Genomic DNA, 261203 nt, shown 5'->3' with positions numbered 1-261203 from the left:
TGGAAAGCCTGTGGAAATTCCTTCAAAGAAACGTAATTCTGGAAGATTAGGGCTGATCCAATCCGGGGTTACAACCGCTCCGAGTTCAGGCTCCGAACTCTAGTTGAGCCTCTGATTAAGTCAACAGGGATTCAGTGTCCGAAAATAGAACCAGCAGGAAAAAGTTTCATCCTCTGACTTTCTGTGAACAGAATTTTTCTAAAATCCTCAAAATTCTCGAGTTCCAGTGATTATAACACTTAGTTTCAATAGAGGAGAAGAGAAGTTTCCCTTTTACTTTAAAATGCATTTTATGACTGAAAGAGTGCGACATTATTAGTTATGATGGAGTTTTATCTTTTAATGTTTAGTGGAGTGCAATTTTGGGAGGAGATAACAGAAAATGTGATTAAACTGAAACTGTGAACTTAAAGTTTTACCACGATACTTTTAAGTAATATGATAACGATAAAAGTAATGATGATTTTTTTTATGTCACTGCATGACAGCAATCATAACCCCACAAAAACAAACACTGCTCTTGAAAAACTTGTAATACACTTCTTTATTAAACTGCCGACAGTAACTGTATTCAATCATATTTTCAAATGCATTGATTTTTACTGAACAAACAGTGGAGATAATTGTAACAATCCAGACAATAATTTGAATTTATCGTGACAATGTTATTAAGATAAGAAAACTTATCACAATAAATGATAAAAAAGGCCCATTCCTAGATCTCAACATCACAATTGTCCACCGAATGAGATGTGACACATTCACGGCTCCGAGCTGAGCTGCGTAACCGTCATCATGTCAGGGCTTCTCTCTCCAGACGGGACACATTTCAGCCTTTCTTTGCTTTTAGTCAGGCACACACTCAGACTCCTGCGCAGCAGTCAGGAAGACATTATGGAAAACAAGGTTATCTTCTGACCCAACCCCTGCAGTGCAGAGTCATCAATGTTCTGCTGCTGGAGCCCAGAGAGTCACATGAGCGCAGCCTTCAGCCGCCATCTACGGGTTCATTTATTGCCTGATTTCATGTCCCCAGTATGATAAGTTATTCTACATGTTATGTTCTGGAGGCAAAATACATTTAAAGTTCAATTTAATAGAGTTTACACGTCTGGGAAGGAGTTTTGATTGGGCTGATGGTGCAGATAGTGGTTCAGTTCATAAGGTGAGTCCATGAAATACAGAAATGTCTCATAAGTTGCATTTTTCTCACAAATGTGAGCAAAACCTTGTTTGTAAAGCACTAACCTCAAAGAAACACAATTTTGCAATTGCGGTGTTTCCATTAAATAACAAACAATTAAAATCACAGAGGAATAACTTTGGAATATGATGCTCTGGACGCTTTTCCACTAAACCTTCTTACTCAGTACATTTTAATGTATAATAATAAATTAATTATAAATAATTTCTATTTTTTATTTTTTTTGCTATGCTAGTTAACTATCATTAAATGAACCAGTATTGCACATTACAGACAACTTTACAACAAGGTCTCTAGGCATGTTGCTACCAGTAGCTTGTCACAAAGACACCATTTGTTCTGATTCCTTTTGGTAAATTTATGAAATGCCTCAAATATGGCGCAGCCTGACTGCAAAAACCGAGAAGTCTAGGTCCAATAAAAAAGTTATTTTAATCACCTAAATATAATTTGTTTGATAATGTAAAGTTGGCTAAAAGATGGCCAAAGGCGACACATCATGAGAACCAAAGCTCAGTGTTTGAGTTATTCAACAGTAAGAAAGACACTGGACCAAAATGGCATCACTGCTCAAACGGCTCAAACCTGCTGAGGAACACAAGGTTCATCTGACGTTGGTAAAACAGACCATCTTGTTGATTGTTAAGACTTTTGGGATGTAGAGTGAAGAGAAAATAACAAACCAACACAAACTGACACAACATTAAAAAAAGAACATCATACTAACAGTCAAACATGGTGGTGGCAGCGTCATGGTCTTGGGTTGCTTTGTGGCTGCAGGACTTAATAATTTTCCATATAGATGCTGCCAGTTCTGATGTTTGTCAAGTGGTGACGGTTTGAGGTTTTCATGACTTTTTGTTTGTTTTTATCATGTGAATAATGAGCTGCTTTGTTGCTGAAATGTGCTATGCAAATAAACATGATTGATTGATTGATTGATTGATTGATTGATTGATTGATTGATTGATTGATTGGCAATGTTAGCCAGGATTCTCTTGCAATGGAGATTCTTAATCTTGATGGAATTGTCCTGGTGAAATGAATATAAAATAAAATAAAATAAAAAATCACAATCAATTCTGATCCCTGAAGTAAATCTCCTTATAAATAACTTTAAAATAATAATAATAATAATAATAATAATAATAATAATAATAATAATAATAATAATAATAATAATATAGAACTGTTCAAAGTGGCGTAGTCAAAGTTTGGACTTTAATCTGTTTAAAATAAGTTCACAATACGGTAAGTACTGTAGATCAGTTATGCTAAATAAAAAAACCTGAGTCAGATAGATAGATAGATAGATAGATAGATAGATAGATAGATAGATAGATAGATAGATAGATAGATAGATAGATAGATAGATAGATAGATAGATAGATAGATAGATAGATAGATAGATAGATAGATAGATGTTTTCCTCTTTTTTCTCTCTGTAGGCATCGCTTTATGGAAGTGACATTCCTGGAGCGGTCCAAACAGAAGCCCTTGTTTAGAGGCGAAACCCTCCCACCCTGTCCCCTTTTTTCATCTTCCTAGTTTTGGAGCCCTGGGTCAAAGGTCAAGACCCCCTCCAGCTTCAGAGACATGTCAGGTCATGCAAGCCACATAGCATTCCCTGTATAGCCCCCCACCAGCCCACCTCACTGCCCTCCCCCAACCACCAAAAAGGCCTGTTGCCTCTTAACTCCAACAAGCCCGCTCACAGCAGAGGTGTGTGAATGTGTGACTCCTTAAAGCTGCAGAGATCTCGTCTGATTTGAACAAACATGTAAATATGATTAAAGATGGAGTGAGGGCTAAAGAGCAAACCTCATTAGATGGAGAAACATTTCTCTCCTGTGATGAATCTCAACACTAAAATAAATAAACACGCTGATTTCCTGTTCAAAAATAAATTGGTGATGTATATGCATGATGTTTTTAAAAAATCTTTTCCTGTGTGAAATGAGCAGCTTATGTATTTATTTATTTTTTTTATCTTTGCTTTCCTTCAAGTAAAATACGCAAGTCCTGTGTTGAAATCAGACAAAAATAGGAAATAAGCTGCCATAAATTCATAGAGGGCTGAATCAAAACTGTCAGGAAACAATTAGGAAAACACCATAACTCCTTCAAATGGGGCCAAAGTTGAACTGATAGCAAAATGTGTTAAGTGAAAATAACCAATTTTACTCGGATGTAAAAGGTCGCGAGACTCTTCGGGGCCTTCGCTTGCGTCCTCTTCGCTGAGTCAGCGAACAGAACCACAGTCCCACCAAGAAACGGGATGAAAAATGGGTTTGAGACACACAAACAGGCCTGGGATGTAGTGCAGAGAAAAAGGCTGACCCCTTCCAACAGATAAACAAATAACTAAATAAATCCTGGGGACACTGGGGGTGAGGGAAGCTACCCCCGAGGGGTCAGAGCAGGAACAGATAAATCTCCCTTAAAGACGCCATGCCTCTCCATGGTTAACCTCTTAATCAACCCCAATCGGCCAAAGGAAACAGTGCTGACTCTCCAAAACGCCGCTCTGTCCTCCAATCCACACTTTCTGTTTGCTTCATGGGAAAGATTTAGATTTTCTTCATATTTAGTTTAAATAATTTGACTGCTTTTTATCTAATGCAACAATTTTGAAAAAAATGATTGAAATTGTCGTTTAGCAACACACCTCTTCAGTCCTTCACTCATCTTGTAAGCATGAGGCGACATTGGTCCATGTTTTCACACCGTACACGTTTGGTTCTCTGTAATCAAATCAAAATTAATTTCCCTGGTTGGTCCAGAACGTTTGTCCAGGTTTGAATCCACTAATAGGATTCCTGGTGTGGGCCAAACAACCGGACCGAGAAACACTTTTTCAGGTGGTCTTAGTTCACTTCCAAACAAACTTTGGTGCAGTTTGCTTCTGATGTGAATCCAGACTGGGTTCAACCCAAGCAAACTACAAGAAGTGTACTTTTTTTTGGACTTATAAGCCACTAAACCACCGTTACTGGGGATTATGCTAAAAATGAGCTGTTCAGTGTTGCTAATTCTACTATTGCATGCACAAAATTATTGTGAAATTATATCTGTTGCAACATCTGATGCCATTCCAAAATTTGGTCCGGACCAAACAAGCAGACCGAAGGACTTTCCTGGCGTAGGTACACCCTTAAATGTCTGTTTGTGTTGGATATCTGCTATCCAGGTTAAGCTCTTGCTTGGCTTACTGGGACTACTTTGTGCCATTTGGCAAATCTAAGTAAACAAAAATCACATATGGTGTTCCTCTAGGTTCCATTCTTGGGCAACTTTTATTCAATATCTGTAAGGTCTCCCTTTCTACTACAATATAGATGTCATAAATATACTATTGACACACATAAACACAAGTTTATTACAATTACTTTAACAATATATCCATAATATCACTGAGTAATGCGTCAATCTACTTATTCCTTAAAAGCGCCGCCAGAACAAAAGTTTTCCTGTCAACACAAGACAGAACAGATCTTCAGATCCTTTGATTTTCATCAGGTTATATTTTAAGTGATGGTGTATTTACCTTTTAAAACCATATCAATCAGGCGACTCGAGACCAGTGACGTGCTCAGGGGAAGCAGGTGAGGTAGTGCTTCACCTGTAATCCTGATGAGTAAAAATAAGAATGAGAAGTAAAATAGATGCTAACAATGAGGAAAGGAAATCAGTTTTTCTTCTGGAATTTTCTATAAATAGTTTTTCTTATTGGCAGTTTAAACATTTTTATGGTCAAAAATCGCAGAATTTGTGCATTGCCTTTTGAAATACATGGAAGAAGACTGGGGGCGCTGTATCACACAATATCACCAATATCTCTTACACATTTTCTACATAGGTTGATGTTCCAGTCTGTTTGATATATTTAATGAATTTGTGTGGCATATTTAGTCTTTGTTATCGATTGGCCATAAATGTGGAGTAAAAATGCTCAGAGGGAGGCAGAAAGTATCATGTCTCTCTGATAGGGGGCAGTGCTGAGCGCCATGGAGACAACGAGCAACAGGTGCTCTTCTTCTTCTACACATTGAAACGATTGAAAACAGTCCAGGGAGAAAATACAGACGGACCAGAACCGTTCAATGCAACTCTCTCTGGCTGCCAGATTTTTGAAAATGATAAGAAAATGAGAAACAAGGACGTTATTTTTTTTTTAACAATAGAATGACGGAGATATTCGTGGAGAAGGATAGGCACATGGACGTCATTAAGGTAATTTTCAATTTTCATCAGACAAAAGAGGTCAGCCAAAGGAAACATTCAAATAATTTTTAAAAATTACCTTATTAAATATTCATTTGCCTTTCAATCATATTGTTAGACACTTTAATCAGTTTAATCAGTAAAAAATAAAATACAGCTTCTATATCGGATTTTGGATTTCTACATCGTGAACCTCACAGCAAGTCAGTGCCGGAGAACAACCTGAAGCTGCTGCTGTCAGCGTCCTGACCAACACCACTAGAATAGATCATTGCACAGCAGTTTAGAGTCAACATATTTTATAAGGATAATTTTGTTAATCTTTTTTGTTTATAAGGTTATGAATGATACTTGGCTTAGGAACAACCAAGGGGAGGAAGACTTTAGATTCTATGCTCTTCAGCTCTTGAACAAACTCCCTGGAAACCTGAAATGTGTAGAAAATGTTAGATTCTGTGGTCTTAAATCTAAAATGTGCAGTGCAGCTTTTACATAAAAGTAAAACATTATCATTCCTCAGCTGTTTGTGTATAATTTCTTTGTTTTTTATTTATTTTAAATTATCTTGTAAGTTACTTTTAATCATCTTGTCTACGAATGGAGATAGACAGATGGGCTTGTTTTGCCTTTTTGCCCACAGCTGACACAGATCTTTTTGATTCAGGGAGAGGTGGGGACATGGTGATGACGGAAAGAAAAGGGAGTAGTGATGAAAACCCGGGTTAATCACAGTCCATGTTGCTGTTGAGATATGCAATCGTATTATTTTACAGTATAATATTTGTGCAGCCCTAGTTTTTGCTGATATTCAAGAATATTTTCATCATAAATGAAGCTCATGACAGGGCTGCCCTTTTAGTCCAGAGTTTTTTGGACTTTCAGTCAAATCCTAGGAAACTTACTGCAGCTCAGCCAGAGCGAGAGTCATATTGAACATGAAGTCAGTCTTTATGCTGATTATTTATTGCTTTAAAAAAAGATAAAATCTCATATTTGTTCTTTTTAATGTGCTTACTGTCAGAATTTACAAAGTTTGGTTACTTTTGCACATTTTCCACCTCTGCTCTGTTTTTAGTTTGCAATGACATTTCCAAGAATTTCAAACATAAAACCTCTTGATGCTTGTCATCGGTTTCTCTGGGGAAAACTCAGAGCGTAAACTCATCATAAATTTACCTCCACTCATTATTTTCACATCCTTCTGCTGAACAAACACTGGGGCAAACTAATTCTTCTCCTTCTTTCTCTTTGTCTGTCCATCAGCAGTCTTTTCTGAAACACTAAAGAGCCAATTAGCCTGCTGTGAGTGTGGAACAACCAGATAACATCAGCTCAGAGCTCATGCAAGACATGGGAAGTTTTTCACAAACAAGAGTTCCTATTTCCGTATCATGCTCAGGTTGCATACCTGCTCAGCTGACGGCCTCTTCCTCAGTGAGACGCATTTAGCACCAGCTGAAGCGGAGCGCCACATTGTTGGCGGTGGCGTTGGCAGGACGTATATAAATTGACACGTAACCGTGGCCCCTGCGTTTCCTAGGCCATACGATGCGGTCATGCTCACCACCTCTTGGCCCCGCTGTGACACCCTCGTGTGCCTGGACCTCCTGCAACAGTTGGTCCCATCATCCATCACTGAGAGTCACACGCATGGCTCAAGATACTCTGCATGTTACCCGTCCAGTTTTTCAGAATCAACGGGGCAAAAGCTCAGCATGAACAACATGATCAAACAGCACAGTTCTGGTGAAGATGCATAATTTATGGCGCAGAGGTCGAACTGTCTGTGTTTGGACATGTTAGCTTTGCTATTTGGTCCTCTGCTCCCTGGCTGGAGGATGAAACAGAAATTGCGTGTGCATGCATGAACAGGTTGCCGGTATTAAGCTGAAAGGATTGCGTTCAAAAAGACAAATCCTAACATAATATTTATGTTAGGGTCCAAACTGACCTGAGATCAGTTTGGGGCTGTTCATCAATGTTTAAGGAAAACCCAATTATTGGTTTTCCTTGTGGGAAAAAAATAATAATTGGGTTGTAAGAAGCTTATGATAAATGTATTTTTTTTATGATTCTAATTGGTACAGAGAATTTTAAGTGTGAAACAAACATAAAGTTGTAAATTTTTGTATTATAATGGCTTCAGACCCCTTGAACTTGCAATATTACAGTATTAGAAACACATTCTTCATTTTTTTGATTTTATTGCTTTGATTTTATTTGGATTTTATCTGGTAGACCAATACAAAGTGGTGCATAATAGTGAAGTGTAAAGAAAATTTGAAAAGTGTGGCATACATTTGCATTTAGCCATTCCGTGTCAATAGTTTGTAGATCCATTTTTCAGTGTGATGACTGATTTTGGGTTAGATCAGATAGAGAGCAAATCTTGCCCCTGAATATTCAATTAATTTAGATTTAGACTTTGACTAGGCCACGCTAACACATAGTTATGCTTTAATGTAAACCAAAGGTGTCTATGCTTCTTGCCATGGGGCTAAAAAATGTAACGTCGGAAGTACTTGAGGGGCCAAAACAATTTGATTCTAAATTTTGTAATAAAGATTGCAAAAACTATTTTATTTGTTGTCTTTGCTACTTATCAAGAATCACACAATGTTTTAATGAAACAACAGAAGCAGTCTGGTTTCTGTTGATAAGGGATCCATGAATGACAGTAGATCCAGATCTTAAAGAAACTCACAAAAAGCAGAGAATGTGGTGAATGTTATTTTTTTCCTCTAGATTTTTTGTGTTTGCATTTTTAGGATCAAGTACAGGAGATTGCTCCCTCTATCTAATTATTTAGCCAGGTTAAATAAATGTTTAATCTGCTTTGCAGCAATCATTTGATTGTTTGTAGTCCAATTTAATACCAAACTAAAGGAAGTATTTAAAAAACATGAATACATTTTTCATCTTCTGATTTTAATATTCCTTTTAAAAGACCTCAAATGAGTGTAAATTATTCTCTAACCCATCACCCTCTTGAGCTGATAAACCAAATTTATGAACTCAGTTTCTGAATTCCTGTCAAGAGCCGCACAAAATCCCTTTGAGGGCTGCAATTGGCCCCCGGGCCACACTTTGGACACCCCCTGATGTAAACCCTTCCATTGCAGCTCTGGATTCCTGCTGCGGCTCGTTGACCTGAACCTCAGCGTTAGCCTCAGCGCTTTAGCCAACGGCGTTCTGCAGCCTGATCAATGCGGCTCACAGGTGGACCTCCATCTTGGTCCGTCTGCAGTCGGTCCATCCTGTTTCTAGGTTCAGATGATGGATTGAACCGAGCGCTGTGAGATGTTCAAAGCTCGGGATGTTGTTTTAGAAACTAACCCTGCTTTAAACCTCTCCACCACTTCCTCGCTGACCTTTCTGCTGGGTTCCCTGGTTTTCATGGCGCTGGTTGTTCCGTAATGTTCTCTAACGAACCAATGAGGCCAGAAACGGAGCAGCTGAATTATAATGAGGTCACACTGCACACATGTGCACACTGGATTTTATTTAGAGGTATCAGAGTAAAGTGGACAAGCCCAGTTTGTTCATTCTTATTTGTACAATTAAGAAAACGAATAATTTTGTTTAATTCCACTTCACAATTATGTTGATTCATCACAAACCCCCCTCAAATATTTCATGTTGTTCAAACCTTTGTGTCCTGAAGATATTTGTCTGGACGGTTATTGTCCGCATTTGAAGATTAATGGGTGAACATCACGCTGATCCTCATTTAATTAGCCTCCTCTGGGTGAAGTCCTGGTCAAATTGATCATAAGCCTCGGCTGGATTGAATTACACTCTAATTACCCCCCAAACCCCGAGGAGCCCGGGTTGCTGGGCCTATACGCAGCTCGCAGAAATCTCCTAATAGCAAAGCGCGGGCTAATTGGGGGACAGGTAAGGTTACATGTGACAGCAATTAAGCCGAGCGCGGGGCCAACTTTATGGCCTCCGGCGAGAAAGGCGCCCCGCTCGGGACCCCTGAGTGAAGTTTGGCTCTTAGCGCTTTACTGCTCAACAAAGACAAGCAAAACTATTGAGCTTAATGTCATCATAGATAGATAGATAGATAGATAGATAGATAGATAGATAGATAGATAGATAGATAGATAGATAGATAGATAGATAGATAGATAGATAGATAGATAGATAGATAGATAGATAGATAGATAGATAGATAGATAGATAGATAGATAGATAGATAGATAGATAGATAGATAGATAGATAGATAGATAGATAGATAGATAGAAAAGGGGGCGGGAAGAGATGAGGGGTGCACCCCATTCACCCTCCCGCCTGTCCGACTCGTCCGCCGGCATCAAGCCTTGGTGGAGTTTCCCTCACATGACAAATCAGGAGCATATCAGAGAAAATAATCAGGCTCCCGCTGCTTTCAGTGTTAAACCCTCAGTCAGAAAACAACACTGTCGCCGTTAATTACCGCAGAGCCGCGTTTTCTGGGAAGCCACTGAAGTCCCGGAGCATCAGACCAGCAAAAACCGTTTTGTTTTTGTTTTTTTTCCACCAGTGAACGCTTTGTGTCGCACTTTGAACTGTTGTCTTATCACCCCGTATTTATTTGTTTAATGTATTTATTTATTTCTGTTTTGTTGGAAGCAGAGCAACAGGTTCCGTGGGCTTAATTGCGGTTCCGTGCGCAGAAGTTTCAGTGGAAATTGGATATTTTCTGTTACGCGCTGCATGGGAAATAAGAGTAAAATATGCCAAACGTATATCTAAAAAAAATCTATAAACAAGTAAACAAACAAATAAATACATAATTTAATAACTTTAAAAAATAAAATCAAAATAAGGAGAATAACTTGCACCACCGTGAAAAAACTCGATTTAATTTCCGTCCAGGATCAGGTGTGATTGCAGAAATTGAACTTTCATCGTTCGGTCTGAAACTGGTGGTGTATAAATTTCAGTTCCTGCCTGAATTTTCCCCTCATTTAAAATCTGGACGTTTAAGTAAAGGAGCTGAAATTCATCCTCGGGGTTTTTTCATCTATTTCGTGTGAAATCCGATCTGAGCGAAAATTTCAGTTAAAATAAGAATTAAAACACTAAACTGGGACCCATTTTTATATACAGACATATATATATATTTTTTTTAAAAAATTCTAACCATTTTACTCTGAAACCCTTAGAAAAACCTAGAAACCTAGAAAAACCTGAAGGTTTATTGTTTAAACTCTTCTTAAGCCTGACTCATGAACAAGCTGGGCAGCGTCATCTGTTTTCAGAGTTTTAACTAAGAACTTATTAGAATAAAACCAAACAATCTGCGCATTCTGTTCTGAATGAGCGGTTCGGTTCTGGGTGTCCCACTAAAGCCGCTCCTGTCAGTCAAATCAGACCCAATCGCTCATCTCCCAATCAGAGAGCTTCTGGACGTTTTTACTAGACTTTTCGGGCCAATCCCGGCCGGCCTCTCACGTCGCTCTCCTCACACGGAGGGGAGGAGGAGCTTCCTTATTTGGCTTTTATTGCCTTATATGGTGCGCCGGCAGGGGAGGTCTCCTGTCTGACACTTTCCCCCAACTGGAGCTTTGACTCTGGTAGACAGGACACCCAGTCTGAGGGCGACCCGGCGAGCAGCGCTGCTGTTTGGATCTGTTGTTCGGTTTGGTTCTCCTCAGCGGACCGTCATCCTGAATTCTCGGAGGAAATCCCGTCTGTCTGTGGTAAAGAAAAAACTTGTGCGCAAACTGAAATCGTTTTCCAGTTCGCTCCGCTGCGCGCAGGACTGAGAGGGTCCAGGAATCCCCGCTCCTCTCTTCTCCTCTCTTCTGGACTCGTACTCTGTGCCGCTGGGACGAAACGAATCCTGCTCTGAAACACGTGGTCAGAATTAGTTTAAATTTGTGTTTGAAGAATCGATAGCACCCGAACAGAATCGAGCCGGAGGGTGTGAGCTGCGGGATAATTGCCGCCTGCGCAGTTTGTGCAGCTTTCTCCCAGTTGAGGATAAAAACACCCGACAGGATTCCTGACAGTGTTTTCACTCTGACAGCCAAGCTGCTCACTTGTTGGACTGACTTTCCCGAGAGGTTCCGCTCTGAAGAACAACGTGTTTATGGATCGCTGCGCAGAGAGGAACTCCGGGAGTTGTTGGCTCTGCAGTTCGACATCGATCATGTTGATTCCCCGCGGTTGCTTTGTACTATAATAGATGTTTACACAAAGCATTAAGTCGTATTTTAAAAGTGACTCTGTTCAGCTCAGACCAGCTCGCATTGACCCCTGAGGACAGAGGGAAGCGCCTTTTCGCCCTTCCTGTTTTCTGTTTTCCTTCAAGACGTCAGGACGGATCTCTACCGCGCACTCCGACTTCTTCTGTGATTTAAACAGAGGCAAAGTGTTTGGGGATAGCATGGCAATGGTAGTAAACCAGTGGCCAGAGAACATTTCTGCAGATCCGGGCTCCCAGCTGCAGATGTGCGGCCAGGAGCCCGGCGGGGGACCGGGGACTCCTAACGGTTCCACACCGGGGAACGACGCGCTTTCCGGGGATAAGCTCCCCAACGTGGACTGCATGGTGTGCGGGGACAAGTCCAGCGGGAAGCACTACGGCCAGTTCACCTGCGAGGGATGCAAAAGCTTCTTTAAGCGCTCGGTGAGGCGGAACCTGACGTACACATGCCGGGGGAACCGGGACTGTCCCATCGACCAGCACCACCGGAACCAGTGCCAGTACTGCCGGCTCAAGAAGTGTCTCAAAGTCGGCATGAGGAGAGAAGGTAAGCCGGACATTCTCTTTAATTTTTTGGGCCAAAGGATCGTGTTTCTGTGCGTGACGTTGTGCGTACTGTTTATTAGTCACTATGGTCGAGAACTTAGCAAAAGAACAAAGACAAGTGGCGCTTTCTGCGGTTTAATTTGCACATTTGCAGCAACGCTTTCAGGCAGATCTGACCATTTTCACGTCTTTAATGCTAAACTGAGACATTTCTAGAGCAGCTGCCAAACCGAACTGACACATATCGGTCCACTTTAGTCCAAACATGACGCATTTCCAGTTTTTAGGAGACACATGTCATTTTTGGAAGAGCACCAGGCAGAACTCCGGTGCGTAAAGGTGCGCAGCGCCTTCAAGGTTCCGCGCGTCCAACCGCTTCTGTGGGTAAATAATCAGTCCCACCTGCGGCCCCTCGCCGCTTATTCCTCAAACATTCTCCAAATCCGACGCATTCATGTAAAATCCTCCCTTTGTTTCTGCGCGTTAATTATGCTGTTTGTTCAGTGACACCGGGAGCAGCTATAAGAGGATGCCGCAACATTTGTTGCATTGTGATGGATTAACAACGGGTCAGTTGATGCCAAAGAGGTTCAGTGGAAACGTGTTGGTGAAGAGGAGCACTTCGCCTTATTAATTATCATCAAGCAGCGACACCCAGCCCACGATGCGCGCGCTGGCGCGTATTTAACCAAAATGAGACCAAAGCGATCTCTGCTAATTGCTGTGCGGCGGTTGGTTGGATTTTTGTCACATATTTTGGACTAAATCTCAAAATTCGAAATCTTGAATTTACATTTTCCTGCCTACATATGAGGGAAGTTTTATGTTAAGAAAAAAGATGGAATCACGCACAAATTTACGCAGAAATCTAAGTAAAACATGCAAACTGTGCGCAATTTATGTGCATTCTGCTGCTTTTAAGACTCAGTTCATTAAATATCTCTGCATTTAATGGAGATGTAATCAGGAGACAGGATAAGGTCAACAGCAGCAAATCCCTCTGAAGGACACTTGGCCAGTGGACGCTGAAGGACAGATCGTGTCCTCTCTGTCCTTTGTTCTTTACTGAAGTAAAAAACAAAGAAAGAAAGAAAGAAAGAAAGAAAGAAAGAAAGAAACACCTCCGGACAGGTTAGGAACACCCGCCCTGCTCACATCTGAGCGGATCCCTCAAGGCTTCCTGCGAGTGAACTCCTGCGCCTCGGCCTGCTGTGGACTGTAGGCTGCTGCATTCTGGCATGTAAAGAAACCCGCAAGCCACACCGAGTCGGTCATGCTCCTTTCCGACTGGATGAACCCGAGGAAATCTCCTGATGCGCCGCATGCGTGTTTACGGCTGCAGAAAGTTGCTCTTGCTCCTGATTTAGTTTAATAACGAGACGTAAAATGTCACATTTTAGATTATGACCAGGAGTTCTGTCAGAAGAGGGGCTGTTTGTGCAAGTCCTCCCTCTGAGACACGCTTTTTGTTCTTCTTTTATTTCTGGAATCTAAACGGAACTTCATTTCTCAAATCCTTAGTCAGCTGTTTTATTATTGCTTAATTATTTATCAGTTTTCGGCATTGGTCAGGGTAATGAAGCATGCCCAGGTTTTAAAAAGTAATGATTTAAAATGTTGTGCAATAAATTCTCTCAAAAAAATGTAGAATATTTTTAATGAAATGTCAGGAAAAACTGCCAGTGGAGTTTTCTCAAGTGTAAATCTGTACAGCCCCTCCCCAACCTGTTGCTGCCAGATAGCTGGCTGACTGAATGAATAACATTTTCACTCCTTCAGTCTAAATGCATTCTGCAAAATAAGCAGCTGATGATGACTTCATTAGCAAGAGTTCATTCAATGTCTTTGGTTTAGTCTTTACACCAAAAGCAAAAATAATAAATAAATGTTACACATAACACCATCATAATCAACATATATTAGCAGCTATATTAGTTATTGCTTTTCTGTTTTGAATAAAAACATTAAGTTCATGTTTAGACCTGTGCAACATGTTTATCATTACAGCATCTGCAGGTTTGGTGTCATAAAGGACTGATTGCTCTGTCTGTCAGTGTTACAGCCGACGATCACAACTGAAGCAGATTTCATGCTGAACCTAACAGGAAGTGTTGTGCTGTGATGATGGAAATGAAAGAGTCGAGTCCATCATCATCAATAAGAAGATATTAATCTGAGCAGGCCTAATTATTTGTGCAAATATCATTAAACTAATATATTTCGGTTGAAATATTTTTGGGGGAGATGCGGAAATGTTCAGGTTTCTCTCTTGACTGAAGCACTTCTACACAAATGCATCTCCGCTAGTTGCTTTTCATGACCTGTGTTACTCTAGACTAGTTGTTTTCACAGGAAAATTAAGGATGATATGAATAATAGATTAGTCCTGGAAAGCTGATATGAATGTTTAATGCTGGTATCTGTTTCCTGGGGTTCCTGGAAGAGACCTGGACCGTTCAGCCTCTGCCGGGGTCGCCCAGCACTCCTGTTTCTGCTTTTTTCACATACATCACCTGAATGGAGGAATGGAAGATTTTCGCTAGACGTTTTCACATCCTTACAAAACCTTTCGAGACCAGTCAGAGTTTTGTTGTGGATATTATTTATTTTTCCACAGATGTGCAGACAGATCTCATGTGTTTGACTCCACTTACAGATTTTCCTCGCAGAAAATAAGTGAGTGAATCTCTCTTGTACGACTCTGGCTCAGTAAATTAATATTTATCTGCCTGAAAAGACTTTTTAAAGGTTTCACGAGTAGCAGATTTAAAAGTCACTCTCTCCAGAGGGGACATCTGACCTCTTTTCCGTGTAGAACATCATATCATTTGTCTAAGACTTCGTTGACGGGAAGACCCTTCGGTTGGAATCAAACGTCTGAAGCTCTGGCAGCCGTGGAGTCGTTGTTTTGCCAGGCGGCTATGTGGAAGCTGCAGTTGTTTCTCTGTCGGCAAAGAGAATCAACATGACACTTCCTGTGAACTGCATGTTTTAATTCTGAAAGGACGAATCACTGAAGACAGAACATGCATTTATACACCATGATAAGGTCACACTGTCTGCTGTGTGTGTCCTGAATTGGCAGTGAGCGCCCACAGACACGGCGATGGTGGAATTAGCAGCGTGTTCTGATGATAAACAGACCCAACATCTGTTTATAGCGCAGAAATCTGTAATTCCCACTCTGAACACTCCTGACCCACTTTGCACCCTGACAGAACGTTACAGCGGCGGCAAATGTAGGTCAACCAAAACTAAAACATAACCAGAGGACGGACTGAAGTCAAAGTCCAAATGTGTGGAGCGTTGAGGAGGCGGGGGGGCGGAGGGGGATATCCCAGGGGAGCGTTCAAGTCCAACAATGTATTGACTAATCCGACTTCCCATCAAACAATCCTGATTGGTCTGCTTCGGTTGATAAAAAACCCGTTTCTCCCAGAAATGTCTTATTTGGGAGTTTCTAATAGTTAAACCATGAGCACATTGCTGCAGAGTTAATGATTAAATTCCTCTCAGCTGAAAATGCTTCTGGTTACAGAGTAGAAGCAACATGTGGGGGAGGGGGGGCAGAGTTTCATTGTAAAGTTCTGAGCTGCTAATGTGACAAAAGTAAACACAGTGGGATCTTCCTTAGCTCGGTCATCTGGGACGAAACTCAGCACAGAATGTGTTTCTGTATAAATTAGGAGGATTTTACATTTAAAAAGATGCTAGGATTGAAACTGTCTGGTGCAGATTGTTTATGCAAAAGGGGATTTTTTGATGGGAATCAAAAGGTGTAAACAAGCTTCAGGGTGAGATGGTTTGCAGGTTATTCAGGAGTTCCCAGATATGAAGTCCTGCCGTCGGTTTCTGTCGTTCTGCGTCCAGCGGCGCCTCGGGACGACCTCCACTTACGCTCTGTCGCATCTCTGGCGGCCATTGCTCCTTCATGTCTGACAGATAACTCAGGACAGTCCACTTTTACTGAGCAGGTGCTTCATTTTTAAGATTTGTCCTCAAACGACAGGAAAGCTGGTTGTAAAATTGTACAGAAAACTTTCTTTCTGAAATATTCATTTGATTTTAAGACTTCTGGTTTGCACAACCCCTGAATTCTCTACAAATAACCAGAACATTTAACCATCTTTAAAACACCTGGTTTAATTTGGACCATATAATGTCTGGAAGCACCGTAAATTGTTACATATTTCCATCACTCGCCTAGGACCGAGCAACATTTTCATATTTGCTGTAATAAATTTGATGCTGATAGAATCTCAAAACGCCCTTCTTGATCTTTTGAGGGAACCTCTGAGGAATAAAACCAGCTTAGACTTTGGAAACTATGACATTTTTATGGTGTGGAAAAATTTAATATAAAATTGATATTAAAAGGAGTATTAAAACTTTAAAATAAGAATATAAAAATACATAAAAAGTAACAAATAATCCTGCTGCTGCAAGATATTACAGTATATAAATTATTACAGTTATAATGTAAAAAACAATGTAGTATAAATATTACCTAAATACAGTGGTCTTAATGTGGGTTTTGTGTGCAATATTCCGAGTTCATAGTTAAATATTTGTGGATTTTTACACTGAGCATATCTAAAATATTTGAAAGAAAATGAAGCTTAGGAAACTGAAATTTGTTGTTGTAATGCTACTAGACATTCTATTGGCTGCTTTTTGCAATGCAGCCAATCCAAGAGCAACGTTGATTTTCCTCTGTGCTGATTGGCTGGAGTCCTGAAAGCAGAAATAAGGAGGCTGTAGATGTTAGCTGCTGCTGCAGTGATAATATGGGGTCCGCAGTGTGTTTTAATGCATATTAAGATATTTTTAGTGTTTGAACTCTCAAAAAATCTAAAATGATTCATGCTGCTGTCAGTTAGAAATGGTCTCATTCCTTTAAGAAGCATGATGCAGGCATTTCTCAACAGACGACAAAAGGTTGCATCAAAAAAATTATTTATCTGTTTTCATCTACATTTTATAAAAATTATGATTTTCTGAATCATTACCGGGAAACTCTTATTGGCATTAGAGCAATCAAAGTTTTGCATAATTCCTCTGGTATTTTGACAAAGAGCTCAAAGTCTTTGAGGTTGGAAGACCTCTGTGCCATCACCCTAATCTACGGTTGTAGTTTAAAACCAGTGGATGGAGCTACAAGTTTCATCACGGTGATTTTTCACTTTGTTCCCGATTAAAAGAAGAGGAAGTGTGTTTCTGAGCAGCAGGATGTCGGATCGGCTCTGCGTGACTGAGAAAACTCCACTCACTCTGGCATTTCTAAAGTATCTCATAAAAAACATTTTAAACTGAAAACTACTTTAAAACCGCAACTTTCTAAATATCCAGGCTCTGCTCCTAAAGCTGGGGTGTCTGAACTTTTTTTTTTTTCCAAAATCCTCAAATCAAAACAACAAAAGGGGAAAAAAAGTTACTCAAAAAAATGAAAAAAAGAAACAAAATACGGACTTTTTTACATGCTCAAAAATAAACTGTGCTATTCTCATGTTACTTTAATTAAATGAGTAAAATTGTCTGTTTGTTGGGTAGGTTTGTGTAAATTATTATAGATTAAAAAACCTTTAAAATGTTTTGCTGGTTTGCCTCATTTTGGTCCAGTTTGTGAATTTCTAAAGGTTATTATTGAACACAATAAAACATTGTGTATTAATTCTGAGCAATTAAAACAAGATTTATGCTAATTGTATTGAAACAGATGTAGCCAAGTTTAATAAATGGATTAAAAGCAGATCTGTATGGATGTGGTTCTCACCAGAAGATGCAAAACGTTTGTGATTTGAATACTTTATACTTTAGCCAATATTTTCTAGTGTTGATTTGAATTTGTCTGTAATAATATTTCCACTTCCTGGTTAGTCCTTCATGCGTAGCTTAAACATCTGATTAAAATCACGTTTTGCGTATCCTGATTGATTCTCTGCAGTAGAAAGAAACACACTGAATTCACTTTTTCTTTTCAAAGTAAAAATGAAAAGTTTCCATCTGCATTAACTGCCTGCGCCGTACAAAATCAGACCAGGGGCCACAAATGGCCCCCAGGCTGCATTCTGGACACCTATGTCCTGAAGTGAATTTTATTTTAAAAAGAACTGTTAAGTTTTTAAGCGTAACGGTGGAAAGAAACGTTTGTATAAAATCAACAGAATAACCATGCAGGAGTCTGGTCCTGCACAGTTTGAAACATTTTGTTTCAACAGAAGTAAGTTTGTTTTCTGGATTCCAGTTTCCTGCTGTGGTTCTGATAAGATGTTCATTTTTCGGTAAAATTTGCATAAATCTAAAAGACAGATTTTAATAGAAGCAGCTGACATAAACAGAGAAAACTGGGATTATTTCCACCAAAGCTTTAATGTTATGTGTCTGTCAGCTCCTTTGACACACTGGCTCCTTTCTGCTGCGCTCTGCCTCTCGTTGCCCCGCTGCACTGACCTGCAGGTCAAAGTTCAGGGCCAAAATAAAACTATGAGAGCCATGGGGATATCACCTCGGTGTCACATCACAGGCTGCCCTCTCAGCTGGATCACACATGTGCATTCACACGCACTGCAGGCAGATAGAGTTACTTTTCTGTCTTTTTCATGCAGAATTTTTTTTTATTCTTTTAAGTCAGGATGTTAAAGATTTCTCACATTGTTTCTCTTTGCATCCTGCAGTCACTGTATCTTATCATGCAGCTTTAGCTTTGCTCACAATCCGAGGCTTTAGAGCTGAAAAAAGCCACTTTATTAAACCCGACTCCGAGAATAATCCAAATCCATAATGCGTCTGTTTTCCTCCATCTGTGCTGACCTTTCGGACCAAATGTTGATAGGCCTTAATTGTATTTAGCTGCTGTAATTCCACTGACTGACTGACCCAGAGGCTAACCCAGCAGCGCTGCGCCAGCTGCCGCTTGCTGAAGCGGCGTTTTGAAAGTCACAGCTGAAACGCACTGCAAAAAATCTTACCAAGTATTTTTGGTCTAGTTTCTGGTGCGAATATCTTAGTACACTTTAAATAAGACAAAACTAACCTAAAAGTAACTTTTTAGTAAGATATAGGCAGTTGATATAAGCAAACAATTCCTTAATATTGATGAAGTATTTGTTCTATTGGTGGATTATTTCACTAATAACAAGACTTTTTTTTTTTTTTTTTTTACAAAGTTTTACGTTAATTTAAGTAAAGAACTTTTTCTTTATTATTAAGGAATGATTGAATTAAAACAAGAAACTTTCTGGAAAGTTACTGTAAAGTCAGTTTGTCTTATGTCAATTGTGCTAAAATATTTGCACCTGAAACTAGAACAAAAATACTTTGTAAGATTTTGTGTTGCTGCAGTGCGTCCCAAAGTGTCTCCATGTTCACTTTCCCTCCTGATTCCGCATCCCGGACATATTTCTGGATTAAACTGCTTGTTTCGACTTCACAAGCCCAGGAACTTTTGTCTAATTGCAGAGAATTTGGTTATTTAAAAGCAGAATAACAGATTATGGTACCTTCTGGTCCCATCCCCCCTGCTTCCCTGTTTCTCTCTCCTCTGGCATCTGCTTCTAATCTCGTTTCTGTCTCTTTCTGCCCTCTGTCATGTCATCTTCCCCTCCCTTCTTTCTCCATCACCCAGTTTTTCCTGCTTCCTTTCCCTCTTTCCATGTGTTTTGGTCCATCTCTGTAGGCGAGGAATAACAGAGAGCGATGTGTTTCAGTGAGACGTACTCGAGCGCTCTGCCTCTCAGGCACGAGTGACCCCCACAATGAGGCTTTTGAAGAGTCAAGTGGCTCCAGCAGACACGCAGCCGTCCGCAGATCTAGCCGCTTATTGACACCAGAGCAGATTTATATCTGTAAATGTTTGAATCAGGAGTGAGTCCTCTAAGACTTTTCAGCTGAAGAAGGAGACTCAGTCCCTTCAGAATCTGTTTACGTTCGTTTGACAGTGCCCTCTAGTGGCATGAGGACATTAGGAGACAAAGTCAGCTAACTTGGACGTGTCAGAAAAACATTCAAAGTGTCCTGAAGAGTTACTGGTCCTTCACTTTGTTTAAATTACAATAAAATGTTGCATCATGGTAATACAGCAAGAATCAGATGTGGTTTATATGCAGTAAAAATAAAATAGAGCACATCAAATGTGCATTTTATTGTTGTAGATGTGGAAATCATGCAAGTTTAACTGCTAAACAACATTTAATAAGTCAGAATAAATACACTTATACTTACTTTAACTTAGTACATTTATTTACATCCATTTTTTATCAATTAGTTATTTTATTCACTCAAATCAATTAGTTACTTTTCATAATATTCTGTTTTATGACTCTATGCTCAACAAAAGGCAATATTTGTCAATTGACATATGGAAATACAATCAATCAGCAGCTCATAAATAACAGGATAACTGCATTTAGATCATATTTCTTTGTCCAGTTTCTTCCTAAATATACATTTCAGACCTGAGAGCTCAGATATGTCGGTATGATTTAAGGAGACAGATTCCCAGCCTCAGTCATTCCAGACGACAGATAACTGCTGGGTTCATGACGAACAGCTTGTTTCATGAAGCCGCCCAGTTTGTTAACAAGGAACTAAAAGGAAGATTTTATTAATTTTTTTAATAAGGCATAAAACGTTTTTGGGTCAGTGTTCCCCATGCCAAAGAAAGGAAAGCTGCTATTGGCTGTCCTAAAAGTTGCATCATCACCCAATTTGCACAACTGGCCATGTGTTGTAATGGAGGGAGGAGGAAAGAGAGACACAAAGTGAGTAAAAAATACCTTGAATGTGTTGCAACAACAAGAAAACCTGCTTCTGATGCTTCTTCTATTTTTATCTGGGCTTAATACTGGAAAAAGGAACTATAAAGAGGCTCTTAAACAAAGTTGCTCAGGATTTATATATATATATTTTCATTTCTTTAATGATTTGCATAATTTCACTCCTTCAGTTTTTAGTTTAACTTTTTAAAATCTGGTTTGGTTTGTAATCTTCTGGAGACAACTCCGAGTTATCTGCGACAAGGAACATTTAAAGTTTCAAATCCATTAGACACTGACTCCGTTGTTTTGATGACGGTGGAAGCGGGCATCTTGCTGTGGGACTGTTTCTCATGTCACAAAAGGCTTCAGGATCACTAGAAAAAGATGCTACATTTGTTTCTAGCTGCTTACTAGCAATAAAGCAATGCTAGAGGAGTCTGAATACTTGCTAAACATAAAGACAAAGTTGATAAATTGGCAACATTTGCCTCCAGGTGAAGAAGTTCAGATTGTTAGCCTTTTTGCTAAATTTTGACATTAGCATTAGCTCTGGTGCTAAACCAGCTCAAGCTGGACACAAAGTTAAATACTTACACAGAAACTTTGTCAAACACATATTTTATCACAGCTAGTCACTTTTACTGAGATTATATATTTAAGGGAACCCATGAAAACCTGTTGTTTGGTGGTTGCTGCTGCACACGATCAGAACCACCGACTGAACCATACCGGGTCCAATCCGTTACACATGATCAGCCTCTCCCTCATGCAGACAAAAACAATAATCCTGTTGCATTTTGTAAAACTCTTGAGACCAGCTATTGTTTGAACTTGCACCATAAAAATATGATTTTCCTAGATTCACATTATAACATAAACTTTAATATTAATATGGTTAACAACCAGAAAGTAATCACAAAGTGAGCACATATGAACCTACTGGACTTTAGAGATAAACATGAATTGGGATTTACATATTAATACAACTTATAAGGAAATTAGCCTTTTTAATAAATATCTGAACTTCTCGTTCTTACAGTCTGACGCTGACTGAGTTGAGGATTTTTATAGGTGTTACTGTTGTACTACCAATATTAAAAATGCAGATTTTTCTTTTTATGTAGTATTATTTTATAAAACGTGACATTGTAACAGTTGTAGGGCGCCCCCTGCTGGTGTGGACCAGCCAACCGTCTTCCTGGTTCTGTTCATCCCTACAGATGGATGTAGGTGGTTAAAAACTGTTGTTCTTAGGGAGTAAATTAGATGTATTTAGGTTGTGGTTGCCTTTTTATGGTGATATATTGCATCTGAAGAAGGCAGAGCAAAACATTTTACCATGAAACTGCAAAGTTTTGGAAAAATGTCAAATTCATCCAAGTTTTTCAGCTTGTTTGTATTTTAATGTTTTCTTGCATTCAAACTCTTCCACAGACACCATTAGTTCTGTGAATACTAGTACTTTACAAGACAAGCAGGTTCAATTCACAATGAAAATCTGCAGCTGTCCCTCTGCAGTGACTGAAAACATCTGATCTAAAACTAAATGCAACAATTTCATTCAGAGTTTTGTTTCTGTCGCTGTTGGAGTGAGATCAAGTGGAAAATTGTTCTTTTTGTGTGACAAGCGGCATCTTCTCATAGCTTCAGCTCGCAGGAGGAGTGCGCATTCCTCTTGATTACCACAGGTTAAGCAGTTCATAGAGAAAAACGAGTGCTTTGAGGTCAGCACCTTTTGTGCAGAGGTATTTTTCGTCAGGCTCAAATTAAAGGCATTTTCAGCGCGCTCGGCAGAGAGTTGACCTCCAGACGTGTCACGGTGCATTCGATTGCTGCAGCAGCTGTGGGTGAGGCTGCAGGTGATATTTAAAAAGCATTTTCCAAACCCCCATTCACTCACTCACTCTCCAGCCTTCACCTGTCTCCCTCCATATTTCACCTTTTCCTCCAGCCCTCTTTTTGCCCTCAATCTCTCTTTTCTCGACTTATCACCTTTCTCTCTCTACCTTATTTCACTATTCCAGCCTTTTACCTCATTTTCACCCCCCTCACACATGGCTCCTCTTTGCATTTTCATTGCCTTTCTCCCCTCTCACACTTGCTCCGTGTAACAGTAGATGGAGTTATTAGTCAGACAGTGGGGATGCCTGAACAGGTGTTTTCCAAATGGGCCTTTGAGCGCTCACCGCATCATCATCACTCCTCGCCCGCGGGGGGTTGGGACGTGTGTTTGTTGGAGAGCTTGACCTCTGTGTGCCCCGTTCGCTTCAGGCTCAGCCATTTGCCAATACAGGGGGACCGCGTGTGTGTTTGTGTGTGTGTTACATGTATTCATGTGCGAGTGCATAACATATGTAGGTGTGAAGAAGTGTTATATCTTTAACAGCTGCTGCTTGTCATTACTCATTGATGCACAACAGCAGTGGGGAATGGCCTTGGCTGGGCCGCTGAAGAGACGAGCGCTGACACATTTAAGAGTTGGAGAAATGTTTTTCGCCCCTCGACCTCCTTCTGCAGCCCGACACATTTTGCATGCCCAATTTGCTGCTTTTTTCCTCTGCTTCTACCTTCACTTAGGCTTTCAGGGCTCGCTTCGTTTTGCAGATACACTCCCTTTCACGTTCTCTGCAAAAACACAAAGTCTGACAGAGTATTTTAATCTAGTTTCTGGAAGAAATAGCTTGGCACACTTAAAAAAAAACTAAACTAACTTACAAGTAACTTTTCAGCTAGGTGTAGGAGTTAGATTTAAGTCAATAATTCTTTAGTATTGATGAAAAAGTAGCAGTTCCACTGGCAGATTATTTCACTAAAAAGAGAGTTTTCCTTTTATAAGTCAAGAACACTGAAAAAAGGCTTTCTTGAACCTTTTAGGAGTTCAAGAAATGGAGTCAACTTTAAAAATTGACTCCAATTTATTACAACTAATTTTATGAGTTTCTCAAGCTATAACTCTGATTTGAAAAATTCAGAAATCAGAATAATCGTTTTTTTCAGTGTAATCTGCCGGTGGAACTGGAACTTTTTCATCAATATTAAGGAAATATTGATTTAAAACAAGTTCCTATATCTAGGTGATTAGTTATTTGTAAGTTAGTTTATTCTTTTTTCAAGTTTATTAAGATATTTGCACTATGAACCAGACTAACATTACTTGGTACACTGAAAAAGAAAACAGTTGATCCAACTTAAAAAAGTAAATTTGCTAAAAGTAACCAAATTAAGTTTATCCAAGTAAATATGTTAAGTGTATTAAGTTGTTGTGTTAAAAAATGTAAATAAAGTAATTTTGACAAACTGAATTTGATTACAAAAAACAAATTAACTCAATTTTTTAAACTTGGATCTTCATTCTCTTTTTTCAGTGCACTAAAAAAATGAAATCAGAATTATAGCTGAGCAAAACTAACACAATTAGCTGTAACAAGTTAGTCATTTTTTGAAGTTGGTTCAAAGAAACATTTTTTTCAGTGTAATCTGCCAGTGAAACTAAAACTTTTTCATCAATATAAAATCCAGCAGCTCCAATGTGCTGCTGAAAAGTTACTTGTAAGTTAGTTTTTCTCATGGGAAACGTTTGTAAAACTCATGCAGCCCCCTGTGTGTTGTGTGTTTTTGGACAGCTGTACAGAGAGGACGCACATCGAACTCCCAGAGCAGCCCGGGTCAGTACCTGACCAACGGTTCCGACCCGTACAACAGCCAGCCTTACCTGTCGGGCTTCATCTCCCTGCTGCTGCGCGCCGAGCCCTACCCCACGTCCCGCTACGGGGCCCAGTGCATGCAGGGAAACAACCTGATGGGCATCGAGAACATCTGCGAGCTGGCGGCTCGGCTGCTGTTCAGCGCCGTGGAGTGGGCCAAGAACATCCCCTTCTTCCCCGACCTGCAGCTCATGGATCAGGTGAGCCTGATGAGAGAAAGAAAAACGATCGGACACAGCCTGTTCTCATTGCTGAGCCGCTTCCAGCTTTTATTCTCGTCATTCAGACGGAAAATGCCCGGAGATTCCAGGAAGAAATCATTAGATCTCACCTTCTCAAGAAGAAATCTGACAACTCATTTATCTCCCGCCACTTTGAAAAAGAAATGAGCCGATAAATAAATGAAAAGATAATATTTTTCTCTACATCTGCGTTGAGTGTCACTTAGCAGCGTGTAAAAAGGATTCTGTTGGCAGAACCTCGCGGCGCTGAGCGTGGACCGACCTGAAATTGATCCTCCTCATGCAGATTTATGCTGCTGGCTCAGAGTAACTGTTGTACCTATAAATATTCATTTGGACATTTGGTAGTCATGTTATGATGAATTCATCCTGCTGCTGAAAACAGAACATTAATGAAACCATTAAATATTACGACAGTAACAACGTTTGCTTTCGCTCAGGGTGAATGTTTCTGATAACAGTTTCATTTAGACCAGTTTACAACGTTTTATACTCTCTGTTTGGATTCAATTTTCAGTTCATATTTTGTCTTTTTTGAACATCAGCTCTTATATGTGTTCCAAAAACTGTTGTCAGCAACTTTGGCAACTCTTAAAGGTCAGTTATAATAAAGCTACACTTCAAAAAAGAATTAACATTTTAGTTTTTATGAATGAATTAATGAATTTATTGTCCCCATATTCATGTACGGTGAGATTATAGTCAAAAAGAGCCAACTCCAGAAACAGTGTAATGTAAGAAATATAATACAAATTCAATAAAAATACAAATATGGTGATGTTTACAACACACACACGCATACACACACATATAACCACCATAAAATCTTTTGATTTATTCATATTTATTTATTTCCAGACTCTTTGAATAAATCCACCCAGTGGTGGATAAACTTCTGGTAAACTGAAAGTCTGCTAATAGCAGCGCTAGTTCTTCATTTAGCACTTTTGCTAACTTAAGTGAGTATTTTTAAGTTGAAAACCAACTATGATAATCTAAACTATGATAGTGACCAAAATTTTATTTTTAATTTTAAAAGAAGATTTTTCTCCTTAGAAACAGATTCTTAGTTGGTTAGTTTAAGACCTTTGTGTGTCGAGCCTCTTTCACATTCTGCTGATGTTATCTGCAGTGCAGATATCAGCACCACAGTCACGGGTCAGAACGCAGTCATCAATTGACGCTCAACAATTTCCATTTTTAACAAATGTACATTCGACTGACGACATCCCAGCAGCTTGTTCAGTTCAGAGTTTAAATGGATTAAATTGCAGTTTTTCTATCTGAGTTCATCAATGCTGTTTACCTTCAACGTGCAGGTGAGCAACATTTTGATGCTTTTGTAATCAGCATTGAAGTTATGCTGATAGTTTATGAATAAAAGAATAAAGCTCACATGGTTAGACTAAATCTGGTCTGAATTTTCAGAACCTTCCCATCCATTCTGTGTTCCTGTACTAGGTGGCGCTGCTGCGCATGTCGTGGAGCGAGCTCTTCGTCCTGAACGCCGCCCAGTGCTCCATGCCGCTCCATGTGGCGCCCCTGTTGGCGGCCGCCGGCCTCCACGCCTCGCCCATGTCCGCCGAGCGCGTCGTGGCCTTCATGGACCACATCCGCGTCTTCCAGGAGCAGGTGGAGAAGCTGAAGGCCCTGCAGGTCGACACGGCCGAATACTCCTGCCTCAAGTCCATCGTGCTCTTCACATCAGGTGAGTTCGGATCAGTTCCCCAGATTTTAGTGGTAAGATTTTAGGTCAGTAGGTTTGAAAACATCAGAAAACATCTTAATTTGAGGGGAAAGAAACTAAATGTCTTCTACTTTAGAAGGTTGAAGTCGTCCATTAGGATCTTTATCACTGATTCCCTGACATTTTACTGGACAGATTAGATTTAGATGAAGGTAAAGTTACTTTCTATTCAAGATTTTAGCTCCCATGTCCATAATATGAGGACAATGATTCACTCTTTTTGTTTATTTTACATGATTTAATGTGAAATGGAAAAAAGTTGTCATCTAGGCCAGACTAATTTGCAGTCATTACTTGACCTGCCGCACTAAGAAATAAACCAATTAATTGCATGATGAGTTAAAATGAACTGAATAATTTTAATTTGCATGATTTATTATTTTTCTCTTTTCTCTCTTTCTACCAAAACCGGACAAAAGTCCTGACTCTGGTTTATTGGTCTCAACTGGTTCCTTTTTTGAAGGACAGTTTTATTTACTTTATAATTCATTTTATTTGTTGTTTCTGTTGTTTTATTTATTTAGCTTGGATATTTCAAATGTCTTCCAGTTCCAGTGTTAAATGTTCTTTAGAATTTAAAGTTATTGATATTTGAGAATATTTTCTTGCATTATTATGTAGCTACCATTATGCTACTTGAAAATGGTCTCAAAACAACAATATTATCGTTTATCACAAAAACTTCTGGGACAATTTATCGTCCAACAGGATTTGATGGTGACAGGCCTAATCATTACCCTGGTGATGATTAGCTAAAGCTCTCACTTTAAAATGTGCAACAGCAATTTTTTTAATAAGATAAAAAACAGAAAGGGCATCAATTCCTGAAGTCCAGGGTCCACATTCCCCTAAATCCAGCCCTGTTGACAAGTATATTCAAATTTCACCCAATTTATGCAAAATCAGTTTCCTATTCAACACAGCTCAGCCCAGTTTATTGAAATTAAGCATAGTCATAATTAATCCATTAAAGTATTAATTTTAAAGTATTTTTAACTATAAGTTATAGATTTGCACCATTAAAACACCATTTCTAGTTTGAGAAAATAAATTTACAAAAATGTAACTGCATGTCAGATATAATAAATGCTGTTTCGTCTCTGCAGATAAAGTTTGATCCAGAACATGGCTGGAAACCCAGAAAAACACTGTAAATATCTGAATGTTGTGCAATGAAAGATTCACATCCGGCACATTTGGAGGAGATTAGACATCCAGATGGTGTCGGCTGAAAATGCAAAGATTACCATATTACACCGTCCCATCGTTTAAATAAAAAGGCCGCGTGTCGTCGCTGCGAGTTTATAACGTTCTTGTTTTACAGTGATGCCTGGTTTTAATGTCACGTTGCCAGTGCAGATGGCTGAACTCACGCCGTGCACCGCGCCATCTTTCACGGCTGTGACCATATGGCTCGGATTTGTTTGTGGTTCACAGACTCACGGAGGGTTAAAGGTCGATTCCGATGTCAACAAAAACACAACCTTTCTAGTGTGAGTAAGTTTAGAGGGAATTAGCTGCTGGCTAATGGGAATGCTTTGGAGCAGGTTCTGCTGATCGGTCTATTCGTGTCTTAATCACAACAACTTAACGTGAGTTTGAGAACCGGACAGTCTGAAGCGTTTCTCAAGGTTAAACTTAGCAAAGAGGAAACTCCTTGTGAAAAGCTAGTTTAACGTTGCAGTTGACGGACAAGAGCTAAAGGTTTTTATAAAAAACTAAATGTGGCATATAATACCAATTCATCATGCCCCTATATGGCTTTGAAAACTTCCCTGATCATTAAATACAGTTCTGTTCTTGTCGATGGTGAATTAGGGCCATTATGAATAGAAAAAAAAGGCATTTTTTTTTGCATTTCCGCCAAAAAACTTACATTAAAATCAGAAATTTTCTAGAAAAATCATGGAAATTTTGGAGTTTCAAAAGTTGAAAATGTTTCACTTTTGAAACTCAATAATTTCTACATTCTTTCTAGAACCTTCCTAAAATTAATCTCAAAAGTTTTTTCTACCAAATTTTTGACTTTTTAAGCCCAGAAATATTCTTGTACTCATTTTTTCTATCTATTTTGGCCCTAATCCATCGTTTTAACTGCATTAAGTCATCAACCCTTCTTTAATCAGAGAGTTGTCTCTGATTAAAGAACGTCAGAGAACAACCAACATCATGAAGATCAAGCAAACAGGCCAGAGAGAACGTTCTGGTTCCATTTAAAACTGGGTTTGGCTCTGAAACAACATCCCAAGCTGTGAACGTCTCCCAGAGCTCAGTTTAATCCATCATGTGAGCACGGAGAGAGGATGGACCACCTGCAGACCTACCAAGACATGGACATCCACCTGCACTGACCAGAACAGCATCAATCAGAGGAGCAGCCATGGCAGCTCCAAATCACTATGAAGTTTTGCATAACTTCATAGTTATGAAGTTATGCAACTAAGTTATGCAAGTCAGTTTTGCATAACTTCATAGTTATGCAAAACTGGCAGAGAGCTAACCCAAACGACTTGCAGCTGCATTGTACAAAATCCCATTTTAATGGATTGGAAGTTTCTGGTTTCAATGTGTGAAAATGTGCAGAAGTGGCACAGTTTAGTTTGCAATGTCTTGTAAAAGAAAAATAAATACACTACAAACTGATTATTTATTCCCCACAATGTTTTAGATATGCAGCACATTGTCAACAGACTAGTAAAGATTAATTACAAAGTAATTAATTAGGCTGATTCCAGTGGTTCTTAGAACTAATTTTGATATAATAAATACAATTAACTGAACTGAAACTTGCATCCAATCTAACTTTTCTATGTTCCAGTTTAAAGTTGGAAATCCTGTAATCATGTCCAAACTGAGACATATTTAAGAAAACATAATCACAGTACGTTCTATGTTGGACCTGTGTGTGCATTACCTCAACATTATTGACATATTAAAAAATGTGCATGGTAAAAAAAGTGTTGATCTGTTTTCCTCTATCCCTAAAAGTCCTTTATTATGTAATACTAAAATATGCAAACCATCAAATCTTTGTTTTGAGCTACAGCGGAAACGGTTGTAGCAAAGGACGGGAAACGCGGTGAGGAAAAAAGACTTCCAAAGCAGACAGCAGTGCTTAAACTGTGGAAAAAAGCTGCACTTAATCCACAACCTCTTCACCTCCACGGAGGCTGACCGGGAGCTGACCTGCAGCGCTGCAGCACACACCGTCTTATTGGCTCCATATGTAAATGCAGCTGGTACAGTCTTGGTCTCTGCCCTCGTTGAATTTGGTTGTAATTTGATCACGATGTTAAACAGTAAAGCTTCATCTATGCTGTATTTTCAACCCCCCAGTGTTTTACTTTATGTCCCAAACATGATCCAGTTAGAAAGAAAAGTAAGCTTTGTATTCAAATTGCATTAGGAGGTCTCGACTTCCAACGTTTTTCACTGTAAAACTGCAAACATCCAACATCGTTTATTTCTCAGGTTGCACCACTTTCTTTGCTGACTCTCACACCACTGAGCTACTGAGGGGTACCACAGCTTTAAGTCTTGAAAAAGCCCTTGAGATGTTCGTTGTTTTGATGGCGCTTTCATACAAAGCCTGTTGTGGTTTATCCCTCCAGTCACAGGGATCCAGGACAAGCCAGAATCCTGTCACATCTGGGATTCCTCACTGCAGGATCATGCTTTGTGACCCTGGAGGAAACGGATGGTGAACGAGCCAACACTGAGATGTTCCTCCTTTCTGATTTTAATTGCATTTTCCCTGTTTTTTTTTTTTTTTGCCTCTTGCACGGCTTGTCAGATCCATTCCTGATGCGTCCTGCGTCTCCTCCAAACCTTGGAACCTGTTTGTGTACGTGGGTGGCTACAGATCCACCTCTCCGCTATCTTCCCTGCTTTCATCAGTTCTTTCTCCTTTATGATCCCATCTATTATTGAAAACAGCCGTCCACAAACCCACCCCCCAAACCTCCCATGCTCCCCAAACTCCAAGCGAGTCCAACCCCAAGACCCCTGCCCCCACCGCAGGACTTGAATTATGCATGCCGTGTTTCAGTTAGACGCAGGATTCGCAGTGACCTACATAACCCCTATAGCCTTGAGCATCTTGTGTGACTTTCCTCCATTGGCAGATGCAAGTGCACACACGTTTTGATTTAAAAAAATTGTCCAAAAACATCAAAAATTGACACATTGCAAAATGGTAATAAACCTGACTCATAGGATATCTTAACAAGCTCAGACAATCACCAATTGTCTGTTTGTTTCAACTGAGGCAACTCCCTCCACTCCCCTGTGGAGTCCCGACCCATCAAGCCACATCAGGGAGTGGGTATTTTATTCCTGCCACCCTGATCCTTGGCCCCCTCCGATCTGCTGCGTGCCCAAGGATGAGACAAAAGAACACGTTGGTGCTTGGCGTGGAAGGGCGCCCACAGAGCTGTCGCTTTGGCACGCGAAGTGGTCTCAGTCACGCAGACAGCTCCGCTAATCCTGACCAGGCGCTGGCCGTTTTGTCACGCAGGACCCCAAATAAAAATCCTGACTACAACGCCGTCCAGCAGCCTCCTGTGTGGAGGGAAATATAGCCAAAGAGGGGGCAATTATTCTCAGAGAATGATAAGAATAGAGTCCGCTGGGGGTGGGGAGGCATTGACACGCTTGATTAAAATGTGGAGTAAATTAAATACTTTCCAGAGTGGAACCGAGGCGCAGCAGGACAGGGTTTACACGGGGGACAGATCAAAGCCTGTGATGACGAAGCGGACCTGTGATGCAAGGCGACGGGTTAAAGCTTACAGGCCAGTGCTTTCACGTAAAAGCTTGAGAATAAATTGCCCTCATCGAGTACCTGTCTGCCGAATGTGGGTTCACTCAGGGGCCAGAGCGTACAAAATGTACAGTATGCGGCAGAGAACAGTAAAATGTGTCTTTGTTTAGACTTCACACTTTTCTGACCTCCTTTGCTTTAATCCCTTTGCTCTTCCCTCCGCGCTGAGGGTGCAAAAAATATCTCACGGTGTTACGCACTCTCTCAGTTTGTGTGAGATTCAGCTGGAGGCGGGGGTGAATTAGAGGGAAGGTATGATGGGCTTGGAAGCAAAACTGAAACCCAGGCTGGGAAGGAAGTGATTTCAGACCACAGGGTTGAGGTAGATGAGTATCTCTGAAGTAAGGACTTGATTTTTATTATAAGGTTTGGGCATCTTACCTTGAGCCTCTCGGTTTAGGATGCCTTTGATAGTAACTCTTACTTAGTCAACCAGATTTAATTGTGGATTATGTCATTTTGGTTAGTTTTGAATGGTATGTCCACAGCTTTACATCCAGACAGACAAATAATGTGAACAAAAGTCTCACAGTCACATATCAATGAAAACCAAAGGAAAGCAAGCAAGATATTTATGTGTTTACAGGAACAAAAAGGGAATCATCACTTTTCAACAAGAAAGGCCACAACACTGTGAAACCACAGTTTTTCAACACAGTTAATGGAAAAGATGAAATAACCTAAAAAAAACTTACCACTCATTATTTTCTTTTGAGATGCCTGAGTTGACAAATTAGTAAAATTGCTACATATATGTAAAAAGTTGCATAAAATAGTCTCAAACAGTCGTCCAAAAACAGAGCTTTGACGTTCCTCTTGGTTATCTTGCACTGTAGAGACAAATAGTTATTCGAAGGGATAAATTGTTTCCTAATTAGGACTAAAACCAGTAGGGAATTGACAATATCAACATTGAAACAATAAATACAAAAATAAAATCCTGGTTTTCTTTTCAGCAACTTGCACTGGCTTTTTCTGGTTGGCCAGCGCTTGCAAGTGGTGCTTTATCAATTTGTGGGTAAACTGACCCACAAATTGGTGCCCAAGCCCAGTCCTCTAGAGCTACTGCAATTTAAAATTACCTGCAATTTTCAGATGCATCCTTTGATAACACACCTGAATCAGATGAATACCTCATTACTAGTCTTTTGCAGAGCTTGCAGATTGTGGATGAAGGTATGTTGGAGAACGAATGCATCGAAAAGTTGCAGGATTGGCACCCGTGCCATACAAGTCTCAGTGTTTGTCGTTAACATGAATGTTTTTGTTCTTTCTTTAGCTCTTTTTCTAACCTCTAAACCCTCACGCCAAAATCAATTCCCATTTGGAAGCTTTGAATCATTTCTGTTTTGCACGCTGCCTTTGGGTCAAACCAGTTAATCCAGAGTGACTTCTTACTGTCATGAGGAGTTTGGTTCTCTCTTTAATCAAACCATTATAAATGTTCCTTCCTTCCTCCAGATGCCATGGGGTTGTCTGATGTTGCCCATGTGGAGAGCATCCAGGAGAAGTCCCAGTGTGCTCTGGAGGAATATGTGAGGAACCAGTATCCCAGCCAGCCGAACCGATTCGGCCGCCTGCTCCTCCGCCTGCCCTCCCTGCGTATCGTCTCCTCGCCGGTCATCGAGCAGCTGTTTTTCGTGCGACTGGTGGGCAAGACGCCCATTGAGACATTGCTTCGAGATATGCTGCTCTCTGGCTCCAGCTACAACTGGCCCTACATGCCCACAGTGCAGCGCGAGCGGCCACTTTCCCTCCACTACAATGAGAACGGACCCTGAGGCTGAGCAACAGAGGAGAAGCTCATCCTTCTTTCCTTCCCTTCCTTGTCCGCAGTCCACTTTTCAGCTTTCCCCGAGGAAGCATCTTCCTCACCATTCCACCCTCGAGACTCTTGAAACGTTACCATCCCGGTTACACAAGCCAGCCAATCGTTCGTCATTGCCGATACAGAGACTCAATGGCCTCTCAAAGTCCCCGAGCTGATAGTGTGCAGTCTTTCATTTTGAGACGTGGCATGAGCTGGACAAGTTGCTGCACAGTTCACCAGCAGGTCTGATGGACTCACTTCAGATGTCAGTTATAAAACTGTGCAAACGTTTGCCTAATTCTTGGTGCTATGCCTGCATTTACAGAGCATGGCTGAGCCTGAGCAGGGACTATGCCATTCGAACTCTGCAGCCAAGAGCGCGAGGTCTGAGTGTGTATTTACTAAATTTTGAAAAGCAAACCAGAAGCCATTAAAAGAAGACAAATGCCAAAATGTCTTGAACTTTTGCAGATGACGTTATATTGTGTGTTGTTTTAGCACTGTTTGTATGGAGAGATAACTCATGATTGTGTCCATATGTATAGTATATCATTGATTCATTGGCATCTAAGGCATCTTTGGGTTCACTGAATTAAAAAGCTCAGGTTTCTAGGGGTGTGTGGGGGGTCAGACTAGCAGACATGTCAGTATTGGGTTCTGGTTGTTCTGCTCCATTGTCACTTTGACCATTTGCAGTTTTGATCACGTCGTACCCAGATTTTCATTGAGAAGAAAGGAAGTTGTCTTCCACCGGCCTCTTCATGTGTGGGTTTAGGTCTTTTGGTGCACACTTTGACCGTCATATATTTAAAGTAATATTCTATATCTTGGAGTTATGTGACTCCAATGAATATTTTCCATTAAGAAGTTGCAGATGGTTTATTTGGTTTGGTTAGATGATATATTCTTTCGAATGTTTTCAAAACCATTTCTGAAAGTTTCAGAAAATGAAAACGTCATTATTAAATTCAGGGGTATTATGAGATCATGTCCCAAGATATCTCGTAATATTGATGATTTTTTTTATATTTCAAATCCTGTCAGGTTGCAGTCAGGAGGGGTTTATATGAAAAGATATGCATGGTGGCATTCCTGCTACCACGCATATTGACTTGTTTTGTTTTGATTTGTTTGAAATATTGTAAATGGAGACAGAAGAAACAAGCTTGACCCACAGGTTCTTCGATGAAGTACTGAGAAACTATTGGTGACATTGGATTGCAATTTGCAGCTTACAGGTCACCATTTTTAAGTGATATACATTGCATTCGACCGTCTTTAGTTAAAAATCTGAAATACTTACAACCTGGATAATCCTACCCTGAACAGTCTTTAAACACAGGCACTGAATTATTTTAACCATAGCAGTTCTTTAAAATCCATTTGTCGTTCTCAAAACTTTTACTATAGTTTTAACTCACAAAAAAGGAGCAATTCTACTACTATTCTTCATCATGACCACCTTCAATTGGTTCCTGCATGAAAAGTCAAACATGAACAACTTGTTTTAACCCAGTTTTCTCATAAATGTTGGTTAAAATCTCATCACAGAATGTTCCTGTAATCTAAATACCAAGTATTGCCTCAGTGTTTGGGTAGTTTTGCCCATTTACAGTGTTATTTACCTGCATTGAGTTTCTTGCCATGGTAAGAAAAACTAATATTTTATCATCATCTTTTGGTGCATCTGATTCACAGTTTGATAACCAAGATTGCCAGGGATTTTTTGGACATGACAACAAAATGATGCACCATTTCTAAGATAGTCACATATAGAACATAGATGTGCCACTTTTCCAAAATTTAAGCATTCATTTGGAAACTTTAATCTCATTTTAAACTTTGCAGATTTTCTGTCAGCATTGATGTTTCTCTCACCTGGCCTGGTGAATACTTGGAGTGGCTCCAACTGACTGCAACCTGACCAATGTTTTGATTAATTCAGCTGTTAAATCTTTGGCCCACTCATAAAAGTATCCACATTTTATCCTCGAATATGGAAATATGCACTGAACGCTGTGATTTCTACACAAACATTTGCACCAAAAGCTACAACAAATCTATTTTTATGTAAGCTTTTTTTTTTTTACAAACTGAACTCCCATAAGGAACAGGAAAAATATGCAAAAGTAACTGACTGAGTGATAAATAGAAGTAGGCATGGATGAATAGGGAAACCCTAGGAGCGGATTGGCATCAGGGAGTCAGCAGAACAGCCAGAGCCCTCAGCATTAGCACAAGAACAAAAACACAAACCCAACAAGTTTTACACTTGGGAGCAACCTGTGCCAAAGCAGACATACATTTAGTTTGGAATAAATTTATGTCAGTTAAAAAAGCAAGTGTAACTTTTTGGTTTGTCTTTAATTTGACTATAATTGTTTGGATTCTGAGGTTAAGCGAATCATTTTATAAAATAAAATAAAAATAAACAACATAAATTAAAGCTTTGGCACTTGCATTGAGATCTTGTCAGACTTGACACTTATTCACACTTGTTAAATCTCAGCACTGGTGGAATATTTCTGCCCTGTACCCATTTGATGAAAATACGTATTTACTTTTTTAAACCATTCACTAGAACTCCCTCACTGATGCTGCCACAGGAGGCAGCCACACCACTGAACATCATAGATGTGTGTTTTTCTTTTTTTGTAATGATTGTCAGTATTGGACCTTTTAGACTTTAGGCAGGAAGTGAGTGTCTGGGGGGCAATTTACAGAATTAGCTGTACTTGCCTTAGAACAAAGATTTGTCACTGAGCATTTATCTTATGACTGTGCCATAATCTCTTGTTACCTGTTATAACAGGTATTATGTTCTGTCAGGAGTGGAAAGAAGCTCACATGATGCTGAAATGGAACGTGCATTTTCAAAAAAGACATGTATATGTGGATTATCTTTATGCAATAATTAGACATTAAAAAAAGAACTACTCACGATAGAATTTTTTTGCTTCGACATCAACAGCACTTTTAATTTTTTGACATCATGCAAGTTATTTTTCCACTTCCGGGTGATATTGTTGTGTAGGGAAAAGCCCCTAAACTCATGTCATTTGAGCTTATCATGTGGAGTAATGTATCACTAACCTCTGAAAACCTCAGTCTATGTTGCAACACTATCCCTGTGGGACTTAGGACTGTGTTTAATGTAGGAATACTTTAAGTTTTTATTATTTTTCCTTTGTCCTTTTGTTGGAAAAACTTTGTTTATGTCACATTTCCAACACGACACCGTAGTATCGACGACAAGCATCAGTATTGGAAAAGCCATCAGGGACCTGAGAAAGTTGTGTTGGTAAATAAATCCACAGAAAGTTTCTAAGAGTTTGTTTTTATCCCTTTTTGCTTTTGTTTTGAAATATTGATTATCCAATAATTGAAATAAAGTTTTGTTCACACTAACTGTTCTGTACTCTCTTTTCAGTCACTTTCCAGGCCTAGAAAGAAAGTACATCCCATTTCAGTTTGGGTTTTATCTGTCAGGTTATACTAAAATTAACTGATCTTCACCTGAATACTAAATTAAAAAACTAAAAAAGCAATGTGGAAGACTAACTGATCATCGGCAGTCTGACCTATCAAGAGCAAATATATGTGTTATTGTTGCAGAAGCACAATAGGGCTGAAACAACTAAATAATGATCAATTAATTTAATAATCGATTAATCACAGACTAAAAAAAGCCATTTGCTGAATGGACATCACTCAGAGCAGTAATTAGTCTGAAACTGTACAAAAATATCTACATTTTGCATTTAAGAGAAAAAACCTTCTTTGTCTGTAAATATATTCAACCCAGAATCCAGGTGGTGGTTTTAGCTTCACCTGCTTTAAGTTCTGCAAAAATTCTATTAAGCACTTAATCACCAAATCAGCTCTACACTGAATTGATGCTAAGTCAATCAGAAAGGACTGAGCTTTTCACATGTTGATGTTAGAAGTATTTATTAGCTGCAGATGCATCCTTTACTACAAATGATCAATGTGTTTTATGTAAAAGTAATGGGGGTCTGAATTAGTGACAGATGTGCTAACGATCTGTACAGGAAGCTGAGAGCTAGGACAGCTAATGGCATTTACTCAGTGATTAATGAGGGAATATAAACTAAACCAAACAAAGAACAAGTAGCACAAGAACAAGATGTCTATTTTTAATTTATGACCTTTCCTCCTTCTGTAGACATTATGCAGTGGATGCATGATCATGTGTTTTTATTTCAGTGTTACATAAAGGATTATCAGCTGTGCTACTGTAGCTTATCAAAAACAAACAAACTCATTTCTTAGAATCTTCTGTATTCACATAAATATCTGTGTAAAAAAAAGTAGAAAAAGCAAAAAGTGTCTCTGCTTCTGTTTTTGCAAGGTGTATCAGTGGTTGTATTCTGTAAAACATCTAAAGTCAAAACTTTAATCATGTTTTTGTCCTCGGTAAACCGCTAACCAGAGCGAGGGGAAACCCATTTTTTAATTTAATAATTCTCATTGATCTGTGGTGTTGATTATTTCTCTTTCTCTGTTTGATTCAAGAGTTTTTCAGTCTCTAAGGTGATTTATTCTGAAAGGTGTTCTGCAAGAGAAGCAGCCACTAAAAGAGGTTGGGAGGGAACCTAAACGTCCCTTCAGCCGTTTCAGAAAGTAAAAACCCAGAGACTTGTCGTTGTTTTAAAGGAGAAACAGCACACATGATCTTTGACCTCTGGGCATGTTGAGACATATGAGCTAGTTTGAGTAAAAATTAAAATTTCAGTTAATGTTAAAAACACTGACCAAAATTTCATTGTTACTTATTTCTCCCATTAATATTAAATTTGAAAATATGATTGAGCGAAGTCTCTGCAGTTTTGCGATATAAATCACATTTCTTTAAATATGTGTGAACCTTATATGAAATACAAATGAATGTTGTCATGCATTTATGTAAAAAAGGAGAAATATGTAGTTTTATATGATCATTTTTATCTTTATCACAGTACTATAACAGAATGTGGTGATTAAATGCTGAGCCCATATAAATATTCAGAGTTCTCCTGATTCCTGGTCAAATGGGTGATTGGTGTTTAACGGACAGATAAAGAAACAATCCCTCTGAGTGACTTTTGATAGATTATGAAGCTGATTTATTTCTGAAGTTTGATCTAGTTTCATGTTGCATAGCCACGCTGCACACAAGAACAAACAAAAGCCACTTTCCCCCTCCTGGTAACCTCGCGGCCTTTAAACCCCCCCAGCCACCCACGGCCGTCCCGCCCCCCATCGTCCCTCACACACACGTGTGTGTATGAAGAGTAGCCGACTGACTTACGCCTTCATTTCAGAGCTGTCACTCCTGGCCAAGCACCATGACCCCTCAACCTCCATTTTGGAGCCGCACATTTCTCTCTTTTTTTTTTTTTTTCTGGCCCTCACCACATGAATATAAAAAACACATGTGGCCCAGAGGAGTGTGTGCCTGCCTGTGTGTGTGTGTGTGTGTGTGAATGTTTATATGCACAGGTAAATCAAACTGACACGGCTCCTTTGAATGGCAGGAGCTGAATTACTTTTGCACTTCAATTTTGCACACCTGCCATTTATGGCAACCACCGGGCTCAGCACAAACTATAAAAGCAAAATACGCCGTGTCAGGATACAAATGAGAGCCTGTAAATATCACAACCTACAAAGCCTGTGAAAGAAAAGCAGGATTTCCCTTTGAAGGTAAATTACTTGTCTTTTTATTGGCAGTTGATCCAAATCATTAGCTGATATGGTAAATATATTGCTTTGTTTTGCAGCGTTTTCCTCCTCTGATGCAGTAATTACACATGCAGGGGTCATTTGTTTATTTGATATTTTTACATTCACAATTCAAGGGCAGAAACGATGCGTCTGAGCCACTTTGCAGGTAGACAGTCATAGCAATCAGGTCCCAGCCAAAGGTCGAAGTGACAAACACAATGAGGCTGCAGATTCATCACCCGGGCGCTCTGACAGTAATTGTCCTGGGTCCATGTCACAGTCGCTGCCTGCACTTTTAAAAATACACGGGATGCTCCTTTGACAGAGAAGACATGGGCGTTAGTCACATGCATTTAAGCCAGACACCTGCACTATTTGTTATGACACACTTTCAATTTACTGTATCACAAAGACTCAACCCCCCCATCACACACACACACACGCCCACATACACACCACAACTCCCAGGGCTTATAAAAGTGGAGCGTCGTGTTTGTAATTTGGTCTTGGGCAGAGGAGGAAACACATGGGAGGGATTTTTGTTTAATAAAACGGAGCTTTTTATCTTGTTGCTAAATGTGAACGGTGGCGGCACAAGGGCAAGCCATCTCAGGGGGAGGGGGCCGAGATCGATAGGTGGGATGTCAGACTGAATTGAGGTCAGTCTTTGTCTCACCAAAGAGGTTCCACTTACAAATACAGAACGGTATTAAGTGAAGGGTTGGGGGGTCCGGTTCTCTTGTTCTGGCTTGTTGCTCTGTATTGTGTTCATTCTCAGTGACAGTGACAGAGTAGCTCAGATGAAAAAGGCTAGACATTTTCCAAATACAATTCATTCTGTTTTCCATGATTCTTTATACGTTTTGGTATATTTAGAATAACCTTAAAATGTGTGAATAGCCTGAAAATAAATTGACTAGTTGAACTAAATTCATATAAATGTTGGACAATCCAAGACTTCCTGTAAGATGTATTTAACTGAAGCATGTTTAAATGTATAATTTCCATTTTTAACTTTGCAAGTGGAGTGTTGCAGCTGTAATTCTTGCATAAATTGTTGCAGCAGAAACAGTTTTGGGTTTGTTTCTAATGCAACAGACATGGAGATGGAGAAGAAAAGGAAAAAGAGAAAAAACAAAGGAAGAGAAATTCATATATAAAAATCACTGTTTCCATTATACGTGTGCATAAAACTTTGTCAATATTCTGCTAATATTGGTAAATTGCAGCATTCCCATTAATCAAGAAATGTAATTAAAATCACACGTGAATAAGTTTGTTCAAACAATGAGTCATTAAATTATACTCAAACCACTTCCTGTTGTCTTCTTCATGGTTTGCATAATATCCAGCTGTTGATCATGTGACTCATGTGACTCATGTGATGCAAAAAGTGTTTCCCAAAACACATGGATCCAGTTCATATCTCTATAGCAACAACAATTAGATGTCCATTTTGAAGCATGGTGGAGAATCTGTGATGCTGTGGGTCTGGTTATCTTTTTTATCGGGATGGGAATCTTGTTAGAGTGCAAATCTTCAGGAACTTTTTGAAATATGAAAACTGGTGGACTGGAACCAGGTCCTTATATATTTGATAACGATCCAAATATATCGACAAATCAACACTGAATAAATTCTGGTTCATTAGCTAAACGAGGCAGCAGGAGGTTTGTTGAAACGGCTCGTCCCATACCTGACGTGTCACTTTGAAGTATTTCTGAAGTAAATCTGGACTTCATCTGTATTTTGCTGATAATCCTCAGAAAGCTTGGTGGGTTTTTTAAATCCAGGCTCGTTAACGTGACAAATGAGGCTGAAGATCTCCACCACCAGCAGATTGTTTCCACGGAGACAAAGTCAAAGTTGATTCTAAGATTCATTTATTTCCCTCTGCTTTTCTTTTTCTTTCTATGATTAATGTTTAAAATGAACCAGACCCAAAACTTCATGAAGCACACCCTCTTGACACTTGATATCTGGAGCAATGAATCTCCAAAACTAATATAATGAATTGGCTGTCTGGTCTGTGTGTGTGGTCCCGCTGCGGACTGTTTGTGAAGATGTCCTAAAAAGCAATACCCCCATCCTCAGTATCAACAGGCTCCCATTTAACATTCCCAGATCCCCTGAAATGAAACGTTCTTTTTTTCCCCTCTCACAACTATCATCGCCGCCAAAGCATTTCAGGGGAATTGGATACGTCTCAGATCTCATCAAGCGTGGGTCGGAGTCACCCCTTCCCAGCGGAAATTGCTCTGGACAGCAGCAAAATGTACATCACTGAGGCACCGACCAAAAACGGCTTTGGCCCCTTCCGTATAAAGACCCCACCCCCACCAGCGTTCTTCTTATAAATCCTTAAAAAGGGCCCCAAACCCCAATGTATGGCAACACCATCAATATTGATGTGGGAGAAAGTTCTTTCAAAGCCTCCTCAGTCACAGAACATTAATATTGATAGTGTTGTGCAGCAGCCGGGACGCTCGGTGTGTCTCTAAAATGGTAATTGCATCTGGACTCAGGGTTAGAGGGCAATATCATTGCTGAATATGGACACAGCTGTTTAACTCGGGGCCGGGGCGTTTATCTGCGCCTGTTTGCCAATTTGACCAACAGAAGAAGGACATGTCTCGAGTTGTGGAGGAACTTTGATGTTTGTTCGCTCAGTTTTATTCTTCCAGTCAACTTTCCCTTCTGATTATGATTTAAACAAGAATAAAGTAGTGGTGAGCAACATTACAGCAGAATTTATATAGTGGTCAGATATAACATAAAAACTTGTCAAAGTTGTCTCCTTAGGTCTAGCTGAGGCATCATTGGATCTCACTGTTCCCCAACATGTAAAGATCCATGATTTGTTTAAGCATTCATGTCTTTTATTCATTCCTGAACGTTAAACAAGCCTCCAGTCACCAGGGGGCAGCAGTGCTGAACTGTTTGTTCAAGGAGAAGAAGAAGTAAAGAGATGGAGAAGTTTGACAGTGAAAAGAAAAACAGAGGGATCATTTTAGGACAATTGTGCATCAACGTTTGAGTCAAGTATAGAAGCGTTCATTTGTTGATAGAGTATTCTCTGAAAACAATCCAAAACACAGAGACAGTAAAGGCTGATACAGGTGAGCCTCCTCTGCAAGAACACTTGTTTATGAGCTAAATATTTAGCTTGATAATTAAATATTTAGTTTGAAACTCTGGCATTTATAAATGAATGATGAAAACATGACTGTGCATTTGTTTATTCTGATATGTCAAGCTAAATAACCCAAATTATTGTTAATTTTTGACTGTAGCTTTACAAACGTCATCCCATCGTCTCACTCCTAGGGTGATGCCTGATCATGAATGTAATAATAATGTAGTTTTAGTGCTTTTAATCTCTTTGGTGAATTGTCCAAACAGCCTTTTAATGAGCCACATTAGTCCAAACTTCTACTGAAACCTAAAGGATTTAGTTTCACGGCTGAATGAGAGACATGAGCCACAACCTTTACATTCCCATAACTTAGATCAGCATGAAATATGATGCAACTCTTTAGTTTTCTATAGATAGGCGATAGATTTAAATATATAGTGTGTTTTATGTCAAGGGGCAAAGAAATTACTGCACATCTAAATAGAAAGGTTTTCCAGTCTAGGCGGCCATTCTGGAGGAAATCATGCAAAATCACTTAGTTGCCCTTTTAAGGACACCTGATCTAAAATGACCTGCTTTCATTTGCATCCTGTTATCCATCCTACAGAAGAAAAATAAACCTGCACTCTGCTTCCCTCTTTATGCGTCAACCTGTAACACCTGACGTGTTACTCAGAATGCTCCTTATCGACTGTAACAGCCCATCGACTGCAATGATATCATGGCTCCGTCGCCATGGCGTCCTCAGCTTGTTTCAACATTAGATGATGCCGGGGTTGTTTTCTGGGTCAGTTGGTTAAATATTTCAGATGGTTTTTATTTTTAGCTCCATCTGTTTCCACTGTGTGTATGCCCTGCATATATGTATGTGTGTGTGTGTGTGTATGTGTGTGTGGAGTGTGTCCACATTAGTGCATCTCATAGCCTGTCTGGAGGCGGCATTTGACCCACTAAGTCATCTTTATGTGCCCCGTGGGATTTATCAATTGAAAGTAGTATGCAGAAGGGGCCATCACAAATGGTTTCCAACTAATGTTCACACAGAACATGTACAGGACTTCAGCTGCCTCTGACTGATCAGGTTTTATACGAGATGTAAAGTTAAGAAAAACCTTTTAGTCACTTTAGCTTGCAGCATAAAACCATGCAAATCCCTCGTGAAAATGTCTGTTGCCTTTTTTGTTTCTCAGTTCACCTTTGCTCCTGTAATTAATACAACACAAACAGAATGTCCACAGGGCTCAACGCACTGTGAAATCCAAACAGCATTAGATCAGTAGTCCACATTATCGAACTGTCAGAGAGGAAAGAGGACATTCTAATCGCTGCAGAGATGAGCGCTCACTGAGCTGGAAAAAGCAGACAAGTTTTCCACAGATTATGAGAAACAAAATGACTGGAAAGTGCCCGGAGCCAAAGCTCCCATGATGCTTTCTGACCTCACCACATATGTGGAATCAATGCAGGGCTCTGATTTTGACCTTAGCTGCTCGCGCCGACATATCCGACCGCTCTCTGCACATCTCCGGGTTTGCTGCTAATCGCTCCCACGTTTCTCCTCCTTCTCAGGTTCTGCTGAGTTTTAGCTGCTTTGTTGAAAAGCTTCATATAAAACATTTTACAGTGCAAAGATTGAGGAATCCATATTAGTCTCCGTTACTTATTTTCTGATACTTTCTACTTTTCATGAGAAAAGTGTTGTAATTTTGTGACTATGCATTTTCTAGTTTTATTTAAAACTCCTACTTTTGGACAAATATTGTCTCTGGTTCTGGATGTTGTGCAGCTGTGAAGATTTTTGCTTTTAGTTTTTAACTTTTGGACAGTTGTTATAATGCATAATCATAGAAGGTAGTGTTTGCCACAGTACCTTGTTGAGATGTGCTCTTTCAAAAGAGTTAAAAACTGACTCTCAACAGGGACTCTGCTATTGAAATGCTAAGTTTGAGCTTTTAGCATCTCAGAAGTTCAAATTAATACCTGAACTATGACCCCGAATCCCAGAGGAGCTGGAATGGAGACTTTAAGGAATTTCAAACCATCTCTTTCATCCATCGTGATGGGAAAGGATCGGATCCCCTACTCCAACATCTCTCTGCTCAGCTCAAGACCAAACAGAGATTTAAAGAGGAGCGGCAAAAGCAAATTAGGTTGATTAGCAGTGGTTGCTAACAACTGATTATCCAGGACATTTTATTGAGGTGCTAGCATGCCATGATGGTCAGGCAACAGTCTTCAGTCAGAGGCTTCTTCTGATTCGTTGCGAGACTAACTGCTACTGACATCCTTCCTGCCCACGTCAATCACCGTCCACAACAACTCTTTGAATACTTGATTAATATGAGTTATGACCATATTTGATTTTCTTTTGGGAGGCATAAAGTATATTGACCTGTAGTCCAATCTGTAATAAAGCATCAATCAGCAATAAGACAGATGAACGTACAGTATCTGTCTTATTGCTAAAACTACATCGCTGCAGATGGCCTCCACAGCAATGAAACTGCAACTGTAAACTGAATCCCAGTAAGAAGTTCAGCCACAACAACTCAGACTCCTGAGCTGTTGAGTTACGAATATCAATTTCAAAGTGCAGACAGGTTGTGAGTACTGCACTAATGTGTAGAGGGTTGTTGTTATTTTTGTTTTATCTGATTTGCAGTGTAATAAGGTGAACTAAATCTGGTGTTAGAGATTCCTTAATGCCATCATTTACTCAGCAAAAACAGAAAAATGTGTTCCTTCGAGGACTCCAAGAGTTCTGGTAAGTTGCTTTTGAAGGATATTCCAGGCAGAGTTTGTTTGCATTGTGAAATGTAAAGCAGGCGTGCTTACAGTGGGTCAAACATTTCCCAGGAGGACTGAACTTACGTTCTTGTGATTGTAACAGATCTCTAGTTTGTGTTTCATATAAAGCATTCCAGGAGTTAACTGTCATCTCTAAAAGCTGCTGCTGCTTCTGTCCTGGAGCAAAAATCCAAGGCTGGTTGTGCAGCTCATTCAAATTTTAATAAGAATAAATTAATTTATTCAACTGAAGAATGTTTTGTACACCAAACAGCCAGAGCTTTAATTCTCCAGAAGATTAAAAATGTGTGGAATACAGAGTGAGAAATATCTTCTGCAGAACAAATCGGTTGTGATTCAGCATCTTTTCCTCAGGAGTTTCAGCCTGCAAGAAAATTAAGATGGCGACTATTAACAAACAAATTATCGATAGCCTACCGAGAGCGACGGAGTGAAACTGACTTTTTAACTTTAAAAAGCTGTTTATATGTCACATTATGACTCTTGGTTGACCACTAACCTGATATGATGCCCATGTCGCCCAGAAACCGCCACTGGCCGCAGTAGCTAACTAAATATTGTGTTCCGAATACCCTGAGACCCAACTGGGTGTATTTGGACTAATGTTCATCTGAAATAAATAAATCCAGATGCACAAAGAACAGAACACAGATTCTGACCCAGAATCTGTTTGTAATCCTGGTTTATCACTAACATGAACGAACTGGAATCTGTCCCGCCTCATGGTTTAAGCCAGTCTAGTGTTTTCTCTTGATCCTTATATCATGTTAAAGCCTCTGTGAGAGACTATTGTTTTTGATTGTATTAAAATGAAATCTGAGAAGAAGTTTAGACATAGCGGGTTCATTATCTGAGGTCAAAACCAAATCATTAGTTTCACCAGAGCTGTGATGAGTTTAAAACCTGACTGAAACTCAAACGCTCTTCAGTCCTCCGTAATCACACCCATACTTTAATATTTACATATTTTTCAGTTCTACAATCTCCCCTTGAAAGCTGGAAAAATCTCTAATCTCTCTTGAACAATCTAAATCCACAGATTTTTTGCTCAAAATCCTTGGCTGGGAAATTGCCGCATGATTTCCTACAGATGAACTAATCCTCTTTACATTACGGAGCAGGGTTGAGCAGAGTCTGACCCACGGTGGGGCCAATTTATACTGAACAGTCAACAAGAGTTCAGACCAGGAAAATGTCCCAGTCAGACCGAATCTGGAAACTATGGAGTTAAACAGTAACTAGTAGTTAAAACACCAGAAGAGGCCTCAGAGGGAGCAGCTACTGGATTTATGAAGAAATTTCCTTCGTTCTTTACATAATGATGGGACATAAACACACCAGATTTTACAAAGAGTCAACATTACCACTGAGGTTTAATCCCAAAGCAATCCTAACACATTCGTCTGGCTGGAATTTGGCCTTTTGATATTATTTAATTTGGACTAAAGAGTCTGACTTAAGATCTGACATGGCAACAATGTCTCCCTTTAGCAGCTAAAGATATTTTTATTAGATTCATGGTACAGATTTATAATTCTATGGTAATTAGTTTTCTGGGATGGCATCAGTTGTAGATAGAAAAAAAAGGAAGAAGAAATTTCAGCCAAAAAAAAAATCTCAGAAATTTCCTGGAAAAAAAAACTTTCTGAGTTTGAAAAGTTGAAAATTTGCCTGAAAAAAACTCAGAAATTTTGAGATTTTGGCAAAAATTTACTCTTTTTGTTTTCTACCTACAATGGCTGTAATACGCCGTTATAGTTTTCTATATCATGCACTGCTGTGTATTTTTCTGTGTGTGTTTGTGAAATCAGATAAATTAACTTTTTAGTCATTTACTTTAATCAGATTTACTAAGGACTTGTTTTCAGGGACTCAGGTCTCCCAACATCGATTCCCCCTCATGATGCTGTTGTCTCTAATCAATGAAAAGCTTCTCTTGAATAAAAAACATGCTTTTTAATCAAAAATGCTTAACTTTTATTTTTAATTCCTTTGTGTTTTGTTGGTGTTCAGGTTATTGCACTTTGCCTCATTTCTAACCTTTAAAAAGTCACTTCATTCATAAATGAGTGGTTTGGGGTCTTTGTCATATTACTGATGTAGTTTTGAGTTTCTTTGTGACCTTCTGGATGAATTCTTGGAGTAAATTTGGTAGACTGAACAGTAGAGTATTGGTTTTCTCTATATTTGCTCATAGTGGTTGCTACACAAAGTCTTTCCTTCTGATTGATGATGGTCATTTTGTTTATTGTGTTGTTTTTTGAGAACATTTATCCGATTTCATGTTGTCTGGCAGGATTTGTTCAAAAATACTGATGTTTATTAATGATCACCAGGATAAGATCTTTGCAAAATGTTTCATTATAAATCTGAGTGACTTCAGGAGAATCTTGGGGAAATATAGTGGGCAATTTATTGTATTATAACCATTTGTTTTGTGTCTGATCTTCAAAAACGCATTTTGTCTTTCCGGATCAGAGACCCAGAGTCAGTCTACCAGAGGCACAGGGTCTCCTGGCCATTCCTGCAGGGATCGCTCTGTGACCTTTTCACATACAATGTGCGTAGTACTGCAGCACGAGTAACACAACTTGTTCTGGCAGAACTCTGTAATACCCTGTGGGCTGGACACCAGCATGTGGTCCATGTGTGACAAACACACACACACTTGTCACCATCATCTGTGCATGTCTGGCTGACACAAACTGTGACCTTAGAGGAGAGCAGAGTAAACGCAGAGTTACGAAGCAACAAGGAATCAATGGAAAATCCTCTTTTCACTTGGCGCAGCTGTTTCAGTAACCAGCAGCAAATATCCGTCTGTTTGGTATTACCAGTAATGGATTTAACGCCGCATCTCAACCTCCACCACCGGCTGACCTCATAACCTTTATTATCAGCTTACAAAAATGTTGCTGGCAAAAACGTTTTAAGAAACGAAACCTGCAGCCTCAAAGATGATTCTGAACTTAAGCTTTATTTATTTTTCTTTAAAACCTTAATTAATGTCTGGCTGTTGTTTTGGCAAATGTTTTTTCTGTTTGGATTTATAAACTCTTTATTAATCTATTCTATTCTTCTAGATTACTAATCCGTATTATTGTTTGGTTGAATTTTTTTCTTTCGGTTCAGAAGATGATGTGATGCACACGTGTGCATAAAATCAACAAATAAACAAATAAAGTTAATCTTCATTTAAATGAAATTAATATTTATAGATCTGATATTCATGGGTGTGTCTGAATATTGCAGAGCCCCTTCAGTGACAGACTGCTGCATCCTACATGAAAGGAGCTCTAGCACAGATCCTTCCTCCCAGCTCCTGTCAAAGTTTAAAATCATAAATAAATGCACTTAATATTTGTGTTGTACATTTGTTCTTGCTGTGTTATTATTTCACTGTTAAAATATTTCTTACTTTATTTTATATGCATCCCTCTATCAGACAACGATTTTGAGCGCTATGCCGCTGGACAGGACACCTTCAAAAATAATCTCCTTAAAGAAGCAGAAGGTCATGCTATTTACATTGACAAAGTGGGTAATGTAGTAATAACCTTTATTTTGAAAGGGACAACATCACTATTTGATGCACTGCACCAGATTACAACTAATTTACATCTGGAGTCCATGGCAGGTTACAAAAAACACAATTAGCCTCAGTTAGCTTGATTTATCTAAACGTCAGTGTTATTCTGAAAACATTTACTATACTGTGTTTGTTTATGTTTTGCATTTTCAAATATTATTTAATACAGCATGTTTGTTCTCACAGAAAGCCCTGCCACCCTAATTTCTTTAATATAAGGAATAAGAGAAATAAAAGTCCCTGAAATATATAAAGTAGCTAAACAAAAGAAAAATGTTATAAAATGAAACAACATTATGAAATAAATAAAAAAAAAACTGAGAAAAACTTATTTAAATAAATAAATTAAATGGATTGACAAAACAAGTATCTTAGTAAAAACTACATTTTTTGCATTTATCTTGTTTTTAATAAATAAATGACACATTTATTTATTTGATAGAGTATTTATGAATTTATTTAATTTTGGCATCCAGATCAAGTTGTTTATTTTTTTTTTTTAAACGTCTGTGTTGCTGTGAAGAGAAGAGAAACTGAACTTCCTGCTGCACATTCAGGACACTGACAGGAAATAAAGAGGAAAGAGCAGCTGGAGACCAGTTAGTACAATTTATGACATTTAATGCAAAGTTCTAAGTTTATTAACCTTTTCTTGGGGTGATAAAGATAGACTCATTTTAATCATTAAAACTCTGAACCAGTTTTCGCATCAACGGAAAGGATTTTTTTCACTGTTAAAACATCTTGAAACAAAAAAAAACATCTGCCCAGAGAAACGATGACGGCACCGCGGCACCATCAACGTCACTGGAGCGTAAGAAAGAGTAAAACTGGTGAACTGGTAGAGCTTCAGAGTTTTCTAGCATAAATGAGGCATTAATTATCGTTAATCAGTCGGACTCGGACTGGGACACCCGTCTCCTTAAATGCAGCAGAATCCAAACAGAAACACCTGATGGGAACCTGGTCACTATGTTGTTTTCTATATTTAATATTTATGCAATATTTTTATGTGGCTGATTTTTACATACTTTTTATGATGGGTCTGATTTTACTGGGTGTTTATTTTTATTTAATGTCTTGATTAGTTTATGGCGGTTAACAGCCTCACAGATATTTTTACCAGTCAGGAATCTAAAGAGCTTACTGTTTTTGAAAAAGTTTGATTTAAAAAAAATCCACTAAATAGAATGTGTTCCTTGTAATTAATGGCATTCCGCTGCATAGTTAGCAAGAATTCATAGCATTTTTACAGAGATGCATGTTACTGAATGAAAAAGATTTTTGTCTCAAAAATATCACACAAAGGGTTTTATTGTAATTAAAAATTGTTACACCATTTCCATTTTCATTATTGTTTCTGCAGACCAAATTGTTACTGCCCAACCAGGATAAACAATTTCTGCAACAAAAGAAATAAATATTTGTTGACATGTTTCTTGTGTTGTGCAGATTTCTTTCATAAATAAGTTGCAAGTCAAAAAAGTGTCAAATGTAACAAAATCCAAAGTGAAAACAAAAACTTGCAAATATGTCAAATCTGTCACCAGCAACAGGTTTACCCACAAATTTTGGTTTTTAGCACAAAAATATGAATCTCGCCTTTAAAATATTTGTAGCTTTTGCCAAACACAATTTCTTTTGTTTTTAATTATTGACTAAACAAACAAATGTGAATTTTTTTCCACATTAACTAAGAAGCATGCTTACTGCTGGTTCTACTTCTTTGTAAATATTTTTATATTTTCATACATAAAAGCACAAATAAACTGCAACATAGAATGTGGTTCCACACAGAAACCTGGCAGATTTTTTATTTGACTGAGACTTTCTGTTTAAAAGTCAAAACCCATAAAAACTAAACTAGAATAATTTTAGTTCAGATTTAGAAAATGTGTTTTAGATTATGGCTGGTAAACTGAAGCTATTTGGATTTTCTGTCAGAGAAAAAATAAAATGTCCCTGAAAAATCTTATTGCAACATTTATCAGTGTCAGCGTTTTTCTTTGTGCCACTTTGCAAATAAATCACGCAAACACACACAAACCAAAGTTCCCAGTGGAATGTTTCACTGTCAGACCAACTCTGTGTCATAAGACAAAGATAAATAAATAATTTTCTGCTAAGTCAGGATTTGTAGTCTGTGTGTTTTGATCACCACTGAACTCTTCATACAGCGATTCTTCCAAAGTCTGTAAATTATTTTACAGCAGGAATATTTTTTCTTTCATTGTGCAGAACAAAGTCTGAAGAAAATGAGTTATTCTCGTTTGTATAAGAATCATTTTTGTTATTTTTTATTTTCACATAAGTTTGTTTCATTTTCTATTTTTATTGAATTTATTAGTTTGCCTTAAAACAATAAGTTAATAAATAAATAAAATAAAATAAATAAATAAATAAAATTACTATCAACAAAATAATAATAATAATAATAATAATAATAATAAAAGTAGCTTTGAGCTAACCATGTGGAACAGTCATATTTAATCATCCTCCATTCACATCTATTCACATTTACTTAAATACATTCAGGCCTATTTATCTATTTTAATAACTATTAATTAATATCTCGTATATCTCTTTATTAAGAACAAAATACAAGATAGTTTAAAAATACAGTATAATTTATCTAAAATCAACATCTTTTTATGCAAAAGTTTGTTTTTTATCCAGAGAGCTCCTTTAGTTCATCATCAAACTCTTCATGAACCCATGAGACTTATTGTAGTTTGTATGGTGTTGTTTTTTTGTTTGTTTTTTTTGCAGGTAATGTCATGATGCAAATGTAAAAAGTGCAGATTTTATTAAACTGATCAAAACTTTGGATTATTACTAAAGAAAACCCTGACATTCTGTATACTAAGCCATAAATAACAGATGTTATCATATTAAGTCAAATCAAATGTTGATCAAAAATTAACAATCCTCAAAATATAAACTCTAAGCAACAGACTCTTAAAAAAAACCTTTTATGGCTTCCATTAAATCACAGTTTTGTAGTTTCTTTCCAAATCCCTCTAATTTGTATGATCTCGGTGCCTTTTTCACCTCTAAATCTGTTGAACATCCACGTTGCTGAAACTCACTGAACAAATCCATTTGCCCTGCGCCTGCACTCTGAGGTTTAACTAAACCAAGCACATTATTTCCGCCTGCAGAGCAGCTCTGCTCCTGCAAAGTGTTTGCGTAACTACGAAGGCGAAGTGCGCCTCGGCAGCCTCTGCTCAGAAAGACGCCCTTGACCCTCGCCCGCCCGCTCGGCCGCCGCTTGTAGGGAACAACTCCCCGGAGTGATTGTGTGTAAAATGTCCAACAGCCATGTTGGTGGTGCTGAAAACGAGCGTGCATGTTTGAGGAAAGCTGCTCCCACATTAAAGCTTTAAAAAAGGATTTGCTTATTTATATATTTTCCTGCAGCCTGGTAGCTGGCTTACCTTTTCCTTTTAGGGTCCATTTGTATAAAGTACCAGACTCCACTTTCCAGCCTCACGTTGACCATGTAGGGTATAAATAAATCAGCCAGCAGCTGAAAATAAAAACATTTTGCTTCTAATTCCCCAAAGGAAGTTTTATTTTGCTATCTGTTATGAATTAAATGCAGTTTTAAATAAATATTTTATTAATTTTTGCACTTATGCTGCATGGAGCAGAATATTTGATGCCATTAGAGGTGCAGGAGAGATTTTTATGTCCAGATAGCGGCAAACAAACACTGAGCTGTGACTCCTGCATTTTTAATGATGAGCCTCATCAGCAGATTTAATCCAACTGTAAAATCTTTCAGGATTTTTTTTTATTTTGATCACAGGTGATGAAAATAGCAGAAATGTGAGTGGAAGCCTGGGAGGACGGAGCGGATCTTCTGCATAATTGTTGTGGTATTTTGTCGGCTTATCCGGTCCTAAACGGGACCTCGCATTGAAGGATTGGCCGTTAAATCAGCTTTAAAACAAGCAAGATCCATTTAAATGAGACCAACAGGTTCCAAAGCTTTAACCTCAACCATCATCACCACACACACACACACACACACACCCACCCACACACCCACCTACACACACACCCACACACACACACACAGCTGTCTGTCTGTCTGTCTGCTGAGCACAAGACAGAACCAGGACATTAGATGTTGTGGTGAACTGTCCATGACCCCAGAGTGCATTCAGCGGTGCCCTCGCGGGTGTGCCACAGGGGGGGCGTTTAAAGAGCTATCACAACCTCCGACATGTCGAGTGGAGTGTTGTGCTGTATTCACAGAAGTGTGTGTGTGTGTGTGTGGGTGGGGGTGGGTGTGTTTTGAATGCGTGCACACCTTCAGGTTGTTACTTTTCTACATGATTTCAAAGCTCGGTGGATTAGCATGTGTCTGCTAAAAACAAAGGGTGAGTGGGAAGGTTAGCATGCGCGTTCAAAGGATCGATGTGTGTGTTCGAGTGCGTGAGTGTTTGGTGTGTGTGTGTGTGAATTTCACACCAGTGGAATTGTTTTAAGTGGATTTGTTTACGCTACAGTGATGATGATGGAATTATGTTTGTGTAACGTTGGCAGAGTGTGTGTGCAGATTGTTAGCTGGGATGTGTGTGTGTTATTGTGTGTGAGTGAGTGAGCATCATTCTGTGGCTAGCTGCCACAGTTTGTAGCTCCCAGGGAGATCCGTGACCGTGATCCTCAAGTTTAGGGTTCATCTTCAGTTCAGCGAGAGGTTCAACCGGCGGTCAGCAGGCCACTGTTAGAGCAGCTTCATTCTCTCCCTCTCTGCAGTCGGATTCTCTAATACCTCCCCCCGCCTCCTCCACACACACTCACACACTCTAGTTCACCCTTCCTGCCTTTACATACAGCTCTCTATTTTATTCAAATTCTTCCCCTCTCTTCCCCTCAGCTGATCTTTTGCCCTGGGTTTGACCTGCGTAACGGAACAATCAGCTGGCAGACTCACGCCACGCAGACAAGATGGCCTGACTTTTATTATCACCCCAGGTAAAAATGTGCAAAAAGCCTGGAAATTAATTTAGGTTTGTGGTTACAGCAGAAAAGTCTCACACAGAAAAATGTAGAAAATCTTACATTTAATTGGAGAATATTTCTACGCTCCAGTTAAATGTTTCTCATAAAATTCAATCCAAGAGAAAAAAATGTAATGTTTTAAAGAAGAATATCATCGATGTGTTTTAAAACTGTGGCTGTAGGCAGGCAGGATCTCCTGTAGCAGTCTGTGTTACAACACATCTGAAGCAGCTTCTGACTGCTGATGAAGGTGATGCTAAGGGTTGTTTGTAATGTTATTTCAGTCTTTGCATCATCATCTCCAGCCTTCTTCACCAGATTGTTGAGTTTTTTTTATCCCTGGTTCTGATGCTGCTGACCCAGTCTGGTCCTGTTGGACCAAACCTCCCTGAAAAGGTCCAGTCTGATCCGTTACATTTACTGTGTTTGGTTCACATTCAAGATTGTCCATCTTGTTCATTTAAGTAATACAGTGTGGATGTTTATTGGCCCATTTTTTACCAATAATTGATCATTTAGGAAACTATTCTACTGGATTATGTTCTGGAAACTAACATTTCTGGGTTTAGTTGGATCATTATCCTGCTGAAAACCTTATGATAGTGAAGACCAATATGGACTTAGAGTTTTATCATAATATTTTGTTGTACTATTGTGAAAACACCAAAAGTGGCAATAAGAACTCTTTATGGCCTGAATCAGCAACTATGGCCTCACAAACAAACCCATTTGTAATCCGCTTCTTTCAGACACCAGTTTGATTTGATTCAGTGAACTGCACACAGTAACTGTTTCTAATCATTTTTATTAATACTCTCATTGAGAAACGACTAAAACTAACAATCCCAACAATAGGTTTTGGGGATTTGAAACGTCATTAATTGGAATTTATTGTGACAACAATAAATAGAAAAGATAAAGTCCCAACCCTACCCAATGATGACCCATTATGAGGTCACCGCCTTAAAGAGTTCATGACTCCCAGGTTGTTTGCAGCAGAAACAGTCCCACAGCCTCACAGATCCTCCACCGTACATAATAAGTTATTTTTGCAAAATTCATTGGTGCTTCACAAAGTTTACATTTTCATTTGTGATGAGAAAACAGGAAACTCTTTTTATTGGCGATTGATCCCTGGTATTCATGGTGGTTAGGGAGCACAAGTGTTTGTGAATCTCCAAAATCTGCAAATACTTCAAATCTCCTCTAAAAACGTTTATAACTATTTATTTTAATAGTTCAAATATCAAGTATATGTCAATATTCATTAATACACTCAGCAGAAAGTAGCATCTACAATCTTCCTAAAATCCACTCTTGGTGGAAACAGCCAATCAGCAGCAAGTAAAAAGAACGGCGCTCTTTGATTGGGTACAATGCAAACGACAGCCAATAGCATATCAGGTATCTTTTGTATTATAGTTTCTCAAGCTGGATTTTCTGTAGAATATTTTTGATATTCTCTACTAAACAAAATCTGTAAATATGCAGATCTTCCACAGATAATTTGGAATTACACTGAAAAATCTGAACCAAGAGTCTGACTGCCATCGTCTAACAGACATTTTCTTAACTTTTCTTAAAGTGTTTCTGTTTTCTCACATTGAGTTTTAAGATGTTTTTACCTCCACTAGCTTTGTCTCCTCTGTCCACAGAAGCAAAATAAACTCAAATCCTGGTTTGACTGGTTTTTCTTTCAGCTGTTTTTAAATATTGCTTTGATTGGAGACGAGGCCAAATTTAAACCTGCAACATTTCACAACTTGTGAATCTTTTCTGTTTAAATTACATTTTCTTTTGTTTTTCCTCTTATGAAGAGTGTCTAAATATCATATTTACATCACACCCTAATCAAACTATGAATCATATTTGCTTTAAGGGAATAAATGACTCTTAGTGATTATTTAGTTAAAAATAAAACATTTCTCCACCAAAGACATTTTTTCAGCAGTGAAACATTTCATTTTAATCAGAAATATTCAGACAAGGCATCTGAGGTGAAAATACCTTGTTAAATCTAAAATTGTGTAAAATCTGTAAAATTGTGAAAATCGAGTGCAAACTCTTGCAGGCGTCCTTCCGAGCGGCGTCATTAGGTTCATACGATTGTTAGCTTGAACTGACTCAGCATTAATCCTGTTTTTCTCGGGTCATTTCTCAGCACCATTTAAATGAACCTGAAAGCTTTTGTTTTGGTTTTATGATTGGAATTTTGATGAGGACATACAACACTCCTCTGCTTCGCCAGGCACCATGATTCAGAAACCCTCTTTGTCCCACGAAGCAGCAGCTGACCTCCAGCAAAGTGCTGCTGAGGACCGGCGGGACTCGACTGGGGACGGGGACACGTACGGCAGCCGACCTGAGCTGGACGGAGGGTTTGAAACCCAACGGAGCAAAGTTCATTTCACCTCTAAAGCATTATTTACCCCAACAGGACCAGCAATAGAAAACAGGGTTTCCCCTTAGTGGGAATAGAAATCTGACCCTTATAAACAACTTGATAGCACTTATCCATTTAGCACAAACTGAATTATTCTGTAAAAGTTAACACTTCCCTCGCTGTGGCCAACAAAACAAACGTTCAAATTCCCAAGCAGCTGTTTCCGGTGTGACCTTACATTCTTTGCTCAAATCCTATTTTCTAAGAACAAAACGCTGAATGAAGGTAAAGCTTTGTTGAGGATAAAAAGAGAGCAAAAGGTGATGGAGAGGATCCAGTTCAATCGCTTTAATTGTCCAGATAAATGAATTAACTCCACATGGATGCAACGCCATTTGCAGATTAACTGTTAATTTCATGACATTTCATACGTCATCTGCTCTTCTCTCTGCGCCACCCCGACCTCCGTGTTTTGCTTTTCCAACATATTTTACAACAAAGACTCTCTTTCTGAAGAGCAGTTTAATAAAGAACAAACTAATTCACGTCCGTTTCTCTGCAGGAAGTTCACCAAATCCCCGCCAGCGTCACAGCGAGCGGCGCCGTGCTCACCCTTCGCCTCACCGCCTCGCTGCCCTGCCCGTCGGCGCTGATGTAGCCCAGCTTGTTAAGCCACTCCGCTGGCTCTGACCCAACAGGGATAATGCCAGAGTGAAGGGGTGAGAGGCAGGGTAAGAGTTTACCACATGATACAGCCCGGACGCGACAACGGACAAATCAAACCACTCCAACGTTATTGGCTTAGTTAAGGCGAGGCGCCTTTTCTCATACTAAGTTTCTGAGATGAAAATGCGAAGACGCATTTCTTTGCACTTTCAGTACTGATGTGAGCATTTATTGACAAAGTGAACTGTGAGGAGAGATCAAGTATTTCATCAGAGGTTTTTTTTCTTGATTAGCTCTGATCTGTGATCAGCAGCAAAATATCTATAATTTTCTCCCTTGTTACCTGCAGCTAACAGTTACTTTGGTAATCAAGACAAAATATTTTATTAAACCCAAAGAGAACTTAAATATTCTTTAGAACTTCAGAGGATTATTATCGATGGTGATGGCTGTTGGCAGGAAAGATTTCTTGTAGCAGTCTGTATTACAGCCAATCTGAAGGAGCTTCTGACTGAAGATACTCTGTTTTTAAAGACAGAGTTGGTTTTAGGGAGAATCCTTCTTTGGATCATCAGCTCCAGAGGTTCCACAGTCGTTCCCAGAACCGAACCAGATCAGTACCAGGACAGAACCAAACAGAACCAAACAGGACCAAACAGAACCAGACAGAACCAAACAGAGCCAGAACAGAATCAGAACAGAACCAAACAGAACCAGACAGAACCAAACAGAACCAGAACAGAACCAGGACAGAACCAAACAGTACCAAACAGGACCAAACAGAACCAAACAGAACTAGAACAGAATCAGAACAGAACCAAACAGAACCAGGACAGAACCAGAATAGAACCAAAGCTTCTTTATCAGGTTGATCCTTTTTAATCTCTGGCTCGCTGTGATGCTCCTCTGGTCAGCCGGTTGGTTTAATTTTGAATAAATGCTCTCGCTCCTTTGGATCGACCGCTTTCAGACATGAATGTTTGAACGTTTTGTGTAAAAATGAAGCCAGAGTCTCGCTGTAACACCTGGTGATGCAGATGAAAGCATCTTATCAGAACACCGGCTCTGCTGCCTCCGCTCTTTGGCTCCCGCCGTGATATCGTATTGCTGAGTCTCACTTTGCATGAGAAATCGAAGCGCCGTCCCGTTCTTTATGGCCGCCGACTGCGACCTTTGTCAGCCCGGCGAATTAACCTAGAGGCGTATCAGCTGCGCTGGCCCTTTTCTCCTACAGCCTGTCCTATTAACTGAGTGAGCAGCTCAGTGAGGGTCACACTTAAGTAACCTTATCTTGTAATTGGGTTCAAGGTTAAGTGACCCTGGAGCGCAGGGGTTCAGGGGTTAAGGTCACAATGTCAGGCAGACGGGGAGCTTTTAATCACTGATGAAGCTCCAAATCAAGGCCCGGAGTTCTGCCGAGCCGGACCCCCATCCCCATCACCTCCAGCCTCACCCGCATCCCACACCGAGCTCTCAGTGTGAACCCAAACAGCACGGCCAGGTCAGATGGAGTGGTTGCCAGGCAACCCATATTCAAGACAAGGTCTCACAAGCTTTTAACCTTAGAGCGAATCGATATGGGCTTCAATTGGGCTAATATTCATCGAGCAGATGGGAAAATTAGGCGCAAGTGTGCCTGCAGGAGACAGGAGAGACGGAGAGACGCTGCTGGCCTTACGGTCGCAGCATCACTCACAGGACTCTAATTGGATGTATGCACAGCAAGGAGAAAAGGAAAATTGCGGTGACAAGTGGGGAAACATCTTGTCATGTCGAGGTGCATCGTGTGGCTGCTGTAATATTTTTCTGCTTGTCACTAGGGACGTTTTTCCTCCCGCTTTTGTTTTTCCTGCTTGTTTTTTATGAACTTTTCCAGCCTTTATTAGGAACTAATAATCTGGCTCTAATGATGCTAATCACCGGACGAGATGATGCGCATTACTGGCTTCATGAAAGTGAGACAAGATGAGATTCTGGCAGTAAATTAAGAGCGCTGTTTATCCAGAATGGATTAAAGGCTTCTGAAATCAAACACTGTGATATAAAGAATCTCTAATTAGTCCAGTATGGTGCGATTTGTCCATACCGCGCATTTTTAATTCTTCTTTCAGTAAATGTAAGATGGTCGTACCAGCAAAAGAGCATAAAGGTTTTAAAAAACTCATATTGTGTTTTAAAGCATATGCAGTTATTGCCAATTTTAAGCTACTAAAACTATGATTCCTTCCTGGTCACGAATGCGTTTGAATTAAATATGAAATAATAACAATGTTGGACCAAACAGGGGCAAATGTCCTGTCATGTCTGTATGTGTGTCACTATTGATCTGTTTTGAGATGAACGGTGCGGCTGGGTCAAGCCTGGATACATTATTTTTGTGGTGATGTCATCACTCTGTGCCATAATAATCAGAAAGGACGTCATGCCACTTTTACTTTCAGTTTCAAGCATCCAGCATGCCGAGTTGAATGAAGCACCTGGCTAACGTAGCATGAGATTAAAGTTTCAGTAACTGCGCTTCTATTAGAAATGTGCAGGAATCTTTGTCTATATTCTGCTAATGTTAGAAGAAGATTATTTCGCAATTGCGGTGATTCCATTAAACAATAAATGAAATGAAATTGTTCACATGATAAGTCATTAAAAATCATAACAGCAATGGATGTAAATAGTTACATGAGATATATTCATAATTCAGCTATCGCTTTTTATCGGCCATCAGAGGAAACATCAGCGTCTTATTATACAAACCCTTTATAGTTGGGAGCGGCTATGTCCATCCATCCATCCATCCATCCATCCATCCATCCATCCATCCATCCATCCATTTTCTAACACCTTTATCCCTGGTGGGATTAGGAGGTGCTGCTAACGTTCCGGGCGAGAGGCGGGGTCACCCTGGACAGGTCGCCAGGCTGTCGCAGGGCAACACAGAAACAGACAGGACACACAACCATGCACACACACACTCACACCTAGGGAGAATTTGGAGAGACCAATTAACCTAACAGTTATGCTTTTGGACTGTGGGAGGAAGCCAGAGTACCCGGAGAGAACCCACCATGCACAGGGAGAACATGCAAACTCTGTGCAGAAAGACCCCGGGCCGAGAATCGAACCCAGGACCTTCTTGCTCCAAGGCAACAGCTCCACCAACTGCACCACTGTGCAGCCCGAGCGGCTACGTATGTGGCGATTTAGGAAAACCATCATCCTTCTACAACTTCCTGTCTTCTTCTTTGTCATTTTCACCAGTAGTAACATCCAACTATTGATCACATGACTCATGATGCAGAAAAGCTTTGCAAAGCAGCTGAAGAACCAACTCATACTAGCACAAAAACATTTTATTGAAAAATGTAAAAGATTTTTCAAATGTTTCCGTTAAGCCAATTTATTTTTGTAATTTCAATTTGAGCAATTTTATTCTTAATAGAAACTATAAATTTATTTCATCCCATTCAAGCATTGAACAGATGCTTAGAGCAGATCAATGCGTGGAAGTGACATAACTTTCTGGAGTTATGTTTGAACCTTTCTGGTATTTAAGATGATTTTTTATTTTGTTGGTGCCATTTGATAAAAATGCAATGCTTCTTGCTTGTTTGTTGTTTTGTATTTTCATTATAAAGCACTTTGAATTGTCCTTTTGCTGAAAAACTTGCCTTGCCTTGACTGTAAATGGATGTTGGTTTTTAAAGGAGCCAGAGCCTCATTATCGCTGTATTTTTATGCCCTCTTCTTTTCTCATTCAGTAAATATTGCCCAACATCATCAGTGTATTTAGGTCAGCTCAGCATGAAGTTCTTCATAGCCTACTCTGTTAACACAATAGAGAAATTCTACAATTGCATATTTACCTCATTACTTCAAAATAAGATTCTCAAATGCAGATTTAACACAGTGTGAAGCTTAAAGCAGTCACCTTCATATCTGGGTCATAACAGCTTACTGCACCAGAGTCCCTCTGAAAGCATCAAATTTATTCTTTAAATCAGTCCCGTTCTGTTAATTATCTTTTATGTTACTTGGACCGTTCTTAACGAAAACCATCAATCATCCATAAAAAGGAGCTGCAGTTTTTTCCTTTTTTCTTCTGCAAAGCCATCCGTCCTTCTCAGACTCCCTGAGCTTCACAGGGGGGAGATGGATGACCACTGGTGGAGGGGTTCACGCAGCATGACCCACCAAACTATCCATGGCCAAGGGCGAGGAAATAGCCCAGATTAAAGAGCTTGTAAATAATGGCCCATAAACATCTGCCTGTTTGTCCGGCCAATCCATCTCCGTCTCCCATCTGGTCCTCAGTCTCTCTCGCACTCTCCCCCCTTTTGATTTCCTTCGCTGCGAACGGTCCACAGGGCAAATGCATCATCAGACCAAAGTCAGTCATATTCCAGTACAAACAAACACTGAGACTGACCCTCGGGTCAGATACAGTTCAAATCCCCACCAGTCACTGCACCCATGACTCAACCCAAAGACAACAATGGAGAGCATTAGCTTTATTTTCTTTCCCTTGCTTTCCTTCCATCTGTTACAGTGACTCTGCATATTGTTCAGTGAGATTTTAGCATAAGGTAAATGTGAGTGCATGTTAGTTTTTATGTGCAGCTAATTATTTCTGAATGATTAAAGCTGTTTTTCATTCCACCCTCCTCTTCAGGCCTTCTGCCTGTTGCGGAGCCTCATTAGAACCAGCGCTGATTGGTGATTAGACGTTGTTAATGTTGATCAGACAACATCTGCTGCAAGCTCCGACCACTTGTGCTTTCTCACATCTCCGAGCGGCACGACGTTGGCTGGCTGGAACTGTGGGGAATCAAGTGCTGGCACCAGAAACAGCCACCTCTGATGTGGCCAGACTGCAGGTGGCAAATTAGACCAAACAAAGGGCTGCCTGCAGACGGACTGGAGCTCTGCTCCTGCCAAAACCCTGATGCACTGAAAACACTTTGCCTTTTGTGTTGTTTCCAAAGTTTAAACAGCTTCTCTGCTGTTTAAAATGCCAATGCAGAGAAATTTAGTCCAACATAGGCTGGAGATTTAAAAATAAAACGTTAAAGGAACTACATACTAAATATTTGCAATATTCAAATACAAGTGTGGAATAATTGTTGAGCTTTTCAATCTTTAAAACAAATAAATAAAAATAATTTTCTAAACAAATACAGCAAAGTTTAGTTCTGTTTTCTTTTACGAGTTTGTCTACAGACTCAGCTGGAATTTCTTGGAGATAAGTTTTAGAAAAATATAGAGAAAATATTCTTCTGCCCCTTCCCCACTCAGCTCCTCCAGACTAGCAGCAGCAATTAGCTGCTTTTCACCTGGTGGAAATGTGAGTCTGCTCAGATTATTACTTTAACTATTTCTCCAAAGAACATCGTCTGTAAACGACCCAACATGCTGAATGCAGAGTGTAGAAAAGGGCAGGAACTTCTTAAAGAGACAGAGGTCCAATTTCAATTGGATGGATCTCCATCCAATTGAAATTGAAATTAATAATATTATAAATAATATTAATTATTAATAGTAATAATAATTAATATTATTATTAATTTTCTTAAAGTAAAAATTGTATTTAAAGTCATGTCCGATATATATAGTAATGTTTAACAAATGAAGCAACATAATTACTTGATTTTGCCATAAAATGGCTTTATGTAAAAAAATACCTGGCACTGGCCCTTTAAATGTAGATTTAAGTTTTATTGGTGCAGCAAAATAGTAAAATAAATCCGTTAGCGATGAAAGACGTACACAGTTTGCCCCTGCATGCTGCCTGCAGGTGCAGCCTCTTGCCTCATGCAGGATATTTGTGCTTACCCCTGCAAAGTGTCTCAGGCTGCTGAAGAGAACGGAATAGAAGTATTACTTAGTTGCAACACATGCAAAATTGAAAATGAGTGAAATACAAGCTGGGAAAACTGCCAAATAATTTATTGATCCCGTTGTTCTTCCTAATTGTAAAAGTTACAGTTGTGCAGTTGCTGAGCAAACTCCGAACTCAAAGTGTTTCAGATAATGCAGGCGGAGATAGTGAAGATGTTGAGTTTAGGGTTTTAGTTTTCCACCCCACATGGCCACAGCGTTTAGTTTGGTCTCAGCAGAACAGAGCACCGTCCTCCGCATAGTTCTCATTTCCACCTAGATGGCTTATTTGGAAGTGTCAACGGAACTACAGTGACATTTAGCAATTTTCTTGGTTTCGTTCTGCAGCTCCTCCAGAAGATCCTGGTCTGCTGTTGGTCCAATCTCTCAATATCCAGATGATGTTTTGTGATTTTTAAAGCTTCATATATTGTTTCAATCTGCATTTTATTTTGAGGTACAAGATTAAAAGGAGCTAACTATATGTGCATGCCACACTTTTCAGATTTTTATTTGTAAAATATTTTCAAAACCAATAATTTTTTTTCCCAAAATCCCAACAATTATGTGTTGTGTTTTTGTTAATGTGGCAAAATTTAAAGAATATTTGAGGGTTATGAACAGCAAATTATGGTGTTTGGAAATAAAACAGGCAGTTTATTGCAATGAAATCTCTCACAGTTCAAACTAATATAATATCTGTTAGTGTGGTACTATGGAGTCATTCTGCATGAGCTTTCCACATGGTCCTAGTGTTTAGAAACGTCTTTGTTTCCATACAAAACTGGAGGCAGTTCTTTGAAGCACACACTGATACTTAATGTTAAGGCATTAGGTATCACTTTCCTGAGACTTCAATGTTAAAAGGAGATTTTCTGAGCAGGTGAGGCGCAACTAAAGCTTGATGATCCGACGTCGCTGAGCGGGACTCTGGCCTTCACTTCCTAAATGAGGCCTCTAACCTCACGCTGCCAGGATGACTGATGTATCATCTTAACTCCAGAGCTGACTCAAGGTAAGGCGTCTAATGATGGTGTCTAATGATGGCGTCCTCTGCACCTCGGCTTTCTAAGCAGCTCCAGATTGTTCCACCATTTACTGCTTTTATTTTAAAAAAGGTTGCCTAATTTTTCATTATGAAACTTGTTGGATGCAAAAGTCCCCAATCTCACTTCTGTTTTTACTTTAATTTATGAACTGCCATTTTTGACCTACTGAGCCCCCTCCCCCCTCATACACACACACACACACACCCACACCCACACACACACACCTTAAATGCATTCCAGTGGAGCCAGCAATTTATTTGGGCAGATAAATCACTGCTTACCAAATGCAGGTTGGTGCAAAGTCACAGTTGGGAAAAGGATAAAAATGAGATTATTGAGACAGGGAGTCAGAGCAGCTACATGAATGTCCTGCTTTAGATTTGGTTGACAGAACCTGTTTTATGTGAAAATTTAAACATAATTAGAACATTTAATTGTGTCCAGAACATTTTCTTGACTCAACAGATTCAACACTGTTTGACCACTATTCATTTGCTCCCACCAAACAGTAATTAGAGAATCAGTCGTTTCCCATCAGCGTTAAGCTAACACGTGTATCAGCTTCAGACCCTCCGGCTCTTTTCACACTACTTCTAAATATGGCTGTAGTTTTAGCAGCGGCAATAAAAGATGAGCAGCAGAACGGCACATTTTGATGTCACTTCTAGTAAACTTTAGCTTAAACTGAACCAAAGCTTTGACAGTTTTTATCCAATTTGTTTCCTGTTTGGTCAAAATTGAAGTGAGATGGATTTTATTCTGATTTGTCTTAAGGTTTGCATCTTTTAATGATTCTGTTACTCTTTCTGGCTCCCAAACTCTCAATTTATCATCAACTGCAGGGTCATATTTTTTGCTTAAACTGGCTGTTTGAAGTGCTGTAAATCTTGGCTTAAGGATTTTTTTGTCATGCTTTTGAATCTGAGATGCCAGGGCTACAGCTATATTTTGGTGAATATGGTGAAATATCTTTGGTAAAATGACAAAAACGAATGGCAGAGCATTTTACCTCGTTTCAAGCTGGTTTGATCCTAAAACAGGAAGAGCAGCAGGGAGATAATTATTATACATGAAGGCAGAAGAGATAAAACGATAAAAATTACCTTTTCATTTTTTTTTATCTCACCTAGCTATCCATTTCCACCTGCTTAAATACATGGGTGGTGATTTAATAAGGGATCATATACAGATGCTAATTTGATTTGTCTGACCAATCAGCCACCACCGTGGCGTATGGATGACCCCTGAACCTGGGAGTTTTCCAGTTGGCTGATCAGTGCAGGAACCTTCACTTGACCCTCCTCAGCCTGTATGCTAATGTCAGAGCTCAGTGGGGAGTGGCGCTGATCAAACTGCAACGTTGCAGCAGGTGCTCAAGGACAGCCGCCTCTTTTCATCTGGTCTGATAAAATCATGGAGGACGGAGAAAAAGGAGCAGAAATCTGTTGGAAAATCATCTTCTAAAAATCAACTGATTAACTTTTATAAGCTCATTTTACATTGATGTTGGATTTTAACTCCTTAAGACTTTTTTAAAATGTGCAAATTTTCAGTCTTGCTAGCTGCACTCTACAATGAAATACACCAACATTAGTCAAGAGTCACCCCCACTTCACACCTACTCTTTAACTTGGCTCAGCAGTGAGTTAACCTCAGCACAGGACTGTACAATTAATAATGGATATGGAATATTAGTAACAGTTACTTATTATCTGTCTGATCTGAATACACAAATGAGTTTTCCTCCATTTGTTGGGAATATTTTTGTCAAACATACCACAGCTTCTTCCAATGACATCACTGCTTAAAAAATGTCTGACAAGAAGACTTTGCAGAAACTCACTTTTCTTCAAACAAGACCTGTGAAGAATAACTGTGTTGCTGATCAGATAAGAGTCTTTAAAACTTTGGCTGCACTGATTGCAGTTTTCTGGTCGATCGCTGATTACGGATCTTTAAAATAACTCACCTACCAATTCCGACTTTGGCCAATACCATTTTTGTTTTTGTCTGAAATGTTGCTAAATATAACAAAATTGCTGAGTTGGCAACATTAGAGTGACTACTGATAACTGCAAATGTGATCCGGTGGGCCGGTCTGTCAGTCAAACCTCTGTCACTGTACAAGGACAGCAGCTGATCTTTAGACCTTTTCTGAGGTAAATAAGATCAGCTTCACATGTAAGTACTGGCTGATCACCGATCTCCCAAAAATCAAGGAAATCTGCGCCGGTAATCAGTGCTACTACTTAAAACACTCATGTCTTTCCTGCAACCTCTGTGTCATAAGAACAGTTTCTCAATTAATCAGTTGGAGGCCAGAAAGTTATGGTTTCTTAGTGAAAATGCAGCCTAGTAATTCTTGTTATGCATGTTTTATTTGAGTTAAATTGATTGAATTTTCAGCACATCAAGGCTGAAAATGGGGTAAATCCTCCTGTATTTACAGAATGGATAAATGCAGATAGGATACCTCTGCGTTGCTCTGTGGTCAGGAGGCCAGGAGAGCAGCAGGGACAAACCTGTTGCAGTTTGTATAATGAGTGGGTGGCCTTGACGCACCTGAACCTGAACTTTACAGTAGATCATTAAAATCATGGAAAAATTGAAACCCACCCCTTTTGGTTCCATGGTTTTTGCATAATTGGACATATAAAGCATTTTGAGATGTATTGATTTATTCAAAAATGTTTCTATTTTAACTCTGGCGTTGTAGCAAATACTAGTGTAGAGGAATCAGTGGTGTGCTTCATTTCTGAGACATGTTTTAAATGATTATAGAGCCTAAAAATTGTTGTTCTTACCATAAAAATTTCCTTTTTCTCTGTCTGGCTATAAATAAAAGGCATCCATATGCATCCTGTGCATGTGAGAATGAGGATAATCCCAAGCCAAGTTACTAATGATGGCAGGTAGACAGTAAAAAAGGGATTTCCTGGTCGGGCTCCAAAGCCCTGGGAAAGCACGCAGCACTTTACATGGAAGTGCTGCGATCAGAGATCTGCAATTAGCTACTGTTGTGGGTGGGGGCGGAGAGAGAGCAGAGGTCCAAATCCTCTCCTGCAGGCCCAGCTGGGGGATTAAGAATGGTTCCTGTCCTGTGGCTGACCTCTTCAAAGCCTGTGCAGATGTCCTGATCCCCCTCCACACATCCACCCGCTGCTAACACACATTCAAACACCCCCATGCCACCCTTCTCGAACTCTCCCTCGACCTCGCAGCCAAAACAAAGCACTCAGGTGACGCGTCTTATCACAAGAGCACTCAGCCTCCCTTTGACTCCACATCCCTGCTACCTCAGCTCCTATCTTGTACAGTTTTCCCTCCTTTATTCTTGCCCTGGCTGTCAGCCCTCTGGTCCAGAGAGGACTGCCCCGTATCAGCTGTGCGTTGACACCAAGCGTGGTCAGATTCCTCAGTGACCTTAGCATGGAAATGAGTCTGTCAGTTTCAATACTCTGCTGCCCTGTGGTTGCAAACAGAAAGCAAGGTCAAAAGGCAACGGCAGAAGCAATTGTGAAGGACATGTTTCACTCAAAAGGGGAAATAAACGCTTTATATGCAGATGACTGAGTGGCCCTTGAGAGAACGGCGGTGGGCTTTTAAGGTTGTGACCTTCTGTGGGGTTAAAAATCTTATCCAATCTGATGGCCACCCAACTGGGTCCTCATTTAAGGCGAAGAAGGACAAGATGAACAATGAATGGATTAAAGCTCCACAGGAGGGAGCGGGAGAATCCAAGATTATTCTTAATCAGCAAAGTCTTAAGATCTAAGATCAAATGTGTGAGTTTGGTTAATCTGAGGATCATTTTCTGTATTTCTGTCTTCTTGTGTTGTTGCAGACGATTCCCAAAAACAGAAAACCCCTAAAAATGGTTTGATTCCAGTAATTTTACTAAATCATAACAGACTCCACCATAATAACATCTACATGTCATTATTAGAAAACAGTGAAACCAAAAGCTGTTTGGAAAGAAATGAGCACATCCTGACTGGTTCACATGACTTAGGAGGAAAAGTTGGACATTTTGATCTTTAGCTGAAATTTTAACGTTTGTTTGTCAAACTTCTATTTGACACCGAGTTTAACTGCCTGTTTTAATACTTCAGACATTAAATATACCTTAAAATGCATTGGTACAATAAAAAAAAAAAATCACATTAGCTCTACAGTAGAAGCTAGCATCAGTCTTCCTGATCTCCGCTCAGCCAATCAGGAGAAAACGAATGCCCCTTCTGGATTGGCTGCTTTATGTCTAGATATTTCAGTTTCCAAAGCTGCAATTTCTTTTGACTATTTTAGACAAGCTCTACAAAGAATTTACAAATAGACACAAATAGCCTGAAGTTGCATTCAAGTTCGGTGAAAGTAGCCTTATATTGAGAAATATCCAGATTAGAAATAATCTGTATTGACCGGTAATATAGTTTTGCAAGCCTTGCAAAAAGGTCATAAGTTTAAAAACCTGGAGTTGCAAAACATGGCTGCATGGCTTGATAGGATGCAACACACAAAGTCAGAGTCAGGACACCAGAAAGAGGTAATAACTGAATTTAGTTACAATCACTAATCCTTATCATTTTAAAAACCTCGACAATAATCCAGGATCAGATCTGGATTCCTCTGATTCTTTGCCTCATTGAGTCGAGCTAAACGTTAAGGTTCGGGACATTCTGGAACATCTACTCCTTATTTTTATGGATAAACTCAAACACTGTAAATATCTGGTAACCTGGCTGCACTGACATATAATAATGTCTCATCAATATAGTTATGGCAGGAGAAGCAGTAAAACCTTATAAAATGATCATGAAGGGACGTGTAGATATTAAGATAAAATGGGCTGAGAATGGAGCCCTGAGGAACCCCACATGTGATCTGTTTGTAGAATTTTTCATTCTATTCAAATGAAAAAGAGGAGTAAATAATACCAAATCCTGCAGAAAATGTTTTGCAATCATCTCATGGATTTATTTTATCCTGCATTTGACAAGGTTATGAACTTCTGTATGTTGTTTTGAAGCTTTCCTTGTTTTTAGGCCTCAACTCTTTCAGTTATAAATCATAACAGTCATATCTTACTTCTGATTACTTTTTCTTATTCAAGCTGTTGGCTGAAAATGAACTGATAACAAAGGAAGAAGACAACAGATTCTGCCTTTAAGGAGAAACAGCCTCTCGTCTCGGTCCAGCTTCTCTTTCCATTGTTACTCACATTCATCTGCTGCTCTGCTCCGACCATCCATCTATGCATTCTTCCACATTCCCTTCATCTCTCCCTCCGTGAATGAACCACCCAGCACAAGGCTGTCAGAGTTTTAGGGACTCGGCGAGCTGTGAAATCGCACAAATTGCTGTTGCTTTGCGTCTGGCCCAGCAACAGAGTGGGGAGGAAGACAGGGTAAGAGGGCGAGAGAGAGACAGATTTTATGCTTCAACACTTCTGAACCTGAGTCTTCCCCTCCTGCTCCCTCCTCTTATCCGGTCAGACACGGACAGGCGCAGCTGCAGCGCTGCGTCTCTGTCCTCTGAGCCAGACACCTTCCCCCAGCGCAGCGTCCTCTGCACCGGCAGCTTCGCGGCAACACCACAGCCTTCGCCACCCTCTCAGTAAACACACCTCCATCACTTTGCTTCAAAGCGCGGGTCACTTGACAGAACAAGTCGGCGAGAGCCTGCAGCCTCTGAGGAGGGATAAAAAACCCCTTCTGAACCTGAGGAGAGCTGTTCCCGCCACCTCCACCAAAAAGAGCAAAGCCCCGCGTCCTGCTGCGCCCAGAGGAAAAGATGTGACTAAAACTGGCAAAGGTCACACAGACGCGTTGTGAGCATTTTTGAACTTGTTAGGCTCCGTATTCGCCCTGTTGTGTCCGTCCTGTGAGCCAGCAGGTGCCGCGTGGTGTTGACAGTCAGGTGTGCGTTTGCTCGCGGTGTGGCGTCACCATGAGGTCCCACAATGCATTTCACCTGCTGCGACTTCCTTCATTTAAACCTGGATTCCAGTTTAAATCAGCTGGCTGGACTAAATTAGACTTCAGGGTTGTTGTTTTTTTTTACATATTTAATTTGCTTTTGTTTTTTCTGACAGGTATCACAAAAGTATTTATTAGAAAATTTTGTTTTATAATTTTTTTTTCTTTTGATTTAGTGGGAATTATTATGAGTCTGAGGTTTATTAAGTAAAATGATTCATTAGGAAATTCAACATGACCAACCCCAGGAGAAAAAAATCAACCCAGCAAATAGAAAACAAGATGTTTCTGCAGGCACAACCCAGCTATACTGTTCAAAAGTTCAATAAATAGTCAAATTAAGCACATTTTATTTATTTATTTTTATTAAAGGGGTCTTAGTAGTTCTTCGTGTTCATTTTACCATGTTGGGCTGCGGTTGCCACTAAGTATAACTTGTATCACCTTCCTAAAAAAATGACCTAAGTCAGTTTTCTTTTTTCTTTTTCTTTTTCCTTTTGCCTAAAACATGACTTATGCCACAATTTCTGGGAAAGTGACAATGTGTTTTTGTTGCTATGGTTTCTCTTTTTTTCTTTCTTTTTGCAGGTGTAGAAGCAGACCTGAAGGGTACTGACCTGCATTCTTTCTATCCTTCTTTTTCTCCTCTAGTCTTCATTCCTTCTTTTCCTTTAAACAGTGAAGTGTTGTAGTGAAAGCTGTAATGCTCCACTTGTGAAAGTAAATCTGTTGGGCCTCATTTTGGCACTCAGGCAACAATTCTGGGAGCCACACTGTTGTACCTAACCGTGTCAACACAGACATACAAGTACATCTAAAAAAATTTATTCCTTGAAAATGTGTAAACCTTCATTTATTGTAATTTTGATTATTTTGGCTTCCAGATAATGAAAATTGAAAACTTTGTTTCAGAAAATGTGAATATTGCATAAGATCAACAAAAACGAATACTTTAAAACATAAATATCAGGTTTCTGAAAAGTAAGTTCCTTTCTATGTACTCAATATTGGGTTGGGGCTCCTTTTGCATGAATTACTGCTTCAGTGTGTGGCGTGGATATTTGAATTTTTTTACATGAATCTGTATGTTATCAACATTTGCACAATGACTCAGAATCCTCCAGCAGATAGAGCTGCAGCACCAAATGGCTGACAGTTCCTCTGCAACAGAAGAAGCAACAGCACTATTGTAATTACATGTTTCCCTAAAACCGACTCCCTCACTCATCCACAGTGAGCCAGATCTTCAACTGGAAACTATTTGGGAAAAATATTCACGGGACGAAGATCTTACTTTCTGTCAGTCAGACTGGATCTTCTTCTTGGGGATTCTCAAGGTTCAACAAAAGTACTGAACATAAATTTTATCTCTGTTTTCACTCAGAAATGTAAATTTTTAGGTTCCTGGCAGGAATTTCCAATAAGATTTCTCCCTACGGTCAGATTTCAGACTTGGAAAGTTGGAGGTGAATGAGCATTTTGAGTTCAAAATCCAAGATGGCCGCCAACGTGTCACCCCAGCTCCAAATCAAACCTTGGAGTTCAGGATTGTTTTTATGCCAGAATGACTTCCAGTTCAGAGATCAGTGACTTTATAAACAAACATTTCTCTGCAAATGGTGACGTGTTGAACTGAATATGAAAACAGTCAGAAGACAAACAACAAAATCCTTTTGAGTTTGTTCCGTTGTTGTTTTCTGTTTACAAATATACACATCTTGTTTGTTTTTTAAAATTATCATACTCAGTAGCACATTTATTTAAATCTAAATGAATTATTTCAAACGACCGCACAGTTTTATTTTCCCTGTTATGTAAATTTACCCCTTCTGTACAGTCTCTTATTCTCATTTTTCTGTTATTATCTATACATTCCTATATTTTTACCTTAATTTGAATTTGCAAGCTTCAGTTTACATTCAATATGCAGTTGGTTCACTCTATTCTATTCTATTCTACTCTATTCTATTCTGTTCTATTCTATTCTATTCTATTCTATTCCTTGCCTTGTATTAGTTAAACTTCTGATAGGTAAAGCAAGCAAACGGAATCAATCAAAGGCAGATTAAATAGTTTGGACATCGCTGTCATTGTTGAAATGTTTAATGAGAATACATGTCCTAGTTAAAGTGCTGCACAAGGAGCCTTTCTAATTACTCACCAAAGGTCAGTCATGTGCCAGATTATTGAAAGGACATTTTTGCATCCTGCAGCTCATTTTGTGCGCAGGGTGCATCAACCCTGAAGGATCTGACCCATGTTCAAAGGCATAAATAATAAAGCCTGAATCACTGCAACAGCAGCAGAGAAAGTGTCACATCAGGCGCAGAAAGATTTGTAATTTTTACTCCAGTGAAAGAAAACATCAGTCATCAGAAGACCGTGGCTGATCGGTAACGATAATCTTTAGCGCCCCCTGTTGGTGCTTTGGCTGCACTGCTTCAAACATGAGTACACAGAGCTTTATGTTAAACCATGTATGAAAATATGAACAGAAAATATTCTGTACTTTTGGTCCAGAAATAAATTACATTTATGATTTAAAGAGTTTATAAATACTACATTTCATCAAAAATGGTATTTATGTTTAAAAGCTGCTTTAAAATTCTAATTAGGAAATAATTTCAAATGCATTCTTCACAAAGTACTTAATGGCTTTATTAGCAAACTGAAAGAAAAAATACAAAATAAGAAATACATACAGCAGAAATAGCTGAAAGACAAATTTCATTCTTAAAAAACTGACAGCATGTAAATATTCTAGAAAAAATAACATTGATTTATTTTTAAAAGTGGGAAAGTGAGAAAATCAACATGAAAAACAAAAACAATCAAATTTTCAGATTGGAAAAATTATAAAACCTAATTTTTATATGAAAATGTTTCACATCTAAATAGATTAAATCCATAGTGAACACTTGTTGAAAACAAACTTAGTAAAACATGGAAACCAAACCGGCTTTAAGGGATCCGGTCCCATTCAGCCAATCAGAGCTCGTTCTGGGTGGAAAAGGTTTCATTCATTTCAACGTTTATTTATTTAGTCTTTAAAATAAACAATTAAACAAACTGAAACATTTTTTTCCAGCTAATGAAACCAACTTCTAACAATCTGATAATTTGCTTGAAACTAAATCAAACATTTTGAGAAAACCTCAAACATATTCATAAAATGTTATTATTAATCAGTAAATAAAAACTATTCAGTTTTCTGTTCTTCTATTTTTGTAAGATTTTTTTTTTCAGGAGTTTTAATATTATTGTTAATTTTCATAATCATATTTTTTAACTATAAAAGATGAACCATTACTGAGAGCAATTTGCATAAACAGTAACTACAGATTTAGCTGCTTAATTTCAAGAATTAAAACCTTGCAGTGAAATTTTATTTATTTATTCACTTCATTTACTTTTTTTAAATGTGGAAATATTATTAATGCAGATTAATTTAATAACACTTTCAAAATAAAACCAAAGTTTTGTTGTAAAGTTGCAAATAAAGTTCCAAAACAATGCAAAAAAATAGGATCAACTTTATTTTCCATAAAAATAACTATATGATTTATAACTTAAATTTAAGTCAAGAATTTAAGTAATTAAGTCGTTTTTTAAAGTGTATTCAACAACTGCAAAAATAAAGGTAAGTAATAGAAAATTAATTTTATGAAAAATAAAAATGAAAAAGTAAAATGTTTTAGATTTTGTGAAGATTTAATTTCTGGCTGCTGATTGAACTTATTATCTTTTGTTTATTGTTAACAAATAAAAACATATTTTCAGTTTTAAAATATTTTATTGCACTTTTTAAAACAGGTTGATCAAACATTTACAAGTTTTAACAACTTCATACTTTAAACTTTTTATAATATCATTGACTAGTTTCTGCATAACATATGTTCCTTTTACTCATTAATAATTCAACCTCTACTTTTACAATAAATAGCACCAATTACTCTGCAACTATGGTTGATTCATAAGAATTAAATTCATTATAAAACCGTTTGTTGGGGGGCTGGAAAAGACGGAGGCGGAAAACAAACTTCAACAGCAGACATCCAGCGTGTGACCCTGCATGACCTTTTACCCACTCAGGAAAAAACCCAGTTCAGCGCGGCGAGGCCCGCTCAGCAAACGAAGCCTGACTGATGTTTTGATTCAAACTTTCACAAAAAGCTTCGAGTCAGAAGCAGTAATAAAATGGAGCTTTGTGCTCCAGATTTTGAAGGAAGCAGCGAAGTTTACCTGCTTCTGATTGGAGCGTTTCAGAACCAAATGTTCCATGACATTTTCTGCAGCATCTTTATTATAAGAGGTGAGATTAGGATCTGGATTAACGTCACTCTGAACGTTCTTCCTTCACAGTTTGACTCTGAGCAGACCACCAGTCTTATTACCACATCCTGTGTGATAACACTTTAACCTGCATTCATGTTTCCATCGCCTCTCAACAGACTAAATATGTCTTGGAACAATACATATTATTACTCACTTTTATTTACTATCTTTCTAAACGTGTAATACAAATAATGCATCATTTCAAATATCTGCTCATGTTTGCAGTTTAAAATATGTAAAACATTTACTGAGCGTCTCTCTCTGGCCTGCAGGGATCAGAGCGCTGCATTGAACTGTGCTAAACTTCTGCCCATTCATTTTGGACTCACTGTATCTGAACCAGGTCATGTTTTTATGTAAGACGGGAAATAAAATGAAATAAAAGTGTGAAAACAGAACACAGAGAAGCGCTTCAGTCGTGAATCTGCAGAGGAAACCGTCAGCGCGTTTCACTTCATGTCATCTCTGTCGAGTTATTTTCCAAAACAGATTTCTAAAAACCTGAGATGACACTGATAAGGCAACTCTGCTGCTGCAGGACCAACACTTAGGTTTTGCTGTACACATTTTATTTGCATTTGCATCTAAGTATTAAACCATTTTTTATTACAAAAAAAGAAGATGACCAAAATGATTGATTTACTTTGTTTTTTTCTGCAGGAGTTTCATCTGAGTCTTTCTGCTAAATTGAGTTGTAGATGTTTGCAATATGAAAATGAAACAAGCCAAAATAAAACTTGATGGACTTCCCCGTCTGCTCAGGCCCGAGTAACGTTCTGGTCTGGTTCCCGTTTATAAAAATAATTCCTGTTTTGTTTTTTCTTCTATGTTTGGTGTTCAGAAAAATCCCAGATTATTCAAGCCAAAAAACCTCACAACAGACCACGACGGCCTCACAAGACCTCAGGAGTTCAGCTCCATGTTCAGATGCGTTTCTTTTCCAAACGTGTTTAAAATCTCGTTTTTAGTTACCGACCTTCCATATTAACCTCCCTTTCAGTTTGAGGAAGTCTCACTTCATACAACCCAGGAGCTGCTTCATCTTTTTGCAGCATTATAGTCATGGGGGTCTGACAGCGACGCTGCTAAGAGAACAACATCAGGCTTCTGTTCCAGTCTCCATCTGCAGAGCAAAAAGGTAAATAAAAATCAGTGTTTACTGACTGCTTCCGGAACTGTTGTGTTATTAATAAAAAGCTGCTCTAAATGCAGCACAGCAGTGATAACGAGTGACAGGATGCATCACTCTGATACTTTAACAGACGTTTATATAAGTAGAAGAAAAATCCGAGGTAACCGTTGATTGTCGGTAGTTTAGAGAGCAAAAAACTGGCCCTCCTGAACAATGATGTCATAGTAAAAGTAGTTTTGTTTCTGCTCTGTAAAAATAAACGTGTGCATGTGCATATTTGGAAAAGCACCTCATGCCTGCTGTAAAGCATGGTGGAGGTCCCATGATGCTTTGGGCCTGTTTGTTTCCAAAAGACCAAATGAGAGCATAACTTTTTACTGGTCAACTCTGTTTGTAATGCAAACATTTCAAAAGAACATTTTACCTTTTAATCTGTGCTGTATGTTGCTTCATGTTTTGGCCAGGACAAATTTGCAAATGAGTTTTTCCTTAATATATAAAAGTTAAAATATCTAAAAGCGGGTCATAACTGAATATTTCAGCCTGATTGTGATCAGTTTACATGGCCAAATCTACAGAGTAATATTTCACCAGACACAAAATCAGAAGTTTTACATGATTTCTAAAATGTTTCCTTCCTGTCTTTCTATTTGTAAAACTGATGTCATCAGACAAACAAATCATGTGTCTCTTCTGGCATTTTAAGGAAATGACAAAAGCAGCATGTAGCTTTTATAAAACATATGTTTTTTACATATTTGTTAAAATTATAATTTATGGAGCTCATAAGCAATTTCATAAAGGGATTTGCATGTCAGTGGGCAGCCTGGGGTTAAGTGTCCAGGAGCCATGGCAACGCCTGGCAGGAGGAAGTTGGACTTGAACTGACAACTTTCAGGTTGCCAGACAACTAATCCACCCACTGAACCAAAACAGGCAGATTGATTCAGTGAAGGTAAATTAAACGCTGCAGGACTCAGAAATCTTTATTAAAAGGAAGATTAACATTTCTTCCCCGTTCTTAGCAGGTCAGAATCGATGTAGCTGTAATCAGTCTCTGTTTGGGATAATCAGTTCCTTCAACTGGGATTTCTGCTGTCAGGAAAACCTGGGCTTACGCAGGAGACAGCAGGAATCCTCCGGCTCATTTTAGTGATTTTATGAGGAATTATGTAAAAGATTTCCTGCAAAGTTCATGATGTAATTTCCTGAGTTTTCTAAATCTGTGTTTCATCTAACCTGAACTGAAAAAGTCTGCAGGATGTTTCGGTTTTGTCTCTAAAACTTCTATTTTCTAAACGATTTATTTAATAATAGCTGACAGACTATTGCCGTCTGAAGCAATATCCACCTGTAAAAATATGTAACTTCATGCATCAGGCAGGAAAAGAAAATGTTTAGAAATGGATCTATGTTCCCAGTGTTCAAAGCTCTTTACATTTACTGTTTCTTTTTCTCGTTCTGGGTTTGCCCCTTAGAAAGGAAACATTAAACGTGTTGAAAGGTTAGCATCACTCTCATATCCACCTTACCTGCTTTCGTGCGGGTGTAAAGTGACAGGTGTGCCCTTAGCTTTGTGACATACAAACCATCAGAAATGGTGATACTTTATTCCTGCAGCCATATTAGAAACAAAACTCCTCAACTTTTGAATTTCATTCATAGAATTTTGATTTAAGTTGTTTTAAACATCAGATTTTTTAACCCAAGTTATTTATCATCACTAATATTTTATTCATATAAAAAAGTCCTGAAACACTTATTATTTTATTTCTTTGTCTTATTTTTATTGGAGTCTCATAGTGCAACATTGATGAACTTGCATAGAAAGTGCAGGTTAAAAGTTTTAAGTATTGTCACCATTATTGCTCTGACTTTTAAAACTTGCTCAGCCAAAAGTTTTGTTTTTTCTCATTCCTAAATTGCTGCTCTTTAAAACAATCACTGTTACAGTTTGAAAGTATTATGGTGTCAATTATAGGAATGTGATAATAGAGAAAAAAAAGAGAAAATACAGTGCGCTTTAGTGGAACTTTATACGCAGTGGCCTCTGGTGGCTGTTTTGGGGTATTGCAGCTTAGTTTCTTTTATTTAGTAACCCACCGGCAGCAGAAATGAATCTATAAAATGGTTCCTTCTTGTTAAACTAAATTGTGAACAAATTCACAAACTGTGTGAGCTCGGTCATATAGAGCCGCTGCTTCTCCACATAGAGAGGAGCCAGTTGATCTGGTTAGTCTAGACGTCTCCCTGGTGAGGGGTTCAGGGCTCATCCCACAGGGAGGAAACCCAGAGGAAGACCCAGGACACGCTGTAGGGACAAATGTTTCTCTGCTGGCCTGGGAACGCCTTGGGATTTAACTCTTTTTCAAGTAACTTTCACCTCCAACCGGCTGCAAGGCTGCCAAATGTTGCATCAGCAGCGTATTAAAAAACCTCTCAATGCAGGTTTCAAAAATCGCGTAGAAAAAAGCTTAAAACTGCTTGCGTGGTTGTTCCAGAGACAGTGGGTGATAATATAGTCTCACCAGATACCCACACCGGCAGACACTACCATGTTAAAATAACTATCTAGCTTTCTTGTAACACCTACACGGTGATGAAATGAATGTTCTTGTTGAATGTTTCCATGAACCTTTACCATCTTGTGCAGATTATCTTTAGAAAGCTGTTTCACTACATTGCATCAAACTGATAATAAAGTTTTGTCCTGTCTTTACAGTCAGGTAAACTTTTTGTGGAACAGTCAAAAGGAGTTTTTTCTGTTTTCGGATTGAGTTTTCATGCTATCAATATAATTTATAAAATTTAAATGAGCATGCCTGGGTCCTTCGCTCAGGTTTGATTTTTGCGTTGCAGTAATTTTATGTGTACACATCAGAATTTCTGGCTCAGGTTGAGACTGTTTTACATTTTTATGTACATTGAAGTGCAGTTGAGTACAGGTGCTACGCTTTGTGTAATTTCCTGCAATTGGAAAATATTTCGATTTGACTAAGTTTGGTATCGTGACATTTAACAGCGTCAGCTCACACCTACAAGATGATTTGAACCCAATAAAAGCCGCCCCACTTTCTGTCATCTACATGACAATCCAACATATTTGTCTCACTCTTAAGACATGATTCAAATTCATGATACATGATTTATGTAATAATATTTAAAATAGCTTTGATTAATTCAAAAACAGTGTGGAGGGGCTTCACAGCAGGATGATTATGACTCACAGAGTCCAGACACCTTCATTCTGCTGGATTCTACTAAAATCCCCTGATAGAAAATTTACAGAGGGTGAACAACTAGGGTCTTTCGAAATGTGTCAAAACAACACCTGTGACTTCACCATTCATTTGTTTTAGTTCTGAAACAGAACTTCTTCTGTGTTTTGAGTAAAACAATATGAGCGAGGAAGTTTTGGAGAGTTCTGTAAATCAAAATTATTATGTGGATCATTTTGGTTTTCAAACAAGAGAGATGTATTCACAACATAATGCAGATATATTACATGAAATCTATCCATCCATGTACATCTACTCCAACGTAAAGCTGCAGTCTGTAACTTCTACAAAAATATGCTTTTTACATATTTGTTAAAACTGTCACCATGTTGTGACAGAATAAGATGAGACATTTAATCTGTGCAAAATAAAAAGCATATCCTCCATTTTTTCCAAGTGCTGCTATTGCCGTCTGCATAAATGCACTGCTCCCAGTCAAAAACAACCAATCAGAGCCGGGAGGAGTGTCTTAGCGCTGTCTATCAACCGCCTGTACATGTTGCTCAATGTGCTAATGACGGAGAAGCAACTCGCCATTTCAGGAAAACTGTTTATCCGCTGTGGCCGTGCTAGCTGGCCTGAGCATTCCTGGCAGACTGTTGTGGTGAACCAGCTGTAGCGTAGCAGAGAGCAGCTGATACACTAGGGTGATTAACAGTGCTAAGACCCCGACTCCCATCGTCTCTGACCTGCACACCAAATCCAATGCATCTCAATATCTGGGAGCTGACAGCGCGGGTCGCAGGTCTCATCACCTCAAGTGGTGAAATATTCCCTGATTTCAAAACTTTGGTGAAAGTGGTGCTTGTAATTCTATGACAACAAACTCTGCAGAAATCCCACTGAAGACATTTGATTACACACAATCAGGTTACCCATTCTGAGACTTTGCTTTCAGACCACAGCTGGTTAATCCTTCATAATTTAAGTCCAATCGTTTATGTTCATGTTGTACATGAACAACATAAACACAGCAGGAGTCTAGAGTCTAGAAATAGACTCTAGAGCCACAGTCAGTATTTTTTTATTACTGCAGAAAAAATGTTACGTTTCCGTCTGCTCAATGTGTGATGGCGTGATGTGGATTCTCTGTTCAGATTGTGTGAGTTGAATATTAAGAAATACCCATTATTATGGGGAAACTCCACTGCAACAGCAGTAAACTGATGAAGCACAGATTCACACCAAGATACGAATACAGAATACATAAAAACAGAATAAACAATATTATACTCTATGGTAAGGTCAAAATCTTAAAATAAAATGAAAATTAAATGATCATTTTCAGTAGACAGATTACAATCATTCAGGATTTTTCTCCTTAGGTGTTTCTTCTCTGCCGATTATTTGACCCGTCTTAAGCAGATTAGCGTCTTTTCCACATGGTTGGAAAATACTTATTGCATCAGCTGAGGCTAAATAACTTATTTGCAGCTGAAAGATGCAGTAATTATCCAATAGGAAGATCGAAACTATTTGTTTAACTAAATCCGGGTGCTGACGGATCTGTTGGCGAGGCGGCGGAGAAAATTTACACTGTTCTGGTGGAAATTCTTCTTGGTTTTGATAAATATCTTGGCATGTGTCAGAATGCAAAATTATGTCAAAGATAAGTAATGAAATGCAAATACAGTGGGTTACCAATATCTTCTCGTTTATTCTGTACGCAGATGTTTCTGAAGAATGTCATCAGATAAAGTGAGGAAATTCCTGGATTTATTTTTCTGCTTCCTTGCACATCAATCAGCCTTTCACATGCAAATCAAATTAATACAGGTTTTTTTCTCTGTATCCTGTTTTAATTTATCAAATAACAATTTGGTTTTTGCTTAAAGTGAGATGATGGATACATGAATAAGTGATTAATGAAGATGCAGTCCCAGTTTATGATTAAAAGTAGCGAAGCTGAAAGGAGGAGTTCTTTATTTACTGGTTGATCTCCAGACCCAATTCATGGTCATGAGACACAAACCACCACAGAAGGAAGGACATTCTGGACACAAGCAGCTGAAATGAACACATGAACACATGAAAAAAGGATGAGCAAAACCTCACAGAAAGACAATAAACCAGCTAACATCAACTCTGGGCCTGTAAAAAGTTGGTAAAACTCTAAATATTCCAATGAGAGACATTGGAGCCATACTCATACTTCCCTGCATTTGGAAAGACCCAGAAATCATTGATCAACCACTGCCAGCGCTTTTTGCCAACAACCCTGACATAAAAATACGTGAAAAACGAGAATGCAAGAGTTTTCCCAAAGACCAGGGAATAACAGGCGCAGTTTCTCCCACGAAAACTATAAGAAATTCGCTCAATCTCAAAGGTCTCTAGGCATTTCAGGACACAAGACTCCACTGATGAAGAAAAGCAATGTTAAAGCTTCTTTAAGGTTTACTGCAGGAGATTTGGACTAACCAGTGAAATACAGGGAACATGTCGAGTGGTCGTATGAGGTCAAAGTTGAAATCTTTGGATGTTTTGAAGAAAGAATAGTTCTTATATCTAATATCACCCAAAAACAAGTTTTAGGGGCATCACAGTGGTCCAGTACCACATGTCTGCCTTCCAGCATCTGAATCTGACAGATTACATTTAAATGAAGGAAGTTTGCATGAAGGACGTTACAGATTTTGGTTTCCTTCCTCAAACTAATATTGTCATGCGGAACAAATTTTAATATGTTTACCACACAGGCTGTATGACCTATAGGGATACAAGAGCAACACATTTGCCCTCAATATGTTTTCTGTTGTTTATTTTAATCTCTTCTCAATAAAGAATGGGCACCCAATATTATTGTACAGTAAGCGAACACCATCAGATGTATTACTTTAGATCTCTGTTGGCTAGTGGCCCTAAAATTGGTATCTAACGTTTGATTTAGCTTTAACCATAAGGCTCCATTTTGTGTTTTTTGTGTCTGGACTGCATTTTGTCATCTCCAAAATGCAATACATAAACTTGTCGAGTCTTTAAAGAATTCGAAATCTAGACATTTCAAATTTGAGAAAAGCACCAAAATCTGCTTTAAACTACTCGTACCTGGATTGTTCTCATTCTGCACTAACATATTTTCAACAACAATTTGTGACTAATAAAAATTCTGACAGAAACAGCGATTTTATCTTTCTACATCCAGCCTGTTGTTCTCATTAGAGAGCAAAAGACTTCAGTAAAACCAAAACTCCTTTATAGTCATTCTAAATGAAAAACAAAAGTTAAATTGGTCATATCCTGATTCTACAGCTTCTGGTTTGAGGAACATTCATCCTATTTGTAAAAGTTACAAAAAAATAGTAGATGCCTTTTATTAGACCACCTGAGATGGGGCTTGGGTTAAAAACTAAAAAAGTTGGACTCATCATTTAAAAACTAGATTGTTGTACAAACATCAAAACATCACTTTTGATCCTTACAACATGTCATACAGATCAACTCAGATCTTCCTCAACAAATGCTGTACATATTTTAAGGGTTTCGCAAAAGTCAGAACAGAAATCAGCTCTATATCTTCCTTACTGACCTTACTTTATTGTAGAAGTAGTAAATTTGGTTCACTTGTTGAACTTTAGGTCAAGAAGTTCTTCACCTAGATGTTTTGACCGAACAGCTTCACATTTGGTGAGTTTGCTCCTAAGACATGATCTAAAGTTTTTAAAACTCCTGACTTTTCATGTGTGTCTAAGTCAGTGGTTCTTAACCTTTTTTGAGGTACCGAACCCACCAGCTTCATATGCGCATTCACCGAACCCTTCTTTAGGTTTTTTTTTTTTTCCAAATTCAAGACATAGGTATATGTTTTTTTGCTGGTGCACAAAATGAGCCGTGCATGAACGTCACTTTGCTCAAACAACAAAACCATGAACTCACAGCAAGTTACAGTATGACTTCATTCTGGCCCCCCAAAAATATTTCGGCCCCATAAAAGAATTTCAGCCCCCAAAATATTTTTTTACTATTTTACTAATTAAAAATAAATTTGGATTTTTTTCAAAGAATTAAAATTTTTTTAATAACTTAATTTTTTTTATTTTAAATTTAATTTGTTTTTTGTCGTTTTGAATCCACAAAATACTTTTTTGGGGCCAGAATAAAGTATTGCACAAATGACATACCTGCAAATCAGTGTGACTTCTGCTGTTGTCTTTGGGAGACCAGTTCAGAGAGGCGTGGCTTCACCTTGGCAAGTGCGTCTTCAGAGCAACGTCTGTTCATTTTCTGCTTTTTTTGCTCGACATATTCAGTATGGATTAAAATATTAAGAAAGAAACCACGCGACGTACAACTACAGCGGCTGATACTGCGCGCACTAAATTCCCCGCAGCCCTGATTGGCCGAGCAATGTAACATGATCCTCTGCAGCAAGCGATGGCCAAGCGGGGCGTGTCATCACGACTTTACACAAGTGTGTCTTTACCTCCGCGGCAGAGGCTCCGCCGAACCCCTGAGATCGACTCATCGAACCCCTGGGGTTCGATCGAACCCAGGTTAAGAACCGCTGGTCTAAGTTGTGTGGCCAGACCTCAAAGATTGACTAGTCACCAAGAAATTTTTTTATTATTATCTGCTACAAATAAAGTCACAATAAATCCACAACAAAACTCAATCATCTGAGCCCCGCATGTAAGAACAGGAAGTCTAAAGTAACGCTTTAAAAGGCCCATACTTGACCCCCTTGACCTAATCAGTGTGAATCTGTGTCTCTAGAGAGAAGACAAGTTTAACAAAGTCTCCAGTATTAAGGCTTTTGCTAACATGGCGTGTCTGTGGTAGCATCACGCTGTAGCCAAACGTTTAATTTCCACATATATCATCTGATCTACGACAAAATGAATGAAGGATGCAAACAATAAAACAATCAACCTCACACCATGCCACCATGGTTGGACTGAGGATTATGAAATCCAGCATGCAGATGTAACTTCTGAAGAGCTATTGTAACTCTTGAAGCCGCGGTTCAAATCCCACAGGACGTCGGCCATTTTGACTCTTTTAAACCCAATGTATCTGACCAAACTCCTCCTAGAGCTTTCCACTTACAGACTTCAAAATGAGCCAGTTTAACAGTCAGGAACTGGGGATCAAAAGTTATCAAAAGCTTTTTTCTGCCTTGAAGAAGGTGAGTGTGGCCAAGCTTCAAAATCTGACTCCATAAAATACGAAGGTTTGATCTCTACGACACAGTCGGACATGTACCAATACTCAACACATTCCCATGGGCATTTGATGACATCACTTTAGCTCCACCCCCTAAAAACAGGAAGTGACTTGTTTCAAGCTTTTAAGTTGTGTCTAATGACACAGATCAAGTTGATGTTGAATCCTGCAGCTGCTGTTAACTGAACTGTGTGTTCATGGCGTGTATCTCGCTGTTTGCTATGACTGGCTCTACATCACAGACGCATGATCCGATTTGCTCCAAACTTCACATGATTTATACTTTTCAACAGGAAAAACATGTGATTTATTTAAATTACATTGAAATTTGAATCAAATGTACCACATGGCATATTTCAAACAGCATTATTTCCCTGATGCATTACACAATTCACACCAAAGTTTGTGCTTATTTTGTAGATCATTGTTCAACACATTGTGATCTACAAATCTGATGACATCACTTTAGCTCCATCCACTGAGAATAAAGTCACAGGTTTCTGTGGTGAATGGTCCACTGTTGCACCTTCTCTAATAATAGATGAAAATTTCAGGCAACATTTCCAAAATACTAAAGGAAGTCTTCGTTAATTCTTCAGCACCAAACAAGAAGTGGATGTGGCTTCTACCAGAAAGGTCAGATTTTGACCAAACTTTGAAGACGTCCTGTTGGAGCTGAACTGAGCCTGACTGAACGTGATATTGAGGCTTATTTCTAGTAAAACCAAGCGGCAACATGTTGATTTGAGCGCTGATGCAGAACATCTGCGGTCGCAGCAGATGCTTATACATAATCAAACCTTAAGGGACTCTGTCTACTTTCCATATGCAACTGAAAGGGTCCGTGTTCGTCTTCCTCTTTGGGTAAAGTAGGTGAACCAAATTTGACGTCTGAATTGTTTTGCACAAAACATTTTCTGTTTCCTGTTGACTTTTTTTAGGTGGTGTAGCTGATGCATATTCATAGCTTAAAAGTGGAAGTGGTGGGAAGGCACCACATTACACCGTTCTGCAACCACATCCTGAGTCACCATGCTGACAGTGACGCCTTTAACTTGCTGCCTGATTATTCTTCCACTCAGTCTTCAGACGTTAACACATTAGTGTCTCCGGCACCGCTTCACTCTTCAAGTTGTAGAATTTCACATTAAAAAAGGTAAAAAAAAATTTCAACCTTCTCTGTACTTATACTTAAAATATCCTGATCTGAAGACATGATGGGCTTAGATTATTAATTTTGTTTAATACAATTTAACATTGTTGTATAATAAGCACTTTGTATTGCCTTGTTGCTGAAAATGTGCTAAATAAATAAAATTACCTTTACTTTTATAATGATGTAAACCCATTAATTTGTGGTCATACCATTTTACTGATAAAAATGTGTCAGTATATCTTCCCAGACTGTTTAAATCTTTATCTGTTGCTGTAACGATGAACCTTTGGTCCAGAGTAGCAGCGGGTGACAGAAAGCCGAAGCGTTTTTCTTCTAAATGTCTCTTCTTTAACCTCAGACCTGAATTAGAAAGCTCTATTTGTGCCTGCAGTCTGGCCTGCTGTGTTTTCCCCTGCCTGCCCGGCTTCTGACACCAGTGAGTCATCTCCATGGCTCCTCCACCTCCAGCCCTGTCGCTGCTGTGGGGTCTCACTTTATTCTTTGGTGGAGGTAAGATGACTTATTGGATTCCTCTGTCCTGTTGTTTGCTGAAGATCTCTTTTAAAATATTTCACTTCGTTGGAAATTCATTGTAATCTTGTCTTAATGGCTGCAGATCATTAATCTCAAATTTTATAATTTGGTTTTTGCTTCTTAAAATCAAGTGAAACGTCTTTTTGAGTCAACAGTCATTGAAGTTGACATTCAGGATTAGAAACTCTAGATAGTGCAGCCTTTGCAGCTGACCTCTTTTTTCTCCTCTGCAGCAGCTGCATCTGTATGCAATGTCACCTGCACCACTGACTATGTAAAGATGCTAAACTGCTCCTGCCAAGGCTCTGTGCCAACACTTCCTGTTCGTCTCACTGTGGCTTGCAGGTAAAAGTTGTCCTGTCATTGTTACTAAATTGATAAATGTCTTTATCACGCTACTGCATAAGCAGGAGCATTTTAATCTTTTCCTCAAGAATTATATTTTTAACATGAAATATAATTATGTCTTTGCATTATATTATTTAACTTTTTATTTGAAGTAATGAATAAAACAGTCTGCAGTAGAGTTAACTCCTTCTGAAAGAGTGAAAGATGTATTTATGAATTCCTTCAGTTCCTCTTTGCATCATTCACATAAACAGACAAGCTGCTTATTCCATATTTCATGTGTGAAAACAGCCTACAGATAATAGTTCCCAACATCACAGTAATAATTCAGACAGAAAGAAGTCTAAATGGGAAGGATAAAAATGTTGTTATACTGGTAAAATGCTGTAATTTTTAAATGTTTTCATATGAGGAATCTGAAAAGTTTGCAAATAACTCACTTAGAGGACCCAAGTTTGTTGCAACTGAAACTATTTTTATTTAATTTAAATCTAAACTCTGCATTGTTTGGCATCATGATGCTTGATTGCTTAGTTTATTACACCAAAACTGTATAAATATGAAATTATGTTAATGGCTATATTCATAAGTGGCCCTAAAATGCAATAACTAACCTACCCATAATGCATCTCAAAATAAGATGGCATGTTTAAAAACCCAAAAGTGGGTTAAAAATTAAAGAAACATTAAATGAATGAGCTATTTGCATATAAAAATGTTTTTGTCACAATGAGGCTTGAAAACTTAAACATAAATGTGTTTTTACAATAATTTCTTGTGCTATTTGAACATTGAAGAACATTATCAGGGACCATGTTTTTCATTGTTCTTACCAAAATGCAGAAATATGATTTGTCTTTAAAGTCTTTTCATTCATCATAACACCAAATGATTCTGTTCCAGCTCTGAGGACACACATCTTACTGTGAGCTGTGAGACCGAACCGCCTCAGTCCTGGTGCATAATCAAAGCGGACCTCACCTACGTCGCATCCACGGAAACGCTGTGCAACGCCACCGCCAGCCAGCCTGGCGGCCGAGGCCCGGTGGTTCTCAGTGAGTCACACCAATGGGAGCTCTATTCTGTGGGTAGGTTCAACATATAATCTCTCATTTCAGTTTCATATCTGACCGGCTGACGTAAAAACCACGCACAAAAAATGCAACTGAGAGCTGCTTTAAGGTCAGCACTCTGGCAGTTAGAGAGTGTTTAGGGTTTTTAATGAAAAGTGCAGAGTTCACTCCAACCACGTGTCTCCTTTGCTGGAATAAAGCTCATGCCTGCTCTGACTCCTCTTGACTTTTTTTTTACAGTAAAACTTGAAGCTCCTCATAATGTCACAGTGAAAAAGGCTGCTGGAATCTACAACATCACCTGGAGAAACAAAAGTGAATACACGTCCTGCGTCATAAACAAAGTCCGCATAAGAAATACAAAAAAGCCATCTGAGGTAATGCTGAGTTGTCACAGAAACATGAACGAGACTGTAACTGTTAACCACTTTTTGCTGATGAGTTGTATTTTTTCATTTCTTCGAAACAGGATTTAATCTTTAAGCTTTTACCAAACCGGATGTACTTTGAGCTGGATCAGAAAAAGCTGCGGCCCGGTGCTTCCTACGTTGTGAACGTTCAGGCAAAAATCTGTGACGATGAGTTCATTGTGGGTCCGTGGAGTGAATGGAGCTCCGATGCAGAGTGGAGCTCACTGGCTGACCCTCCAGATGAAAAAGGTGGGGTCACATAACATGCCCAATAAACCTGGATGTTCATAAATATTCACAGTTCAAATCATATTCATCTGATCTTTTCCAGGAGTGAATTTTTACTGGCTTTACATCTCGACGCCCATCATCCTCATCCTCGCCCTCCTGTTACTGGGATACCTACAAAAACCGTGAGTATTTTCCAACACCTCACTTTCCTGTTTTAAACTGGATTTTCCCATCAACTCAGACCTGATTTCAGTTATTGCCAAAACAAAGAGGCTAAAGAACTTTACTGAACTTTTTACTCCTTGTTCAATCGCATCCCAATTAACCAGTCAGTAAACCTAAGCTGATAAAGAGGAGTGAAGGGTTGAAGGTCACCATCATGCTGCCTTCCAGTAAATGATTAGCAACACAACTCACCGCATCTGTTGATTCCTGGCATCACCTCCTACATATGTAGAAACCACGGCAGCAGTACATGCAGCAGCGCTGTGCACTGAATGGCTCACAGGCATAGGAAGTCCTGCAGCAGAGCGTCAGAGAGCTGAGAACAGCTCCCTGTAGGTCTCCACGGTTTCAGCAAGAAAACACAAGATTAACCCATCAGACACTCTGCTGTCGCTGCTGAAGGATGATGTAACACGTCTAATGTGTGAACAGAAGTTTTAGTTTTGGTATTCTCACTGGCGGCTGACACACGAAGCCTAATTCACTGCAAAAACCCAAAATATCACCAAGTGTTTTTGGTTTCTAGTTCAAGTTCCAGTGAGCAATTTGGATTTAACAATAAAAGTGAGAATAAGAACTTATTTTTTTAGGTAACAGTTTGGATATGATAAATCAGAAATTTATTCCAATAAATGATAAACGATACGATAAATGCAAATATCTTAGTACACCTGAAATAAGACAAAACTTAAAAATAACTTTTCAGCAAAATATATAAACTTGTTTCCAGGCAATAATTCTTGTGTAGAGATTTAAAAACTGTTATTTACAGTTGTCATTATTACTACTATTATTGTCATCCATAGGTTTTTAGCAGTCAGTATTTCACCTGAACAAATGTTGTATTCTGTCTGTTTCATCAGACAGACCAACATTAACTCCACAAAGCTGTTTTATTTTTTTCATGTTTGTCATGTTTTAAGTTGTTAATTTCAATAATTAACTGCATGGTTTGTTTCTAAAGTCATTTTTAAGTGAAGGAAAAACCAGTGATATCACAGAACACACAAATCATAAAGGTTTTCTCACCTTTTCTCTATGGTTTTATTCAAATGAGATGGTTAAATTCAGTTTTTCCTTTAATTCTTGGTTTGATTTGAATTAACCTGCTTAACAGCAGCCATTATGACTCATCTCAGAGTGTTAAAAAGAGCCGTTTTTCACATGTTCTGTGTTGAAACCAGCATGAATCAGACTTCAAACCAGAATGTGTCTAGAAAGGATTTAGGTTTTTATGTTGAGGACAATATAAGAGTAATTTAAGGAATAACCTGAACTGAAAGAGTTTTTTTTTCTCTCTTTTTCTTTTCTTTGAAAAAAGCCAGAGATTAACCAAATCTGAAAATATTTTTATTGTTTTTTAAATTCAAGATTCATTCAGCTTCCATGAATTAAGAGTCTCAGTGTTAAAGTATTTAGACGCAGCAAAGTTTTTCTGAAACAACCTCCAGTTGAGAAGTTTTGTTGTCAATCACTGTCTCCTCATGATGAAAATAATCCTTCTGTTCTGAGAGTCGCAGCGTGGGATCTTTTATTATCAAAAGCTAAGATCAAGCTTTGACTCAATAATTCAGTAAATTGCTGCGTAATCATTCACATGAAAGCCGTGTTGTTTTACCAGGATTACTGGTTATGATCTTAAAACCTTTGATTTCAGGTCAAAGCTTCGCCTCTGCTCAGCTCATCTACCGTAAATCAGCAAAGATCCAGATAAAAACATGAGCAAAGAATAGAAACATCCTTTATTCTACCTCTACTGGGAAAATTAGCAGTAAGAAACTAATGGAAGTACATACAGATAAGCTATGCTAGTAGTGGCAAAACCTAAACATACAACATAAAACATCTAGAAAGCTATGAAAAATAGCAGATACTTATTGAAAAAATGTAAAAACAAATGTAAGTGTAAAAAATATTTAAAAAACTGCAAAATCTGTACTTTTATGTGCAAAAACAGACAAGAGAACAACAGTTTGTTGTGTTTGCAGGGAGCAGCTAACAAGCTGCTGATTCAGCAGGCGAAGCCACAGACCAGGATGTCCAAACGTTTTAAAATGTAAAAGTTCTTGCAGGCCCGACAATTTTTATTTTTTAATAAACATGATCAATAATGAACTAACTAATGTAATTTTGAATGTTTTTTATGTTAAATAGTCAAGGTCTGTTAATGTATTTAATTTAAAAAAATGTCTAATTTCTAAAATGTTTGGGTTAGTTGTCTTCGGTTATTCTCAGCGACATGAACAGGAAACGGGTCGCTCTTTCTGCAATGTCCCAAACACAAATCTTACCAAGTATTCTTGGTCTAGTTTCTAGTGGAAATATCTTAGATCACTTGAAATAAGACAAAACTAACTTACAAGAAACATTTTAGCAAGAAATAGGAGCTTGTTTTACACCTTAAAATTGATGAAAAATGACTAATTCCACTGGAAGACTGTTCACTTACAACAGTGAGATAATCTACCAGTGGAACTAGTTTTCCTCATTATTAAGGAATTATGGACTTAAAACAAGATCCTATTTCTTGCTAAACAGTTTCTTGTAAATTAGTTTAGTCTTAGTTGAAAAGTATTTAGATATTTGCACTAGAAGCTAGATTAAAATGACTTTTTTAAGAGTTTGCAGTAAATTGACACACAATCATTCTAGGGAGCTAAAAATGTCCCCATCAGCACATGTTGAAGACCTCTGCTCTACAGGGTGGCTGTTGCCGCCACACACTGACTAAAGGTCACTGTTTCTGTCTTCTGCCTCTCCTGACTTTTATTCTGCTTTTCTTTCAGGTCCTGGCAGAAAAAACTCAAAATGATGACGTTCATCCCCAGACCCAACGACTATTTCAAGCCGCTCTACCACAGCCACGGTGGGAACTTTAAGGTAAGAGAAAGCAAAAGTAGCCTTTCGCATTGTTTGTAGTTTCCAACTCGGGCCAGCAGGTGCTGCAGAAGAGGGGACTCACGTCACATCTGGACCCTGCTGGCTCTGCCGGCTGGGACTTTCCCTTTGACGGCAGACTGAAGGGACTCTGTGATGTTCATGACTCAGTCAGCAGGGGCTTCACGAGCCTCACATGCTGTGGGAGGATATTTGTCTCAGTCAGGCAGACCTGTTCCACCTCGGTGGAAATCACCCCAGAGGTTGTTTCAGCTCTTTGATTTGCCATGGTGTCACAGTAAAAACGGCCTTTTTTCTACCTGATGGAGACACATAATGAGAACGTTGTGGTTTACGGTTTTCGTTTTTTTTTTTTATTCTTTCACAAATGTTGCACGGTTTCTCTCTGCTCTTTGTCTTTTTCAGCATTTGTCTTTTCCCCTAATGTAAATTTACTCTTCTCATATCTGCTATTTTTAGCACAGATCATGTTTGTGCAGGCAGCAATCTCCAAATCGTTTTAGACTCCATTTCCATCAATGATAGTCATTCAACAACCGTATGAAAACCAAGGTTTTACAGCATACAGCAGAACATAACCACATCCAGCGTCACATATGAATTTTAATGAATCACGTGAAAATACTGTAGCTGCACCTGGAAAAGTTGTTAAGCAACAAGTTTAGATTTGTTCTGCAACCTGCTTGTTGCTCCAAACCAAAATGAAAATGTTTTAATAAAGGATGCAACAAGAAATTGTCATTTTAGGAGTTAATACGCAAGTTATTATACAAAATCTGCTTTTAATAACAACAGACTTTCATCATTTTCCAGATATATATATATAAAAAAAATAACTTTCACCTCATTCTATGAAATTATTTTTTTTTCTTTTGTAATAGAGGATTCTCTTCTAAAATCTGACAATAGGAATAAATTTTAGGTTAATTTTTGTTAGCTTTCATAACAAAGCATTTCACACATATTTAGAAAATCGTTTTTTGCAGCTCTTGACAAATTTTATGTTGTAATTCTTTGAATTGAAGAAGATGCAGAAAAGCTGCTCTAAACACAAAGACCAAAATTATTTCCTTCCATCGTCTTGTTCTTGAAACAAATAAAAGGTGAAAACATTTTCAGAAAAGATAGATATATAGCAACAAGAATTAATCGAGTCTGGAGCACTTAATCTGTAGGTCAGGACTCAAGGCGATCCAAACCCATTTAATGCAACAAAATTCAGATTGAGTTCATCTCAAACTGTCACTAAACTTGTTAAAATGCTATCAATGCCAGCAGATGGCGCTATCTCTCCACTTTACACATGATCAAACAAACAGCAACAGTGGAGAGGAACTACATCTTTTTAATTAGATGAAATAATATCCAGGAAATCCTTAGACTAGCTCTTTTTTTGCATCCATGTGGGACAGAATGCTCAAAATGTTCCCACAAAGAGTAGATTGAGTAGGTAGACATAGACATTCTAATTATGTTGCATAAACAGGATTAAATCCAGCCATCATGCGAGACACAGAATAATTACTTCACTGCAAGGCTTTGCATTTCCACAAAGATAAAAATTTCACACTAAAACTTATGACTTTGTTATCTTTGGTCATAATTAGTTAGATTGCTATGAAAGAAAGATCCCAATGTGTCCCAAACTGATCAGAAAAATAATCTATCAAATAGGAACTTATAAAGGATTTTATGACTGAGTGAATAAAATCACCCTTAGCCGTTTTTCTTTAGACTCTTTAAGAATTTGACTCGTTTTTATGGTTGCGACGCCATCGTATTAGTCAAAGTTAAATTTAGTTCAGTCAGAGAAAAAAAATGTTTTCTCTTTTGAAGGATTTTTGAGATTAACATGCAATTACATACCTTCTACAGCAGAGGGCGCTACTGGAGTATTTATGAGTACTGAAGCGTCGCCTTGAAGGAAGTGACGCAGATGTAAAAAAAAGGAATGAAGAAAAGATTTACTTTTTCACCTCAGGTGTTTGTGAGGATCTTAACAGCAAAGATTTGGAAGATTTGAAAAATCTATTAACTTTAAACTGCTTTTAGTTTAAAAAAATTAAATAAGTTTTTTAAACCAGAACAGAATCCTTTGCCAGTTGGCCAGCACTAAGGGTGTAGGAGTGAAACTGCTGGTATATTTTAGGTGCTGCTTTCTTTAGTTTGGTGACTTCCCTCCGGCTGCGGCGCAGCTCTCTTTGCGAAGCGGCTTCTGTTCTCCTGCAGTATCTCACGTCCTTGTGGTGCAGACTGCTTGCGTCTTTCTCGATTTACAGGTTCCGTTCAGGAGCTTTGTAGACAGGATGTGGTGGCCTGGGCGTCAAAGCTCATGATTCAAGCTTATCTGGACATCTCAGGCTTTAGGTGGCTGCACATTTTTTACTCTTCTCCGAAGTCTTTCAACTGCTTTAAAACCCGTCAATTAGATGAACGTCTGTGCACTAAATCAAAGTGAATATCAAATTTCTTTCAAATAGTCGTCAGAGTCACATTCTATACTACAGATTGATATCTGCGCATTTAAAATTAGCATCAACTTCTCCAAGGAAATAGAGTAATATTCTTCAGATTAGGAAGACTTGTTGCATGCAGTAAGTAACAAATACCATTTAGTCCAAATCTGGAGATATAAAGAGTCTGGATGTGACATGAAATCTTTCTCTGTCAGATTAGAGGAGCACCTCTGCACATGTGGAAAAACATGCCATAACTTAATGAAAAATGAGAACAATCTGATCCGAGATTGTGAAAGTAACCGATTATATTCTGGCCCTGCTGGCAGCAACAGAGACTCAAAAACAAGATAAGTGGACAATATATGGAGGTGACGTGTCACCTGAGGAGCCGCTGCAAAGGAAGTCACAGATACCATAACCTGCACCAAGAACGTGGTTTTATGTTGAATCAGATGGGGCCTGAGGTTCCTCTAAAATGCAGAAAGTTTCTCACACTTTTTTTTATTTTCTTACCACAATGATTTGAGAGAAAGTAAAAGAGGAAATCTAAAAATGTATATTTTTACAGAATAAATGACAGATATAACTCTTGAGATTAGGTGGACATTTCAAAGAAATGTGGTAATGTGACGCACATCTCATCTGTATATCAATAAATCCTGGCTGCTTCCACTGAATTGCAGATGATTTGTCATTTTGCTGCTCTAATCCATCAGCAGTGGCCTGAAACTGTTCCTGCTGGGTTGCAATGCCATTTCCAAAATATTTAAAATCCATTATCAAACATGGAGAAAGATTATTCAAAAGAGAAAAAACATTTTGTTTTTCAGCCACAGGATCTGGTCACCTCATAGCCACTAAGTTATCAAAGATGTAAATTAAGGTGGATGAAAATTCCTCCACAATGATGAAGCTCAATATCGAGTTATTGCTGCTGAACGCTGTGTACAAGTCATGGGCTACATTTTGTTTTTCTTTGCCATTGTAGGGATACTTGGTAAAAGATGCTCTCTTTCATGGCTGAACATGCTAATAGCAGCTTATATGACACAGTAACTGTCTGCAGTAAATCTAATGTGATGTTTTTCTGCTTTTTTCCCGTAGGAGTGGGTGAAGCCGGTGTTCAACGAGTATGATTACCTAAAGATCACCACCTGCGTCATGCTGAGCGAGAAGCAGAGCGAAATCCTCAACTGGAGCAACGAGAAGCAGAGCTACAGCGAGGTCACCGAGGTGAAAGCTGCTGACGACTTCCTGCAAGTCCAGCAGCTTCCCAACAGCCTGCTACTGACGTTTCAGGACAGCAGCACCTCGCAGGGCACCATCCACTCCACGGGACACATCTCCATCCACACCGTCACCCTGTCCGGAGAGGAGTTCGAGGCGGACGTGACGTCACAGAGCTCGCTGAAGAGCTTCCAGGACGCAGAAAGCTTTGGCTCGTTTGACGACGACAACAGGGAGTGCGTTGCTTACAATTTGGGGGAATCGCATGCGTCCCGGATGGAGCGGCACAGTGGGATATCACTACGGGAAAACCAGATCGCCAATGATTTGATACTGGAGAACCAAAACTTTCTGCCGGATGGCGAGTTCAACGAGGCAGAGCGGGTGTCGCTCAACTCGTTCGCATCAAATGAACAGTCGGAGGACGGATACCCTCATGTGGACTTGGACACCATCGACAGCGGATTCGGAGAGTGCAGCAGCCCTGGAGCCTCAGACTCAAACTCTAACTCATTTCCTGAGGAAAAACACTTCAATTCAAACTATGTCAAGCAATGGATGATATGTAGCACAATTCAGGAAGACACCAGCACTGTGAACAATGAACTCGATGAGACGGTGACTGCAGCTTCTGACTCACAGCTACAATAACTGCAAACAGAGGAAGAATCATAATGCTGCATGAACAATATGTGCATCCTCACGTATTTGTTATTTTGAATGAGCCAAGTAAACGTTTATTTTTTAAAAATCTCTCTACTAAAAAGAGTTTTACTGATGTCTGTTTATTGTTAATTTAATGGAACTGAGATTCTTGTATGATTTGAATGAGACACTTTTTTTAGCTTCACCTTTATTTGTACAGTAATAAGATGTAGTTTGTCTCAATAAAGATCTGTTCTTAACTGTACAGAATGCAAATGTTTAAATATGTATATATGTAAGTAAATGTATCAATATTAAAAAACCCTTTCATAAGGCGATTTTATAAGACGTATTTGATGTGAATTTAAGCTGCAGGTCAAACAGGAGGAAAAAAATGCAACTGAGAAACATCAGATACAAACTGTAGAAGATAAAGGAGCAGGGCAGCTAAGTTTGCACAACAATAAAAAAATAATAAAATGGTGTCATGAGCATAAAGATGCTAAGATACATCAGTAACCTTCTGATCCACAAAGCCAATGTATGAAGACAGCAAACAACCCTGGACAAGTCAAATGAAACATGTTGGTGTGTTTTAGCAGTTCTGTTCAGTGACTCTGCCTCCATCTTGCTCAGGTGTTAAGGTCATGCATGCTACAGCTGTAGCAACAGCATGTAGACTCCCTTATCAAGATGTCTGATAATGCTTATTTCCTTGCGTTTGCACATTTTTCTGTAACCACTGTAACCAACCGTCCTGTTTGTGCAGTGTACATGAAAAAAAAAGCAAAATAGCAAAAAGGCAAACTTGATTTTTGATGCTGATATTTCCATATAAAGGCAATTGTTGCATGCAGTCCACTTAGTTTCTCCCCATGCTTGGCTATTCTATAGAAACTATAGATGTTGGCATGTGAAAGGATAATTCTGAACTGTACAGAATACAGAATGCACTCAAAAAATATTTGAGTAAAAATATTACTCAAATATTTACTCACATATTTGAGTAAATATGTGAATTTAAGCTGCAGGTCAAACAGTCAGGTGGAAAAAAATTTAACTGAGTAACATCTGACACAAACTATGCATTGGAAATATTTCTAATATTCAGCAAACTCAGCAAATAGGTTGTTTATGTAGCAATTCATGACCAGGTCAACTCCATAAAACTGCTCCCAACCAACACAAATCTGAACTTATTCTCTTGGCCCAACCATTATTTAATGCTTTAAATAATGGAATTATTAGAAAAGATTATCCATCCATCCGCTTATACCTGAAGGAACCCGTTGTCCATTTCCATTGTTGTGCAACAATAACTTTGGCAATTTTTTTAAACTAGTAATTTAAGTCAAAACTACTAAATTGGGACTCAACCTGATTATTAGCAAAATAATAGCCAAACAATTTAGTCTCAGTTATTGTTTCCAAGTACCTCTCTGATGAGGTTCAGTTGTTTTAGTTAGGTGCTTTTGAACAGCAAGGCATTACAGACATATGGAATAAACACAACTTTTCTACAACAGACAAAAGTTAATTAGCAAAATAATTCCACCTTCCAGTTAAAATACTTTAATCAACAAACCTACCAAGTAAAAGATGAAACAAAACGAATAAACTACTAAATGCAAACCAGTAAAAATGTACAAATAAGAAGGGAACCAATAAAATGATGCAATCAGGTCGCTGCGATTCGGTCTCAATCAGGACGGCGGCGACAGTAAAAGGGAAACGAAGTGTGGTTGGCGGCTGGAATAAATAAAAGGGGAAAGTAGCTTCAGCTAACGGCGTACTGGTGGTTCCTCCTGTCATGGATGGCCGTCAGCTTGATTGGCACGAGGGCTGAAACAATTCCTCAAATGATTCGATTACTTCGATTATTAAAATTCCTCGAGGGAAACTGATCTGCCTCGAAGCTTCATTAAATTATGTAGCGCACGGTGTTCCGGCCGGATCATTATTTGTGGTGGGCAGCGCTCTTACTTCCGCCTAGGAGTTGTTGTGAAGTGCTAGCAGCTTGGTGTTGAATTGTGCGGGTTTTGCAAGGGTTTGGGGAGGAATAAGGATTGTAGAATTTTGCGTTGTGATAGTTGGACTACGACAGCTTTTGTGGCGTCGGAATGGCGTCGTCACGGTTTTGGAGCTAACGGTAGGAATGGCGCTGAGAGAGAGAGAGATCCGATTTCTCGGATAATCATAAAAATATTCTATAGAGTACTCGTGCAGCCAACATGAGGGAAGGATGTGCTTCTTCTCAGGACTGGAGCAAGCATGGCGCTCAGAAGAATGACAGCAGCAACAACAGAGACACATCTTGTTTTGGAGAATCTGTAATTCAGATTCCTCCTGCAGAATTATAAGCCAAGGTCAAGGTTTATTCCTTTATCCAGTATGCAGACACCAGATACACAGACAGCAGACTGTATATACACTGCTCAAAAAAATAAAGGGAACACTTAAACAACACAATATAACTCCAAGTAAATCAAACTTCTGTGAAATCAAACTGCCCACTTAGGAAGCAACACTGATTGACAATCAATTTCACCTGCTGTTGTGCAGATGGAATAGACAACAGGTGGAAATTATTGGCAATTAGCAAGACACACTCAATAAAGGAGTGGTTCTGCAGTTGGGACCACAGACCACTTCTCAGTACCTATGCTGTCTGGCTGATGTTTTGGTCAGTTTTGAATGTTGGTGGTGCTTTCACACTCGTGGTAGCATGAGACGGACTCCACAACCCACACAAGTGGCTCAGGTAGTGCAGCTCATCCAGGATGGCACATCAATGCGAGCTGTGGCAAGAAGGTTTGCTGTGTCTGTCAGCGTAGTGTCCAGAGGCTGGAGGCGCTACCAGGAGACAGGCCAGTACACCAGGAGACGTGGAGGAGGCCGTAGGAGGGCAACAACCCAGCAGCAGGACCGCTACCTCCGCCTTTGTGCAAGAAGGAACAGGAGGAGCACTGCCAGAGCCCTGCAAAATGACCTCCAGCAGGCCACAAATGTGCATGTGTCTGCACAAACGGTTAGAAACCGACTCCATGAGGATGGTATGAGGGCCCGACGTCCACAGATGGGGGTTGTGCTCACAGCCCAACACCGTGCAGGACGCTTGGCATTTGCCAGAGAACACCAGGATTGGCAAATTCGCCACTGGCGCCTTGTGCTCTTCACAGATGAAAGCAGGTTCACACTGAGCACATGTGACAGACGTGACAGAGTCTGGAGACGCCGTGGAGAGCAATCTGCTGCCTGCAACATCCTTCAGCATGACCGGTTTGGCAGTGGGTCAGTAATGGTGTGGGGTGGCATTTCTTTGGAGGGCCGCACAGCCCTCCATGTGCTCACCAGAGGTAGCCTGACTGCCATTAGGTACCGAGATGAGATCCTCAGACCCCTTGTGAGACCATATGCTGGTGCGGTTGGCCCTGGGTTCCTCCTAATGCAGGACAATGCTAGACCTCATGTGGCTGGAGTGTGTCAGCAGTTCCTGCAAGATGAAGGCATTGAAGCTATGGACTGGCCAGCCCGTTCCCCAGACCTGAGTCCGATTGAGCACATCTGGGACATCATGTCTCGCTCCATCCACCAACGTCACGTTGCACCTCAGACTGTCCAGGAGTTGGCGGATGCTTTAGTCCAGGTCTGGGAGGAGATCCCTCAGGAGACCATCCGCCCCCTCATCAGGAGCATGCCCAGGCGTTGCAGGGAGGTCATACAGGCACGTGGAGGCCACACACAATACTGAGCCTCATTTTGACTTGTTTTAAGGACATTACATTAAAGTTGGATCAGCGTGTAGTGTCATTTCACTTTCATTTTGTGTGTGGCTCCAAATCCAGGCCTCCATTGGTTAATAAATTTGATTTCCATTGATGATTTTTGTGTGATTTTGTTGTCAGCACATTCAACTTTGTACAGAACAAAGTATTCAATGAGAATATTTCTTTCATTCAGATCTAGGATGTGTTATTTGAGTGTTCCCTTTATTTTTTTGAGCAGTGTATATTTGCATCCAGGCCTTCTGGTAGGAAGCAGTCGTCCTTTCTCCAGCAAGACAGAGGGAGGAGCTCACGAGCCGTCTCCGACGTTGCCCTTATCCATGATGGGACGCCAAAGACACAGACTTTCTTTAATGGATCACTTTTGGTACGCTAATGCCGTGCATTGTGTAATTAATAGTTCTTACGTCAGTCTTTGTTTGCTGTAGTTCAGATGGTTGGAGGCCCAACACTATCTCCAGCAGTCATTGGGTGAGTGGTGGGTACAACCTGGACAGATCTCCAGTTCATCACAGAGTAACAAAAACACAAACAGGACAAAACAGCCAGGCACACACATTATTGTCAGAGAGAAACAAATTTGCCTATCACTTATGTTTTTGAAGGAAGCCAGAGTTAAATCAGTGATATAGATATAGAGCTATGTAACCCCAAATATATGAAAAAGCAAAATATGCCAGGAAACTCAGGCATTTGAATAGACAGACTGATGACAGAGATCTTCTAGAAATGAGATAAGAAAACTAACTTGTTCCAGGGAAAGTGAAAACACCCACATCAGATCTAACTAATAAAGTTAATTAAGTCATGGATCTCCAAAGTTAGGATCAGAGCCATGACAGGAGAAAACTCTTCTCTCCGACCAAAGAAACATTAACACATGGAAATTGCTCAACTTTCCCTGGAACTATGTTTTTTTAAATGAGCCTAATATTCAGGATTTTGAAAACAAAGACTTGATGTGGCTCTGATGTTAAATAAATAACGAATGAGTGAAAAAACACTGAGTGGACCTGTGATGGTGTGGGCCTGAATCACCTACCAGGACATTTTAATAAAATATCAGGTGGAATAGACTCAAGATGAGTCATTGGATCATTCAGCAAGAAAATGATCTGGTATCATCAATATTTGAACGGCTGCATACATTACCAAAATATATGTTTGATTCCATGTGGAAACAGGTAAACCGAAGCAGGACAAGAACTGATCCCTGGAGAACTCCAGGAGCCATTTTTTTTGATGATTCATCTGAACATCAAGACTTGAACCAAATGAATTACTGAGCATTTTAGACTCAGTAGATTAAATGTTAAAGATGGTAAGTATGCAGCAATTTTTGTTGCTGTCATTACCATCGCATCTCGTGTATTGGGTTCACTCCAAGTGGCAGAAAACAATATCTTCACTTTTCAGTCATTTGTCGCTCCCTGAGTGTTGAGTCCATTAAAGAGGTTCACATAAAATCACAGTGAACAGTTGCACCTCATACTGAGTCAGCAAGTTTTAGACATTCTGTTTTTCTTTTAACATCAGTGATGCATTGGATAAAATCATTGAGAAGTTGAGGTTTCCAGGAAACCTAAATGTATAAGTGTGGATAATCAGAATAAAGGAGAGCAGATATGTTAAAGGTTTAAAACCGGATTAGTAGAATATACAAAATGAGCAGAGGACCCAGACTTGATCCTTGTGGAACTCCATAAGTAATGCTAACTTGAAGATATTAGACCAAAATAAAGAGCACTTGATTTTGTGGAAGATTTATGATTAAAGCATAGTCCAGAGCAGAAGCCATTCTGCATTAATGTGTTTCCTTTTTTAACTTTTGCATGAAAAGGAAAATCTTGCCAGTTTTGGGATTTCTAAATGTCAGTATCACCAAATATTTTTTCCACATCTTTGTAAAACACCAACTCTAAAACCTTTAGTGTTAAACTTGGTATGTAAACGTGAAATTGAAAACATTTTATGCACCAAACTGCAGGTTTTCACTGGATTTACTCATTTCCTCTCGAATCTTTTGGTGTGTGAGGGTGGCGTGTTTTCTTAAAAAGGGATTCTGGTGGTATATGTTGTGGGAGGGGGATGTTCATTTACTTTTCAAGATTAGTCCACAGTTTCCCTTACAGTTACCACTGTGTCAGTTGATTCTAATCTTAATTTCAGGCATGAAAAAGTGATACATTTAGTCATATTTTGGTACAGTTTGTCACAGTCTTTACAGTACAGAAAATCTACACAGAATCCCTTTTGGTTGCACCAGAGCAGCAATGGAGCCTCACACTGACTTTGGTCTTTTTTTTTCACTGAGGTTCATTAGCATGCATGGCATTTTCCTCAGAAATGCAAAAGAGCAAACGGTTTCAGGTTAACCAAGAGATAAAAACAGTAAATACAGGCTGGATGTGAATATCTACTGTGATGTAATCTCATGTTTGTCAGCTTCCACCCTCAGTCAAATTCTGCTTGGTGTAAAACAAAAGAATTTTAACTCAATGTTGAATCTTTGAGGACTGAAAGACAGCATTTGGTTTAAAAAAAACACAAAAAAAAACATGTCATCCTTTCAGAGGTTTACACTGTTAAAGCTGCAATCTAGAAAAAATATTTTCTTTACATATTTGTTACAACTGTCACTATATGGTGACAATATGGTAAGGGACAGATAATCTTGGGGAAAAAATAGTACAATCATTTTTGTACTATGAAGTACAAAAAAGATGATTTATGGTCATGTAGAAAAGCAGAACAACCCATTAAATATATTATGCTTTTCTAGAGTAGCACAGCTCTGCTGGCAGCATGTTGGAGCAGCTTTGTTTGTTACATTAGTTCTGATATTATACTGACTTTTGTTCAGAATTTGTTGTTTGAACTTGTGATGACGCGTTGAGGACTAAGGTCTCCGTTTACGAACAGCGCACTTCACTGCTGCACAATCACGGTGCTACGGTTTTGGATTTTTTTAAACAAATGCTTGCTATGGTATCATTTGTATTTGTGATATTTTGGAGAATATACTGTAGAACATCAAACCTACCTACCTACAAGTAGAAAGAAAAACTGAAGACACCAAACATCATGTGACTGTGTGGAGAGCATTTACGTCTGAAAAGTGAGACTAAGTTTTATTCTCCCCTCAGATTAAATGACAGATTAATGAACTGCTCTTTACAGAAAGAGGAGCTCAGCTTTGGTTAACCTCATTCTGGGTTGAAGGTAAGAATGATTGCGAAATGCATTATTATCTATCTAAGAAATCTGACAGTTTGAATAAATTAATAAGTGGTTGCAGCTTATTAATAGCGATTGTGTCACAGTTCTGAATGAATGTGTTGTTCTGAGGGCAGACCTAGATGTAAAGTTTTATCTCATTTTAGACATTTTCATTGGTATCTGCACAGCTCTGCTGTTGCAAAGGTTTTATTGGCATTTATGGAAATAGTTTGTCTTAATGCTCAGTGTACCTCGTCAGCTGCGCATTCCTTTGGACCAGGATACAATAATTTTAATAACACAGTTTTTATGTTGAAATTATACCCTTACTGTATTCTATTCTGTATTCCGTTTTTATTTTCTTACCTGAACCAACTTGCTTTGCTGTTACTGCATCAAAAATTTCCAGTTGGGAGATATTTATGTTCTATTTTTCTAAAATCATGATTGTAAATATATATTAGCCAAATCAACAGTAAATTAAAGCATTTCTCACATTTTTGTTGTTGAAAAATATGAATCAGAACAGAAGAAATCCACAGCTTTAGTTAATTATGATTGATGTAGAAATTAGAGAAATCATTTACTCTGGCTGTAGTGAAAGTCTTTTATTGGCAGCCGCTGAACGAAAGCATCAACACCCTGCGACTCGGCTGGGATACGAGTCTGTGTACAACATATGGACGCTATTAAAATGTTTGATATTTTTAGTTTTAAACTTGTTTTTTCATTTACATAATTACATTTATGGCCACATATGTCAAGGAAGAAATTTTGAAATTAAAACAGTTTTAAGCACCTTGTTCAGAGTTTTTAAAAAATACACGAACGGAGCTAAATATAGTGGAACATTACGAAGGTGTTTGAAGGAGAGAAACAGACAAAACCAAATCAAAAAGGTAAAAGAAAGCCCCGTCACTTCCTGTTTAGGTGATGATTGATAGTTCAAACCTCAGAGAGACTTCTCATTCACACACTGAGACATCAGCAGCACCGCAGCTCTGAGGTAATAAGGCTTTCCTCTATGCCAACAACTGCTCATTCATTCTATAACAAATCGGTCTCATTTTATGTCTCCATAGTTAAATGTGTCTGTAATTTTAAATTTTGATAGTCTACGGAATAAATCCTTTAATGTTTTTGTATTTGAATGTCTTGTTGATGTTGACAGAGTGATGCTTATGATCCAATAAGCCATGATGAGAGGGCGGCTCCTGTTTGTGCTCTGGTGCTTCAGCATCCTGGCAGCGGCCCGCAGCATCACAGGTACCGTTCAGATCCATGGACACAATGCAGCTCTAAGTGGAGTTCATACATCATATCACTGCTCCTCTCAAGATGAATTAAAGAGATGACTACAGATAACCTTTACGTACCACATTCCAGTCATCAACCACAGAACTAGTGTTCAGCGGAAATTTTAATGTGTTGAAATGTCAAAAACTTATATTATCTGTGTTTTATATCACGTGTGTGTGTGTTATCGTTTTGTTTCTTTCACATGTGAGACTCATCTGGTTTTGATATGAATGAACAATTCACTGAAGTAGTTACATGGTAATTTACACTTTTCTGAACAGAAATCACCTAAAGCTATGGCTGCTTAGTTCATAATTAGTCTATTTATAGTTTCCAGCTTTAAAAAACATTTTTGAGACTCATTAAAATGAGGTGTTTTCCATAGATTCAACCAAAGCAAAGGAAACATGTTTTTGTTGCTTTGGTTGTTTTTGTGGAAGGTTCCCAGTATGGAAATATTCTTGTTGAGCTTTCTGTTATTTTCTGATGAAACTGGACTAAAAATTAGTCAGGAAAAAAAAACAGATAAATTAAAAGAACATTACATCGACAGACCTTCAGATCAAGAAAATTTTAAGAGAAAACTGGAAGGTTTCGCTGCTTGTGTTAAGAAACACAAGACATTTGTAAAGATCTGTAACTGTTTATATTTAATCGCTATGAGAGATTAAGTGTCAGATTAGGTAAATTACAACGTAGTCTTACATAAACATCCATAATACCACCAGATTAAAAATATATATCTGTATGAAAAATAACTGGATATAAATGCAAACAAAATCAGCAGCAGCAGTTCTCAGGCAGTTCTTTGGTTTAATTCAGTTGTTCCTTTTACTTCAAATTGAAATTTTTTTTGTATATGAATGTTTTTCTTCTCAATTCTGCTTGTTCAGTTTCATGTGTGAGTGACTACATCCAAAACATAACCTGTGTGGTGAACAACATCAATCCTGACAACTACAACCTGACGTTCACTTTTAGAAAAAGGTATGTGTGTGTGTGTGGGTGTGTGTGTGTGGGCGTGTGTGTGTGTGTGTGTAAGTAAAGTATACTTATAAAGAAATGTTCACTTTAAGAAAAAGGTATGTGTGTGTGTAAGTAAGTAAAGTTTACTTATAAAGTGCTTTTCACAGACATAAAATCATAAAGCGATGTGCAATGGAGTGTGTGAATAAAACACAAGATTTTTCATTGTTATTATGTTGCTAAACATAACTAAATTGCACTGCTGCCATCAGTGATAAATAAGTAAAAAAAAGAATATAAAAGTGTAAAAAATAAAATACATCAGCATGTAGCTGTGAGAATGTAAAGTGCATTTGACCCATTGTCTCTAGCAGTCGTTATGCAGTGAACTGCATAACGTTTTATAACATCTAATGTGAACAAATATGTCGTATTATATAGACGAGCTACGAAAATGAATAACAATTTTAGGACAAATAATGTATTCTGAACTGAACTATCTGCACATAAAAGCACTGGGCTGTTCCTAAATGTGTGTATTTTCCATAAATCTATAAGACAGTTTGATGGATTTTTTGCTGTTTTTGTTTTTTAGCAGAAACACGTGTCCGCTCGTGGCGACCGATCAGGGTTACTTCTGTAACTGTCAAGTTTCAGATTCACATATGGCATCCTCTCACAAATATGAAATAAATCTTTGTAAGACATCTTTCTGCGAAGTTCTCCAAAGCAACTTCACACCAAGATTAAGCAGTAAGTGTGAAATAATTGCTCTATAATCCACATTTATCTTGACTTGGTTTGTTTGCTATTGTTATTGTCATGTAAAACATGTTTTAAGATACGTCTTTAAAGAATGTAAAAGTAAATTTGAAAATCTGATTGAGACTATTTTTCTGAACAGTTAAGCTGACCCCGCCTCCTGCAGTGGATCTCCAAAAATTAACAGATTATATCAACATAACCTGTAAGAGTAACAGGTATAAAACACACATGTACTTTTCAAAGATCCTCGTATATGAAGCTTTGCTTCAAGAATCCCACAGCAGCTGGAACATAGTAAGACCCATTAATATGAACAATCATAATATAATCCATAATCACTTCTGACCTCCAGGTGCTAACTGCTAACATCGCTGTTTGTGTTTTTCCTCAGACGTTTCGCCTCACATCGTTTAGAAATGTTCATGCAGTTCATAGTAAATCATTGCTCAAACAAAACACAGAGTACTGCGTGAAAGCCAGATTTAAGGTTAGAGACGAACCGCACTTGCGCTCTACTTGGAGTGAGTGGGGTGAACCAGTATGTTGGACAAATGAACAAATGAGAGGTAAACTGACAATTTTTACGTTTTTAACTTTTGCACACAATCAAAAAGATGACAAACAGTAACTCACTGAATTCTAAGGTTTTAAAAGTTATTAGTCAAAGATTTTTTTCCTGTTTTGCAATTTAGATAAGGATTTATTCGACATAGAAACACACATCAGACTGTATTATCAGCCGAAGTATGAGTGTCAGACATTTCCCCCACAGCTTACGCAGAACTGTGCAGATAATTCAGACATCAGCCACCTTGTGCACTTTCAGCCTGACTCACTAACTCTGTCTTATTTCATAAATCTTCTCAGAACAAGAACACATAGTTCCTATCTTACTCAAATCTCTGGGCCCCATCTGTTTAATTATTGGAATCCTCCTGTTTGTTTTCTACAATCCTGCTACAAGGTAACTCAGCTGTTCCTCCAAACAATTACATGTCAGAATATTTAATTACCTCAGAATATGTATCTGAATGTATTTTGACCTGACAGAATGAAGATAAAAACTCTGGGCCACACACCAACACCAGCCCCTTTCTTTAAGCCTCTGTTTCAGCAACATGACGGAAATCTACAGGTGAGATCTTCAGATGACTTTTTAACTGTGAAATGTCTCATTCTACCTCTTAACTTCAGAGAATTTACACATAACAGTTTTATTTGTTTGTGTGGTAGGAAATGTTTCTGGTAAGAAATGACAGGAATCCCACAATTTATATTATATAGAAAAGAAAATTCATTTGGAAAAAATATATGTTCTAGATCATTCAGACCTTCCTCCATAATTATTGGAAATATTTAAATATAGTTTATTTTGGTGTACATCAAGGCTCTGTTTTGGTGCCTCTACTGTTTGTAATATATTTACCCTTACATACCCGAGTCCTTCAATAGCGAGTGAAAAGTGACCCATATTAAAATCGATGTATTTTTATGTTATTTTTGTTATCTATATTATGTGTCTACAATTATAGCTAATAATTTAAGTTTCAATAATTTGATGCTTTCACACTTTTAAAACAGTTTTTTAAAATATCAATATCACTATCCAGTTAGTACATTTCTGTGTGTAAGAGTATGTTTGCGAAGCAGTACCTCTACAACAGTATACCTGGTAGCTATGGCGCCTTAGCTGAGGAGACATAAAAGGAAAATAATGTTTGAATTATAAGCAAGTGCAATTATCTAAAAGGATCAATACAATATGCAAGAGTTAGTAGACCCAAAGAAATGGCAACTAGCTAATTGACTACACTATAAAAGAGACCAATTTAAGGACCAAGACATAATCTGTCACACAGTACACAAAATTATGAGGCAAAAAAATTGAGATAATAAATGTATCAGATGTTGCATTTCCAATACAAATGTGTGAAAAACTTTTATCAACATTACACTAATATCGAAAAAACTATTTTGCAGTTCCAGTGTAAATAAGAAATGCAAAGAAACCCGCACGTAAATAAGTTTGTTCACATGACAAGTCGTGAAAAAACATGCTGCGCCATCATCCTCCAACTACTTCCTGTCACCTTCTTCTTCATGGTTTGCGCCAGTGGCAACATCTGGTTATTGATCATGTGATGCAAAGAGGGTTTCCACTGAATTTTTGTGAAATCAACCAATCAAAACATCATAGCACCAAAACATTTGATCAAAATTGGTGCGTTTCCATTCAGCAAATTTATTTCCGAAATGTCAAATTGTGCAATTATATAGTGAATGAAAACACAGCTACTGACTTTTGGCCTGTTTCAGAGAACAGTTTAAGATTATTGTATCAACTTAGAGTGCTCTTCATGAACATGTACCAGGTTATATCAGAGGGCAAAATAGTTTATCATCAGGAATAAACCTTTGAGAAAAAAGTTGAAGGAGCAAACAGAAAAACCATTTAAAGAGACCCAGCTCCTAAAGACACACCACCTCATCACACTCTTCTGTTGAACTTGTAGGAGTGGCTCTCTCCTCATGGCAAGTATGTTCTGAAGTACAAAACTGAGGAGGACCTGATCACCGATGCCGTGACTGTTGTGCCAAAGTCCAGCCCAGAGGATGTAGAGGAGAACCAAGTCTTCCTCGTCGCTCCAGGAACGCAGCCGGTCTTCCCTCTGAGTCACACCTCCTACGTTGGCTTTCCAGGGATGGAGAAAGCCTCCGCTCCTCCCTGTCCAGGAGACACGCCGTACACTCAGCTCCCCTGCTCCGTTTGGGGTCCCTGCATCCAAAACGTAGAGGTTGTCTGCTCCGATCCAAAAGGTTTCCTAGAGATAAGCCGTTCTGATTCTGGTTGCAGCTGCGAGGATCTGACCCAAAGCCCGGAGTGCAGCTTGCCATGCAGTCCTGTGGATGAGATCCCGATGGCCAGTCACTGTAACGACTACTGCATCCTCAACAAGACCGCTCAGGGAGTCGTTCCTGTGTTGCTGTCCAAAGAACGTCCTGCAGATGTTCCCGACCATTCTCTGAAGTCAGAAGGATGAAAACTTCTTCTGTTTGTTCATTTAGAGGAAAATGGCTTTCATTTCCTCAATGAAAGCCATTGAGGCTTTTATTGAGGCCTCAAGGGCTCAATGCAAGTCGTTGCATTGATTCTCAATGCAAGTCAACAAACCTGCCATGTTTCCCATCCCTGGTGAAACTTATCAGTATGCAAGTAGCTGAATTACCTTTAGCTGGTGGAAGCAAAAAGATTGTAATAGACCTGCAGGGTATCTGTGACCTGTCTGAGAATGTGAAGGTTACACTTGTTCTTGGCAACAGACTGCTTTTTTTCAGCTTTTTTACTTCAGCTAAAGGAAAAGAATGAATCATTTATCGGAGTTTATAGGTAACAATACCTTTCTGATGCATTATTTTCAATATATTTTTGCTAGTGTTGAAATATTTTAGTGTGGACTCATAGGAAACTTTATTTTTATTTGTACCATCCAATGCAAATGTTGAGTTTACTCTGACTCCATTTAATCTAGTCAGAACAGGCTGAAAGTGTTCTTGGCTTCAGATGAAGGAATTTGAATTTCTGCTTTATGTTTGATGTAAAAAGGGTAAGAAATGGTAATTTACTGCTAAACCTTTAAATTTAGGCAGAAAACGGTTTCTCCCTCATTTTTATGCCATGTATTCTTTTTGCACAGCGGCCAAAATGACGGATCTAGAAGTTGAATTATGTCTCACTTAATTTCACTAAGGGACTTTGAACTTTTAAAGCATCACTGATGTCTTCATCTTTGCCGTATTTTCTATTGCTTTCATCAGGCACTTTCACATTAATGTCCTGAATATATCTGCAGCTGAATGTGAATCTCCTGTTTAGACATTTAAGAGATTCTCACTTTGTTTACAGCAGAAAAAGGAGAATGATGTGCTACCAAATATATAAGATGGAGTAGCAATAACCACATTTATCTCCATTGTGCACATTTTCTTGTAAAAAAAAAAAAAACAGCCTAATATTCAATAAAGTACAGAAAACACAATGTCTCCTTTCCTTTTTTCCCTTTTTGTTTTATTTTCTGCATATTTTAGAACAATTTTTAATTCATTTCAAATTCATGCCACTTCAAAACTATCCAATCAAAAACTGAAAAAGCAAACATCTGGAAATCAAATGTAACCAAAAGAGGCACAAGCATGCATGGGAAGAACATCCAAACTTGAAGCAGAAAGAAGCCAGGGTAAAGAAATATCTATCAAAAAATATCAGCAAACACAAAAATGAAAAAGTCTAGGATCATTGAGTAATGAGAGACAAATAGACATATAAGCCCTTTTAATATCTATAACTTTACAAATTTCAGAATAAAAAACAACACAACACATACAGTATATATTGTAAAAACATTTTCTATATAACTTAAAATATTAACTGAATTTGAAAATTCTTAGATGCAGGAAAAAATTATAAATTGTATTTTATTTTTAAAATATGGGAAAGTCAAACAGATTCACATAAATAAAGTAAAACCACTAATCAAATTAATACAAAAATAACAGGATGCAGATTGATTATTGCACAGTAAAACTAAAGTGTATCCATTTTGCCTCTTTTTGTTCTTTTGCAATAAAAAAATGTATATTCTTTTGAAACTGGAGGCGTAAATAGGTAAAAAAAAAAAAAAAAAAAAAGCGGTAAAGTAGCTGCTGAACTGAGTTGTATCTCAGGTTATTTTGTCATCTACTTTTTTAACATGCAAGAAGAAAATGTGAAATGTCAAAGTTATTGTTCTGCTGTTATTGATTTTTTTAAGATGCAGCATTTGGCTCAGTTCATCATGAGCCAAACAACCATAAACATGAATTCACAGTTAAAGGAAATTTAGATCAAATACCAGTCATGTTTTTGGACCGTAGGAGGAGAAAATTCTTATATTCACAAGGAGAACGCAGAAATTTAAACCTAGAACTATCATGGCCAAATTTATGAAAAATCCCTTGAGATGTCAGAGATAACGAGATTTACACTCCAACATGATTTCAAATTCTCACTTTAGGATGAAAACTGGGATTACAGAAGAAGACCAAGAAAATTATGATGCTTTTCTGTGCGCTTAGTTGGACTTTTCTTCATTTTTTATTCTCAAGATATTATTTATCTAGTCCAGATAGTATGTTCAATTAAATCAATCAATCAATCATATTTTATAGCACATTTCAGCAGCAAGGCATTTCAAAGTGCTTTACATCATAACAAACACAGAAACACTATGCAACATAGAATCAACAATCAAAACATGACATTAATTCAGGTTCCATCAATAAATTTGTAATTGATTACGTTTCAAATACAATCCTAAACAGGTGGGTTTTTAGTCGAGTTTGCATCCATAGAAGGTTTACCTGTTACACTCCTACTGCGTTATATAGAACAAAATACCTGTTGCTATTTTTATTCCCACTCACACAGTTTAAAATGACGTAGACAGCATTTCAATGGGCTTCTGGCACCAGGCTCCGTACACCTCTTTCACAGAATTTCGAGCAGGGACTCCGCCGACCCTCACGGATTTTTGTGCAATTCTATGGAACCTGTTAGTGTCTAGAATTTACAGGGTTTCCGTTACGCGCAGTGACCCTCAGCCACTCGCCATTTTTCTTCCTACACGGGGCTCCGTACACCTCTTCCACAGAATTTGATTATGTTTCAAATACAACTCTAAAAGTAATCAAGGTGGGTTTTTAGTCAAAATTTAAAGGCACTCAGTGTTTCAGCTGTTTTAGTTTTCTGGAAGTTTGTTCCAAATTTGTGTTGCATAGATGCTGAATGCTGCTTCTCCTCGCTTGGTTCTGGTTCTGGGGATGCAGAGCAGAACCAGAACCAGAAGAACTGAGAGGTCTGGAAGGTTGATACAACAACAGCAGATCTTTAATGTATTGTGGTGCTAAGCTGTTCAGTGATTTATAAACTAACAACAGTATTTTAACGTCTATTCTTTGAGCTACAGGGAGCCAGAGTAGGGACTTTAAAACTGGTGTTATGTGCTCTATCTTCCTGGTTTTGGTGAGAACGCGAGCAGTAATCGATGCAGTAATCAATGTTAGGGTCACAAAGCCATTTTTCTAACTATTTTTAGAATTACTGGACAATCCACTATCATAGTGAAGCACATACATAAAAGATTTGAGGGAAAGTGAAAGTAAGAGGAAACTGTTAGGTGTGAATGTGGGCAGGATGAAGTCACCACAAGATCAACTTTCATGCTCGGTGGCAGCGGAAATAAAAACGGTTAGCAGTCACAAGCATCAGCTGAAAAACCAGTTGACATTCAGATCTTGTGGTTGGACTTATACAATCACTGAGGGGCAAATGAAAGGGTGAAGGGTGGGCGTCAAGTACCATGTCTCACTTTTCAGCTCATTTATCTGGTTATCAGGTGGCACCCACATAAATTTCCCCAGCTTTTGATGCAGTGGAGGCTTTTCCCCACCAACATGCCCAGAAAAACATGTTTCAGGGAGTCAAGGAAATGCAGCATGCAAGTCCTGTTGGACTGAATACCGGCACTGAATTGGAATCATGTTGGGGATTAACATTTTCAGTCAAAGTTTAGGTATTTTTTATAGCACTGAGAAATAAATGTAAGCTCAGCAAATGAACATTGCTAACCATGTTGTCTCTGCAAGATAAAATCAAAGCAATGCATGAGACTGTCTCTGCAGAGAATGACATTATGACAGTTAAGCGATCTGCAGATTATCAGTCCCCTAATTTTTGTCCCTAAATGCAGTAAAATTTCCAAATGAGAGTCCATCTCCCTCCCACACAGATTCAGCTATGAGTCACATGCCTGAAAGATGGTAAATGTACCCCATCACGCTTACCAAAGAACAACAGAGGGGGGAAAGGTGAGCTGCAGTGGTTGTTGCTCTATTTTCAAAGTCGTGCAAAACTTCAGTCAGATTCATGCAGCAAAAGCTTTGAGTGTTTGGTGTTTCCATCATTTTAATGTTTGGTTTGGGTAAACAATCAACTGTGTTCATTTTAACTGACCATCTTTTGCAATGTGAAACAAAACAGAAAATCATTTTTACTTTTAGCAGCAGGTAATGAAAGAAGAGCTTAAATAAAGATTAATGCAATCAAAAATTTCCAAACTATGCCAAAATGGATTATTCTAAATCATGTTTGCTTCTTATACATATAGTGATTGACCGTGTATGTTTAATTTCAAACATATTGATATACATATATAATTATAATATTGGGAACCATTTGTGAAGTTACACTGAAATTAACAGAAATGATTTGGGTTATTTAGAATTGTTCAAAGTAATATTATAACTATATTATTCAACTGTGACATTTATTACTTTTAACAAACAAAATAGTTAGCTCCAAATTAAATATGTAGTTAGAATATATATTTAGTTAGAAAACTAAATATTTAGCATCAAACTAAACACTTAGCTTCTAACAGGATACTTAGATAACTATTTTTGTTTAATATTTAGTGTGTAAACTAAATATTTAGCTCCAAACTACTGTAAGTGTTTAGATAGCAACCAAATATTTAGCTAGCGAGCTAAATATTTAGAACTGAGCTAAATATTTAGAACTGAGCTAAATATTTAATTAGCAAATATGTAACTGCAAACTATCCATTTAGCAGGCTAACTAAATATTTAGCTTCCTAACAAAATATTTTCATTCCTAACTAAATATTTAGATTTAAGCTAAAGCTACCTAGCTAAATATTTTGTTTGCAGCTAAATATTTAGTTGCAGAAAAGAATCAGCAGCAGACAGCTGAACACCTACTTGAGCTCCAATCTGCAGCCGTCTCTCAGCCTGACAGTCGGTCAGATATCAGAATAATATCAGTCATTATCTCATTCAGGGTTGGCAGATGCTGCTGCTCATTCTGGTAAAATTAAGGTGGAACTGGGTGTCACAAACAATGGAGAACACATCGCTTACTGGTTCGCTTACAAAGTTCTTAGGTCAGCATGGAGGAAGAGTTTTACTGACAAGAAAAAAGTGTGCTAATAACCTCACAACTAGGCCTGTCGCGATAAACGATAAATCAATTAATCGTACAATAAATTAAAACTATCGATGTCATTTTAATTATCGGCATTATCATCTCTTCCGGCCTTTTTCTCTTTCTGTTAATGACATTGAATGAAAAAAGGCTCAACTCCGGTGCTCTCCATAGACTCCCCCTTCCTCATTTCCTTAGTGTAAAGCCCAGCGCACACTATCTTATCTTGCACGATCTTAGAGCTGTCGGCCGATTGTCGCCCATTTTCAAAACCTGAGAGATCACACATTAGCCGACAGAAATCCTAGGTATAACGGTTCGATCGTGTGGTGTCCAACAATGGGCACCAAATAATGGCTACAAGTTCAGTGAACTAATTTTAAAACCAGACATTAATCAGTGCTTTACTACAATCTACCTGCAATGCATGTTGCTAGTGTCAGCGTAAAGTCCTGACTGAATGAAAATCATTAGAACCTATTTACGTCACCTTAACGAAGAACAGCTGAAAAGTTACCGGGTTTATCAACTGCGGTAGCAATTTCGCTCCAACTCCTCCTCTTGTCATTTCTATATTCTTTGCATGTTGAATAAACATTAATGTTGTTTCCACATATCATCTCCGATGTCCGCTGGACTTCGGGTTGCGCCGTGTCAGCTGTTTGGGATTCCCCTCCGTAATTTCCCCTCAGAAAGCACGAGGAGAATCCGCGCTTTCTGATTGGCTACCTGTCACATTCAACAGGTTGCCTTAACATCCCAGTCGGGGAAAACCCTGATTTAGATCGGAGCGGCCACGAGGATCTACCGTAACACACCACACAATCTTAGAAAGACCAACGTTCTAAGATTGTTGTAAGGGGAAAAATAGCAGCAAAAAATCATGTAGTGTGAACTATTGCATCAGGTAGTCGATGTGCCCATCTTCTCTATTAAATCTAATTATTACTGAAGGGCAACATAATATACAGACTTCATAATCTGCACTCTTTTGGTTGAATGCCGTATTTATTTCCACTTTGGCTTTATGTTTAGTTTTTTTTTTTCAAGTGCGTTTTTTGTTAATGGAGACTGAGAATCCATTTTATTTTTGTTTGTTTTGTTTATTTTGTTTATCAGTTCCAGTGTTTAGTGTTCTTTTGAAAATAAAGTGTATCTAACTTTGGCAGGAAATCGCATGCATTATTACGTCATTTCCATTAAATCAGTGTAAAAAGGTCTTCAAACAATATTATCGTTTATTGCAATAATTTTTGAGACAATTAATCGTTGAGCAAAATTTGCTATCGTGACAGGCCTACTCACAACTCTCTTTATGTTTTGCCAAATACAAGGACATTTAATTCAACCTGCAGAAAGACAGTTCTGTGGTTGAATATCACACCGAGGTTTTTATTCTTTTCTACAAATAATAGGTCTGCCCCCAGTGAAACTATCAACCAAACCACAGACTTCTTCTCTGTATTAGTAGTAAAAACTCATTGATTATATCACGTCATTGAAGCAGGCTCATTCAGCTGAGAAATACCTGTTTCCTTCCTAGTTCCCTCTAATTCCTGATACTCTGCACAGAACAAGCAGAAGATGGACAAATGTTCACAAAAATCCCCTATTTTTTAAAGAGCGACTAATTATGTTATTTAAATCTTCAGTGATTTTGGTTGTACAGGATTGAACTAGACTAAATACATAAATCCTTTTCTAGAAAAACCAACAACCACATCCTAATTAAATGTCAGTATTTTTTCTGCAGAGTAGGACCTGTAGCTTGACCTTTTTCTATCCAAGAACTGTGTGGGGTTTTATGTGTGGTTTTATTCTCTGTATTCTGACTGTGTCAGTTCTGTTCCGACGTAAAAAAAAAAAAAAAAAAAAAGCCCTTGCACTGACATAAGATAACACGCAGGAGTACAGAGTAACAGTTTTGTTTAGGGGGGATAATAAAGACTTTGAACTGATGTTTTCAACAGATGATTTACTTATGAATGTATTTCAAATGTAAAAGACTCTGAAGTCATGTCAGATCAAACTTTGTCCTAACAAACTTCTCAGAAGCTGATGAATTAACATTTTGAACTGCATGTCACTTATTCACAGTTTCAGTATCACTTTAATGACTTTAGGTCATTCTTTGTCATGTGAAATTACAGACAGGAGTTTCAGGGAAAAAATACTGTTAAATACTAACAACTAGCATTACTGTCTTAATCACTGACATAAAAAAGATCATGCTATGAGGAACACAGGGAAACAGTAGTGAGAAAAAGAGGAAGATCTAAACGGCAAAAAAAACGTAGGGAGCTTAATAACTGCTATCCGAGATTGATCTGCAACTCAGCAGAACATAAAATAGAAAATAAAATACTAAAGTACAGAGCAAAAACAAAAAAATTACTAAAACTAAGGAAAGGATTCAATTTTAAAAGCATAACACAAACTGCCAAAGGTTTTCATCACCAAAGTCTTTGCTAACTTAGCTTACCAGCCAGTTATTTATTCAAATTAACACTTCAGACCAAACAAAGCATTTTTATCATAATGACGTCATTTTCCTGAGACTCCAAACTGTTATGCGTTGCTCTGTTTGTGTGAAGTATCAGAGAATTAAAAGTGACAAACTCTTAAAATATATAAAATAACACGCAGGACTCGGATTCCCACTGCTATGGCCAACGGGAGAGATTTATTGCAGATCTGCGAAATCCATTAATCAACACAACCACATCTATTATGACAAAACGTCATAAAATGGGTTCTTAGGTTTTTCCAATAACCCATTACAAAATGTCCATAAATAAAGATACCAAAACAATATCATTCGTCTGAAAACCGTTTCAAAATGTGTAAAATACAATAAATTCAAAGTGAATTCAGTAGTCCTTCAGCTGTTTCTCAGCGAGCTCATAAACAAAGTCCGCTAGCACTAGCATTAATTAGCCTGCAGAAATATGCCTTGTTTTCTTCACAATACAAATCAAAAACTGAATAACGTGACTCACGAGTTGACACTCGATTCAAAAACTCTCTTCACCTCGTAAAGGATACCAATATATACGCATCAAAATACATTTTACCGACCTGTGATGCAGAAAAGTTGAGACACAGTTGAGCTTCCATTAGCATCCAAAGGGAAGGCTTATTCTTCTTCTGTGTGCCCAACCTTCCCTGTGCGACCAGTGAGACCGGCGCCCCCTTGCGGTTGTATGTGGAATCACACTAAATAAGTGAAATGACACTTAAGGACTTATAATAATGAGAAATTAAAGATAATCTTATATGGATTTCAGCATTTAAGATGAAAAAAGGTTGATTGCAAATACAAAATGCTTTTTGCAAAATTTTGAATAACCGACAACCAATATCCTGTCAACAATGCCTGTGTTTTAAATCTTAAAATGCCATTGTTTTTGTACATTAGTATTGTCACAACTACTGCCTTTTATTGTCAAATTGTTGGCATTTATATATTTCTAATGTGTATTTTTGTTATTTCTGTTTACTTGTCTAGTCTATGATGTGCTGTTGCTTTTCTTGACATCAAGGGTTTTTTTCTGGTTAAATAAAGGTTTAATAATAATTAAAAAATCCAGTATCAAAGTGTGTTGTGTAAATAAGAAAAAGCTCAGTGGGTGTGAATATTTATGCAAGCCTCTAATTTCTTTACCTATTGTTACTAAACAGCTTTTTACAGCTACACTTTCTGGGTTTATGATATGTAAATGATTTCTATTAATATTCCTGCAGACTTCCTGGTGACCTTCCAGTCTTTTCTTCTTCTCTGAACTCTTTATTTCTCCTCGAACCTGACTGTGTTGCACGTTCCCACATCAATCTGTGCTCTCATACGCACAGCTAAAGAAATGTTGCAAAGAACGTGCCTAAAGAGGTCATGGTTTCAGTATTTGCCGTGGTTTTGCTTGTGCGTTATTTTACTCTCTCTAGGTTTATATTGTGTTTTCAGTCACTATTCCACCGTATTTACATACTAGAAAGAAAACCACGTGTCGGGTTGGTGTATGTTGGGTGACCTGCTTAGTTTCAGAGTCAAAAGTGGTGCATTCTGCTTTGATTTTATGGTTTACACAAACACAAGGTTTTTGTTGTTGTTTTTAATGTTAACATGTTGTCTTACATTAAATAAGTTGGTGGATTTGTTGAACTTGATGAACCAAAGTATAACCAAATATAAACCAAAGTTCCCTCTGGTTTATATCAGTTAACGTTTATGTTTACACTCTGGTACCTTTTATTCTAACTTCCTCTGAACGACTGGATTCATATTTGGAATCAACTAACCTGAATTCCTCAGTCCATTATCAGCTTTGCAGCTCATTCGTTCATTTAATTTGATCTAATTTGAAGTTGATTTTGAGCTAAATGTTATTGATTATATAGCTGATGACGAATTCTGGAAATGAGTTGGATAACTGTAAATCAATAATTTCTTATCAATATATGCTTTATTTAGTTATTTTAGGTTTTCGCTGAAAAAACACCTCCCATATGAAAAAAATGAGAATTCAACTTGTTGTTAAACTCTGGAAGATGCCATCTGTTTTTTGAAGTGCACCAGTTCCTCCTGCAGCAAAACATGCCCACAGAATGATGCTGCCACCCCCATACTTCACAGTTATTATGATAGAGGCATTCTCATTTTTCCTCCAAACGTAATGATGGAAATTATGGCCAAACAGTTCCACTTTAGTGGAGATGTCTCCACAAGAAAAGGTTTTTGCCCCTCTGTGATTTATGTTACATGTATAATAATTTTTCTTTAACATCAAAGTTTGTTTTAGGAAAAATATCTCCCAGAACATAATAGAAAATGGAAATGAAGTATCATCTTAAAAACAATTGATCTGTTTTGTTTAAAAAAAATTAAAATAACAGTTTAAGAATTATTCATTTCCTCCTCGGTAATCAATGGAAATGTATTTGTCCTCACAGGAAATCAGCCCTTATCACTGCTGAGCAGCTTTGTTTTTGCAACATTTCCACAGGTAAAATTACTCACAGTTAGAAACATGTCAGTGAAATGAATATGTTTACTTTTCAAGGCTAAATCCCGCCAGGGTCTGGATGAGCTGTATTATGTTGTTTCCCCTCTCCAACAGAGATCATGATTGTTGACACTGCGCCCCCAAGTGGCGGGATTTCAACTACTAAAAGACAGAATCAGATTTTTTCTGAAGAATGAAGGAGGCGTTATTTCTGGAGAGAAGAAGGTTATTTATTAAAGGACAAAGGAATCTGAGCTAAAGTCAAAATTTAGCAGCTGTCAGCCACTTTCTGCTAAAAGTAAAGCTCCTGACCTGAGACCCGATGGGTCAACATCAGCGACGTGCGGTGAGGCACTGACTTAATCATAATCAGATTTACAAATATAGACTCCCTGCATGTTATTGTTTACATAAGGAAATTTCGCGCATGCGGACAACGCTGGAGAGCAAAAAGACTATTTTTTTTACATGTCTTCCGTAGCCGCGCTGCCGCGGTAGAATAATTCCGTTAACTCAATCAAACTTGAACATGTAGATATTATTAATTTCGTGCTGTGCTCCACAGCAAAGGGAAACCCCGTTAAAGTACAACTCAAAGCCACTTCTTTCAGCAATATACATTATTTTATCATTATATATTATTTTTCCATGATGACCGCACGTCACTGGTCAACATCATCATATTACACACAAATGTACCCAGATATCTATTTGATGGTGGCATTTTAAACCCCCATTCAGTGACACTATAATGACATGTGGAAAACCCGACTCCCTTACGTCACAGAAAAAAAAACGTCAAGAATGTTTTGGGGAATTAGCGCGCCCTCTAGAGGCCGTCAGTAGTTTTGTATGTCAGCATTTTTTCGGCCCCAGCTGACTTCCTGCTGCACATCGATCATTTTATATTTCTACGTCATGGGGTCTCCTCTGGCAAGTTGCTGTTACATAAAGTAAAAATTATGTTTTCCATAGTTGATTATTATAAATTAATTTAGCTTTTTATACCTTAAAAGCTATTGTAAAATTGCATCTCAATTAATGAGAACATCATAAATAATTTTAATTTCCTTTAAAAAGATAAATTTGTATATTTTCATATATGTCTGATATATATATATATATCTTTTTAAATCATATCTAATAATTTATTATTATGGCTGCTATTAAAAACAAAATTCCATTTCTCAGACAATTTTAATTAGTGGGAGATATATATAATTTTTAAACCTTTATTTAGAATATCAGTTTACAAACAAAACAAGCAGCAATATTAATACAAAATATCAGATTTGACAAGTTGAGTTGCATGTATACAAAATAACATCAGCAATAAAAAAAAATAAAAATAAAAAAAAAATAATAATAATAATAATAATAATAATAATAACAATAATAATAGGGTGACGCAGAACAAAATACCGAAGTTTACAACATATAATATTGACAAATGTGTACAAAATAATATTTTGAGACACATTCCATACCAGTAGGTGGCGGTAATGCACTACGCATAGGAAAACATCTGAAAGTGGTTGCCAACCATGTAAACAATCTACTGTTGTTGCTTTTGTGGATCCAATCAAGTTTTGTTGAGCTGGCCTGGAGACAGAAAAAATGGCTCCTCGGTTTGGTGTGGCCGCTGCTGACTCCTGCTCTAATGTGTTGGTTAGATGAGCTTGGGATGTTTTTGTATTGCCTCCACCAGGGTGAGCTGTGGCTTTTTAGAATGAATGTTTAAACGAAGAAGAGAAGGACTGTTGTACACCGTGCTGTTTATTGGGAAACAGCTGGAGCTAAATAACTCAGACTTTTGAGCAAACCTTTGCTTAACGTGGCTTTACACCGCAGAACTCACTGGGATCCGCCATTTTGTCGTGATTCCAGCGGACAGCGGGGGCTCAGCTGGTGGTCCTGCTCTGGTTCCTGGTGGGGCTCCTCCCGCTGCTCGGCTCACCTCCACAGGTCGCCTCTCAGGATGAATCTGATCGAAAACAAAACTCTGCGCTCGCAGCTTCACGACGAGGAGGCGGTGGTGGTAGAGAACGCCGTCAGGCTGGCGATAGACTCGGTGCTGAACGTGTTGTACGGGGTGAACGGCGCCAGGACCCGGGAGTACCAGCGGATGGTGGCCGACAGGGACAAAGAGATCCAGCGGCTGGAGGGCAGGCTCACGGAGATCGAGCGCGAGCTGCAGGTGCTGCGCAGACATGGCTGCACGTGCGGGTTGTTCGAGGCCGGAAGCCGGATCTCCGCTAACCGACAGAGAGGGGAGCAGATCCGGTCTGCAGCAGGAGGAGTGGGCCCTGAGGTGGCAGCAGGACCGCAGGACTGTGACCTGAGCCTTTCCTGTAAGCCCACGGACGTGTCTCTAAAACACGAGTGAAAAGCAACAAAAAACACGCAGATTAGATGATGTCGTCACTAAACCCGAGTAAAAACACTGACAAGGACTCAGGTGTCCTAGCCACATTTTTCTAGTGTAACTAAAAATTGTACCCATGTAAGAGTAGCACCACTTTAACGAGTTTACTGATGAAAAGCAAAACGTAATTTACTGAGTAAGTGATCATAACATCTGATTTAATTAAAACAGTTGTAATCAGACAAAAATATTAATTGAAGATCAAATATTTTTACGATTAATCTCACTTTTTCAGAACCTGTAGGTGTTGCTCCCTGTCTGGTATATTTATTTGTCATTCCACAAATTTTACTCAAGTAAGAGCGGCGATACTGACAAATGTAATAGAGCTGCAGCGATATATGAAGATCTGTGCTGACATTAGTACAAGGCTGTAACTTTGTGTTGCAAGTTGGTGGGGAGGTGAGGGGGGTGAGGGCGCTGATGCACCCACAGTTACTGGAAGACCTTTTCTTTTCTAGAGCTAAGAATGATGCCAAAACCTGCATGTGAATGCCACACAGTCTTATTCTGTAAATCAGGATATACGTCCTGATCAGGCTTGTCAGATTAATAGCACCTTTCGAAAATAACCTTTTAGCAAATATTAAACATACTATGAAATATAAATATGTTAAGACATCTAATTAATCTATATAATGTCTTTCACTTGGTGGTGGAACTACTAACAAAGGAACTTTTCAGTCATATTCTAATTCATGGAATGAGTTTGTATTTGCTGAGTATATTTGCTTTAATATAGCAAATATTAAAGACGCAAAACCGTTTTTGGGGTCTGGTTGGGGCATTTGGTGAGCAGAGTGAACATCAATGTTACTGGATTGTATAAAATGTGGCATAAAGCTGAGATGCTGATGTTTGGATATGTAAAATATATATTATCTCTGCATATAAATCTATAAAGTAATTGCATAAAAAAATGGCACATGCTGCAGGTTTTTCATTTAACCACTTCAATTTATTTTATATAGCATTAAAAATGCATTAAAAGATGCATTTTGTAGGAATCATTACAGAAAGAGTTAAAAGTTCACAATATAAATATAAAACATTTAAGGAATCTGCTACAGGTGGACAAGGTTAGGGTTATTGCATATATAACTCTAATATATGATCTACTGTGTTTTCTCTGAATATGAGTTAGTTACTGCGGCTTTTTCTTCCACAGTGGGCGTTTACCCTCGACCCTCATCTCATTTCCCTTCCCAGTACCACGAGTCGCTCCTCCCATCACCGCCCAGCTGCCTGGGCATAACCTCCACCTGCACATCCCGCTCCTCAGAGGCTTCAGGGGGCACAGAGGCCGCCAGGAACATGCCTACATCTCCCAGCAGCCTCCTGGTGAAGGAGGAGCCCTGTGATGTGGATGCCGTCTTGATAGAATGGGAGCTGAGCGAGGAGAGAGCTGCAGAATCTCAGGAGCAACCAGGAAGTCCGTGTCCAGACCAGCAGAATCCCGATGGGAAGCATGATTCACCAGGTGCTTGGACTCAGAATTCATGCACACTTATTTCCTAATTACTATGTTTATTTTGTAAAAACATCTAATGTTATATCCCACTTCTCTTAGTTCCTGCAGAGCATGTGGAGAACAACGAGGGTCAGAAACTGAGAGAAAAAACTCCAGTAAATCCTGCTGGTTTTCAAATCTCTACCATAGATCAACTGAGGTGAGACGTAGATTATAGCAAAATAAATACAGAAAATATTTAAAATTTTTATTTTTTTAAAGGTTTAGGTGCCAAACTGAAACTGATCCAGCCCAGAGAGCGGCTTTATTTTTATGTAAATGCAAAGTAGAGATGCAAGTTGTCGATTAATGAGTTAATCCAAAGTTGATTGCTCTTATTATCAACTAACAATTAATTGATCAACGGCCATTTTCTTAAAAAACTGAGTTTTCTTCTGAATCATAAGATAAAGGACTAAATGTTTCATATATGCTGAATTTAAAAAAAATCACCATGATTTTGTGTCAACTGTGTTAAATACAGAGTGAATGAACATAAAATTTTGTTTTTCTCATATTATTAAACTTGGACACATTTATAAAATATAACAAAACAAAAACCTCTTAAGTTGTTGAAGAGAAAAATAAAAAGATTAATTCCCCAAGAACAGAAGTATTGTCTGTAGTTGCTCTTTAAAGAATGTTAAAACTTCACTCTAATAAGTGGATTGAACTGAAAATAGTTCACAAAATCAACTGTCCTCATAAAAAGTAATCATAATTTGCTTATTGATTTCCACCCCTAATCCAGACCAATCTTGATCTTTTCCCACCTGCCGTCTTTCCTAGGAACAAAAAGAAGAACGTTCCCATGTCGCAGCTGACGGAGGAGGCCCAGAGGCTGAAGAGGGCGGCCTGGAGAGCAGCTTCCAAACGATACTACGCCCGTAAAATCGCCCGTCAGCAGGCGAGCCTCCACGGCGGCGGCGGCGGCGGCCACGCAGCCAGCGCTCAGCGCGGCTGTTTGGTGGAGGAGCGGAGGAAACGGATGATCTCTGACCTGCCGGAGGAGTCCCAGATGATGCGCAGGGAGATGTGGAGAGCCGCCTCCCGGAGGTACTACGACAGGAAAACGGCTCGCCACGCCACCGAGGGGCTGCAGTACGGACACCTGATGGAGAACCTGGACCCTGCTGGAGCCACGCAGGGGCCCAACGGAGAGGGGCCCCTGGTTATCACTGGAATAATGTGCAGCTGATGATCACAGTCGTGCTTCTACAAACATTTTTATTCAGATTCCAGGGTTTACTGGACGTAGGGAGACCAGGCTCCAGTAATCTGATCACATCTAAAGGGAAAGTTTAGTAAAAACACAAACTTTCCACTTAAATTGTTACATGTTTGTAGGAATATCATGAAAATTGAAATAAAGATGAAGAAAATGCATCTAGAATACACCTAGACCTAAAAATGGCTGCAGCAGGCCGCTTTCACTGACTGACTGGTTCAACAAACTCATCTGTGTAAACTTTGTTTAACTCGTACATCTGACATCCATCGATTATGAAGGAAAAAACGACTCCAGGTTCTCCAAGAGAGGAAAATGAAGAGATTGGAAAATTACCCACATTTAACTCTGATTTTTACTAAGCTTAAAGTCCATCCAAGAACATTGTATTTGATGATGCGTTTCCTGCCTGAATTCCTTTGTTTTTCATAAACTCGATGTTTTAGCTGCAGGTTTCTTCTCGTTAGAAAGGCAGTTTCTCTCCACCGTCGCCATGTCATTGATAACCCTGTCACAATAAGCAATTAATCAGTTAATCACATGATAAATTTAAATAATCTAGGTGCTTACCTTTATAATTATTAATATTTTCTGAAAGACAGTTTTAAGAGAAACACCAGAATATGTTTTATTTGTGGTTTTGGTTGTAAGTTGTTTTATTTTGCTTTTTATTTATGGTTTTTGGTTGTTTTATTGTCTTCCAGTTCCAGCTGGAGTGTTCTGTACAAAATTATAGTTTATTAGTCTTTCCATCTGTTACTGATTGAGCAGATTTGATCTTTCTATATGATTGTTTGTGTAAAACGGCTTTCTGGTGTTTTGAATCAATCCAAGTTGAATAATAACATCCAAACACATAAATTAGCTGCTTTTACAAAACTTCTAATTTTGATTGAAGTTATTTATATTATTTTTGAGAGAGACAAGAGATGGATAATTGCTTTAAAATAACATAAAAGTTAACCCAACTCCAACTAGCAGGTTTATTTTTGTAGATATTTTTGGTGACATTTGGTTTATTGACATGTTTTCTCCCGTATTGGAGGGAAAAAAACCCGGGAATCTGAACTAAAACTATAATTTCTGTTTTTCTTTCCTGAATTCAACATTTCACTCTGATCATTGACATCTGTCTTCATCTCAACCTTCCCTGGTTCCGTTTTTACATGTTGAACTCTGAGATCTTCCACATTCATCCTGATGTTGTGTATGTGCAGCGCCCCTGGAGTTCAATATGTGTTACTGCACCTACCAGCAGGAGTGAAATAATTTCCCTGTTTTATGTTTTTAAAAATGATCCGCTGAGTTTCTACTAAAATAAATCTTTTCATGTTTTGTACCTCTCTCTATTTTCCACATGTTAAATAATAAATATATTTAAATGCAGCTGTGGAATTCTAATTTCTGGGTTAATTTGAAAAGTTCATAAAACGTGATTTCAAAATGACCATTTATTCTTGCATAATAAAAAAGAACACAGTAATATGGATTTAACTTTTATTATTAATGAGGCACTATAATGAGCAAACATTTACGTCACTTGCAACAATATCAACAATTTATATTTTTGTGTGAATAAACAGAAATAAAATGATTATAACAACACAAGAGGAAAATATAAGATTTTAATCACATTTTATTAAGAACTTAAGATATTTCTTATTGAACATTTTCCTTGTGTGTAAAAAACATTAATACAAATTTTTCCTTGGTTTGAATAAAATAATGTGAAACAACAAAATGAGGTTAGAATGTAGAAATGATCGCCTGTTTCTGCTGGTTTCTACCTGATTCCTGTCCTGGAGTGATTCCTGCCATCGCTTCTCTCTTTCAGCAGAGCGCTGCAGAAACAAAAATATAAAAATACAAAAACATGCATCTTACATCAGAGACTGTCCGTCAGCCTGAATCCTGCGCATTACGCACAGCTGCTGGTGCTGCACAAGTTTTACTGCAGAATCACGACTGTTTATCTCACCGTGACTGTTGTCTGGATCTGAAATGTGAGCCGCTGTTCAGCTGCCGCTGCGCGCACGCGGCTGCGCACATGGCGCTAAACAAAGCCTCTATGTGCGGATGTTTCCGCCAACAGAAAGATGTGAAGCGCCATCCTCTCATTCATGTCTGCAGATATAATTAAAGCTTTGTCGTTTCTAACGGACAGAGCTCCTTTTATTCCTGTTTTATGCGCAGAGTGACGCGCAGGAAGAACAGCGCCGCTGTTGTGCCGCTGTGTGTCCAGGGCTGGGGTTTCATATATGGGGGAATGGTTGAGGATTTGCGGGTGTTTGTAGCCGTTCTGGACACGCCTGGAGGCGGACGCCCGTCCTAATGGAGCCTGCATGCGGATGTAAACATGCCGGAGGCAGGCAGGTGGAGGCAGGGCTGCTTTAACGCTGCTGGAGGCGGCAGCATCATTTGCATGCAGGTTTGTTTTGGGGGAAACGTCCTCAACGGTCGGAGCAGTGAACACACCCGAGGATTCGCTGATTTTATCCGCTGCAGAAATGGATTTAAGCCTCCTGAAGCCTGGCTGGAGGCGCAGACTGAGAGGATTTCAGCGCGCTGACTGGACGAGTTCACTGCTTTTCTTTACGTTGTTTCTGCTCAGGTAGACCGGACGTTTACGTATTAATGTGTGACCCAGAGCTATTATCCTCCGTTTATAAACATTTAAGCAGTAAATAGTTATAAACAGATAAAATAATAAGCTGTGTTTCCAGTGAAGCCACTGCGCCTCTAGGAACATTGTATTCACTTTCCTTTGCGCTCTTTAAATTTGACTTTATTTGAGTACAGGTTAATATTTTTTAACCCAAATTGTAATATTTAGATAAAATTTTAATTTTTACCTTTAAACTCAGATGAACTTCTTGTTTTTTCCTCCCTGGATCCTTTGGAGAGTTTTCTGTGCCTCTGGAAACACCTGCTGAATTTGGAGAGGTCTAACTTGGACTCGCTGCGCTCTTTGGGTTCCACTGGATTTTAATCTGGGTTTTAAACTTTCCGTCACCTTTTCAAATCTATTCCGCAAGAAAAACAGCCGGTCTGACCAACAAAGCTCATCAGTTGTGCTTCTGCAGGCTGCCTGAGATGCTCCAGGGTTTGGAAACGCGCTGAAGTCAGCTGAGCGTCTCCAAGAGTTCAGCTGCGCTCTCAACGACAACTGCGTCTCTCTAACAACTGTTTGGCTATTGGATGGAGCACAAGAAGTCTGAAATTTAGGGGGTGGGACAGTGTATTTCTAAGGTAGGGGGTTTCATTATTTAACCCATTTTAAATGGTATTTTTGGAGCCATATTGGTGCTTTTATCTGTTTGAGGCCTAAATAACCAGATTTTTAATTTGGAGGGGCTCATTTGGATTTAAAAAATGGTTTTGTCCAATTTGATCACCCCCACATATTCAACATACATGGAAGTGTCCTTTTTGCAGGGATTGCTGGGAAGAAGAAGGAGGGTGTCGAGCTTGGGACTTTGGAAAGGCAGTTTTAGTCAGAGCCAGTTTGAAAAGGTAAGAAATCCTCTGTTCTGCTGGGACCAATGGGGCCCAATGTCGGCTGGGAGGCAAATGGAGACTCTTTACTCGGGATATATGGAGAGAAAATCAACTTTTCAGGTGTATTTTGGTGTATTTGGTGTGTTTTGTAGGCAGGGAGGGTCAGGGCTCTGGGTGTGCACTAACAAGGAAATACGGAGAGGTAGCTAGGGGGAGCCATAGCTGCTCCGGAAGGCAGCTCTGTGGGCCTGCGCTGCTGCTGAGGGGATGTGCTGCTTATTATAACTCTCACAAACAAAGAACTTCGGATGAGGCTTGATTGTTGGAGGATTGGGACGTTGGTTCAGTGATTGTTTGGGGAATTTCAGCTTGTGGGGCTGTCTTCCTTTGAGAAAGTCTGTTAACCAGCAGGAAGAGCTCTGTAGAGGAAAACAGTCAGAAAACATGACCAAATCCCAGAAAATAACCCAAAACCAGGCACTAAAATGTAACTGGTGAGCGTTGGGCAGAGACTTAATGAAGGATCAGAATATATTTACAGTTAGCCTAGCATTGCTGTTGTGATTGAAAACACTCAAGATGGCCTCTGTGCTGCCTGGAAACAGGTGGGAAGAGCCTGGCACTTCCTGTTCAGGCAGTCAGAGCTGCCTGCTGTCACCCTTAAACCCAAATACACAGTTTTTAAACAATTTATTATCTCCAAATAACTCATAAAAATCCATTTATGCATAAAATCTGGGCCTCATGTCAGTTCTGTTTCATTAGACCTGCTGAGGCTCCTGTTTATAAAGGCTGAGCTGTTACTGGCTGGCTCACGTTACAGGTTTTTCAACAAAATGACTGTAATTGGTATGCTTAATGAGAACTAATTAACTTTTTAATTGAGTTTTATCCTTTTAGTTTGAAAGTTAGAGCTAATTCCCGCTTTAAAACATTAAAATATCTCACAGTCATGATGCTTAACGGTTGAGGTCATTTTTAAAGCTTTGCAATAAATATTAGGTCAATTAAATCGGCACAAAGGGTTAATTTAGAGCTAAAAACAACTTTCAGTGAGGGTTTACTAACCTAAAGTCACGTATTTTACAAAATAATACACTTTCATTCTCATTATTTTAAGAAATGATTACAAAATACAACATTATTGGTAGATAAATTATATTTGAAAAAGAAACACAAGGATTAACCCTTTCATTACCTGCATTAGCTGTTGGAGTTTGTTTTATTGTGCTGAGAAAAACAGATTATCTCCTTTTTCCAGTGAGTTTTCTGAAAGAATAACAAAACAAGACGAGTTAAAATACAGAAAGTAATTTAATAATTGTCTTTAAGCAGCAAATGTTTAGACTGTGTGTCATTTATAAATAGCTTTATTATGAAAAATGGCCCCTTTGAAGCAGCAGTATAATGTGGTATAAATGTGTCTCAGAACAACTGCTGGGATGATTTTATTTATTCGACACAGTCAGGTTTTCAAACACACCAAACAAGTTTAATTTGATCTATCCAAGTGTCTGAAAGTTGATTTCCTGAATATTAAAAGTAAATCAGGTAATTTTTGCAGATTAAATCAATTTAAAGTCCATATTTGGCCCGTTTTTCTGCATTTAAAGGGTTAAGCTGAGGCAGTAGTTTCAGTCCACAGCTGTGGTGCTGAAATCAGACGGATGCCGTGGATGTTTCTGGAAAAGCGGGTGAAATACCGCCCCCCTGTGGCGCTAACAGGAAGAGAAAGTAAAACGGAGATCATGTCGCCATGAGGCCTCGGTGGCTCTTTCATTATTTATTACTGTAATGTGACTGGTTCTGGTCCATTCAGGAAGTTAAACACTGTTTAGTCCTGTCGGAGTTTTAAGAATAACTCTTGGGTGTCAGATATCCCAGGTCCTGTCAGAATAAGCCTGAGCTCACGTTGCTTTGTGAGCTTCCGTTACGTAAGAAACACGTTTAGCAGCCGCGAGCCGCCCACCAGCAGCTGGTCGTGTCACACCAGGAGCTATCGGCTCGGTCCATAGAAACCCACAGACAACGGCCTGGTGCTGAAAAGCTGTGTCATGAACAAACATGGAGGCTGTTAACTCCTTCATGGCTGCCAACGGCACCCAGCAAGGGACAAAAATCTGCCAATCAGAGTTGGAACGTTCCAGAAGAGTTTAACCTCTTTTTTTTTTTTTACCCAGTTCTTTCAGTGATCATGTTTAACAGAACCAGAGTTATAAAGCTCTGGTATCATTAATTATACATTGATTGGATAATTAATACTCAGCAGAAGATACCATCTTCAAAAAATTTATTAAATTATTGGCATTTGTTGTCGCCATTTTGCGGACTAGCTGCCAGGAGGAGAGAGGAGCACAAGGCTAATATTAGATTCATAAACTCAAAAACAAAGGATATTATATCTATAATTTCAGTATGTTTTAGTTAGTTTTATAAACGTATTATATAGTCCTAGTCAGTTATAGTTTTTCCCCATTAATTACCATTTTAGTTTATTTCAGCTAACAAAAATGTTTTCTCAATTTCAGTTTTCGTCATTTCATTTGTTTGGGTTAAATATAATAACCTAGATTCAGAACCTAGATTCATTTTTTTCAAGGTTCGAATGTAGAACTTAAGAGAAATGGTGACAGAGGTGCAAACGCCACAGTGGTTTCTCTTCCAGGCATCCTGGGTGTTTTTAAATTCAGCTGAACTCCCATAAAATTCTCATTATCAAATGGATCAGAAAGAGTTCAGGCGATACAATCTGAAACCAGCTACATTGCTTTTTTTTTACTCCATATACTAAAAGTTTAAATGTGTTTTTCACCATTATGATCATTAAAAAAACATTAGAAAAAAAACAAAACAAATCAAATTTTTTGTTCTCTTTGAGATGAAAAAACAGTTTCTCCCACAGCAGTGGCGCCTCCAGAAGGCGAGTTGGATGAGATTGATGAGCTAGTTTCCACGGTAACGTAAAGGAGATGAGATGCATGCGAGCGGTGGGGAGTTTTAACAGGATCAAACAGACTAGCAGCTGGAACCAGACAGGGCTGGATGATGGATCACGTCTGTTACCAGGAGTCTGTTTGTTCTCGGTGTGGAACGAACCAGAACCGATCCCAGCAAAACAAAACCATCAGGGAGACAAAAGACTCACTGCTGCAGCTGGAAATGCTGTTCATAACGGAAATAATCATTAAAAAATATAGTTGTGTGTTTTATTTTGGATGGTTAAAGTCTCTTCCAGTTCCAGAACTTGTGTTATTGTGGCATTATGAATACATATTACTTGAAAATGGTCTTAAAACAACAATATTATAGTTTATCGCAATAATTACCGGGGCAATTTATCATCCAGCAGATTTTTGTTATGCTGAATAATCTTTCCCTTCCTCTGCTGCAGATCATCGTCACCATGATGGACGAGCAGATACAAGAGGACCACAGCAAGCTGAAGCAGGGCCTAGTCAAAGTCCTCCAGTGCGTGGCCACCATCTCGTCGGCGGCGGCCGTGGTCAACCCCATCTTCGGTGTGGCGGGCTCCCTGATCCGGGTGGTGCTGCACCACGTGGACGACGAGGACATCCGCACGCTGAAGCGCGAGTTCGGCTCCGTCCACCAGAGGCTGGACGAGCTGTCCCAGCAGAACCGCCGGACGCTGGTCCAGATCGAGAAGGAGACGCTGGACAGCCAGTACTGCCACGTGGAGGAGAACCTGAAGAACCAGTTCAGGAAGTTCATGGCCATGGTGGAGGCGCGGCCGGAGCACCGCGACGGCAAGAAGGACGACTTTGAGGAGAGCTACGCCAACGACGAAGGCGACCAGAACCTGCACACGCTGTACGACGGCGTGGTGGGCACACGGAAGCTGTTCAGCCGGCCCATCCTGGAGGTGTACCTGAAGCACTCGCAGGGCGACCGCCGCGTCATGGAGCGCCTCTGCACGCGCCTCACGTACCTGTTCTGCATCGGCCTCATCGCCCTGATGGGCTACGCCGCCATCATCGGCGACGACGAGGAGGAGCTGAGCGAGAAGTGGACCGGCCAGATGGAGAAAGTGCAGGAGAAGATGCAGGAGGCGCTGCGCAAGTGCACATGAAGAAGAGGAGGAGGAGGAAGGGAAGGTTAACATTCCCACTTCAACTCCCACTCTCTCTGTCCTCATAATCTCCTTTTTACCACGCGAACCTGAAGGCAACGTCTGCCAAATCCCGCTGCACGCAAACAGGCTGTCGATTGGCTGCTTTCACATCACAGCCAATTAAAACATAGAGATAAATTCACCTTAATCAAATAAAAACATTCATTTAGATTTAATTTGTTTTAAAAAAAAACATTTAGACACAAATGTGTATTTTGGGGGCGGATCAGAATCGAAGAAACGAGAAAAAGCACAAAATATTACCAAGTATTTTTGTCTAATTTCTAGTGCAAATGTGAGTTCACTTGAAATTAGACAAAACTAAAGTATATAAGCTTGTCCAGTTTCATGATATAAAATCACATTTCTGCCCAGTGGAAAACTGGCCTTGTGTTGGGAAACTGTTGCCAAAGTAACCAACGAGCGTCTGGACGTTTCCAGAATGATGAATGTAAAAGAAAAAAAAATCACCATGCATGACCTGTGATCACACGTCCACCTTTACGTTGAGTTATGTAATTTCTTTTTACATATTATTAATAATTTGTACACTATTATGAGCTGAGATCTTTATTTAGGTGATAAAACTTTATATTTTATTAATAGTTAAAGACACTAAGTGATGAAAATAGGACATTTCTTTTATTTCCAGCCACACTACACTTTCTTATTCTCTGTTGGGAGGAAATCAGTTCAATTTAAGAGATTTGCTTAATCTCCTGTGCAATTTTTGTGTAAAAATCATATTTTTGTTTCCTGTCTGCAGCTTAAAGCGCTTTTCTTTACACGCAGGAAAACTGGACCCTGAACGTCTCCTGACATGTCAGATATGTGAATATGTTCATGATTTTTTGTTTTGTTTGGGTTTATAAATGTTTTAATTGACATAAATAAAGATGTGAGAAGAAAACTTATTGACTTACTCAATTATTTCACATATTCTGATCAACTTTACTATTGAATGAAAGCTACTGAAGCTACAAACACATGCACAATATATATGCACTCAGCTTTATGCATGTTTTCATACATTTGGCTGTAATTGTAAGAAAATATATTTTAAAAGTCAAAGTTTTTATTTTAAAGTCCATTTATTGATATTTCTATAAGTTGTAATTATATTCTGTAACTGTTTCATCAAACTACATCTGGGAATATTGTAATCAGACAAACCTGTTAATCTGAGAGGTTTGCAGAGAATAATTAGAGATTCTTTTTTTACTAATTTCAATCATTTTTACACCAAGAATTTCAAACCTTTCAATCGATGTTTTAGTCCACAGATTTTCTCCTTTAGTGTAGAAATAAAATCATGAGTCCAACAGAGATCCAGAAACATCTTCACATGTTTGCAGCTGAATCAGAAAACTCAGCTGAGAAACAACAAACCTCCAGGAATAAATGAAGTTTAACTTTGAGTCTTCCTCAGAATGAAAAGGAGGTTAAATAAAATCTGATTTACAGATTTCAGGTTTGAGGTGAAATGACAGCAAAATGATATAAAGTCAAAATGTCTGCATATAGAAACAGGAGGGCTGAAGCATCAAAGCTACACAGAAATTTATACCTGCAGACATAAAAGTAAAAAAATCAATTTTTTTAATGTTTTTATTTTTACATTATTGGTTTAAGTCAGTTTCTGAACTTGATGCTATTTCAGGTGAATTTAACAAAACTGTTTCTGTGTTCTGAGTTTAAACCTAAAAAGGTTTGATATTATTATCATCATTATTGTTGTTATTATTATTATTATAAAAAGCATAACTTGAATCCAAAGTTGATAATTTTGTACAGAAATGCTAAATTAAGTGAAGAAAGCCAAGCCGGCATGCAGCTTTAAGAAGACTGGAGTCTCATTTCAGTCAAGAATTCCCTGCAGAAGCTGCAGCAGGTTAAAGTTCAGATCCAGAGAGTTTAAATTATTCAGTGATACTCAGATTTTCAATTCTGACCTCACTTTGCTGCATGTCTTTATTCTTTTCAATCTGTTGTTTGAAAGTATGTTTTATTTCTGCAGTGACATAAAATGAAATATGACAGAAATGTGATTAATATCAGAGCATGGAAGGAGCTTCAAATGAATAAAATAAAAAATAATATGAGTTTGAAACATATTTTCTTATATTTTGTTTTAAAAACATTTTGTACCATCAGTATGAGGACAGCAGATAAAATATAATAATTGGTAACATGTCCAGAATTCACTCTTCTGGTTAATTCTCTATATTACTTACTATTTTTATTTGTTCATTCAATTAGATTCTTTGGATTTTGCCAAATAAAATCTGAAAACGGTTATTTTACATGTGAAATAAATGATAATAATTCAGTCAGAGTTCCTGACCTTTGACTCCATCCGGCCTTTCAGTGTTAAAAGTGCTAAATCTGGTTTAATTTTGAAAAAAGAGATTTCAACGTGTGCATATGCAGAACCAAATGAATGAAAGATAGATTTTTTTAAAAGATAAGAAACAGTTATTTGTCTTCAGAAAATGCGTAAATTAACTTGCATTTTGCTCATTTCTCCACCAGGGGGCGAAAACGCCTCATTTGGCTCCACATCACACCTGTTTTCTGAACTCCAGGGACCTCGGAGCTAAAAGCTTCACATGCGGTCCTTCAGAGAGAAGCGGTGAAGAAAACCCGCAGCCCTCCTTCCTGCCCCGCAGGACCAGGCGGGAGGGCAGATTCACCGCAGGACCAGGCGGGAGGGCAGATTCACCGCAGGACCAGGCGGGTTAGGCCCTCTGGACTGAACAGGTCCGACTGGCATCGCTCAGAGTTCGGGAACCAACCAGCAGGAAAATGTGCGTTGCAGGAATTTGTAGAACAAACAGAGCCGCTATAAAGACTTGAATCTCTCACCTGCGCTGCGGATTATTGAGGCTCTTTGCGCCACATCATCATCATCATCATCCGTCATGTGATGAAGCTTTTTCCCTCTCGATGAATCCATTTTCAGCTGAAGAAAATATGAAACATTTCATGAGTTTTTGGCTGCTTTAAACGACATGACGGATTTTTGCGCATTAAAGTGAAACAATAATGAAATATTTTCTGATTTAGAGGAGAAATAATTCATGTTTGTGGCTTCAGATGTGCAGCCTGGGTGTTTTCATGGCGCGTCATGCGCGCGCACAAGAGACACTACAGGGAACATTTTAAAATATAAAGAATAAATCATCTCACTAGTAAAAAAGAAAAATAAACTAATTAAATTTCAGATTTAACCTTATATCCTGCCTCTTTTAGCCCAGTGCTTATAAATAAAATATGTGCGTTTTCCTCTCGTTTTAAATCTTGAAATGCATTCAAACATTTACAGCATCGGGTGAATTTTAGGCCTTACTGGAATGTGGGTTTTAATAATCATGTGTATCACATGAGAACAGCAGATATTTTCAGATCTTACCTTCTGTTTGGATCCGTTTAAACGCAATAAAATCTGCAGAAGATCTTTAAAAAATCATAAATAAATATGTGCGTAAACTAATCTAATAAAACAAAATCTCTTTTGCTGGAGAAAATCAAATGTTCCTCCGTTGAGGGTAGGAAAGAAAATGGACCCTGCGCAGATTTTTGCGCTCTCTCTCTCTCTCTCCTGTTTCTGCCTACCTCGCTCTCCCTTTTGCAGATACTGAGTGCGCACCTTCCCGGACTCCATCCTTGGACCCCTGTCAGCTCCACAGTTGACTTGAAAGCAGAGGGAATATTTTTTTCTCTCTCACTGGAAGTGGGATAAAAATAAAAGTCCAACTTGTCGGCAGTGGTCCGTGAAGGAGCAGCAGATCCTCCGTTCAGGTAGAGAAACCGGCGCTGCTGCTGCAGAAATGCTTTGAACGTGTTTATCTTCCGTCTAAAGGGGGGAAACACGGAGGGGTGTGTCTGGTGCTGTCAGGGGATTTGTGCGTAAAAAAGGCTTCCGTTGCGCATTTGTTCTGGGTGCGCATGACAGTTAAACATGATGCAGTTTGGAAACACAGGACAAACCTTACTCTGGTATTTTCCCTCATATATTTGTTGATATTTAGACTTTGTCTCATTTTCTCTCTAATCTCCAGGAAGTATAAAAATGGGATCTAATAAAATTTGGTTACATTTTGATGGGCTCAGAAGGAAAAGGCTCATTTATCCGGGTTTCCGGCTGATTTAAGGTTTTATTTTAAAACTTGCTCCTTCTTTCCTCTCTGATTTGAGTCACGCAAAGATCAAGTGCGTCATTTTCTCCTGTCAGCATCTGCGGCTCCCATCTTGTTTGTTACCTGCAGCCTTTTTGTTGTTTCATTTTCTAGCCAAAGTGGAACAGAAATGATAAAACCATGCCCTGTTTTTAGACTCAGATTCATTCTGCAGCCTTTTAAAGCTGAATGAGCGGAAGTGACAGTTTCTGACCTGCGTCCTGCTCGCAGCAGCAGACCTCCAACCTTGAGGAAAGAACACTCTGCTGTGTTTGCTTCGTGTTTTGCTGAGATTGTTGTGGTGAAGCTGTTCCTCCTCCCTCATGTCTCACCATGTTTGGATTATTTTCAGACTCCACAGCTGAAAAACCAACTGTTTCTGTTATTCTGCAAAATTGCTGTTAATGTGGCTAATAATTAGCATAATGTATAAACCATAAAAATGACTTTATCTGCAGTGGAGGAAGACTGAGACACTTCATATGCTCATTGGAGTATGAAAACCATCGAAGCTTCTGGAAAGTGATAAATCTCCTTTAAGATCAAAAAGTCATTAAGACTCAAAATATACAACAAACATCTAAAAAACAGAAGTATTTCAAATATTTATGTTTGGTTAAAACCAATCATTTTTCACACATAAACACAGCATGAAATCTGGGCTAATTACTGGTCCAGTACTTAGAGGACAAAATGATTTATCGATGCTTCATATCAGTTTCCTCTGCAATAGAAGTCATCAGTATTTCATATTTATACCATCTTGTTATCTGGAAGAAGAAAACAGCTCCAGTAAATCCATGGCAGAGTCTGGATCTGTTTTAACACTTTGGTGATTTTAGTTCCAGTTTCTCCACTGATCAGCTCATTCATGCAGAGCGTCAGCGGACTGGAGTCAGGGGAGTTTTTTGGTTTGAGGTGATCATTTCTCAGGTTTCTCTAGATGTTTTCAGCATCAGCTCCCAGATTTAAGAGGCAAAGATGTTGTTGTTTTATCAAACATTAGAACCAGCAGTGGGCTCTGCTAGCTAAACAGTTAGCCATGCTAACTAAAGTACTAATCATGAACATTAGCTCCCCTAATGTTAAAGTGTTACACTAACATAGTATTTAACAGAAGCTAATGCTAAAGCACTAAATTCAGCCATGTTGTTTCCTACCATGCGGAGAGCATCATCTGAATTTTTACATGTATCTAATTAGCCACGCTAGTGTTTTGTTAATGTAAGTGTTGCATTCTTCTGTAAAACTGTTTTTTGTTGTTGCCATTCACTCAATAATGTCTTGGAAGAGAGAGAGAGAATGTGGAGAGGAAGCAAACTGCTGCATAAACAGTCTTCTGTTCCCACAACGGATTAGAACATTAATAAACAACTTTTTCAAATTAAACAATTGTAAACATTTATTTGAAAACTTGTTGAAAATGTATGCCAATCTCTACGATAAACCTTTCCTCAAACTCACGATGAACACAAACCTCGGCTTTCTCTTGACGTTTGTCTTCTCTCTGAACTTTCTGTGTTTACAGGGAGATTTCGTCCCTCGTGTCCCAGAAAATGACGAGTCCTCTGGAGAAAATGGTGGCTGAGAAGAAGGAGACCATCGAGGCGCTGATGGACATGTTTGAGAAGGGCGCCGAGGTGTTGGCGAGCGCCGTGGGTGAGCTGTTCCCGCTCTGCGAGGCGGCCGCTCCGGTCCTGAAGCTGGTCTTGGACAACGTCCACAGCAAGGAGGTGTTTTACGTCAAAGAGCAGTTCCTGACGGTGAGGAGCAAGCTGGACGTGCTGTCCAACCAGCTGGAGGACATCGAGTCTGAGCTCAGGAAGAGAGACCTGGACCGCGACTACTTCTCCGTGGAGGAAAACATCAGGAACCAGTTTAGGAAGTACATGGACATCTTGGAGGCGAAGCCGCAGTTCAGGGAGGTGAAGAAGAAGCTGTTTCTGGATCACTTCACTAAAACCGGTGGAGAGAAGAACCTCTGTGTGCTCTACGATGCTCTGATGGGAACCAGCACCTTCAAAGATCCCATTTTAGATACAGTAGAAAGGTAAATTCATTGAGACTCGTTAGCTGTGTTTCCATTACAAATGTGTTCCTGTTAGACTTAGACTTGTACTTTATTGATCCTTTGGGAAGACTCCCTCAGGAAATTGAAGTTAAATAAGAAACTTCATTAAAATCACGCATGAATAAATTTGTTCAGGCGATAAATGGATGAATATGGTACATCATCATCATCATCATCCTTCCTGTCGTCTTCTTCATCATTTATGCCAGTGATGACTTTTGTGATGCAAAAAAAGTGTTTCAATTGCAGTTTTGCAAAATAAACCAATTTCAAAACCGCAAAAAAACCCCAAAAAAACACCCCGCGCTTATCAAAGATTTTTAATGGAAAATTTTTTTTTTTTAAATTGGCGTCTTTCCATTAACCAAATTTATTGTCAGAATTTGCTTAATGAAATACAAAAACAATAATGCAATCTACTTAACACTTCTAAAAATCAATACATACATTATCAACAGAAGAGTTTTCACTGATTACAAAAACACCTATTGAGAAATTTTCTGCCTTTTTGCTACCTGTGAAAAACCTGAGTCCTGCAGGATACGCAGCATACAGAATAATGAGAAGTTTTAGCTCAAGCTTTTTGAACAGTTCTTCAATGCGGGGCTTAAAAGTTACATTTTCATCTTTGGTGATGCCAAGATATTTATAAGATGCTTCAATCAATGTGCAGAGCCTGTGTGGTGGTGACAGCAGGGAGTCATGCGGCCATCTTCCTCTGGTTGGAGCAAAACATGGCGCCGCCCTCAGTTTTACTTGCATTCAGTAAGTTGTAATAGTTGAGACTGAAACACGAGGGCAACGGATATATCATGACAAGAAATCACTAAATCATCTGCATAAAGATGCACAATGGCCCCAATTTTTAATATAGATGGTAAACAGTGTAGGTCCTAAAACCGACCCTGTGGAACGCCCTAGAAGTATCCAGATAACTTGGACAGGCATGTTGTGCCCTCTGTTTACGGCCTATTCAGTAAACCCTTTGCCCAAAAGCCTCTTGATTTCTGTTCTTATTTACTTAAATTGCAGGAATCTCTTGATGGAGCATCGACTGGAAATAAACTCTACAACTGCTTCTGTTTGGCAGGTATGTTGGGAGGAACCGGCGCCTCCTGGAGGACTTCTGCGTCCGGATGAAGGAGCTCTTCTGCCTGGGTTTGATTTCTCTGCTGGGCTACTGCACCCTCACCCAGAGCCCAGAGGAAGAGCAGGACAAGATCCGAGAGTGGAGCACCAAAATCGAAGAGGTAGAGTCCAAGATGAAGGCAGCCATCGAGTCCTGCATAGCTGCGTTTCCAGAGCAAGCGAAACTAGACGTGCAGCACCTCCTGCAGGAGACAGAGGAGGAAAATCTTCAGGATGCACCTCAGAGTCTTCTGGAGTTCCTGGTGAAAAAGTACGACTGGGTCTCCTGGTCTGTGCGGCTGATCAAAAACTCAGGCAAAGCCTTTGAGAACCTGCGAGCCGGGAAGCACTTCCACCACGTGGCGGGACAGAACTGGTTCGAGGTTCTTCAGGTGAACGACGTCAGCCTGGTGGTGTCGTTCAGCACGGCACCTCAGCCGGTTCCCAGCGACTGCGTCCGGCAGCTGATGGAGGGTCCGGCCAGGAAGGGCAACGCTCCGGAGGCGGTGGAGGCGCTGGAGAAGCAGCTGTGCGGGTTCATCGTTCACGCCATCAGTCGGCACAAAGAGTCTGCAGCCGCGTGGAGCTTCCCGGAAGAATGCCACTACTGGGAACACCACAAGAACGTAGCCGTGTGTGTGCACTCGGAATAACGCTCAAGAGCAGGGTTTAAAGATTTATCATCCATTTCAAGGGGCAGCGTTACGTATATTGTCTCTGTCTCTTTAAGAAGCTCTTGCTCTTCCAAACACTCCACCTTCTGCATGTCATCAGAACTCCTTTCCTATCAAGCAATTAACAACGTTTTTACCCGCGTTGCACTGAGAAGCAGCTCGTGTGATAAGTTCAACAGATACACAGTTCCAGCAGTGTTTGCTAACTGCTGCTGCCACTAGTCTGGAGGAACTGAGTGGGGAGGGGTGGCCCTCGGTTACACCAGGATTTCTCAAACATGAATAAAAGAATCAAAGAAACGCTCCAGGTGTGTTTTTCACGAGGGAGAAAAATTATAACACAATGTAAAACTAACAAAGTCGATTTTACATAACACTGCCCCTTTAACTGCAGAAACCTAAAATATCATTATTTATCTCTATCAGCTGAATATAACTGCCATACCATGTATCCTGTAGCTACTTTAACAACTTTAAGACATAAAGTACTGTGTGGATCCTCCTTCATTTGACTTGCTTATTATCAGCAGTTCATTTATTTAACTGCATTCAGGAATAATTTCTATCACTGACATGTTTAGCATAATGAACACAATGTAGATCCCAGATAATTGAAGTTTTTATCTAGTGCATATAAAACTCCAGTCCGGATCACTTTAAGCAGAATTTCTCTCCATCTTCTTAACTTTGACCTCAGCCGCTTGCTGTAACGCTGCCGCCTTCATTCAGCCCCACAGAAAAGGCTTTGCTGATCCGGCATCTTTGTCCCGGAGCTCCATGTTTGTTCCCCAGCAGGCTGACCTACATAACTCTGACAGGGAACAGAGGCGACTTCTTCAGGCAGGAGATGTCACAATGTGCCTTAAGCTCCAGAATAAAGAAACACCCAGCCTGAGCTTTAATGCTGCAGTATGTAACTTTTATAAAAATGTTTTTAAATATTTGTTAAGATTGTCACCATGGTGTCACAGTTTGTTATGAGATAGATAATCTGTGAAAAAATCCATCTCCTCCACTTCCTACATGAGATCCGATTACCGTCAGAAGAAATGCATCAAAACAACCAATCAGAGGCAGGGGGAGGGGCTTAGCGCTGTCAATCAACCTCACGTACTCGCTGGTCAAATTGCTAATGACGGAGAAGCAACTTACAGTTACAGGAAAACCGTTTATCCGCCATTATCTGTGGTCATGACAAGCTGTGCTAACTGTGCTAACGCCACATGGAGAGGTGACTGACAGCACTAAGACCCGCCCCTGGCTCCGATTGGTTGTTTCTAGTTAGCTGTGGGAAAAGGCAGCTTGATATACAGTACAGACCAAAAGTTTGGACACACCTTCTCATTGAATTCAATGAGAAATTGTGTCCAAATTTTTGGTCTGTACTGTATATGTTTTTTTTTTTATAAAAGTTGCATACTGCAGCTTTAAACCTACAGGGTTTGTTGGAAAACTCTCCATCCGGGCACTTTTTACTAAATCTGAATGCTTTTTGCATTCATTTGCTCTTTCTGGATGAATACTGGACCTGCTGTCTTCTTATGCTGCTGCTGTTTCTCTTTTGAATTTTGTTTGAATATGAACGGCAGTGAAATACTTTCCTCTGTCTATTATTCGTGATTAACATGAGGAGCAGGAATGTTTCACTTCTTTAACAATAAAAACTCGAGCATGATCAGCACTTGAAATGTGGCTGTGATGATTTTTAACGATTACCGACAAAACAAGCTGTGAATGAGGGTAAACACGTGTAGTCAGATATCTGTGCCTGTTGCACAAATGGGATTAATGCGGTGCTGTTAGGGCCTGGTCAGTATTAAATAGGTGGTGCAAACTCAGCAACAGAGACTGGAGCTAAGTGAATTAATATTTACACTTCAGTCAGCGTTTCTCTGACCACAGCAGCGCTGATGTCCTGCAGGCGAGCAGGAAACTGCTGGGCTTAGCAGGACGCCATCAGTCATAATGTGCAGAGCGTGTGGTCTTCGTTTCATATCTCTGTGGATCTGCAGGGTCTTTAGCTGCTCAGCCTCTCTGTCGTAAATCAACCCTGTCAGAATCCATCCAGTTTTATCAGGAATAAACAGCACAGAGCAGCTAAACGATGTTTCCGTTCTGAGACGAACGGCGGCTCATCAGAGCTTTCATAAGCAGAACTGGAGACGTTTTATCAAGATTAGGTTCATTTTTCTCTGAAACGCTTTGCTAAGATACAGAATAAAGCAAAACATACTTTTAAGTTAAACTGTTTTCATGGCAGATGTTTGAGTTGAAGGAATAGAAGAAGCTTCTGTACATAAATGTGAGCAAAATAAATTCACATTATACGTCTAGAATTTGCTACAATTTTGGTCAGATGTGAAAGAAAGACTCATTCATACTGGCGATGTTTAATGGTCCCAGCTTCAGTTTGATTTAGCTCCAGTAAACACCAAAATATATTCAACTGGATTATTCACCCAGAGAGGTAATAAATATTCAAACTGACTTTCCTCAACAAAGGTATCAGTCAGGAGAGGGGTTTAAGTAAGCAATGTAATTGTAATGATACATAAAAATAACAGTTACGTTCCAGCCAAACGAGAAGAGAAAAATGAATGATTCAGTTTTAAGTTTATTCTGAAATGGCCAAAATATGTTCACATTTTCTGGTACAATTTTGATTTCATCTTTATGATCTATCTTTTTTTTTTTTAAAAGTGGACAATGTAAAACTGATTGGAGTGAAATATTTAAATCACTGTACATCAGTAAAACACCCAGGAAATGGTCCATTTGTGCCAACATGTTGACATTAGGAGGCTGAATTTGACCTTTAACTGATTTATCTGCGATGTTTACAATCATCATGACGTCTTTTGGTCTGTAAAGCTAAAGGTAGAGGGAGCTGCACATCTTATTGGTGTTGCTCTGTTTCACCTTTCTCTCTCCAGCTTCACTGCAGCTGAATGACAAAAAAACCAAACTGCATCAGCCTCCTTGTTTTTGACTCGTTTAAACCAACACAGCCACGATTAAACAATTCATTTGTTGTCTTCAGAAATGTGATATTTCACATTCCAGGAAGAACATCCAACATATTCAGGCTGCAGAGTGACGTTTGTCTGCACACCTGCTGCCTTGTTGTCCAGAGCGGTGACTAACGCTTTTGATGCAGGAAGACTTTAAGCCTTTAGAGAAAAAAGCAGAAAATGTAAAACAGCCAGACGGACAGGTGAGCCAGACAGGAAAACCAGAGAGCAGGCCACTGAAATGTCACCAGACAATGACTCAAGAAAACCAGCAGGGGATCAGCAGAAAAGAACCCACAACTCACATGACACAATACTTTTTTTTATCTAGTTTAGTTTCTGTATTTAGGACAGTTTTATTTCTCCCTCCTCTGCCTTGTGCAGACATGAGGAGAGCGGTTTGCTGCGAACAGAGCCAGAGGATTCATTAGTGGTTGTGGGCTTTGCCTGGGTAACAGCTATTGATCCCGGAGCATAAAACGCTCTCACTGTGGCAACGCGTCAATCCTGGCCGTCACCCAGGCTAAACGCTAAAGCATCTGAGGTTCAAAAAGCTCCTGAAATAACAATAATGGTGCTAGACGTGGTTTGCAGACAGAGGGCGCTGTCAGCACACTGAACCTGAGGGATTCAAGGCCACTGCTTGCTACTTAAAGTGAGTTTAATAAATCATTAGACAGGGGAACATCCACATGCTGCATGTTCAGAAACCAGCTACAGGTGTAATTTATTGATACTGTTTTCCAGGTGGAGGAAATTAGAAATATCTCGTGGAGAAATTCAGGTTCAGAAATCTCCCTGCAGCCTGAAACACTTTCCATCAAGCTGAGTCTCCAAGAGGAGATAGCAGCCAATATCAATATTTCATAAACAATATTCAGGCTGAATGGAGGCTAACATCAGAAAGTCAATCAATGTTAGGATGTCTCTCTCCGCCAGCGCCTGCCAATCCTGGCCCCTGCAGGATAACGCATTTACCCATCAGCCCGATGGGCCGGATCGACCGCCCTGCTGCTCTCCGAGTGGATTAATCCAATAAAGAGCTTTAAAACATTTGTTGAGTGACACTGGCCTCAGGTCAGAACCACCAATCCAGTTTGCTCCGGTCCTGCCAGATTAGAAATCCAGAAGATTAAAGTTTTGGAAAAATTAAGTGTTCTAAAAATTAAAGTTATTAAAATTGGAGCTGTTATTACATTAAAACATGATCCTACTGACTCAGGATAATCTGACAGCATATTAAGATCTACTGGGTTCTTTTTTTTCATCCGTCTACAATGAAAAAATCAGTAAATTCCCACTAAATAACTCAGATTCATTTTTGGATTAATCTGAGTTATTTCCACACCTGAGTTATTTGCAGGCGTGGAGATTAATTTTCAGATTAATCTTAGAAATAAAAAAAACAAGAAAGTTTCTGAGCTCCAAAAGTCAAAAATGCGCATGAAAAAAACCTCTGAAATTTTGAGATTAATCTCAGAAAAAAATTTAGACTTTGAAGTTTAGAAATTTCAAAGTTTTTTCAAGAAATTTTGTGAGATAAATCTCAAAATTTCAGAGTTTTTTTTCTTGCAAATTTTCAACTCAGAAATTTACATTTTTTTCTAGAAAAATGTTCTACTTTTGGAGCTCTGAACTTGTTTTGTTTTCCCTAGAAAATATCTGAGATTAATCTCAAAATTAAAATTTTTTGGCAAAAACTTACTCTTCCTTCTTTATTCTCTCTACAATGGTCCTAAAATGTGGCAGACTAATAATATAAATATATATATGTTGTTCTAAAATCATTAGTTATCATTAAACTGCCAGTTATAACATGTATAATTTTAACTTCCTGAGGTTGAAGGAAGTTAAATCCATCATAACGGGTAAAGATCACATCCTCTCTGTGCTTAAGAGATCTGAAGAGGAACGGCAGAAGCAAAGGAAACGGATTAGCAGAGTTTGCTAACAACTGATTGGTTGGTTGATTGGTTGACTGCTACTGGAGATCCTTCCTGCCCACAGCATCACCATCAACAGTGACTCTGAAGAGACTTGGATAATATGAGCAATAACAACATTTAATTTACTTTTGGGATAATTAAGGTTTTTTGGGGGTTGAACTGTGTGAGTCAGAAAGTGGAATCCATCTGGTTTAAAAAGATTTTAATCCTCAGAGAGGAGTACGCCCTAACGTGTCCCCGCTGATGTCCTCATTCTGTCCTCATTCTGTCCCATTTAAACGTCTTTTCAGGCTGAATTTTGTCAATATTTACTCAGGACCAGCTGGACTCTGGCAGCCAAGCTGTGTGTGATTTCCAACAGCTTTCTGCTTCTTTGTCGTGTTCATCAGGAATTCATTAGTGAGATTTACCAGCCTTTGATGACTGAAAGCTGAAATGCTGTAATGTTTCAGAGAAAATAATAGCAGGCCAGAAAATCCCCGTTTTGTTGGTGCGAGTCCAGAGATGACTGCCTGAGCTGCCTGAACGCCGTGGGGGAGGAGGAGCTGATGATCTCATGGGGTGGGAGGTAAACGAGTAAAAGCTTGAGAAAACGGAAATGAAGGCGGATAAAACCAGGAAACGCCACGTCACAGAGAGCCTGAGATTAATCTAAAGACATCAACAAATCAGGAGAATCCTTCAGAACCTTGATCCAGTTTCATGAAGTTTTAGTCAGTTTTAGCTGCAGCAGCTGTGAAGACGCTTCCTGAAGCTCCTTCAACCTCTGCAGAGGAACAGAAACTTTTTTATCTGGTTAAATAAATAAAAGGTTATTAGTAACAATGAAACTGAGAAATGTGGAAGACAGAAGATTTCTCTTTTCTGTTCAGTAATCTGATCGGAAACAGCTTAGGAAATAAAATAATTTACACTAAAAGTTTCACTATGCAATAAAATAAAACATTTTTACACAATATGTACAAAACAAAATGGACAGTTGGCAACTTGGCATCATTGAGCGCCATCTGCTGGGGGAAAGTCTGGAGCAAAATAATTTATGCTTGTAAAATTCAGAACCTATAAAATGCAGAATCCATATTAAATCAGCAGTTTGCTTTATTAACTTCAACTCTTTTAAATTGCAACATTTTCTCCTGCTTTATTCTCTATAATCTAGACATTACTGAAACACATCACCATGACCATAATAGTACAGTAATGTAAAAACATTGTGTATTTTATACTTTTTAATCAAAGAGGCAGGAATGTGCTTCCATATAAGAATTTACGACTGAAGAAATGAAAAGTATTTTATTTTTGTCTATCGTTCTATTTTATTTTCTGTAAAACAAAACAACTGTCACATTTATTTATCGAGTTATTTAATTTTCCAAACAACAACTAATCATTTTTATCTGATGTTTTCAAGGACAAAGTCAGAAAATAACATTTAATCTCTATTTTTGAGGAGATATGTAAAATCTTTTTTAATAATTGCTAATTCTTCAACATTATTCCAGTTTTATATGATGTACAATTTGTCATTTATATTTATATTCTCAGGTTTAATACTTTAACTGCAAGTTTTACTTGACTTCTTTAACAATTCTTTAAATAAAAACTTTTAAACATCTAAATTACTTTAAATTTATCAGCAGGTTTCACTGATAACCATTTCATCTATTTATTGTTACAATATAGCAGTAACTACTTACTGTATGATTTTCTGTATTGTGTTAAGTTTATTTTTCTTTCTCTTTAGTTTTTTTTTATCCCAAAGGAAAATTTATTAAAATTATTAAAATATAGAAAATAGAATCTGCATTATGTTTTTGCTTATCTTTAAAAATGATAATTGTTTTGTTATCATATCTGACATCTTATGCTTTTGGGCTGTAATTACAAAAATAAATAAAATCTTTAATTTTCAGTCGGGATCCTGCAGTGAAGCTGTTCAAACTAAACTAATGTTTGCTGGTCAGATTAGCTTTTATACTGAGGTCATTTAAAGAAAACATGATTAGATGATTTATTTAAAGAGTGCAGTTATCTGTGCCGAGTCACAGCAGAGATTTTATCTCAAAGACAAACTCATTCCTCGTTCCAGATTCCTGTCATGTTGGACCAATCAGACGTATAATTTCCCTGAGTTTAAGGATTTCTGTGTTTGACCTCGACATTCAGGGAGTTTCTGGGATTTTCTCTTTTCAAAAATAACCTCCAAACGAAGCCTTGGAGAGTCTGTCTCACAGCCGTTAGATAATCACTGTGGTGATCGCTTTATTGGTCTGCTTGCCGTTTTCTCTTCTGTCATTCGAACTGTGAAGCTATTCTGTAAATATTCCTACGGATGATCCACAGATTGCTACAAATTTAAATTGCAGAATCTGGTTTGTCTTTGGTTTCTTTTTGTTTCTTTGATCCAGCATCTTTAATATTTCTGATAAATGAAGCTTTTTTGAAGCTTTTACCAAATTAAATTCATAACACTGTGATTAAACAAAAAGTCTTTCCGTTTGAGTGATTAGATTTGCGGGTTAAAAGAGCTTTGACTCGCTTGTTCAAGGACAGAGATGGACTGAGGGTGAATAAGTCTGCGATGGATGCAGCCTCCCTCCGGCCTTTATCTGCTCCTCCACATCCAACCCGGGTTTGTATCGATCCGCCTGAGGGACAGACGGGCCGAAATGGAGGCTGACAGTCGGCCTTTTACTGCTGCAGATCGCAGCGCTCACTGATAAAAATAAATATTCTGTCCTGTCTGCTTAAAAAATGAAGACAACTATTTGAATCATTTATTCATGTTTATCAGGTGAAACTGTTCTGTACTTATTTTGTTACATGGAAAAGTAAAATTAATTTTGTCAGGCAGACTGAGCAAAACTGAACTTTCTATAAATTATTCAACTTGTTTAATGTAGTAAATTAAATTTGCTGTAAACTCTTAAGTTAACTTAATAAATCTGAGTACATTGTAATTAATCAAGTTTTTTTTACTAGAAACTACTTAAAAATAAAACGTTTGATTAAAACAGTTTCTGTCTCCTGATTTTCATTCGTTTCTCTTCTAAAACTTTAACAGAAAATATGAAAAGCAGTGACAGTTTGGTGACTTTTTTCAGTAAAACAAACACAATCCAGTGTTGTTCTTTACTGGCTAATCTCGCCTGTAATAAAAATAAAAAACAATTATTGCAACACATAAAAACAAATGAAGTTATGTTGTGTGATTTAACTTAAAACAACTTGATATTAATGACTTCTGCCATCTGAAAACCTCTACTACAAATCACCGCTGATCCGTTGATGTTCGGGAAACCCGATGGATTATGGGTAATATTTTGTGCTTTGAAATACCGAATGAAACACAGTAAAGATAACAAGATTGTGTTTTGTTGTGTGGATGATCTTAAAAAGATAGGCTCTTAGTACTTAAACAATTTATTTTATGAAAAAAATTACAATGTCTCGTATCTTTAACAAATACTTTTGACCTCAATGCTAAATATGTTTGTGTAAAGATACCAACTTGAATTTTTATTGTTGAGTCCCAGATTTAGCTGTTAAGTTTCTTCACTGCAGATTCATTCTTATCAGTGTTTTATAAGAGGGAATCATAACGGAGTTAATAAAAAAACAAGTTAAAAGCCAACCTGCTGGATTATAAATGAAATATGGTGTCATTTAAAGAAGGACTTTACACCAAGAGATCAAGTAACAACCCCAGATAAAAGTGACTGAGATAAGAGTTATCCTGGACAATAAACTGAGGAAGCCCTTTCCACGGTCCTGTGACGTCTCCAGCCCAGCTGATGCTGCGACCTGCAGCCTGATGTTCTGCTCCATGTGACCTGGAAACATCTGGAGAGGGGAGGGAGGCGAAACGCTCGGCGTTACTCAGCGCCTGTAAAACCCAAACTGTAGACGTTCCTGTCCTGACTTCATGGCTAAAACATCCAAGAAGGACAGTTTTAGCACAAACAGGCTGCGTTTCTGAAATAGCGCCCTCATTGTGAGCAGTACGTGTGTGTGTGCATGTGTGTTTTGTTAATCCAGAGAAGCTGCCAGACCGAAGGACGTTTCAAGAAGCCTGCTGACGTTAATCTGGACTTTGGAGCGTTTAACTGGCTCTTAGTGTAAACGTGTCTGTTAGTTAAAGTACTTTTATTTTTATTTAAATGACCTATGCATAATGTAACACCATGTAATAATGTTTGATAATTGTTTTCTACATGTACTTTTTCCTGTTAGTTTTCTCGAGAAAACAAATTAATTTTGCATTTTCCCTCAATGGTTTTCCTGTTCATTTCCCATGTTTGTCTCAAGATTATCTCAATAAAACCATCAGCAAATTAACTTGTTAACAGTAAATGCAGAAAATGTCCACTCCGTAAAAAGCATAACCTCGTCTCCAGACTAATTTGAAATATTCCACCAAAGTGGGCGGAGCCAATAGACTGAGAGGCGTGGCTAATTGTGAGGGTGAGTGGAAGGGGTCAAAGAGGAACTGCTTCATCAGCTGGATGGAGAAAATATGATATGGGCCGAGCTGAGATCTCAATCTCATTTAAATGATTTGCTTTTTTTTTTTACATTTCTTAAACAAAAAGTTTAATCCAAAAACATTAGCAGTGTTTTTCAAAACTTTCTCTCACCAACAGGAGACATCATTTAGGCTTTTGCTTGTGCAGCTGATATTTTGTAGGTAAATGAGAAATAAATCCATAGTTATGTCCAATGCATGATTTTTTCGTACTAATTTATTTGAAGAAACATCCAGCAAAAACAATATCTAAGCCAGGAAAAGAGAACAATATCCACGGAGCTGAAGGTCAGCCACCAAGCCTTGGTAAGCCTGTATCAGATTTCTATGGAAGTCTCTGGGAATGGCGCCACACCCATATCAGCATGTTCTGAGCTGGATGTTGGAGAACCAGTCGGATTTGATTATTGTTGAACCAAGCTAACCCATATTAGCAATGCAAGCTAATAAGTTTTCAGTGACGTAAGCACTGAAGCATGCTAATCCTTTATCTTACTCACAAAAGCAATTAAATATTAAAGACTCCCTCTTTGTTGCTCTCATGCATGGGCTAAAATATTCCACATCTACAAATTGGTACAAAATATTTCAACAAATACTTTCTAAAACATGCAGCGTATCCATTAGCATAACATCTGCTAACCCAAAGCCATTTCTTCAATATTTGTGGCTACCATTTTTAAAAAGAACTAAGGAGGTAGCATGGTTAGCACCAGTTCTTTAGCTTTAGCACGTGATGTGGCTCTATAACATAAATAATTCTTATATTGATCGCTGGAGCATGGACTCCAGAGAGTGGCTCAGTGCCTAAAATGCATTGTTCAGCTTTTATTCTAGTAAAGTCACGAGAAACAGTCACATCATTGGACCTGAACATCAAAATGTTATGAATTAGCATTCATATCATGATCAATTATAACCAGACAATTAGTGACTTACTGCAGTGGAATATTTGAAAACAATAACCTCTACTGCACATCCAGAACAAGACAAATCGGAGAACTTGTCTGAGCTGCAGAACAAGTTTTACCGAACAATCCAAAAGCTACGAGTCGACCAAATGCCACCGGGTTTCTTTTTATTGGCACGAGATGAAGCTTAGGACAAATAAAACTTATTTTTACCTCCAGGTGTCACTTATTTTTTTCTGATTTTATGATAAGTTGTAATGGATTTTTTCATAAACGAGTTCTGTGAAAGGGTTGAGGCTGAATAAGATTGTTTAAAAAAATAAACAAGAAAGGTTTTAGATAAACACACAATTTAAAAATAAACCAAACAGTAAATGGAAGAAAAAAATTGAGTTAATGCGTCTCGTTCATTCACTCCAGAAGAAATAGTTGTTGCAACTTTAACTAGACCAAATCCAGAAGACCTTTTTTTAATAAAAGGCTGCTCTCTCCATTTTGTGTCCTTGAGTTTTCCAAGTTAAACTACTGTGATTTCCAGAAATTACAGTCACGAATGTGCGGTTGGCAGTTTGATTCCATCATAAACAATCATATTGTGTATGTATAAGAATGGATGGATGTGGTTTGTGGTTAAAAAGCTTTCAGTAGTCAGAAAGCCGTGGAGTCGATTAGCCAGCAGGTTCTTATGTTCAAGTCAAGTCATGCAAACGCTGATGAGGCGCAATCTTTAAAACGCCTGGAGAACAGCCTCCGCAGAAACATCCTGGTCTCTGGATCCAAGACTAGATCAAATGATAACAGAGCATGTTATCCATGCCTGAATCCATGCCAATAAATGATGAAAACTCAAACATACGACAATCCTAACTGTCAAAAACTCTGTATTTACATTCGGACTGATTGAGAATAATAGGTAACTTTAAAAAGGACGAGCTTGGGAAATTACCCACTGACTGAGGAAAACTTAAAAATAAAGGTAAGAATAAAACTTAAAAGCAGAACCAAAGTGTGCGTCAAAGGAACCAAGTTTTCCAGCCGATTACTCAGACAATATTCCACTGAAGGCATGAGACATTTCTGAATGAAACAAATTCAACATCTAGATGGATGGATTTGGGACAAAAATAGCTGGAAAATATCCAACTATTGTCTCTTGCTTAGCAGAGGTCAGGGTATCAGATCCAGCAGGGAAACCCAGACATCCCTCAGTTAATTTAATGAAAACTAAAACACTGCATAAAACAAATATATGCAACAAGTTTGCACATATTTTTAAGTAAGGACTAATTAGGTTTTACAGTGGACTTAAACCTAATTACAGGATAGCTCTTAAAGCATTACACTGTACTTCTACAGCGACCCGTCACAAATGACTCAGAGATGATCATAAATCTCCTCCAGATGCTGTAAACTCAGTCAGAACAAAACCCAAACTACTCCTACAGTACCTGAGGTTCAACAGCCAGCTGGGGCCACAGTTACAACACCATGAAGTTTATGCATATTAATATAACGCAACTTTGTATAAGCCCTAGTTCCCCTCATATTGGCTAACCTATTAAATATGGATGTAAGAGAGCCTTCGGTTTATTTATGAAGAACTGACTCCATAGAATTGACTCGTTACAACTAAATCACTATTAACTACGTCACTGAATCATTTGAGGCGCCATGACGGACGTCGGAAGTGAGGGAGGGGAGTATTAACAGAGAAACTGAAAGAAGCTTGTTTTTGCCAGTTTATTCATATTTGTTCGAGTCGAGCTAATTTGTCTGTGAACGTAACACACCTGGTTGTGGCTCATGAATTTCGGTATTTACAAAATTTGGAAATAGCTAGCTTAGAAACCGACCCGTACCTGTTCCCTCCTGACGTTTTGATCAAATTACCGACTTTGCTTGAAGTCACTCCACATGATTCATATTAATGTGTCATAAACGGCGTTTCCCTTTAAATCAGAGCAGCATTAAAAACATACAAAAGACGAGATGCTAACCAGTTTTTTTCCACACATGCTAGGCTACATGACGGTGCGGCAATGTCTCCATGGTTACGGTTAGACGCGTACGATATTTGATATCTTTCTAATCACTTATACTTATAAAGTATTTGAACGTTAGTCTTCTTACCTTGTAAAAAGTGTTCCCTGTAAATCCGCGGTTACACCGAGGGCTGTAATCGCTGCCAGTCGTTATGATTGACGGCTGCAATCCATCGCCGCCATCTTTCCTCATTAAAAGTTATATCATAAAATGACATGTTTGGTTGGTAGCCGACCGCGCAGCACCCTATGACTATTTCTAAAGTGAAATCATCTAAATTAAAGCGACATTAGGTTACAGATGTCTGAGCTTAGCCTAGCTTTAAGGAGTCCATTTGTTATTTTGACTTACGTCGCGGCGGAGTGGGCGGAGTTCTGGAGAGCGTGACGTCACGTGCAAAGGGTCAATAGAATAAATGGTTCTTTATTGTTCCACAGTGTGAAAATTCAGTGAAAGTTTAAAACATGAGAAAACCAAACTGTTCACTTAGTAAGAAGGACGCACTGCAAAAACACTAAATCGTATCAAGTATTTTCAGTCTAGTTTTTACTGCAAATAATTTTTGTACATTTTATATAAGACAAAACTAACTTATATGTAACTTTTCAGCAAGATATAGGAGTTTTAGTGAATAATTCATCAATATTAATGAAAAATTAGTAGTTAAACTGGAAGATTATCTCATTTTCAACATGGAAAAATATCTTATTAGTGAAATAATCTGCCAATTGAACTAGAATTTTTTCATCAATATTAAGGAATTATTGATTGATTTTCTTCCTACTTGTAAGATAATTTAGTTTATTTCAAGTGTAGTAACGTATTTGCACCAGAAACTAGAGCAGTATCACTTGGTAATATTTAGTGTTTTTGCAGTGCGCTGATTAATTTCTGTTGCCAGCATCTTATCACTTCTGAATGCTTCCTCACATGAGGCTGAAGGGCTGAAGGGAAACGTCTCAGCTGACTGAAACATTCGTTCTGCCTTTTAATTCAGTTCATAAGAACAGAGTGAGTGGGAGAAGCAGAAGCTCTGCATTTCATTTGGATTCTTAGCTTTATATTTAAAAGTTTCTTCCTGTTGTGTTTTAGCCTCTGGTGAAATCCAGCCGTGGAGGATCTGTTTCTCCAGGAACAGGTTTTTCATTTTTAAGCCCCGCCCATATTTATTTTCCCATGGGAGTCCACCAAATCCAAAACGACAGTTACTAAATCCCTCCTTTCCCACAGGAACGTTCAGTAATGAAGCAATACTTTAATGATGTAAAACCTGTCAAACAAATCTAGTTTTTTTTTATGAGATGGCAGCAGTCAGTTCAACAGTTCTAACTCTGTTTTATACTTCAGTCCTTTGAGTTTATATCTTTTTTTACTTTAGTATATAACACATCAGTCCCATAAAAGCAAACAGGACACATATAGTTGATGATGCTGCATCTTCTGCTTATGATGATGTAGAAACAAAAACCAACTTCAGTCTGATAAAACCGGCCAGCAGCTTCCTTAGTCATTTATCATCCCAGCTTCCAGACACAAACAGGAACTGGACTTTGCAAAAATGATCCTTATTAAAACGAGTTAAAAATACATGAAACAACAACTTATTCCAGTGTTATAAGTGAAAAAAACTGCCAATGAAACTAATACTTTCTATTAATATTCTACAATTATTGACTAAAAACAAGCGGAAAAGTTATTTGAAAGTTACTTTTTTCAAGTGTACAAAGATATTTTAGACTATTTGGTAACATTTTGTTTGCGATCATTTATATATTCTAATTTTCTGTTGATGGAGCAAAATAAGGACATTATTTCATGTTCAGAATGCAGAAAACAAGAGAAAGTAGTTCTGTCTGAATGACCACAAACTAAAAGTTGATTTATTACAGAAAGTGGTCAGACTAGTTTGCGGGTCAGTCAAGCACAGTGTTGCCATGGTGATTAAAGCAGGTATTGGTGTTTTTACCATTTGGGGTCAGTACCAAATCCTGCTGGAAGATTAAATCAGCATCTCCATAAAGCTTGGAGCAGAAGGAAGAACAAAGTGCTGTAATATGTCCTGCCAGATGGCTGCTGTAACTTTGGACTTTTTAAAACCCAGTGGACCAGAACCCAGAGACAAAATGGCTCCTGGACTGCGACGGTTCTGGTTCCGTCTGGCCGTCACTTTGACTCCAGCTGCTATTCATGCTTTGCGAAACTTCCTCACTCTCATCAGTGGATTTTGCTTCACAATCTCTTCAAGGCCGTAGTTCTCTGTTTTGCTTGTGCACCTTTCTGTACCACACTTTTCCCTTCCACTCAACTTTCCAATAGCAGGTGTTTGTGTTTTTATAGTATATCAAGTTCAATGGATTTTTGCTCATCTAAAAATTTCGCTTTTTATCAAATTAAAAAGGTAAATAAATTTTTTGATGACGTTCCTCTGAATTTTGATGACTGTTTTCTACCTGAAGCCAGCAGTTTTCTGCCTCCCTCCCCTCAGCTGGCTCTCATTATCTCAAGTATTTCCACCAACGTTTAAACCTGAAGGACCTGAAACCACAAACAAAAAAGGCCCAGATTTTCCAACAAGCTCAGCGTTCCTCTGATGCTGGAAACGCTCCGCATTGTTTGATCAAAGCTCCAAAATGTCAGAGCACTTTGTGATTTCTTTCCGTTCTTTCAGAGAAAACAAACTTGCAGCAGAACAACCCATTTGATGTGACAGTCCAGCCTCTGCTCCTCTATCAGGCCACATATTGTTGAGTCCCTGCGAAAGCTGGCGTCTGCTTTCCGATGGCGGAGCTGAGTGTGAGATCTGACAGCGAGACGACACAGGAACACGATCTGCTGACCAGCTCCAGTTTGCTACGGCCAGCGTTTCCTCCGCTTCCCGCCTGCCGTCCATTAAAGGCCGACTGTAAAACACTGAGGCCGTCATGGTGGATCCTCTGAGACAGAGACTCTTTCACCAGCCTGAGCTGTGACTCAAGGACTCTTTGATACTCTTGCATCTGTCAAAACTGAGTAGATTCAGAGATTTAGGTCAATATTTCCACATATTTTATGGAAAGTTAACAAAAATGGATGGAAATTTTGACTTTTTACTGCAGTTATCTTTGCTTTTTTAGATGCAATATGGGGTAAAGTTATTCAAACTGCAAAAAAACCAACTTAATCTTAAGTCAACTTTTGTTTGAGACACTTTGTGTAAAATTTCAACATTTAATTATTGAGGAAATCTTACAGTAACAGATTAAAGACACTGCAACAGCACACAATCATACCAAGTATTTTTGTCTAGTTCCTAGTCCAAATATCTTATTACACTTGAAATAAGACAAAACTAATTTACAAGTAACTTTTTAGTAAGATATATGAGCTTGTTTCAGGTCAATAATTACTTAACATTGAGTTTAAAAAGAACCAGTTCCACTGGAACAAGAAGTTTTTCATAAATTTTAAGGAAATATTTAAATGAAATAAACTCCAATGTTTTGCTGAAAAGTTACTTGCATGTTTGTTTTGTTTTAATTCAGGTGTAATAAGATATTTGCACCAGAAACTAGACAGAAATCCTTGGTAATATCTTGGATGCACGCTGTCCTGGCCGGTCTGAACTGAATTCCAGCTAACTCGCCAAATTTTTGAGTCAGCAACAAAAACCGGACTGAGAAAACAAAACTATGATGTGTAATTGTGTCTTTTCTAGAATGGAAACATTTTCTACTGGATGGCATCAGAAAGAAGAGTGAATTTCCTCAGCCGGTTCGGTTTTAAAGTGTGCCCGGCTCAGAGAAGCGGGTCCGGTGTCCATGGCAACATGTTTGAGCCGCAACAAGAAGCTTTTTGTCCTGATGGGCCACTTTTCTGAGCTTCGCAGTGACTGGTCTCCTTTTTATTCCATCTCTTTCTCTCTCTCTCTCTCTCTCTCTCTTTGTCCATCACATCAGAGCAGATTTTCCCAGGGTGCACAGAGTCCCTGCATGGGGGAGTGTTTACAGGATGTTATCTGTGTCAGTCTCTGTGGAGTGGGTTCTGGTGGAATGCTGGAACGGGATGGAGGAGGAATTTCAAAAGGAGGAGTGACGAGAGACAGGCACAGAGAAAGAGAGAGAGAGGGAGCGAGCGAGAGAGAGGGAGAGAGAGAGAGTATAAATAAATCCCAAGGAAGCTGGTGCTCACAGGCGCAGCTGGACTTCTGGATAACTGGACTGCAGCCCACTGGAATATTTAGCCAAAAAGGTGAGTTTTTATTGTTTATTTAGCAGAAAGAAAAGAAAAGAAAAAACTAATTTAAGATTTTATTCAATTATTTGCAGTATAACAGTTTCAGTTTTTTTATCATGACTGTTTTGTAGAGAAACTGTCACGGTTTCTTTCACCGAAAAATGGTAAAAGAAACCAGAATTTATGCTGATTTTTTCCTTTTTAAATTGTAAATTTAAATGATTTTCAGCGAAGCGGCGTTCTCTGCTGTGGTTTTCTGAAACCTTCTGTGGTCTCTGCTAAAGCAGATAACCTGACCAGTGTTTGATCAAAAGCTCAGACGGACTCGCCTTTTTTTTCCCTTTTCATTAGATAAGCTTTGCTGAACAAATGAAACTTTTTCCTAAATATGACTTTATTTCCCAACATTAAACAACACAATCACACATTAAGCATCTTTTCTCGACTCTTTGGAATAGAACTTGAGCGCGTTGCGTCATTTTAAATTTTTAAAGTTGGCTTTAATTGTTTTTATTCTCATCAGCTGGCTCACATGTGGATGTTTGTAAAAGGACATGTGACTGAATAATGTGAATCTAATTAGCACGGCGTTAGGAAAAGGCTGAAAAAGACACCAAAGTTCTGCAGTAATAATTGGTGAGCCTGTGATCTGTTGCTACACACACATCTGGACTTTCCTCCATGTTAGGACTGAGAGGCGTTCAGATAATTTGCTGCTAATTAAGCTGAAGAGAGAGGAGAGGGGTGGTTAAAGTCATGAACAAGTGCAGCGGGAGAGATTTGGGTGTGCCTGTTTCATGAAATGATTGAGCTCATCTCTCCAGAGTATTTTACATGGAAAAACAAATGATTTTACTGATATAAACCCTGATTTTCCCCTGCTCTGAACATCTGTGTTTGCTTTGGGTCTTGGCTGTTGGGGCAGTAAAGTAACGTCCGCAAAGGGCCAGCACTGCTACGTTGTGCAATAATTCACATCATAATCCATCTGTGAACACGTCACGGTTGATTTTTGTTCTGTTTCTGTGCAGAAGTGAATTGTTTGTGCCTTTTGAGTACTTTTTGTGATGTTTGTCAAAACCATGGAGGCCTGAGAAGTCCCTGTCATTAAGAGCGGCTGTGAGGGCGCGGCATGAAACTGGATGCCAACATGTGCTGACATGATCAAGCCTTTCGTTTACTGTAGGGTTCGTTTGTCAGGAAAATGTCCTCTTGGGAAAAACAACGGCTTAGAATCACCTGTTTGTTTACTTTGACTCTTAAAGCTGCAGTTTGTAACTTTAGAAAACATTTTTTACATATTTATCGAAAATGTCGCCATGTCATGACAGTTTGGTAGGCCTTCTGCCTGTGCTAACCAGCGCTGTCAATCACCCGTTGTGTGGCGCTGCTCTCTGCTACGCTGCAGCTACCACAATCTGTCATGAATGCTAAGGCTAGTGAGCTTAGCCACCGATGATAGCAGACAAACGGTTTTCCTGTAAGCTGTTTCTCCACCATTAGCACATTGAACAGCGCATACATGAGGTGATTGACAGCACTAAGCCCCACCTCCTGGCTCTGATTGGTTGTTTTTGGGGCATTTCTGCAGACAGCAATAGTAGCTCAGAGAGAAAGTGGAGGAGATCGATCTTTTCACAGAATATCTGTCACAAAAAGGCGACAGTTTCAACAAATTCATATAAAAATATATTTTATAAAAGTTACATACTGCAAGTTTTAAAGTAGGTTTAAAAAACTCACTATAATGAACTTTACAAGGGTTTTTTCCATGTTTTCTCTCCTTCCAGGCACTCTCTGGATTTCTGATTAGTTGTGGTTACTGTGACAAACTTAGAGATGAATAGTGTGGCAGACTGGCTCGTTGAAAACAGGGACAAGATCGAGAAAGGCGTGGAGATCATGGGCCAAGCCTCCGAGGTGCTGGCCGCCACCGTGGGCCAGCTTCACCCCATCCTGGAGGCCGTTTTCGTGGCCTCCGCCGAACTCCTCAGCAACCCGGACGGCAAGGAAGCTCGCTACCTGACTCAGCAGTTTGAAAAAGTCAACTCAAAACTGGAGGGGATCCAAGACGAGATCGACAAACTCGCCCTGGAGCTGCAGAAGACGTCCATGAACAAGCAGAACTTTGACCGGGAGGCGCAGATTATCAGCCAGTACGAAAAGTTTCAGGACTTTGTCAACGCCAAGCCGAAGTTCAGGGAGAAGAAGAAGGAGAAGTTCCTGAGCCACTACGAGAACACGGACAGCGACCTGAACCTGGACGCCCTCTACAATGCCGTCAAGGGCGAGAACACGTCGGGAGACCCCATGCTGGACACGGTGCTCGCCACCGAGCAGCGGAGCAGGAGGGCGGTCGAGGATTTCTGCGCTCGGCTGAAGAAGCTGTTCGTGGTAGGCATCATCGCCGTCATGGGCCACGCTGCGCTCCAGGAGGGAATCGTCGGCGAGGAGATGGTCAAGAAGTGGCAAGACCGAATGGAGGACGTGGAGAAACGCATGAAAGCGGCCGTGGATGACTGCACCGAGAACTTCGCCACGCAGGCCAAGACGGACATGGAGCACCAGCTCCAGGACAACCCCGGCACCGTCGACACCGAGTTCGCCAAATCCCTCCTGGAGTCGCTGGTCAAAAAGTACGACTGGGTGAGCTGGTCCGTCCGGGCCTTCGGCGACCGGGAGCGCATTTTCTTCTTCAACTGGCTGGCGGGAAAGAAGTACCACGGCAGCGGCGGAGCCAACTGGTTTGACATTCTGACCAAGAACAAGATCAAGGTGGTGGTGTCGTTCTGCGTCGACCCGCAGCCCATCAACAAGAGTCAGATCCAGGAGCAGATCGAGCAGCAGAAGCTGAAGGGCAACATGATGGCTGTGGCTTTGTCTTTGAACAAGACCTTCCCCAACTGCCTGGTCCACGCCGTGAGCCACTACAAGGCCGTGGTGGAGACCAACAACTTCAGGGAGGACTGCTACTACTACGGGAAACACAAACGGGCCTACCTGTGCATCCATCCAGAGTAGACGCCGAGGAAGAGGACACACTCAGAGGAGAGACTTTAGGACATCTAGTCAATATGGATCTGTATCTTATGGTGTATAATCTGCTTTGGGGACTGCTTTGTGATTCCTTGTCTCGCAGAATTTCCTACTTCTTCTCAATGTTTCCTCTTACGCAAATTATGGTTTTCATAGAAGATTTCAAAGCCGGCTTCCTGCATTCTTGTCATCTGAGTCGACATTATGCAGGAAAGCTAGATATCTACCAGATATTTCACCTTTCATTCAGACCCACTCCACCTTTGGATAATGTCTGCAACAAATCTGTGGTCAATTTATGGTGTCAATTCATTACTGTCAAGAGTTTGAAACAACATGTTGAGCATAACAGATAATTAAAGGCTGTCAAAATGTTTTAATTATCAGCAGAACTGTGTTGAGATTCTTTAATCAGAAGGCAGCTTTTATTTAGCTCTTACTGGGTTCATTTGGTCTGTAACTCCAACACTTTTAGATGCATCCCTGCTGCTACAGCTGAATTAAATGTCTGAATTACTTCCTTATTGTCAGTTTTGTAAAGGCCTGGTCATTAACTATTGGTCTGAACAAGCTGCTGGAGCAGAGAAGCATCCAAACGTTGAGACTTGAGAACTGGAGTTTCAGACACCTGGCTTACAGGAAGGTACTGAAGCTAACGGCTAGTCCAGGAAAAGCCAGGAAATCTGATTCCAGGTTATAGAAAAGCTACTTTAGAAACAATTTGGATCAAATTTGCTTCAGGAGGTCAGTGATGTTGGTGTAAAAACAAAATATAGCATTTCAAGACCTTTTTTGCACTGAGTATGTGATTGTTAAAAATGTTTCTTGCAAGTTTTTGTTTTTATTTTTGTGAACGTTTTAGTTGTTTGACTCGTTCTAAGATTTAAAATATCTGCCCAGACTCAGATCATGGACCTGCTCTTTAGCTTTAGCATTAGCTTTTGCACCACAGGAAACCTGAAATAGCAAACCAACAACATGAGTCTCTGACAGAGTTATGAACTCAGATCTATCTGTTTAGGCAAAATAAATTTTGAAAATGACAATAAATATGAATATAATTTGCAGTTTATCTTTTGTGGCAGCTTTGTAAATTCTGCTAAGCATCAAAAAACCAACTTTAAACCTGAAAATGCAAACAAAACTGAAGCCAACAAATCAGTTTGGGATTTTTTTCCAGGTGGGATCAGCAGCTTCAAAGATCCTCCACCATCTGAAAACCACAACTTATTGTCTTTTTCATATATTCATAAGCTTTGATGTTCTGGTCTGTCCAGTCCGAGTCTCATTGTCAATGTTTGTGTGAAAATAAAATCCACCTCCAGAGCTCCTAGTTTATATTTAGAATGAACATTAGAATAATTCAGAATTTCCCTTTTACAGGAGATCAGATAAACTGCGTTTGTCGTCTGGTTAAAAGCTCCAGAACAGGTGAGCCATTAGTCTGATCATTAAGATGTTTTACTATATGATTATATGCAGAATGTGAAGAAATGATCTTTTTTTATGTTTGTTAATGATATATACATAAATGATGCTTTTGGTGCAATATATTAAAGCTGGACAAACCAAGTACAATCATAATTATATGATATGATTGTATAATTCACTTTAATTTGTAATAAACAACAGAATACGGCAGTCATTGTCATCTGGTCATCATTAATCTGAGATTTAATCCCATTCTTGGGGTCTAAACCTCATTAAAAACATAATTATATGTAATTTTCTCCTTAATTTTAAGCATTAGCAGTAAAGAGGCCATTTTATCAGCTAAGTTAAGGAGCAACACCCTTTTTTCACCAGCCTAGTTGTCAGTGTGGCAGGGTGTGCCTCTTCCCTGTAACATGAGAGCCACATGACCAATAGGAAGACAAACAGGCTGGAGTTTAGATTTCTTCCGCAAACTTTACGAGGTGAGTCCGTTTCTGGTCCAAATCTTTCAGAGTAAACATAGAAAAAGCTGCGACGGTTTGGTTGGATTATAATCTGATCGATTCTTCCGATCTGACTTCATTCCAGTCTGTTGTTACATAATCGAGTCATTTTTTTCTCCCCCGTTTCGGCGCATTTCGTTCTCCTTAAACGCATATTTCATAAAAACGCAGCTCTATTTGTTGAAGTCGGATGAGTGAAGGAAAGAATCTGCTGAAGGTTTCTAGTTTTAATCTAAATTTAAAAGTTTTCGGGGTTTGCGGGACCAGTTCAGTTTTTCCAGGAAGTGTCTGCCGGAACCTTTCGGTCCTCGTTGCGCTGCGCAGAAACTCGCCGCAGATCTGCTAACATGCGCTGTTTGTTTGTTTCTCTGCGGCCTTCTGCTGTAAAATGATCCAATTAGAGGGCTTGTAGCGCGGACTGATCGATACGTTTTACATTAAGAGGGTGCATTAACAGAGGGCGGAGGGATTTCCGCCGCAGTGGTCAGACTGGGCGGTGAACTGGGTAAACTGGCACTGACAGAATGAAACCCGAACTGTGTCCTGCTTTCTTATGCTGTCATGAATATGTTTATGTTTCTAATCAGGCGTTCCTGCTGTTATCAGGAAACGTTGCACATATTCTCTGTTTATGTCGAAAGAAATGAGTTTTCTATCTTTTTTCTGTATATTTTCTCTGAAGCATCCAGACTTTCTCTAAATGTTGTGATGCTGCCATGTATTTTCTCGGACTGTTTTTTTTAGTTCTTTAAAGATGTTTCTATGAGTTTAGTATTTTTTGCAACACTTTTAAATAAATAAAAAAGTCCAGATAAAGGCCTATCACAGTTTGCCACGTATCAGGGATGTTTACAAGTTAAATCCAAATCAAGTCTAAAAACTGAAATAAATATCATCTGGCCTGGAAATCAAACCATGTAGTGTTTGTTTATAGGCTTATACATATCTTTTATTCTGCTATACATTTAATTCTGTGTTCATAAAACTATTATGAGCTGTTTGAAAGTGCTTTGAAAATGTATATAGTATTTTTTTTTTACTCATTTAGAAGTGCAAATGCAAAGAATAACTTAATGTTTATGTGTTTATGTTGAATTTCAAAAATGTTTTTTTATTTTGTTTTTGAGTTAATGTTCCCCCTTCATTATAAACTCATACATGGTTCCCATTCTGATTTGTAGGATTATTAGGAAAACTTCCCCTAAAACCTTTGCTGTCAAATCCACGATGTAAACTCTGATCTGCGTGACGTTAAAATCTGAGACGTCCTCCAGGTTGTTTGATGGGGATCAGTTCTGCTTTTACCAAAGAATCTGAGGAATTAGAGGGATAAATACCTATAAACTCAACTCTAAGATTTACTGATAGATTCTTGTAAGAGGTTATGTTTATGTAAAATACTCAGTTAAAGTTGGAGATATGTTGAGCTCCAGGCATCAACATCTCCCATCCAGTCTGAAATAAAAACATTTATAGCAGCTAAAAACAGATTAAAACAATAATACAACATAAATTTGATTATAAATTGCAATATTTGTCTAGTTTCTATTGCATATATCTTAGTACACTTGAAATAAGAAACAACTAATTAAAAGTAACCTTCAAGAAAGATAAATAAACTTGTTGTAAGACAATAATTCTTGAATATATCCACAAAAAGAACTAGTTCCACTGTTTCTTTCCTCTTAAAACAGGAAAAATGTCTTGTTGTAAGTGAAAAAAATCTGCATTCAGCAATTATTGACTTTAAACAAACTGTCATAGCTTGCTGAAAAGCTACTTCTAAGTTAGTTTTGTCTTATTTCAAGCGTACTAAGTTATTTCCACCAGAAACTAGACAAAAGTATGTTTTTGCAGTGTATATCACATTTTTTCTCCATAAATCAGGATAAAATATGAACCCCAATCAGTTCTGTTCTGTGAGCATCTGCTGCTCCTGTTTCTGAAAATGTGATTTATTTGAAGCACTTCTGTGTGGAAGTGAGACGCTGAGCAGCGAGGATGGAGATTATTCACACAAATCAGATTCAGTTACTGCAAAAGCTTTACCTTCTGCCTCTTTTTGCAGGAATATACGACCCTGACTCAGTGGGGATATTTAAATGTTTGCAGAAAAAGTTTGAAAGATGGTATTTTAAAATTAATGTTTACATATTTGGCCATACTTTAATGAAAAAGTTATGCTTAGATGCTTTCTCTCATAGGATCACAAACTTCAGGGTATTTTATTGATAACACAAAGTAGTGATTAATTGTGAAATTAAAGAAAAATTATCCAGAATGGTGCTTATTTTTATTACAAAAATGAAAGTCTGTAAAATGTGGGATGCTTTAGTATTCATTGCAGAACTCCAGTCAGACTGGAAGCGTTTAGATTTTGGTCTCATCACAGGATTATCCAGCAGTGTTCAAAATGTGAAAACAATTTCAGTAATAGTTGCAAAAAAAAGGAATTTCAATACAGCAGATGTGCGATTTATCGGCATCAACATCGGTATCGGCCGATATTAGTCATTTTTCTAACATCGCTATCGGTCCGATAAGCAGAACTACTGATGTTTATTCCCATCCTAATTCTGTTTCAGCAGGAACTTGGTCATGTGGTTTTGTTTGGTCATGTGACCATGATGCAGCAAAGGATTGTGGGAAGTTTAACTAAAGCAATGAATTCAGTGTTGTTGCTATTGTTAAAAATCTAAAATGTGACAGGAAATATTCCTAAAATAAATAGTATTTAAATATTATCAGCCATATGAGCAATATGTCAACTATCAGCATCAGCCCAAATGTTTACAAAGATCTTCTCTTATAGTGGAAGATTTCCTTCTGTAATCAAACATGAATCAGCATCAAATGGAAATACATTATTTAAATTTGATGTCTTCAAACTTCTGACCCTTATTTGTTTTTTATCCTTTGAATCATTTTGTTCAATCTTAGAACAGAATTTGGATAAACTTTAAACAAGTCCACAAAATACGTTATAGTGAGAATCAGATTAAAGCTGCAGTATGTAACTTTTACAAAAATATATATTTTTATATGTTGGTAGAAATTGTCACTATGTTGTGACAGTATGTTATGAGACAGACAATCTGTGAAAACATTGAGCTCTTCTGCCTTTTCCCAGCACTAACTAGAAACAACCAATCAGAGCCAGGAGGCGGGTCTTAGTGCTGTCAATCAATCTTGCTTCACTGCTGCTGAAAAGCCCGATCCTCTCCTCCCTCTTTGCTCTCCACTAGCTACAACTTCTTCCCCTTAGCAATCTGTCATGACTAGTTAGCATAGCCAACAATTACAGGGGATAAACAGTAATCCTGGAATGGTAAGTTGTTTCTCTGCCATTAGCACATTCAGCAGCATGTTCACAAGTTTGATTGACAACACTAAAACCCGCCTCTGGTTGGTTGTTTGGTGTGTTTCTGTAGACGCGATAGCAGCTCAGGTAGGAGGTGGAGGAGATCGATCTTTTCACAGATTATCTGTCATATTACCACACGGTGACACTGAAGCATATTTTATTTTTATAAAAGTCCCATCCTGCAGCTTTAAAGCAAAGAAAAGTAGGAAGGCTGTGAGTGTAAATGTTTCTGGAAACGTCTTTGTGAGCAGACTGCAGTTCTCCCTCGGCGCTGTTTGATGGATCGGGCCCGGAATGGGCGCTATCTGCCGCCCACAGCCCTCTGCGGTCCGCCGAGATAAACCCCCAGGGACCGAACCGACATCAGCAGAGGCAGGGAGACACAAACCAGCTGACAGTTTATTTTCCATTGTCTCGTTGCCGTGGTTACTTGCTGAGTTTCACTGGAAAATGCGCCGGCTGGTCCAGCAAGTTTAACCTCTTGTACTTAATCACGTCCCACGCCTGCTGCTCTGATATTGACCGAGGAGGAGGGGAGGGGAGAGAAGGGGGTGAAAGCTGCAGCTTCTCCATCAGCCAGAATGGGAGCCGCACAATGCAAATAAAACACACCTGACATAAAACAAACCTGACATAAAACAAACCTGAAATAAAACAAACCTGCCAGCTGCAGGAACTTTAGACTCTTAATTGTGTCCCTCGTTGCAAAAACACCAAATTTTAAGAGTATTTTTGGTCTAATTTTAATGCAATTGTTTTAGAAAAGTACTCATTATAAGAAAAATTATCTGCCATTGAAATACAAAAATTTCCCCATACTCTGAATTAAAATGTCTTGTTCTACTGGCAATTTATTTAACTTATAATTAGTTTTTCATCAAAGTTAATGAATAACTTGCTTTAAAAAAGCTCCTATGTTTTGCTGTAAAGTTAGTTTAGTCTTATCTCAAGTGTTCGGAGATATCTGCACTAGAAACCAAACTGAAAAAGTTGGTAAGATTAGATTTTTTTACAGGGCATAATTTGATTTCCTCCAAAGTTTCCAGGTTTGCAGAAGGACATGTCTGAACTTGTCCCGCTGCTCCAACTGGGCATTTCTTAGTCTGATTCCTGGCATCTGGGACAGATTTATTCCTGGATTTTGACTTCAGCTGAAGTGGAATAAAGTGAGACAGAAGCAAAGCATGTTCATAAAAATATGTTTAGATTAAAACCTAGAGCTCTCACTCCTGCTTTGTGAAAGTACAGCTAAACTACATTAATGTGCATCACACCTGAATTGCATTTAACTTTAGCTCCAACTCAGAAATAATTTTAGTTACTGGAAATGAATGTTTTTGTTTCAAATGTTTGCAAATACCAAATAATGCCCAACATAATTTTTTCTCCTCCTGCTTGGAATGTTTAAAAGGTTTTAAACTGAACTCAGAAACTATTTTAGCTTTTAAAAAAAAACTATGCTTGAGTTGAGATTTTTGTTTTGTGAGAATCCTTCAAGCTTCTCCGACTTTCCTGAGGATCAGAAGATCATCACTTTAGTTTTTTTATGTTTAGCCAAGATGGAAATTTAATTAATTTAAAAGAGTGACCTGGGCAATGGAACAGGATTATTTAAGTTAAGTTGATCATGTTATTAGTTTGTTAATAAAAATGTAATTAAATTCAGACTAAACTTGCAGTTTTATGTTTACTGTGCAGGAAAGAAAATACCAAAATTCATCAACTAAAGACCCATACCTATACTTCCTAAAAAATAGAAATAAAGAGACAGAAAAGTCTAAAAAGAACCAGAACTAAAGTTAAAACTTAGCAAAAGTTTTTCTAGTAATTGTGACTGCATCAATCTTTTTTTCAAACCTGCTATATTGCAGTTACAAACTGGAATGATTTGGAAAACATTCAAAAAAATCAGTGAAAGACAGAATGGCAGCGTCAAATATTTTAAAACAGGAAGAAGTGACAGAAAAATAACATTTGATGGGCAATAAATGTATTAATAACATTAAATAAATCATGTTGTTTAGTGTTTGTGAAAGACATGTTTCTCTATTCTCTGTCTGGTCTTTTCTTCCTGTATGAATTTCATAATAAAAGCTTTTAAAAACGGACCAATACAAATAACAAGTTAGTGTCAAACATTATTTGTGAAACATTTGTGACCTGAATTATTCCAGGCCAATAATTATACCAAACTGTTGAATTAAAGTAAAACATCATCAGAAATGTGACATTTTCTTGTTTGGTTCTTGATTTCTCCATAAATCAATTAGAAATGCATCAAATTCAGTTCAGATAAACTTGATCGGATGGTTTTTTTAAACCTGAACTAAATCTTCTACTTTCACACCGAATGTTTTGCTTCTGAAAGCCGCTAGCAGAGCAGATCGATGTTATCATGGCATTCCTTAGAGAAACTCCTGGATTCTTGCTTAAAGTTGATTCTTGCTTAACTATGGAGACCTTTAGCATGACATAAAACCAGTCCAGCCCATTACGGTGTTGCATCATTATTGACTCATTCCTCTCTGGGTGTGACCAGCAGCTAAAGCCGAAGTTCACTCGGCTCTTTCTCGCTCTTCTTATCATTTCTGCAGTTTTTCTAGAAGGCCGAGGAGAGCAGGCTGCAGTTTGAAGACGTTTGCAGAGCCGTAAGTGTATTTACAGAACCAGGAACAATCATTACACTGCAGCAACACAAAATCTTAGTTTGTAGAGCAAATATCTTAGTACACTTGAAACAAGACAAAACTAACTTATACGTGACTTTTCAGGAAGATATAGGCGTTTGTGTTAAGTCAGTAATTCCTTAATATTAATGAAAAGTTACTAGTTACAGTGACAGATTATTTCACTTATAATAAGTGCATCGTTTATCATATATCATGATTCATTTCTTGTCATGATAGGAATTTGAATTAATGATGTTGTTTAAAAAAGATGTTGAGTTTATCAGGATTGTTATTTTTAGTATTTTCTATACTGTTTGTGCAATGAGCGCATTAATCAATAAATTTGTAAATATGACTAAATACCTTTCCAGCATGCGGTTTAGTGATACAAATTACACGTCATTATGAGAGCGGAGTTCTAAAGAAGTGTTTTGTAAATAGTTTTTAGCAGCAGTGTTTGTGTTTGTGGGGCTATTAATACTCTATCATAAAGTCACAGGCATACAGTCACCTTGAAAAGAAGTAATAAATAGTTTTTATTGTCACATTTATCATTATAACAATGATATCACTAAATATTGTGATCAAACCTTGAAGTCCATATCGTCCAGTCCTAATAACTCAACATTTTTCCCATGTTATAAGTACCAATGGAACTGGTACATTTTCATCAATGTCGAGGAATTATTTACTTTAATTAAACTCCTGTTGACCTCTTGCAGCCTGACGTCACGCATGCAGGATCCCACTGCTGGGAGGCAAAAAGCTGCTGACTGACATTGGTTTTACCTGTTAAGTTGTCAATATGACGCCTGACATAAAATGAAAAGGGACACAATTGTCAACAACTGGATAACAATATCAGGAAAACATTTTAATTAAGAAACAAATTGTGAGGCAGAGGGAAGTAGTTCAGTTATTAGACTTTGACAACCTGGCATTATGTGTTTCAGTTTAGTTACAAAATGAAAAACTGTCAACCTGACAGATCATCAGCAGAGCAGGTGTTTAAATGAGCTAATCTAGCGCTGCAGTGTTAGCCTAGCTGCAGTGTTAGCCTAGCTGCAGTGTTAGCCTAGCTGCAGTGTTAGCCTAGCTAATAGCAGCGGTAGCTAATCTACCACAGCGATTGCTTATTTATAATCAAAAAATAAACATCAAGCCTAGAAACATTAAACTGTGACGGTCTGCGCGTTGTGTGGTAAATGTCTTTTTATTGTTGATTCCTGAAACCTTCAACAACTCAGTTGCTATGGCAACGAGTAGCGTAAAGCCGAGCGAGAAAAAATAAGTACATATGAGTGGTTTGTGAATTGTTCTTCAAAGGTTTTTCCTCGTTATTTTCCCCTTTGCTTCGGGGAAATAAATGAATAATTCCTACACCTCCAGGTTTCGTTTAGTTAACCGAGTTGTTCTGCCGCGGCAGCGCGGCGACGGACGGCATGTTGAAGATTATCCTTTTTGCCCTCCAGCGTTGTGCGCATGGGCGAAATTTCCGGATGTAAACAGCAACATGTAAAGGGTCCATTTCTTGCTGAAAAGTTATTTATACATTAGTTTAGTCTTATTTAAAGTGTACTAAGATATTTGCAATAGAAACTAGACCAAAAGTACTTGACTTTGTGTTTTGGCAGTGTTCTCATAATTTCTCTTTCTAAAGTGTAAGTTTCTGTTTTCTTTCTGTTCACAGGACTGTTTGTGAGACACCAGCCAACGATGGCGAATCCGTTACAGAAGCTTGTGTCGGAGAGGAAGGACATGGTGGAGACGGTGATGGAGGTGTTCGAACAGGGAGCCGAAGTGGTGGCCAGCATCGCCGGAGACCTCTTCCCCGTGTTTTCCATCGCCGCTCCCATTGTCAAGCTGGCTCTGGACAACGTGGAGAGCAAAGAGGCGGCCTTCATGAAGGAGCAGTTCCAGAAGGTCCGAGACCGTCTGGAGGTGGCCTCCGAGGAGCTGCAGCGGATCAACGACGAGATCAAGAAGAGCGGGGTGGATACTGCCTACTTCTCTGTGGAGGAAAACATCACCAACCAGTTCAGGAAGTACATGGACATCCTCAACGCCAAGCCGAAGTTCAGAGAGGTGAAGAAGAAGCTTTTCCTGGATCATTTTGCCAAAACCGGTGGAGAAAAGAACCTTTACATCCTCTACAATGCTGTGACCGGAGAAACTTTGTCCGGGGAGCCAATTCTCGAGATCATCCAGAACTACGAGGAGAAAAGCCGCCGACCGATGGAGGACTTTTGTGCTCGACTGAAGAACCTCTTCTGCTTGGGGCTCATTGCGCTTTTGGGGCACACTGCCCTGAAAGGCTACGACGAAGATGAGGCTCTTCTGAAAGAGTGGAGGGAAAATATGAACAACGTCCAAGCCAAAATGAACGCCGTCATCGAAGACTGCATCGTTAGCTTCCCTAAGCAGGCCGAACAAGACTCCCACCGCCTGGTGAGAGACCAGGAGGGCTTAGACAACCAGCAGCTAGCCGACGCCATCATCGAGAAGCTAAAGAAGAAGTACGACTGGGTGGGCTGGTCTGTGCGCGTCTTCAAGTCTCCCACTGGCCTGTTCACCAACAAGAAGGACTACCACTGCGCCACCGGGAAGAGCCGCTTCCAGGTTCCCACGTCGGACGAGAAACTGAACATCTGGGTGTCGTTCAGCTCCTCGCCTGAACCCGTGGATAAGAGCCACATCCAGCAGCTGATCCAGAGTCAGAAGAAGCTCACCGTGGTGGGTGTAGCCGAGTTCCTGTTCGAGAAGCTGCCGGGCGACTGCGTCGTCCACACCATTAAAACCAGTAAAGACCTGGGCTGCTCCTGGAGCTTCGAGGACGACCTGCACTACTGGGAGGAGCACAAGAACTTCTACGTCTGCGTTCATTCAGCCTGAAGATTTAGAGAAAACTCTGTTTGCACAAATTATAGCACCATGCTGCTCCGCTGTCCTCTGACCTTACAAATGTTCCTCAGAATGGGCCAAAGTTGAGAGTGTTTATGAGGTGTAAGTATCTTATGTGCAGGTGGGATCTGAGTGAAGCTAACAGCTATCAGAGCAAAGCCATTCAACAAGGGAGACATTAAAGACTCAAATTTCCAAAGATTTATGTGATTTAACCAACTGCATCCATGTTGCCATGTAACTGCAGCTTTTCCAACCTCAAAACAAAAATAAAACGGTAAAACTAAGCACATGTATTTATCCATATTAATTTGCTTTGTTCAACAGAAGAAGTGGTCAGAAAAAGCTGCAGAGCAACAAGGACATTGTTGAGTTAATAAATTAAGAAATTACACAATCATCTTTTGCAAGAGCATATTTTCAGAGCAACTTCAATTTGATTGTTTTTGTCAGTTTTTATTGGCCTGCTGTGTTTATGTGTAGCTGTTAGCATTACTCACCGACTGAGGTCCTGAAAACAAGTTAGTACTCTAAAAAAATCTTTTATAAAATGTTTTATTCCTTTCTTGCATCTTCAACTGTGTAAAAAAACATCTCCTGCCTTTTTTCAGAACAAATTATTGAGATAAACTCTGATGTGAGTTTCACAACAATATTCCTCTTCTTTTGAAGATTTTGGCAGGATTTAATGTTTCAACCTGGACATGTTTTTATTAGAAAGAGAAAATTGTTATGGATGTTCTGGAGCTGATGAAGCTGAGCTCACCCTAATGGGCCGTTTGTATCAAAACCACGGGAAAAACTAGAAACCCTCCGTTTGATTTCACTTTTAGTTCTTATTTGGCCTAAAGAAAATGACACAATGTTTCTTTTTCTGTCAGCTTTAATCAGCACTGATGCTGCTGCAGCGTCTGTCAGCTTTCAGTGTCGTCAAACATCTCCACACTTCTTCCTGCTCTGACGTCTCGCTTTTTTGTGCAGCTGAAATTCACTTTTGAAAGGCTTAGTTGAACGTTTGATTCATTTTGGGTTTTGGGGATTTAGTTCTTATTCAAATGTTTCTAATCTGACATTCTTGTTCACACTACCTACTGACAATGCAGTCATATTCAATAGATTATAAACTGCTTAAAAGGATCAAACATACTTTTTATTAATTAAGCCCACATTTCTGTTTCAAAATGTTTTTTTCCATCCATTCCCCTAAATGTTTTTTTTAACCATCTGTAAACAGAAAATCATGATAATTAACAGAAGGTTTAAAAATATCAGTCTGTGTGAAATTTGTCCATATGATGTCTCACTTTTTGTGAATTTATTAATAAAACTAATGTACTTTAAAAAATATTCAGATTTATTGAATGTGATTGTATAATGCACTGACTGTTCATAGTTGTGGGTTTTCTGCTCTTTTGTCACCATTATGTTTCTTCTTGTTCAACTTTTAAAAAAAAAACTCAATAACACATTTTGTGACTTTTTTCTTTTACACTTTCTATTGCAATGGTTCCCTGTAACCAACAAAATAAATAAATCTTGATTTATTGCATGATGTGTATATTGTTGTGATTCACTGATTATTGTTTCTTAATCTCCTTTCTGTAAACAACAAACGCCTCAATTTTAAGTTACATTCTTGAGCAAAATGCCTGGAAAGCTTGTTTATGTTTCATAAAAAGCAAATCTTCTCATTATTGAAGGCAGCATGATTTTTAAAGGCACAGAGTTAATAATAAACATGTTTTACAGTAAACTGTGGTTATTAACGGCCCAGATGCTTAGCATCAGGCAAACTTGTTTATGTTTTAAAATTTTCTCCATTTTGTTTTCAGTGAAAGATGTTGGCTCATTATATTCTGAACACAACAACTTATTTTTAAATAAAAATGACATAAAAATAATTTATACATTAGAATTACACACATTTTGTGGTAATTTATGGATTAGAAGTTCATCTCTTAAGTTTGACTGCAGTGTTTTAACACTCAGCTCTTATTGAGGACAAATCTTACAACCTGGTAGAAAAAGGAAACGGATTCAGTGGTTTTCTAGTTTGGAAACACCCGCAGTGCTCTGTAATCATGCGGTTGTGGCTTTTCTATATTCGGCTTGCAGACACTCATGTCTTGCATTTTACAACAGCAGCAGGTCAACAACAGGGAGTCAAAGATTGTTGGTTTGAACCATTTCTTTTTTTATGATCTCTACAGAGCTTTAAAAATGAATTCTGCTCTGCGTCTCAATGCAGTTAGAGTAAATCTTTATTATTAGATTTGGAAATGTCCATCCATCCTATTTTTATATGCAGAAACATAAGGTCAGTGTAGAGAGATCTAATTCAGGAGTCAGTTTAAATATTTAAAGCAAAAACAAAAGTTTTAATTAAATCCTGTTTCTTGAAAAGCCCAAACTCACCGGGAAATGTGTAATAAAGGATAAAAATATGTCCACATGACCAAAGTTTGTTAATGTCTAAACCACAAGTAGACTGAGATTAAACTGAAAAATGTCAACATTCCTGTAAAATTGACCTACGTTTATACTCTGCAGTGCTAAAAATGCAGATAATGTTCCTGGCGTTGCAATACAGCAATGTTTTTGTTTAAAGTCAAGTTACCTCTTTATTTTGGTAAGCCAATTGCGCTAGCTTAAGCTAGCACTAGCCTAGCAGCTGCTAAGCTAAAGCTAAGTTTTTCAGGTAGGCTGTATTTCATTATTAGTTTATTGTCGCCATTTCAATGAAGTTTTACTTTTAAACAATAATCTGTGTTTTTTTTAAAACTTGGAATGTCTTAATGACAAACTGCTTGTTGATGTGGGAGGTTGCTAACTAAATCCAAATGATATCTTTTAATCTTTTAAAACCGAACTCGGGCTAATTTGTTTTTATTTTTCTGGAACTGAAAATAATCTGGGATTATTTAGGCCTAAATATTTACATGGTGAGTAAATTGTTTATGTTTGTACATTGTTGAAGAAAACAGAAAAATATTTTTTTTAAAACCCCTGAAGTAATAGTGTCTAAACTGAATAATAATTTTAATATATTTTTCTAGCTTTGTCCATCGTCCTACTGGAGTCGCCCTAAAAACCTGAAATACAGCAAGATACAAACTTCATTCTATCCACAACAGAACAATTTTTGTCACAACAGGAGTAGATTTCTTATTTAACACTGGAATAGCTGGGATTTCTTATTTAATATAAAGAAAATACAGTAACATATTGTTTTCTGAATACCTGCATGTCAGTTGCATGCTGGGAAAGAAGATTCAGCTCTCACTAAGTAAACTGTTCACCGATGCGCTGCCAAGTTTCACTGCCTCCTCAGCATTTCTGCATGAAAAGCTTACTTAGCCTGAAAACGGAGATACCTATAAATACTGGAGGAAGTCTTGGCTAAAGTGTTGCAGAGGAAGCAACAATGAAACTCCCCTTCATTTAATTAAAATCCAATGTCCTGTAAGTAAAGATGATTTAAACCGAACCCTTAAGCAAAGTACCACAGTAGATACAAAACACCTGCTGGTTTCTGTCATGTTTGTGGCTGGGGGGAAAAAATGCAGAGAGCTGTTATGTTAAACCAGAATAATTTATTTATGACAGTGACAGTGATGCAGGTGGTTTATTGCAAACAGGGTTCAGCTGGGAGGGAAGGCAAGACTGAGAGGAGATTAATAATAAACACAGATTGACAGATAATCCAAGAAAATTAATACAAGAAATAGAACACAAGAATAAACTAAGAAACAAACATAAAGACATAACCACTATATGGCTTCTGCTTATGGGTAATAATAATGAACACAAATAAAAGGCAGTCAGAGCATTTAGACCTTTTATTGTGAAATTTGAACTTGATCAAGCAAATTCAGCATTAATTTTTGTGATCTTGTTTATGGTTTATGAACAATAAACTTAGAGCAAATTTAAAAACTAATGCCCATTCCTTATCCTAGATGTTAAAGCTGCGTTGTTGGCTGAATCTGCTACGGTATGTGACTTTTATTTAAAGAAAAATCTGTAATTTTATATTTGTTAAATGTTAGGATGTGGTGACAGTTTTCTATGAGGCAGATAATCTGTGAAAAGATCGACCACTTCCAGCGTTTATTGCTGTCTACAGAAATGCACCGCTCAAAGTCAAAAACAACCAATCAGAGGCTGAAGGAAGGTCTCAGCGCTGTCAATCAACTCATGTACTCGCTGCTAAATATGTTGATGGCGGAGAAACAACTCACCATAACAGGAAAAGCATTGGTCATTGGTGACGATGCTAACTAGTCGTAGCATTCATGATAGCTCTGCTATATAATGTAGCAGACAGAATGAGGGAGGAGGGTGTGAGTGTCATGTACACAAGTTGATTGACAGCCCTAAGACACTCCTCCTGGTTTGGACAGAAACAAACCAGAAACTGGAAACAACCAACAACTGGTTGTTTCTGACCAAGTGATGTATTTCTGCAGTTAGTACTGGGAGAACTGGGAGAAGGCAGAGATGTTCTCAGATTACTATCACAACATAGTGACATATTTACATAACAAATATGTAAAAAAAAAGGCTTAAGTTTAAGTTACATACTGTAGCTAAAACTAATAAGATTAGGACATTTCTTCTACATTCCACTAGAGGGAGCTAGCATACTGCCAGTCATTTGTTCTTCCACTTTTGCGAACCAGAGAAAGAGATTCAATTGTTTGGTTGTCGTCTGTAATCTAATTTCCGTCAGCAAAATTGAACTTGATTGCCTAAAAGAAACAATAGACAAGAATTTATCTGAATTTTAATCAATTTTCACAAATTTGTTAATAAAGGTACTGTATTTGGTTTTTGAATTTAGAATTAAGAATCTATCAAAACATCGCAGCTGTCTTCGTTGATGTTGCCGAGAACGATGGCCTGATTCTCCTTCTGCATAAATGTGCTGCTAAAGGCCGCTCCTGGCCACGCCCAGGCTCCTGACCCGTGGCAGCTGAATGGGCGAAGTGATGGTTTTAATCAGGACAGAATTACTTTTCCATGAACATTATTTGGCCAAACAGCCCTGCATTGAGACCGGCCCATCAGGTGACCTCAGGAACGCAGACAAACATCACGCGGCAGCGGAAAGATTCGCACGCCTTGCAGGAAGACACTAAACCTCCGACCATCACCTCAGAGTTACCCTCCACTCATCGGCCGTTCTGAACAGAACCAACTAATTCTGATTTTTAAAAATTAGACCCTTATTAAATCAGGTGATTGCACGTCAGACGGTGTGTGGGAGGGGCGAAGAGTCTCAGGGGGATTATTTCGTCATCCTGAAGGATCTGAAACAAGCTTGAGGAGTTTCTGTCATTAGAAACCTTAGTTGGTCTGTTAATTTGGCCCAGAATGAACAAATCCTCAAAGAAAAGCCCAAAGCCAATGTTTTATTCAGTAACTTCAAGACATTTACTTTCAGACAGTCAGCAGTCAAACATTGGCGACTGAAAAGGGATTGACTTTAAATGTGCTGAGTGAAGCACCAAAGTCCTTTGGTCCGGCCCAAAAATGAACTTTATTTTTTCCATTTGGTGTGGTTTGCTTTCACATTGTACATTTCACAAGGGAACTACACCTTCAGTCCTTGTAGCGCTCTGTAGTGAACAAAGCCACGGGTGACGATCAATGCTCCAGTTGGACGGAAACGATGGAGAACAAACCCAGAAAGAAAAACAAACATGGCTCCTTATCATTAAAAACGCTGAACACAATCACATTCCTTCGTGTCTTTTCTGGCAGTTGGTGCAAATGCCCAAATTTTGAGGAGGCACAGTCATCCAGGTTTGTCCACATCTCACTGCTTCATGCCCAACAACGGTGGCTCATGAAGTCCAAAAAGGCGCCTGTTTCCTGTAGTTTGGACTGAGGTCGGTCTGTAATCAACCGCACCAGAGTTTGTTTGGGAGCAGACTGAGATCTTCTCAAAAAGAGGATCTCGGTCCGGTTGTTTCTTTCACACATGCAAAAGGTCCGAACGAATGGGGGAAACAAACTGTGGTCTATTTAAAGCAGACCAAAAGTGGCAGATGTGAATACATGAATCCAACTCAAAAGGACGCCAACTCATGAAGATTTTTTTGGGATAATTTCACCTCCAAACAGGCCTTGAGACCTAAAGAGGAACGATCTGGTGTCAACACACAGCTTCAGTTATTACAGCTGGAAACCAACGAACAAGCGCGAAGTCTGGGTGTGGTGATGGACTCTGACCTGAACCTTCAGAATCACATAAAGACAGTTACAAAGTCGGTCTTCTGTCACTGAAGAACATTTCCAGGATTAAAGGACTAATGTCTCAGCAAGAACTAGAGAAACTCATCCAGTCACATTTATTACTGTAACAGCATCTTTACAGATCTGCCTAAAAAAATCAATCTTCCTGCTGCAGCTGATCCAGAACGCTGCTGCTGGCATTCTGACTAAAACCAGGAGGATGGAGCGATCACCCAGTTCTACAGTCCTTCCACCGTAATGTTCCTTACTGGTGTCTCCATTGGTGACTGTATGATGTTTTTATGATGTAAAGCAGGTTGAGCAGCCTTCTTTCTGAAATGTGCTGCACAAATAAACTGGAGTGACTGAAGGCAGCAGATGTTGCTCCAAAACCTCTGCTGGACCTTTTCACTTTGATGCTGCCATCACAGAAGAGTAAATTAACGTTTCCAAGAGCACTTATGCAATCCCATACCATGATACAACCTCATATTACCACAAAGCCTGCAAGATACGACTGAAGATGTCAGAAAACAGTTCTTCTGACACTTCAAACTCGGCCTTCATGCTTTCACACGAAGCCGTTCATCATGTTTGTTATCCCTGCTGGTTCTCATAACATACCAAAGTCTGGGCAAGACTCAACAAGCCGACTGTGTCGTCGGAAAATCTCTTCTGTTGAGCCTCATTGTTGACGTCGCCTTCAGAACAACATAGACTGATCCCGGTCTAACCTGAAAACACACAGTAGCCATAATTACAGTCGCTTATAAAAGGATTTTCCCTTCAACTATTTTACACAATATGAAAGAAACGGATCAAACGATTGTGGAGTCGGGAATAAAAGCAAACAAAGTTTATTTTCACTAAAGGTTTAAGCAGCTCAGCCTCAGTTTCGCTACAGATTCTTACTTCTGGCTACGTCTGGACTTTGACTGGACCATTCTAACCTACGAATCCGCTTTGATCTAAACCATCCCATAATATCTCTAGTTGTTTGTTCTTTTGCTGATTGACCTGGATTTAGCTCCATTTATCTCCCATTAACTCTGACCAGCTTCAACGTCCGTTATGAAGAAAGAAATTCCCCCAGCATGACACTGCCACCACCATGTTCACCAAATTGATGTGTTTAGTATAACATGCAGTGGTGGTTTTAAACCCACAGATAGGCCAAAGCATTCAACATGAAAGGAACAGAAAATATATGCACGCCACACTTTTCAGATTTTCATTTGTGAAAATAACTGAAAACCATGAATCGGTTTCCTTCTGCTTCACTGTTATACAATACTTAAAATCACAGAAACTTGAAGTATACATCAGCCTATAAAAAATATTCCTAACCAATACAAACTTCTCAGTGCTCATACCGGTCATGCAGCGTTCTCATTAATGGGGATTAAATAAACATAAAACAGAGACATACCTGTGGCTGGGCTGTGAGCTTTGACTTGTAAATGTATTGTGAAACAGAGATTTAATGTGAATAAACAGGAACGTTCAGAAGCACCTGCTGAAATTTGAGTCAGAGAACATTTTACCTGCGCAGGTCGTCCCTGATTATTTACAGTTTATTATGTTCAGTGTTGATGTTAGGCCGGTTTAAACAGCGACAAAGAGGAGTGATGACTTACAGCAAGTCAGTTTGAATTTATTATATATATATAAAATACTGAAACAGAATAATTAAAAAATATATGTTTACCTGGAAGTTTTTGTCAATTGTTTGCTTTAAATCAAACATAAAGCGAAAGTGAATCTTTCCTTTTTCTTTCAGTGATAACATTCACAAAATATATTAAGTTGTGTGTTTAGTCTGGAGAAATAAGTTATTTAAAAAAACTTATTTTGTCAAAACAAGAACATCATGAGCATTGTGATAAAAACACACGAGGGAGGAGATGCATGAACTAGAATATTTACCGCCATCTGGTGGTCATTGGTGTAACAGCATCTTGTCAAAAGAGTCGAGAATAATCCTATAATCTAAAGAATTAAAATGGAAAATCATTTATAAACACGCCGTACAGAAGGAGGATCAGAATGAAACATTTTTATATTTTTAATCAGCAATTCACAATTTAACAAATCTAGAAAATAGTAAAGAAAAGAAAATTTAAAGAATGACCTGCATTTCTACCTGCATGCGTAGATAATAATAATAAGACATGCAAAGTTTTTATTTCACTTTTTCTGTTACCAATTTTTTTTTAAAATATTTTAATTTAAAAAATTACACTTACAAAATACATTTTGGTGACTTTAATCATTTCCCCATCACATTGCAATCGATTGTAACCCAAAAATTAAAGACGTAAAATATTTCTATTTTTTGTCTCTTTGGTTTTGGCTGCATGTATATTTGGGAGATTTTAGCATCTAATTATTTTTAAATAAATAACATAAAGCTAATTTTGTAATACCTTTGCTAGAGACAGAATGTCTCAGGATTTAGAAACACTTTGAGCTATTTTCATTAATATTTTTGCATTTTAATAATAATTGCAATCCAAATGGAGTTTAATAAAGCAGCAGTTCTCTGAAGCTTGATGGTATTTGAGAGGGACTGGTCCCCCTTGGCCCCCCTTTTGGTTTCTCCCTGGTTTTACCAGATTAATTAGATTTAGGCTCCAGGACTGGTCATGTGACCATCTTTAAACAACGGCTGCTGGATCAAAACATCTTTGACATCCTACAGAAACACAAGAGAGTCGATTTTAATAATCAGACCAAATTTTCCTACAGAGTGAGCTTATTTAACAGTTTCATAACTTTAAGCAGCAGTTCCTGTTGTAATAAACTTGTGAGTTTTGTTCATACTTTCCCCCTGTAGTAGAAAGCCTTGTTGCCCAGGACTGCCAGGCTGATGCAGACACAGAGCTGGAGGACCGACATGACGATCATGGTGATGTCCACGCCTCTCAGCAGTTTCTGAAACACCAGACAAAGAAAAACGGAATGAAAAGAAATGCCTTCCGAAAGAAAACAACCAAAAATATATTGTTCCGGTTTCAGTATTCGGTCTTCTTGAGCTCCAACCTGCCGTCAGTTTCACCTGAAATAAAGTTCAGCTGCGCTCAAAGGATTCTCACAACATTTGCTCGTTTGCTGTGGTGCTTCAACAGAAAACTCACAGTCAATAGTTGAGTTTCCATTACAGATGTTCACAAAACGTAATCAATATTCTGCTAATGTTGGGGGGGGGAAGCAATTTCATAATTGCTGTGTTTCCATTAAGTAAGAAAAGCAATTAAAATCACATGAGAATAAGTTTGTTCACCCAATAGGTCAATAAAAAACACACCATGAACCTCCAACTACTTCCTGTCACCTTCTTCTTCATGGTTGGCGCCAGCAGTTAACATCCGGCTGTTGATTTTGTGAAAAAACGTTTCCATTGCAGTTTTGTGAAATAAACCCAAAAACATCTCATCCTTGCACCAAAACTTTTAATTTAAAAAAAATCATTTTTTTTCTAAATTGGCATTTCCATTAAATAGATATATGTTCAAATTGCGCTACTATGTGGTCAATGGAAACACAGTTATTGACCAGTGAAAGAAAATGTACCTGATCGTGGTTATTATGGTTATTCTTGTCTGACTTTGTCCTTTCCTCCCTGTGATCTATAGTCCTATTTTCCTGCTGTCTTTGTGTAACGACAATCAAACATTGATTAATTCATTCAGAGGAAACACTAACATCCTCAGCTCCATCAAGGGTCTTTTTCTAACCCTTACAGGCAGAAAAACACCGATGTGTTGACTACCTGAGCTAAATTAGCCAAGAACATGCAGTTTTTGGAGTTCCTTTCATCCAGGATCCCACACATCCCAATGACAGTAAAGCTGGCCAAATGTACTGCATACAGCACAATGGCCACAATGGAGAGCATGGATCCGGCTACGTTCAGAAAGACGGAAAGGCCCATCTGAAAGCAGAAATCTGATTATTATTCCCAACAGCGACCTCTACAGTTGGAAAACAGTACTGTTCTTTACTCACCAGGCAGCGGAAAGGAAATCTGTCTGCAAGAAGAGACAAGACTCCTGCTGCAATGAACTGAAAGAAAAACAGTAATAAGATCAATTATTATTATTACCGTTTTTATTAACTTAAAGAGTAAAGCAAAGTTACTTTCATGTAAGGACATTTTTTACACATTCATTGTGATTCTATCAACACATTTGGTCAGAATATACCCGGTTCACATTCACTAGTTTACTAATACCAGAATAAAGTCCTAATGATGCGAGAATAAATTAGGAACATAATCGCAATAAAATTAAGATAATTTCGTAGTATCATCAGAATATAGTAATAATCAGGGATTAAAATCAAATTTATAGAAGAAACTCGCAATTATATGAGAAAAAAAAGTTGTAATTACGCAAAAAAGTCGTAAAGGTACCAAAATAAAGTTGGAATGATAATTTCAATATTGTCTTATTCTGATAGTTTTCTTCATTGTCTTTCTGTAGGTTTTTTGGTGATTATTTCTTAAAATGAGAAATAAGTTCCCTGACTCAGCACCTGATACTTTCTCCTTCCTCTGTTATCCAGTTTTTTTACTTTCAAGTCATTAGTGTCCGTCCATGTCTCCTCTGACATGAGTGTTTTCACCACCACATCGTGTTAGTATTTATTTTTAAGGCTGAAGGAGCTGTATGCAAAATGGGTGCAACCTAACGGTAAAACAGTTGAACAAATCAATGAAATAATTATTCTTGAACAATATCTAAAAATGTTATCACCAGAACTTCAGGTGTGGATAAAAGAACATAATCATAGATAGGATAAGGAGGCTGCTGGACTGGCTGATGTGTTTGTGGCTGTGAGGAGGAGGAACTGTTGAGCTTTTCAAAGCTGGGAAAAGGATCAATCTCTTAAAGGATTCCCTTTAAGTGATCAGCCGCAATCAATCTCCAGCCCCACCAGTTTTAGCTGCTGGTAAGCTGCCTGTAAAAGAGAAATTTGGCTCAAAATTTCAGGAGAAAAATCCCATTTGTTATGTGCACAGGAGGGTCATATCAAACCTCAAAATGCTGTTAAGTTGCCCCAGATGTGTTTTGTGCCCAGGAAAAAGATTCAAAATGCTGGAGCAATTAGTGGAGATTCTGTGGAGCTCAGCGGTCAGGCACTGAAGGTCCTGATTGATACAGGGAGCACACAGACTTTGGTCCAGCACAGGTACGTCTCACTCCAGTTTGTTTGCACCAGTGAAACCATTCCAATCTGCTGCATCCATGCTGACAACAGTATCCAACAGCAGATGTTTATGTGACTATAAAACGACAACATACAAAGTTTCTGTTCCAGGTAAAAGCTGCTCCACTCGCATTATGAACCTGCTGAAACAGTGGGTGACCCGGCCTAGAGAAACCTGCCACCTTCTACATCCAGAGTCCAGAGCATGAGGAACCTGAGGAACAATATGTTCCTGTTATCAGCCTCCAAGCCCAGTTTGGATCATCTGTCAGAACAACAGTCAGAGGTGAGGACTGTCTGTCCATTTCCTGTTAGAAATAAACTAACAATATCTGAGGAAATGAACTGTTGAACTGGTTTCACTGTAACACCAGAGGCCAACGCCTCGTTTTCTTTTATTTACAAGCTCGTTGACAACGGATCATCTGTTCACGTTCAGCAGCACCTCTGGTAAATAAAACTCTCATTTGTGTATTTTTCTAGGATATATGTTTTTAAAAATTAGAATTTGACTTTCTACTGATGTATTCTCAGATGAGGTTCCTTCAGGCTATGACCTTTGCCCCCAACCGGGGGACAAGTCCTTTACACGTCCTTTACGGGTCAAGGACATAAAGGACGTCTTTTTAAAACGTCCTCGACCCGATTCCATGTCCTTAGAAGCAAAAACACATTCAAAGATACAGACGCGAGTGAAAAGACGCGCATTATAAGCTGAACAATTTCAGAAAGGATGGAAACTGTGTACAGCGAAAGGCAAAAAAAAAAAAAAAAGTGTCCTTGGTGGCGCAGAGTGCTGCTGTATGACAGACAGAACGGATCAGGAGAGGAACCGCAGAACCATCAGAACCTAAAGAACCAGAAATCAGCGTCTCTTCATCCATAATCATCTCCTGAGGCTGACATGGTGCAGAACATTTAGTTATGATTGATTAAGTTTCTTATTGTGATTTTAGTTGATTTTAGTTTGATTATTATTATTGCTTAGGATTTTTAGTTTGGATATTTAATAAATAATAAATAATAGCATTAGCCAAAATAAGTGGCCATTTAAAGAACAAATAATACTAATAGATTAACACTAAATACATAAATATTTTCTACATTTAATTACTTTCTGTGTGTTTTATTCACAAATGTTTATATATTTTATGAATAATTGTTCAGTGATCATTTCATGTTTTACTTCACTAATATTTTATTAATGTGGTTTATCAGTTTGTAAACCACATTAATTAACATTAATTCTTCATTGACTTTCTATTAATGAAGAAAAAAACAAACTAAGCAAAAATTCACCAGACCTGCAGCCCAGGGCCGGTTCTAGACGGGGGCCCAGAGGGGCTCTAAAGAAATTATACTAAATAAATGTCTTTTTTAAATATTCTGTGGTAGATATTTTTTAAACCTTCACAATTTTATTTTAATAATGAATTAAAAATTATAGTGCTGCACTTTTAGCTGCTGTATTGAGATAGGATCAAACTTTCCATCTGCTGGACCTCAATAGGTCTGTATGACTCCACAGCTGCTTGTGTCTCATTAATGTTAGCAGATGTTAGCAGCTATCATGTGGTCTAGAGATTCTGTTTCAAACTGAGTTTATACACCTCTGGGAAAAATGAAAAGTTTCTCTGATTTTACTCTTTATAAGTATATGTTTGAGTAAAATAAACATTGTTATTTTATTCTATGAATTACAGACAATATGCCTCTTAATTTTGTTTGTGAATGTATGTAAATAAGCAGTTAGATTTAGAAAACCGCACCAACAAATATCTTCTCATGGGTCTTAAACCTGCTGGGGGCTCAGCCCCCCTAAAGGTCAGATCCTAGAATCGCCCCTGGTTTGCACTAAAACTGTATCTTGCAATTCAGAAAATATCCCACGCACACAATAAGGTAACTTCATTTAGAAACTGTTATACTTTTAATTAGTACAGAAGTGGAAATGTGTCTGTTAAAGTACTTCAGTATGAGGAGGAAAACCATGTTAACCATAAAAATGAAAGCTTTGCTCGTGTTTTCCATTCAGAGAGAGAATATTTCATAATTGAAATATGACGGATTTGAAGAAATCAGATAAAAGAAGAGAATGAACTTTAAAGGGATGTTTTTACTTACAGGAACTCCCAGCCAGTAAGGAAACGTTTCTACACGTTCTGGTCCGAGTCCAACGTTGAACACGCCGACCATGATCTGCACAGTCTGTGAAACATTTAAAACATTTTTCTTTACGGTGTTATTCTTCAGAAACTCATTTTTTCAACGCTCCAAGTTCCTCTCACCCCGAGAGCTCCGACCACGCTGCTCCCTTTGCTCCCTGACCGCCATGATGGACCGCAGGGAAGAGCCTTGACGATCTGACGCCATTGTGCCAACATGCTCCGATTGTCCGTTGCTATGGTAACAGCAGTCACTCCGGTGTCTGTATCCACTGAGACGGACATCTTTATAACCTTTAAGCAAAGGAAATGTAGATATTAAAAGAGGTAGATATTCAAAATGATATTCATTCCCCAGAGAAACGATGCAGGGAATCAAACTGGAGCATCTTATATCCACTGTTGATACTGGAGAAGAAAGAAGGATTTTACATAAAATCTAAGAAATTATGAGTGAAGAGCATCAGAGTGGCATACAACAACAAACTGTCTTCAGTCAGAGGCATCTTCAGAGCCGCTGGAATACCGGCTGCTACAGAAGGTCCTTCAACCAGTAAAGAAAATTATTCATGTTACAACATTTAGTTTCTCTTTGGGATCAATAAAGTATTTTTGGATTTGAATTTTTGAATTGAATTGATTCTTTCAGACGTTCGAACAAAAGCAGAAAAGAAAACAACGTGTAAATGCAACATACACACCACAGACTCAGAAACACTTATTTGGTCACTACGTGTGAAAATGGGCATCAAGAAGTTGAACTTTAATATTTCACTTTATAATAAAAAGTAACGTTATTTTCAGAAAAGCCGTTTTTAATGCTGTGAACTCACCTGCTGAGAAGTTCAGTCTGACTCCAACAGTTTTCTGGCTCAGGCAGAAACAAAACATTCACTTCCTGTTAATCCTTCAAATTAAAAGCATATTTCCACACATAGCAGACAGAATCCCCTGTAATTGTATTACTTGCATGTTTATAAGTGCTGAACAATAAATACAATTTGAATTTTCAGTACTTTCCTCAGTCATTTGGGTTGATGTTGGTAGAGAGCTGAATTATGTATGATAATAAACTGACTGAACCTGAAAGCCTGCAGCAGATCTGCTGTTACTGGATCAAAGTTTGATGCTCCTAATTTGCTAACTTCCCCCTGAATGTGTGCATGTGGAGGAGTTTGGTATTCACACGGGAGAACGAGTCAATGCAGGAATGTCTTAAAGTCAGGAAGGTAAACACTGATATCGTATCAAATCCAAATATGCAGCAGCTGTAATTCAATAATACAGAAAAAACTGAGTTATTGGGCTCAGTTCTGGGTCATAACTCCAAATTATGCCTCTTTAGTTTCTTCTGCAAGCATCAAACTGCCTTTAATTTCACCTGCAGCTCTTTATTTTTAATAGTTCATCTTGAGAGAATACGACATTTCTCTCAGGAACAAATCCTCTAAACTCATTTTATCAGCAGATATCACAAACAGAAGCTTGTTATGTTTTGATCAATACAATCATAGTGCAAAACCTGCGGCAGGATTACATCAAAACCTCATTCACATGACGCCGTCATGTCGAAGTGACGTTAAATTTGACCTGTATGAAGAGAGGCTGAGGCAAGAGTTGATGTAGAAATTAATGGAGAAAAATCAAGAACAAACACAAACAGGAGGAACCAGATTTAACAGGAGGAACCAGCCAGGAGTGAGGAGGCTGATTACTGAACCAGGAACTGATGGCTGATTAGAAACAGGTTGCAGGTGTGAGGAGAGAGAGAGAAAGTGGCACAGGGGGCGAGAGAGAGAACACAAACTAGGTAGAAATGATTTGAACACTAACAAATAACTAAACATAAGGAACATAATAAAACTAATACAAAGGACTGAACTAAGGTAAAACAAATAAAACTGCTTTACACTGAGACTAGGAAATAAATCCAACATTAAAGAATAACTAAACATAAGAAATAAAAATAAGCTACTAGAATAAACATGACTGAACCAAATCAAGGAATAGAAACAATAACCAAACCCAAAATTAACCCAAGACTTTCACAGAAAAAAGGAAAAAATGATTATAATAAATTTAAATAATTATAATTGATCAGGACTGCTACACATTTTTTAAACCCAGTAATCCTATTCTAACACTTAAAATGTCCCTCATTGATGAAGGTTATGGAGTCGTGCATGCTTCCAGAGCTGGCTGCTATAAATTTGGGATATTGAAAGAGTGACTTTGATTATTTTTAAATCTTCTTCCTGTCTGCCCCCTGAAGGTTCTGGCTTAGCCTGGTTCTGGTTCTCCTGGAGGTTCTTCCTAAAGGAGAGTTGTTCCTCTCCAAGGGCAGGCTATGACGTCATTCTTATTATTTTGCAACATTTCAATCCGAGAGGTTTTAATCTTTATCCAACTATATTGATAAGACATGCCGATGCTCAGCATGAGTGATGTAGCGACATCTAGTGGTAAGAAATACACATTGCAGCTGAAAACAGCATCAGAAACAACATTTAAATAAATTATTTTAACTTTAAAAAATCGACTTAACGACAGAAACAAATCTTATGATGAAAAATGTAAGCTTAAAAAATGTTTGAGATTGTTGCATTTTTCTCTCATCTCAGCCTTCTGATGCTCCTACAGCGCCCCCTGGCGGCTCCCGCTTGAAGAACACTGGTGTACAGGGGGCAGCCGATCCAAAAGTTAAGAAAATAACAGAAAATAAAATAAAAATATGACAACCTAGTTTGTATCTGAATAAAATTCTTATAGATTTGCCGCCGGGACAACTTATTTTCTCAGCCTCTAGATTGCTAACGGAGAAAGTATCTTTTTTATTTAAACCTCTTTCCGACTTAACTTTTATTAGCTGCTCTACACTTTCTAATTTATTCTGTTCATAAAGAATACCCAAATATTGGTGACCATAATGTTTTCTTTCACGGGCCTTAAAACTACCAAAATGTTCCTGAATCAAACATTATTTGCTTTCATATATTTACATCAGATATATTAAAATATTTTTTAAGGATTTCCTGCATCACTGATCATTTCTGATCCGTTGAGTCTGAAACTGTGATGCTGCAGTTCTGGCGCTGTCCCTCTACCGCCACCTTGTGGGAAGAAGCGTTATGTTCAACGGGAAATTAACTGACTTCCGTTCACGTTGGAAAAATGAACAACTGTTTGGAGTTTATGACACCAAAAGCTAAAAAACAACAACAAAAATATATATAAATGTATATTATGATCTAATATTACTCCTCAAGAAATACGACATACACTAATCTGAGTTTAGTCATTTTATTCCCTTTTCTGACGTTGAGTCTGATCATTACTTTGTAAACAACAAAGCTATAAAAACATTTGATACATTCACTTAATGAATGCTTCCCTCTGGTTTCTGTTAATTTGTGTAAATGCATAATAATGAAACGTAACAAAAAGATCGTTCCCCCTTTTTCCTTTCTTCTCTTTTTTTTTTTTTTTTTTTTTTTTGCGCTTCCGGGACAGATTGCTCAGTGGCGCATGTTACTGAATCTGAGATTCTGTTTGCCAGAGTTTGCTTCCGGATCTAACAGGTACGTTGTTTCACTGAAATCCTTGAAGTTACAGTGGAAATAAAAAGAAGAAGAAGAAACAAAAGTTCTGCTGAAGTGAACCGGGTCAGACTGCAGTTTGTGTTGTTAGACGAAGTAAGACGAAGAGTGGGGGATTGGAGGAGGAGAGTTAAACTGGAACTGATCGTCGACTGTTTTACTAAAAGAAGGCATTTTAATTAGGACACTTAAATTTATTTACTTTAAAACTGAGGTAAGTTTAAAAGAACATAAAACAGCGAACCGCTATTTTGAGTAATTTATTTATATTTTGGTTTATTTCTCCGATTTTCTTTCCACATAGCCTGATTGTTCCAGTATTCGTGTTTAGGATGGCCCAGTCAAAGTCCAGGCCTGAACTTGTTTTTCACAGAATCAGTGTCGGGTTTTAATTTTGGAGACAGATTGAAACACCAGGAATTCAAACCCAGAGTATTGACTTTGAGTTATATTAATAAAATATTTTTAGAACCAGGTTTAGTTTTTTCTTTTTCGGCTGCTTTCATCTTTGGCCTGCTTTGTTTTCTTCTGCCCTGAAAAAACTACAAATAAAATCAGAATTAACAGCAGAATCCCACCGGTGTGAATGTCCAACAACTGCAAATACTTTTAATGCATTTTATTTCATTTAGCTTGTTAAAATAATTAATAACACACATTTGAAATGTCTGTCAGCTTTCAGGACCAGGAAGGATGTCTGTGACCATGAGCAGGACCGACGGGGTCACCATGTTCACTCTGACCTCTGACCCTGACAGCCGCTGGCCTCCGCTGTGCCAGATCCTGAAGAGTCTTTGCTACAGCCCGGTGTGCTGCTCCGTGTCCCAGCAGCTGAGGACGGTCCTGAAGACGTCTCTGTCCGTCCTGGCGGTGAGCTGCAGACTTCTCTCTTCATGTTAACCCTCTGATGCATGAATTATGATCCTTTGTGTCAGAATTTTTTTTCCATTTTTTAAAATTCTTTTCTTAAGGCATTAAAAAGGTAGGAACATTTTTTTGTAAAAATCTTTTTTTTTTTTTTTTTTTTTTTTTATGTGATCAATTGTAATTTTGTCCAAATACAAAGTTGTTATTTGAAAAATACATCAGTAGTATTGTTCCTTAGGGGTTCTCTGATGTCACAATATTTTTTTTACTTGCAAGAGTCGTCTACAGTAGAAGGAGGGACCGGGTCGGTTCTCATGCTTTTTTGTCTGTCGGCCATATTGTATTTAACAAAAATAATTTCTTGCATTTGCAGCTGATGGCCAGTAGTTGATGGTATATTTTATGATGCATTAGTGTCCACTTCAGTGGTCTGTGTGCATTTATAACATAAAAATCCACAGGAAGCACAAGAAAATGGCTTTTAGATAGCTGTCCACTGTAGTGACCACTATGCATGAAAGGGTTTTAATGAAAACTTAAACTGCTGTTGCTCTAATTAGACATGTTTTCTATGAGTTTACTGTTTGTTGCGTCTTTATCGATGCTCTTTCATTTGATTGTAAAAAATAATAATAATGGAGCATGAATGTCAGGTTTGACCACAGGTGTCTCGTTTTGCTTTGCAGGCCGTCCACATGATGATCGGGCTGCTGAACATTGGCCTTGGCGTCATCTACCATCTGTCCTACTCTGCTCCTTACTTTTACTATTTTACTTGTTTTCCCTACTGGATGGGATCTCTGGTGAGCAAACTGCTGGGTCACAGATTGTCAGCATTAATTAATTGTCGGAGCCTTAAAGGGGCGGTATTATGTATTTCACATAGTTCCATTTTATAGCATAATCAACTAACTATGTTACCTCCAGCTGTTATAATAACGCTGCATTTAGCAAACATAACGCAGAATAAATTTGACTTTGCAGTTTGTCACTTTGAAATGGGTCTCTGTCTCTTTAAGAAGCTCCAGCTCTTTCCGACACATTATAGAGCATGTAAATCATAAACTCAAAAGTAAATTGGTGATTGACGGTTGTAGTATTTCAGAGGCAGATGTAATTTGAATTGAAGTTAGCATTTTTAGCTTCTGCTAAACACCATGCTGGTGCCAGCAAACAGAACAAACAGTTTTTTAGTTCTGTTTAGTTCAGAAAGCAGTGGCCTCCACTGGTTCCGTGTCTGACGGGAGGTAAACAGAGCAACCCATGGTTACATGGAGCCAACTGACCCTCAGCCATTTATTCACTTTTACACAGAATATTTGTTTGTTTTTCCTTTGTTCCAGTTCATTGTGTTTGGCATCATGTGCATTTTATCTGAGAAGTATCCAAGTCCATGTCTGGTGAGTGATTTGAACTATCTGGTGTTTCCTCGGGATCATCAGCATTTATCCTTAGATCTTTTTCAACATTGATCAAATTGTTGGTCATATTTGTGCATGTAGTTAATCTTCTTCTATTTCAGATCATCCTCAATGTGTTTGTCAACCTGGCTGGTGCTGCTCTTGCCATTGCTGCCATCGTGCTCTACAGTGTGGTGGAGGGAAATATGTATGTGTGGTTTTCCTGTGATGACGGGCAGTACTACTACTACAGACGCACCACGCCAAGCCCATCCGCTGATGCTGCTTACTTTAAGGAGAAGTGCTTGGAGGGCAAAGCAATGATTCAGGTAAGACAGAAATACCCCACCAGCAATCAAATATGTCTATATTTGTTATCATTACGATGAGCTTTAGAGATGATTCCATCTTTAAAGATTTGTGGACGTTTGTTTTTAAGCTGAACGTTTTAGGTTGCGATCCAACACTTTGGAGACGGGAAACTGTTTACAATGAAGTGGAAACTGCAGGCGCGTTCAATGACATGGTGAAATGACAGCGCCACCTTTTGGCCTGGCATGGCAACTTCTGCTGACTCGTGGTGTCTTGGTGGCGCCGTCTAAACGTGGAACTTTTCCACAATCATCACCAGAAAATTTCTTGGCAGCGGTCTCGTGTAAATGTAGGCTTAGTGAAGAAAAAGATATTTGCTATTGGGCACCCAGTCAGAACTTTAAACATGAATGATTTAGTGACATCTACAGATGTAAATATACATAGTTCCCACAAGTCTGAACCAGAAGTGATCGGAGCCACTGAACCGCCATCTTGGTAGGCAAGCGCAGCGTAAAGCGGAGATGAACCATGGCTTCCAGACCAACAAAAAGACAGCAGAGTACTCAAAAATTGTTAATGAACTTTTATTGTTTATAAATTAGATAGTAACAAGCCACAAGGTTCTGAGCTTGTGGCTTGTTTGTTGTTGTCATAGCAACTCTCGTTGCTATGATACCTACCAAGATGGCTGCCTGCTACAAAGTTCCCAGAAGTGTGACATCACATGAGAACTATGAATTGCACATTGAAACCAACTATAAATTGCTTGTGTGGCCACATATTGAAAAATGATTTCAAAGTCTTGCTTCAAATCAGCTCTTTGAGTTGTTTTTGTTTCGTTTGTTTCTTTAACAGCAACGCAGATGTAAGATAATCAGCATCATTTTATAAATAAAGTAAATGATTTAAGGAGGATAGTCTACATTCATTAGACAAATGGTTTATGGAGCTGTTTGTGTTCTGCAGATGCTTCTGAGGAGCATCCTTGGGGTTCTGATTGTCCTGTCGGTGGTGGAGCTCTGCGTCGCCATCAGCTCCGCCGTGTTGGGGATCAAAGCTCTGAGACGCACAGGCAAACAAAACAAGGTGAGCTGTTTGGTTTCGAAGAGTCAGTCAGTTTTTGGATAGAATAAGCTTCTGGCTTAAATCTTTAATTTAGTTTCACTTTTGAAAAATTCTAAATTACTAATCAATTCAGAAGATGATTCTGCAATGGTGGATATACACTCACTGGCCACTTTATTAGGTACACCTGTCCAACTGCTCATTAACGCAAATGTTGAATCAGCCAATCACATGGCAGCAACTCAAAGCATTTGGCCACGCAGACATGGCCAAGAGGATCTGCTGCAGTTCGAACTGAGCATCAGAATGGGGAAGAAAGGAGATTTAACAGACGTTGAACGTGGCATGGCTGTTGGTGCCAGACAGGCAGGTCTGAGTATTTCAGAAACTGCTGATCTACTGGGATTTTCACAAACGACCTAGGGTTTACAGAGAATGGTCCAAAACAGAGGAAACATCCAGTGAGTGGCAGTTCTGTGGGTGCAAATGCCTTGTTGATGCCAGAGGTCAGAGGAGAACGGCCAGACTGGTCCGAGCTGATAGAACAGCAACGGTAACTCAAATCGTTACAACCGAGGTCTGCAGAAGAGCATCTCTGAACACACAACACGTTGAGCCTGGAGGCGGACGGGCTACAGCAGCAGAGGACCACACCGGGTTCCCCTCCTGTTAGATAAGAACGAGAAACTGAGGCTACAATTCACACAGGCTCTCCAAAATGCACAATGGAAAATTGGAAAAACGTTGCCTTCATGTCAATATGGACCAGACTCTGAGGAAGGCTTCCAGTACCTTGTTGACTGAAGGATTAAGGCAGTTCTGGGGGCAAAAGGGAGTCCAACCCGGTACCAGTAAGGTGTACCTAATAAAGTGGCTTTTTTTCTCTCCCTCTCTTCCCCACTTCTATCCAAAATGTCTCTGTTACCTGAGATTAATTAAATATGAGAGAAAATGAAAAATAATGACAAAAATCAGAAAATAATTGCCAAGAATAAAAGAAAAATAAGTATTGTAACTCACATTAAGCAATTTCATTGTTGTTGTGACTCAACTCTGTTATGTTCTGTGTTTTTTCTTTGTCCTGAATGCATCCATTTTAATGTTCCTGTAACGTTTTTATTTCTTTTCCATTGTTGAGTGTTTTCTTATCTAATTGGTCATTTTCTAGATGAATACTTATGTTTGCTAGTCTGTAATGTTTGGTTTTTATTCCCTAATTGGTGAATAAAAATAAAACAAAAAGGAAAAAAAGACAAAGGTGATGAACAGAGGTGATTCAGGTTTACTTTACTAACATAGACAGACGTTATTTACCCCTCAGGGAGTCTTATATTTCCAGTCGCTCATAAAACAACACAAAGGCCCCGTTCTACAGGCTGGACTCGTTTCAGGTGTTTTCATGTTGAAACATGACCAAAATGGCTGACATGGCAACACATTGAAGTGAGCAGAGGGCAGGGCTGGAGAGTTTTGGACGTTAAGGAGCCCCAGACGCCACCAGGTTTCGTAGTACAAGTGGCACATTGGATTGTTTCTACGTACAAAACGACTTCAGGGTTTAAATATGTTCACGTTTATTCTTCCTGAGGTTTCTGTGCATTTAATCCGTCTGTTGTTTAATACCTGCTTATGACTTACTGACAAATCAAACCAAATTTCCTGTTGGTTCATTATTGGCATATATTAAAACATATTGATGGAAACAATATTGTCCTAATATTGCAGCTTTCGTTGTTCACTGCTGAATACAGAAAATAAAAACATACATTTTGTTTTCTTTTGAATAAAATACACCAAACTGTGATTGTTGTGCATGACTCCAGCTCTACTATTATAACCTCCTTGTTTTCTGTTCAGACTTTTAATCCAGGTCTTATTTACTTTATGCTCTAAAGGAATCAGATTAACTTAGTTTAAAATCTGAAACTTTTGCAGAAATAAAACAGCTTTTCTTCATGAGAAAGTTCCCCCAAAAAGGCCGAATTACAGACATTTTCTTCTCTGATTTCTCAAAACCAGTGAATCACGTTTTATGTTTCACTTCTTTTTTTTTTTTACTCAACGTGTTTCTTTCCTCCTGCAGGCCTCTGATGAGTCTGAGTATTTCAAGCCGCTGCTGGAGGAAGTCACCACCGAGCCTGCAGTCTGAACGTCTTTCACTTCCTGTAAAGATTAATCCTACACTTTCATCCCACGCAAAGGGTTAAAGTCTATATTAATCATTCACTTATAAGCAGCTCATGGTTTTTTTAAAATACAACTTATGCTTTTTCTATTGTATCCTGCACTTTTGTATTAAATGTCAAATCATTTTACTTTGATTTTCCTGATCAGTAAGATGTTTTTTGTTCTTTTTTTATTCTGAAATCAGGAAATATTCAATCGTGTACTGCAGGTGATTTTTTTGTTGTTGTAATTGCAGATTTCCACCACTAAATATGAAAATAAATGCATGAAAATGATCATTTGCTGCATGTTTTCATATTTTAGGTCACGTTTTAAGTTGCATTATGGGGAGACTTTTTGTCTCCTTACCTGTTCAAAAAGCGTTAAGTAAATATTTGACAGCCGTATGAGTCAAAGTAATGAGTCTTCAGTTAATTCAAGGAAATGAAGTCATAAATGAAAGTGAAGCAGTTTTCTTTAACGTTTCTGGAAATGATTTAAAAATCTTCATGAGGCGTCATAACAGGTTATGATTGTTGCAGTTATCAGTGACCTGCAGCTCTCACAGGTTGGTTTGGTATCGCTTCCTTTTCCCTAACTTAAAAACATCTGAGCATCTTTTGGTGAGTTTTATTCCAGATGTTTTATTGAAATCGTCCAGAGATCCTGGTGGGTTCAGATGGTTTCTTACGTTCCCTTTCAAAAGGATTTAAAGTTGTTAAAATTCTTTACATCTGGTCATTTTGCAAACTCAAACATCATTTGTTAAATTGAATCTTTATGTATTGGATTTATAGACAGACAGATTTTGCCTTTTTATACTTATTACAATGATTACTTTACAATCAGTTTATTACTACCTATAATAATACTAACACATTAAATGAATTTGTATTTTTAATAAATTTGTAAAAAATTCAAAACCATGTTGTTGTAATGAAGTATTTGAATTGTGAGGATAGAGATTAATGCAATTTTAAATCAGGCTGAAACATAAAAAAGTAAAAGTGAATACTTCCTGGATTTAATCAGAACTGTTTTGACCCGCTACTCTCTGCATTTCTTCTTCCTGTAAGTAAAAGATTTGAAACGTGAGAATTGGTCTCTTCTGAATTTTTTCTTGCTGTTTTATTTTTGGATAATTTTTTTTTTTTTAATAATGTGATTGATCAACTTCCCATCTCCCATTATCTATATAGAAAATCCAGTGTGATCAGATTCCCTCAGAAATTTAAACTCAATCTAAATCCATCGGTTCAGACACAAAATGAATTATTAATGAATGCCTTATGGCAACTGATGAAATTAGTAATTTAGATCAATTTACAAAGTCAGGGCACCACCTGATTTTCAGGAAATATTAGCCAAATTATGAAATTATTGTTTAGAAAAATACCTGCCTGATGCACTGCAAAAAGCAAAATCTTACCAAGTATTTTTGGTAAAGTTTCTAGTTCAAATATCTTAGTACACTTGAAATAAAAAACAATTTAGAGTTCAATAATTTCTTAATACTGATGAAAAATTACTGCTTATATTGACAAATTATTTCATTTATAACATTGGGAAATTTCTTGTTACAAGTGCATTTATCTGCCAATAGAAGTAGTACTTTTTAATCACTATTAAGGAATTATTGACTTAAAACAAATTCTTATATCTTCCTTAAAACTTACTTGTAAGTTTCAAGTGAGCAAAGAAACTAGACCAAAATTACTTGGTGAAATTTTGTGTTTTTGCAGTGTAAGGCTTAAGTTTAAAAGTCCAGAAGTGATTCTGACCATCAAAACGCTACGCATGTATGGAATAAACACAAACAACTTCTCTCCAATAAGGCAGAGTTTACTAACTAAATTAATTCAGCCTTACAGTTAAATACTCACTAAGCTGCAACTCAACTAAACTACTGGAAAAAAGGTGATGAAAACTAAACTACACTGTAAAAATATAAAAGTCAGAATAGAACCAATAAAATGAAATAATGATGTCTCAGTTCATCAGTTTGGTGTTGGTGAAGCTGAGCTTCTTGTCTGGCTCTGGACGCCAACCTGAGAAAATATCACTTTTGGGGAACCTATAATCCAAAAATTCCTTCTGTAGAATTATGAATAAGAAAAGCTGAAGGTTTGTCCCTTTGACAGGAAACACAAAACCATAAACTATGTGGTTCAGTTCTTCATGGCTTCATATTAAAGATCTGGGGAGAATCAAAGGCAGTAGAAGGATTTCCTAATAAGTATGAACACCAGCTCTCTTTTATAACCCCCTAGACCAGGAGTGTCAAACTCCAGTCCTCCAGTCGCTGTCCTGCAGTTTTTAGATGAGCCACAGGTACAAAACACTGGAATGAAACGGCTTCATTATCTCCTCTTGGTGTAGATCAGTCCTCCAGAGCCTTAATGACCTAATTATTCTATTCAGGTGGTGCAGCAGAGACACATCTAAAAGTTGCAGACCTCAAACTCCAGACCCCTGAGGTCCCCTGAGGTCTGGAGTTTGAGGTCTGCCTAGACCATTAAAACCTGGAGGTACAATTTTTTGATTTCCCAACACGAGGCTGTAATTTTAGCCACATTTCCTCTACAAACAGTTTCTATAGTTGCAGACTGTACCTTGAGCTATTTTTAGGCCCTGTTACGGATTCTCTGCCTTGCATTTTTGACCACTCTGAATGTAAGACTCTAGCTTAGAGGTTCAGTATCCTACAAGTGCAACCATAAGCTTCGACATGTAATGAGATTTAATGTGCTTTCTGGCTCTAAAAATGCAAAAACACAAAGACACAAAGCTTTATTTCCTCACCAGCAGAAACCCAAACACTATGGGTGTTATAGCCAGGGACTTTTAAGGTCACAACACGCATTTCCTAATTTCTGTTTAAACAATTTGATCACTTATTGTAAAAACAAATGCACCAGAAAATTAATGACTGACTTGGGGAATTTTTGAAAAACTTCCCCCAACTTAAGTTTTGTATTCATTAACTACGACTTTGGTACAAACACCGGACAAGGAAGCAGATTACTTTAAGCAAGTGAAGTTTGATGCTGACTTTCAGAATGAATTAGTCACCAATTTTAAATTTCATAACCATGTTTTTCATACCTGGTTTCTATTAATTATCAAATTTTACCAATTTGATGTACTTTTCCCCTACTAGGTCTCTCATGTGACCAGTGCCACTTTCCCCCCACCCATTGATCCACCCACTGGATCCAGTCTGAATATATTTCCTGTTCTTCCACACCACTCTGCTGTCTATCCAGCCTCTGGAAAGATGTCTGCGACTGTGAGCAAAGCCGATGGAGTCACGATCCTCACGGAGGTTTCTGACCCAAATGATCGCTTGCCTCCTCTGCATCAGGTCCCGAAGGCCCTTTGCCACAGGCTGGAGGGCTGTTTGGTGCCCCCACACCTGAAGCGGGTCCAGAGAGACTCCCTGTTGGTACTTGGGGTGAGCAAGAAACTGTTCTTCCAAATGGCTTGGTTCACTTCTGAATTTATCGTTTTTATTTTTACCAAAATTGTGTGTTTTGGAACTGATGAAGACTTAGGATGGTGGTCTCTAGGTGTTTTTGTTTGGGGTGGTGCAGGATGCAGCTATCTTGTCCTTGAAAACCCAAAGCAACAGCTGCGTCCGTGTTCCCTGCACAGTCAGACTCAACCTGTGTGGATTGGATTTTGTTGTCAGGTCTGCCACTCGTCACCAATCCTGTCTGGGTTGGATTGGATCTGCAGGTGCAGTTATGGGGGGACAGTACCTGACTTGGATGTCTCTTGGGTTCATCTTTGTTTCTTGCAGATGATTTTGTTTTGTTGGTGTCCCCAGATCATGACCTTCAGAGTGCATTTGGGTGGTTAGCAGCGTCAGAGTGACAGTCCAAAAGCTCCCACATCCTCAGGCGTCCTTCACTCCATGCTGGTCCACACTTACTTGCGGCAGATTCAATGTGGACTCAAAGCGGACGGCCATCTGCCAGACACGTCCCCACAAAGGTCAATCTGCTGAGAGTCTGCATCATCTGGATAAAATGGAGCCAAATTTTCAAGAATTTCTTTTGGAAGAGATTAAAAAATATAGAGACTTGCAGGATACATATGTGGGAAGAAATAGCGCTACAGTGCAAGAAATTGAATGAGCAGACGCACAATCCACACCATACAATTCGTCCAAGTATGTGAGAGTCTTAAGTCCGTCCGAGTGCTGGGTCATGGTTCGCAACTGGAAAATGATGGACTGTTCTTTCCAGGGAGCCGTTCGGTCTGGACCTCAGGTGGAAGAGTTTACGTGTGTTGGCATCTTCTGCATGAGTAAAGGTGGGAAAGAGTAGAGTGTGGTTTGACAGATTTGTCCTCATCTGTGGTTTGCTTTGGTCTGCTGTGGAGAGGAGAGGTGAGCCAAGAAGCAAAGTTATTTATTTAGCAGTCTGTCAGTTTTACAACTCACCTACTGTCATGAGATATAGATCATCCTATGGAAGAGTGGCGTAAATACCAGAGGTCTGCAGCGTTTGTTCTGGTATCAGATCTCTGATTCTCCTTGCAGAGGTTTTCCAGGCACATCCCTATAGAAAGGGACCCAGATTACGTTGGGGGGGCTACATGTCCCATTCTGCCAATGAGTGACTCCCAGGATTAGCTCGAGATGATGTGATCCAGATCTTAATCTTTAATATTGTCTATAATCTTCCTGTGTTTTCTCTTTCACAGACTTTGCACATCATGATTGGGCTCCTCAGTTTTAGCCTGGGAATCATCCTCCATTTCAGGTGGGCAGAGCATCCAAAAGTTGTACAGCAGTAATATTATTACTACTTCAACTTGTCTTTACTCAAGTAAAAGTAAAATGTACAGCAAAGCTACTCCTGGAAGTACATTTTTCAACAAAGTGAAGTAAAAGTAACTAATTACTGCCCATCTCTGACAGTGAATCCTGCTTTGTGCTAATAGACGTCACCTGGTTTCCTTATTGGTCGGGAACTCTGGTGAGAAATTAAAGACCGTCACCATAGCAACAAATGGGAACAGCCATAATTTATCTTTTGTTTCTTTCGCAGTTTGCCATATTTGGCATCATTTGCATTCTGTGTGAGAAGAAGCCATGTCTGTGTCTGGTGAGTGGGTGATTTTCAAAACCCTCAGAGAAAAAGTTTGATTATTCTTATTGTTGTTCTGATCGATTCTTTCATTTCAGATTCTTCCCAATATGTTTCTGAACTTTGTTGGGATCTTTGGAGCCGTTGGAGCCATTTTCTTCTACAGCATCAATATGTTTGGTCCTCACAGTGTCTGTGGAAGACTTTATGATTCATTTGGCCATTATGATTCATTTGGCCATTATGATTCATTTGGTTATAATAGTTCATTTGGCCATTATGATTCATTTGGCCATTATGATGAATGCTCAATCACGGTAAGAATTAGAAATACACTGTAAAACACTTGAAAGTTTTTTAACTTGAAAATGAACGTCCAACTGCTGCCTTGAAAATTCAATTTAAGTCAGTAAAAACGTTTGTTGGTTTTTACTCAGAAATTAAAGTTCATGAAGTTGATTAAACAGGAGACAAATTGTGTAAACATTTGAATTCATTAATCTTAAATCAGTTTAATCTTAAACTGTGAGTTTTTACTTAAAGATGCAATTTAGACCAAATTATTTCACAATATGCGAGAAAAAAAAGCCCTCATCTAGTAAAAGAGCACACACTTCTGTATTACTTTCACTCACATTATCAAGTTAAAATAAATACTTATTTTACTTTAGAATAATTTAAATTCTAAAACAATTAATTCTGCAATACAATGAGGAAAATAACAGAGTATTGATGATGTGTGATGTTTAAAGTTACTGACCATCCTGACAAATAAAATAAAAAAGGATAAAAGCTCAAAGTTGTTAAATGTGTCCACAGATTCTTTCCGTAGGCGTCAACAGCGTGTTGATCGGCCTGTCGGCCCTGGAGCTCTGCGTCGCCATCAGCGCTCTCGTTTCGGCAATAAAAGCCCTGACAAGCTTCACAAGAAACGAAAACCTGGTAAATTATCAAATATATCTGGTTATATTTTTTAATCACCCATACATCCTGATATAAGTTGTTTTATTTCTTTATGTCTTTGAACGTTTTATGTATAATTCAGGTTTTAAAACTTTCTTTTTAGGGTAGAAATCAAAAATTTTCCCCAGATTATATCCAAACAAAGTAAAGTTTTTAAAGACCACAATACCTTCTAAATATGTACACAACCTTTTAATCCTGGACATTTTCTTATTTACATTAAGCAATATCTACATAATTTACTCTCACATCAAGTATTTATTGTATTTAATTTTTATTTAAAACTTTTCTCATATTTGTAAAACAGCTGAGTTAAAAACCTCCTGTTTAAAATTAATTTCTTTTGTACCATAATAAATGAAACTAACCAACATTTTGAACAATTAAAAAGTTAATGTTTCAATTGTTGATTTTGAACCTCCTTGTTGCTCAAATGTGTCCTACAAATGAACTTGATTGATTGATTACTTTTTCCCTGTAGAGCTCCAGTGAACCAGAACAGACGACCAATCCAGGAATCACAGAAGATCCCTATGACATTTACATCATTTCTAAGTGATCGGAGGGGAAATGCATGATGTTCTGCACCAATTGGTTCCCATTGTTGTTATCTCAGCTATAAATACTAATAATGTGTGAAATCAGAGAGAATCCAACTCTGTTTCCTCTTGAATTGTCATCAGCTGATGGAAAATGCTGAGAAAAGTGAGGCTCTGATCAGAAAGTCGGGCGATAAACTGCTGACATTAAATCTCTGGGTTGTTTTTCATGAAGTTGATCTTCCTCTTTCACATCAGGAGTTCAGTTTCCGGCCAACCGAGCCAGAGGAAGTTCTGGTCAGGAGTTTTCATCTGTTTTCTTTTCAAAATGAAAACATGAGCTAAACTAAGACGAATCTGATCTTTTGAAACGTTATTTAACGTGCAAAGCAGAAATGTACAAGAATTTTTTATTTCAATTTTGTGATACAAACTGAGTTCATGTTTGTTGTGAATTTCAGAAAAAAAAGACCCTGAATTTTGGTTTGTAATATTTTTAATTGCATGCAACTTATTTAATAATTTCTTGTTGTGAGTTTTAGCTGCTTTATGTCAGAAACTATGATTTTGGAGTCACTTTTTAAATATGCATGTGACCAGTTTATAGTAAGCTAACAGTAATGTGGGAGGAATCCAGAGAGCCCAGAAAGAATCCACAGATGGACTGAGAAACACGCAAAACATCTTCATACAATATCTCACACATGTCAAAGGCCCGGGGGCCACATCTGGCCCCACGTAGCTTTTCATGTGGCGTCTAGGCTCCAAATTACATCAATAAGTCCCTCCAGTTTTTCACAAATCTGCAAAATTCACACAAAATCTATAAATCTCCACATTTTTTTCTGATTTTACTGCAAATTTCTCAACTTGGTCAAAAACATTGAGTTTAAGTGACTCAGTTTGACTTGATGTGAAGCTATCGTCCACGATCGACACGGCGAGTAATAAACAGTCACATTTAACATCATATATTAGTGCAAATATCGTACAAATTTCTTACATTTCCAAATTGGCACAACAAAATCTATCATTTTGATTGCAAAAAAACAATCACAGAATCTTGGAGGAACAGATGTTTATTGATATTTTATCAGTTTAATTGGTTTTATCGATATATTCTGGCACAACCGTCCCTTTAAGAACATTTAGGTTTTTGATGTGGCTAAAAAAAAAGATGAGTTTGACGTCCCTGCAATATCTATTATGCTTTTGAATAAGTTTTAGCACCAATTATTCCTGTGAGCTCAGCTGCTGTTAAATTTACCATTTTAAATGTCTTGTTTTATTTGTTTAATCTTAGGGTTATATTTGACATATAAGATCGTAAAATACATATCAGAGCTACTTTAACATCTCAGCTGGATAAAAATTCTCAATCTCTTCCACAGCCTGGTTTTCTAGGTTCACAAAACATCTGTGACTTGGAGAAATAAGCTGTAATTTCAGAGAAACAAAGACAGTAAAAAGCTGTGATATGACTGATTTTGCTAAGAGATTTAATGGTTGTTTGAGATTTAAATCGTCAAAGTCTGGATGTTTTTCTCCATCTCTGTCTTTTGGATGCTTTTCTATTGTAAAATATACATTCCTGCTTTATACACACTTGTTTTAAGTCTATGAAGAAATAAAGGCACCAAACCTTAAGTGTTTTAAATGTTGTTACTTTTTACAAAACAGTTTTATCGCTACAGCGAGCGCATTTAGAGCAACTGTGCTCGGATATCATGAGGAATTTTCCAAACACCAACCCTCCTTTATTACTCAAGTAAAAAGTTTCCTTCCAAAATAAACATTTTGTTAATCCACATTCTCTTTACCCTTTTCTTTTCTATCATCGATCTTTAGCATTTCTGTCCCTAAAATTTCACATTGGGATTGGTTACAGACCAAATATGTATTTTGCAGGCATGAAACTTAAAACATGACATCCAATCAAATATTGCATCCAAGCGATTTTGCAAACCCAGGCATCAGATCGATGCCTGAGTTTGATAAACTGCAGCTTGTATCTTTTTCTTTACATTCTTTTAATTTGATTAAATATTTTTTTATCGTTCCAGCTACGTAACATTTTTTAAAAATCTTTTAACAAAGTCACAAAACTCAGTCAAATTTGAACTTTTGTAGATTTTAAAATGTGTGAAGCGAGAAAAACAAATCTAAATGTTTTTTTGTGTAAAAGAAAACCTAAGTAATCAGTTTAACTTTTCTACCTTGTAGTATCAGAGAATAGTTATGACTGTTTATTCATATGTTTGCATTTGATAGGCCTGTTGATGCATACCAGTGACTCTGTTGACTCTCTTTAGATTAAAACATTCCTTTGCAGAATCGTTTCTACCTCACGCTCCAGGTGTGAGTCCAGATCTCTGCTGATTCTAATCCAGAAGAAGAAGAAGAAGCTGCTGTGGGAACATGTTTCCATCACCGTGTCGGATCCTGAAGGCGCTCTGCTGCTGCTGCCTGAAGAAACTGGGAGTTCAGACCTGCTGGGCTGCAGCTACCGGGGTGAGAGGAACCGGGGGAAAGAAATACATCACCTTAAAACAGGGATCATGGTTTTTATTTCTTTCGCAGACTGTTCAGATCATGGTGGGTGTGCTTAATATCGGCCTCGGACCGGGAAGAACAAGCACTCGTCTGGGGGATTTTACCAGCCTGGGAGCTGCTTACTGGTTGGGTGCTGTGGTAAAAACTATTTATAGTTTCCTTTCTTTCTTTCTTTCTTTTAAGGGGATGTACGTAGCACATTTTTTATTTTTAACCAGTTGAGTTTAACTCTCTACCAAAACATTGTTAAATAAGTCTTTATATTCCCAAAAACAAGCATTAATTTTCTGAAAGGATCTCTTTTTGTAGTTATGCTTATTTTGGATCCGTTATTTATTTTCTGCCATGTTTAAGCAATCAGCTTATGATGGCAAAGTAGACAGGAGAAAAGAGGAGAAAATTACTGCCAGAAATTCCTGAGTAAATTTATGCCACAAAACGCATAGATTTTGAGATTAATCTCAGAAATGTCCTTTAAAAACAAGGAAATTTCTGAGCTTAAAAAGTGAAAAATGAGCTAGAAAAAAAACTTTGAAATTTTAAGAATAAACTCAGAATTTTCTAGAAAAACTTTATGAGCTCCAAAAGTTTAAAAAAATGCTAGAGAAAAATAAGAAATGTTGAGATTAATCTCAGAAAATGTGTAGAGAAATCATTCAGTTATGCAGTTTAACGGTTGAACATGTTTGGCTTTGGAAACTGGAAAAAGTCAAAAATCTTCTACATGAAAATGTTCAACTTTTCAAACTCAGAAATTTTCTCTTTTTTTCTTTTTTTTAGGAAAGTCTGAGATTAATCTTAAAATTTTTACATATTTTTGCACATTTTTGACTTTTCAAACTCAGAAATGTTTCAGAAAATTGTTCAGATTAATCTCAAAATGTTTAAGTTTTTTGGCATAAATTTGCTCCTTTTTGATGCCGTCGTTCAAGTTTATCAGGATTTTCTGGGTTTCATGTTGTGTTTGTAATTTCTTGTTACTGAGGTTTTGAATTTTGTTTCTTGTCAGTTTATCGTAACAGGAATCATGACCGTTTTAGCGGGTCGGTTCCCTTCCTCCTGCTTGGTGAGTGAAACCGACATTAGTTAAGAAACCCGATAATATCACATTCACAGAGTCTCTAAGAAAGTTTAAGACTCCTTGAATGTTTTGCCTTTTCATTTCCTTTCATTTCAGAATATTTTCCTACGTCATATGTTTCTGTCACATTAAAACCCAAATGAAATACTTTCAAGTTTGTGTTTGTAATGTGACAAAAGACAAAACAGTTGAGGATGAAGTTACTACTTTCTCCATAAATTGTGTAATTTACAGTCAGGTACTGGCAGCTGTGGTTGCCAGAATTTCACTGTAATAAATGCAGTCATAGTTAATGGGACGTTACAGTCTGATATTTTACTAACCATCATTTTAATAGTACAGAACTGTTAATTGTTTAAGGGAATTTACTATAAAAAACTTAAATAAACTAGACATTTAGAGCAAGTTTCTGTAGAAATAAGTTATATTTTAAGCCTGATTACAGTAAACTCCTATAAACAGATATACAGTAAACACATTTAGTGAAAAACACAGTAGACCTGTATTATATAGTACTTCATTTTGTTGCAAAAATCAACTTTACTGTAAATTTAGAGTTAATTTGCCATAAAATGTTTTTCAATAGAATACTGTAACGTATGTATAAACTGCCATGTGTATCTGTTGTTTTTATGGTATTTTCCCATAAACAGTTTATTGTTCTGAACCCTTGAAGTGACGGTTGACAAAATATTATACCGTAATGTCTTGTAGGCTTCGACCAGGGGCGGGGCTACAGGAGGGGCTGGGGGGCCATCTTCCTCCATTATATTATTATTATTATTTTATTTTTTATTATTATTATTATTATTATTATTATTATTATTATTATTATTATTATTATTGTCACAGTTCTACGGCCTTATTGCAGTTTGTTGAATGAATTTGGGTTGAAATCTTTTTTCCCAGGTGGGCTTCTCTGTGTTGCTGAACATTGTTGGTGCGATCTTCTCCATCACTGGCATCGTGTTGTACTCCATCGACCTGATCAACTCCTCTCTGCTCTGGGTTTGCGACCGCTCCGGTTCTGATCCAGACCGCTACGACGACCGCTGCAGAAACGTGGCCGCTTTCGATCAGGTGAGCAGGTCCAGGCGTAAAAGGAGGAGTTTGTGATCTCCGCACGGCACTGTGAGCGCAGCGGTTCAGCTGTATGTCCTTAAGAAAAGAATCAGGTTTTTTTGTCTCTTCTCGTTTCTCCACCAGAACTTACTGACGTCTCTGGACAGAGCCTTGATTCTCCTGGCTGTTCTGCTGTTGGTTGTCAGTATTTCTTTTGCTGCTCTTGGCATCGGGTTCCTGACTGGTGAGGTGAAGGAGGAAGAGGTAAAAAGTTGGGGATCTATTATGCAAAACTCACATTTTGCACGTTTTTATGGTTCCGTTTGAGTCTCAACTGCTTCTAAAAACAGCCTGAGCACTTAAAAAAAAACACTGCCATCTTTTGGCAATACGTTCAAGTGTTTGCAGTTTCAAAAACCTCCGGAATGTAACTTCACAAATCAGCAGGTGCTGCACTGTTACCTAGCAACCTGGAAGCCCACACCGTCACCTAGCAACCCCAGCCGACCTCCAGCGGTTTGGTCAGCTGGCTTTACCGCTGTATTTGCTGTCCAATGGCTGCTGGAAAAGACAAATGTTTAGATGCTGACTCACCATCCAGAAACCACTTGTTATATTCTTGCTGGTTGTGCAAGAGGCTCCACTTCTGCTTTTCAAAGATGTAAAAACCATGTGAACCGTTTGAGTCTAGAATAATTTTGTCTGAAATATTTTCTACTTGTGATTAATTGTTCTCTTTGTAGAGTGACAGACTTGTTGATCGAAGCATTTTTAGCTGCCAAGTACCAAATGATTTGTTCTTCTGGACCATTTTTAAAAGATGGACTTCAAAGAAGTTGCATTTATTAATCAGTTCTGTTGTAAGATGTAAATCCCTAACTTTACCAGTATTATTATTTATTGTGGAATATTTCTGTGTCAGCAGGTTGACAACGTTTCTAAAGAAGACTTGAAGGAAATCCTTCTCATCAGTCCTGGTGCTTGAAACCATCGATACATCGGCAGGCAGCGCTGCAAAGCAATCCAAACCTCAGTGCCACAAATAGTAAACCAGTACAGTAGACAATAACTCTTTACTTTCAATTATTGATTGACAGTAAATTATGAAATGTAACTCATTAATTAGGTTACTGATTTATTTATTGTATTTTTGACAAAAACTGACAGAAAAGGAGAAATGTTGGAAGAAAAGTGGATCGATCTGGTTGGTGAACGTCCGGCCATGTTTTTACATTCACAGTTTAACTTTAACAATGAATTAAAAATTAAACTGCTGCACTTTTAGCTTCAGCTGTTTTGCGATAATATCACAGTTTTTATCTTTTTCTGGATCAGGGTTCTGAAATGAGAAGCTCTGGTGTCCAAAGTAACTCTTTGGTTCATTTAATACATTAAACAATGACATATTGCTCCATTTTCTTTCATTCTTTTGTTCTGTACTGAAGAAACACTGACCCAGCTAGTCCATTGGGCCAGCACTGATTTCATCTGATCAACAAACCTCCTCAGGTGTCCTGACAACAGTTTTCACATTTTTTCATCCCTCTGGATTCATCCTCCTGGAGTTCAGTTTGCTTTCACATGCGCAATATTTGTATAAAGCGGGTGAATATTAGAAAGATTACAAATTTAACATTTTCTGAAAATCTTGTATGACTATCAGATTCCTGACAAACAAAGAAACAGTCAAAGCTGTTTTAATGTCTCTTTTTATCATTTATTCATTTTCAAACATGGTTTATGTTCAATAAAAACTATTTTTCAGAATTAGATTCATCTCGAGACGTTTGTGCATTAAACCCACACAAATATGTAAATCTAAAAATGAAATAAGACTTTATAGAAAATAAAAATGATTGAAAATGAACATTTATGCAGATTGAGGTACATGAATCTTTATTTTACAATACATGCAGAGTTTTTAATTAGTTTTACTCAAAAATAGGATAGCATATAGACAGAATGATCATTACAAAACCTCCATCCCAGCAGATTTATTTCACTTCAGCTAATAATTAACTCTGATTAATGACGGGCAGATAATCAGTCCCATGAAATCTGCACTTCCTGGTCGGTGTGCTCTAAAGAGGAATGCTACTTAACAAATAGGCAGAGAAATAAAGAAATGTAATGAGGTTCTGTCAACAAGAAGGATCAAAATGTATCATATGACACTGTTTTTTATGTTATACAAATGCAACAGTGAAGTTATAAAGAAAAGAAAAACATCAGCTTTTACTTTTAACATTTAAAGTTTTCTCAGTTTTTTGTTTAAAGGAACAGAGGTCCTTAGGCTGCAGAATGACAGGTGACCTCTTCCAGCAGTGGTTTGGTGTTTTCAACATTCTGATGAAACAACAGCAGAGAAAAAGTGTCAGAATACAAAGAAATCTAACAGACAACGAGAAAATCCTGATCAGATTCGCTTCTGTTGTCTTCCAGTTCAGCTTTTAGCTTTACATCTCAAACATAGAAGTAGCTGCTGGTTTCAGCAGAAACCAGTCTGCCTGTTTTCTTCTTGTTTACTTGTAAAGTAACTAACTGGTTTAGTTTGTGTGGACTGACCGTGTTTTCCTCCTGCGCAGAGTTCCTCAGAGTCTTGATGCTGAGGACGACGGCGCTGATGGCGACGCAGAGCTCCATGATGGACAGGAGGATCAGCACAACATTCATTCCTATCAGGAGCACCTGACCGGACCACAAAACGTTCTCACAATGAGTTGTTGAGTGGACTGCTGCTTTATGAAGATTTGTTTCCAAATATCACCTAAATATGTCCAGTAGTTTTAGTAACTGGTTACCAACAGGTTATCCTGACAGCCTGTTAGGGTTAGCCTGAATGATATTAGCTGCGTTTCCATTACAAATGTCGATATTTTGCCAATGTCAAAACAAACACAATTTTGCAATTGCAGTATTTCCATTAAATAAGAAACAAAATTAAAATCACGTGAATAAATTTGTTCACACGATAAATTATTAAAAACATGCCATCGTCCTCCAACTACTTCCTGTCTTCGTCTTCTTTGTGGTTGGCGCCGGTAGTGACATCCGGCTGTTGATCATGTGACTCGTGTGACGCAAAAAAGTGTTTCCAATTCTCATTTTTCATTGAAAAACGAGAATTTCCGCGTTTCCAATGAGCAAATTTATTTTAGAAATATTAAGTTTGGCAATGGAAATACAAAATAAACTTACTAAATGTAAACAAGTCAATTTAGAAAAACAAATTTTTTCAATAAAAAAGTTTTTGTGCTACGATGGCTTTTTCAGCCTCATCAAAATTGGTTTGTCTTGCAAAACCGCAATGGAAACGTTTTTTTGTTTGTTTGTTTTTTTTGCGTCTCCCGGGACGTTGCCGCTGGCGCCAACATCCAGGTTCTTGCTTTCGCGTGAACAAACTTATTCATGTGTGATTGTAATTTAATTTCTCATTTAATATAAGTACCACAATTGTGTAATTGTGTTTTATCAACAGTAGCAGAAAATTAACAAAGATTTGCACACGTTTGTAATTGAAATGCAGCCATATTTAACCTTCCTGGTGACGTTTTCATCTCGCTCACCCGAGACACCAAATTGCCTTCAAGACAAAGCTGCCTGAACAATTCGCTTTCACTCTGTGAAGGTGGAGTACGGGTGTTGTCGTAGTTGCAGTACCTGGAGGTGGAGCAATTCCACCACCAGATATTAAGGTGTGATATGTAGATGCTGTAGAGCACAATGGCTGCTATGGCGAAACCAACTCCGGTCAGGTTCAGGATCACATTCAGGATGACCTACATCACAAGATTAAGACTCAAACTAAAGTTTTCATTTAAAACATTAATAAGTTTCACAAGTTTGAAGAAAATATACCAGTATAAAACAGTTATGACTTCTTAGAAAAAAACCTAACCACTGTTTTTTTTTTTCACAAACAAGTGGCAACACAAACGTCCACCAAAAATAAAACGAATGACAATAAAATAGCAGGTTATAAAATAACAAGAAGAACAATAATTTTACAAATCACAGCTTTGAGGAAATAAAAAGTATGAAAACTGTAGACAACCAAGTAAGTAGATTAAAAGTAAACTTTATTGTAGGAATTTATGTGTGAACCGTTCACAAGCTTTTTGGAAAATAAGTCAGAAAATTAATTTTAAATTGTAATAATGAAATAAAAAAACTCAATGTAAAATTGACTATTTTTGCTATTATTATTTTTGCACATTTTTATTTCTCAGTTTTTCTCATTTTTTCCCCCATTTTCTCATGAAAACAAAAATCCAACCCAGCTGCTGCTGCCAGGAAGCTCACTGGCCTCTGCCACTATGATGGGATCATAAAACAGAAAAACTACAACTAGAAAATTTCTTATTTTGACCCACAAATAAAAAAATATTTCAAAAGGTGCTTTTCCTCCAAAGGAAACGGGGCGGTTCTCTAGCACCACCTAGTGTCGATGTGTGCACGTCCCTGACTACAACTAAAACATTTTGGAATCTTGACCCACATGGTCTGAAAAACATTGATTATCACTATTATGACCCTTTTTGTGGTTCAGTTGTGTTTTGTTACCTCTATAAAACATTTTGAATATTAAGATAACTAAACAGAGGAATATTATTAATGTTACTGCAATATTTGCAACAATTTTTATCATGAATGCTGATTTCATGCTATCAATAACAACTTCTTCAGATTAAACAAGTTTACTGTGAGTTTACAGTGTAAATTTCCTGAATGTTTGCTGTCAGTTTTATAAAGTTTGAACGACTCACCAGGCACAGGCTTGGGAACTTCTCAGATAAAACACACATCAATCCAAAAGTGATGAACTACGAAAAGGAGGAACCAAAAACAATAAAGGTCAGTTTTATCAACAAAGAGCAATACCTTGATTTATTTTTGCCTCAGAAAATTAGAACACTGCATAAGATGAAAAGAGGATTTTTTTAGACAAAAATGCCAGGTTTCTAAAACATATGTATATTTCCATGCGCCCAGTAGTTTGGTTGGGGCTCCATGAATTACTGCATCAGTGTAATGTAGGATGGAAGACCTTCCCATTTTGCTTCATAATATTCTCCTTTTTAGATAAACCTTTAATTTAGGAACCAAATCCTGAATTTCAAAGGGAGTAACGCTGATATCTGCATCATGACATTCAAGAACTGCATCTCAAATTCATGTTTTCCAAATGTTGCAGCCCTTATAAATAATAGCAGCATTTCCACACAGCATTTTCGCAAACTGAAATTTCAAAAATATTAAGTCTTTAAAAAACATGCCTTGCTGTCATCCTCTGACCACTTCCTGTCGTCTTTTTCTTTGTGGTTTGCGCCAGTGAAAACATCTGGTTGTTGATCATGTAACTTGTGTGACGTAAAAAAAAATTTATATATTTTTTTTAAAAACTACTTTATCCTAGTGCCAAAACTTATCAGAAAACTAGCTGGCGATTTGGTGTTTCCATTCAGTGAATTTATTTTCAAAATGTCAAATTGTGCTATTCAGTTGAAACACAACTTCTAGCTGACCATAAAACTGTGAGCAACATCTGAATCCTGCCACTGGCCCAGACCATGAAGAAGACCACAGGAAGCAGGAGAAGGATCATGGCATGTTTTTTAATAAGTTATTGCATGAAAAATCTTATTCACATTTGATTTTTATTGCATTTCTCATTTAATGGACACACTGCAATTGCAGAAATGTGTTTATTGTGCTTATTTGACAAAATTTTGATCACAAACAGAGTTTCTAACAGCTAGCGCTGAATCACACCCTGTTGTAAACTCTGTGCATCCACTTTATGATGTGCAGACAAATCAGCAATAAAGTTAAAGAAGTTGACTTTACCAGTGACGTCAAAAAAACATCTGTGACTTTGCTCTTCTGCTTTAACACTTTATGCTCACCAGAGCTCCCAACCAGAAGGGAAAACCAGAATAATTCAGCACCCAGTAAGTGTCTGGACTAAAGAGGAGGGTTCCGCCTAAGCCCAGATTGAGCAGCCCAATCATTATCTGGATGGCCTGTGAAGGACAAAGCACAGAGGGGACGGGTGTTGTGTGAGTCCGCTTCCATTAACGCAAAGCAACAGCTCAACCAGAACCTGAAGAAACTCACGCCGAGGACTGAGAAGGACATTCCCTGGCTCTTCCTCATGTGGGGAGACAGAGAGCAGCACAGCGGACTGTAGCAAAGGCTCTTCAGGATCTGACACACTGGAGGCCAGCGGCTCTGTGGGTCGGACTGCACCGTAAAAACCGTGACCCCGTCATTTCTCGTCATCGTCACCGACATCTTCCCTGATGGCTGAAGAAGCAAACCAGAGATACAGCAAGACGACTGAGGAGTCTCCAAGCTATAATTTGAGAAACAAAATGAAATGGTTCTAAGAACTGTTCATACTTAAAGGGCCAGTGTTATGTATTTCCCAGGCACATTTTATAGCACAATCAAGTAATGACGTAACCTTCACTTGTGATGAAAATGCTATATGTATTAAAATATGACTAAAATGGAACTTGACTTTATAATTTAACTCCTTGAAATTGGGCCTTTGTCTCTTTAAAACCTCCTGCTCTCTCTGAAACTCCGCCCTCAGGAAGTCAACACAACATGGCTCCTCTATTAACCCTTTAACAGCGTTGCACTGAGAAGCAGCTTCTATAACGAGTTCCACCAGCTGTTTGCTAATTGCTGCTGACTAGTCTGAAGGAGCTGAGTGAGTACAGGTATTTTAAAGAAGATGCTGTCTGAAACTTGCACGTGTTTCAGTTTAAAGTTTAATGTTATCCCATGCCTTTGTCTCTGTAACGTTTTCTTGCTAATGTTTGCTGTTTACTGTAAAGTGTTGTTATTGTAAGTAAGAATTTGTTCCTGGTAACTCACCTGGTTAAATAAAAGTTAAATGAAATAAAAAATCTGTGAGGTGGGAAGGCTGGAAGCTTAGAAACGGCAACTCAGAGGAGGAGCTGCGTCCTCGAAGGCGGGGCTAGGTCCGCCCAGGCGTTTAGCATAGCTGAATGGCTGCCATGCAGTTTAAGGGATTTCTCAGACATGCATGAAAGAATTAAGGCAATACTTCAGGTGTGGTTTTGATGAGGGAACAATGATGTAAAGCACAAAAAGTCGATTTTACATGATACTGCCCCTTTAAAGTTCAAAGCTCTTTTGCAGGAAGCAGGAAGGTTAGCATATTAGCATAGGTTAGCATCGGTTGGATGCTAACCTTCCTGCTTCCTGCAAAAGAGTTGAAGCGTCAGTGTGCCCGCTTTGATCTTTCAGGACACTGTAGTGAACTGCTGAATTGTTGCAAAAATGTAGATTAAATAGATTTTCTTTTAATACAGTGATATAGAAATGAACTTACATTTAGTCCACACCATGTCTGCAAATCCACACTCAGATGGACGGTGGGATAATACAGATTAAACCTCAACTATTTGCTTAGCAAATCATAAATCAGAATGTTTTTGCATTAATCAATTGAAAACCCTTTTAGCTGAGATAACTCCTAGAAAAAGTTTTTTCCACAACAAAGATCGCTCAATGGTACAAATTTCACTCCTTGGGTCAAAGGTCTGAAATATCAAGTGGTGAGCAAATAATATTTTATTTGACGGAAAGGAAACAACACTGTAAATAACTGCAGGCTTTAGCTTTCACCCCAGCACTTACTCAGACAGAGATCTGGACTTTGATTGGGCCATTGCAACATCTTGATTTTATGTATTTCAGTCATTCTGCTGTAGATTTGCTTCCTTGTTTGGGATATTGTCCTTTAGATGACCCAGTTTGGATCCAGCGTCTGTAACAGTAGAATATTCCTGCATACAGAGGGGTCTATGGTAGTTTTATAACAACGTGATCCGGTCCAATGTTTGGCCAAACAAGCTCTTCTTAACCTTAGGCTATATCTGGTTTACATGGACCAGAATATTATTTTTTCTGTCCAAAACAGCTGATTTTTCTTGTATTTGTGTATCGGTGAGTCAGGCCTCACACTACTCAAACAAAAAGAGTCACGCATTTTGCTGTCTACATGGTTACGATGTACTTTGATTTATTTTCTTTATAGTTTGACTAAAAAGTAAATTTAGACTAATTTCTTTTGCGGCAGACTTAATCCACAGAGACTCACCACTTAGATCCAGTTCAACATCAGGAATCCAAAACAGAAAATAACAGCCTGGTCATCTTTTACAAAGGAAAGAGTGATGGTTGGGTTGAAGCGACGTGAAGAACAGTTGACTCAGGAGTGTCGGGTCAACATTACCAACCTGTTATCTCCTCCTCCCACTGGGAAGCCATAAGGAAGTGGAGAAATACACTGAGGTAATAAATAAACCTGTTATAAAACATGACATCCAGAGCAATCAGAAAGCAGAAACAAGATGTTTTTAAGGCCAGCATTGTGAAAATACTCTGATTAATGTATTAATTAAATTAAAAAATGTTTTACTCATCAAAAAGTGAAAATAAATTCTCAATAAATCAGTCAAGTTTATTTGTATAGCACATTTCAGTAGCAAGGCAGTTCAGTACTTTACACAATAAGAACACAAAATTACAAAGTTATAAAGAAAATATCATACATTCAGCAGTTGAACAAGTATTACAATTTGATGAGTACCATCACCAAAATCATTCACATCAAATATGCTGGTCAATGTTTAATTTATTATGGTTCAAAAGCAACTCTTAACAGGTGGGGTTATAGTTTTGATTTAAAGAAACTCAGTGTTTCAACTGTTTTTGCAGTTTTTTTAAAAAGTTTGTCATCAAAACTTCTATCCTCCAAGCATCTGCAAAACTCTAATATCTGTTCTTGCCTTTCTGTTCATAAGTGATTCGCTGTGAGGTCCAGAAAACAAACTGAACTCAAAGATTTGCAGGTAATCATGCATCTCTTGTGCACATCATGCTGTTTACAAAGTCAACACAAAATAATAATCATGAAAATAACTCTTATGTCTTTATTTTAGTAATTTGAGTAATTTTAGTAAAAAAGGTCTGCACAATAAACCCTTAAAATCAGGCAAAATCAGGACAAACAGAAAGGAGACCGCTCCTTCACTGTTTTCCGGTTTTAGTTTTTAAAAAGACTCAATTACCCAGGTTGCATTAGAAGAGAAACAGGAAGCGCGAGATGACAGTGGAATCAGCTGACTTGACTGTGTCTTGTACTCTGTTTGCGACTCTTTACGGGTTTTTTGTTTAGAATATATCGAGTATTTTTAGTAAAAACAGGTTTTATTAGTTAGTTTAGGAGACTGAAATGTTGCGGCCGAAAGCTTTGACGCAGGTGCTGAGCCAGGCGAACACCAACGGAGTCCAGAGCACTCTGTGAGTACGGAGCTAGCATCAAGCTAACCAGCTTCCACCGGTTTACTGCACTGCCAGTGGTTGTTTGTTTTTAACTCTGCTTGTTTTTATTGTTGGACTAGATTTTATGGCCTTTCTCTTTGAGGGATGACTTTCGAAATCATAAGAAAATTATAAATCTGCAGCATCGTGTCTTTATTTTAAAATGACATTCATAGCTACAATTTGACGGTTAGATTATGAATAAGTCGAAGTAGTTAATGCAGTTATTATTAATATAATCATTTTATACCTATTAAATGTATGTTTTTTTTGTGTTTTGTGTTATGTGAATACATTCTTTGTTGCCAATCATCAAGCTAAAGGAATGCTGTCCCTGCATTTTAGGCAACAAAATATTATTTAGAATGTAATTAATTATTTGCATTTTTTAAAATGTATCTTATAATGTGTTAAATGAAAAATCTACAGAATGTGCCAATTTTTATCCAGTTAATTGTCAGAGTAATTACTAAAGTAATCTCTAGCAGCAATCCTATTTATATCACAAAACACTGAGTGCAATATGTTGCATGCTATTATATGTAAAAAAAAATGATCACAGTTGTTTGTTTACGTCATAGAATGCAATAAAACCCTAAATGTCTCTGCTTTCCCACAGTTTACTCAACAACGAGGGTTCTCTTCTGGCTTACTCCGGTTATGGAGACACCGACGCCCGCGTCACGGCGGCCATCGCCAGCAACATCTGGGCCGCCTACGACAAGAACGGCCATCAAGCCTTTAATGAAGACAAGCTGAAATTCATCCTCATGGACTGCATGGTGAGAAACACGACTGGGATGTGAAGGGAAAAAGTGTGGATGAGTAGATTTAAGCTGTTTTTTTCTGCATCCGTGTGCCTCAGGAAGGAAGGGTGGCCATCACGCGTGTCGCCAACCTGCTGCTGTGTATGTACGCCAAGGAGACGGTGGGCTTTGGGATGCTTAAAGCCAAGGTAAGACTTCACATATTCATCCCTGCAATGCAAAAGTTCATCCTGAAGCAGAATTAGTTACAGTGACTATTAGATTCTAAGTAGTTTTCTCAAGTTGACATTTATTCTGATCACCTGGATGTTTTATACATTGTTTTTATATTGGGGTCAATTCTCGAAAAATGATCACTTTATGCTCATATTACTACGACTTTATTCTGGCAATATTAACACTTTATTCTTGCGACTTTATTACCTCAGTATGAATTTATTCTGGTAATATCACTTTATTCTTTTATTACTGCAACATTATTCTTGTATTGCATTTTTATTCTCTTATTACCACTTTAATCTCACATTTTTACAAATTCTCAAATTAATAGGAATTTACTATTATCACTTTATTCTCATATTCTACTAATATTACAACTATGTTCTCATAATTTTTCATTTTATTTTCATATTGTCACTTTATTCTAGTGATATTGTAATTTTATTCTCATATAATTTCCACTTTATTCTTAGCCTGGTCCTAATACAGGAAGTAGGAAGTGATCAGTGTTAAATTTTTAGACGGGTCAGGAAACGTTATGAGTTATTATTCTGTTAAATTAATTTTATGAGCGACTTCTTGTAGAGATTACTCATGTTTTCCAGTCTGACAGTCTCTGCAGGTTTGTAGCCCAGCTGGAGTCAGAGCCTGTTAACTGCAGTGTGTGTGTGTGTGTGTGTGTGTGTGTGTGTGTGTGTGTGTGTGTGTGTGTGTGTTTACAGGCAGAGGCATTGGTGCAGTATCTGGAGGAACCATTAACCCAAGTGGCAGCATCCTAGCTTTGCTGTGGCTCACCTTTCCTTCCCTTCCTGGAGTCTGACAGAAGGTCACCTGATCCGGGTCGCTCACCGACTGAACATGCGACCCAACATGGCGGCTGAGCGCCGCTCTTTGCCTGCTTGGTGTTTTTTTATTATTATTTACCAGATTAGATTTCAGGAAGAAGTCATTTGTTGACCTGCTACAATGATCCAGTTTTCTGTCAGCTTTGCTGTTTAAAGCAGAACTGCAGCCTTTTCTACTCACTTGCAAATAAATTGTGGTGAAGATTTGTGGGATTTTTTGTCTTTGTCTGAAAAATGTAGCTAAGAATATTTACCTGTTTTTGTTCAGATTTGTTGAATAAAGAAGATTCTAAGCCAGAAAACCTTGTTTTTATTTTTAATCAACAATGAGCAGCTGCAAAAATCTGAGGTGAGCCGTTTTGTTAAAGAGCTAAACCGTTAACTAAAAGGTTTATTAAGCCTGAGAAACTACCGGTTGTAGTAAATTTGTCTATTTGTGGATTTTTTTTTTTTTTTGTAGAATAAGTCAAATATTCTAAAGAAAATGAAGACAGATTTGAAAGCTGAAATATCAAGTTAACACATCATAATAAGTATTAAGGTATATTTAGTGTCTGAACTATTAAAATAGGCTGTTGAAAGGGGTTTTAGAGGGATTTTTATTATTCCTTTTATTTTCTAATTTACATTTGTGTGTGTTGGTTTTTTATTTTCATTTGAAATCATTTAATATTTCATCTAATTTTAATTGAACCATTTCCCTTTATCTAATATCTCATCTTTTTATCATTATTACAACTTTATTCTCACTTTGCTATGACTTTATTCTCCTGTAAATGAGTTTTTTTCTGGTACTATAATTTTATTCTCATATTATCACAACTTTATTTTCACAATATTACGATTTTATTCTTGTATTAGTGTAAATGCAAGAATAAAAATCAAATTTAATATAACAATTTTATTTCTTTTTACTAGCAAATCTTTTCAAGATCAGAAATGTCAGATTAATGTCAAAATGTGTTAATTTATGAGGTAAATTTTTGACTTGAAACTAAAATTGTTTTCTCAAATTTATGAGATTAATCTCATAATTTCTGGGTTTTAGGCAGAAATTTCCTCTTTTTTTATTTTCCATTTACAATTGCTCTAACTTGCCATTGTATGAGAATAAATTTGTTCAATTGAGCCTAAAAAAAATAAAATTAAAACAAAGGAAAACTGTCTTTCTTTTACTACGGCACATATGAAAATTCCTTTATATGTTTTGGATTTTCAGTATGGTGCATTTTGTATCCACCATAAAAGCACTACTTTCTTTTATTTATTTTTGTTTTTCTTTGTTATTGCTGTTACTTTCTTGGCCTTTTTGACCCTTGTGACAAAAGTTTCCTCTGAGTCAGAGGCGCCTCCTGCTGCCTCCTCCAGCAGGAGGCGCCTCGCCGCTCCTCAGGTGTTCCTACCTGCCCGACCTGCCCCTCATGTTCCGCCTCCGTCACGCTGCAGCCGCTCCCCAGGCGGAGAGCCGCCCACTTTCAGCCTGGAACAACCTGGAAGCGCTGAGCGTGTCCTGTTCAAACACACCAGGCTGTGTTACCTGAGGCAGAGCAGGAAGCTCCATGTGGCCGACCCGTTCTCTGCCTTTATAACGCAGCAGGAGCTGGTTCACCTTACATCCGTAAACCTGAGGCTGTAACCAGGGGCAACCTGGATGGACACAACATGGGCTCAGATGAAGCTTACAACTTTGTTTTTAAAGGTGAGTTCCTGTCCTTTACTTTTCATCCCTGCAGATCCTAAACAGTCGAAGGCTGCATTCTCACTGTCTCTCTTGTTTATTATTAACCTCCTGCTCTCCTGGACTGTGTGCTAACTGTTAACAGAACGCCTAATGACTGGAGGAATAAACAGGCGATCATTGATTAGAAGAAGAAGAAGTCATTTCTGCAGACCTTGTTTTTGTCAAATTTGACTTCAGGTGGAGGAGTTACATCGTTACACTTCAGTGACGTCATCTGCTCAATACTGTCCCTGAACACGTCCTAGTTAAAGTTCTGTTGCACTCAAATTAGTAATGCAAAAATAATACAGGATGTGCTATCCGTTCAGATCCAAACAGAGCTTGCCTAGCTTGTATTTTATGCAGAAACGTAAATCACTCTGAACAGGTAGGACATGTAATGTAGCTCAAAGATGCCCGGCTGATAAAACAACAATGAAAGAAAAGTTGGAGTTTTCAACAACTGAATCGCTTGTTTTAACTAAATCAATTCTAATTCTAGAAAAAACAAGAGTTTTGAGCAACATTCAGCTGTAAATGTAATAATTAACTGATCATTAACTCAACGCTCAGGTGGAAGAAAATGTTGCTGGTCAGTAAGCTAGGAGGTTTATCGGACAATTTCCAGCCCGTCTCTGTCCTGCAGCAGGAATGATTATTCCCAAGTGCAAAACATGTGAAGCAGCTGTCATTCCTATTAGGAGCAAACATCAGGATGAATTTACACGCAGGTCAACACTCAGGTAAACACAAGCTTCACTTCAGTCTCTACAGGCTTCAGTTTATTTGTTAAATGTAAACTTTCATTACAGGACAGTTAGAAAAAGACAAAGGAAGTATTCTAAACTTGAAGAATCATGATTTAGTGTTACAAAGTTACATCTAATGAGATCTGTGTGGAGAGGCACCATGTTTGGAGAAAAACAAATGCAGCACATCAACAGAAACACTTTTTATTGACTGTCGAGCACGGCAGAGGACGTAAGGTGATACGGGCTTGTTTTCACAGAGACTATCTTTAAATCATCTGTAAACCAAAATATACTAGAGTCAAATATCAAATTAGGCCATCACCAGGATAATGGTCCCAAACACAACAACAAAATGACTGAAAAAGAAAAGAAACGAGTCATCAATGGCCTAGTTAAAGCAAATAAATGTTCTATTTGGAGAGAGCTGAGTAGAAATAATTATCTGAAAACCTCACTGTAGATATGTTTAGACAAAAACACATCTTCACATCCATTCAGAACATGAATAGAAGACAAAAATTAATAAATATTTTTGTTATTTTTCTGGATAACTTTTAATGGAGCATATTCTGACTTGGTGTTGCACAACAACATGGACGCTCAGTAACATGGTCGTGTTTTTACAGAAAACCTTCATCTGCATCCTGTTAGTTTACCAATGCATGTGTTATGTTTTTGGCAAACCTAAACTTTACAGTTGTATTTTGCAATAAGACTAATCTGCATTCAATTTAAATTAATCCAAAGTTTCAGTTGCATTTTTGACCCTTAAAAAAAAAAGAAAACGCTTAAAAATTTCAGTCTACATCTAAAACCAACCCACAGTTGCCATAGTACAAAAGGATGGTGTCATAAAAAACAACATTCTTTAGCTTTTTTGGTTATAAGTTTGTTCAGACTTTAGACAACCCAAAAGATTTGTTGGATAGCATTAAAACTAATCAGTTAAATCAGATCATGTCAAGTTGGTATGGAATGTAAACGGCTCAAAACTCAAAGTTCTTCAAATAGTATAAGCTTTATTTTACTCTGTGATTTCAACAAGTAAACAAGTAGTGATATGCAGTACTGATGGCAATAATTACAGAATAATTCTTGTTTTTAGCATTAGAGAGGTCTCCTGCAGCAGCAGCACCAATCAGCTGACGTCCTGCTCTGAAAGTCATGAAAACAAAGACGGGAAAAATGTGAGCCTCGCTGCAACATTTCAGGTTCTTCCAGGTTTCTGCAGGATCAACAAACCCGACCAACTAACTGCTCCAAGGTCGCCTGTCCTGCATTTCCATAGAAACTAGCAGGATTGTTTGCTTAAGGAGTTACTCAGTAGCAGAGAAAATTAGGAAAAAAGTTCACTTAAAGCAGAAGTTTGCACAATAACCTAAAATCAGTTTAAGCTTGTGAAGAGAAGCCTGTAAAATATTCTTTAAATAAAACCCAGACCTTATTGGACAAACGACTGATTGAAAAAACTGATATTTTCTTTTCCATTAATTCTCAAATTCAGATCATATTTTACATTTTACTGCCTCAAATTTCTGCTGTAGATTCTGAAAGCTGCTTTATTATCAAATCTCACTGCAAACTTTCTATTACAAAGACCAACAATAATTCACATGATTTTTTATCTGAGTTAAGTGGAAATAGAGCAGCTACAGATCCTTGGCAAATGCATGCAAAAACACACAATACAATGAATAATAAAAACCTCTGATGAAATATTATGTGAACTAAAAAAACAGTAAAAGTCCAGATCCAGTTCTGTAAATCTAAGCTAAACTTCTGTGATGAATTATCCTAATAATTTACATTTGATGGCAGCTAAACCTATAAAATCTAACGACGCAGGCAGCTCTTCCTCCCATTTGTTTGGTTGTTAGCATGTTTGGACTAAATTAGCTTACTGGCATCTGGTGTTAATTTAGCCCATCAATAAATTTCAGCTCCAGTTTACAAAGCAACATATTTTCTTCCAAGAAGTCCTCTGATACCTGTTGTTTTCTGGTTTCTTGCATTATTTGGTTGTTTGTCCTCCAGCATGACGTTTTTCAGAAACATTATTACTATATTGTTGCTATAACAACATGAAACAGGATAACAGCCAAGCTTTTTAACAACAAGTTTTCATTTATTATATCAGTTAATATTGTCTTTTGTCATGTTTCCCAGATTTTATTTGACATTTGTTCAAAAAATACCATATAGGGGGCATTTAATGGATACCTTTGGCAGTTAGCGACAGGTGTAGCATTTAGCATCTGTTTGCTAGCATGTGACAATGCCAAATTCTAGATATAACACAACATTCAAATTTAAATAGAATAGAGTAATTTTATTGCCATTATATGACATAAACAAAATTGCAGAAGCATTTATCTTTATAAAACAATCTAAAACAAACAAAGGAAAAATCAAAATAACTCACAGAGAAGGCGGCGGACACACGGACACCACCACCCATTTACACTGTTTTATTTTTAAAATGCAAATGCCGAGTAGATGAGATCAGAAATAGGCTTCAGGTTAAATATTGTCCTTCTAATTTTATTAAGTATGATTATTGACTATAAAACCCCTTAATGATTTTCTGATCATGACTTTACCCAAATACTGGTGAAATGTGGATTAAAGATAATTCCCCTTAAGGTAAATTCAGTGTTTGCTGGTTCAAAAGATGATATGTTTTCACTTTGGAAAGTTGAAAAATAAATAACACACCACAAAACCAAGAGTTAGCTAACCTAAGGTAGAAATCCATTTAATTTAAAACCATCTCTCAGTTTCACATTTCCTCTTTTTCAGGCATTTAATACACTTTCTAAACTCAACAAGTAGCATTTAATTTTAGGAGCTGGGCTTGTCATCATTACTCATCCCCGTATTAAGCTCTAACTTTAACACATCCCTGTGTTGCTGCTGACTCCAGTCTGGATCAATTAAGCCAAGCCTTTTGGATTGTTTTCTTTTTTCTGAATCAGCCTCTTATGACTGAAAGCCAAACATTAGTCAGTGAAATGTGCAGAGGGGGCGAGCCTGTTTACCCTGCAGATAGGAGTAAAGGAAGTAGCTGCTGAACTTGTTCCACCTGATTCTGACCTGCCTTTCCCCCATGCTGACTGTTTGACGAGTCCAGAAACAAAACCTCATTTTGTTTCACATCCACATCTTTGCCTGATTTTTCCCCAGCCTTCCTGGAGGGAAATAGAATCTGCATCCTGAGAGCCTGAGGGACAAATCTTTTCCATACCTGTTGTGAAATTGGTGGCTTGTTTGAAATTATAGCCTCTACAAAATTAGTAATCATGTTGCTTTAGCTTAGTTTTGCAATATTTCTCTGTGGACTGAGGTTTAAACAATTACTGTTTCTTAATGGTGTTCTTATGAAAGTGTCAGACAGCAAAGGCTCCAGATTTATGGCGTAATTACATTTGGAGGGCAACACCCAGATCCAGTGGCTTTAGTTCAGAGCTGTTAGTGGATGTGATGGTTTAGCTTTGAATTAAGATAAACTCTGTTTGGCTCTTTTTTAGTGGTTCTAATTGGGGAATCTGGTGTTGGGAAGAGCAATCTACTGTCCCGCTTCACGAAAAACGAGTTCAACCATGACAGCCGCACAACCATCGGCGTGGAGTTCAGCACACGGACGGTGCAGCTCAACGGCTTCTCCATCAAGGCCCAGATCTGGGATACGGCCGGCCTGGAACGATACCGGGCCATCACTTCTGCGTGAGTACCACCCGACCCGAATGAGCATTTATTGGCACATGATGGGCCTTTAATGGGCCCATGTGACTTTAATGCAAAGTCACATTTTGCATGTTTATGCTTCAATTTGGGTCTCAACTTCTTCTAAAGATGGCAAAAGTGCTTAAAGAGGCAAAATTGTGTTTTCCAGGCACTTAGCGCCATTTTGTAGCATAATCAAGTAACAACGTCACCATCTGCTTTATAAAAATGGTATATGTATCAAATATGAGTTAAAAGAAATGTTCCTTCCTGATTTACCGACTTGCAATTGGGCCTCTGTCTCTTTAATAACTGAAACTCCACCTTCAGGAAGTCATAGCAACGTGGCTCCTCTATTAACACTTAAACAACGTTTTTACCAGCGTTTCACTGAGAAGCAGCTCATGTAATGAAGAGGGCACAATATCTTCACACAGACAATTTCAACATTAACATGAAAGATGCATAAGATTAGCCAGACGTCACATTTTACAAATTGTACACATGAATGCAGATTCTTTGAAAAAATAAGATTTAATAAAAATGAGATTTTGGTGATCTTTTTATGCTATGTTTTTAGGTAATTTATTCCATTCCTAGATTCCTCCGTAAGAACAGATTTTTGGAGCAAGTTTGTCTTGGCACAGTTTACAATTTCTATTCTATAATTATGAATAATCATAAAATAAACATAAATAATTCAGTTTATTGAATTATAAACTGAATTATAATTAAGTTTATAATTCAACTATTATAAATTTTTGTTTATAAATATGAGTTCATGTTTTTGGTATCTGGAAAATGAACCGTTTCAAAAACCTCCTAAATGTTAAGTCGCAATCACTGGGCACAGAGCTGTTACCTAGCAACCCAGCCAAGCCTAGCCTCGTTACCTAGCAACCGACGCTGAGCTTCAGCATATTTAGGCCCTGTTTACATGACAATGATCCAACGAAAATGGGATTTTTGTTCCATTTCTGTTAACACTTTTACATGAAGACATTCTAAAACACGTTGTTTGAGCTTTCATGGTTTCCGTAGTTCTCTAGATAAGAGCTCTGAACAAGGACGTGTGTGTTTTGCCACCTTGGCGGTGCGGAGCGGTGAAGAGTCGCTGGGGGAACCGTATCTGACGGGAAACATAAACACCAGCATTGTCAGTAGTTTCTTCTTTTTCTGTGGATTGTAGGAAGCAGCTATGTTTTGCGTCATATTATGCATGAGTTATGGATTCCCTGACAGAAAAGATCCATTTATTCTGTTTACAAGGCAACGGACACCGGTAGGTTTTAGAACCATTGCACTCTGGAACCCGTTTCTCAGATAAAACATTCGGTGGTTTCATGTAAATATACAGAACAAACACAACAAAACTCTTCCATTTTCACCAGAAACTAAACAGGGCCTTAGTCAGCTGGTTTTACTGCTGTGTTTGCTACACAATGGCTGTTGGAAATCAAGTCAAAAGTACTGATGGGGCAAGAAATTAATCAGAAACTAATGATAAAAAACAAGTAACAATAAAATAAACAGATAAAAGATTTTTTGTTGTTGTTTTATTTATTTTGGTAAGAAAGGGAAGTATGAAGTAAAAAACATTTTCCACACCTGCAGGTTTCCAATGGAACCATTTTTGAAAGCGTTAGTTTTCTATTAATATATTTACGGATGCACAGATCCACTGTTTTCACTTATTTGGCAATATTGATACAGATATTTGAGGTTTCAGCTGATACTGAACTGACTTAAAACATTTCTTTTTTAAAACACAGACATAACTGAACTGAATTACAAATGTATCTCCACCAGTACAGCACACTAAATACACCAATAATTTGGTCAAACATGTAAAAACTACACAACTTTAGTTTGTTCAGTCAGTGCAAATAGCAGAATAACAACTAACGTAAAATAAATAATAAAGAAACTGAAACTAACAAAACAGTAGGTTGACTGTCTTGATCAAACATGTAAAAATAAACAGCAGCAACCCTTCTTTCAAATGGTTCAGAAAGTGTAATTAGGAATCCTAAATGCAAAATAAATGATAGAGCATGACGTCACTCAGAGCACAAAGCATAGAAATGGACTGAATAGATCTGCCATTATGGGTTGAAAACGTTGTCACAGATTCCTGATCTAGATTTTTCTTCAGAATTGGACAGATACAGATCATAATATGAGATCGGTGCATCATCTCTAAATATATTAGACTATATTAATAGATTCATCCAGAACTGTGGTGTTGTAGCGATCCGGCAGGATGTTGCATCAGATCTGAGTGATGCTGGTTGGAATTAAGAAAGTCAATTTCCAAACTGCATTTCTTCTAAATGTGGCTCGTGAAAAGCTTGTTTTCTTGCACCATTGGTAGTTGAGCAACGTTTGTGTCAGCATCTTAAGCTGATGCAGTTTTGAGCCATATCTCAGACAGGGACACGCCCCGATCCCCAGAACAGGAAACCTTTACCTGAAAAACCTCCCAGCACCGTCCTGACTGCACTCCCTCCCCACGGATCGGACTCCAGCTGCTTTCACCAGAAAACCACTGGACCCTACATGGGTCTCTTTTTCTAAAGGCACCACTGATTCCCTCTTTTTTTAATTAAACTACGAGGATTAATAGATGAAACTGGTTTTAAACAACAGAGCCGTGTCAGAATCAGAGGATATGCTTCATCGCCGGATTAGCCCTTTTCTTGTCAGCCTGGTTGTTGCAGTAATTACTCACTGACTTACTCCAGCATGCAAATTCCCACTCCCATGGAATTTCCCATTTATCCTGCAACAACCAGCAAAAACCCATTAAACTGGAATTAATTATGCTGCTGGAAGAAGAGAAGAGAGGAGAATTGTAATTATAAGGAAAGAAATTATGACCTGCTAAATGCAGAAATATTTCCCTTTGTTAAGTGTTTCTGATTGAAGGTCATGTATTATTTATTGGTCATTTTTCAGGTAAAGGATCAAATAAACAGTTTCATCTGTTAGAGAAGTGAGGGGGATAAGGTGGCGCATTTGAAGCAAGTAATTGCTTAAGTAAATACATTTTCTTTTTCAATCATATGTTATCTTACACATTCTTGTTGATGTTTCTGTGAATAGTAGCAGCTTAAAATAGCTTTTTAGCTAGGGTTGGGCAGGTGAGAAGGTTTTCTTTCAGTAAAGGTCATGAACTCTAACAGTTCACGGAGGTAAACACACCTTGTGGAATGATTTTATGAACTGTCGTGTCTCAGCCTTTCTTATAAAGCAAACAGTGGCTGACTCATTACAGAAGAAGCTTTTCTTATAATTACCAATAAACAATATAATAAGGAGTATCAAATAAGATATTGCCACAATTGTCATGATTGAAATAAAAGGTTTTCTTCATTGGTCCGATGTAATATTCTTCTCTTAAATGTGTATTTAACCTTAACAGTTACAGCCTCAAAATCCAAAATGGCTGCCGCAGTCATAAAACATGGTGAAACTTGCTGTGATTCGTTGGTGTCCATGTTCTGCATGTGTTGCTTGCCGATCCATATTACTCGGCATTTTAAAGCAAAATCTGTCATTTATGCTTCAACAAAGATAAATTAACTATTTTGCAGGGTTACAAAAACACTGCCTCCTGCTGGCCTGGCATGTACACCACATTGTTTCCGGTCCTGTTTGCGTTTTCATCTGTATAATCTGTATAAAGTGTTATATGAACACATTTTTTTCCAGATACACAATGGAAAACATTTTTGGAAACATTGTCATGTATACGGGGCCTAAGTTTAAGATTTCTTGCTAACCAAAGCGGAACCTGCTGCAAAAGTTCTCAAAGTGAATTTTGATGTTTTAATGCCTGCATCTCAGTAGGATTTTATTGTATTACTTCAAAATTAAGGCAACTGGAAGAAACGTTGCTCCCAGTTGATGGGGGAGAATCAGTGGTTACCACCAACCTTTAAATTAACATTCATTTCTCAGACTTTTAGATTTAGCTTAGAACAATCTAAGCAAAGCAGACCAACCAGAACAGTCACAGATCAGCAGTTCTTCTGTTCTAACTGAACCCAAAGGTCCAGCTTTTCAAGTTCCTGATTTCTGCTCACCTAAAGTTAGATACGGAAGAGAATTAGGGCCACAGGGGAAAATAATTAGATTTGATTTTTTCTAAGAATTCTAACTATTATTTCAGAACTCTGACATTTTTCTCAGGATTCTGACATTTTTCCAGCGGCCCTATTCTTCTTCCGTAGTTAGAAGACATCAAACAGAAGATATAAAATCACCTGCACGTCAGAGTTTGTTTAAACAGTGACATGCAAATAAGCTCCAACATGTTACGAGCCACACTACAGTGGAAATGATGTGAAAGTAGATACAGGTTAACTACAACTTCCTCTTTTCGTCTCCAGCTCTGACCTTTGACATGCAAAACCGACAGAGAACACACCCTAATGTGGCTGTCCTCCTCTCAGGTACTACAGGGGAGCAGTCGGAGCCCTGCTGGTCTATGACATCACCAAACATCTGACCTATGAGAGCGTGGAGCGCTGGCTGAAGGAGCTGTACGACCACGCTGACCCCCACATCGTGGTGATGCTGGTGGGCAACAAGACTGACCTGCAGTCAGAGAGATCTGTTCCCACTGAGGAGGCCAAAGACTTTGCAGGTGAAAACTTGATGTCATGACGTTCAAAGATCACATGTGAGATTCTGCAGGGTATGACTCAATCTCATAAAATGTCCTCTGATGATCTTTTCCTCTAGAAAAGAAAGACCTGTTGTTCCTGGAAACCTCGGCCTTGCAGTCGACTAACGTGGAAGCAGCGTTCAACAAAGTCTTGGAAGGTGACTTGTCAGTTTTAGTTTCTTTTTTCTCTTTACTTACATCAAACTGTCATGTGTCTGAATCGTTAACCTTAGTTACTTCTGCTGGAATGATTGTAAAGACTGTTTGGGGTTCTGTGGAATAGTTGTTAGTCATAATCATCTTACCTGTAGTAGATGATGATTAGAGTTCTCTGGCTTTGTAGAACAAGATAATTTCTCATATAGAAATCAAAGTAACTGTTATGCAGATCTGTTCTTATTGAAGCTGCAGTATGTAACTTTTAAAAAACACAATTTTTGCAAATATGTTTAAACTTTCTCTATGTTGTGACAGAACGATACGAGACATAATCTGTGAAAAAAATCAAGCTCCTCTGCTTTTTCCCAGTGCTCTTTGTGCTGTCAATCACCCCCCTCATTTGGCGCTACTCATCCTCCTCACGCTATCCATCTTGCTCTCTGCTGCGCTGCAGTTAGCATAGCCTATCATGAATGCTAAAGCTAGTTAGCATAGCCACAAATGATGGCAGATAAACACTTTTCCCACATTGGCAGGTTGTTTGCCATTAGCATATTTAAGAGTACATGAGCATGATTGACAGCGCTAAGACCCGCCTCCTGGCTCTGATTGGCTGTTTTGGTCAGAACGACTCGTGAGCGGTGCATTTCTTCAGACGGTAATAATAGCTCAAGGGAAATGTGGAGGAGTTTGATCTATTCACAGATTACCTGTCTCATAAGTAATAAATATCTGAAGAAAAACATATTTTTATTAAAGTTACATCTTGCACATGTGATTGTTCATATTTTTAGAAACATGGAAACTTTTTTAGCAAAATTGAGGAACTTATTTTGAATTTAATGTTTCCATCAACATTTTCTAATGCAAAACTTCAAAATTCACATAAAAAATAATTGATGTTTGAGTTTTCCTCAAACTCTCTGCAGTCTGGCATCAAAGTGCTACATGTAAGGAAACGATTGCATCACTTTAAAAAACAAATCTATAACTTTCAGAACAAATTTCCTTTGTTTTAAAACAAAACATCCCCTAATACTTGATCTAACACAATCACTATTTTCTCATCCAAACAATAAGGGAAATTTGAACCAGTTCAATTTGTTTTTGTTCTGAGTTAATTTTCCTGATTCCTGTATGAACATCTTTCTCTTTTCCTCCAAACTGAAACCAAACTACGTATCTGCTGTGTACTGTCTATGACATACTGACTACTCACAGGTACTCCACAGAAGCTCTATTTTTTTTTTAAATAAACTGGTTATGCTTTAAATATTCAAGATATATCATTTTTGTCACACAGAGATTCATAAAAAGGTGAGCAGCAAAGAAGTGGTGCGAGGGTCCATAAACGCCGTGACCCTGAACAGCTCCAGAGCAGAAAGCGAGGAGGAGGAGAAGAAGTCGTGCTGCAAGAACATCTGAACCCAAACGTCCCTCTGGGGGCCGCAGGGGCCCACCTGCGGCGCCGGGCGGAGGCTGGCCAGAGACTGAGACTCAACATGACGAAACAAACGGCTCACCGTTCAGCGAAGCTGCTGGTTCCTGAGCTGCACAGGTTTAAAACGTAAAACCAGAACCAAGCTTTCATTCTGGAACAAAGGTCAACACTGAAACACCGAACGGACCTTTGAGACTATCTGTGGTGGGAAGTTGAAGCATTTATATACATATGTACAGTTTAAATGAGAGATGATATCTGACTGATAAAGAGCTCCCAGCCGCTCGATGATGATGATGATGATGTGTGTTTTGAGTCCTGACCTCAGCGATGAGAATGTACTGCAGCTGATTACTCTGACTGCGTTTTTGGTGAGAAATAAATATTTATGTCGATTCATTATTGGTGTCTTAAAACCAGAAATGTCCTAAATTTTAGAAGAAGAGACCAACTACAGACGTGAATTTAGTTGCTCTTTTTTTCTGACTCAAGTAAAAAACAAGTAGAAGTTGGCCGACTTTATGTTGGCTAAACATGACAGCAGGACATTTCCAGGAATCACTGTTTAACTGAAACATGTAACACGAGTCCTAAAGTACGTCACGACTTTTACAGGGCAAAAAGATTCAGTATCTGCAACATGATAATAAATAAACATAATAGGCCTGAAGACTCTGAATGTGAGTTATTCTGAGCTTTCTAGTTCTGATTTCATGGGATTTTCTGCAGTGAAATCTGAGATTAATAAATAACAGATGTGCTGAAATGTTGTTAAGTTTTTCCATTCTACTCCAGGTTATATTGGTGATCTATTGTTTTCATTCCTGTCGAAAGTAGTCATTTATTTTGTATTTAACATCTGCTATCAGAGCCGGCGCAGAGTTGAATGGGGCCCTGAGCAGAGTTTGATTTAGGGCCTCTCCTGACCACCACTAACAGTTTTTATTCAGATTTGGTGTAAATCTGGGAGATGGAGTGAAGTTAAACTGACAAACAGGCATAACTGGTTAATATTTGCTGAGAAATATTTGTGGACAAACTGAAGCTCAAACTCAAATACTAGACAAAGTCTAACATTAGATTGTAACTATGCTAGCAAAACAATAAAAAATACTAATATTCTTAAAGGGTCAGTATTATTTAAAATGTACATTTTTGAGTTTTACATCATGTTATAATGTAATTCTCGCATTGAAAACATCCCTGGAGTGTTGCTTTGATTCTTTCCTGAATTTCAGAAATCATTTTTGATCTCCAAGGCAACAATTCAGCGGTGCCAAATGCCTGGGTGGACTTAGCTCCGCCTTCAAGGCGCAGCTCCTCCTCAGAGCTGCAGTTTCCAAACTTCTGAACTCACCGCTCACTGTGCAGCCCTCCCCCATGACTCCTCCACTCAGCTCCTTCAGACTAGCCAGAAGCAATTAGCAAACACCTGGTGGATCAGCGCATTAGTGAGCTCCCTATACAAGCTACTATTCACAGCAACGCTGGTAAAAATATCGTTAAAATGTTAATAGAAGCCGTGTTGCAATGACTTCCTCAAGGTGGAGATTCAGAAAGAGCAAGAGTTTTTTAAAGAGACAGAGACCCAATTTCAATGTGTTAAATTACAAAGTCAAATTTCTTTTAAGTCATTTTTGATGTATGTATTATTTTCATAACTGATGTTTTACAAAGGAACATTTCCAAATTCCTTTAAATCTTCCTTTTAAAACAATTTAAAAGTATTTATTTAATCTTCACTGATACTTGCCAAGCAAGTCTCAATTTCAAATTTAAATCAAATATCATTTCCAATAAAGAAAAATAAACATCTTAGATCTGGTTGTTGTTAAATTGTAACATTTACAGGAGACCCCTGATGATTTTGTGGCCTTAAAAATCATCAGCCGCCTGGCTTGCTTTTGCCTTGGGCTGGCTCTGCTTGATATTGGCCAGTAATGACCTTTGATCCTTCATCAACAGCCATTGTTTCTGAACATGTAGATGGGATTGCTGTGTGCAAAATGTTACAGTAGGCAGTTGGATTCCCAAATAACATTTCAAGCTCTACTGACTCAATATTCCAGATATTTGCTAGAAGAAATTAACTGAAGAGGCAAAAAAGGTTTTAGTATTTATTCTTGAAGAGACAACACAACAAATTTAATCACAAAAAGTGAACAAAGGCAGAAGAAAACTTTCTAAAACAAGTAAGGGCATGATATTTATGAGTTTCATGAAATATATTGCTAATAATAAACATGTATCAACCTATAAAGGGGCAATAAAATATGCTAAAATAAAATGGAAAGGTGGAAAATAGCTCTGATGTAGCTGTAGCTGTTGCAATAGTTCTTGTTTGTTTTGACTATATGACGTTTAATTTTGATTTAAGCCCCTTTTAAACAACGAACATCAGCCTTAAAACTCCACCTGTTTATGTTCCTGCTGTGTTGCTGCCTCGCTCACTCTACGGACCAACGAGCAGCAGTGACACGTATTACTCAGAGATCATATGTACGATCCCGCTGGTTGCCAGCTGGGCTTTCCAAGCTCACCTGAGGCTTGTTCCTGTATGGCAGACAATTATAGTATCTAATAAAAACTATTTTCTCAAACAAAAATTACATCGGTACCAATCAGACAATCAGAAATGAGCGCTATCTAAAATAGGGCTCATCTTCAATAAAGACAAGGACCACTCGGTTCTTACTTTTATCTATTTTTTTAAGGTTTAAAATACTTAAGTTGACAAAAAAAAGTCTGATTTAACCTTTAATGGCCAGATTAAATATTTGTCAGTTTACTTGATTCGTTTTGATCCACCTAATTGTTTCTCTTTCTCTATGTACTATTTAAGTATATTGCGTACATTGCTTGTTTTTGTTTATGTTTGTTTATTCAACAAATATTATGAAATATTATATGAGATATTAAAAATATTGTTAAACAACTCTCAGAAAATTAGTTATACATATGTCGAATGGTGATAGTTATATTTACGCAGTTAAATTAAGCTGAGTAACATCTTTATTTCAACGTGTCTCATATTAATTCGAAGTGAATGGAGTAAACAGTATGGTCCTATATACTTTGTACTGTTGTAATATTAACCACATTATACATTGATTTCAAAGATATAATGCTTTTAAAACGTAGAATCGGAAATGTATGGAACGATATTATTAACTAACCTTTTATCACACTCTTTAACGTATGAAAAAATGCACATTATGATCAAACAGTTCTTCAGTAGTTTTAATTGGTTTATTCTTTTGTTACACATACTTGAGTAGGTTTTTCAACTAAACTCCACTTCTGTTTGAGTAAAATTATATTTAAGTAATCCAACATCTGAGTACACTTTTTTCACTCTACTCACTTTTGATAGGAAATAATTATCCATAACATTCGTTACAACAAGAATGACATTTGAAATATTACTTTTATTATAGACGGGAGCAAGGGAGTGCTAAACAACCGAAATATTAATTTCCGTTCTTTTAATGGAGTTCTAATTACTATATGATAACTTTACTTGCCATACTTTACCTGTTGCTGCGCGACGTCATACAAACTAACAACTGGCAGCTGACTCACAATCGACAGCATAGCTCACCAATCACGTCGAAGCAAGTAACAACTGTCAAATCCCCATTGACCACTAAGAGAGCGAGAGGGGCGGGGTTTAGTGTTGACGTTACGTCGCAGTCTCGGTAATGGCAAGTATAGGAAGGAGAGGAAGACGGCCCTGAAGTTTCTTCTCTTCTGGATGTTATTGTCATTTTATTACATTTAAAACCTGCTGCTTCACTTTTTTTGTACTCTGACGGTTATTCTTCCACGTCGTTGTAGTGTGAGTGAGAACGGGGCAGGGCTAAAGTCACGGACGATTTTGTCGGTCGTTTTCGAAGTAACTAAAATACGCCCGAAGTTTGTTCGACTTCAAGCAGAGAAACTATGACGCACAAAGAGGACGAATATGATTACCTTTTTAAAGGTGAGTGGTCGTTTCTTCGCTTTTAGCTAGCTGGCTACATGTCAGTTTCACCTGTGTCATTTGATGCCACCGCGGGGATGTCGGTGTCGTAAACCGGAGCACCTAACAGCCAGCCGTAGAGACTGGGACACCTGTTTAAGCCTCAACTCTTTTCAGTTTACGTCATTAAATAAAATCAGTGGGTTTACGGGTCATGTAAGGCAGATTATAGGACTCTAATGTGTCACTTTAGGCATCATTTGCTTCAGAGTTCATCATCTTCCAGGGCGATGACGCAATCACCTGGGGAAGCGGTGTTGGTCAGTGAGGGGTCACAGTCAGATGACCCCTAACTTCTGACAGAGAGGGTCAAGTTTGTTTTGTAGTAAAAGTTTAAAAGTTGTACCATTTGATTTTAAAAAGTAAAAAAAAAAAAAAAAAACACCTGTTGGCTTGATTTTGCTGAATTCCTGGATGAATGGATTGATTGATTGAGAGACAAACTCACATCCAGGCTGCCAAACATTTACTAATTTTAGCTTTCTAGGATTTATTTTACAATAACCTTTTTACCTCTGCATTGCAATCCTTTAAAACTTAAACTAATACAAAAATACAGCTTTGATTTTATTTTAATAGGTGATGATTAAAGGAATGCTTTGAATTCCAATACTGTATTTTAAATGTTTGTTGTATTTATCACACTATTTCATAGTATAATAATGGCTTTAAAGAATATCAAAGCTAAAAAAAATAAATATTTTTTTGTTTCTGGTGGTTTTAATTTCTCATGTTTAAGCAATAATCTACCAGGTAATTCAGCCTAATCTGCTGAGTCGTTGCCTCACCTGATGTGAGGGTGTAGTACCTGGGGAGGGGCCGCCATTGTTGCAGGCATGGTAGAAGCAGTTACAGCTCCTCAGAGCCACTTGGAGGTGATTCGCTTGCAGCCTTTTGTCAAAATTTCAAGCAGGTCGTCAAACTGGAAATACCTGCATGCAGGGTGAGCGTCCACAGAGACGCTGCACCTCGGAGCAGAGAAGCGATTCAATCAGGTTTTCATGTGACCAAACTAATCTGGATCTCTCCCTGTGGTGCAGGGATCCTGATAAGCAAACGGCTGCGGTTCACAGTTTTGCTTGATTCTAGAAAGCGCTCACATTGTTGCCCTTTGTTCTCCTTTTGTGAGTCAAGCAGGGTGAGCTCTTACTGAGTCACTAAGGCATCTCAGACCTTAGCCGTCCTCCTCAACCTCTTTTACTGCTTTTCAGAGGCTGGGGAATATAAACTTCTGCTCTTAAATCAAACTATCCTTCTTTCTTTCCATTTTTGTGCTATCAGGGGATTTCAGACGGTCCATTAATCTCAGAGAGCAGACAGACTCGCTTTCATTCAGCCTGGCTGCAGGATTGTATTAACTGACAAAGACCTGTCATGTCTTTCAGCTTAAAAAACCTAACTCAACAATAGGTGTGTGGCTGGGTGTGTAACGGAGCAATGACTCTACCAGTCTGGTGGCATTGGACCGAGTTGTGTAATGATTTTTCTCTTCCACCCACAGTCCTTTGTGTGAGATGAAACAGAACATGATGGTTTTACTGTCATCATATGACTCCCACATAAACTAAACTAAAGTTGCTCAGTAATGAACGAGCAGCTCCACTCAGACTGAAGCAGAAACATGGCGGACGGTTGGTTCAACGTTCCCAAACCAACTTCCTGTTTCCCAACTGCTGGGCGGTGGGTCCTCAGACACACTGACTCACCTTACTGCTGTGGAAATAGCTGTCTTTAATATTGCCTGCAGGATTTCCCTCAGTGCATTATAAGCCTGGCAGGTCACCAGGCTTTGCTTTCCCCCACCAGGCTGAGCATAGTTTATTTATATTAGCTTTTTTTATTATCTGCCTAAGCACTTCCTGTCTTTGCCGGCCTACTCACAGACAACTGAAGCAAATAAAGTGACAAGTCACAGATAAAGGATCAACAAATTTGGACTTGTTAATTCGGATGCAATAACTGAGTTCAAAAATGTTTTATGTCTTTTTTAGGACTTTGCAGTTGGTGTTTAGGTATTGTTAATTGTCTTATAATAAAACATAATTACTTAGTGATATTTTCAAATTTCCAGTGAACTCTAAACATTTTTTAACTGAAAATCACTTTAGGTTGCTGGATAATCGCCCTAGCGCCCCCTACCACCGGGCTTAACAGGTTTTCTGGGGGAATCATTGGCCTGATTCACTTTACTGTCAAATATCCAGGATGGATTCAGTCACAGTGAAGGAGAGGGATGTCCTTAACGGAGGGGTCATGACCTCTCTGAGGTCACTACAGTGGAGGTTGTGTCTCATTATCATCAGGAAAACCAATGGGTGGAAAATAATAAAATGTTTTTCCATTTCTTCTCTGTGACGTGAGTCAGAGTTGATGTGTTTTTAATGACTCCTCACAGCAACACGAGGAGACAAAACAAAACTGGCTCCATGATTTATTATTTAATTGGACAATATTTATCAATATGCTAAAGATTCTCCATATCTGTTTTATCATTTTAATTCTCTTCTGGTTTCTTCCTTCTCTGTACTATAATTTATTACAGGCAAATCAGGCAACAAAATATCCCTGTTCACTCCAATATTAGTAAATATTTTACTATCATTATTAGTTTAATTCCACCCAGAATGTTTATTAAACATATTCATGCTATAAATCTATTAACAAACTGCTAAAATACATAGATTTAAAAGCACCATCTTTGAGTCACAAGGCTCAAATAAAGAAATATGGATATTATTTTTTTATTGTGTGGTTTTTATATTTATCACAATCCAGATTCAGAGTAAAAACTTAGACTCTGAGGCGGTTGTTGTCTGTTTCAATTCAAGCCTTATGAACCAATAAAATAAGCAATAAAACATTCATAAATAATATTAGTTTTTAGTAGTTGTCATAATTTAAACACTGAATTTACATAAAATTATCAGGACTTCATGGATTAAAAATGAGACTTTCTCAGCCAGCGATATTTTGATGATGATGTATAAATTTTCATTACTATTATCATTACTGTTATAAAATGTAATGTGATGGAGAATGGACGCAAACATCTAATGAGAAAAAGCATACATTTATTATTTCATTGACATTTTGTTTCTAAATTAAATTATTTATATATTGTTTTAGCTCTATGCGTAAGTATATTTTCACCTTTCGTTTTGATTTATAATTATGTTTAATTTTGCATTGCATCTCTGTACATTGGTAGAGTATAAAACTTTAAATGTTGTTTTAATTCTAGTGATTAATTCAGAATTATTCCTTAATAAATATTTAGATGTTTTCAGGTCACACATGTCCTGCCGTCTGTCAGGAACATGTGAATCATGTTGCACATAAGACCAATATTGGATCATGAAGCGTTAGAAAAGGTTGACGATTATTTATATAAAACCTTCTGTTTTTTCCTGCTCTTGTTCTTCTGCAGTTGTTTATCTTTAATTTAAATAAATTTGTGTGAGAACTGGGTTATGTTCAGTCCAAGGATTCAACTCTAAAAAGATTAAATGTACTTTTTCTTTAAAGGTTCTATTTTTGATTTTTAAACTGTGATAAATTAATACATTTTCTTAGAAAACATAAAGGTATAATTAATTTTTTCCCTATCGCTGACCCCATTTATGCTCTACCTCTCAAAGTCCATCATGTTGTAGCATAATAAGCACCTTATTAGCACTTAAATTTAAAAAAAAACAGCAGCAATTTAATGTTCATAACCTTGTTTTATTGTTTCCAGGGTTGCCAGACACGGTCACATGATCAGTTTCATCCTTGTTGTTATGGAAAGTAGTTTCCTCCTGAGTTTCTCTACCTCTGAATCTTGTTGTTAGTTTTGTGGTTTTGCTTTTTTACCTGCAGCATCCATGAAGCAGATCATAAATAATGAACACCGCCTGTTAACGCTTCTGTTTTTCCTGCAGTGGTGCTGATCGGCGATTCAGGCGTAGGAAAGAGTAACCTGCTGTCCCGCTTCACCCGCAACGAGTTCAACCTGGAGAGCAAGAGCACCATCGGGGTGGAGTTCGCCACGCGCAGCATCCAGGTGGAGGGGAAGACCATCAAGGCCCAGATCTGGGACACGGCTGGACAGGAGCGCTACAGAGCCATCACTTCTGCGTGAGTTCCCTCATCCAGTCCGCCCTGCTTTCTGCAGACTTCATTCTGTCTCTGACATGCAAACAGACACAGAACTGCATGCAAAAGGAAGTAAAAAGACGGATGGTTCTGTATTGTGTTTGTGTGAAACACCAAAAGGAAGATGTTCCCATAAAGTACACCAGCATGTCAGGGCAGTTGTAGGTAGATAAAAATGGAGTACATTTTTGTCAAATACTTAAGAAATTTTGAAAATAGTCTCTAATTCTCTAGAAATAACTTTCAAATTTCTCAGATAGAGAAACTTCAAATTTGCCAAAAAAATCTCAGAAATTTCCTAGAATTCTGATATTAATCAGTATTTTTTTTAGAAAAAAACATGGACATGTCTGAGTTTGAAAAGTTGCAAATTTGCTGGAAAACCACCCCAGGAATTTTGAGATTAATATCGAGAGAAAAAGGAATAAATTTCCACCCAAAAAGATCTCAAAAAGTTTCTAGAAAAAAACAAGGACATTTCTGAGTTTGAAAAGTCAAAGATTTGCTAGAAAAAACTCAGAAAGTCAGAATATAATACAGAATAAACATCATGAATTGTCACAGGTAAACATAAAATCAAAGCGGCGTGACAGAAAGTGACCGTGCTTGTGACCCTCTGACCCCAGGTACTACCGCGGCGCCGTGGGAGCGCTCCTGGTCTACGACATCGCCAAGCACCTGACGTACGAAAACGCGGAGCGCTGGCTGAAGGAGCTGCAGGACCACGCAGACAGCAACATAGTCATCATGTTGGTGGGCAACAAGAGCGACCTGCGCCACCTGAGGGCGGTGCCCACCGACGAGGCCAGAGGCTTCGCAGGTTCGTCGCCTCATCAACCTTTTATTGGCTCCTCATTAGCTTAGCCTGATAAGAGGCTCATTAAAACCCGATTAGACTTTATTCTGTCAGCTCATTAGGCTCCGTCACTGATATTGGGAATAATAGATGTTCAACACTTTGACCTGGTTCTGTTTGGGCCTCGTCTTCCCCGATAGCAGCAGTCTGTGTCATATTTAGAGTTATTTTGAGGAATCAAACTATTCTCACTTCAAAAGCATCAAAGTAAAACATGTTTTACCAGATTATTGGTGTAACTTGCATAAATCTGTTCTTTTTTAGCTTGTCTGGGTTCTTTGCTGATAAAAGACTCAGCAGAGCTGAATGCCAGAACGTTAAAGGCACAAATCCTGTTGCTTCAGAGCAGCATAAAGAGAATCCTTGAGGATAAAAGAAGCCGTCTCTGAGTCAAACATGGCTGTTTGTAGAAATGTTTGTTTTTTCTTTATTCCACTGACCTAATTTAGGTCTTGTTTACATAATAATCCTGGAAGCATCAATGCAAAGCAGTTGATGCTTATATTTTATACTGGCATTTTGTTGTTGAAACACAGTAGATCTTTTGTTGGATGGTGATGCTGTGGGCAGGAAGGATCTCCAGTAGCAGTCAGCCTCGCAACAAATCTGAAGAGGCCTCTGACTGAAGACTGCTGCTGTGTGACAGTCTGATGACTGCATACTAACGGCTCAGTATCCGGGCAGCAACACGTCCTGGATGACTCATCAGTTGTTGGCTAGCCCTGCTAATCCACCTCATTTGCTTTTGCCGCTCCTCTTTAAATCTCTGTCTGGCCGTTTGGTCAGGAAGATGTTGGAGTAGGGGATACAATTCTTGCCTGAAATGACAGAGGAGATGCTTTGAACATCCTGCTTCTCTCTCTGGGATTTCAGGGTCAAAGTTCAGGTATTATTTCAGCTAAAAAAAAAAGGATTTAAAAAGGATTATGACATTAACCAATAATCTCTTATGCTTCTAAAATAAAAATCACATGAACCAAAACAGTTACAGAACGTATCACTTAGTTGGTGATAAGTTTGAGATGCCCAGTAGAGATGTGCAAAAAGCCTTAACATTTATTGAATTATTGAAGTAATTGTGCCTGAATTTAAAACATATAAACAAATCCAGCCTTTTTTATTAGAATGTATTCAGTGAGAAAAATGTCATGTTCATAAAGTAAAGCAAAATTTTTGCATGCCACGCTTGCTTCCAACAACTCTTTGTTGTGTTTTCAGGAGAACAAAATGGTTTCCTGTGGGGACAGCAGATCAGAATCTGTGAGGAAATTTAAAATGAATATTAATATGTGTGTAACATACCGTGTTTGTGTTCTCCAGAGAAGAACGGCTTGTCTTTCCTGGAGACGTCTGCGTTAGACTCCTCCAACGTTGAGTTGGCTTTTCAGACAATTCTCACAGGTGAGTTCCACTTCCTGCTCTAAAATTTAACCAAATTTTAACAGTAAAAAACATTCAGCATTAAAGGAATCGCCAGAACTTTTCCATGAACGATGAAACATCTCTTAAGCAGTTGCATTTATGTAATTTCTCACTTTAGCCACTAGATGGCAGCAAATTCCACTGAATCGGGTCTTGGCCTCCATCCTTTATGTGCATCCTGTTGCAAAACCTCCTGAATCTTCCTTTTAATTTAAAAAAAATAGTAATTTCTGCAGCCAATCAGAGGCTAAATAAAGATCCGTCCATGTTTTCTGATGTAAGCCTCTCTGAGCAGACTCCTCAGGAGCTTCAAGGCCACACTGGTGACTTCATAATAACCTCTGAGTGGCCTGAAGGGGGAATCCAGTCTGAATCAGTCTGCATGTGGCACCTGCTGTTTGTATGCTGCTTCAGCTCCATGTTGGATCCAGCAGTGACTCCGCTTCAGGCCACACCACAGACATATCGCTTATTTCTAACGCTCAAAAAAAACTTCAAACCAACATCGAGTTAGCGCTGCTAATTAGCTCATTAAGGCAGGAAAAGCAGTCATTCGCAAGCCAGTAAGGCGCAGAGCCGCCATGGCTCATGTAGCGACGTAGAGAGGGTCGTCCTGGTGGCTTATTGTCCGTACTGTCATGCTGCGATGAGTCATGCTTCTCGCAGTTTCCTCGCTTCACACTGGACTTTTATTTCAGGACAACTTTGGAGAAGTGTCTGAATGCAGCAGTGAGTCGGTGATGATTTCAGATTGCTGTTGAGTCAACAAACGAATCTCAGTTCAACTAAATGATGTAAATATGTTAGTTTGATCTTCACAGCCCTGCAGAAAGATTCAAACCCACTAAACCTGGATAAACCTGTCCAGGTTTAGACCTGTCACAATAACACGGTTTTCTGGATGATACATTTTCCCAGAAATTGTTGCGATAAACATAAATAAATGTTGTTGTTTTGACACCATTTTCAAGTAATATAATGGTAATAATAATAATGCAAGAACACATTCTCAAAGATCAATAAAATTTAAATTCAACTGAACATTTAATACTGGAGCTGGAAAACATTTCAATTATTAAAAATAAATAAAATAACAGAAACGACAAATAAAATAAATTATTTAGTCTCTGTAAACAAAATTGTCTTTCAGAAAAAGGGCTGTTTGAGACCAAAGCACCAGACTGAAGACTTTATCACCCAGTTTTTGATAGAGAAAAAATGGAAATTATTGAGTTTGTTTTAATTTATCATGACATGAATTGATTTGTTACTTGGTAACAGGCCTACCTGTCAAAATAACAAATTTTGCTGGGCAATACATTGTCCCAGAAATTATTGCGATAAATGATATTATGGTTTTGAGGCCATTGTTGACTGATAGTAGCTCCGTTTCTATTACAGTGTGCGGAAAACTTTGTGTATATTATACTAATGTTGAAAAAGGACAATTTTGCAATTGTGGTATTTACATTAGATAAGAAAAATAATTATAATCATTTGTGAATAAGTTTGTTCAAACTATAAATCATTAGAAAACATGCCGTGTCGTCATCCTCCAACTACTTCCTGTCTTCTTCTTCTTCATGGTTTGCACCAGTGGCAACATCCAGTGGTTGATCATGTGACTCTTGTGATATGAAAAATGTTTTTTTGTTGTAGTTTTGTGAAATAAACTACATCATCCGAGCGCCAATATTTAAAACAATTCTATAATGTTCTGTACTTCATCAAATTTCATCAATTTATATTTAAACAAAAAACAGGTTTGTGCAAAACATTCTGTAGCTTAAATTACCAGTATTTGGCTAGTTTAGCCATTTGGCTTTTTCCCTAAGGAAAAACAATATCAAATACAAAATTTAAAAAAAATTAAGCAGACTAAAATCAACTTCTGAGCATTTTGAATTGATTCATAATTCCCAGGATAAGAAATTATTATTAACCAGTAGCATGGAAATGGCATGATAATGAAAGTTCACATGAATCCTCTCAAGGATAAATAAACTCATTTCCAAAGAACATTTAACACCGAAGCTGGAAGACATTTTAAATATCCAAAATAAATAAACCAAAAACAAGTAAAATGGATTATGAAGTCTCTGTAAACAAACTTGCCCTTCAAAATATATTAATCTTTCTCCTCAGACAGGAAAACAGGCAAAACTGCCAGCTAGGACTTTTGTAGGGGAAAAAGAGTGTAGACTGTACTAACTACTGTCTAAATGATGCTGGCTTTTTAACGAGATTAAAGGGCAGCGTCTCTTCAGCAATTAAGCAGAATGTCTTAGTGTGCATCATTCTGCTCGGGCCTTTTCCATTTAGTTTGACGATTAGACGCCCCAGTGGTTGCGTTCTGCCAGGGAGACACAGACAGACTATTGGTGGGAGTGTTTTAGTTCTTCTAAGCTCGGAAACCGGCACCGGAGGATTTCAGGTGAAGATCCGTGTTTGTTGCATTGCCGCATTTAGTTGCTTCTGTTTTACAACAAACGATTAATTAACCAACTTTGAGAGGAAGAAAAATGATACATGCTCAGTTAGTCTGGATGGAGAAAATGTTAAAATATCCATTTCCATTTGCTTTCAGAGATTTAGTTATATTTTGGCGTGGACTTTGACTGGACCACCTAAACACATGAAAATACTGTGATCTAAACCGTCCAGCACAGCTCAGGTTGGGGTCATCCTGTTGGAATCTTACCTGATCAGCTTTCATGTCACTTTTAAAGAAAATCCTCCCCACAGCATGATGCTGCCTCCACCCTGTTTCATGGTGTTATTTTGGTTTCCTCTCACATTAGCACCACATTACTGCTGACGATCTTTAAAATGGATTTCTTTGGGTTTTCTTCTTGTCACGATTAAATAAAGGCGAGATTGAATGCAAACGGACCGGCAACAGGAAGTGGACTACAACAGAGGGCATTCTGGGTAAATGGAACCAAAACAAATGCGCAAGATAAATCTTACATCCATTAAAATCTGACTTTAGTTTACATTTGGTGAAGAAGGAAGTTGCGCTCAGTGTCTTCATCAGAGATTTTTGTATATATAAGTATTTCATATCAATCGACATCAATAATTGTCTATCGGTAATTATTGATTAGTTTTAAATATCTGAGATGCTGCTAAACTGGTGACCTTCCCAGTTTTATCCACAGTTTTCACTCCACACTGTTTTTTTTTTTTTTTTTATGCAGTTATGAGGCAAACTGATGCTGCGCAAGTTTCTCAGCAGGTTGTTGCTAGGTAACCAAAGAATGAGTACGTTGCTAGGCAACCAAAGAGTTAGTTGATGCCAGCAACCTGACTTTCCGGGTTCTACAGCCAAATGCTTTCCTACATCTCCCAGAATGCTGCGCGGTTGTGGTTCAAAGTTCAGTGAATATTTTATATCATCACCTTCCTAAAATGAAGTGATTTTTTTTATTTATTTTTAAAAAAATCACCCTCCGCCCCCTTTTTTTTTTTTTTTTTTTTGCTAAAAGATGATTTAGCCAAAAAAAAGGTAAAGGTATATTGATTATTGTCAGCTATTCCTAATATAACGGCCTACGTCATTTTGTGAAAATGCGATTTTGGCAACAAAACAAAAACAAAAAAAATTGCCACTTCTTTTTTGCCAAAAGATTGATTTAGGCAAAAAAAATAAATAAATCACTTTTGGAAAAAATCACTTTGGCCATTCCATTAGGAAGGCCAAATATAGCATATTCTATCAGATGTATTGACTACTGATTTTGATAATATGCCTATAGTAATATGTATTGGTACCGATTTATTGTCCAGCCTTACATCAAAGTTAAGGTGAAAAAGTTAAAGAAGTCTCTCTGTTTTTGCGTCACCCTGTATGTATTCATTTATTTAATGGCCTGCTTCGTGTTTAAATGAGGATTCTTCCACATGACGGAGCGTTGCCGGTTCAGGACGGAAGAATCCGTCTCTGCTGCCAGGAGTCTGGAAGCAACCGTTGTTGTTCAGTTTCGCCGTCCTGATCCCGAAATGTCCCGCTGCCTGTCCCGTCTCTCACCGCCCTCTGTCCTCCGCAGCCATCTACCACATCGTGTCCCAGAGGCAGATGACGGGCCAGGGCAACTCGGACTTCTCTCCGGCCTCCAACGTGGTTCCCATCACGGTGGAGCCCACCCAGAGCTCGTCCAGTAGGGGCGCCTGCTGCCAGAACAACTGAGACTTCGCCGCTGACCTCCGCCTTCGTCTCACCGCAGCGCCGGCCGGCCAGACGGACAGACGGAGGCGCTGACGGGTAGAGGGACGCTTCCACTGGGTTTGTGTAGATACGAGGGGGGGAGCAGTAAATGAAGGATGGACAGGATGTGATGTGGGAGGGTTGGGATTTTATAAGAAGCTGCCTCATCACCATGGATTCAGGTTCTGATGTGAAACTGAACATGCTATCAGGCCCTTTTTTCTCCTTCTTCTGCAGTTTCTCTCCTAAAAAGCCGGATTGTACAGGCTTCCTCTCCGTTTCTCACTCCTGGGATGCTGGGCTGTAACAATCCACTCCCAGAAGACTGAAAAGCAGCCTTCTCTCACTGCTGTTTCCCTTTGTTTTCTGGAATATTTAGAAAATTATGTTCTTCTTTATATTTATTAACACTTGTCTTGTTTGGCCAAAGGGTTTCCCACACTAACTGCTTCACAGAAAAAAGGGATTTTCTCTTCGTTTGATTGTTTTCTTTCATTTAAAACAAGTCTTTCCATGAAGGAATCAGGAGAGTTTGACTCCATCCTTCCCTGTCGGTGACGAGCAGCTTCGCTCTGAGTGCTTTTGATCTTTGTTTGGGCGCCTCTCCTACTCTTCACACACTTTGTGCTCCGAAGATGAGTCATGCTCCCGCCAGCCTCTGCACAGCGTTGACTCTAAATGGGATGGGATGGCTGCGCCCGCCGCCGCTGCCGGATGGGTTAACTGCAGAGCATGTCGGCTCCCATCCTGACCGTTTCACCTTTTCCCCCTTAAAACCTCGCGGCGCGGCGGCGATGGGGGGAAAGATGTGGTTTAGAAACGCGGACGAGCCGCCCGCTAGCTGGGACGGATGAATGAATGGATGGATTGGGTTTCAGGGGATGAGATAGTGAGGCCACTCAGCCCTGCCCTGCTCCTGTGGTCTCTGATGTACAGTGATGGCTTGTTTTACTGTAAATGAAATCCTCCGCTGCCTGCTCACCTACTGCTCTCTGGCTCTGCTCTCTGCTGTATGTAACTGGAAGAGGACTCTGCCTCCTGGGATCCCCCTGAGGTCTGCCCTCACTTTCACTCGTCTTTATTTCCTGTCCGATCGGTGGGGGTTGTGTTCGGGAGCCAGGGCCGCGTTTGTTAGCGTCTCATAGCGGAATAGAGGAGGGAGGGAGGGGCTTGATTTAATCCAAAGGTTAGACACACAGGGTGTTTATTTCCACATCAACACGAGTCTTAAACTGGGTGTAGGTCGACATTTTTAAGCCTTTATTCTGTTGTTTGTATATTTGGACTGCACATGTATAAATAAATAAATCAGATTTGTTATAGCTCATCTTTTATGTGTCTCCAGTTTTAAAAACAACCAGCTCATTATTGACCATCATACCCTCTAATATCCAGTGTAATTCAAGATGTTTGCAAAGTGCTGCAGGCTGATATTTTCCCTCTGATTACTGATTATTAAATATTAATCGTCATCATCTACAGATCAATCCAGCCATCAGGACTCTCAGGGAAAAAAACACAATCTGCTTAAACTGGAAATCATTTCCTTTTTGTTTTATTAGAAACATTTACAATACATTTTGAATCTTGAAAAAATAACAAAGAACCAGAACTAACATGGCGCAGATACAATAATAATTATAATAATCATAATAAAAATGTCTCCAAAAATGTAATTCACAAAAAAACATGTGCTATAAGAAATAAACCTGCAATATTTCCTGCCTTGTGAGGGCATGGCACACTGTAACAGAGTTCATAAACTTTTTTTAATCTTTTTTTTTAATGTTTTTTTTCCCATCCATCAACGATCCGCCTCAGAGGGCCGCAGCGGCGACGCCTCCCTCACTGTTCACAGAGAAACCAGAACCGAACGCCGGCTGCTGCCGGCCCCAAACAACTAATGCACTACAACCACTATTAGACCGGTATGAAACACCTACTGTGCTGGAAAAATTGGAAACGCTACCGAAGACAAACTGTCAGACTGCATCGGCCTCTTTGGAAAAGGGCGGAGTTTCACCAGCGAGCGCCATGTCGGTCCCCAACCGTTCACACGCAGCGGGAAAACCGCGCTCTCTGAGTTTGGGATGCATTTTATCCGTTTCAGGCAGAAGAAGTTTCGTCTCTTGTACAAATGGAAGCTATTTCTTTGCAGCGTAACACATTTTCTAAGTGAGAGGTCAGACATTGGTGCGGGGGACTGAAATGGTCTCCGTCTGGCTCCAAACTCCTTTCGGCTTTTCTAAAGAGACTCCAACTATGAAAATCTACAGCGAAGAAACGGTGCGAGCGTGCCGCCACACCGTTTCTCCTGGCTAAGTGACCATACAATATACATGCAAACTAGTACGGTAATGAATCTGGAGTGTTTGTGTGTGAGTGTGTGTGTTTGCATTTAGTTACACAGATCTACACAGTGCGCTGGCTCCTCCTCGACTTGCACTTCACCTAATTAACGCATCAGGAAAAGTCGATCAAAAAGGCTTTTTTTTTTTAAGCCGATCACGCTCCGCTGCCATGGATCGATCAGACTGAGTTGTGGATGTAGGAGATGTGTGAATGAAAGTGTTTACAAGTTGTGTGTGTGTGTGTGTGTGTGGCCCTGCTGGGCGAGAGGGTCACAGCTGCCTCATTCACTCCAAGCATTGCAGTTTTTCTTCTTTTACATTTTGATAAGAAAAAAGCGAGTTTAGATTACAGAGGAAATGAGTAATAATGCGTTCAGTCAGTAACATGGGGTTGGGAAGGGCGGGGGTTACAGCAAGCAGCACTGCACAAAGAATGCTGATGCAAGAAAAAATAGAGTTGAGGCACAAAATCGATGCTCTGTGACTAAAATATCTCCAAATTCTAAAAATATTCTATTATTTTCTGTAGTTCTTCCGTTGTTAATGCACTGATGTTGCAGTAGTGCATGTCTGAAGTTAAAATTTCAGCTATGGGGAAACTCGTTCCCACCTACTTCATCCACTGTGAAGCACGTGGGCAAAGTGTCCATAACTTTCATAAATAAAACTTCTCCTTTTTAGTTATTAGTAGAAACTGACTTTCCTGTGTTTAGAAATATATTAACTTCTTGTCATTTTAATTAAAAAACAAAATGTCTTGAGGTTACTCATAAATACGTTGCTTCATTTTCCATAAATAACATCCAGATACTGACTTTTTTTTCCTCTGCTTTCTATGAAATAATAACCCATGTTAGCAAAATAGATCTGAAAAACTGTAATATGTTTTTTTTATTCATTTTTAAGTTACTTTCTATAAATGCATGTGGAAGAACTCAAATATAGACTACGTCGAAAACCTGTTGCAAATTCCTTCCAAAAAAACTAACTTAAAGCTCACTTGTAAATTGTGAAAAATAAAAAAGGGTGCATTAGTTTATTTTTCCCCCATTTTTTTTTATTTCTTTTTACATTCAAATGCATTGCTTGTTCAATGTGTGACTGACAGGTTGGTAGAATTGCTTAAGTGCATCCATTGAAAATAAGGATTTCCTATCACTCCTTTAAAAGGGTTTCTACAGAAATGCATAAAGACCTTTTTGATATTAAGAGAAGAAAAACATCTACTTTTTACTATAATAGCAACCTTAATACGATATAGTAAATAATACTAACACAAACATAATGTATCACTGAGTTGTCCCACCCTCTGCTGCTCCGCAGGAAGTCCTTACTCCAGGTGAGCTGGACAAATGAAACTTATATTCTTAGGAGTTAAACTATGTTTCAGTCAGTTGAACTACACAGTAAATATATGATTTTAAACTGATGTTCTCTTTAAGGTCTTAAAGCTTTTATACACTTTAGATATCAGGCTGCTGGATCCTTTTTATGAGTTTCTTCTTGATAAATCTTACCTATTGTAATAGTTTTGAGTATCATGCAGGTGAACTTAAGAGAGTTAAATACAGAATATTTTAAAAATCTGGTTTCCGTTTAATCAAAAATCCTCTTTTAGTGGCTCAAGCTCATCAGGTTGGAAAACATAACCTGATTTCTGGGCCAGAATAGTTCTGTCTGCTAGTGGTGTTTAACTTTTGGGAGTATTTCAATCTGTAGGATCACTTCTTAGTTCAGTAAACTGTAAATAAAAAGGCAGATTATTATGCTAGATTGGTTAAAACAATGAAATAAGTTAGCTCTCTTCTGTTCTTTGGTTAAATCTGACCTTTTTCTTTCAAAGTAAAGAAAAAAATAAATCATCGCGGTGCAAAATAAGGATTAAACGACAGCATCATCCTCATGCCATCAGAAGCTGTAAACCTTGCCGGACTCTTTAACAAAATAAAAGTCCTGAATATGATTGATACAAACATGATTAAAATCCCAAACTAACCCTGAAGCTGTTCTACTCATTCAGGTCACTAAAAGACAGAAATGCAGCGGGATTATGCTAATAACGAAGGTCAGTTTCTAAACAGAACATTATTCAAAGAGCTGACTCCCAGTATCCTCCTATTATTGCTTTCCTGATAAATAAAAACTGATTTCTTCTATAGGGGCTAAAAGTTCTTAAATATTTGCCTATTTAATTAAGACTGGATACATCAGTGGCTTCATAAAATTCATTCTTACTGTTTATAGTAGTGTCTGCTTATCTATATTTGGATGACATACTTAGTAAATAATATTTCTTACATGTATGGATCTATCTAATATACTAATATAGTCAAAAGGGTGACAGGGCGCATATATAAACATTTTATCTCCTAGTTTGTTTTTTTTTTATTTATTCTAAAACATCGACGATGACACTTTGAGATTGTTAAAAAATAATGAAAAACTCACTTTAGGCGGGCCTGCGTCTGGCTCTTCCTAGCTGATACACACACCATATTTACAACACGGTGCCTTCACACGAAGAACACTCCTTAACTTACAGCGTCTAAACCGGGAGAACCTCCAATAAGACATCTTTGTTAAACCAGTGCAAAACTGAAAAGAGGGGAAAAATGATGAGAACTCCCAAATTGTCACTACTGAGCACAAGAATCACCAAACCACACAAGAAAAAAAATGATAGGGAATCCTTATGTGCGTGTCTTTCAGATTGTGAGATAGATTTCACCATCAGCGGTCGGTTTGGTATTAATCAGATGCGCGTGTTTTGTAATAAGGTGCTTTATTCTTTTTTTTTTTTTCTTTTAAGTCATGTGTTTTTAAAGAGCCTAATGTCCAGAATCCCCCCTAATCCCCACCCGAGCGGTTTGATTCACATTCTTCTTTTCCAAAAATAACTTCTTTACAAAGTTGGTTATTGGGGAGTGGTACTGTATCAAAAGGCCAAAGTTGCTACCTTGTCAGCCAAAGCAATGGCAATATTCCATAAAAAACATTAAGGCAGAAATAAAACAAACAAAAAAATACTAAGTTCAAAGAGCGGGGGTCGTCCCGCCTTGTTGTGACGCTGAAAGCTTCGGCCAGACCTCTGTGCATTTTCTCCTTCCCTAAAACTCAGTCCTCCTCAGATTTCTGGGAACTTTCGATGCCAGTCCGGTGCTCTCGCTGCAATCATGCCAGCGGTCACTTCTCCTTCTCCTTCTTCTTCATTTTGTTTTTCCTTTAGGGAAGGGGGCTTTTTGGCCCTGAAGACTGGATTTGTTTTGTTAAAATGAGACCCCCAAATTATTCAGACCTGCTGGGTCGCCGGTGCCGGCCCACATGTGACAGCAGCTCAACACTCGCTCAAAGACCTGATGATCAGTAGAGCTGCTCGGTCTGCAGGGGTTTTTTTTTTTCCTCCTTTTTTTTTTCTTTTTTTTTTTTGTCTTGAAGTATACTCCTCCCTTACTCCCTCCCATCATTCAACAGCTTTAATCCCCCCAACCCCCCGATCCATTGCTCTAGCCCTCTGAAATCCCCAGGCTGGGGCTAAGGCAGACGCAGCGGGTGTGTAATTTGATTCAGCATGAGTGCTGGTTAAATGGGGCGTTTCCTCTGCCTTCCTGTCAATTACAATAGTCTGATTTCATTGTGAAAGTAACGCGAGTTGGGGGCCGGGGCCGTTCGAGGCGAAGGGCCAGTCGTGGGATGCCCCTTACAGTAGAAACTGTCCCACAGATGGCACCCAAAGAGGGGGATTAACACGGGCCCCCTGTGATATGATCACTAAACGGTTTGCTTTTCATCAACTGGAATAAATATTCCAGGTAACTGGATTATGAATGTCTCTCCTAAACCTCCATTTTATTTCACGGCTGCCAAATGCGGCTAGTGTCTTTCTGTGTCCATGTGTGTTTTGGGACAAAAGAGTGCACCCCCTCTCCTTGTCCCCGTTTGGGTAAGAAAAGGAGCAGGGGGAAAAAAGGAGGGGTTTCCTATTCGCCTAGCTCCCTTCAGTGGTTCGGGGGTCCAGAGTCCCCACACGGTCCGCACCTGGACCGACCCATTTGCCTAATTATCAATGAGCGAATCCAGGCCGTGTCCGAGCGCTCCGTGGCCCACGCCGGCCGCCACCGAAGGCGCAGACAATACGGCTCAAAAGCAAACGGTCCAACTGTAAGCCCAGCAGCACCGGTGGAGGTGGAGGGGAGGCATGAAAGCCACTCCCAAAGAAAAGAGAGAAAGAAAGGGGCTAGGCGAGACCTCCAAACTCAGGGTCAGAGCCGCAGCGCGCCGCGAAACACCTGCTCTTGTACAGCCCTGCTAATTACAGGGGGGACGGAAGGCCCCTCGCAGGAGAAAGGATTACCAGCCCTGGACTCTGTGTTTTACAGTATCTGCTCCTTTAATCTGCTGCTGCTGATTCAGGAGACGATTCATTCAGCTTCCGTCCAATCTTAAGGTTTTCCGAGGACACGAGAGGGGGGCTCCCGCCTCGTCCTCCATTGTTAGCCGGACGCGGCCAAACGACCGCACGACACAATAAAAGCGTGGTTAAGGTGGCTTTGAGACAAGTCCTTGGGGAATATCAAAAAGGGGCCAACTGGATGGATTCCAAGGCTTTTTGGCCTCGCAAATTAAATCAACGCTTTAAGCCAACCGAGGAGCCACATGCTTTTCAAGAGCCACGAGCAGCAAAGCATTACCGAGTCTTTTCAACAAACTGCGGTGACCAAAGCGTCACCAACGGCTACCGGTCGGAGAATCCCCACCTTTACAGCAACCCTCATCCTCTCTCTGAATAATATCCATAAAATTCAAGCAGTTTCTATAAATAATTAAAATCCTATCCTTTTTAAATCTGTTTTCTAATGAAATAAAGATTTGCTTCATCTCTTTCTGTATAGATCCCGACTGGAACGAACCCATACACGTTTATCCTTTAGCCAGAATACTTTGGACCAATTATCCGAACCCACAATCACAGTTTAACTGAAAACGTCGAGTTTAACTTCACATCTGCTGCTTTTGAATTTCTCAAGGTACGATTTTAACAATCCTGTTTTAGACCAAGATGATTGTAAGGTGCAATAAGTTCTGTTTGTTATTCCTTCTAGTAACAACATTGACTTTGTAGGTCAGTCAAGTGCAGATTGGGTTCCTCAACAATCATCTGTTTCCTTCAATAAAACCCACTTTAAGATAAAAAACCAAAAAAAAATAATCGAAGAATAAAATGTTCACATTACTGTCTACCACTGCCTACACTGTGATTCATGAATGAAAAACAGCAGCAGTCAAAAAACTGAAAATGCAAGGTACTATACTTCTCTTATAAACAAAACTTTTATAAAATATATATGCATATATATATAAAAAGAAAAACTTAAAAATATTTCTTATACTTTTTAGTAAAGCAAGCAGGCCTTCTAAAATATCTGCTTGATTGTTTTTAAATTTTCTGAAAAACAAAAATGTATATAATAATAATGATAATAATAGTAATCATAAGAACAGTAAATAATTATTGAAGAAACACTGAGGAAACTAAGGATAAAACGGACGTGGTTCTTTAGGAGAATATCCGGATGGCCTGAGTGACCTGGGTGTGGCACACCGGGCACTCCGGGTGGTTCAGCTCACAGATTCGGATGGCGCACTCCATGCAGAACAGGTTGTGGCCACAGGGCACCAAGGCAGCCGTCACTTTGCTCTCAAAGCAGGTCATGCAGTCCCGCACGGTGGCCGGCGGAGAGTCCGGCACCGGCAGGCGGCCCGGGAAGCCGTCCCCGGCCGAGGCGGGCTCGCTGTGGGCGCGGCGAGCCTGGGCATGAGGCGAGCCGGAAACGATGCTGGTGACTGAGTTGTTGGGGGTCCCGCCTCCGCAGGGCTCCGGTAACCCAGGAGAGAGTCTGGTCAGGGGCAGCGGGAGGCCACCGAAGCTTTTGGAGCGCTGCTGGGTGTAAAAGGACACCTGTTTGGGGTAGTCGGGGTCCCCCCAGCCCTGGGTGCCCTCAGATCCAAAATACGAGCAAGGTTTCTCTCCGGAGCTGGAGAAGTTGCTCTTGTTGTAGATCCCCCCTCCCTCTCCTCCTCCTCCCCCGCTCCCGCCTCCAACCATGGCATCTGAGAAGTTCTGGCGGTAGCTGCTGGTGAGAGGCTTGCGCTGGCCCCCCTGCAGCCCCCACACCTGCTGTAGCCGGCTCTCCAGACCGCCGGTGCTGCCCGCCGGGCTACTTCCCCCGTTCGGCCCCAGACAGTCGTTCTCGTTGTTGTGGTCGTGCAGGCCTCCTGTTCGGAAGGCGATGTGCGCCTCGATCTCCTCGCGGGCGCGCTCAGCATTGCTCGGGGAACCCGTGATCTCAAAGACCGGGTCACGGTCTCGGCTGGGGGTCACAATGTACGTGCAGGTCTGCTGCTGGATGCGCTTAATGGTGGAGCCCTTAGGCCCCACTACCAGCCCCACAACGCGGTATGGCACTCTCACCTGAATGGTGGTCTGACCCGGCAGAGGCGTGGGCGGGGAGCCGCTGAAGGACACCCCCAGCTTGTTGCGGGAGGCGCGGAGCATGGAGAAGTGCTCTGCAGCAGAGATGATTTCACGACGGGCCAGTGCAACATCTTCCTTCCGGCCAGTGATTAAAAACACAGGCTCCTCTCCTCGAACGGGGGTCTTGATGTAGGTGTTGGTCTTGGCTCGCAGAGCTTTTATCTTGCAACCTGAAAAGACACATTTCAGACATTTTTAAGCAAGTCAACAAGACTTTCCTGATAATTACGTAAAAGGATAACTGGTGGAAATCCATCTAATTTAGTTGCGTTGCTCCTGTTGACTGCTTCCACTTATTAATGTTTCACCAGCAAATGATATTCAGACTAATTAGCATGATTTATGAGGTCTCCGACTCCACAGTATTGTTGCTCTGAATCACAGCTCACCAAGGAGAACATGGAGAAGTGTCAATCTGCACAAACGTGGCGGATTTGGTGAACTTTACACTTTCGCTACATTGCTGACCTCTCCTTGAACCTGCGACGCCGTCAACCCAGAGCCGCATCGTTTTCGGACCATTTATATCTCCACATCTGCCTGTTTTTGATCACTGTTTATGAGTTTACCCTATTAAAGTGCTTTTAAGACAGCATCCTGATCTGAGTGAGCGCAGGATAATGTTCTTTCATTAGATTGCCTGACCTTGTAGTAGGACAGAGCAGGGTATGTATCATTTCTGGATGGATTGCCAGGTACACGCGAGGTCAAGAAACGAAAGCAGTCCTGCGTATGTTGGCTCCTCATTAAGGTGGGCTCCCGTGTTTACTGCAACATGCTTTGAGGAGGCCGGTCCAACTCACCGGCTAACCCGGTAAAATCATCGCTAACCGGCGAAACGTCTACTTTCTAACACCGCCACACAGACCCACTTTGCTCAGGAACACTCACTTCCTGGGAAGCGGCTGTACGGAGCGAGGGATGGTGGTGATACTCAGAGGGGTTAGAGCAGCTCGTGCCCCAATTCTGAAAATGCCCTCCAAGGCCACAGAACGGCATTAGGCTAATAAACCCGCTCATGACACAGGGGCTTAAGGAACTATTCAGTTCCCTTTCCCAAACTACATCCTAAATTTGAGCAAGTACACATTAGTCTCTTAATTAAAGGATTATCAATAAATAAAATAGGCAAGGATGAATTAATCAAGAGCAGAATTAAGGTCACAGGAGACAGATTCACACTCATGCTGCTAAACTGTAGTGAACGAGGTGATTCAAAACAAAGCCATGCTTCATCAGAGGAGAGGAGGGTGCAAGAGCATCGGCTGACAGGAGAGAAAAAATAATCATCCCTTCATGACAGGAAGCTCCAGCTTTACCCAGACAGAGTAGGGGGGTGTGACCAAAGAGCCAACCAAAGCAGGCTCACCTCAGTTCCCCCCAAATCAGACATAAAACCACCCCAATCGCTGGTCCGCTCTGTCCGTTAACGGTTATCCCATTAAAATCCAAAACTAACACTTCAGAGTGAAGAGTGGGAGTCGCAGAGGGAAACAAGGGGCACTCAGCAGCACCGAGTCCACAAAATATAATGCAGCGGGGGTTGGGCACTCTGCAAAAGCAGCTCCTCTGGAACCCTGATGGTGTTACGGACGTCTGGTTGGAGGTAAAGCTGGATTTCACCGACGGAACCTCACCCACCCTGCAGTCTTTGTGCCTGCTCAGAGCCCAGCCCCCCTCTGGCTCCCCAGCCTGACAGACAGCCATGTGGCTTGGAGGGTGTGCACCCAAACGGGGCTCCAAGGCACCGCCAGACCATTCAGCTTCCACTTCCTCTGCCCATCATGGCAGCACCCCCACCAATCAATACAGAAAACATTCCCCTGCCCCTTCTTCAGGCTTGTCTGCAGAAACTTCTGCAAAAATACAGCTGCAACTTCTGGCTGGGCTCCCCAAATCAATGCCCCCCTCCTCCTGTTAGATCTCACCCCACCCCAGACACACACCTTTGTTTGACAGCTGTTGTCACTGGTCTTCCACTCTTTGTTCAGCAGGAAAAGGGAAAAGGGAAAATTAGAATCTCAATCTGCTTTGTTTTGGATCTAAACTTTCCAACTGTCTGACGTGAAGAGCAGAGAAACAACAACAAGGTGAGCACGTTTTCTTTGTCCAATTGTGTCACTGGGCCAGTGCGCAACGTAAACAACAAGCTGGATAATAAAAAAGAAGGGCTTGAAACATCCAGCACTTTTTACGGCCAGATGACTAATATTTGGTGATGTTGTTGGGTTGAGACGAAAAGACGCCCCCCTCGTTGCCAGTTGCATGTTTTTTTTTTCTTTTTTTTTAAACAGTCTGGCGCGTCTCAGACGACAAAGGAAGCAGCGCTCTCCTGCTCCACAGCGCGTGTCTGCGCGCTGACATTGATGGCGTGGATGTGGAATCATTCGCCCAGGAGGGAAGGGAGCTTTCTCCCAGTATTTCCCACCCTCTCCACCCCCCTTCCCTCTGCGCAAATACGCTCAAAAAGAGCGAGAAATGAGCGCAAAACGGGCGAGCGGATGGTTTCTGTGGAAAGATGAGAACTTGAAACATTTGAAGCGGAAAAAGAAAAAGTGGGAGGCTGATGCCTCTGAGGAGTAGCTATAAAAAAAGGGAGCCCACACCACTCCCTTTTCTTTGTCAAATAACACCAGGTAACAGTTGGAGAACAACAAGCGGGCGGCTCAGGGAGGCATGCAGCCTGTTTGAGGGGAAGAAAAGCAGGAAGTTTGTAGGGAAATAACGAGCGGGCTGCGGTTTACCTTGCCTCCCCACTATCTCGGCCACATGTTCGGAGCTGGGCACCGGGACGCATTCTGTTATGTTGCAGCCTCGTCCTTTAGTCTCTGCTGAGGAGCTGTCGTACAGGGCGCACAACTTGCTCTTCCCCTGCAGGATGGCCGCGTCCCCGCCGCCCCCGACGCTGTTGGCGTGGTTGTGGTGGTGGTTGTTGTTGTTATTGTTGCTCCGGTCCTGCACTCCTGTTGTCGGGGCTCCGCCGCCGCCGTCCTCGCCTTCCCCGAGCCCCAGCAGCGACAACTGGCCGAGCGCGACCCTGAGGGCACGGGAGTCGTCCTCCTCCTCGTCGGGCGCCACGAGGAGACCTTCGCCGCCGAAGCCGGAGCCGGCCAGATCCCCGCCGTAGCCCCCATTTTTCTCCATGATCCCTGCTAGAACCAGCAGGCTAGGCATGGCTAACAAAAGAGTGTGTGAGACAAAGACAGGGGAAAGAGACTGGAGAAACAGCACCCGTGCCGCCTCCTCCTCCTCCTCCTCACCCCTCCTCCTTCCCTCTTTGCGCTAGACCCTCCCACAGACCGCCCCCCATCTCTCTCCATCCGCCAGACTCTCGGTACAGTACCGAGCTCCGGCCGTCTGCTCGGTGGATGGGGCCGGGCCGATGCGTTGCTCCACCCAGTCTGGTTTTACACCGACCCCCCCTCCGCCTCTCCTCTCCTCCCTCCGTCCTCAGTGAGACAAAAAACGAGCCTCCCTCTCTCCCTCCCTCCGTACCATTCCGTCTCAGGTTCGCCAGCATGTGGCGGCCCACATCCAGCCCTTCTCCTGTGCAGGAAGGAGGAAGCGTTCAGCTCGCCTCCTGCGCCGCATGCAGGCGCAGAAACGCAGCCGCGCTGCGGAGCTGCGGCAGCGCAGCGAGCTGCATATTTATATTTTTGGTGACTTATGTAAGAAGAAGAAGCCGTCCAGGATGTAAACAGTCACTTAAAGGTTGCAAGGGCAAGCGCGCACATGGTCATCTGCTGGAGAAAAAGATGATGTCAACTCCACGATGATGATGAAGATGATGATGGTGGTGGTGGGGTGGAAATCCGCGCACACAGAGGGAAGAGTGGGGCTTTTAGGAGTGGAGGAGTTAGTGGCGTTTTTATAGAGAAAGAAAAAGCAGAATGAGGTTGGAGGGATGGGGATGAGGGGGGTCCGCCCACCTCTGTGTGCTTTGCGGCAGGTCACCGCGCTGTCTCCGGCGCCGCTGCGCATCAGGATGTTATGTATAGGAGGCAGAGCGGGTGTCTGGGCCGGGGAGGAGGTGACGGGGGGGCTGTGCATGAAGAGAAAGGGAGTTGTCAGACAGGCGTTGCAGACCTTATGCGGTGGGGGGGGGGGTGGATGTGGATGTGGTGGGTGGAGTGGGGCATCAGTAAAAGCCCTCGCACATTTCCCGTTTGGAAAAAAAAAAAAAAAGGTTTTGCAGCAGCTCCGCTGAACAAAGAGCCGCGCCGCGTGTTTTTTTCCCTCCACAACATGTCCTCCTGAAGCCACCGACCGCATGCTTTAACTGCTCCCTCTAACTGCAGCCCCGCCAATTAAAGTCATCATTAATATAAGCGCATCGGAGCCACTTGAACTTGTAATTAAACCCATAAATCTGCGGCATTTTTTTTTTCAATGTATCAAAAGTAAATTTATCAAAAAGAATAAAATCTCCGGGTCAGATTATTGAAGTTGTAAATTGCTGCCAGGCTGGATCATAAAAGCTTTGAGGAAATCACTATGCAGCGCTGAGCAACAACTGATGTCCGTCTTCAGCTTCCTGGTGTCAGTCTAACTCCAGCCGCTCCGCGCCATCTGTCCAGCGTTGCATAAGTCTTTACCTGCAGAGCAAACTCACCTTTTCCACGAGGAAACTCTAAAGTTCGTGGCCTCACCTGGACTCAGGAACCGAAACCTCTGTGTGGGAGTGTTTCTACCCAGCCGGTCATTTTAAATACATTATAAGCTTTTTATTATTATTCCCACAGACATAAAAACACACAGTCTGATACGACAGCCGGAGCGCGGCTGCATGAATGTTTTAATATTTCCTTGTGAGGATGACTGTCTGCTTTGTGGAGCCCCGCAGAACGGAGCAGGAATATTATCACACGTTTCCAGCGCTGGAAGTAGGAGCAACGCTGCTGCTGAGATAAGATGGAGCCAGAGAAGGTGAAGCAGGTGTATTTACATGAGTAATCAAAGTCTAGACGCCGCTCACCGGGTGCCAATCAGGAAGAGGGGTTCGGTCCCGGAGGGGGTGCTGCAGATGAGGGCGCACCGGGGGGATTCAAACCCCCTCCAATAATAAAATAACAGAATGAGAGAGGCTGAGGCCGGTGGAGTGGGGGGAGCAGCTCTGAGCGGTGCGCGGTGTGTCCGAGACGTCGTGTGGCTCCATTAAAAGGGTCCAGTGGGACTGCAAGGGGCCCGATCAATGGCGGCCATGGATCTGGGATCGTGTTTCCAGCGGGACCGCGGCCCCCTCAGTGGGCCTGGATGTGTGAGTGTTGTTGCACATCATCTTTATGAGCGGTTCTGAAAGGACCACAGCAGGTCTGGTTTCCATTCAGGCCCACTCCCCGTGGGCCTGCGTGTGTGTGTGTGTGTGTGCGTGTGTGTGTGTGTGTTTGGGGGGGGGGGGGGGGGGGCGTGTGTGTGTGTGTGTGTCAGCTACAGGATACTGCTGGTGAAACTCAGTCAGGTCATGTTACTTCCACGTTTTAAAAAAAAAAAATCTCTGATCTCAACCATCTGCTCGTCGCTGTGCTGCCCCGTTACTGTTTCCTCTCCTCAAGCAGGACCGTTTCCATTACAAATGAGCGCAAATCTTTGTGCTAATATCGAAAAAACCCTAAATTTCACAACTCCGTGTTTCCGTTAAATAAGATTAAAATCACCCTAATAATGGTGGTGATGAATGTAGACATTTAAATGAGATTAAATTCATAATTCAGCCAATCAGAGGAGACCTCATCATCTTATTCAGCCATTGGAGTCATAAGCCCCGCCTACCTGGGAGCTGCTACATATGCGGCGTTTTGGGGAAACTGGAGTTGACGATTTCCTGAAGAATTGTTGATTCAGCAACTTTTAATGAACCAGCTGCACACTGTCTGTATAAAATAAAAATAAAAAACTCCTCATTCTACCACTTCCTGTCTCTTACTTTGTCAGTTCTGCCAGTAGTAACATCCGGATGTTGATCACGTGACTTGTGTGACGTGTAAAACTGTTTCCATTGCAGTTTTGCTAAATACATCTGTTCCGATAAGGCTGAAAAACACAGAAACCCTTTTTTTTTAATTGACATGAAAATTTGAAAAGAAAAATTATTTTCCTAATTACAATTTGTCAAATTTTATGATTAATGCACATTTGTACTGTAAACACAAATAGTGCTGATAGAAACAATGTCTACTGGATCACACCCTGAATTCAATTCCCTAATTTAAATTTTTGCAATTCTTTGGTTACTGGAAGCCAGAGAGAAAAAATTGCTTTTTCCACGTCTCTTTGTCCAGGAGCTCATGTAAATATTGCTTTCACCTGTGGACGGCGTCTGGCTTTCAGGAGGACAGACGATAGGCTGTAAACGTGTCTGAGAATCCCTGAAGGACGTCCTTTTGACTTCCTCGGCCAGATGTCCCTTTCAGGAGTTGTTGGTGCCCCGCCGTCGCTTGAATGAGGCCTGGCGAGCACAAAGGAAGTGTTGGCTGAGCACCACGTGCTGATGCCACGCTGAAACGGCTCTCAGCGATGATGTAAGTCCTCATGCAAATTGATACCACATCGTGTGCTCATAATCCGCAGAGAGCCTTGAAGTCGATCAGCTGAATAAGTGAGGAACCAGAGGCGGAGGCCGGCTCTTTGTGTGGTCTTTCCCTGATTAAACTCTGATTTGTTTGTGTTGTCATGTTTGGTTTTTTATTTCTTGTTTCCAGAGGGAGCAACAGAGATCATAAAAAAAGCCGCATTGAAGTAGAAGCAAAAGCAGAGAACCTGAACTGGCTCGGTTCTGACAAGTTTTCTGACATTCTGCTGTGATTATTGACCCAAAATCCTGATTAGAGAAGGTTCTGATTTACTATTCTAAATATCAGCTGGAGATCAATATTACACACTTTCTCCTTGAAAATCCACACTTTTCACTTGTGTTCATTAAATGCAGCAAAACTAAAAACTTGGTGAATAAATGAGTCATTTAGCAGATTCTATTTATTTAAAAAGTCCCAGAATGGTTCGTCTGCTGCTCAACTGAAAGCTCAACTAAAACCACCTGCAGAGCATTTTTAAGGTCAAACGAGGTGAGTCTGGATGTCTTACTGCCAGATCAGACCGAAAAGAAACAGGAGAAATCACTAAAGTAAAATCATTTTATGCTTTAAGGTTGAGGCTTTGTTTTGAGCCATGTCCAGATCAACAATGTCCAGATCATCAATGTCCAGATCATCAATGTCCAGATCAACAATGTCCAGATCAACAATGTCCAGATCATTAATGTCCAGATCATTAATGTCCAGATCATCAATATCCAGATCATCAATATCCAGATCATCAATGTCCAGATCATCAATGTCCAGATCATCAATGTCCAGATCATCAATGTCCAGATCATCAATGTCCAGACCATTAATATCCAGACCATCAATGCCCTCAGAGGCAGAATGTGATGAAACGACTGATGAACTGTTCAAATTAGTGGTGGGACTCATTAAAAATTTTATAGAGTTCATTTCAGGGTGTGTAATTAACCGCATTTTAATTAAAAACCATATATTGACAAAATAAGCAACATTTTCAATTTAAACCAATATTTGCTGCTAAATTATTACATAAATAGACCTATGAGCTCAACAACAAATATATTTATTGTTTTTAATCTGCTATTTGGTTTATTCAACAACCAAATTGATGCAAAGTGCTTTTATACTTTCCAGTGTTTCAGAAACACTTGATGATTCATGGAACTTATTTATGATGCGGTCTGTGGACGCTGACGTTAGCTCTACATGTTTTCATTGAGATGCTATTTTAGCTTTAATGGCTTCGCTTGACAGGCTAACTCCTTTTAGCACAACTTCCACAGAACAATAGTATTTTCCAGCGTCCCATCAGGTCGTTTTTTGAAGCAAAAATTAATCCTCAGTCGGCTTCGTCTTCCATCGCCGTTGTTCCTGGATATAGTTTGTGTGTCAGAAACGCAAAACTAAGGTTCCGGTTGAAATGGGAATAACTTCCTTCATTCAATGTTTATTACAATTTGGCAGATAAAAGTTGCTCTGATTAGACAGGCAAAATATTTATGAATGCCCAATATATTGGCACTAGCATCAGTATTGGTCAATATAAATCATTTTTAAACATGTGAGTATGATAAATAAAACTGGGCCGATATTAATAACTCATGTTTATTTCCTCCTGGTTGCCGTCTGATTCTGCAGGTAGTGGTGGAGGTTGGTCTCTTTACCATGATAGTGATGCAGTGCAGGATTGTGGGTAATTTACCTGAGGCTGAGAAATCAGGTGTGGTTGAAATATACATATAATATATAAAAAGTCGGTATATTTCGGCCATACTATTGACAAAACCATATTAGATATGAATGTCAGTCCAAATTTTCATAACAGCAAATCTCTTACAATAATAATTAAGCACATAACTTCTACCCATGTATTTTCAGTTTAAGCATTAGTTTGAAATATAATAATAGTAATAGTAATAATACCACTGCAACTGTAATTTTGCATAAAATGCAGGAAAAAAAATGCAAAAAAAACAAAATCTCACCAAGTACTTTTGGTTTAGTTCCTAGCGTAAATATCTTAGTTCACCTGAAATGAGACAAAACTAACAAGTAACTTCTCAGTAAGATGTAGGAGTTTGTTTTAACTTAATCCTTTACTTCTATTGGCAGATTATTTCATTTCTATAAAGATTTCTCATGTTACAAGTGAGATAATCTGCCAGTGGAACTAAAACTTTTTCTCCAGGTTTAAGCATTTATTTTCTCAAAACAAGATCTTATATCTTGCTGAGAAGTTACTTGTAATTTAATACACTTGAAATAAGATGAGTGGACTAGAAAATAGACCAAAACTACTTGGTAAGATTTTATGTTTTTACAGTGTAAAAGAAATAACTTTGAATTGAAATAAATATCTTAATTAATCTGAAATCTCATGATCCCCCAGGCTGAAGACTCTGATGTAGAGTCAGAACATATGAGATATATTTATTATTTTGATGACCAGGTGAGATATTTGATGATCTTCCACCTGCTGGAGCCGATGAGCAGGAAACGTCCAGCAGGATGTTGTGATCAGGAGAGCTGCTGTCATAATGAGTCAGGTGGGATGACTTCATGGCTTTTTACGGGTATTAGGTCATCTCTTCCCCTCACTTTCTCTGTTTCCACCCCCTCCTCTCTCTCTCCCTCCCGTCCGCCATGTGTAATCACACTGATGCCGAACAGCTATGGTGACACGCCCAGTGATGATGAGTAAGGCTCACCTCACCGCTCGCTGCTCGAACGGGGGGATGATCTCACAGACTCCAAAGATCCCACTTTCCCTCCTAAAACTCAACCTGGAGCACCTGAGCAGCGACAGAAATGAAGCTTTTTATGTCTGTGTGTTTAATTCACATTGAGATTGTTAATATTTTATGAATAAGAAAATCTGCAAAAACAAAAGAAAGCCCTCCTGGGAACGCTGGTGTCGTCCCATTTCTTATCAAAGGAAATGTAAAAATGTGACTTTACATCATCAGCTGGAATTACATCAGCTGTGAAAAAGCAAAAAGTAACGATTTTGTGTTTGATAAATTTAAGGTTTGGAAAATATGGAAGAAACATTAATACTTTCCAGACGTTTTCTCTCTATTTTCTGAAAAAGATAAAGATCTGAATTTGTAGAAAATTGCTCAAACAAGCAGAAATCTCTTCACACTAATTACATAAAAGACAGATGTCATCTATGATGTCAGCTTCTGGCTCGTCCAGCCTTGAGCTGAAGATTTTATCAATCGGCATTTTGCTCTTTTACAGGCGAAATATTATTCTTAAAAACTCATTTGTAACCAAAACTTGAATAAAAACGAGGAAGTGAGAATATTGTTGCATATTCATCTGCTTAGTTTCTCAGTTTTCTTTCAAAAAATGGCAAAAGTTTCAGCTGATCTGGATGTTTTGTACTAATAAGAACAATAAATGTCAGATGAAACATGTGATATAAGAAATTACCAAACACAACATATGACTCGGCCATTTGATTAAAAAAACCATCTAGGAAAAATAAATTTGTGTAAATCATTGTAATAAGTTAGAATCTGGAGAAATTTGGGTAAAAATGTAGAAACGTATTTGAGGTTATGAACATTATTGTTCATTATTGAAAATAAACTATAAAAGCTTTTCTGACCTTTCCTGTTGGGGCTTTTAAATGATTGTGTTAGAGAGGATAAATCACAATTAACCTGTCAGCTTTTATATTTGCCTTCATTTTATCCAAATGTCATAAATTATTCTGATTTTTGGACAAAATCCATCCATCCATATTTCAAATCAATGTTTCTGTGATCATTTCAGCGCAGAAATCAGGGCTGATGATGCAAATTCAGTTTTTAAATTCTGATTTTATTTGCTGTGGGAAGGAAATCTTAACAGCAGCCTGGAAAACTGTGGAAAAGTAACGCCTCTGGCAGCAACAGCAGGAACTTTGGCCCACTCTGTTTAACGAGAACAAAGTCCAGACTTTGACTAGGTCACTCTAAAAAGCTTCTATTTTTGAGCCGTTCTCCTGGATTTTCAGGTTCTGAAGCACACTGCTCTGTCGTTCTTATTGTTGACCTCTGACCTCAGCTGAAGCAGTGAGGCCTATAAAGCTTTACA

General features: G+C 38.8%; 15 protein-coding genes and 3 long non-coding RNA genes across 31 annotated transcripts; 14 read left to right on the top strand and 4 right to left on the bottom strand.

Moving 5' to 3' along the window:
* Positions 1–10210: 10210 nt before the first annotated feature.
* Positions 10211–36663, top strand: nr2f5 (nuclear receptor subfamily 2, group F, member 5). The gene is made up of 4 exons (XM_032558774.1): positions 10211–12175; positions 24554–24834; positions 26338–26584; positions 32907–36663. The coding sequence occupies exons 1-4, from the start codon at positions 11809–11811 to the stop codon at positions 33224–33226; spliced, it is 1215 nt and encodes a 404-aa protein (XP_032414665.1). The 5' UTR covers positions 10211–11808; the 3' UTR covers positions 33227–36663.
* LOC116717410 (uncharacterized) lies at positions 12204–19303 on the bottom strand. The gene is made up of 2 exons (XR_004338737.1): positions 18089–19303; positions 12204–17493 (listed from the first exon to the last, which is right to left on the bottom strand). It is a non-coding gene; the product is annotated as an uncharacterized LOC116717410 (long non-coding RNA).
* A 38038-nt stretch (positions 36664–74701) lies between the features above and the next one.
* il21r.1 (interleukin 21 receptor, tandem duplicate 1) lies at positions 74702–94932 on the top strand. Its single transcript, XM_032554414.1, has 10 exons — positions 74702–74945; positions 84322–84536; positions 84928–85046; positions 85304–85415; positions 86322–86506; positions 86732–86868; positions 86961–87150; positions 87233–87314; positions 90144–90237; positions 93819–94932. The coding sequence occupies exons 3-10, from the start codon at positions 84986–84988 to the stop codon at positions 94590–94592; spliced, it is 1635 nt and encodes a 544-aa protein (XP_032410305.1). The 5' UTR covers positions 74702–74945; positions 84322–84536; positions 84928–84985; the 3' UTR covers positions 94593–94932.
* Positions 94933–102562: 7630 nt separating this feature from the next.
* LOC116715786 (interleukin-21 receptor-like) lies at positions 102563–108635 on the top strand. Its single transcript, XM_032556446.1, has 9 exons — positions 102563–102596; positions 102762–102856; positions 103783–103876; positions 104451–104608; positions 104760–104914; positions 105012–105186; positions 105488–105584; positions 105671–105755; positions 107134–108635. Exons 2-9 carry the CDS (start codon positions 102787–102789, stop codon positions 107659–107661), a joined length of 1362 nt encoding a protein of 453 aa, XP_032412337.1. The 5' UTR covers positions 102563–102596; positions 102762–102786; the 3' UTR covers positions 107662–108635.
* Positions 108636–118869: 10234 nt separating this feature from the next.
* On the top strand, positions 118870–124659 carry LOC116716851 (uncharacterized). The gene is made up of 4 exons (XM_032557779.1): positions 118870–120009; positions 121252–121563; positions 121654–121753; positions 122383–124659. The coding sequence occupies exons 1-4, from the start codon at positions 119637–119639 to the stop codon at positions 122789–122791; spliced, it is 1194 nt and encodes a 397-aa protein (XP_032413670.1). The 5' UTR covers positions 118870–119636; the 3' UTR covers positions 122792–124659.
* Positions 124660–126210: 1551 nt separating this feature from the next.
* On the top strand, positions 126211–131362 carry rpz (rapunzel). Of its 2 annotated transcripts, none has more exons than XM_032557780.1 (2): positions 126211–126439; positions 129711–131362. In XM_032557780.1, the coding sequence occupies exons 1-2, from the start codon at positions 126236–126238 to the stop codon at positions 130404–130406; spliced, it is 900 nt and encodes a 299-aa protein (XP_032413671.1). In that variant the 5' UTR covers positions 126211–126235; the 3' UTR covers positions 130407–131362. The 2 variants fall into 2 exon arrangements, with proteins under 2 accessions (XP_032413671.1, XP_032413672.1); XM_032557781.1 differs by having other exon boundaries at positions 126237–126334.
* LOC116716854 (uncharacterized) lies at positions 126522–134176 on the bottom strand. 2 transcript variants are annotated; one of them, XR_004338641.1, is made up of 4 exons: positions 134064–134176; positions 133314–133410; positions 127518–127588; positions 126522–126738 (listed from the first exon to the last, which is right to left on the bottom strand). It is a non-coding gene; the product is annotated as an uncharacterized LOC116716854 (long non-coding RNA). The 2 variants fall into 2 exon arrangements; XR_004338642.1 differs by lacking the exon at positions 134064–134176 and adding an exon at positions 133861–134054.
* Positions 134130–139127, top strand: rpz6 (rapunzel 6). Of its 2 annotated transcripts, none has more exons than XM_032557778.1 (3): positions 134130–134249; positions 136155–136676; positions 137788–139127. In XM_032557778.1, exons 2-3 carry the CDS (start codon positions 136183–136185, stop codon positions 138476–138478), a joined length of 1185 nt encoding a protein of 394 aa, XP_032413669.1. In that variant the 5' UTR covers positions 134130–134249; positions 136155–136182; the 3' UTR covers positions 138479–139127. The 2 variants fall into 2 exon arrangements, with proteins under 2 accessions (XP_032413669.1, XP_032413668.1); XM_032557777.1 differs by lacking the exon at positions 134130–134249 and adding an exon at positions 134300–134447.
* A 15904-nt stretch (positions 139128–155031) lies between these two features.
* Positions 155032–170604, top strand: rpz5 (rapunzel 5). 5 transcript variants are annotated; one of them, XM_032555810.1, is made up of 4 exons: positions 155045–155162; positions 159567–159614; positions 166079–166132; positions 167844–170604. In XM_032555810.1, the coding sequence occupies exon 4, from the start codon at positions 167870–167872 to the stop codon at positions 169043–169045; it is 1176 nt and encodes a 391-aa protein (XP_032411701.1). In that variant the 5' UTR covers positions 155045–155162; positions 159567–159614; positions 166079–166132; positions 167844–167869; the 3' UTR covers positions 169046–170604. The 5 variants fall into 5 exon arrangements, with proteins under 5 accessions (XP_032411690.1, XP_032411701.1, XP_032411706.1 ...); XM_032555815.1 differs by lacking the exon at positions 159567–159614 and having other exon boundaries at positions 155073–155162; XM_032555805.1 differs by lacking the exons at positions 155045–155162; positions 159567–159614 and adding an exon at positions 159928–160099.
* Positions 170605–180785: 10181 nt separating this feature from the next.
* Positions 180786–183293, top strand: LOC116717736 (uncharacterized). The gene is made up of 2 exons (XR_004338796.1): positions 180786–180955; positions 182632–183293. It is a non-coding gene; the product is annotated as an uncharacterized LOC116717736 (long non-coding RNA).
* Positions 183294–186140: 2847 nt separating this feature from the next.
* Positions 186141–192376, top strand: LOC116717732 (transmembrane protein 176B-like). Of its 3 annotated transcripts, XM_032559311.1 has the most exons (8): positions 186166–186248; positions 186358–186436; positions 186942–187136; positions 187820–187936; positions 188477–188533; positions 188656–188862; positions 189815–189934; positions 191997–192376. In XM_032559311.1, exons 3-8 carry the CDS (start codon positions 186960–186962, stop codon positions 192060–192062), a joined length of 744 nt encoding a protein of 247 aa, XP_032415202.1. In that variant the 5' UTR covers positions 186166–186248; positions 186358–186436; positions 186942–186959; the 3' UTR covers positions 192063–192376. The 3 variants fall into 3 exon arrangements, with proteins under 3 accessions (XP_032415201.1, XP_032415202.1, XP_032415203.1); XM_032559310.1 differs by lacking the exon at positions 186358–186436 and having other exon boundaries at positions 186141–186248; XM_032559312.1 differs by lacking the exons at positions 186166–186248; positions 186358–186436 and adding an exon at positions 186458–186480.
* Positions 192377–195097: 2721 nt separating this feature from the next.
* Positions 195098–200324, top strand: LOC116717378 (uncharacterized). 2 transcript variants are annotated; one of them, XM_032558721.1, is made up of 8 exons: positions 195098–195368; positions 195444–195533; positions 196790–196848; positions 197007–197064; positions 197137–197193; positions 197274–197492; positions 197995–198117; positions 198620–200324. In XM_032558721.1, the coding sequence occupies exons 1-8, from the start codon at positions 195357–195359 to the stop codon at positions 198695–198697; spliced, it is 696 nt and encodes a 231-aa protein (XP_032414612.1). In that variant the 5' UTR covers positions 195098–195356; the 3' UTR covers positions 198698–200324. The 2 variants fall into 2 exon arrangements, with proteins under 2 accessions (XP_032414612.1, XP_032414611.1); XM_032558720.1 differs by having other exon boundaries at positions 195116–195533.
* Positions 200325–200685: 361 nt separating this feature from the next.
* Positions 200686–205369, top strand: LOC116717380 (high affinity immunoglobulin epsilon receptor subunit beta-like). 2 transcript variants are annotated; one of them, XM_032558724.1, is made up of 6 exons: positions 200686–201188; positions 201258–201368; positions 202240–202296; positions 203221–203391; positions 203518–203637; positions 204296–205369. In XM_032558724.1, exons 1-6 carry the CDS (start codon positions 201096–201098, stop codon positions 204356–204358), a joined length of 615 nt encoding a protein of 204 aa, XP_032414615.1. In that variant the 5' UTR covers positions 200686–201095; the 3' UTR covers positions 204359–205369. The 2 variants fall into 2 exon arrangements, with proteins under 2 accessions (XP_032414615.1, XP_032414616.1); XM_032558725.1 differs by having other exon boundaries at positions 200687–201188; positions 204299–205369.
* Positions 205370–205619: 250 nt separating this feature from the next.
* Positions 205620–211625, bottom strand: LOC116717377 (B-lymphocyte antigen CD20-like). Of its 3 annotated transcripts, XM_032558719.1 has the most exons (7): positions 211511–211625; positions 209491–209679; positions 209280–209396; positions 208140–208196; positions 206940–207152; positions 205939–206061; positions 205620–205719 (listed from the first exon to the last, which is right to left on the bottom strand). In XM_032558719.1, exons 2-7 carry the CDS (start codon positions 209665–209667, stop codon positions 205663–205665), a joined length of 744 nt encoding a protein of 247 aa, XP_032414610.1. In that variant the 5' UTR covers positions 209668–209679; positions 211511–211625; the 3' UTR covers positions 205620–205662. The 3 variants fall into 3 exon arrangements, with proteins under 3 accessions (XP_032414610.1, XP_032414609.1, XP_032414608.1); XM_032558718.1 differs by lacking the exon at positions 205620–205719 and having other exon boundaries at positions 205727–206061; positions 209491–209728; XM_032558717.1 differs by lacking the exon at positions 205620–205719 and having other exon boundaries at positions 205727–206061.
* An 876-nt stretch (positions 211626–212501) lies between these two features.
* lamtor2 (late endosomal/lysosomal adaptor, MAPK and MTOR activator 2) lies at positions 212502–214869 on the top strand. The gene is made up of 4 exons (XM_032558726.1): positions 212502–212715; positions 213356–213518; positions 213602–213691; positions 214445–214869. Exons 1-4 carry the CDS (start codon positions 212648–212650, stop codon positions 214499–214501), a joined length of 378 nt encoding a protein of 125 aa, XP_032414617.1. The 5' UTR covers positions 212502–212647; the 3' UTR covers positions 214502–214869.
* A 1199-nt stretch (positions 214870–216068) lies between these two features.
* On the top strand, positions 216069–227800 carry LOC116717379 (ras-related protein Rab-25-like). Its single transcript, XM_032558722.1, has 5 exons — positions 216069–216266; positions 220567–220762; positions 225220–225413; positions 225512–225592; positions 226897–227800. Exons 1-5 carry the CDS (start codon positions 216230–216232, stop codon positions 227016–227018), a joined length of 630 nt encoding a protein of 209 aa, XP_032414613.1. The 5' UTR covers positions 216069–216229; the 3' UTR covers positions 227019–227800.
* A 2912-nt stretch (positions 227801–230712) lies between these two features.
* rab11al (RAB11a, member RAS oncogene family, like) lies at positions 230713–243001 on the top strand. Its single transcript, XM_032557495.1, has 5 exons — positions 230713–231016; positions 234976–235171; positions 235816–236009; positions 237366–237446; positions 241517–243001. The coding sequence occupies exons 1-5, from the start codon at positions 230977–230979 to the stop codon at positions 241654–241656; spliced, it is 651 nt and encodes a 216-aa protein (XP_032413386.1). The 5' UTR covers positions 230713–230976; the 3' UTR covers positions 241657–243001.
* Positions 243002–243213: 212 nt separating this feature from the next.
* On the bottom strand, positions 243214–253838 carry mex3a (mex-3 RNA binding family member A). Its single transcript, XM_032557484.1, has 2 exons — positions 253302–253838; positions 243214–250727 (listed from the first exon to the last, which is right to left on the bottom strand). Exons 1-2 carry the CDS (start codon positions 253729–253731, stop codon positions 249580–249582), a joined length of 1578 nt encoding a protein of 525 aa, XP_032413375.1. The 5' UTR covers positions 253732–253838; the 3' UTR covers positions 243214–249579.
* Between the last annotated feature and the right edge of the window lie 7365 nt (positions 253839–261203).

The sequence above is a fragment of the Xiphophorus hellerii genome, chromosome 3, assembly GCF_003331165.1.
Source record: "Xiphophorus hellerii strain 12219 chromosome 3, Xiphophorus_hellerii-4.1, whole genome shotgun sequence".
Taxonomy (NCBI): domain Eukaryota; kingdom Metazoa; phylum Chordata; class Actinopteri; order Cyprinodontiformes; family Poeciliidae; genus Xiphophorus; species Xiphophorus hellerii.
The sequence above is the reverse complement of the archived record's forward strand: the minus strand, read 5'-3'. Positions and strand labels throughout refer to the sequence as shown.

Coding starts and splice junctions, on each gene's coding strand:
- nr2f5 (XM_032558774.1), top strand. CDS start 11,809: ATGGCAATGGTAGTAAACCAGTGGCCAGAGAACATTTCTGCAGATCCG. Junction 24,835..26,337: donor ACCTGCAGCTCATGGATCAG/GTGAGCCTGATG, acceptor TTCCTGTACTAG/GTGGCGCTGCTGCGCATGTC. Junction 26,585..32,906: donor CATCGTGCTCTTCACATCAG/GTGAGTTCGGAT, acceptor TCCTTCCTCCAG/ATGCCATGGGGTTGTCTGAT.
- il21r.1 (XM_032554414.1), top strand. CDS start 84,986: ATGGCTCCTCCACCTCCAGCCCTGTCGCTGCTGTGGGGTCTCACTTTA. Junction 85,416..86,321: donor CGTCTCACTGTGGCTTGCAG/GTAAAAGTTGTC, acceptor ATTCTGTTCCAG/CTCTGAGGACACACATCTTA. Junction 86,869..86,960: donor ATACAAAAAAGCCATCTGAG/GTAATGCTGAGT, acceptor TCTTCGAAACAG/GATTTAATCTTTAAGCTTTT.
- LOC116715786 (XM_032556446.1), top strand. CDS start 102,787: ATGATGAGAGGGCGGCTCCTGTTTGTGCTCTGGTGCTTCAGCATCCTG. Junction 102,857..103,782: donor AGCGGCCCGCAGCATCACAG/GTACCGTTCAGA, acceptor CTGCTTGTTCAG/TTTCATGTGTGAGTGACTAC. Junction 105,756..107,133: donor AACATGACGGAAATCTACAG/GTGAGATCTTCA, acceptor TTGAACTTGTAG/GAGTGGCTCTCTCCTCATGG.
- LOC116716851 (XM_032557779.1), top strand. CDS start 119,637: ATGAATCTGATCGAAAACAAAACTCTGCGCTCGCAGCTTCACGACGAG. Junction 120,010..121,251: donor CTGTGACCTGAGCCTTTCCT/GTAAGCCCACGG, acceptor TTTCTTCCACAG/TGGGCGTTTACCCTCGACCC. Junction 121,564..121,653: donor TGGGAAGCATGATTCACCAG/GTGCTTGGACTC, acceptor CACTTCTCTTAG/TTCCTGCAGAGCATGTGGAG.
- rpz (XM_032557780.1), top strand. CDS start 126,236: ATGGAAGTGTCCTTTTTGCAGGGATTGCTGGGAAGAAGAAGGAGGGTG. Junction 126,440..129,710: donor AGAGAAAATCAACTTTTCAG/GTGTATTTTGGT, acceptor CCTCTGCTGCAG/ATCATCGTCACCATGATGGA.
- rpz6 (XM_032557777.1), top strand. CDS start 134,410: ATGATGCAGTTTGGAAACACAGGACAAACCTTACTCTG. Junction 134,448..136,154: donor ACAGGACAAACCTTACTCTG/GTATTTTCCCTC, acceptor CTGTGTTTACAG/GGAGATTTCGTCCCTCGTGT. Junction 136,677..137,787: donor ATTTTAGATACAGTAGAAAG/GTAAATTCATTG, acceptor TCTGTTTGGCAG/GTATGTTGGGAGGAACCGGC.
- rpz5 (XM_032555795.1), top strand. CDS start 160,042: ATGACCAATAGGAAGACAAACAGGCTGGAGTTTAGATTTCTTCCGCAA. Junction 160,100..167,843: donor TCTTCCGCAAACTTTACGAG/GTGAGTCCGTTT, acceptor TTCTGTTCACAG/GACTGTTTGTGAGACACCAG.
- LOC116717732 (XM_032559310.1), top strand. CDS start 186,960: ATGTCTGTGACCATGAGCAGGACCGACGGGGTCACCATGTTCACTCTG. Junction 187,137..187,819: donor CGTCTCTGTCCGTCCTGGCG/GTGAGCTGCAGA, acceptor TTTGCTTTGCAG/GCCGTCCACATGATGATCGG. Junction 188,863..189,814: donor AGGGCAAAGCAATGATTCAG/GTAAGACAGAAA, acceptor TGTGTTCTGCAG/ATGCTTCTGAGGAGCATCCT.
- LOC116717378 (XM_032558720.1), top strand. CDS start 195,357: ATGTCTGCGACTGTGAGCAAAGCCGATGGAGTCACGATCCTCACGGAG. Junction 197,194..197,273: donor AGAAGCCATGTCTGTGTCTG/GTGAGTGGGTGA, acceptor CTTTCATTTCAG/ATTCTTCCCAATATGTTTCT. Junction 197,493..197,994: donor ATGATGAATGCTCAATCACG/GTAAGAATTAGA, acceptor ATGTGTCCACAG/ATTCTTTCCGTAGGCGTCAA.
- LOC116717380 (XM_032558724.1), top strand. CDS start 201,096: ATGTTTCCATCACCGTGTCGGATCCTGAAGGCGCTCTGCTGCTGCTGC. Junction 201,369..202,239: donor CTTACTGGTTGGGTGCTGTG/GTAAAAACTATT, acceptor GTTTCTTGTCAG/TTTATCGTAACAGGAATCAT. Junction 203,638..204,295: donor GTGAGGTGAAGGAGGAAGAG/GTAAAAAGTTGG, acceptor TTTCTGTGTCAG/CAGGTTGACAACGTTTCTAA.
- LOC116717377 (XM_032558718.1), bottom strand. CDS start 209,667: ATGTCGGTGACGATGACGAGAAATGACGGGGTCACGGTTTTTACGGTG. Junction 208,197..209,279: donor CCTTCTGGTTGGGAGCTCTG/GTGAGCATAAAG, acceptor TCCTTTTCGTAG/TTCATCACTTTTGGATTGAT. Junction 207,153..208,139: donor AGTTCCCAAGCCTGTGCCTG/GTGAGTCGTTCA, acceptor CTTGTGATGTAG/GTCATCCTGAATGTGATCCT.
- lamtor2 (XM_032558726.1), top strand. CDS start 212,648: ATGTTGCGGCCGAAAGCTTTGACGCAGGTGCTGAGCCAGGCGAACACC. Junction 212,716..213,355: donor AACGGAGTCCAGAGCACTCT/GTGAGTACGGAG, acceptor GCTTTCCCACAG/TTTACTCAACAACGAGGGTT. Junction 213,519..213,601: donor TCATCCTCATGGACTGCATG/GTGAGAAACACG, acceptor CGTGTGCCTCAG/GAAGGAAGGGTGGCCATCAC.
- LOC116717379 (XM_032558722.1), top strand. CDS start 216,230: ATGGGCTCAGATGAAGCTTACAACTTTGTTTTTAAAG. Junction 216,267..220,566: donor TTACAACTTTGTTTTTAAAG/GTGAGTTCCTGT, acceptor GCTCTTTTTTAG/TGGTTCTAATTGGGGAATCT. Junction 225,593..226,896: donor GTTCAACAAAGTCTTGGAAG/GTGACTTGTCAG, acceptor TTTGTCACACAG/AGATTCATAAAAAGGTGAGC.
- rab11al (XM_032557495.1), top strand. CDS start 230,977: ATGACGCACAAAGAGGACGAATATGATTACCTTTTTAAAG. Junction 235,172..235,815: donor TACAGAGCCATCACTTCTGC/GTGAGTTCCCTC, acceptor CTCTGACCCCAG/GTACTACCGCGGCGCCGTGG. Junction 236,010..237,365: donor CGAGGCCAGAGGCTTCGCAG/GTTCGTCGCCTC, acceptor TGTGTTCTCCAG/AGAAGAACGGCTTGTCTTTC.
- mex3a (XM_032557484.1), bottom strand. CDS start 253,731: ATGCCTAGCCTGCTGGTTCTAGCAGGGATCATGGAGAAAAATGGGGGC. Junction 250,728..253,301: donor CGAGATAGTGGGGAGGCAAG/GTAAACCGCAGC, acceptor GTGTCTTTTCAG/GTTGCAAGATAAAAGCTCTG.